Source organism: Panthera leo, chromosome D4 (assembly GCF_018350215.1).
Source record: "Panthera leo isolate Ple1 chromosome D4, P.leo_Ple1_pat1.1, whole genome shotgun sequence".
NCBI lineage: Eukaryota > Metazoa > Chordata > Mammalia > Carnivora > Felidae > Panthera > Panthera leo.
Window position 1 is genome coordinate 72,720,090 of NC_056691.1, and position 284,336 is coordinate 73,004,425.

General features: G+C 43.4%; 5 protein-coding genes, 1 long non-coding RNA gene, 1 other non-coding gene and 2 pseudogenes across 18 annotated transcripts; 4 read left to right on the forward strand and 5 right to left on the reverse strand.

Annotated features, from left to right (window-relative positions):
• The first annotated feature begins 798 nt into the window (after positions 1-798).
• SNX30 (sorting nexin family member 30) lies at positions 799-115,973 on the forward strand. Of its 2 annotated transcripts, XM_042912009.1 has the most exons (10): positions 799-1,019; positions 56,000-56,191; positions 67,218-67,328; positions 80,443-80,601; positions 84,644-84,839; positions 86,300-86,499; positions 97,280-97,366; positions 108,016-108,168; positions 109,686-109,741; positions 109,912-115,973. In XM_042912009.1, exons 1-10 carry the CDS (start codon positions 864-866, stop codon positions 109,949-109,951), a joined length of 1,350 nt encoding a protein of 449 aa, XP_042767943.1. In that variant the 5' UTR covers positions 799-863; the 3' UTR covers positions 109,952-115,973. The 2 variants fall into 2 exon arrangements, with proteins under 2 accessions (XP_042767943.1, XP_042767944.1); XM_042912010.1 differs by lacking the exon at positions 109,912-115,973 and having other exon boundaries at positions 800-1,019; positions 109,686-109,903.
• On the reverse strand, positions 80,060-80,160 carry LOC122205717 (annotated as a pseudogene).
• A 3,320-nt stretch (positions 115,974-119,293) lies between the features above and the next one.
• On the reverse strand, positions 119,294-129,288 carry SLC46A2 (solute carrier family 46 member 2). Of its 3 annotated transcripts, XM_042913691.1 has the most exons (4): positions 128,027-129,288; positions 126,500-126,583; positions 125,932-126,088; positions 119,294-120,202 (listed from the first exon to the last, which is right to left on the reverse strand). In XM_042913691.1, exons 1-4 carry the CDS (start codon positions 129,162-129,164, stop codon positions 120,145-120,147), a joined length of 1,437 nt encoding a protein of 478 aa, XP_042769625.1. In that variant the 5' UTR covers positions 129,165-129,288; the 3' UTR covers positions 119,294-120,144. The 3 variants fall into 3 exon arrangements, with proteins under 3 accessions (XP_042769625.1, XP_042769626.1, XP_042769627.1); XM_042913692.1 differs by lacking the exons at positions 125,932-126,088; positions 126,500-126,583; XM_042913693.1 differs by lacking the exons at positions 119,294-120,202; positions 125,932-126,088; positions 126,500-126,583 and adding an exon at positions 126,859-126,890.
• A 49,433-nt stretch (positions 129,289-178,721) lies between these two features.
• LOC122204836 lies at positions 178,722-198,437 on the forward strand. Of its 2 annotated transcripts, none has more exons than XR_006195798.1 (4): positions 178,722-178,925; positions 179,805-179,878; positions 180,442-180,566; positions 198,331-198,437. It is a non-coding gene; the product is annotated as an uncharacterized LOC122204836 (long non-coding RNA). The 2 variants fall into 2 exon arrangements; XR_006195797.1 differs by lacking the exon at positions 198,331-198,437 and adding an exon at positions 182,031-182,183.
• LOC122204833 (allergen Fel d 4) lies at positions 180,312-185,223 on the reverse strand. The gene is made up of 7 exons (XM_042912567.1): positions 184,307-185,223; positions 183,818-183,954; positions 183,020-183,090; positions 182,198-182,308; positions 181,769-181,870; positions 181,522-181,567; positions 180,312-180,588 (listed from the first exon to the last, which is right to left on the reverse strand). The coding sequence occupies exons 1-6, from the start codon at positions 184,394-184,396 to the stop codon at positions 181,530-181,532; spliced, it is 549 nt and encodes a 182-aa protein (XP_042768501.1). The 5' UTR covers positions 184,397-185,223; the 3' UTR covers positions 180,312-180,588; positions 181,522-181,529.
• Positions 198,438-203,094: 4,657 nt separating the features above from the next.
• Positions 203,095-204,077, reverse strand: ZNF883 (zinc finger protein 883). Its single transcript, XM_042912104.1, has one exon. It carries the CDS (start codon positions 204,058-204,060, stop codon positions 203,095-203,097), a length of 966 nt encoding a protein of 321 aa, XP_042768038.1. The 5' UTR covers positions 204,061-204,077.
• A 9,929-nt stretch (positions 204,078-214,006) lies between these two features.
• Positions 214,007-216,567, forward strand: LOC122204834 (annotated as a pseudogene).
• A 5,677-nt stretch (positions 216,568-222,244) lies between these two features.
• Positions 222,245-268,402, reverse strand: ZFP37 (ZFP37 zinc finger protein). 8 transcript variants are annotated; one of them, XM_042912560.1, is made up of 7 exons: positions 243,160-243,386; positions 241,722-241,800; positions 241,326-241,408; positions 241,093-241,137; positions 235,203-235,353; positions 225,795-225,884; positions 222,245-224,018 (listed from the first exon to the last, which is right to left on the reverse strand). In XM_042912560.1, the coding sequence occupies exons 3-7, from the start codon at positions 241,383-241,385 to the stop codon at positions 222,769-222,771; spliced, it is 1,596 nt and encodes a 531-aa protein (XP_042768494.1). In that variant the 5' UTR covers positions 241,386-241,408; positions 241,722-241,800; positions 243,160-243,386; the 3' UTR covers positions 222,245-222,768. The 8 variants fall into 8 exon arrangements, with proteins under 8 accessions (XP_042768494.1, XP_042768493.1, XP_042768495.1 ...); XM_042912559.1 differs by having other exon boundaries at positions 241,722-241,803; XM_042912561.1 differs by lacking the exon at positions 243,160-243,386 and adding an exon at positions 243,139-243,157 and having other exon boundaries at positions 241,722-241,803.
• On the forward strand, positions 228,055-228,161 carry LOC122205768. The gene has a single exon (XR_006196255.1). It is a non-coding gene; the product is annotated as a U6 spliceosomal RNA (small nuclear RNA).
• Positions 268,403-284,336: the final 15,934 nt, after the last annotated feature.

Here is a 284,336-nt window from a genome sequence, read left to right on the forward strand (position 1 = left end):
TGGGTCCTCCCTTTCTGATGCTCCCTCCTCTGGAGATCTCTAGGCGAGCTTGGTCAGAACCCTCACACGGCCTCCTTGAATTCCCTTCTAGGTTTCCCACCCAGTGTCCTCCAGCTCCTTTGCGCCTCACAGTCTTTTATGCCATTCCTATAATATGCGGCGTGATTCCTTCCATTTTGGGTTATCTTCGAGGCCAGGCGATCCCGACTCCCGTGCGGGCCCCAAAGCCCCCAGCCCCCCGCGGGCCTGCCGCGGGCGCCTCAGTAAACGCGGGCGGAATGGAACAGGATGCTCCAACGTCTTTTTCCACCTCTGATTTCCGTTAAATATTTGTCCGGGGGCCGCGCGCAGCCTCCACAGGGTAGCCTCTTGGAGGCAAGGGTGACCACGCGGAGGACAGCGGCCGAGGGCTCAGGGCGCACTTCCTGCGGGCGGCGGGCGGGGGCGGAGCTTCGGGCGCGCCTCCTCGTCCTCCCTCCTTCCCTCCTCCCCTCCTCCCTCCCCTCCTCCCGGGCAGGCCGAGGCGCCGCGGGGGCGGGGCCGCGAGCGGGCTGGGCGGCGTGGCGGAGCTGGCTGGGCGCCCCCGGCCAAGGTGCGAGCGAACCGCGGCGGGCTCGGGCGCGGAGCGGGGGCGCGCGGCGCGGAGCAGCCCAGCCCAGCGCAGCCGGGCCCGGAGCCTCGCGGGTGGACACGAGCCGGCGGGCGGCGGCGGCGGCGGCGGCGGCGGGGGTGGTTCTCAGCCCGGCCGGTGCAGGGCCTCCGACCGACCGCGGCCGAGCGGGGCCTGGGCGCGGGCGCCGGGGAAGCCCGCCGCGGCGGGCGCAGGAGGAAGCGGCGGCGGCGCGTCCCGAGCCGTGCGCGCCATGTCGGGCGGGCCCCCCAAGGGCCTGCCGTCCACCGGGCCCCACTCCCTGCTCGACATGCCGCACCCGCTGGCCGGCTCCAGCAGCGAGGAGGCCGTGGGCGGCGACAGCACGCCCAGCCCGGACCTGCTGATGGCCCGCAGCTTCGGCGACAAGGTGGGGCGCGCGGGGCTGGGGACCGGGAGGCGCGTTTCGCTCTCGCGGGGGATGGTGGACCCGGAGCCCTCCCTCCGGGCCCCGGGCCGCGCCCACCCTGGCGCCCCTGCCCGGGGGCGGGCGTTCCCTGGCTCCCCAGAGCCATCGGAAAATCGTCCCTCCCGGCCGCCCCCGAGGGGTCGTAGCCGCAGGGGGGGCGGCAGGAGGGGGCGGACATGCCCCGCCGTGACGGGTCGCGAGCGCGGGTGACAGCTGGAGGGGAGGGGTCCTGGCCGCGTGGTGCGGCCAGTGGCGGGTGTGCAGTGCCCTGCGCGTGTGCCCTGGGATGGGGTCCCGAGTTCCTCCCGGTGCATCCGCGAAGGCTGAGCTGCCGGGTGACTTGTAGCTCCCCTACTTTCCTGGCACTGCAAAGAAGCAAGAGTTAATGGTTTTCCCTGGTGGGAGCGGCAGCGTTGGTCTTGCTGCCCGAGTCGTCTTCCTCACGCTCTGTCATGTGGGGAGTGATCTTTGTTTAGGTTTGCTGTGTGCCCTGAGGAGTCACCTGACTCAGACCCCGGCCGGCGGGTGGGGAGAGTCTCGCTGTGGTTTTCTGTCTGGGGCTCTTTCTTTCACCTCTCACGGCCTTCCACACTGTTTAGTTTTGTCAGAGGCCCGTTTTTTGTGGTTGATGGAAGGAAAGCTCGCCCTTTGACCTTCTTTGTGCAGAAGGAAGCTCCTGATATTCTTAGAGCGGCAGAATAATCCTGCTGCTTTGAGAGACAGCAGAGTACGGTGAAGGGCGAGGGGCGGCATCCCCATGACTCCCTGCCCCATGGCCATTTCAGCTGTGACCAGGACTTGAGCTGTGATTCTCTCAGCGCTGCTGTGGCCACCTACTCACCGATATGCAGAAATTAGAATTGTTCTCAACACTTGTGATCAGGACTCCCTCCTCCCAGTAAAATACTGAATGAATTCCTCCTTGTCCCAATGTTAAATGCAATCAGAGGGGACCTCTTTCCCCCGTAGATGGGAGGGCATGTGATACAATAAAAATGAGTATTAGTGCACTGAGCACTCAAAATGGCTATGGAGGGGGACTTGATGTACCTTCCTGAAAGAGTTTATGAAAGCCAGGAGTGGGGAGTAGAGCATTAGGAGCAAAAAGACTTAAAAAGCTAATTAAACCAATGAATTGAGCAGGTTGAGGTGTGTGTTGTGGGGGAGGGGGTTCCTTGTGATTATTTCTCTTTATTTTATAGATGACAAACTATGAAGAGTTATGTTGCTTGGAAATACCTTGCCCATATTTGACGTTCAATAAGTAATTGTCAAATGACTGAAAGAATAATTTGTTGCTCTCTTAAAGACAAATTGTTCCTGCATGCATGTGTGCATGTAGGATACGAAGTTAAACCTTCTGATTTCCTTCTCAGGATAGTGAATTAATTATCTATTGCTGTGTAACAAATTACACCAAATTTAGCACCCGCAGATAGTTTGTGTGGGTCAATAGTGTCATGTCATCCAGGAGCAGCTGAGCTGGGTGGTTCTGACTCCGGTCTCTTTTGAGGTAGCCGTCAAGGCGTTGACCAGGGCTGGGGTCATCTGAAGATTGGGTTGGGGGAGGATCAGCTTCCAGGCTCATTCACTTGGCTGTTGACAGGCCTTAGTTCCTCTTTATAGGGCGACTTGCCATGGCAGCTAGTTTTCCCCCAGAGAAAGTGGTCCAAGAGGGCAAGTGATCCCAAGACTCAAGCTATACTCTTGTATGGTCTAATCTTGGAAGTGACATAATTCTGCCGTATTCTATTGATCACACTACTAATACAAAGTGGGAAGAGGGTATAAATATAGGAGGTAGGGGTGCCTGGGTGACTCAGTCCGTTGAGCATCTGACTTTGTGTTTTGGCTCTGGTCATGATCCGAGGGTTGTGGGATCAAGTCCTGTGTCCGGCTCTGTGCTGGGCGTGGGGTCTGTTTGGGATTCTGTCTCTCCCTCTGCCTCTGTCTTGCCCCCATGTGTGCACACGCCTCACATTCTCTCTTTCTATGCCTCTCTCAAATAAAAAAAATAAATAAAATCTTCAAAAAATATATCAGGAGACAGGGATTATCTGGCTATCTTGAATGCTGGATGACACTGATTGCTATTTTAGTTATTTATTTTAAAGGTTTTTAAAATTTATTATTATTTACTAATTGCGATACCCAACGTAGGGCTTGAACTCATGACCTTGAGATCAAGAGTCACATGGCTCTTTTTTACTGGGGCAGCTAGGTGCCCCCACTGATGGCTATTTTACACATTTACTTAGCGATCCACTCTTGGAGGACACTTGTCTCAGACATATGGGCATTTTACTAATAAATACTGAAGGACAAATGCCCTGTACCACCAAGGTCTTGTTGGTGGGCAGGAAGTCAGGCCCAAGTCTAATTACTCCTGGCTTCCAGTTCTATGAGAAGACAGTCTTGAAACCATTATTATTAATTATTGAATATTTAATAAGTCTCCATACAGCTGTAAGAAGCATCAAAATGACATCACTCCCAGGGGCCTGATTTATAGTAAGCCACTTTTCCTTGGAGGCTAAGTAATGTAATTTCTTTCTCTGACTGGAAGTAATATTTTCCTTGAATCTTGGCGTGCATGTATGTTCTAGCAACTCTGGAGAAATTTCTGTAGAGAGAAGCTAGCATGCAACAGAGGTGAGTCAGGACCAGTGGAAGGAAGGCTTCTCTTTGCCCTGCTTTCTCTTGCCCAGGCAGCATGCAGGTCATTGGAGGACAGGTAGGAAAGCTGAGTGCTGTGATCGGTCTTTGAAAAGAAACCTGTTTTCTTGCCTTTTTGGACAGTGCATCGTGACCCTGGATGCCTGGTTCAGAGTCAGTTCTGGGATTGGAGAACGAGGGTTTGACAGGCTGCTCGTGGTGCAGGGTTATTGTATTATGCGGAGGAGAATTGCTTTCTGTGGGCCAAGCACAGGGTAGTCTTGTGTCTCGGTCCAGCAGACGCTACTGAGTGGCATCTGGGATGCTTGCTTGAGAAGGAGCAGCAACCAAATATGCCCTTTTCATCCACTGCCTTTGAAAATCATCCAAACCTTGGAGTTACGGGAGAATCCTTCCTATCTTCCCAGGGTTGCATGAATTCTTTTCATGCCAGCTGAACTCACCAGGCCTTCTATCACCGCATCCTTCATCTCCTCCTAAAATGTAAATAAACCACTTGACCTGCCTCGCTTTTTTACTTTCATCTGCAAACCACTCTGGGCTACTTCTCCCCTGACTCAGCCTCCAACTCCTGCGTGCCTCCCAGAACTTAACACCAAGCCCGCTCAAGCCCCAGCTGTGGTTAACAACCCTTCCCACATCCTCAACCTCTTCACTGAACTCTTCTGCCTACTTCCTGCCCTCTTAGGTTACTGCTTCTGCCAAAGTCTTCAAAATGGAGCTGTCTTTTCATTCTGTACTCCACTTATATCAGGATCAGGAGATGGAGGTCCGTTTCCTTTCTCTCCACTGCCCTTTTTTTTTAATTAAAAAATTTTTTTAAACATTTATTTATTTTTGAGAGAGAGACAGAGCATAAGTGGGGTCGGGGCTGAGAGAGAGAGGCAGACACAGAATCCGAAGCAGGATCCAGGCTCTGAGCTGTCAGCACAGAGCCTGATGCGGGGCTCAGACTCATGAGCCGTGAGATCATGACCTGAGCTGAAGTTGGACGCTTAGCCAACTGAGCCACCCATGTGCCCCTCCACTGCCTTTTATAAACCAAGCTCTGCTCCCTGGAGGCTCATGTCATTTTATTTGTTCATTCACGTATTTGAGGACCTACTTTGAGATAGGCACTGTTCCAGGAACTTGAGATGAGTCAACCAGTGAATACCGCTGCCCTCATGGGGTACTTTTTGTGACTATATACTATGTTATATAAAAAATGCTACAGGAGGGAGAAAAAGTAGGATGAGGGGATTCAGGATCACTGGCTGTGGGAGGGGGATTTGGAGAGGCTTTACTGAGAACTTGAGATTTGAGTAGAGACTTGGAGGAGATGAGGGATGGAGTTAGCGAGTAGATATCTGGAGGAGTGTCCTTCTAGGTGGAAGGAACAGCCAAAGCAAAGTCTTGAAGGCATCTGCCTAGTGTGGACTGGAAGAGCCCAGAAGCCAGTGTGGCTGGGGCAGAGTGAACAGTGGAGAGTTGGCCGACAGCAGAGAGGGGAAGGGTCCGGATTGTGTAGGGCCTCATAGGTCACCCTGAGAACAGGCCTTTACTTTGAGTGCCATTGCAGTGTCTTCAGCAGAAGGAGGGACATGATTTGACTTATATGTTGAAAAGGCTCACACAGGCTGTTGAATTGAGAATCCTTTATTTGGCTCTTCCACTGAATTCATTTCCTTTTAGTTAAAAGGACATAAACCGAGTGCAAACTGGCCGAAGGAAAAAAAAAAAAAGCCTGGCTTATGTTTTTGAAAAGCCCCAGGTATTTTGGCTTCAGGAGTGGCTGGAACTAGGTATTCAAATGATATTGGGAATCTGTCACTCCATCTCTTGGCTCCGCTTACTTCTGTGTTAGTTTTATTCTCAAGCTAGTGAAGGGATACCTTCTACAAATAAGCTTCACAACTTCAGCAGAAAGAGAGCACCTCTTTGCTGAGGGCTCCAGCAAAAGCCCTGGGCTGCTCTCTCATGGGCCTAAATCGGGTAAGTGCCGAAACCAAGCTCTGTAACTCTGATGCCCGGACCTGCACCAGGTCCTCATCTTTGGAGAGAGGAGAAGGGAAGTTTTTGGTAGGTCTGTTTGTTTGAACTGTGGAATGTACATGCAGAGTGTATAAAATGTATCCATATGGTTTGAAGAACAAAATGTACCTCCAAGGTTTAAAGAACAATAAAAACTCATGTTCCTACCCCCCCAGATTAAGAGAATATTACTAGTATTTTATTTTATTTATTTATTAAAAAAAAATTTTTTTAACATTTATTTATTTTTGAGAGACAAAGCGTGAGTGGGGGAGTGGTGGAGTGGGGTGGTGCAGAGAGAGAGGGAGACACAGAATCTGAAGCAGGCTCCAGGCTCCGAGCTGTCAGCACAGAGCCTGACATGGGGCTTGAACTCATGGACTGTGAGATCATGACCTGAGCTGAAGTAGGATGCTTAACCGACCGAGCCACTCAGGTGCCCCTTATTTATTTATTTTTAAAGATTTTATTTTTAAGTAATCTCTACACCTAATGTGGGGCTCGAACTCACAACCCTGAGATCAAGAGTTGCACTCTCTACCAACGGAGCCAGCCAGGCACCCACAAGAATATTACTAGTATTTTAGAAGCCCCATGTGTGCCTGGGGAGGATGGAGGTGGTTACCAAAGCAGGATCAGGAGGCTGCTAACAGAAGGAGGAACAAAGGAATGTGAGGCAAGCAGAAACAAATGTCCGTTATAGGCCTTCCACGACCTTTTTCTTCCCTGTCATTTCTAACTTGCCGGCCTTTCATTCTTCTTCATTAAAATCTCTAGACCCCGAGTCACTGTCTTCTCAAGTCATGCCCTCACCTCACGGTGACTCTGTTCAAACCTACAAAACTATCAGCTTCTTGACTTGAATCTGCACACACCTTCACCTCTTTTTTAATTCAGTTGCCCTCTCCCTGGCCACAGCCTTGCGCTATAATGCCCAGAACGGTTCGGGCTCAGAGATAATGCCATCAGATATCTTCTCTTGCCTTACCGTCCCCTCAGTTGGTCATTACTGCCTGCACCTGTTCTCTGACCACTTGTACTTCCCTCCCTCCTTTATTTTGTATTTTTATTTTTTATTTAAGTAATCTCTACATCCCACATGGAGCTTGAACTCATGACCCTGAGAGAAAGAGTCACCTGCTCTTCTGACTGAGCCAGCCAGGTGTCCCTCACCTCCCTCCTTTAGGTGGGGTGGCTCATCTCATCAGTTGCTCCCTCCACTTCCTTTCTTCGACTCTCTTCTTTCCTCCTTTTACACCCAGCCTGGATCATTCCATTGCTTCAGATCTTTTCCTGCACCTTGAGAATTGCTGCCAGTGTAAATTCACTGGTTTTAACCACAACTGGGGCCTCAGTGGTGCTGAGCACTCCTTTCTTTCCATAGAGGCTCCCGTTCTGTGCCATGGCTGATCTGACGCTTTTCTCTGTTCCTCACACCTCCCCCTCCCCCCATTCTACCCTCCCATTCTGCTGATGAGAAGACAGAAGCCATCATAAAAGAACTTCCTTTTTCCAGACTGTGAAATGATGTGAATCCGTAGCCATTGTTTCTTGGTTGCCCCAGTCGCTGTAGAAGGGATTCTAAGGCACCCCTGGACTGTATGGCCCGCCCCCTCTGGCCTCTCTGAGACCTCGCTCCGTTCATCATCCTCACCCATTTCTGTGTCTTCACATTCCCTCTCACCTGGCTCATTCTATCAGTAAACATACTCAGGGCGCCTGGATGGCTCAGTCGGTTAAGCCTCGGACTTCAGCACAGGCGATGATCTCACGGTTTGTGAGTTCAAGCACCGCGTCCGGCTCCATGCTGACAGCTCTGAGCCTGGAGCCTGCTTCGGATTCTGTGTCTCCCTCTCTCTCTGCCCCTCCCTGGCTCGTGTTCTGTCTCTCTCTCTCTCTTAAAAACAAATAAACATTAATAAACATCCTCAGGTCACCCTTGCTTCTTAAACCAGGAGTAAAGAAAACTTTGCCGTGAATGCCTTTTGTTTTCTTTCCCCGTTTCGTGATCTGTTTTGTGACTGCTCTTCACAGACAGACTTTTTGAAAGTAAGGTCTGCTACTCTTCCTAACTCCTCAGCCTGCTGCTGTCGGGTTTCTGACTTTACTAGCCGAGTCCCCTTGTGACTTCCTTCTCGCAAAATCCAGTAGGTGCTTCACGGTCCCTATCCTTCCTGACCTCTTGGCAGGTTGCACTTCCGCTGTTGAGTACCCTCTTACTTGAAATATTCTTTGCTTGGCCCTCCAGAGCCAGCTTGTCTGCGTTCAAATCCCAGCCCCGCCTGTCTACAGTCTTTGTGAACCTCTCTGAGCCTCTGTGTCGTCATCTGTAAACAGGGGGATAACAGAAGTACCTGTATCACAAGGTTGATAGGAAGATCTGGGGAGTTCATGCCTAGAGTAGTGCCTGAGAAGTAGTGAGCCTTTAATAAATGTGAGGTGCTGATGGTGGTTATCCCCAGGTATTATACTCTTCGTATTTTCTTGTGCGTTTCTGCCCATTCTCTGTCAATGTCTGTGTCAGTTGTGGTCAGGTCAGGGTGAAAGGCCCTTAGGTATTTCCAGCCGAGAGCCTATAATCCAGGGAATTAATCACATCAGTGATGAAAAACGTGAGAAGTCAAGAAGATGGTGAGATTAACCCGGAGAGAAGCAACTGCAAGGAAACTGCTGTCACTGTCAGTGCTGGAGGGTCAATGGGAGGAGGTGGTGTAGAATCTAGGAGCTTCTGTGGGAACTAGAGCTGTGGCAGGGCTGCTCAACAAGAGTGGGGTCCACAGAGGGGGATAACCCTGGAGAGAAGCAGCTGCTGCCAGGGATGCTTATCTGAACCGGAGGGAAAGTGTTTGGGGGGTGTCGGGGGCAGGGGGAAACACACTGGCCTCTCTGGTCTTTCGTCAGTATCTTCCATTGACCAAAATATCTTCCTTGGTGGACATGAGACTCTAGCAGAGCCAAACAGTCTTTCTTGGGTCTGCTCAGATGAGTGCTGGTGGAAAGAGCATCTCTTTCTGGTTGCCCGTGAACCTCTGTTTGCTGCAGTGTGGAGAGTGCCCGCTGAAGAATGAGGCCAGAGAGGAAAGTGGAGCTGGGAGAGAAAGACGGGGAAAGGCCCTGAAGGCCACCTGAGTCCTGGATCCGCCTGTGCTGGCAATGCCTGAAGCTAGCACTGCCTCTTGGTTCCAGAAGGTCACGGATTCCCTTTTACTGACACTTTTGAGTTGTGTTTGTCACTTGACACTTCAAAAAAATGTTGACCGAGGGGCACCTGGGTGGCTCAGTTGGTTGAGCGTCCGGCTTCAGCTCAGTCCGATCTCGCAGTTCATGGGTTTGAGCCCGGCGTTGGGCTCTGTGGTGATGTCCTGTGCATCAGCTACGGTGCTGTGTTCCTGTTGGTCAGCCCCACCATCAGGGTGTATGCCTACGCATCAGCTATGGTGGCAGAGGTGGTGTCTTCACGAGGTCCTTGGAGTTTGGGGAGCCTTTTTGGTCTAAGTGGGCAAAGCGTCACGGGCTGAGGGAGTAGGTGGAGCAAAGCTCCTGAGATGAGAAAGACCTGTGCCCGCTGGAGTTGGGTTGAGTCTAGTCATGTGTTGGGATGGGTTTTGAGGGTCTAGAGTGGGGATTAGTGAGAGAGGAGGCAGGGAAACCGGTCAGGAGGTGACCGAAGACGCGGGGCTCGGACTCACGATCCGGGAGATCGTGACCTGAGCCATCTGAGCAGAAATCAAGAGCTGGATGTTTAACCGACTGAGCCACCCAGGCCACCCCTTAGCTTTTATTTCTTAGGCAGTAGCCAACCCTGGAGGGTTTTCGAGAGGGCGAACGTGCGGTCAGCGCTTGGGATGGGGAGTGACTGGCAGAGAAAGATGTCGTGGGAGTGCTAGCCGGGGATTTAGGTTGGGGCCGTTGCCTGCAAGAGGAAAGAGTAGGACATTAAGGATGGCTTGTTTTGGTGCAGTGGGGGTGACTGGTGCCCTCCCGGCGAGGGGCACACGGACTGGGGAGCAAGCGTGAGCAGGAAGTGGAGAGATGACTAGGGTGCAGTTTGAGGTCAGGAGTCAGGACAGGGGTTGTCTGAACCCCACCTTTGAAAGCCTTAGCACAAACGCTGCTTCTGGAAAGCTCTTCTTCATTACATAGACACGTAACCCCAGTAGATCCAAGTAGAGATGGCAGTGGACGATGCAGAAGGTGACGTGGAGACTGACAGTCAAATGCAGGGCAGGGGGTTGTGGTAGTTTGGTAATAAGAAGGGTGGTGGCTGGAGGGGAACACAGGGTGAAGGGAAGGGTGTAGGATAGGGGAGACTTGAACATTATTAGTGAGGGTTACAGGGAAGAAGACAGATGTTTTGTATGAAAATGCAGAAATAACAGCTTGGCAAAAGTGCACTGATTTATGTATGAGCAATGGGGTTTGTTTACTAGATACTAGAGGGGTCATATGCTGTCTGGTGTCAGCCTTGCCCCACAGAATTCCTTATTTTGGCTGCCAAAGCAGTAATCAAGAATTACTGTTCTGTGGTGGTGGCAGGGGTGGTCTGGGAGGGCGGTGTGTGGACGAGGGCAAGAGAAGGGGCACCTGGGTGGCTCAGTCGGTTGAGCTTCTGACTCTTGGTTTTGACTCAGGTCATGAGCTCACGGTTTGTGGGTTCAAGCCCCGCTTCGGGCTCTGTGCTGACAGTGCAGAGTCTGCTTGGAATTCTTTCTCTCCCTCTCTCTCTGCCTACTTCTCCCCTCAAAACAAATAAATAAACTTAAAAAAAAAAAGAAAAGGGCAAGAGGGAGATGAGAAACGGTGTTTCAGGACTCCTGTTTGAGAAAAGACACAGAGGCAAGAGAAACAGCATGTTTGGGTAGCAGAGTGCAGGCACTTTAAAAAACCTTTATCTATCGAGCATGTGCCTGTCTGCCTAGCTCTGCTAGATGCTGAGGACGTTGAGAAAGATGAAAAAAGTAGGAACCTCCCTCGAGAGGTTCTTGGTCCAGTGGAGAAGAGATGGTTGCAACAGAATGTGAAAAATGCTAAATGTATTTACTATCTCTGAGGCCTGGGGCACAATTCTTAACCTTGTAATGCCTCAGTGTCCCCCTAGGTAAATTTTGGGTTATTTTACGGGGGTGTCCTGAAGGTTGGGTGTTTAGAATAGTGTCTGGCACACGGTAAATACCGCGTAAATGCCAGGTGTTTATATTGCCTTAGAAGCTGACCCTGAGAAAGGATTTAACTGCCAGTAGTTTATTTGAGAGGTAAAGGAAAGTGAGACAGGGAACAGAAGGCACCAGTAAAAGGTAAGCTACCAAGCCGGTTTCCACTGAGCCCGGCTGGGTGTTACCCTGGGAAGCCTTGGAGCCTGTACCGAACACACGCCTCCGTTACCCACAACCCGGGTGAGGCAGCTGGGTCTTCAGACAGTAACCTTGTCAGTCGTTGGTTGAGCGCTCCATGGATGGGGTGTTTGGGCATTTAATCCCCAAGCACTTTCCAGTCTGCTCCATGGGTGGACAAAGTAGGGGAGGCAGTCAGGCCAGGAAAAGCAGGTGCTGGCACTTGGAAGTCAGGCCAGTGGGCACTGAACTGGTCAGGGCCAGGAGATACGGGTGGGGCACTGACAGTCTTGACTACGGTTATGATGAACGTAAGACGCAGGGATGCTTAGGGGGATGGTGGCTTTTCTAAAGGAGATGATATTTGAGGTGAAGAATGGAGTAGTTCTTTTACAAATGGACAGAGGAAGGGACAGTAACCCGGGCGGAAAAGCTAGCGGGTGCCAAAGCTTGGCAGCGTCTGGTTGCATGAGTGGCCCGTGAGAGGGCTGCTGAGTCGTGCGGCTCGAGAGGTAGGTAGTGGGCAGCTGACCGGCTATAATGGCAAACAGGAAGGGCTTTATCCTGAGCGATGGGGAGGCCAATCGTATTTTAAGAAGGGAAGGTGCAGGGCCACACTTGTTAGGTCACTGTGACTGAGCTCTAGCTGGGATAGGATCGGTCGACTCAAGAGGCTGGTAATCCAGGGAGAAGACTGTGGCAGCAGAAGGTTGGGGGAGGAGACAGTTTAAGTGGAGTTTTGACTCACTGATCTCAAGGAGTGTATTACTCAGGAGTTTTGTTTGCAAATGAGAGAAAGCCAGCTCTCACTAACTTAATAAGCAAAAAGGTCAGCCTGTGGACAGGCTCACTTGAACCACAGAAATGAGCTGGAATTGGGTCCGAATGTTCCCAAGGGTCCGTTTCAGGCTCTCAGAGCAGCTTTATCCGTGAGGGAGGGAAATGGGGCAACTGGCAGCTCCCATCCCTCACAGTTTACAGCTGTGCCTCTAGAAGGAGAGTGAATCTCTCACACAGGGAAAAATCTCAGGGAGACCTGGCTTGGGTTACACCCCCAGTCTGAGACCAATCTACTGGGCCAGCGGCCTGAAGTACTGTGATGAGCCAGAATTGGCCCAGAGGTCCGACCGTGGGGGGAAAGAGTCTGAAAGTCAGCTCTCATTCCAGCTACAAGGTCCCCGAGCAGCTATGAGGTGTACTGGGCAAACAGTAAAAGACTACTTACAGGGGAGACTCTCGAGTCAGAAGCTTTAGTGACTGGCTGAATCATCGTGGCAAGAATAAAACAAATTTTGAGAGAAACAGGTCAAAAAGTAAAACTGTAGACTTCCTAAGGTATAAATGGCTTTCAAAAGAAAAAGTGAGATATAATTCACAGACTATAAAACCCACTTTTTAAAAAACACACAGTGTGGTGGTTTAATATATTCACAAGGCTGTGCAACTGTCACCATTTCCTAATTCCAGAATATTCATCACCCCAAAGATACCTCATCATACCCATTAGCAGACACTCCCATTTCCCCCCTCTCCCAACTCCCGGTAACCACCATTCTATTTTCTGTCTTGATGAGTTTGATACCTCTCCCTTAGACACCTTAAATGGATAGAATCGTGTAGTATTTATCTTTTTGTGACTGGCTTGTTTCCTTAGAATAAGGTCCTCCAGGTTCATCCGTGTTGTAGCATGTGACAGGATTTTCTTCTTTTTAAAGACTGAATAACATTACATTGTATGGGTCTATCACATTTCTTTATCCATTCATCTTCTGGTGGACATTTAGTTTGCTTCTACCTTGGCTCTTGTAAATAATTCTGCAGTGGACATGGATGTATAAATATCTCTTTGAGATCCTGGTTTCATTTTCTTTTTTTTTTTTTAAATATAAAGCCAGAAGTGGGATTGCTGGATCATGTGGTAATTGTTTTTTTAATTTTTAAGGTACTTTCATACTGTTTTCCATAGCAGATGCACCATTTTACAGTCCCCCCAAAAAAAAGTGCACAAAGGTTCCAATTTCTCTACATCCTCATCAACACTTGTTATTTTGATAGTAGGCATCCTAATGGATGTGACGTTGTGTTTGATTTGTATTTCTCTGATGGTTAGTGCTGCTCGGCATCTTTTCATATGCTTTCTGGCCATTTGCATATCTTCTTTGGAGAAATGGCTGTTCAAGTCCTTTGCTCACTTTTATATTGGATTATTTGACTTTTTGTTGTTGATTTATATGAGTCCTTTTTATATTCTGGATATTAACCCTTATCAGATACATGATTTGTAAGTATTTTCTCCCGTTCCATAGATTGCCTTTGTGTCTTTGGCACAATTTTTTAAAGTTTTCTATAATCCGGGGTGCCTGGGTGGCTCAGTTGGTTAAGCGTCGGACTTCGGCTCAGGTCATGATCTCACGGTTTGTGAGTTCAAGCCCTGTGTCAGGCTCTGTGCTGACAGCTCAGAGCCTGGAACCTGCTTCAGACTCTGTGTCTCCCTCTCTCTCTGCGCCTCCCCTGCTCGTACTCTGTCTCCCTCTCTCTTTCTCTCAAAAATAAGTAAACATAAAAAAAAAATTAAGTTTGCTATAATCCCACTTGTCTATTTTTGCTTTTGTTGCCTGTGTTTTTAGTGTCGTAGCCAAGAAATCATTGCTAAATCCAATGTCATGAGGATTTTCTCCTACGTTTCTTCTAGGATTTCTATAGTTTGGGGTCTTAGGTTTGGGTCTTTAATCCATTTTAATCTATTAATTTTTGTATATGGTATAAAATGAGGGTCCCACTTTATTCTTTTACATGTGGATTTCCAGTTTTCCCAGCACCATTTATTGAAAAGGCTGTCCTTTCCCCATTGAGGGTATATATATACTTTTAAAGCCGATTTCTTACTAAAATCAATAAGTCATATTCATAGTTGAAGTTCTAAGATGAATTTATTCTACAAGCGTTTGAGTGACTTCTCTGTTCTGTGCGCTGTGTAAGGCATGTTCCTTGGGAATGAAGATATCTCAATTCTGGAAATGGCATTAGTCTGGGACATGTCTATAATTAGAATAAACATGTTTGTGGAATAGCTGTTTTATTGCAAACATGGAAGCCTAGGCCTTCTTTAGGGCTATTTCATTAGGGCAGATGTGTGATCTGAGGAACTGGGTGTGTGGTCATTCTGCTGGCATCAGCAACTATGCTGAAAAAGTGCAACATAGCAGCCTTTCTCTGCACTGTCTGGTCAAGCAAATCTTGTTTATTTCGTGACTTGTATCAGCAGTTGTGAAGGGCACTTGGACTTTTTGTTCGTTTCTCGGAGGCTTATTTGGGCCTATTGTGTGTCATACCTGGCGGATACCTAGATGAACAAGATGACCTTACCTTTAGGCAGTCAAGGCCCAGGAAAGGAGGCAGAGGAGACACAAGTGAAGCGTGGCAGTTTAAGATGATGATAGGGGTATACGTGGAATGCCGCAAGGGTAGTCAGAGTGATTTTTTGAGTTGAAGAAATTCTAGAGTAAAGCATGTTTGAAGGAGGCATTGGGGCACCTGAGTGACTCAGTTGGTTAAGCATTTGACTTCGGTTCAAGTCATGATCTCATGGTTCATGGGTTCGAGCTCCCCATTGGGCTCTGCTTGGGATTTTCTTTCTCTCCCTCTGTCTCTGCTCCTCTCCCACTTGTGCTTTCTCTGTCTCTCAAAATAATTAAACTTTATTTTATTTTATTGTAGTATTTTAAATTTTCTTTAATGTTTATTTTTGAGAGAGAGAGAGAGACAGAGCGTGAGCAGGGGAGGGTCAGAGAGGGAGAGGGAGACACAGAATCTGAAGCAGGCTCCAGGCTCTAAGCTGTCAGTGCAGAGCCCAATGCGGAGTTCAAACTCACAGACCATGAGATCATGACCTGAGCTGAAGTCAGACACTTAACTGACTGAGCCACCCAGGTGCCCCATAAATAAACAAACTTTAAAAAAAAAATGAAGGAGGCATTGGGTTACCTATTACAGGTTTTATCTTTTTAATGGTCAATGTTGGGATTTCAGTGAGAATCTGAATAATTGTTTTCCGGTCTGATAGAAATGGGAAATTATGGGGGCACCTGGGTGGCTCAGTCGGTTAAGCGTCCGACTTCGGCTCAGGTCATGATCTCGCGGTCCGCGAGTTCGAGCCCCGCGTCGGGCTCTGGGCTGATGGCTCAGAGCCTGGAGCCTGCTTCCGATTCTGTGTCTCCCTCTCTCTCTGCCCCTCCCCCGTTCATGCTCTGTCTCTCTCTGTCTCAAAAATAAATAAAAAACGTTAAAAAAAAATTAAGAAAAAAAAAGAAATGGGAAATTATGATTTTTCAGCGCTTAGATTTTATTATGCACATGTTAATACGGTGAATGTTCTTTACTAGTGTATCCAAGATTGGCTAAGTAATTTGTGGGACCCAGTGCAAAATTAAAATGCTTGTCCCCTTGTTAAAATTTTTTTAAAGAATTTCAAGATGGTGACAGCAGAGCATTAAACCCAGTGCAGAATCCTTCTGAGTGCAGAGTCCTGTGGGAGCACAGGTCACACGGCCATGGAGCCGGCCCTGACTATCTCCTTTAGAGGTTTCCAGGTCCTGTTAAAATTACCGCTTACCATTTTAGTGCTGTAGGTCAGGACTATGGGATTCCTTGGGTGTGCTTGTGATGAGGCCTGCTTCCTGGGGCTTGCTTCTCCAGACTGGGTTGATGGTGGCGCTTGCCTGGAATACTCTACCGCATCCCCTGTCAACATTCTAGCATTCCCTGTTTCTAGAAAAACAATGTGATCTCCCCCATGCCCAGCCTTTCATGTTTAATGTGTGCTTGAAACTGTTTTTCATTTTTCTAATCCTTGCTTCTACTTTCTTTTCCCTTTGCTCTGGCCTCTTCCCCATAGAGGGTGCCCAGCATATATGTTCCCTCCATTATCTCCACCTTCACCCAGAGATAACAGCAGGGTATGCTTATAATCGCTGCTAACATTTACAGCACGCTAACTTTGGTTGGGAGCCTTGCTGTGTCATCTCTGTGCATTCCCCTATGCTATAGCTACTGTCTTGGTCCCCTTTGACAGCCAGAAAAATGTAGAGAGGAGAAGTAACTTGTTCCAAGTCACAGAGCTAGAGGAGAGGTGGGGCTGGGAACTTGGGTCCGTCTGGGTGCCTGGCGGGCTCAGTATGAAGAGTGTGGGATTCTTGATCTTAGGGCTGTGAGTTAGAGCCCCATGTTGGGGATAGAGATTTCAGACTTTGAAAATCTTAAAACAAATTTTATCTGACTTCAGAGCCCATTCTTCTTAACCACCATCACTGCTAGAGCATTGGCATCCTTCCCCAAGCCCCCTCCCTGATTTCTGAGGACTTACGCACATTAGGCATTAGACGAGGCACTGCATGTTGCATTTCCTCTGAAAGGGTGGGGGGGGGGGGGATGAAACCAATCTCTCCTGTGTCTTACTTAGCTCCTATCTCTTCTCTCATTTCACTTTCTAGCTTTTTCAGCCTTCGTCCTCACCATACCAGTCTCCCTTGTTAGGGAAGTTTCCCAAGGCTTGCTGGCTTCTGCCTTCACTCTCCCCATCACCGCCAGGCTCCTTGGATGAGCGGTCTTTGCGCGCCTCTCCCATCTGCCTCGCCATCTGCCTCCTCTTGCCTCGGTGTCCAGGTCTGTGGTCCAGGTCTGCCCCTACTGCTTGCTACTGCAGAGACCCGCAAAGGCTGTTTTCCTGATGTGGAGTCCCAGGCAGTTAGAGCTGCAGAGGCCCTGCAGGGCATCCACCCAGGACCGTCTTTTTTCACTTGAAATTGTGGCCCTGAGAGAGAAGCGATTGGTCAGACCAGGGTCACCCAGCTAGCTCACGGCAGAACTGAGGTTAGGACCCAGGTTTCCAGACCACTGGTTGAGTGCCCATTTTCTGTGACTCATGATGTTAACCAGCCTCCCCTCCTTTTTTTCTTCACTCTCTTTTTTTTCTCAGGGTCTCATTCTGTTCACTGCTGTTATTTCCCTAGCGTGATGCCTGGCACTTAGCAGATGCTTAATAAATATGTATCGAATGAATTGATTCTGTCCTCTCTTGGTCCTTCCCTGGTCTACCCCTGCCTCTCTGAATCCCCCCTCTTTTTCCTTCCGACTCTAACTGTGGGTCCACCCAGTCACGGTCCCTGCCCATTGCTATCCTTCCGTACCATCTCTGGATGGACTTCACTACCACATCAGGGTTTAGGATTCCCAAATCTTCTGGTCTAGCTACAAAGTCATCTTCCCAAGTATTTTTAGGATTCTTGTTTTTAGCACCTTAAAATCACTCTGTGGCAAGAGTACTTAAAACCATACCTTTCTTGGCCTCACCTCTTAAGTATCTCTTTCCTGTATGCAGCATCACTGTCTTTTTTTAATATCTGTTTTCATTTCTCTTGTCCTAGTCAACATCCTAATTAAGATGTATGATTATCTTATCTCATTTTCCTGCTTTTACTCAGCCTACTCTTTTCTGACCACTGTAGCCTGAATTCACCTTCCTAAAAATACTGCGTTGTTGTGTCATTTCCCATCTCTGAAGCCCTGCAGCGACCTCCCATTGCTTACACAGTGATGGTGCAAGCCCTGGCCTTCTGTGTTTGGTACCTGTTTCTCTCTCTGATCCTCTCCTAGAGCGTTATGTCCCTGCCAAATGGTTTCACTCATGAGCTGCCTGGCATGTTGTGGGAATTCTCACTTGCCCACCCTTGCCACGCTTGTCTCCACTGTGTTTGTGTCTCTTACTATTACTGTGGAACCTTGCTACTCAAAGTGTGGTCTGTGGACCAGTGGCATTGACATTAGCTGGGAGCTCATTGGAAATGCAGAATCTCAGGCCTAATTTAAGACCTACTGACTCAGAATCTGCATTTTGACATGATCCCTTAGTTATTTGTATGCACATTAAAAATTGAGAGGCACTGTCTTAAAATAAGGTTATCAGGCTTGACTAAACATTCACATCATCAGAGGACTTCTTAGATGATGCTGATGTTTGGGCCTCACCTCAAGAAATTTGGATCTAATGAATCTCGGATGGCCCAGAGACCAGTATTGTTTTTAGTTTGTTTTTGTGGGTTTTTTGGTTTGTTTTTTAAATGTTTATTAATTTTGAGTGAGCACGAGTGACAGTGTGCTGAGAGAGTATGCAAGTGGGGGAGGGACACAGAGAGAGAGGGAGAGAGAGAATCCTGAGTAGGCTCCACGCTGTCAGCACAGAGCCCTGCCTCGGGCTCAAACCCACCTTGAGATCATGACCTGAGCCAAAATCAAGAGTTGGTTGCTTGACGGACTGAGCCACCCAGGTGCCCCAAGACCAATATTGTTAAAAATGGTTTTTGGGGCACCTGGGTGGGTCAGTCGGTTAAGCATCCAACTTCAGCTCAAGTCATGATCTCATGGTTCATGAGTTCAAGCCCTACATTGGGTTCTGTGCTGATAGCACAGAGCCTGCTTTGGATCCTCTGTTCCCCTCTTTCTCTGCCCCTCCCCCACTCGTGTGTGTGTGTGTGTGTGTGTGTGTGTGTGTGTGTGTGTACATGCACACACACTTTTCTCTTTCAAAAATAAATAAACATTAAAAACAAGGTTTTTGTACGTAGTTCTAATTTATAGCCAAGGTTGAGATCAGTTCCTCTCATTCACCCAGTGGGAGTTTGCTGTCAGACATGTATATCTCCTACACTGTGCTCTAAGCTCCTTGAGAGCAGGGACTCTATCTGATTTGCTGATTGCTAGAATTTTAGGGCATGAGCAAAGCGTAGGATGGGGTGGGTACTCACATGTTTGTTGACTCAATTAATGGACATGTGCTCAATGATGTGTTTATAAGGGTATTTGTTGCAATATTATTTCTGATATTAGGCGATAAGAAAGAGCCCAAATATGCATCAGTAGGGAGCTATTTGTAAACTGTTCATTTACAAAATGCAGTGTTAAAGGGAATAAATAAGGCAGCCTTATATACACTGATATGCAACAATGGCAAGATATTTTAAGTAAAAAAAAAAAAAGGAAAGAAAGAAAAGGTACACACACACTGTGTAGTCTACTATCATTCGTGTGTGTGTATGAGTGTAGGTGTGAATGTGTACACTAGCCTTGGAAGGATGCAACATTACCTCTCAGAGGGTCACATTCTGACCCTTTGAGAGTGTAGTCATCCTCCCGTGGAGGCTATTTGACCAAAGTAGAAAGAAGCCTCCTACTCTCTTTCTAATTTGGTTAGTAATAGTTGATACCGATTAAAAAGGAAAAATTTGACTAACCAACCCCTGACTAACCCAGATCCAATTTCAGACAAACACAGAAAATGAAACTGTCACTGGTAGTTCTGTTGAGTAGATGTGTATGTTGTCACTGCTTGAAAACTGAACCGTAACTACTCAACACCTAAAAGGGATAAGGCTAAGCTGTTAACTGAAGGGATAAAAGAGATAATGCTTTTCTGGTAGTTTTTCATCTGTTCTGATCAAATACAGGTGAAGAGTAGCTCAGAGTGATCTTTACCCTTTTCTCCTGATGGCCAGTCAGTTTTTTGAGCTACCTTTTTTTCCTGGGTTAAGAAAGTCTTTTCTTTCCTGGTCCAGGTCAACTGTTGTTTCACTGGCTGTCCAGACTTTCCTGGACCCCCATTTCACTCTCTTGCCTCTGTCCTTCCTGCCAGAAGGGCTTCCCTGGCCATTGCCCGTCTCAGTGAAAGAGGAGGGGATGTTGTGTTTTCAGTCCAGTGATGGGAGCTCTTGTACTTCCCAGTTTCCCTGATCACAGTCTTTATCTTGGTGAATGGTTTACCTGGGCTTCATTGTAGCTTCCTAGAGAGAGGGATGGCCAACTTTCAAACAAGTGTAAATGGAAAAAGTGGTACCGAGAGGTGGTCATGTTAGTGATGAGACTGACATCTCTTTGTTAGGTGGTACAATTGAGTTGACTTAATTCTCTTGGTGTAACCAATACTCCTGGGGAGACATGGCTCATTATTTAGGTCTGTGAAACTTTCCGAGTAACCTAGAAATTGTCTTATACAGTATGGATAGACTAGACTGTGTAGGCTTTTAGATAGAATGAAATCCAAATTTGGGGCTAACATGCACAGCTACAGATTTCTAAGTGTGTCTCAAATGCCATGGTTTGAGCAAAATGGTCACATCTCCACTTTCAGCTGACTCTGAAGAACAAGGTAGCCACTGCCTTTGTTGTTGCTGTTATTTGTTTTGTTTTTCTTAAATCATTCTTATTCCCTTGGACCTTGCTGTGTCCAGTGCTAAGTGTTGAGTGGAAAGGGTCACATTTATTAAAGATGTATTAGGGCATCCCAAGATTATAAATTATGGAAGCAATGTTTACATTTTACAAAGATCAGCTTCGGTATCATATATATGAGTATGTTTTCAAGTGTTGACCTTGGTGTGTTTGCTGCTTAATTTAAAACAAACAAAAACACAATACTGTTCATTTTAAACTTTCTTTGTGGTTAAATTATGATAAGGCTGAGGAAAAAGTCTTGCTGTTTTATATATGAATCAAGAAAACATCTATCTATAGGTTTATGATTTTGCAGTAAGTGGATAAGAGGATCTGTTAATCATGAGAAATAGTATTACCAGTAGCTGAGTGGATAAAGTTTATTTGCTACCTCTGTTTCCAAAGCAAGGAGGTACTCTATGTAAAGAAATTTAGAATTTACGTTGGAGATGTTAGAGTAATGTAGGTTCAAAGCAGGTGCAGCTAAGTAGAAAGAATGGAGCCTTTGGAGTTAGTCAAGGGAATCCTAATACAGTCACTTACTGCTAGCAAGTAACTTACCTTCCCTGAACTTCTGTTTTCCTGTCAATAAAATGGGAATAATAATAGTACGAACCACATAAGGTTTTTCTGCTAACTTAATGAGATTATGCATTATGGGTCCCCAAAACTATTCTCATAGCTGATTTTCATTACTGATATGAGCAACATGTTTTAGATGACTATAAAGAGTATTCTTTGCCTATTACTGATAGATATTGATGGTAAGGTTAGGTGCGTCTTGTGGTGTGAATATTCAGAAAATAAAAGATGCAAGAAATGAAAAATGCTTTCTATTACCGCAAGGTTGTATGATGAAGGATTTTTTACAAAACAACAGAAAAAATAGACCCAGTTCTTCAGAAGAGTATATAAATTGTGGTAAGGAAAATCTTGAGTCCTTGCTAGGATTATTTTTTATAAAGTATGACTCCAAGGCCAAATTGTAGATACCTTTAACAAATAAATAGCCTACAATAAATATTCACAATTATGTTATATTACATTACCATTGATCTGATTATTACCATGATCTGATTATGGTAGACATTTTCATTTCCTCTTTTTATTTGATTTTTATTTTGTTTGACTAAGTGAATTACTCTTGGCTCATTCAACATGATGCTGAAAAGCAAAAGGGGAATCTTTTTGATATGTGAGCTATATACCTTGAGAAGAAAGTTTTATTTCATTTGGTATGAAAAGAGAATTCCCTCCCAAAGGAAATAGACGAGAAGAACCAGACTTAATCAGGAAGTTCATATTCCATTCACTTATTCATCAAATATTTATCTAGTGCCTGGCACTGTTCTAGGTGCTTATAGCCAAATCCTCTTGGGACAGTCTAATGCATTTCGGGCTTTTCAGGTTCCTGTTTCTCTTCCCCTACCCCAAAATTAAAAGATAAAGGTTTAAAATCAAAATTGTTGCTGTTATCTTATAGCTTATTGCCAGTATGTAGGAAAGCTATTGATTTTTGTAATTTTATCTTGCATCTAGCCACCTTACTGAATTCATAATACCTTTCAAATCATTTTTCAGTTCATTGTCTACTTAGAAAAAAAAGGGATTAATATATTTTGCAATTCAATGCTTCCTTTCAAATAAGATTTTTTTCCCCCCATTTTATTGCATCGGTCAGGACCAATGGATATTCTAAATAGTGAGGGCATGCTTATGTTGTTACTTGTTGAAGGGAATGTACTAAGTATTTTCTCACTAGATAAAAGTTTGCTGTTGGTTTCTTATCAAATTAATAGTTTTTTAAATTCCTAACTTACTATTTAAAAAAATCAGGAGTGGAATTTGGATTTAATGCCTCCTTAGCATTTATGGAAATGGTAATTTGATTTTTCTGCGTGAATTAATATAATTAATTGATTCTTAATACTGAACCTTATTTACATTTATACTTAGGGTGAATTTTACTTGGTTTGTGTTCAGTTTGCTAATTTTTTTTTTTAGCTTTATTTATTTTGAGAGAGAGCGAGCGCAAGCGGGGAACAGGCAGAGAGAGAGGGAGAGAGAGAATCTCAAGCAGGCTCCATGCTATCAGCACAGAGCCCAATGTGAGAGGCATGACAAACCATGACATTATGACCTGAGCTGAAACCAAGAGTCGGATGCTTAACTGACTGAGCCACTCAGGCGTGCAAGTTTGCTATAATGTTTTATATGGTGTTTTAGATTTATTATTTTCTGTTTATTCTGTCCTTTTTTCCCTCCCTTTTCTCCATTTCTTGACTTTGGTTGGATTGATCAGGTATGCTTTGTTCAATTTTATTTTCCCCCAAGTTCTATTTCCTGTTTCTCTTTGACCAATGTTTATATTTTTCTACCATAGGCAAGATTTAATTAGTAACTATAATTTTCTTCAGAACAAGAAAGACTTTGGGCTTGCTTTTACTTCCCCTTCAACGTTTTATAGAAATTATCCTGAATTTGAGTTCCTGATTGTGATAGATCTTTTTTTTTTAATTAATGCCTCTTCTATTTTATTAATTCATTTCTTAATTGCATCAAACCTCACAGTAACATCAGCTCTCCATTAAAAACTAATGTCTTCTTTCTTGAGCAAGGCTTTATTCTGATTTATTTTTCAGTATGCTACATTATGTCTGTGAGTAACTGAAGTTAAAAGAGAAACCTTGGATGATATACATTATACGACAACACCTGAAGAATATACGTTACTCTTTTCTGAGTGGTAATTTGGCTGTGTTTTTCCCCTTCAGACACAAATAGAAGTTGCTCCATTGCCTACTTAAAAAAATTTTTTTTTTGTAATGTTTATTTATTTTTGAGAGAGAGAGAGAGACAGAGCGCAAGTCGGGGAGGGGCAGAGAGAGAGGGAGACACAAAATCCAAAGCAGGCTCCGGGCTCTGAGCTGTCAGCACAGAGCACGACGTGGGGCTCAAACTCATGGACCGTGAGATCATGACCTGAGCTGAAGTTGGACATGCAACCGACTGAGCCACTCAGGCGCCCCTCTACTGCCTACTTTTTTACTTTAAAGGCATTTAAGGAGGTTAAGGGATTTTTGAAAATCACTTCTGGGATGGAATTCATATAAAATAACTGTTTTAGGGGCGCCTGGGTGGCGCAGTCGGTTAAGCGTCCGACTTCAGCCAGGTCACGATCTCGCGGTCCGTGAGTTCGAGCCCCGCGTCAGGCTCTGGGCTGATGGCTCAGAGCCTGGAGCCTGTTTCCGATTCTGTGTCTCCCTCTCTCTCTGCCCCTCCCCCGTTCATGCTCTGTCTCTCTCTGTCCCAACTCCCTCTCTCTCTGCCCCTCCCCCGTTCATGCTCTGTCTCTCTCTCTGTCCCAAAAATAAATAAAAAACGTTGAAAAAAAAAAATAACTGTTTTAAATGTGTGATTCACTGGATTTGACAGTTGCATGCACCTGTGAAGTCACTGCCACGTTCAAGATACAGAACATCATCTACACAGGTTTTCTTCTGTCCCTTCATAGTCCATCCCTTCCTCCAGTCTTAGCCCCAGGTGACCACTGATTTGCTTTCTGTCACTATTGTTAGTTTGCATTTTCTAGGATTTTGTATATTTGGAAACATAAAATATATACTTTCCTGTGTCTGGCTTCTTTTACTCAACATAATGATCTTCATCATATCGTTATATGTGTAGCTTGTTTTTATTATGGTCAGTATGCCACTGGATGAATGTACCACAATTTATTTATTCATTCATTAATGGACATGTAGGTTGTTTCTAGTTTGGGGCTATTAAAAATTAAGCCACTGTACTTGGAAAAGAAGAGCAAACTAACCCTAAAGCAAGCAGAGGAAGGAAATAACAAAGATTAGAGTGGAAACCAATGGAATGGCTAGAGGGTAGAAAAAAACCAGAAAACTAATGGGACCAAAATATTGGTTACGTGGGAAAAAAAATCAACAAAATTGACAGACTTTTAGCAGGATTGACCAAGAAAAAGAGAAGATTCAAGTTACTAAAATGAGAAATGAAAGAGTAGTCTTTACTACTGAACTAACAGAAATAAAAAAGCATTATAAAGGAATATTGTGAACAATTCTATGCTAATAACTCAGATGGAATGGACAAATTTTTAGAAAGACACAATAAAGGGTTGCCTGGGTGGCTCAGTCTGTTAAGCGTCTGACTCTTGATTTTGGCTCAGGTCATGACTTCATGGTTTGTGAGTTTGAGCTCTGAGTTAGGCTCTGCGTGGAAAGTGAGGAGCCTTTTTAGGCTCCCTCTCTCTCTCTACCTCTCTCTCTCTCTGCCCCTCCCCTATTCATTCTCTCTCTCTCTCTCTCTCAAAATACATAAAACATAATAAAACTACTAAAAAAGAAACATACCCATCACCTCCAAGTTTTCTCCCACCCTCTTTGTATTATTAATACTATTATTGCTATTTGTGACAAGAACACTTAACATAAGATCTACCCTCTTAGCAAATTTTTTTTTAAGTAGGTTTTACACCCAACACGGAGCCCAGCTCAGGGCTTGAACTCATGACCCTGAGATCAAGACCTGAGGTGAGATCAAGAGCTGGACACTTAACTGACTGAGCCACCCTGGCGCCCTGCTCTTAGCAAAATTTTAAGTATACTATATAGTATTGTTAACTGTAGGCAACTATGCTGTACTTTAGATCTCTTGAATTTATTCACCTTGTATAATTGTAACTTTGTACCCTTTGACTAATACCTCCCTATTTTCCCCTCCCCCATCCCCCGGCGATCTCCCTTCCAGTCTTTGCTTCTGTGAGACAGACTATTTTAGATTTTTCATATAAGTGGGATCATGTAGTATTTGTCCTTATGTGTCAGGCTTAATTCATTTAGCATAATTCCTCCAAGTTTATTCATGTTATTGCAAACAGCAGATTTTCTTTTTGAAGGCTGAATAATATTCCTGTGTGTATATGTGTGTGTGTGCACTTACCCACTACATATATATTCTTACTGAGCTCTTGATATATTCTGGATACAAGTCTTTGTCAGATACATGTATTATATTTTCTTCTACTCTGTGGTTTGTATTTTTACTTTAAATTTATGTGTGTATGTGTGTGTGTGTGTGTGTGTGTGTGTGTGTGTGTGTGTTTGTGTAAGAGAGGGAGAGAGATCAAAAGAGAGAGATTGAAACTGAGATTTTCTTGTGTGTAGGCAATGCATCCAAATGGCAGAAAATTCAGAAGATAACAAAATTTTATCTGGTGGTAAAGTCTCCCTTTTGCCCATCACCTCCCTTCCTCTGGCAGCTGGTTCCCCTCAGCAGAGGCAACTAATGTTACCAGTTTCTGGAGAAACTTTCTAGAGACCTATGTTACAATGCATACATCGAATCTTTTTTAATTTTTTTTTAATTTTTTTTTTTTTTTTTTTTTTTTTTTTTTTTTTGGGACAGAGAGAGACAGAGCATGAACGGGGGAGGGGCAGAGAGAGAGGGAGACACAGAATCGGAAACAGGCTCCAGGCTCCGAGCCATCAGCCCAGAGCCTGACGCGGGGCTCGAACTCACGGACCGCGAGATCGTGACCTGGCTGAAGTCGGACGCTTAACCGACTGCGCCACCCAGGCGCCCCATCGAATCTTTTTTAAAAACTCAAATGGTAGGGGTGCGTGGCTGGCTAAGTCAGTTAAGCGTCCCACTTCAGCTCAGGTCATGATCTCACAGTACTTGAGTTTGAGCCCCACATGGGGCTCTCTGCTGTCAGTGTAGAGCCTGCTTCGGATCCTCTGCTTCCCTCTCTCTCTGCCCCTCTCCTCCCTCTCTCTCTCTCTCTCTCTCTCTCTCTCAAAAATAAACATTTTTTAAAAATTAAAAAAGTAAATAAAAACTCAAATAGTAGCATACTTTAGCAGTGTTTTGTATCTTGCTTTAAGCCTAGCCATAGATCTTGGAGATTGTTCCATATTGGGACATAAAGTTCTTTCTTCCCCTATCTTGCTCCTCTTTCAATGATTGCATAGCGTTCCATTTTTTCAGTGGGTTTAGCACTTAACACTCCCAGATAAGAAGTCTGTGCTGGTGATTCTTTTTCTTCTTTACCTGATCTTCCACATATTTCTAGATTTTTCCTTCCTAAGTTTAGAAATTTCACCAGCCTGCTGCTATTTAGAGGTGTATTTTTCTTAGGTATTTCCCCTTGAAGCCCTTTCAATTTTACTGCTTTGTCTATGTCCTTTTCATTCTTCATTCCCCTTTTCAGGGAAAAGGACCGTCTGGATTTTAGTCTTTCCTTTTTGGGACTTCGCTTTTTCTTGGCTCATTCTATCATTTATATTTTCAGTCTTTTGGGAGGATTCTTTGCTTTGATCTTCTGAATGATGGATTCATTTTTTATTTCATTCCCTTCCAATATTTCTACTTCTCTATTTAAATTTAATCTCGCTTCCATTTGTTTTAGTGCTCATTTTTGGACCTGCTCTCAGAATGTGATGTCCAAGATGAGGATGTTGACTTAGGGCAGGAACTGACCTCCTGTAGACTGGGGTGCGTGGAGTTTCTGGTCTGCACATGGGGGGCCTGCTGCTTCTACCTTCTTGGAGAGGCACATGCTGTTGCCTCACACAATGAGACTTTGTTCTTGTGCTGCCACTGGGGTGCGTCTTTGTGTGGTCATACGTGTGTGTGTGTGTGTGTGTGTGTGTGTGTGTGTAAACATGTCCATATGTATGCACAAGCAGTGCACAGAGACTCTATGGCCTTTGTCCTGACTGCAGTGATTGGGTGGGGAGGTAAGGAATGAGGTAAGGAGAGGATAGAGAAGAGACACTTGGAATTACTCTTGGTGGCCTTCCTGTCAGGGTGTGTGGCTGATAAAGGACAATAGGCTAGATGGACTACTCTTTTTTTTTTTTTTTTTTAATGTTACTCACTTCTGAGAGAGGGAGAGAGAGACAGAGCACGAGCCAGGGAGGGGCAGAGAGAGAGGGAGACGCAGAATCCGACGCAGGCTCCAGGCTCCAATCTATCAGCACAGCGCCCGACGCGGGGCTCGAACCCATAAACCGTGAGCTCGTGACCCGAGCCAAAGTCAGACACTCGACCAACTGAGCCACCCAGGCGCCCCTAGATGGACTACTCTTAATTGAGGAAGTGGGGCCAGAGTTGCCCTACAGATGGAGAATTTCACAGCCGATCCCAAAGTATGCCTCCTCCTTTCTTTATTCAAGTTGCACTTCATCATCCCCCCTAACCATCTCAGGGCCTGCTCCTGCTATGAGTCGCTGTCATTTCTGAATTGGGGTTTCTTCCCCAGGCCCTGTGCAGCTAGTCCCATCTCTTACTGTATCCCCCGGTTCCCACTGTGGCCCATTTCGGTTTTGGTTTCTCGACTCTGGCTAAGTTTGATTTTTCTGTAGGTTTGATCTTGTCTGCCGTACCTTTTACAGAAGCCCCTCAAATTTTTTTTTTTTTGACTGGTGGCATACCTCCCTGTTTTATGGCTTTTTAAATGGATTTATTCTTTAAAAAAAATTTTTTTTTTACTTATTATTTTTACATAGGGTCCATGCCCAGCCTAGAGCCCATCGTGGGGCTTGCACTCATGACCCTGAGATTGAGACGTGAGCTGAGATCAAGAGTCGGATGCTTAACCGGCTAAGCCACCCAGACGCCCCCTAAATGAATTCATTCTTATTTTTGTTTCTTTTGTCATTTCCTTGGGATCTGAGTGACACGAGCAGCAAATACAGGGCTCAGCCACCACCATTGTGGACTTAGTGTTCCTCATTACCTTCCACTGGCAGGGATGTAATAGCCCCTTTAACCAGTTTCTCTCCTTGTTTATTCTCTATCCACCAATTTTTAATGATAGCGGCAGCTACTAAATTGTTTGCTCTGTGCCATATATTATGTCGGAGCTGATTTAACTGTTCTTTCATTTTGTACCTCCTGTGTACCACGCAGATATTATCCTGGTTATGCACTGCTGCTTAACAAACAACCCCAAAATGAAGTAGGTTAAAACACAAATTTATTCTTATCTCTTGCTGTTCTGTGAGTGGCCTGTCCTCAGCTATGTGGTTCCTGCTGGAAGTCTCTCATGTGGTCATCTGAGGGTTCAGCCGGACTGGATGCCTAAGATAAAACACTTGTGGCTAGCAGTTGACTAGAGTGACATCTCTACGTGGCTTGGGCTGCTCAAAGTGTGGTAGATGGGTTCCTGGAGGACGTGTCCCAAGAATGAGCATTCCAAGAGACAGGAAATGCAGCATCACTCCTGCGCTGTTCTTTCGGTCAGAGCAAGCATAGGGTCCATGCAGATGGAACAGGGTGGGTTGACGGACTCCAGCTCTTGATGGGGAAGCAGCCGCCTCACGCTGCAGATAAGCATGTGGGATATGAATTGCCACAGGCACCATGCTGAGGTACCAAGATAACTGATACCAGGTCCATAGTTCCTCACACCTTAGGGTTCCGTGGCAGGAACAGGTAGGTAAACAGGCGATGATAGTGCGAAAGACAAGTGTTACGAAAGGGCTAGGCCCAGGGGCCCGTTGACAGCACTGTGAGAGATATGTAACCCATACTGGGCAAGTGCTGGCGGACTGTGGATGGAGAGGTCGGTTGAGAAAGAACACATCTTACCAGGGATATTTTTGGATCCGAGTCTTGAAGCACAAATGGGCATTGGCTAGGTGGACAAGAAGGAAGAAGGCATCCCAGGACATATCCACACCATGCCTCTGTCTGAGATGTGCATAGCATTAAAAATGGTTCTTACACTGCTTCAGCACAGCATTTGGCCAACTGCCGTTTGTGTCCTTTGCTTCCTTGGGTGATTTTGAGGGCTGTCTACTTTCCTGGGGCTTGAATTTCCATAGTGAGATGAAATACACTGGCTATCAAGATTACCGTCTGCCAATAGTCACAACTGACAGAGGAAAAGCACTTGGGACATTGAAGACAAATGGATGTGGGTGATGTCTCCTGCACTTTTGTCCTTGGCGTGAGTATCAGTGACACTGAGGCATGGCTGAAGGTTAAAGAAGGGGACATCGGTTCTGTTGTCAACATTTTCTCTGCAGCTAAGGCAGTTCAACCTGTCACAGATTCCCCTAAACCGAGTATTGCCATTCAGCCCATGCTCTCTCTTCTTGTTTACAAAAGCCTTCCTTGCTCTTTTGACTCTGAACAGAGCTTTGAAAAAGACACTTTATTTTGTAGTTGTCCTAAGTATTTTTTTTAGTGCAGTATAGGAGAAACAGTGTGGCTTTAGAAGATTTTTAAAAGATTTTTTTAGGGGTTTTTTTTGCTGATGACTATTTATACATATATGTACATGTATATATACGGATATATACATGTATATACATACACATACACATACATGTATATATATACACATACATGTATATACATACACATATATACATATATATGTATATATACACACATATATATACACATATATATACACATATATATGTGTGTGTGTATATACATATATATACGTACATGTATATATACACATATATACACACATATATATGTACATGTATATATCCGTATATATACATGTACGTATATGTATATACGTACATATATATATATATATATATATATATATACACGTATGGATATATATATATATATTTTTTTTTTTTTTGCTGATACATAAACACACACACACACACACACACACATAGGTTTTATCCAAGTATAGTTGACACACAATGTTACATTAGTTGCAGGAATACAGCATGGTGATTTAACAAGTTTATACATTATGCTATGCTTACCAGAAGTTTAGCTACCATCCGTCACCACACAACACCATTACAATACCACTGACTGTTTTTCCTATGCTGTACCTTTCCCCTGTGACTTACTCGTCTCTTAACTGGAATCTGTATCTCCCACTCCCCTTCACTCATTTTACCCATGCCCCACCCCTCCCTTCTGATAACCATCAATTTGTTTTCTGTATTTATGGATCTGTTTCTGCTTTTTGTTTGTTTGTTTGTTTTGTTTCTTAGATACCACATGTAAGTGAAATCATATGATATTTGTCTTTGTCTGCCTTGTTTCACTTAGCATAATACTCTCTAGGTCCATCCATGTTGCCACAAATGGCAAGATCTCATTCTTTTTATGGCTGAATAATATTCCATTGTATATACATATCATATTTTCCTTATTCATCTATGGATGGACATTTGGGTTGCTTCTATGTCTTGTAAATGCTATTGTAAATGATGCTGCAGTAAACATGGTGTGTATATCTTTTTGAATTAGTGTTTTCATATTTTTGGGGTAAATACCAAGTAGTGGAATTACTGGATCATATGGTATTTCTACTTTCAATTTTTTGAGGAACCTCCCCAGTGTTTTCCACAGTGGCTGTGTCAGTTTACATTCCCACCAACAGTGCATGAGTGTTTCTTTTTCTCTACATCCCTGCCAGCACTTGTTATTTCTTGTGGGTTTTGTTTTTTTCTTTTTTTTGATTTAAGCCATTCTGACAGGTGTGTGGTGGTATCTCATTGTGGTTTGGATTTGCATTTCCCTGACGATGAGTGATGCTGAGCATCTTTTCATATGTCTGTTGGCCATCTGTATGTCTTCTTTGGAAAAATGCCTGTTTAGGTCCTCTGCCCATTTTTTAACTGGATTATTTGTTTTATCCAGAGGTAAAATTTTTTTAATCTTTGCCAATTTGATGGGGAAAATATCTAGTTTTCATTTTTGTTTTGTTTGCTGTTGATACAGAGTAATTATTGTTATTGGTCATGTTTACATCCATTTGTCCGTTTTTGCATCAGGCTGTTTTTTTAAGTTGATTTTCAAAACCCTTAATATGTGAAAGCAAACAACTTATGTTTATATATGCTCACATTCTTTTCCCAGTTTGCTATTATCTTTTCATTTTTACTAGTTGTGTGTTTTTGATGTAGAGAAAAAAATATGTTCATCTCGTAGTCTTTTCCTTCATGGATTCTGCTTTTGGTTTTGGGCTTAGAAAGACCCTCCCAAGCATAGGATTATATGTACTCTTCATGTAAGTTGCAAATCATCAGACTAAGGCTAAGAGGTAAGATCTGGCCAGCCACCTGTTTTTGTACAGCCCCTGAGTTAAGAACTTTTTTTTTTTTTTTTGAAATAATTATAGAGTCATGGGAAGTTACCAAAAATGTCTAAGGAAGTCCCAGGTGCCCTTTAACCAGTTTCCTCCACAAATATCTTAGTAATACCAGGAAATTAACATTGGTATAATCCACAGAACTCATTCACATTCCCCAGTTTTACATGCACTCATTTGTGTGTGGGTGCATGTATATACTTCGTTCTGTGCACTTCTGCCACATGTGTAGGTATTTCCAACCAGGACCACCACAATCAAGAGACTGTTTCATTGCTACAAAGCTCCCTCCCGCTGGCCTTTTATAGTCCTCCCCTATCCCTCACCCCTGACACCATCAGTCTTAAAAGTTGTTTTTACATTTTTAAATGGCTGGGGGAAGATATGTATTTCATGATATGTGGAAATTAGTGAAATTCAAAATTCAGTATCCAAGTAAAAAAAAAATTTTTTTAACATTTATTCATTTTTTGAGAGACAGAGAGTGAGTGGGGGAGGGGCAGAGAGAGAGGGAGACACAGAATCCCAAGCAGGCTCCAGGCTCTGAACTGACAGCACAGAGCTCGATGCGGGGCTCAAACTCAGGGACCGCGAGACCATGACCTGAGCCAAAGTCAGATGCTCAACCGACTGAGCCACCCAAGCACCCCCCCAAGTAAAATTTTACTGGAAAATAGCCACACTCATTCATTTACCTACTGTCTATGGCTGCTTTTGGACTACGACAGCAGACTTGAGATATTGCAACAGACACTGTATGACCTTCAAAACTGGAAACATTTACTATCTGGCCCTTCACAAAAAAGTTTGCTGAACCCGATATAGATTGTCATATATAGGGCACCTGGGTGCCTCAGTCAGTTGAGCGTCTCTCTCTTTTTTTTTTTAATAAAAAAAAATGTTTATTTATTTTTGAGAGAGAGGGAGAGTGAAAGCAGGGGATGGGGAGAGAGAGAGAGAGTGAGGGAGACCCAGAATCCAAAGCAGGCTCTGGGCTCTGAGCTGTCAGCACAGAGCCCAATGTGGGGCTTGAACTCACAGGCCTTGAGATCATGACCTGAGCCAAAGGCAGAAGTTTAACCGGGGGCGCCTGGGTGGCTCAGTCGGTTGAGCATCTGACTTCAGCTCAGGTCACGATCTTGCGGTCCGTGGGTTCGAGCCCCGCGTCGGGCTCTGGGCTGATGGCTCAGAGCTTGGAGCCTGCTTCCGATTCTGTGTCTCCCTCTCTCTCTGCCCCTCCCCCATTCATGCTCTGTCTCTCTCTGTCTCAAAAATAAATAAACGTTAAAAAAAAAAATTTAAAAGAAGTTTAACCGACTGAGCCACCCAGGCACCCCTTGAGCACATCTTACTCTTGATTTTGGCTCAGGTCATGATCCCAGGATCGTGGCACTGAGCCCCACATTAGGCTCTGCTGAGCTTAAGATTCCCTCTTTCTCTCCCTCTGCCCCCTTCTCAGTCCCCCCAGCACATGATCTCTCTCTCTCACTCTTAAACTCTCTCAAAAAAAGCCAAAACAAAACAAAACACAAAGTACCCTAAATCATCATATATTATTACTTTTTATGATATTTACTCCTGATATTATTTTTGCTCTTGGTATTGGAGAAGGATATAACTTAATTGTTTTCTAAATGGCTAACCAAATTCTCCATCAGTATTTATTGAATAATCTTTTCTTCTTTCATTATTTGAAGTTCCATAGTTACCATGTGTTAACTCAGATCCGTTCTGCCAATTTCAGGAATGACAGGGTGAATCATCAAGCTGTTTGGGCAGGGTCTATGTTACCCCAGAGTTCTCTGGGGATGAGAAGCCCTTACTCCCTGCAGTAACACTGAATGTTCAAGCCAGATGTGCCCATGCACAATGGTATCTAATCACTCAGGTGTATTTCTAAGTGCAGAAGTTGTGGTGGGGTCTTGTTTTATTTTTCTGGAGTCCATGGAGATCACTGACAGGCAGATGGAGCTGTTTGTTAGTGGGTTTTGTTCCTTTGTGTTGGATCTCTCTGGAGCTGGCTGGCTCTTAAAATCCTTTGAGAGAAGTAGCTTCATTTATTTCTCTGACACTGGCGGATCAGGAATTATTTTTAAGAAACAACCTACGAAGGATTGCTTACCACCAGGTGCTGGTGCAGATGCGAAGGCACGTGTGGTGGTAGTGGGGGTCTCTTGTCCAGTAGGTGCCTATTTAATGAAATCTATGACACGGGGGTGGGTAGTGGAGGGCTGTTAGCCTCTGCCGTGGACTCTTGGAGCTGTGCCTCTGCCTTTTCCTGGCTGAGTGATCTTGGGCCCATCCTGTAACCTCCCTGGATCTGTTCTCTTATAGAAAAACAGGGATAATAAAGCTCACGTCTTTCTCCTTACCCCACCCCTGAGTTATTTTAAAGGTTAAATGAGTTATTTTAAGGGTTAAAGCTTGCATAGTGCCTGGCAGAGAGTATGAGCTTAAATTTAATTTCTTTACCTTCCCTGCATTTGACTTAGAGGTACTTGTGTAGGTGGCTGTGTCTCCAAGTCCTGTCATCTTTCTTAGCCCCAAGAGTTTGCTTTCTATTTGGGGGCTGTGTTTTGTGTCTGGGTCAACTCGTAGCCCAGGCTTCCATGATGCTCAGTTGGCCACCTTTTGCCATCTGCCTAGGGTTGATTCAGATGACCCGAGGTGTCCCTCTGGCCAGGTGTCAGAGCTGGGCCATGATGACAGCCTGTGGGCTGTTTGTCCGTCTGGCCTCCTTAAACAGACAATGGCGTAAGGCTCCCTGTGGGAGTTCCTGCAGTGAGGGGTGCTGGCTTGCGACAGTGGAAAACTGACTTGGATCAGGTATCACTGAAGCAGGTGACCGGAGGTGAGTGGGAGGAATCCACCCAGGGAGGCAGCTCCCACGTGGGTAGGAATGTCAGGTACCTGGTGACCTTGGTCTGAGTCTTTGCTGAACAGTCATTTTGACAGGACTTGCCCTCTTGACCTAAGGTTGGCCTCTGAGGATTTAAGGGCAGCACGCAGGGCTGTTGAACTTGGGTTTCCTTGATTTTGCTAGAACTGCAGCAGTTTCTAATCCTCTGTAATTTACGTGTGTTTGAAACATGACACCCTGCCCCCTACCCCCGGCGCCCCCTAGTGTGGCCAGACTGATTTTTCTGCCTAGGAAACATTCCTCAGAGTATCTCCCTGGCCATCCGACCTTAGCGTTGGCTTCTCATCTGTCCTTTCCTTTCCATGGGCATCTACACCTGGTTCAAGTACCATTCGGAAGGGCGAGTGTGTCTGGACAATTACAGCAGCTCCTGAACTGATTCCTCCCTGATCTCCTCTTTCTTTCCCTTCTTAATCCTTGTGCTTTTTCCAAGGTCTTTTTTTTTTTTTTTTAATTTTTTTCCAACGTTTTTTATTTTATTTTTGGGACAGAGAGAGACAGAGCATGAACTGGGGAGGGGCAGAGAGAGAGGGAGACACAGAATCGGAAACAGGCTCCAGGCTCCGAGCCATCAGCCCAGAGCCTGATGCGGGGCTCGAACTCACGGACCGCGAGATCGTGACCTGGCCGAAGTCGGACGCTTAACCGACTGCGCCACCCAGGCGCCCCCCCAAGGTCTTTTTTGTAAAACTTAACGTTCGATTGCCACGTTTCTGCTTAAACGCTTAGCCATTGCCTACAGGGTGTACCTCAAATTCTTAAGCATGGTATTTAAGATCCCTCAGAGTCTGGAGCCAATCTGCCTTCCAGGTCCTGTTTCCTACCTGCGGCTCCCCCTGGGTGGCTCATGACCACATCCTGTCCACGATGATGTTCCCCAGCTGTGTCTTTGCACCTCACCCCGTGGCAAGTTCCATGCCAGAACGCCTTTCTCTTCCATTAAGTGGCTCTTCACTGTTTATGCAGACATGTTCAAGCCTCTCCAGACAGCCTAGCCACCCAGACAGGGTGGTCTTGCCATTTTCCAGCAAACACTGGTGAATTTAAGTGGTTTTCTTGCAGCCACATAGCTATTAGGAGAGTTGGAGGTTTTTTTTGTTTTTGTTTTTGTTTTTTAACATGTTTGTTTATTTATTTATTTTTTTTTTTAAATTTTTTTTTCAACGTTTTTTATTTATTTTTGGGACAGAGAGAGACAGAGCATGAACGGGGGAGGGGCAGAGAGAGAGGGAGACACAGAATCGGAAACAGGCTCCAGGCTCCGAGCCATCAGCCCAGAGCCCGACGCGGGGCTCGAACTCACGGACCGCGAGATCGTGACCTGGCTGAAGTCAGACGCTTAACCGACTGCGCCACCCAGGCGCCCCTGTTTGTTTATTTTTGAGAGAGAGAGAGAGAGAGAGAGTGCAAACTGGGGAGGGGCAGAGAGAGGGAGACAGGATCAGCAGCAGGCTCCAGGCTGACAGTAGCGAGCCTGATGTGGGGCTCAAACTCATGAACCATGAGCTCATGACCCGAGCCGAAGTCGCTCAACTGACTGAACCACCCAGGTGCCCCAGGAGAGCTGGAGTTTTAAGCCAAGACTCCCACCATCCTACGAAGCCCAGGCGGACTGTCCTCTCTGAAGCCTTCCTCAGCAGGCAGAGTTAACGTCGCTTTCCCTAAGACTGGAGCATGGTGGGGTTTCTCCGTAGTTCTGCATTGATCACATTATATCCCATTGTTGTTTGTCTTGGGCCTGTGCCGCACCCCATGCTCCGCCCTAACACTCGATTCCTTAAGTAAATCCCTTCCCAACTTGCTTTCCCCTGCATCTAGGTAGTACCTGGCTCTTAGCGAGAACTCTGTGTTTATTTGAACAGATACATGAATGAATAGACTTTTCTTTCTATATCCTCTAATTCGTGGTGGAGTACAGTGCCGTGGTAATTAGGCTACTTGAATCCCCCATGTGTTGGAAAACATCTCTCTTTTGGTCTATAGAATAAAGAGAAAGTGATCTTTATTTTGCCCCATTCTGTCTGCTATCTCGTAGAGGCAATCAAGTTTTTTTGTTTTTGTTTTTTTTTTACTATTTGAAGAAGGATGCTTAAAGCATTTAATTATGTATAAAAGAGGAATATGATCTTTAGCTAAGTTTTGTCAGACAACAGCTATACCTAAGGAGTGGCTTTGAAGAAAGTGTGCTCTCCTTTAATCTATCAGCACCCCTCCCTTCCCTGCCCAGCAACCTTAGCTAAAAAAATAGCAATCTTCACTTCGGACAGTTGACCTTCTTCCCTAGCATGTGTGAAGAGTAAAGAAAGACGTCTTGAGAAATCGTTGCTGTTTATTGATCTCTTGCATATTGGCTTCAGGACAGGCCTCCCTGCCTCTCTGTGTAGATGGATATCCCACAGCCATTGCCACGCTGCCACATGGGAACCACCCACATCCGACGTTTTGTCCTCGTTGTAGGCTCATAAGGCTCATAAGGTCGTGAGATGTTTTTCCTCATTCTTTCCTTGACTTTTTTCCTTTGTCTGTTTCTGTCCCCCTGCTGCTACCTGGAGGGCTTATTTCTGCCTCTGAGCTGGGAACACCCACGTAAGAGGGCCAGTTGACCTTGTTAAAGCCCTCTTCTTGGATGCCCCTCTTTCCTGTCATTTTTCTGCTTTCCTTGTGTGGTTACTTAGTTGCAAAACTCTTTTGAGCTGTTTTGGTTTAGGATGTTCTATTCCTGCTTTTTCTTTTACTGTTGAGACTGTGATCAGACTCTGAGTTATTGAGTGCCTTTTTCTATGCCAGTGAATCAATTAACCTTGGGAATTAAAAGAAATCCCTCACATCCGGTGTGAGTCACGTCAGCAGGAATGTGGGAATTAGATCTGGAGCAGCCAGGTGGATCTCAAGCCTGGAAATGCATTTGCACTTTGGGGTAAGGGCCGGACACACTTAAGCCTTCTCAAAGGGATGCTGTGGGGAAACCTTGTCTCAGGCTTTGAAGAGTTCCACAGAAAAAGTTTTTAGCTCCTTTGTGGTAAAGTGCAGATTCCTGAATCAAAACGACAGTGCTGAATGCCACAAAAGTCGTATTGAGAGAATACTATGTATGCATCCTGTACAAGGAGAAAAACAATGACGTGAAAACTTTTTTTGGGGGGGCGCCTGGGCAGCTCAGTCTGTTAAGTGTCTGACCTCGGCTCAGGTCACGATCTCACAGCTCGTGAGTTCGAGCCCTGCGTCAGGCTTGGTGCGGACAGCTCAGAGCCTGGAGCCTGCTTCGGATTCTGTGTCTCTCTCTCTCTCTCTGCCCCTCCCCTGCTCACATTCTGTGTCTCTCTCAAGTATAAATAAACATCTTTTTTAAAAAACATTTTTTCAGCAAGCGTGACCTATTTGAATATAGTCACATAGTTCTTTCTAATTTAACAAATTCTCGTCTCAGATTAGTTTTAGGTTTGGGTTGAGGGTTTAAGAATATCTCCACCCCCAAAAGTAGGGTATATGGGTCACAAATCATGGCATGTGAGGGTACTTTACAAGATGGTAGTTTGAAGTTGGGGAGCTCATGGAAGTTGAAATGTACTTCTGTTTCCTCTTTTTAATTTAAGGAGTTTAGAATCCACAGTGCTTATTATTTCCCCGTGGGTATTTTGGGGACTCTAAAAATGGTAGGTTCTCTCTGAAGGAGGATTCAAATTCCCATGTGCACACACAGAAATTTGCACATAAATTTTTGGCATGCAGTGCTTATGAATTCCTGAGAAAGAGTCCCTGTTAGAGAGGAATGGTATACTTGAAGTAATTTTTGAGGCAAGGACACTTTTAGTTTTACTAAATGTGCAAGGCTTTTTTTTTCTCTTTAAAGATTTTATTTTTTAAGTCCTCTCTACACCCAACATGGGGCTGGAACACACAACCCCGAGCTCAAGAATCACATGCCTCACTGGCTGAGCCAGCCAGGAGCCCCAGTGTGCTAGGCTTTTTAAGCATAGCCGAGGCGTGTGGGCGGTAAGCGTGGACTCCACAGTAGCCCCCTGGCACTTGCTATTGGTAGTTGAGTCCTGCCTTGTTCCGCTTCTCACTTGAAAGGTTGTTGCCTTTGAAAATGTTTGGTCTGGAAAGACGGTTAATCAGCAAGTATTTGGCCACCTAGTACATATTCAGCTATGTATAGTATATTGTTTCCTCCAAGTCCTTGTTCTGAAAACCAAAAATGCCCCTTCTTTGAATTTTAACTTGTTCCATCGAATACGGAGCGCATCCGGATGTGTAGTACTGTGTCACATGGTAGCACGAAAATGTGAAAATCAGAACCAGGTGTTTGTTTTTGTTTTTAAAGATTTTATTCTTACGTAATCTGTACACCCAGGATGGGGCTTGAACCCACAACTCTGCCGACTGAGCCAGCCAGGTGCCCCTAGACCCAGGTTTTGTAAGATGAATGAATGGTACAGTTAAGAGATATTCGCGAAGGATGGGAAAGAACCAACACTTATTGAGGGGTTCTTCTAGGCACGTTACAGTTTTTCTTTAATATGTACACCCTCCATGTCTAGATGGAGACATGGGGGCTCAGAGAGATTGGGTGCCTTACCCCAGGCCTGGCGAGGAGCAAAGCCAGAATGCAAGCCCAGTCATTTGAACTCTAAGCCCAGATCTTCCTTCTTTGCTTCTTTTGTTACAGATCAAAGTGGGAGGAGTGGGTTAGGATAGGAAGAACGTATAAAGGAGGACCTTAGACAGTATCACAGCAGATTAACTTCCTGATCTTTATGAAATGTCACTTATCCTCTGTTGATTAGCGATCATAATGTAAGTTTTTCTCAATTGATCTTATTTCTGCTTGTCTACATCACTCACCTTCTTACGTAAGATACAAGGAGGAAGCATCTAGGTTGTGTAGCACGACCCTAGAATAGAGACCAAAGACCTGGATTCCTGGCATTTCCACTTACGTGACCTCATGCATGCCACTTCTAAGGCTTTTCTTATATCTGACTCAGACAACTTGGATGGTCTCTGAGGGGTTCTATGCCCCAGACCCTTGTGTAATTTGGTGCAGAAACGTCAGTGGGGGAATGTCTTTACCTAGCTTTTAATTGATAGAGTAGGTCAAGATGGGCAAAAAAGAGCAGGTTTTTAGGGAGAGTCACATTTTCTTTGAATATGTGCTTTTGGGGGAGATTTAATCCACATTTTGATTTTATTTATTTATTAATTATTATTATTATTATTTTAAGGAGGCTTCATGCCCAACGTGGAACCCAACACAGGGCTTAAACTCACCACCCTGATATCAAGACCTGAGCCAAGATCAAGAGTCAGACACTTAACTGACTGAGCCACCCAGTCAGTTTAACCCACACTTTTAGAAAGCTGCCTTCCTGGGTTTTTGAGTCCTCCAGATGGCCTGCACATACCTGGCTAGCAATAGAGGCAAAACCTTTGTGTTATGAGTCATAGTAACCATTCAGTTAGGGACAGACTTTTGAAAATACCTCTCCTCCTTCAAGGGTTGTGATTTCTCAGCTTGGTCTCCCACAGCTTTGTTTTGCCTGTGGGCAAATTCACTGTTCTCCTTCTCACGTTGCCCCAACATCCTTTGTCCCCCTCCTTTGTTTTGCATTAGGACTCATATTGCCTTGCACCTGTAGAGGTTCTCATGCCCCTTCGCCCAGCTGGATTGAGTCCTCGAAACACTTTTAAAGTGTTTGGTGGCCCTTTTGTTTTTGTGTGGTAGCTCTGCATCAGCACTTGAGCTAATGTGTGTTAGGTGTTCAATATGTGGTTGAAACGGAGTTTCCTCCTTAGAAGGAATGAAAAAGGGTCATGTTTCAATTCATCTGAGGATGGGAGAAAAACCCTTGCTCCTAAGAATCACAAGAATGTCTGGAGAAGTGGTTGTTAGTCTGGAGATTTTTAGAAAAAGCATTGGAATCTTAGCCAAAGAATGTAGACTTGTGCTCCTTCATTTGGGCTTCACTGTGTTCTGGTTGGAGGCCTTCTTTTGCATCAAGCCAGTCGGTGGATTTTACTTGAAAGGCAGGTTTTCTGATAGAAAATCTAGGGAAATATTTTCAGTTTCTAAACAGCTTTATTAATCTACAAATAAAGCTTTGAAACAGGTGATTTCTTTTTCTTCTTTCTTTCTTTCTTTCTTTCTTTCTTCCTCCCTCCCTCCCTTCCTTCCTTCCTACCTTTTTTTTTTTTATAAATTTTTTTTTTAACGTTTATTTATTTTTGAGACAGAGAGAGACAGAGCATGAATGGGGGAGGGTCAGAGAGAGGGAGACACAGAATCTGAAACAGGCTCCAGGCTCTGAGTGGTCAGCACAGAACCCGACGCGGGGCTCGAACTCATGGACCGTGAGATCATGACCTGAGCCGAAGTCGGCCACTTAACGGACTGAGCCACCCAGGCGCTCCTCTTCCTACCTTTCAAGAGTGCGCACACTCGAGCAGGGGAGGGGCAGAGGGAGGGGGGAGAGAATCCCAAGCAGGCTCCATACCCAGTGCTGAGCCTGGCATGGGGCTTGATCTCAAGACCGTGAGATCATAATGTGAGCAGAAATCAAGAGTCCCATGCTTGGGGCGCCTGGGTGGCGCAGTCGGTTAAGCGTCCGACTTCAGCCAGGTCACGATCTCGCGGTCCGTGAGTTCGAGCCCCGCGTCGGGCTCTGGGCTGATGGCTCGGAGCCTGGAGCCTGTTTCCGATTCTGTGTCTCCCTCTCTCTCTGCCCCTCCCCCGTTCATGCTCTGTCTCTCTCTGTCCCAAAAATAAATAAAAAAAAAACGTTGAAAAAAAAAAAAAAAATTAAAAAAAAAAAAAAAAAAAAAGAGTCCCATGCTTAACTGACTGAGCCACCCTGGCACCCTGAAACAGGTAGTTTCTTAACCCATGTCTAAAGAAGAGTCTTTACCTCATAAGAAATGGTCCAGGGGCGTCTGGATGGCTCCGTTGGTTGAGCATCCGACTTTTTTTTTTTTAATGTTTATTTATTTTTGAGAGAGAGAGAGAGAGAGAGAGAGAGACAGAGTGCAAGCAGGGGAGGGTCAGAGAGAGAGACACACAGAATTCGAAGCAGGCTCCAGGCTCTGAGCTATCAGTATAAGAGCCTGATGTGGGGTGTGAACCCACGAGCCATGAGATCATGACCTGAGCCGAAGTCAGATGCTTAACCAACTGAGCCACCCAGGCACCCCTGACTCTTGGTCTCAGCTCAGGTCATGATCCCAGGGTTGTGGGATTGAAGCCCGAGTCAGGCTCTGAGAGTCTGCTTAAGATTCTCTCTCTCTCTCTCTCTCTCTCTCTCTCTCTCTCTCTGCCACTCTGTCCTTCCCCCCTTCTCTAAAATAAAAGAAGAAAAGGAAGGAGAGAAAGAAGGAAGGGAGGAAGGAAGGAAGGAAGGAAAGGAAAGAAAGGAAGAAAAAGAAATTGTCAAGAATCCAAAGCTAGAAAAGGTAAGATGTTCAGGGAAGATGCCAACCTAGAAACTGCAGACTTGTGGGCCTTGGGAACTTGGAGATACTTGTGCAAGCAACCTTGAGGTTTTGGAGAATATTTGTGATAGGATTCCAGGGCAGAGAGTAGGAAGGAAGGAGGACTGAGATTCCTGCTAATAAGCAAGTAGGGTCCTGGAACTTAGGAAATAGAGTTAAGATGTATTTGAATAACTCTACGAGAAAAAAAAAAAGATATGTTTCTACATCTTAAAGTTTCATATTGTTCATCTCACTATTCCATATCTAGATTTAAAAAAATTATATAGGAATTTGTATAATTATATGTATTGTCAGCCTTGCTGTGGTAGTAACTCCAAAAATTCAAAGGTTTGCAGCGAACATTATTAATTTCTAGGTTACCGTATGTGTCGGTGGCTATGAGTCAGTCACTATGGCTCTTGTCCACAAGTATTCCATTCTGAAGGAGCAGCCCCAGTTGGGTCATGCCAGTTTCAGGGCAGAGGAGAGAGAACAAGAGAGCTGGTGGAAACATGCAGCGGCTCTAATAGTATCTGCTCCCATCTGGTATGTGTGTCACATTTGCTCATGTGCCATTGGTCAGAGCAAGTCACATAGCCATACCAGAAAGCAGTGGGGTGGAGATGTGCCCTCCCTGTGGGCAGTCACCTGGCGATGGTAAGAATATATAGTCCTTTTTTTTTTTTTAATTTTTTTAAATGTTTTTATTTAGAGACAGAGAGAGACAGAATAGGAGCAGGGGAGGGGCAGAGAGAGAGAGGGACACGCAGAATCCAAAGCAGGCTCCAGGCTCTGAGCACAGAGCCTGATGCGGGGCTCGAACTCACGGACTATGAGATCATGACCTGAGCTGAAGTCGGACGCTTAACCGACTGAGCCACCCAGACGCCCCGTATAGTCCTCTTAAAGGAAGGAAGTTAATAACTGCAAATGATAATGCCATCTACCATATAGTTCATGTCCTCTCCTTTGTCCCTGAACACTGTTTAGTTCAGTACTTTATAGCAATTCAGATTGATCATTTTAAAGTGTTTTAAATACATTTTCTCTCTGTTACGGTTGTTAAAATTTCATATAATTTTGGGGGAAACTGACCTCTTGCCACGGAGTGATATGATGGATCACTGCATGTTTTTAAGTATTCTTTAAAAAAAAATTTTTTTTTAACGTTTATTTGTTATTGAGAGACAGAGAGACACAGAGCGTGAGCAGGGGAGGGGTAGAGAGAGGGGGAGACAGAATCTGAAGTAGGCTCCAGGCTGTGAGCTGTCAGCACAGAGCCCGACACAGGGCTCGAACTGACAAACTGCGAGATCATGACCTGAGCCGAAGTCGGTCGCTTAACCAACTGAGCTTAAGTATTCTTAAGTATTCTTTTTAAATACTTCAGTACATGGAGCTCTAGTGTATGTGCATCATTGCAGTAGCTGGAGTCTCCAGAACGATTTGAATAATGGGGTGATATTAGGTATCAGAATCTTGTTTCTGAATTTAGTAGACAGGCCTTTAATGTTTCATATTGTTTGTTGCTTTCCAAATATTATTGAGATCTGATTCATGTACCCTAAAATCACCATCTTAAAGTATACAGTTGAGTGGTTTTTAGTGTATTCACAGCATTGTGCACACATCATTACTGTCTAATTCCAGAATATTTTTGTGACCCTCAAAAGAAGTCCTATACTCATCAAACATCCGATTCCCTGTTCTCCCTTCCCTCAAACCCCTGGCAACGAAAAATCTGTTTTCTATCTCTAAGGATTTGTCTGTTTTGGACATTTCCCATGAGTGGAATGATATGTGTGGTCTTTGATGTCTGGCTTCTTTCACGGAATGTTTTCAAGGTTCATTGTTGATGTTTTCTGATATAAACTCTTAAAAATATTTAGGAGCTTTATTTATTTATTTTTTGTTTCTCCCCTACCCCTCTGCATTCTCTTTAAAAGTCTCATCATATCCAGCCTGGTTCCTGGAAAAATCTGTCATGGAACCAGTATTGTTTTTGTTTCTTAAACAAATTTTATGTATGTGTTTTAAAAATTCCAGTATAATTAGGGGTGTCTGGGTGGCTCAGTCGGTTGAGTGCCGGCTTCAGCTCCGGTCATGATCTCGCGGTTCATGGGTTCGAGCTTTGCATCAGGCTCTGGGCTGACAGCTCAGAGCCTGGAGCCTGCTTCAGATTCTGTGTCTCCCTCTCTCTGCCCCTCCACCGCTCATGCTCTATCTCTCTCAAAAATAAATAAACACTAAATTTTTTTTTTAATTCCAGTATAATTAACATACAGTGTTATATTAGCTTCAGGCATATAATATAATGATCCAACAATTCCATACATTACTCAGTGCTCGTCATGATAAGAGTACTCTCAATCCCTTCACCTGTTTCACCCATCCCTCTTTCACCTCCTCTCTGGCAACCACCAGTTTTTTCTCTGTATTTAAGAGTCTGGTTTTTGTTTCCCTTTTTTTTTCTTTTTTTTCTTTCTTAAATTCCACATATGAGTGAAATCATATGCTATTTGTCTTTTTCTGACTGACTTATTTCACTTAGCATTGTACCCTCTAGATCCATCCATGTAGTTTCAAATGGCAAGATTTCATTATTTTTTATGGCTGATATTCCATTATATATATATCTATAGATCTATAGATCTATAGATATATAGATCTATAGATATATCTAGATCTAGATATATATATATATATCTTATATATGCTTATATATGCTTAACCTCGGAGTTATATATGCTTATATATGCTTAACCCTCGGAGCCATGCAAGTGCCCCTACACCACATCTTCTTTATCTGTTCATCTGTGGGTAGACTTGGGTTGCTTCCATATCTTGGCTGTTGTAAATAATGCTGCTATAAACAGTAGGGTGCAAATATCTTTTAAAATTTAGTGTTTTCATATTTCTTTGGTAAATACCTAGTAGTGGAATTACTGGGTCATATGGTAATTCTTTTTTTAATTTTCCGAGGACCCTCCCTACTGGTTTCCACAGTGGCTGCACCAGTTTGCATTCCCATTAAGAATGCAACAGTTCCTTTTTCTCCACATCCTCCCAACGCTTGTTGTTTCCTGTGTTCTTGAGTTTAGCCATTCTGTCAGGTGTGAAGTGATTATCTCATTATGGTTTTGTTTGCATTTCCCCAATGATGAGTGACATTGAACATCTTTTCATGTGTCTGTTGGCCAAACAGAGATTACATCAAAGAGATTACTGCCAATGTTTTTCTTCTAGGAATTTTATGGTTTTAGGTCTCACATTAATCCATCTTGAGTTTATTTTTTGTGTATGGTGTAAGAAAATGGTCCAGTTTTGTTCTTTTGTATGTAGCTGTCCAGTTTTTCCAACACCGTTTGTTGAAGAAGCTGTCTTTTTTCCATTGCGTGTTCTTGACTCCTTTGTTGTAGATTAATTGACCATATAATTATGGGTTTATTTCTGGACTGTAGATTTTGATCCATTGATGTGTCTGTTTTTGTGCCGCTACCATACCATTTTGATTACTATGGCTTTGTTGTACAACCTCAAATCTGGGATTGTGATACCTCCAGCTTTGTTCTTCAAGATCGCTTGGGCTATTTGGAGTCTTTGTGGTTCCATACAAATTTTAGGCTTATTTGTTCTAGTTCTGTGAGAAATGCTATTGTTATTTTGATAGAGATTGTATTAAATATGTAGGTTGTTTGGGTGGTATGGACATTTTGACAGTATTTGTTCTCCCAGTCCATGAACATGGAATATTTTTTATGTGTGTCATCTTCAGTTTCTTTCATCAATGTTTTATGGTTTTCAGATTATAAGTCTTTTACAACTCCTTTGTTAAGTTTATTCCTAGGTATTTTATTATTTTTGATGCAGTTGTAAATGGTATTATTTCCTTAATTTCTCTTTCCTGCTACTTCATTATTAGTGTACAGAAATTCAACTGCAAAGAAGTTTCACTTGTTTGCTTTTACTTTGAGCTTGTTTGCTTTACGTTTGAACTTTACTTTTATTTCTTAATTTTACTTTGAGATTTTATTGGAATGGCTGATACCAATTCATTACCGATGAGTGATACCAATAAGGATATGATTATATTCAACAATGATTATGTGATCAGTTAATATAATAAATTACATTAATAGATTTCCTAATGTTAAATTACTCTTGATTTCCTAGAATATATTTGACTTGATCCTGATGTATTCTTCTTCTTTTTTAAAAAAATTTTTGTATGTACATATGCTTGTTTTAATTGAGTTTTATTTATTTTAGTTTATTTTAAAAAACGTTTATTTATTTTGAGAGAGATTGAGAGCATGCGAGCAAGGGAGAGGTAGAGAGAGAGGGAGAGAGAGAGAGAATCCCAAGCAGACTCCATTCGCAGCACAGAGCCCATGAGGCTCTATCTCATGAATGTGAGATCATGACCTGAACCAAAATCAAGAGTCAGATGCTTAACCAGCTGAGCCACCGAGGCGCCCTGATATATTCTTCTTTTTAAAAATTCTTTTTTTAAAAAAATGTTTATTTATTTTTGAGAGAGCATGAGGGGAAAGGGACAAAGAGAGAGAGAGGAACAGAGGATATAAAGCAGGCTCTGCACTGACAGCAGTGAGCCTGACACGGGGCTCAAACTCACAAGCTATGAGATCATGACCCAAGCCGAAGTTAGATGCTCTACCGACTGAGCCACCCAGGTGCCCCTAAAAATTCTTTTACTATACCACTTGCTGTTACTTTATTGACAGTGTTTACACTTCTATCTAATTTCCTTTTCTGTACTAGTATTTTGATATCAGATATAGTTAATCCTTATAAAATGATTTAAAAGGTTTATTATTAAAAAATTTTAAAGTTATTTATTTATTTATTTTTATTAAAAAAATTTTTTTTAACGTTTATTTATTTTTGAGACATAGAGAGACAAAGAATGAACGGGGGAGGGGCAGAGAGAGAGGGAGACACAGAATCGGAAGCAGGCTCCAGGCTCTGAGCCATCAGCCCAGAGCCCGACGCGGGGCTCGAACTCACGGACTGCGAGATCGTGACCTGAGCCGAAGTCGGACGCTCAACCGACTGAGCCACCCAGGCGCCCCTAAAGTTATTTATTTTTAATTTTATTAATGTTTACTTATTTCAGAAGTGGGAAGGGGTACAGGGAGGGAGACACAGAATCCAAAGCAGGCTCCAGGCTCTGAGCTGTCAGCACAGAGCCTGACGCGGGGCTCGAACCCACAAACTGTGAGATGATGACCTGAGCTGAAGTCAGACGCTTAACTGACTGAGCCACCCAGGTGCCCCAATATTTATTTATTTTGAGAGAGAGGGAGAGAGCACGAGCAGGGGAGGGAAAGAGAGAGGGGGAAAGAGAGGATCCCAAGCAGGCTCCATGCTGACAGCATGCGGGCCTTGATTCCATGAGCTGTCATATCATGACCTGAGCCAAAATCAAGAGTTAGATGCTTTAAATGACTTAGCCACCCAGGCACCCCTCTCCATTTTTTAAAAGTATGTGTCTTAGAGTAATTGGATAAAACAGAACTTGCTCCTTGAGTTTCGGTGGAGCTGAGCTGTACAACCATGGGGCTTAGCTTACCTTTCAGTAAAAGTTCTGTGACAGCAGTTCTGTGGTTATTTAGATTTTCTACCTCAACTAAATTTCATTTTGGCCATGTATTTTCCTGCAAAGGTGTCTATCTCATCTAGACTTGCAAGTTCATTGGCATAGTTTTTCACAGCATATCCTTGTAATTTATAATCATGCAAAGAGGTAATAGTTACTGCCTCTTCCTCTCCCTACCCCACCACTGTATATTGATCAGACTTCCTAAATTTTACTTGATCTAATTCATCTTTTAGAAGAAATATATTCTGGTTTGGCTTGCAATATTTACTCTTTTCTGTTTTCAGTTTATACTTTAGCTTCTTTATTCCCTCTTCCAGTTTTGACTTTTGTTAGAGCCTAAAGTGTTCTATTTCATGAGGTAAATCATACATACTTGTATTTATCTGCTCTTGAGGACTGGGCTACTTTCTTCATGTTTTGGTCTTCTTGGGTCTGAATGATGAGCGAAGATAGGCTGGATATATTTTTAGGTTTTCCTGTGTCTAATGAGGTAATGCAGGCCTGCCATTTGCCACCTATCAGAACAAGTGAATTAATGGATCCCCTCTCTTTCCCCATGATGTTAGAATTGTCTTCTCAGATCTTAGGTTATCAGTTGCCAGATCAGTTGAGTGATCTATCAGTGGGGAAGAGTCAGAAGGAAGAAAGCCAGGGTCCTGGATAGTCACTCAGGGAAGCTTGGCCTCATTTCTCTCTGCATCTGGATCCAGCATAGCCTGGCTTCCTTCTGGTTTTGGGTTTTCTCCCCATCTCGGTGGAGCCCAGCTCCTTCAGTTTGCGGTCTCTGTGGTTGGTTGGATCTGCCCAGGGCAGCTGGCCAGCTGCCTTCATGTTCCTTTGGCTGTTGGCTTGCATTTGCATCTCTACCCTTCATGGTGAGAGGAAGCAGTGTGTGTGGGCAGACACCCTTTGCTGGTGGTCCTTACACGGTGTATCTGCCTGTGCTTGGCATCCCCTTGTCCACAGCAGCCAGATACTCTGGTGGTCCTCCTTTGCCCCGCTGTTGGCCCTCCCACTTGCCCATCCCCCCAGAAGTTTGCACTTTCAAATTAGAGTGTAGGTGAGGGCTTCAGGGCATTTTCTACCTCTTAGGAAACCTTGATAAATAACCTTGAGTGACTTCAGGGACATGGGTTAAAGATACCTCTTAGTTCTTTTCCTCACTTGTGTCCCAGTTATATCCCGTAGAAAACCTTTGGAGGTTTTAGCATTTGGATGGCATTCTTGCCTGGTTTCCAGTCTGGTCCAATTCTAGTCACTGCTTTTCTTTTTCTTTTTCTTTTTTTCCCCTCACTGCTCTTTCTCTTCCCTTCTGTAGCTTTAAGTGAGTATCTGGAGAATGGAAAGAGGGAGAGAACAGGGTGTGTCTGTGCTCAGCTCACAGAGTTTATCTAAGAGTCTAGTTTTATAATCTTTAAATGAGTGTGTAACATTCCTATTAATATAAACACGATCATTTCCTGGTTATCGAGCCTTTTGGGATTTTTCCAGGGTTCACTCCGTGTTCTTTGCTCTGCTATGAACATCCTTGAACAGAACATTTTTGAGAGTTTCCCTTTGATTGTATTCTCCAAAGTGGGCTTAAATTTAACTTTACGACAAAGTCAACAATCAGGAGTGTTCTGTTCAGTCTCTGTAGGACCTATTCATTCTTCAGGCATCTCCTGTGTGCCTGGCAGGAGGCAGGTAAATAGAGACGAGTCAGGTACATTATGAGCACTCTCCCCTTCGGTGTGAGGACGCCTTACATCAAGCTGTCCTGAAACTAGATCATGTTGCCCACTTCCCTCTCATAGTATCAAAAAGAGAGCTTCGAGTGTTTAAGCAGGACTTTTTTTTTTTTTTAGTTTTTATTTTAGTCACCTGGTGCTCATCACAAGTGTTCTCCTTCATCCCCATCACCTATTTCACACACTCCCCACCCCCCATCCCCCCTCTGGTAACCATCAGTTTGTTCTCTATAGTTAAGAGTCTCTTTTTTGGTTTGTCTCTGTCCTTCTCTCTTTTTTTTTCCCTAAGCATGACTTTCTGAAAATTAAATCCATATTGGCTCCTAATGTATACCACTTTCTTTTCATAAACCACGTGTATAATGTAATATAGAGTTTTGCCAGTGATTTATGTTAATTTAATCATCTGTCTTCTGCCCGGCTGACCACAACAGTGGATCTGGTAACTGAAATTCTTTGAACCAGAGGGGTTTCTGTAGCAGCTCATGTACGTATTTCTCTTCCTAGGTAAAAAGGGGTAGAGGGGGAGAAGAAATTCACTTATAACTGAAACCTGCGTTAGGTGAGAATTAATATTTGGGAACAATGAGGTGCTTTCATTTATTTATATGTTGTAATTTTCACAAGAGTTACTGTAGCTACAGTAAAATCGTTAAGGAAAGTGTATTTGAGGCCCCAGCAATGACTCCCCATACAGTTTTTATCTTCAGCAGCATTTGTTAAGTGTCTGTTGTGAGCCCAGCCCCATAGTCTCCAGGGGGATGCAAGAATACTTGCAGGCAAGTTGATTTGGCTTCTTTTGTTGTTTTTTGTTTTTTGTGTTTTAGTCTCTTACTAGTGTTGTAGCACCCACTGTGTTCCAGGCACTATTCCATCTGCTTCATGTACTAGCTAATTCAATACCATTATACCCATTTTATAAACGAGGAGATTAGGGCATAGAGAGGTTAAGAAACTTGCCGGAGTCTACTCTGAACTGGGGTTCAGAACTGCCCAGTCATTGCCAGGCTCGGTGTCATTGTCATCTGACAGACCTTTATTGAGTCCCTTCTACTGGCAAGGGATTGAGTTGGGTCTCATTCATTTATCAGCTATATGTTGAGTGCCTACTATGTGCCAGAGGATAGAGGAGAAGAAAATATGACAAAGTCTCTCCTCTTGTCGGACCGTCAGTTAATACATAATAACTTTTCAGACGGTGAGAGTCTGTGACTAAAATAAAGGCAGGGAAGGCTCTGGGAAGTGATAGAGGGGTGCAGGGGTATTTTTAGATTTTGTGGGCTGAGAAGGCGTCATTTGGGCAGGAACCTATTTTTTTTAAATATTTTTCATGTTTATTTATTTTTGAGGGAGAGAGAGAGAGAGAGAACAAGTGGGAGAAAGGTAGAGAGAGAGGGAGACACAGAATTTGAAGCAGGCTCCAGGCTCCGAGCCGTCAGCACAGAGCCTGACACAGGGTTCGAACCCGTAGACCATGGGACCACGACCCAAGCTGAAGTTGGACACTTAACCAACTGAGCCTGGCACCCCTAGCAGGAACCTTTTTGAAGAGAAGAGCCAGCCACATGGGAATGTGAGGGGAGAGGACTGGTCCAGGTACGGTGAGCAGCAAACATGGAAGCACTCAGGTCTAGGTGAGCTGAGACCTGTGCATCTGGAACGTGATGAAGCAGGGGAAGAACGTCAAGGATGAGGTCAGGGGGAATGGTGAGGTCACATTGGCCCTCATAGGTTATGGGAGGGAGGTTAGATTTGATTCTGAGTGTGAGTGGGTGTCTTTGAGAGTTTTGAGCAGGGGAGTGACATGCTCTGATTAACACTTCTCAAAGAGCTGCCTGGCTGCAGTATGGAAGCCTGACCCTAGGGCAGCAAAAACGAACCAGGAGCCTTTGCATTGAGCCAAGGATTCTGCCACTTCTCGCGTTCCATGGTTCATGTTGGTCAGAAACGTGCTGCTGTCCCATAGCACCTGCTCAAAGAACTTAGGTCTCTCACTGTTGCATGCCTGCTGCTAGAGTACTGGACTGTCCTCTCTTCCTAGATTTTCATATTTTTGTTAAAATATTTTTTCTGAGGCGCCTGGGTGGCTCAGTCGGTTGAGCGTCCGACTTCGGCTCAGGTCATGATCTCATAGTTCGTGGGTTCGAGCCCCGCATCAGGCTCTGTGCTGACAGCTCAGAGCCTGGAGCCTGCTTTGGATTCTCCCTCTTTCTCTGTTCCTCCCCTGCTCATGCTCTGTCTCTGTCTCTCCTTCAAAAATAAATAAAAACATTTAAAAAAATGTAAAATATTTTTTCTAATGTTTATTTATTTTTGAGAGACAGAGTGTGAGCAGGATGGGGACAGAGAGAGGGAGACACAGAATCTGAAGCAGGCTCCAGGCTCCTAGTTATCATATCAGCACAGAGCCCAACATGGGGCTCGAACCCTCAGGACGTGAGGTCATGACCTGAGCTGAAGTCTGAGGCCCAACCAACTGAGCCACCCAGGCGCCCCTAGATTTTCATATTTTCTCTCCACATTTGCTTCTCATGGGGACCATATCTTGAGGGGGAGTCATTTGAGGGCGTAACTTGTATTAAGACCCTAAGGGAAGTGTTAGCTTTCCTTGACTGGCTTTGAAAACAGAAGCTTCATATTTACCCAGAAGGATTTATGGCCAGATGGTGGACATGAGGGATGTTGTTGGGTTGGAAAAAGCCACACAAAAGGCGTTCAGCTTGATAAGAACCTTGAACTCAGAACTAGAAACCTGCGTTCAGCTCTTAGCATAGCAGTGACTAGCTTCATTTGGACACATGACCTAACCTTTTTGAGTTGCCTCCTTCTTGGTAGAGACAGTATATCTGTCTTGCTAACCATCACAAGGCTGACATGAGCTGTAATGAAATAAGAATGTGGACACAGGGCCGCCTGGGTGGCTCAGTTGGTTAAGCATCTGACTTCAGCTCAGGTCGTGATCTCCTGTTTGGTGAGTTCGAGCCCCACATCAGGCTCTGTGCTGACAGTGCAGAGCCTGCTTGGGATTCTCTCCCTCTCTCTCTGCCCCTCCCCTGTACTTGCGCATGTGTGCTCTCTCTCTCTCTCTCTCTGTATATGTGTGTGTGTGTGTGTGTGTGTGTGTATAAAGATTATATATATAGTCTTATATATATGTGTATATATATATATGTATATATATATATATATATATATATAGTGTACGTATATATAAAGAATGTGGAAACACTGTGTGCACATGTGCCATTGAAAGCTGAGCTGGGGGCTCCTGTTTTAGGAAATTATAGACATTTGTAGGTCGTCGACTATTCATATGTGCTTACATAATACTCCGTGAAACACCTGATAGTAAGGGTATGAGTGTTTCCCTGGTCACGTAGTCCTGGGAGGAAAAAATCTTCAGTGTGATAAGGTCTGTTTGACTGACTCTCCCTCCCCCACCCCCACCCCCACCAACTGACTTGAGAACAAGTTAACTTCCCGCTGTCTGGCCAAGACATCTCAGACCTTTGTGTGGGCTGCTTTTGGAAAGTTATTGGCAGAGGTCCCAGAGCAAAGGTCAGGGGAGTTGGCTTGGAGTCACTGGGACACCTGCAAACAGATGTGTACACACACACACACACACACACACACACACACACAGAGGTGAACAAGACACAGTCACAGTTGTTGGGGACTCACAGTGTTTGTAGATGTTACATATGTAAATAAATGATTAAAACTGAAAACTGCTGGGGCGCCTGGGTGGCTCAGTCGTTAAGCGTCCAATTCTTGATTCTGGCTTAGGTCGTGTCTCATGGTTCTTGACTTTGAGCCCCGCATTGGGCTCTGCGCTGACAGTGCAAACTTGCTTGGGATTCTCTCTTTCCCTCTCTCTCTGCCCCTGCTGTGTGCTCTTTCTCTTTCAAAATAAATAAAACAAACTTAAAAAAAACCCAAAACCCGGAAAACTGCTTCAGTGGTAGTATCTTCAAAGTACTGAGAAGGAGTAACTAATTTCTGCTAGGGGGTGGATCAGTGGAGGATTCCAAGAGGAGGGTGCATTTGAACAGATTCAAGTGAGATACTTGGAGACCACTACGTAAAAAAGAGGGGTAGCTTTGCAAGCAAAGGTGAGGAGCACGAAACAGCACGGTGGGTTCCAGAACTGAAGTCGTGAGAAACAAGGCCGGTAAGATCTGTCCAGGCCAGATGGTGGAAAGCTGCTGTCAGAGCCCATGTTGGCTTATCTGTCTAAAGATTTTGAGTTCTTTGTTTCTCTTGTGCAATGCTTAGCCATCGGCAGAGCCATTCTGAGGCCCAGTGTGCTAGTGTTGATGAAACGTAAGTAAGGGTGGGCCCCTGCAATGCCTGGTGCGGGCCGTGCCTGAGGTCAGTGTTTAAATATTTACTGAAATGATGGAGGCACGATGGTTATTATCGCAGAGCTCCAGAGAAGGTGTCTTCTCAGATCCCTAGACGCTGGGGTATGGCCACTGCATGCCCTGTCTGTATGCTGACAGGGCAGTCAGATGAGCTGACGCTGCTGTAGCTAAGGTTCTACAGTCACGTCCACACTGAGGGCAGCTACTGTGGGGTTCGCCTTCCCAGCCGACAAGCCCTTGGGCTGAGGAGAAGTGGAGAGCGGGGTCTTCTGTGAATATGGAATTTTTTTAGCAATCACAAAAAATATTTTTGACATTGTGTAAACATGCATGTGATTAAATTATCTGCACTCTAGAAATGGAGACAAAGGAAGGTGCCTTATCTGTTTACTTTCCATCATCCATTGAGTTGGGTGACATTGCCCTTGACTCCAGACTCCGCCTTGTCACAGCCCTCTTTTCAGCTAGAGCTCATGGATGTGACTGCTAGGTTGACCTCTCGTTTCCTCTGTGTCCTCTTATCTGGGGGCTAAGTCATATCCAACCTGCAGACAAGAAGAGAGAATTCAAGGGAAAGCATCTCCCCATCTCCAACTTGTGATCTGATGACCAACAGGACAACAGTGTTTCCAAGGTCTTTTCCATGGTGTCATGTCTCTTATTGTATTCCTTAGTCTTTGCCTTCTGATGACTCCAAAGTGACATATAGATGCTCACATCTACTGCTAGACAGGGCTTTGTCTGTTATTAAACCTAAAAACCAAAAGAGGTAAGACTGACTACCATTTTTGGATATTGCAGGAACATGATTTAATCAAGTGGCTTCCCACTAAGGCCTAAAAAGAGGTCCATAATTTAAAAAATTTTCCATCTCTTTCTTTTCTGTCATTTGTACCCCTCCCCCCATTTGAAAATGTGTATGTTGTGGACAAATTTATACATATACAAAAGAGGAGAAACCTACAGATACTGGCTTCTATAGTTATCAACCTTGGGGCATCTTGTATCATCTATATCTCCATCTACCTATTCTTAATTATTTTGAAGCAAATACCGCATATCCTATCATTTCATCCATGAATATTTTTCTATATATTTCTAAGAGATGAAGTCTTTGTAAAATCATAATACTTCTGTTATCACACCTAATACATTTCTAAATTCCATCAAATAACTGATCAGTATTTACATTTCCCTGAATATCACCAAATCTGTTAACATTTTTTAAATGTTTATTATTTTTGAGAGAGAGAGAGCGAGCCAGGGAGGGGCAGAGAGAGAAGGAGACACAGAATCTGAAACAGGCTCCAGGCTCCGAGCTGTCAGCACAGAGTCTGATGCTGGGGTCGAACCCATGAACCGTAAGATCATGACCTGAGCCGAAGTCGGATGCTCAACCAACTGAGCCACCCAGGTGCCCCTAACGTTTTGTTTTAATCAGGATCCACTGCAGTTGTCAATAGGTCTCTCAGATTGCTTTACATCTCTAGGTGCTCCTTCTGTCTTTCTGTCTCCTTGCAGTTTATTTATTGAAGAAGCTCGGTCTTTGGTTCTCTTTAATTTCATACAGCATGGGTTTTTCTGATTTCATATTTATAGTATGGTTTAATATCTCCCTCATTCCTCTATATTTCCTACAAGTTGATGTTGTGTCTAGAGATTTATTCAGGATTCAGATTCAATATTTTGGTAAGTATACTTTTTAGGTGGTGGTGGGAACTGCTTTCAGGAGGCACATAATGTTTAGTTGTCTCTTTGTGACGGCTGATTGAGTTTTTAAATGTGCTAAGTATTTAACAGGGTTCCGATGTGTTAATGTCTACCTGGGCCCCGGTGATCTGGAGAAAGGGGGAAAGGAGAATGCTCTTGCAGTGTGTGCATGGCATTCTTTCTCTGTCAAAGTCTGACGTTGGTGGGGCGGTTATGTTCTCTGTCCCTCAACTGTTTGCTTCTGGTGGTTCCTCCAGTGCTTGCTGGAAAATGAATTGGCATGAATTTGGTGTAGAGTACTGCCACAGTTTGTTTCTATTCGTCACAGAAGACCTGTTCACTTAAAAGATGTTAAATAAAGGGCACCTGGGTGGCTCAGTCGGTTAAGCGTCTGACTCTTGGTTTCAGCTCAGGTTATGATCTGGCGGTTCGTGAGTTTGAGCCCCACATTGGGCTCTGCGCTGACAGTGCAGAGCCTGCTTGGGATTCTCTCTCCCCTCTCTCTCTGCCCCTCCCCCACTCGTGTGCTCTCTCTCTCTCTCTCTCAAAATAATAAATAAATAGATAAATAAATAAATAAATGTTAAGCAAAGAAAGGATCAGTTTCTTTGAACATTACTTTTATATTTAGAGATGTTTCTTGGTTTGGTTAAAGCAGCCACTTTTGCTGATGTTCTCCAGATGTGTGTCTTCATTTAATTTGTAAGGTGACTCTTCTCTTCTTTCAGGATCTCATTTTGCCCAACGGTGGTACTCCAGCAGGTACTTCGAGTCCAGCTTCCTCATCTTCCCTTCTCAACAGACTTCAGCTTGATGATGACATTGATGGTGAGACCAGAGATCTCTTTGTCACAGTTGATGACCCCAAGAAGCATGTCTGTACCATGGAGACCTACATTACGTATAGGATCACCACCAAAGTAGGTCCTGTCATTACCTTCCACCCCTGTTGAATGGTCTTAATGAATTGGAGGCCTACCTTCATGGTTCTTGCTTTCTTCCTTCCCTTTGTATGACTCGATTCACCTTCATTCAATGGTGGATGTGGCTTTTTGATACAGAGTAGATGTATTCAGATTAAAAGGATTATATGTGAATTTTTAATCTTAAAACGAAGGAGAAATTGTGACTGCGGTCTTTCAAATAAAACATTTAATCCCTCTACTTTCACCTATTTTCGGTCATGATATTATTTAACGTTAATAATATCACATTACTATTGAAATTTATGAATTGGCTGTATCATTCGAAATCTCTGGCAAGACCATGGTTGTAATTTGGTGTATTTGGAATGGATCATAGGGGGAGGGGAAGAAGAGAAGATTAGGAACAAATATTTATTGCATTTTTGCTGTGTGCTAGGTGGGTAGTGGACAGGGTCCTGAGATTGTCTGGCTTAATGTTCGCAGCAACCCTAAAAGGTAGATCTTCTAGTTATAATTTTAGAGATGAGGAAACTGAGGCAGAGACTTTAACTTGGTCACTGTTACAAAGTAGGTAACCAGGATTCTAAGTTGAATTTTTAGGACTATCAATCCCATATTTTTATTTTCAAATCCATACTCTTAAGCTAATTCTACTTATAAAAGAATAACTTTAATGTATCTTTACTTTTTCAATTGTTTTTTCAATATTTTAAGTAGAAGTACAATTTTAGGTTTCAAGCAGTGTTTCTTATCCTTGGCAGTATTGATGTTTTGGACTGAATAATTCTTTGTTGTGTGTGTGAGGGGGTGTCCTATGCATTGTAGGATGTTTCCCAGCATGCCTGGCCTCTACCCACTAGATGCCTGTAGTACCCACCTCCAACCTCCAGTGGAGACAACTAAAAATGTCTCCAGACGTTGCCAAGTATTCCCTGGGGACGACATTACTCCTGGTTGAGAAGCACTGATCCAGAGGAAGAATAACAATATTTACACTATTAGGAGAAAATATACATGATCGCTTTATATATATATCAAGACATAAACGTATACTTCTAACTGGTTTTACTCAGTTACCAGCTTATTATAAAAGGATACATTAAAAAAGAAACAAACCCGAAAATGGAGTCATTTGTCCCCCAGTACAGTAGACCAAGACTTAATTACGGTTTCAACCTATCTCAGGAGTCATCACTTTATATTTTTGAATAAAGAAAGTGCTTTGTTCAGGAAACCATCCTGTTTGTTGGTATTCCTCCGCCACCACAGGCCACATGATGAAGAAGGGTTTACAGATATTTTTAGAAGTTTTAATAGATTGAAGGTGGCTTTGTGAATGGTATTAGGAGAAGCGTTTATGAACATCTCTCTCTTCTGTGCCTTTTCTCTTTTTCATTGTAGAAAATAAATGATTTTTTTAAATATTTTCAAGTTTACTTATTTTGAGAGAGAGAGAGTGTGTATGTGTGAGCAAGGGAGGGGCAGACAGAGGGAGAGAGGATCCCAAGCAGGTTCTGCACTGTCAGCACAGAGCCTGATGTGGGGCTGGATCCCATGAACCGTGAGATCATGACCTGAGCCGAAATCAAGGCTTAACCGACTAAGCCCCCCAGGTGCCCCTGAATTAAGTTTTTATTTTGAAAATTTAGTAGGTTCTGTACTTGTCTAAATTCTTTGGGGTGGGGGGGAGCAGAGAGTAAAGTACACTCAGATTTGATCTTTTATTGGATGACAGTGCTATATTTTAAAGATGATGCGAGTACTGGAGCACTTGGCTGGCTCAGTCCTTTAAGCCTCCAACTCTTGATTTCGGCTCAGGTTGTAATCTCACAGTTTGTGAGTTTGAGCCCCGTGTCGGGCTCTGTGCTGACAGCATGGAGCCTGCTTGGGATTCTCTCTCTGCTCCTCCCAGGCTTGCACGCTCTCTCTCTCAAAATAAATAAACAAAAACATTTAAAAAATTGTACAAGTACTATAAATACTTTATTGTGAAAAATAAAGTAAATGACGATAAAGACCAAATACAAGTCTCACTTAGCCTTTCTCACTTAAGTTGTTCTCGCTGAATGCTGCCATTGTTGAAATTTGGTATACATCCTTCCCAGTCTTTTTTTGTGTTTACATATGTGCATATATAGTTAAAATATATATAATTCAGATTTCACTGCAATATTGTTTTCTAACTTCCCCCTCTACAATATTTTTGAAGACCTTTCCATGTTCATATGAATATAGAGAGAGCTTAGTTTTTTAATCTCTAATTATTTATGCAATGATAATAGAGTATCTTTTCCCTATGGACATTTCAGGCCTTTGTCAGATGTTTCTTTGCTATTACTGCCCTGTCCTTCCTGCACCTGGTTCTCATTCAAAAATTTGTCCACGTATGTGTGCACGTGTACATGCACCCGCGCAATCTTCCCCTGTCACCGTTGACCCTGGGTGCCTGTTATTTCCCAGGCAGTGATCTAGATGCTTAGATGGATGTTAAGTCGTCAGAGGTCCTAGGTTGATACCCGTCTTCCCGTGAATTATTTCCGTTTTTTGCCCCTAGGGCCAACTTATTTTTTACTCTGTAGTCAGCAAAATGCAAAACCTGTTTTTCTGAAATTTATGCTCTAAAACAGCTGAATGACGAGGTGGCCGCCTCACTGGCACAGCAGTGCTCGCCAGCCTTACCACTTCCCACCCTCCTTGACTCCTCTGCCCTGCAGTGGACCTCCCGGAATGACAGTACTGCGGGACCTCTGTTCACTGAGTCACAGGCTCAGGTGCCTGGTGCTGGCCACCGCTCTCCCCTGTGCCCGTCTGTTTCCGTCCTTCCTTACCCCCTTTCCTCGGTGTTCTTGTCTCTGTCCCTTCTTTGTGGGGTTATTTGATTCCCTGTAAGTCAGAACTTTTCCAAGTTCTAATTCCGCATTTTCACTTCTCTGTGATGCTCCCACCTGTGGGTGAGCTCATTGCAGAATTAAGTTTTACTTCTTACTGTCAATTCTGTCTCAAACCAGAGTCCTTTTCTTTTCCTGGTTCAGGTAGTGACACCAAGCTTAACGTCTTGGTGGTGCATTTGGGACCTTCTTTCTGAACGTTGCATTAAAGCGTATCTACACATATCCCTATGTAGCCATGCACCCTGTGCTGTGTGGGGATGAGAGGAGGATTACAAACAGGAACACAGGGTCTCACACACTGGTCTTGCCCTGGGACCCCCACTTCTGCTGTGGTTTTCTAGCAGAGATAGTGGTCAGAGGACGAGGTTATACAAATACTTTATTACTTTGAGCTTTGACTCCCCTGTCCTACTTCAGATTCCTGATGACCAAAGCTGGACAAAGTAGAGAGATGCTTTTGCTTGAGATAAAATGAGCCTAGGACTGAGAGCCAATGCAGGCAGAACCCTCCTCTACCCCAACCCAAGTCATGGGCACCTTCCCTCTCCAGTGGTGGGGAGCCAGCCTGGGCATTTTCTTTTTCTTTTTTTTTTTTTTTTTTAATTTTTTTTAATGTTTATTTATTTTTGAGACAGAGAGAGACAGAGCATGAACAGGGGAGGGTCAGAGAGAGGGAGACACAGAATCTGAAACAGGCTCCGGGCTCCGAGCTGTCAGCACAGAGCCCGATGCGGGGCTCGAACCCACGGACCGCGAGATCATGACCTGGGCCAAAGTCAGACGCTCAACCGACTGAGCCACCCAGGCGCCCCAGCCTGGGCATTTTCAAGGCAAGCAGGCAGACCCTGGCTCTTCTCTGCAGGCTTTTAGAAAGTATCATCATCATAGTAACTAATTACTGAGCACTTACCATGTGCTGGTGCTGTGCTTTTTTTGTAACAGAAACCTTTTATTTTATCTAAGTAATACGTGCTTGTTGTAGAGAAACTAGGAAATTCAAGTAAGCTAAAACAATAAAATAAAAGAGCATCTATAAGCTCACCAGCCAGAAATAATCATTTCTAAATTTCTGAGCAATTTGTCTCTATCCACGTACGAAAATGAGTATTCTGCAGGCTGCCCATTCACTGCATGTGGTGCGGCATCTTTCTCTGCTAGCAAATGCCAGTAAGCACACCGTCATGCTGTCACTTTTCTAAGACGACAGCAGTGTTCTGCTATATGGGTGAGCTGCCATTTATTTCGTGCTAAGTGCTTTAAATATATTGTCAGTTAATCCTCTGTATACCGCTCACTAAAGCAGGTATAGGTGGTGTTTTTCCTTTGTGGATGAGGAAACGGAGACACAGACATATTAAGAAAATTACTCAAAGACATGCAACTGATGAGTGATGGAGCTAGAACTTGAATCCAGATCTGTCTATGCTGTACTTCCACAAGGCATGATTTGCCAGAGAGGGATGGCTCCACCCACTTCCCCAGCACTGTGCACCGTCTACTACCTGGCCTGGCTGTTGAAACTGATGAAGTGGAAATAGACAGGAGCCTTCAGCTTCCTTTAGGAGCTGTCCTCCTCTTGTCTCTTACCCCATCTCCTTAGTAAGCACCAAGTCTTGTGCCCCAACTGGCTCTTCTCAGGCTAGGTGCCACTTAGAGATCAAGGATACACAGGGATTGCAAAGTGGGCGTTAGATTTGATGACAAGAGGGCTATCCGTGACTGTGGTGAGCGCAATTGCCCTGGGGTCATGGGGCAGAACCCAGTTGGCAGTGGGTTCGAGTGAGTGAAAAGAAAGACACGAGTGTTGGTAGTTTGCAGGTGAAGTGAGAACAGGAGCTGGAGGAGGTGTGGACTTGAAGGGAGGGGGGCGCTTTTTGTTTGGTTTTAAGGATGGACATGACCTGTGTAAGTGCCCAGAGCCCAGTGTTGCTAGAGGAGACATTCAGGTGAAGTTTGGAGGGGAGGATGGAAGCCGCAGAGCAGAGAGGACGAATAGCCTGAGCAGAAGTGGATGGAATGAGTGGCCTCTTTTGGGGGAGGTATACTTTTGCCATTGTTTCTAGAGGAGGAAGGGAATTTTTGTCCTGTTTGGTTTTTGTGGCAGCAACTTGAGGGCTCTGTGCTTCTAGCTGCAGTTTTCCCTCGAGGTCTTCTGCTAAGAAGGAAGGGGAGGTTTGGAAATAAGGCTGAGAAGTTTTCAAGACTTCTACAGGCTTCTCGTTAACTGATGTGGAAAATGAGAGAGAAAGAGCTGACCAAGGAAGTATGAGACTGCTTGGCAGTGTTGAGGGTCCAGTGGTAGATTTTATTGTGTCAGTTAGTGTGTTTGCCTGATGTTGCTTTTCCTCCAGGAGTGTGCTCACACACCTGGGTCTAGTAAAGCAGGAAGTGCACGGTTGCATTTTTGCCAAAGTCGTGTGAATGGACACTAGGAAAGGGATATTTAGGATATTGGCAAATAAAAGGGGATAGGTTATGGAATTGATGCTGAATAAGAAAGGAAGTAAATATGGGATTGGACAGAATGTCAAGGAATTGTAGGTTCCAAGAGGCTGCAGAACCAAGGGTGTCGGGAAATGGAAGAGTCTGAAATACAGGAGGTGCTGGTTAGATAGAGGGAGGTCTGAACTTCTGCCAGGTGACAAAGCCTGATGGGAGTGGAAGGAGACGCTGGTGGCTCACAGGTGGGTGTTGTGTGCATGAACCACCTGGATCTCAGGGGCACCCAGACTCTGGAAGGGCTTTGGAAAGGAAGCCTGAGAGCTAGGCACTAGAGTCTTCTGGGAATCGGGAAAAGGATGGGTGTCAGCAGACGACAGGTGTGAGAGGTATAGACACATACCTTGATGGTCTGAGCCTCCGAAGGGTTTTCATGGGGCTGGGGAGCAGTGTGGAGTGAAGGGGATAGCAACAGCACCTCTTGGTCTTGGGGGGGTGGCGTGGAGTTTGTGAGATGTGAGAAAATGAGCAGCGTTCTACGTGATGGGACAGCAGGGAGGCTGTAGTCCCAGAGGAGAGCCAGCTTTCAGAATCTGAATAAGTGGAAGAAGGACAGGAATTTAATTACGGAATGGGTGTTCCAGAAGGGCTTGGTGTAAAATGAAGCTCTGAGAAAGGAAGCCCTGAGGAGCGTGAGGAGAGACCAGAAGCCTCCCTGGTCGTGATTCTCAGGTATTCTCTTAGGGTAGCAGGGTTTTGAAGCAGAATGAGATTAGCTGGCTAATATTTGACAAGGGAAGAGGTCCCTTTGCAGGGAAGGGACGGGGATCTGGCTATGGCTTGGACAGATGACATTTCTGATGAAGACCAAATGTCTCTAGAGTAAACTGGTTGTAAATTTTGGATTGAATGGGAATTCTTTGGAAGGGCTCCAGGCCACAGTAGTTAGGCACATCAGCTCCTGAGGAATAAGAGTTCTTTTGTGGTAAGATGAGGCCCAATGGACAGATGCTCTGCGGGGTGGGGGGATTGATTGCCCTGTGGATCTGTGCTAGGTCTTCTAAAGTGTTGAATTTGCAAAACAAAAACAAAACACACAAAACACACACACACACAAAGACCACAAGTTGGCAGGGATGCCTAGAGATATTCACATAGAATGATGGCAAAAATGAATATTCTTCAGTACAACTCTTGCACTCTGTTACTTATTTGTAGATCTGACTTTAGGTGAGTACCCATGACCTTGTGATCTTGTGGGGCATTCTAGATTTTGGAGAGACACAAAACAGTATAGTGGTTGTCTCTGATTATGGAACTGTGGGTGTACCCTTTTCTCTTTTTTATTGTTACTAGAAAATAGAGCAAAAAAACCCTTTTTACTTTATTTTCCTTACTAAGTTAGACCCTGAATTTCACAGAGGAAAATTTTACTACATGCTCCTGGTTGGACTTTTTATTGGCCTGCATATTTTAGGAGTACTCTGAGTCTCAAAACTGACTGGGTTTCTCTCCAGAAATCCACAGTAGTGTCTGTGGCCCAGTTTTAGCAGGTGTGCAGAATTCCACGGTGAGTGTGCCTAGCCTCATTTGTGGCTCTAGTTTTTCTCTCTGTCCTTGTTTTTTTTTTTTTTTTCCCTTGATCTTTCTCACCTACTTCTAATTTATGTCATTTAATCATATTTCATGTATCATATATCTTTTCTAGAACAGACTGTGATAAAAGTAAAGTATCATGAATATCCTTCTGCTTCATGATAGTTTTTGTTTACCTTATTGCTTTCCAAAGCATCAAATTTTTACTCCTTTATTTAAGCCATTATATCCATAAAGGAGCTTTATTTTTTGTGTGTGATTATGAAAGTATATGAGAATTGGGGCACCTGAATGGCTCAGTCGGTTAAGCATCTGATTTCAGCTCAGGTCATGATCTTACAGTGCATGAGTTCGAGCCCCGCATCGGGCTCTGTGCTGACAGCTCGGAGCCTGGAGCCTGCTTCAGATTCTGTGTCTCCCTCTCTCTCTGCCCCTCCCCTGTTCATGCTCTCTGTCTCTCTCTGTCTCAAAAAATAAATAAACATTAAAAAAAATTTATAAAAAGAAAGTATTATATGAGAATGGTAGAAGATTTGGAAACAAGGATGGATATATGAGACACACTACCTAATATGCTAACGAGGCACCTAATAAGGATGAGTATAAAAAGGACAGTTGTCATTATGAGTTCTAGATTTTTTCTAACCTTTTATATCCATATTTTTAATACAAATGCAATCATGATGTATGTGCAATTAATTTCGAATCTTGGTGTTTTTTCTTCAAACTATACTGAAGCAGGGGTGCCTGGGTGGTTAGTCAGTTAAGGATCTGACTCTTGATTTCGGCTCAGGTCATGAGATAGAGCCCCGTGTCGGGCTCCATGCTGAGTATGGAGCCTGCTTAAGATTCTCTCTCTCTCCTTGTCCCTCTTCTTCTCATGCTCTCTCTCTCTCTCTCTCTCTCTCAAAAAACTATATTGAAGCATATTTGATGTTAAAGATGTCTTACAGACATGATTACTGATAATCATAGAATAAATATCCTATAACTTAACTGTTTTTATTGTTGCACATTTAGGTTGTTTTGATTCCTTTCCTATTTTATTTTATTGTATTTTAAAGTTTATTTATTTATTTTGAGAGAGAGTGAGCACAAGCAGATGAGGGGCAGAGAGAATGAGAGACAGAATCTCAAGCAGGCTCTGTGTCATCACCTCACGAACCATAAGATCATGATCTGAGCCAAGATCAAGAGTCAGACACTTAACTGACTGAGCCACCTGAGTGTTCCATTCCTTTGCTATTTTAAATAGTACTGCAGTGAACATCATTATACAAATGTCTTTGCTACAGTTTAAAAAGTATTTTCTAATGGTAGATTCCTAGAAGTAGAATGGTAGGAATTAAAGACAAAAATAAATAAACCATAAATAAAGGAGAGAACACAGGTGAATATTTTTAAAAGCTTGCAATGGGGACAGCATTCTTATTCATGACACCAAACTATAGCCACCATAAAGGGAAATAATGGCTGAATTTTAAAATTCTGTATCAGAAAAACCCTTTGCTATAAAGAACTTACACAAGTGAAAAAGACCTGACAATTTAAAAAAAGAAACTCCTCACAAAGAAAATCTATAGCCAACAAATATTTCAAAGGATGTTCGACCCCAATAGTCATTAAAAACAAAAGAAAACAGGGGCACCTGGGTGACTCAGTTGGTTGAGCGTCTGACGTCAGCTCAGGTCATGATCTCACGGTTTGTGAGTTCGAGCCCCGCGTCAGGCTCTGTGCTGACAGCTCAGAGCCTGGAGCCTGCTTCAGATTCTGTGTCTCCCCCTCTCTACCCCTCCCCTGCTCACACTCTGTGTCTCTCTGTCTCTCAATAATAAATATATGTTAAAAAAAATAAAACAAGCAAAAGAAAACAAAGATGATGTACTATTTTTCAGTTGTAAATCCATTAAAGACAACCACTGGTTGAGGAGAATATGCAGTTAAGAATATAAGTTGATATATTTCTGGAAGCAGTTTGTCAGTTAAAACTACACGTACTCTTTTCTCCAGTAATTCTGTCTTTAGGAATTTAAGAGATTCTTAGATTTGAACTTGCTAACAGAAATGTATCTAAGAATTGTTAGAGACTTAGAAAATATGAGTGAATGAATGGATATGCATAGAAAAACTATGGAAAGACATAAACCATAATACTAATCATGGGTTTTTTTTTTCCCTCTCAATTTAAGAGAGTTTATGACCGATCTTAATTTTTTCTTCTTTTATTTTTCCTGAAGTTTTAAAATAAGTATGTATAACCTGAATAAGTCGAAGGGGAAAAAAAAAGCCAGTTCCCCCACAGTGAGCTTGTTTACAGCGGAAACAAAACTTGTGTTTTATCATACTCCTTTTTATAGTTACCAAATACTGATTTCAAAGTTAGACACGTTACATAAACTGCAATTTATGAAGAGGACTTTCAAAAGCATAATAAAGAGAAGTGATTGGTTGATAACATGTAACGTTTAGGAAGGCAAAAAGTAGACTCCTCCATCACTGCATTTTCAGTGAAAACAGGTTGCATTTGCCACACATCACAATCCACCTTTTATGGGCCCATGGTCGGCAAGTCCTCAGATGGAGCCTGGTGCGGGATTTGAAGAATGCCCCTTCCAACCCTCTTCTTACTGTTGAGGAAACCTAGGCTCTGGGAGGCTTAGTGGCGTCTCAGGGATCTGGTAGGTGCTAGGAATGCTCCTGCCCAGGCCTCTCCTCACCCACCCTCGGAAGGAGTGTCAACCTACCTACCCTTCAAACTTCCATCAGCCTCATGCCTGAAAATTCATCAGCAGTGATTTTTTTTTTCTTTTAATTCAAGCATTCTTTTTTTTTTCCTCCCCAATTCCACAATGCTGATTCACTCGGGGAGTCTTCTAATAAATCACAAACACTTAGGTTGAATGAATATCCTCACCTCTCCCCACCTGTACCCTCCATCATAGGGGAAGGTTGTGCATGGGACTTTGGAAAGGGGAAAAGCTACAGAAAGAGTTAATTGAGGTTCAGTCCAAGACCGAATCCTTTAATTTCACAATTTTGCTCGGACTGTGTGAGCACGGCTTTTGGGGAGGGTGAAATCATAATTTTCAATGCCAACGCTGTTCACAGCTTTTTCTTTGATGGCTAACTCTTGTTCATATGTTTTTAAGATTTTCTTGGGGTCATGGATTAAAACAGACTTTCGGCCTGAAAGAGTAAATTTATAAAATGTAGCTTGAGCCATTTTTATTTTTGACCTTTCATTTCTGAGAGCTATGACTGTGGTATATAGTCTATACCCTCATAGGGGAAAATGCTTTAACTGAGACGTGGTTTTAGTCTGGGCAAACTAACGTGTAAAAATCTTGTTTTGGTATAAATTAATTTCATTTTATTTAGCACTGGTTTTCATTACCAGAGTGCTGCAATCGCAATTTCAGAAAAATTAACAAGAACAGAGATGAGATGAATATTTTTCTGCAGTACAATGACATCTTAGCATTCCTTTCTAGTTTTTTTTTCTAATCATCTAAAATACAATATAGTTCCAAGGTTATGGTTTTCGCAGAATATGGCACATGAAACAAGACGTTTTCTATTTTCAGCCAATCTGGCTCTGAAACAAGCAGGTGTGCCCTTAGCTCTTTCTGTCTGCTTGTCTTCCCTCAGCCTTTGATAAAACTTGTCAGCATATTCAGCAGAAGGTGGAGACTTCATTTCTTTTAACAGAAAACATGGATTGGGATTCAGTAGCAATATCCTCAGAATTATTCTGCTAAAAGAAATCCTCAAAGTTAAGCCTGGAGGAAATGAATCAAATGTTTCTAAACACATTCTGAGGGACAGTGGAGTTCCATTTCCTAAGGGTAGGGGGAAAAAACAAAAACAAAAGCCTTGACATTTTCATTCTAGATCCTGGACTTTTGAGCCGGGCCCTGGGGGCCCGGACTCCTCATTTTGTGTTGGTAATTGCTGCCTTTTGGCTGGTGCTTTGGTGGAAGGAAAGTGTGTTCTTGCCCAGTTTGGTTTTTCAAAGAGAGCTTTTTTCCTTCCTTTCTGCCAAGACATGGTACTATTCCCTTCGACTTACTTTGTTCCACCCTTCTTATTTGCAGAGTACGCGGGTAGAGTTTGACCTGCCAGAATATTCTGTTCGTCGAAGATACCAGGATTTTGACTGGCTGAGGAACAAACTGGAGGAATCCCAGCCGACTCATCTCATTCCCGTAGGTACTAAGTCATTACAGCTGGTTCCTCTCTTTTCCTGCGTTGTCCTTCCTGAGGATGTTTACTCAGCCCTCACCCCTTAAATTCAGGGCAGATTCTGTCTTACCTTTTATACCACATTCTCCCACCAAACGTACATGAAACATTTTCACAGATGCTGTCCAATGTATCACGTTCGGGGTTTTGGCTTCCGGTTTGCTGTCCTCATGCTGGTTTCTTGAGTAGGCTGGGGTAGATTTTCACTTTCATTATGACAGTTTTTTGAAGTATGAAGAGTCCTAATTCTGATTTGCTGCCACTGAAAGACTGTCTGTTTTACTACCTTTCCAGACATATGTTCTTGAGGTTTGGGCAGCTGCCACCAGGTGATGCCTCGCATGACAGCCAGCTGGCTCTCTTTAGACACACGGGTAATTCAGGGAGCAGGAATCTAGCACGGCACCATTCAATCCGAGTTTTTCATTTCAAAAACAGACCCCAAGCCACCTAACTCCATTTACAGCAGCAGCATAATATTTATCTATTACTCATATCTACCCATTAAAAAAACCAGAACTAGAGCAAATAAAATTTAAAAGACTACTTAAATCAACATACATATTGAGTACTTTTCTGACTACTTTTTTTCCCCTGGTAGAAATAATAACAATTTAGACCCCAGATGTTTCTTGGGTCTTTGGGGACTTGAGCGCAATTTGGGTCATAAAACTCTTCAGAGGGGCGTTATCTTTCAGTGAAACCCTTGGTTGAATAACTTCTTAGCACTGCCAACGTTCGTGTTGCACATGCATCTTCCAGTGCTTTCCCGCCATGGTTCGAAGAGACTGAATATGCCGTGATAGAAATGATGGAGTTTGCCGGGGACTGCATTCTCTCTCAGGGGAAGAAACTCATTTTTAAGCAGTTGGAACTGTTACTTAAAATAGAATCGTAATTTGGCAAAACTGGCAGCTGTGAATCATTTTTTTCATAGACTTTGTATTCGACAACAGTTTTAGATTTCCAGAATGATTGCGAAGGTAGTGTAGTGAATTCTCATATAGCCCACACCTGCCTTTGCCTAACGTTTTACATTAGTATGGCACATTTGTCACAATTAACGAACCAGTAAGGATTCATGATTACTGACTAAAAGCCCTTTATTCAGATTTCCTCAGTTTTGCCTAATGTCCTTTATCGGTTCCAGGACCCCATCTAGGATGCCACCTTCCTTTTAGCTGTCATAGCTCTGTAGGTTCTTCTTGGTTGTGATACTTTCCCAGGCTTTCCTTATTTTCTATGGCTTTGACAATACTCAAAACTGTCAGGCGTTTTGTGGAATGTCTCTCATTTGAGATTTGTCTGATGTTTTCCTCGTGATTAAACTTAGGGTAATGTGTTTTGCTGGGGGCAGGGGAAGTGCCGTTCTCATCACATCATACGAAAGGTACATGCTATCAGCAATATTTATCACTGTTGATATTAACCTCGATCACCTTATTTGACGTAGTGCTAGTCAGGTTTCTCCACTATACGGTTACTCTTTTTTTCTCTCCTGTTCCATGCTGTACTGTTTGGAAGGAAGTCAGTCGTTCTTTATGTTTAGCTCACACTGTGCTTGAGGGGGAATTATGCTCCACCTGCTGGCAGCTAGTATACTTGAAATTTGGTTAGACAGAGACACCTGCTGGTAGCACTCATGCATCGACCCTGAAGCCAGAACTGAAAGAGGATGGAAGTCTCCAGAATGCCTGGGGAATGAGTATCTTTGAGTATGGTTTCCTGTGGTCAGGGTAGAAACAATGAGCAGGAAAGTACTCTAGAAGCAAATGGAGACATAAATTTATTCATAAATTCTTGGTACATGTTTGGGGTGGAGAGAGATATAATATAGGAAAGCATCTGTAACTCAAACATGAAAGTCAAACTGGAAACAAACTCTTGTTTTCCCCTTCCGAAGTCATCCTCCAGCAACTCGACTAGAAAGTGTCTATCTGTTATTAAGCATCGACTTTGTGTTAGTCTTTTACTAGGCCTGGTAAGTACTGTGGGGGAGGTCAGGGGTTATAAGATGGACAAGGGACCCTGCCTAGAAAGTTTGTTGTCAAATAGAGACCTAGTAGACATGCAACATAACTATTGTTTATATTTTCATTTTTTTAATCTAAAAAACGGGTTTATTAAGATATAATTCACACACCATACAATTTGCCCATTTAAAATATACAAGTCAAGGGCTTTTAGTATATTTAGTATTAGTATTTAGCATATTTGTATATCAATATTTAATATATTCAGTATACAGAGTTGTGCAGCCACTAGCATGATCAACCTTAGAGCCTTTTCATCATCCCAAAAGAAACCTTCCTCTCCTTGCCTGTAACTCCTAAACTTGTCTTTTCCAGCGCCTGGCAACCGCTAATCTCTCTGTCTCTATAAATTTGTCTATTCTGGACATTTCGTATAAAGTAGAGTCATACAGTATATCGTCTTTTGTGACTAGATTTTTCTCACTCTGCATAATGTTTTCAAGGCTAATCTGGGTTGAGGGACTTGTCAGGACTTCATTACTTTTTATTTTCGAATAATATTACATTGTATGGACCTGTCACTTTTAGTCTACCTGCTCACATTTGATGGATGTTAGAGTTATTCCCGCTTATTGGCTACTATGAGTAACGTGGCTGTGAACATTCTTGTGCAGGTTTTTGTGTGGTCTCATTTTTCTTGGGTGTATACCTGGGAGTGTCATTGCTGAATCATATGTAACTGTATATTTAATCTTGTAAGAAACTGCCAGGCTGTCTTCCAAAATGGCTGCATCATTTTGCATTCCCACCAGCAGTATATGAAGGTTCCAGTTTCTCCACATCTTCCTCAACAATGTTATTATCTGCCTCTTTGATTATAACCCTCCTAGTAGGTGTGAAGTGGTATCTCCTTGCGGTTTTGATTTGCATTTCCCTGACGGCTAATGATGCTGAGTGTTTTTTACGTACTTCTTGGCCATTGGTCGTCTTCCCTGGAGAAATATCTTTCAGATCCTTTACTCATTTTAAAATTGGGTTATCTTTTTGTTATTGAGTTGTATGAGTTCTTTATATAATCTAGACACAAATCCCTCATTAGAGATAACAATTTGCAAAAAGTTTTCCTGATGAATGAGTTGTCTCTTTACTTTCTTTTTTTTTTTTTTTAACTTTTTAAAAATGTTTGTTATTTATTTTTGAGAGAGAGAGAGAGACAGACAGACAGAGCATGAGCAGGGGAGGGGAGGAGAGAGAGGGAGACACAGAATGCAAAGCAGGCTCCAGGCTCCGAGCTGTCAGCACCGAGCCCAACGTGGGCCTTGAACTCATGAACTGTGAGATCATGACCTGAGCCGAAGTTGGGTGCTTAACTGACTGAGCCACCCAGGTGCCCCTTTCTTTAATTTTCTGATGGTGTCTTTTGGAAGTACAAAGGTTTTTTATTTATTTATCTGTTTATTCTTTCACTGTTTGTGCTTAAAGTGTCTTATCTAAGAAATAATCGCCTAATCGTAGGTCATGAAGATTTACACCTGTGTTTTCTTTTAAAAATTTTACATGCTAAAATCTTTTTTATATGCTAAATGCTTCTAAAATTTTATGTACTAAAAGGTATGTAGCTCATACCTTTTAGTTTTTTATCCATTTTGAGTTCATTTTTGTACAGTAAGTTTTCATGTCTTTAAGTAATGAGGCAGAATATCTTCCCATGACTTTATTGGACTTTGCCATTTCTTTTATGACTTGCCTCTTCATTTTATGTTGTTTTTATTGGTTTGTAAAAACTCCATATCTGCAAAGGAAGTTACCCTTCATTTTTGAATATTTAAAAAGCATTTGTTCTGGGGCGCCTGGGTCACTCAGTTAAGTGTCCGACTTCAGCTCAGATTATGATCCTGCGGTTTGTGAGTTCGAGTTCCACACTGGGCTCTCGTGCAAAGCCCATTTCAGATCCTCTGTCTCCCTCTCTCTCTGCTCTTCACCCTCTCTCTCTCAAAAATAAGTAAACATTTAAAATTTTTTATGAAAACATAAAGAAGCATTTGTTTTGATGTGACATGGGAGGACCATACTTTTTTCAGGTGGTGAAAACCACTGTTGTGTTTTTCTGTTTTCTGTTGTTCCAGAACCACTTATGAGTAATCATTCCTTTTTATCATTTGTGCATCAGACCAAATCATGCATTAGACTTGCGTGTGCTTGGACTGCTTCTGATCCTTTGGTTCATCGATCTTTCTAGTCTGGCGCCCCTCCTACACTATCTGAAGTATTATGACTTTACAGAACATTTTAACATCTGGTTGTACAGGTCCTCAACTCTGCCTCCACCTGCCAATATACTTGTTTTCAGGGCTTTTCTAGCTGTTTGCACATGTTTTATTTTTCAAGATGAACTTTAGAGTCTTTTGAATTAGTCAGAAAATTTGGGAGAATGAGTTTCTGGGTGTGTGTGTGTGTGTGTGTGTGTGTGCATGCGCGCGCGCCAGTTTAAGTCAGCTATGGTTAAAAATGTGTGCGCATTCCTGACCTTTCCGATTCTACTGCTTGTGTTAGGAACATGGAGATCAAGTTCCCATTTTACCTGGGCTTCATTGGGACCATGTGCAGTTGTAAGTGAACAGCCAGCCAGACTGCGGTTCTAGGGAGAAACCCACATTCTTTCATTTTCCTTTCCCCATTGACTGTCCTCAGGCCTGTTTCCAGCCCCTCTGACTCTGAACTTGGCAGCTTCTGGGGCTGTACTGGAGAAACGCAGCCCTTTCCTTCCTAGGCCAACCTTTCCTTTGCCTGAGTAGAATCACAAGATGGTCAATATTGACTGACTTTTCTCTCAATTCAGTCTTTTCTGCTTTGTGTCTTTAACAAATTCTGGCCTGTTAACAGTACTTTGATATTTTCTAGGGCTGCAGCACACACACATATATAAGTAAATATATATGTGTGCATTTAAGTTTATTGATTTATTTTGAGAGAGAGAGAGAGAGAGAACGCACGCATGCAAGAGGGGGAGGGGCAAGGAGAGAAGGAGAGAGAGAATCACAAGCAGGCTCTGCATTGTCAGCGCAAAGCCCCATGTAGGGCTTGAACTCACGAACCATGAGATCATGACCTGAGCCGAAACCAAGAGTCTGATGCTTAACCAACTGAGCCACCCAGGCTCCCTCTATATATTTTTTTCTTTTTATATTTATTGCTTTATTGCTCTGCAACTTGAAAAGCAGAAATGCTCACATGTTCTTAAAAGGTCACCTTACACCCAGAAGAGTGCTGGATGTGTCTGTCATCTAGTAGTGACAACTCACTGTATTATCTTTATAGTCGGAGGCACAGGAACGTCTTCATTGTAACATGGTTCTTGTTTCCTAGTTTATTTTTTGGCTCAGAAGTTGGTTTTAATACTTCTTTTGCTGGGGGCACAACCAGTTATGACAACAGATAGATCTCATGATTTGATGGGTGCGGATAGATTTTGGAGACGAAGCACAAGCATTTATTAAACTCTTTAGTGTTTCATTGTACTGGGAAATTTAACGTTTGCTTCAATTTTTGTGAAGGAAGCTTTGCTGGAAGGATGCATTTGTATTAATTATATACCCAGTTTGGTAGCGGTAAACTGGTAGGAATTATTAAGAAGAAATTTGTCATGCAGCAACTGTTTTTCTTAATGTGAAATGATCAGTAAAAACTCTAACTTCATTTTCTAGTTGGTTCCTCTTTTTTGTACTGTTAAAAAAGCATATACATACTTTTCGCTTACTTAGTAGGTTAAGCTAATAAGTAGTTGAACATTGGTTGAAGTTTCAAGTACTTTGAATTAAACCAAGCTTGATGGTGGTTCTCTATGGGGATAAAGTTTCTTATCTTGATGCTCTTTTATTTGTTTGTTATTTTTTTCTTAGGAGCAGTGTTTTCTGTTTGTTTGATAAGGGTAGGAAAATTAGTTTTCTGTCATGTAGTGGGTGTACTGCTAAGTATTTGTTGAATTGAAATGTGCCATTCATTGCAAATTAATATTTGACGAAGAAGCAATTTAAATGCTGACAAGGGGAAGTTGGACCGTTTCAAGATTGAGCAATTGAAATCTTTGTCCAGATTTCGCACTCCAAAATAGTAGCTTTCCATGACAATCTACAAGAAGCATGCTTTTGTTTCACAGATTATAAGATACTGTCTTATGAATTATTATGAAACATAATACACGTGAAAGTGCTCTACCAAAGTATCAAGTGCTATAAAAATGTAAATGTTTTATAAGATTATACCTTGAAATATTTAATGGGTTATTGTAATGCTTTGCAAATAGGATTTTTTGTAGGTTCAACATGTATGGGCATGTGTAGTTTTTAAAAAACGTCTTCCTTATGGAAAATGTTAAATATACGAAAGCAGAGTGATTCAGTGCAATGAACCCTCATGTACTCACACCCAGTTTCGGCATTTATCCCCAACGGCCCATCTTATTTCATCTCTATTCTTACTCCCCCTCGCGCGCGCCAGCTGAGTTTTTTGTTTTTGTTTTTGTTTTTTTAAGTGATTTAAACAACAAAAATGTATTACTTTATAGTTCTGGAGGTCAAAAGTCCAAAACTGGTCTCAGTAGATTAATATCAAGGTGGCAGGGCTGCATTTCCTCTAGAAGCCCCAGGGAGGAGTTTGTGCCTCGCCCTTTCCGGCTTCCAGAGGCTTCCTACATCCCTTGGCTCATGGCCCCTTCCCCCACCTTCAAAGCCAGCAGCACAGCCTCTTCTCTGCTCTCTGACATCTGCTTCCATCACCCCAGCTTATTTTAAAAATTGAGGTAAAATTCATATAACATAAAATTCACCATTTTGTTTGTTTTTTAAACCCTTTTTTCTTTAAAGTTTATTTATTTATTTTGAGAGAGAGCACAGATGGGGAAAGGGCAGAGAGAGAGGGAGAGAGAATCCCAAGCAGGCTCCACACCACCAGCGCAGAGCCCGATGCGGGGCTCGAACGCAAGAACTGCGAGACCATGACCTGAGCCAAAGTCAGACGCTTAATTGACTGAGGCACCCAGGCACCACTTGTTTGTTTTTTTAAAAGTAGGTCCCACACCCAACACAGAATCCAATGCAGGCTTGAAGTTACAACCCCAAGATCAGGACATGAGCCAAGAACAAGAGTTGGACACTTAACCGACTAAGCCACCCGGGTGCCTCTAAAATTCACTATTTTATTTATTTTTATTTATTTATTATTTGTTTTAATTTTTAGAAAGCACACATGAACAGGGGAGAGGGGCAGAGAGAGAGAGAGAGAGAGAGAGAGAGAGAGAATCCCAAGCAGACTCCATGCTCAGTGTGGAGCCCAAGGCGGGCACTATCCTGTGACCCTGGGATCATGACCTGAGCTGAAATCAGGAGTTGGACATTTAACCGACTGAGTCACTCAGGTGCCCCAAAAGTCACCATTTTAAAGTGTGGAACTCAGTGGCTGTTAGTGTATTCAAAGTGTGTTATAATCACCACCGCTATCTAATTCCAGAATATCTTCACCACCTCCAGAAGAATCCCGTACCCACTAAGCAGTCACTTCTCATTCCCCTTTTCCCCAACCCAACTATTTTGAATCATGCTCCTTGAACATTGATTGTACAAGGTTTTGTTTGAACACTTGCTTTCAGTTATTTGGGCTGCATACCAAGGAATAGAATTCTGGATCATATACTAGTTTTACGTTTAATTTTTTGAGGAGCCGCCAAGCTGTTTCCCACAGAGGCCGCGCCATTTTACATTCTCACCAACCATGTATGAGGGTTCCAATTTCTCCACACACTTGCTTCCTGTTTTTTCCTCTTTTTTTTTTACCCCCCTTTTATAGCCATCCTAGTGGATGTGAAATGGTATACATATCCCAGAGGGTTTTTAAAAAACATTTTGGCCTAAAAGATACATGGAAGTTCCACCCTTTGGTCCACTTCCCCTTTGCCTTCTGTTCTCAATGTTTAGAAGGTAATAAAAAGAGCTGGCATGCAGACGACATCTACCACGTGCTTGGAGCTTTGTTGAGCTCCTCACTTGCTCAATTACAATCTATAGATGTGCCTGATTCCATCAGCAACCCAGATTCCTCTGCACAAACAAGTCAGAAGGTAGAAGGTGAGGCTGATTGTAGGCATGTGCCCTTTAAGGCTTGAAATAGGAAGAAACAAATTTCTGAAGCCCTGTACATTTGGGAATAATAATGGTTAGAAGGAAATTTCTGTTTGCAGAAGGATTCACTGCAGGGTTCCTTTAAATAGCACACTTCCCTGATTCATTAAACATAAAGTTCAATGTACTAAATCTGAAGAATGAATAACTATTTCAGATTATCTGTTATGTTAAATGAGGCACACCTAGCCACTTGGCCATTAGGCTTTCCTCCCAAGTCCTATTCAGCATAAGCAAACCAGAATGTGTTCAACAGGATTCATGAAATACTAACAGAAAAATATCCACTGGATTTGATAATTAGAAAGTCATCAATCATCTTTAAAAGAGCAGTCTCTGGGGGTACCTGGGTGGCTCAGTCGGTTAAGTGTTCAACTCCTGATTTTGGCTCAGGTCATGATCTCACAGTTCATGAGATTGAGCCCCATGTTGGGTTCTGTGCTGAAAGTGCGGAACCTGCTTGGGATTCTCTTTCTCCCTCTCTCTCTGGCCCACACAAGCACACTTTTTCTCTCTCAAAATAAATAAACATAAAAAAAAAAGGAGTCAGCATTGGATGGGGATAAGGCAGAGAAATGTAGCATTGAAGGCAGAACCAAAGACAGCTTTATTTTGGGTGGAGGAAGGTTGTGGGTTGAGAAATCAATGGAAGGAGTGGAAATTAAGATAAATGATTAGGGACACCTGAGTGCCTCAGTTGGTTGAGCATCTGACTCTTGATTTCTACTCAGGTCATGATCTTTTTTTTTTTTAATTTTTTTTAATGTTTATTTATTTTTGAGACAGAGAGAGACAGAGCATGAATGGGGGAGGGTCAGAGAGAGAGGGAGACACAGAATCTGAAGCAGGTTCCAGGCTCTGAGCTGTCAGCACAGAGCCCGACGCGGGGCTTGAACTCACAGACCGTGAGATCAGGACCTGAGCCGAAGTCGGAAGCTCAGCCAACTGAGCTACCCAGGCTCCCCTACTCAGGTCATGATCTTATTGTTCATGGGTTCGAGCCCCGCCTCAGGCTCCATGCTGAACATGGAGCCTGCTTAAGATTCTCTCTCTCTCCCTCTGCCCCTCTCCCCTGCTCGTGCACTCTTTCTGTCTCTCTCTCAAATTAAAAAAAAAAGAGAGAAATAATTCTTTCAAAAAGGTTGAATGAGCCCTGAAGGAGGGTGGAGAAGATGTAAGGTCAAGGGGTAGTTGGGTTTATTATTTTTGGGTAGGAAGAGAACGAGCCATATTTTTGTAGACTCGGGAACAGAGCCAGCCGAGGAGGAAATGTTGAAGATACAGGAAAGAGAAGATATAATTAATTGATGGCAACATACGCATGATTGTGAAGTAACAGGTTAGAGACACAGATGGAATAGTTAGCTTTGTGGTGAGTTGGGGAGGTATGTTGTCCACAGGGACCTGAGAAATGGACGTGAGATGTCTATCTGTGGAGGAAGCAACATGGTTAGGGAATGTTTATGTGATGCCCTTATACCTGGTTCCTACTTCAGAGACATGGTAATCCGCTTAGTGTTAAAGGTTGGGGGTTGAGTGTAGGGTTTAAGGACAATGGCTATCTAAGGGAATGGGGGAAGAACTGATCAAAATAAGGAAGTTATCCTAAAGAACAACCATACCCTATTAAGACAGATTCTCCTGTGCTTTTGCCTGGGCCAGAACACTGGGCTGGATGGTCTATATATCTGACCCTGTCCTGCGTTTCTAATATTCTCCCCAGGCATGAGCTCCACTGGGTGTCCTACTTGGACATCTTATCTCCATGTGGCTTTGTAATTTTATTCTTGACCTGACTCCCCTCTCTTTCTTCCATTTCCAACCTTTCCACTGTGCTCTCTAGAACTCCTGATCTAGTTAAAAGAAGCCCCTCAGTTCATAGCCTCTTCTCTGCATCGTACTCCCACCATCTCAAGATTTCACTGAACATGGCTGCCTCTGAAGATCAGTACTTCCTGAAGCTTCTGCCACTCTGACAACAAAGAACCCCCGTGCCACCCCCCCCCCCCCGCCACTGTTATTGGTGTTCACTCTGTGACAGGAATTGTTTAAAGCACTTTCAGCCTAGTAGCTAATTTAATCCTCATAACAACACCAAGAGGCTGGCACTATTGCTAGCTTTTTTTTTTTTTTTTTAATTTTTTTAAACAAAGAAACTGAGGTACCAAGAGATGACAGAACTTGACCGAAGTCAGAAAGCTTGGCAGAGGTGGGATATGAACCCAGGAGGCATGGAACCACAGTGTTTATTTAGGAGTTAAATCATACCCTAAAGGGCCTTTCCAAAGCCCTTTCAAGTTGAGGGTTTTGGATCCCCTCATATCTCAAGTGCTGCATTCTAGGGGTGTTGATGTTGCCAGTTTCTAAGTCTTTGAAAGGGTTCTAAATCTGGATTGCTTCTTGATTTCCCCACTCCAAACACCTTAGGATTCCGCTTCTTGGGGTCGGTGAAGTCCTGTGTCTGTTTTTGTGTGTATGTGCGTGAACTTGAGGGTTTCTTTATTTTTAAAGTTCATTTATTTGTTTTGAGAGAGAGAGACAGAAAGAGAGAGGGAGAGAGAGAATCCCAAGCAGGCTCCAAATTGTCAATGCAGAGCCTGACATGGGGCTCCAACTCACAAACCGTAAGATCATGACCTGAGCCGAGATCAAGAGTCAGATGCTTAACTGACTGAGCCACCCAGGTGCCCTGAGGGTTTATAATTCAAAAGAAAAAAAAAAACTCTATATGGTCAGAATATGGGGCTGAAGGGGGTTGCGGACGTAAATGCTTGTTCCGGTTTTTCCAAATGCTCACCAACATTGTTTTTTTCTTTGTTTTGCTGTTTTTCCTTCCTTCCCTCCCTTATTATGACCATTCTCATGGGTGTGAAATGGTATCTCACTGTGGTTTTGATTTGTATTTCCCTAATGAATAATGATGTGAGTATCTTTTCAAGTGCTTGTTGGCCATTTGTAGGTCTTCTTTGAAAAAAATGTCTACCAATCTTTTGCCCAATTTTTAATGCAAACGTTCTTTTAATATTTCATACCCCAAACATTTTCATATTGCACACTAGCAGACATGCAGTCTCCCTGTGAGTGCAGTAACGAGAAAGGCCTTTAATCAAGCATTTAATCAAGCTACTATGGGAATAGGTCAAAGCTCAAAGATCCCTCAGTAGCCAGGTAGGTTTAAATTGCCCACAATATTGGCTCAAAGTAAATATTACAGAGAAATTTGTTGGGGTAAGAGCAACGGAAATTACATTAAAAAAAAATTTTAACATTTATTTATTTTTTGAGAGACAGAGAAAGAGACAGAGCATGAGTGGGGGAGGGGCAGAGAGAGAGAGAGACAGACAGACAGAATCCGAAGCAGGCTCCAGGCTCTGAGCTGTTAGCACAGAGCCCAACTCAGGGCTCAAACACACAAACTGTGAGATCATTACCTGAGCCAAAGTCAGCCGCTTAACCAACTGAGCTACCCAGGCACCCCAGGAAATTACATTTTTAAGACCTTTCTTTGCTGTGCAGGAGCTTTTTATCTTCATGAGGTCCCAGTAGTTCATTTTTGCTTTTAATTCCCTTGCCTTTGGGGATGTGTCAAGTAAGAAATTGCTGCAGCTGAGGTCAGAGAGGTCTTTTCCTGCTTTGTCCTCTAGGGTTTTGATGGTTTCCTGTCTCACATTCAGGTCCAGCCACTCTGGAAAACAGTGTGGAGGTTCCTCAAAAAATTAAAAATAGACCTACCCTATGACCCAGCAATAGCACTGCTAGGAATTTACCCAAGGGATACAGGAGTACTGATGCATAGGGGCACTTGTACCCCAATGCTTATAGCAGCACTCTCAACAATAGCCAAATTATGGAAAGAGCCTAAATGTCCATCAACTGATGAATGGATAAAGAAATTATGGTTTATATACACAATGGAGTACTACGTGGCAATGAAAAAGAATGAAATATGGCCCTTTGTAGCAACGTGGATGGAACTGGAGAGTGTGATGCTAAGTGACATAAGCCATACAGAGAAAGACAGATACCATGTTTTCACTCTTATGTGGATCCTGAAAAACTTAACAGAAACCCATGGGAGAGGGGAAGGAAAAAAAAAAAGCGCTTCGAGTGGGAGAGAGCCAAAGCATAAGACACTCTTAAAAACTGAGAACAGACTGAGGGTTGATGGGGGGTGGGAGGGAGGGGAGGGGAGGTGATGGGTATTGAAGAGGGCACCTTTTGGGATGAGCACTGGGTGTTATATGGAAACCAATTTGACAATAAATTTCATATATTAAAAAAAAGAAGAACTTTCAAGCATACACCTACACAAAAGATTGGCTTAAAAAAGGTATATTTTAGCTACAAGGGTTTGCCTAATGTACTTATTTCACATTCATCAAGTTCTTTTACCCCTTGAACTGGGAATAGAATCGAAATATATTTAATTAAAATAATATATTTAAATATATTTAAATAAATTTTTGTGTGATTGATATTGTCTGCCTTCTCTCCTTAGACCATCTTTCCGGCCCTGACTCTCTCGTCGTACCCCCTGTGTGTTAAGCAATGTGTAGATAGCCATACTATCGGATTTACTGTCATCCTAGTGCAAAGGCCATGCTAACCTCTGTATTGTTCCAATTTTAGGGTATGTGCTGCTGAAGCAAGCATGACTGGATTTACTGGATAAATATTGACTGACTGTTTGCTGTATTCCAAGGACTATTCTCTAGCATCTTACTTCTTGAGTTCTAAAACTGAGAAGGATAGTTGTGATTTACTCCATCTCTGTGTTTCAGAAATGTTTCTATTGATGCCTACCTAAAGAGCCAACTGAATAAGGAATATGTTCTTGGACAAATGAGTCCCAAGAATTATTTGCTAGCCTGTGGTTTTTCTTTCCACGGTCTTATCAATTACTCTGAATATTTTTCTTCCTGTCTTCATAGCCGCTTCCTGAGAAGTTTGTGGTGAAGGGTGTTGTAGATCGTTTTTCAGAAGAGTTTGTGGAGACCAGAAGAAAAGCTTTGGATAAATTCCTAAAAAGAATTACAGATCATCCTGTGCTCTCTTTCAATGAACACTTTAATGTTTTCCTTACTGCTAAGGTAAGAACAGAATTTTTCATATTCCTCCCCCAAATTAGCATTCTTCGGGCTCTTTTTTTTTTTTTTCTTGAGTTTATTTATTTTGAGAGAGAGAGAGAGAGAGAGAGAGAGAGAGAGCATGCAGAAGAGGGGGTGGGGCGGGGGAGAAGGAGAGAGAGAATCCCAAGTAGGCCTCACACCATCAGCACAGAGCCCGATACCGGGCTTGATCTCCAGAACCATGAGATCATGACCTGAGCCGAAGTCAAGAGTCAGATGCGTAACTGACTGAGTCTCCTAGGTGCCCCTCTTTGGGCTCTTTCTTAAAAGCTGCTTTGCTCTCTCACAAACCACCTTTGGGAATGGGCCACTATAGTGGATGTCATCAAATTCCTCTATTTTTTTGGTGTCCATTTGCATCATCCTGGTTTCCATGTTAGAATTCAGGAGAAACACCCCCACTGCAGCAGAGAGGAAGTGTTTTCACTTGCCTAAACAAAGATAAGTGTTTCCTTGAATTCTTCTTGGGATTTCAATAGGTGAGGCCATTCTGACCAACAAGTGGGCCCTGAGGGAAAGAACATCTAATGAGTGTTTGATAAAGATGTTCTTCACAGGAACCCTGTGAGAGGTTACTCAACATCTCATTCTACTGATAAGGAAACTGAAGTTCAGGGAATTGGTACATATTCAAGTGGCATCACTTGGGATTTAAAATTAGGTCTTTAAGGCCCCAGAGGCCGAACTTCCGCTCTAAATCAGACTGCCTGACAAAGACTAGTTCAGTGTTGCTTGCCCGCAGCCAAATTCCTATTGGGTGGGCATTTTCCAAGCATTTGCCAGAGAAACATTTGGGTCCCACATAGTTGCCGGATTCTGTGTGTTCACACCCAGGTTGGTCATTCACTGGCTTCTCTGTGCACTTCTGGTTGGCAGAACTGGCAGGAAGTCTGACACACTCTGCCCTCAATGTCTACAGAAATGGGATCTCAGGCTCACACTCTCATGCCAGCTCCTCGCGGCCCCATCTGTTTACTTTCGTGAATCATATTCCCAAACTCAGGTCACAGGTAGTTTGTTTCATGTTGGCAAGGGTGTCGAGGCTCCGGGATTCCCAGTTTTCTTTCTCAAAATGGCAAAATTGAGAAATATTTACAGGTAACATCAGTCAATTTTAAAGATTTTAGAGAGGGTGCCGTTCTCCAGACAATGGAAACCACATGACAAAGTCCTTTAGTATTTGTTTTTTAAACCTCAGTTGACATTTTTTCGCCTCATTGATGACATTCCCATTCATCTTCTCTTTTTTCCCAGAGGCCTGTCCCCCACCGCCCATGTCAAACCCATGTTCTGTTTCGAAATAAGTATTTCCTGGTGAACAGCTCCTCGAATATAGTTCTTTCAGCTCATATGCAGAGTGCAATCCATCCTGTTCTCCACACATGCAGCTCAGTGCCTCCCCCACGTATCAGGTCGTTGTTCAGGCAGGCCTCAGTCTTGGTCATCTTTACTGAACAGAGAGACAATGGGAGAGAATGCACGGACCGTGGGTCATTAGGAATCTATGTGAAAAATAAAGCGGAAAGATTTGCGTGTGGTGGATGGTATTCAGTATGAAAGGTGATGTAAAAAAAAAAAAAAAGTCCTTCAGCGTCTTAATCAAAATCCAACTTCACGCGAGCGAATGCAGAGCATTGGCTCTAAAACAACCAATTCTAGCCCTCATTCAGTTCTACCTGCTGAATTAAATGTACCAAATACCCCCATCTTTTCTTTTCTTTCTTTTTGATTGTGGTAAAATACATCTAAAATTTACCACCCTAACCATTTTAAAAAATGCACACTTCAGTGGCGTTAAGTATATTCACACACACGACTATTCATCTTGTGAGCCTGAAAGTGTACTGCACTGTGTGACATCAAACTACAATGACTCCCCACCTCCCCCTCTCTTGTCTCCACCTTTTAACACACCTTGAAAACCTTTGTCTTGTTTTTTTGTTTTTTGGGTTTTTTTTTAATAATTTATTGTCAAGTTAGCTAACATGCGTTGTATACAGCGTGCTCTTGCTTTTGGGGGTAGATTCTCGTGACTCATCGCTTACCTACAACACCCAGTGCTCATCCCAACAAGTGCCCTCCTCCCTTGGTCTTGTTCTTAGGCAAACCCTTTACATGTTCTGTCACAGCGAAGGAAGAGGTATTCCTCTTTCTTGGGATGACCCGATCTTGTCGCAAACCGGAAGCGTCATTACAAAGAAGCCAGTAATGCTCGGAGAGGGTAGGGGAGATGCTCAGTATCAAGCGTGTTCGAATAAGTGTTTTTCATCTTTGGCAGAATGCGTGCAGCAGTCAGGTGCTACTAAATAGCTTCATTCTGTATATGAATTGACTTGGTTAACTGGGGGTTCTCTTTTAAGCCTCTACTTGAAATAGAGCTTCCGCAGTCCACCGAGCCCTTTTGGATCTAGCCCCACTCCAAAAAATATTGTAGAAGCAATGCCAAGAACTGCCAGGCTTCAGTTACAATCTTGTGAAAACCTGGTGTCTGCAGGGATGTGTTTCGTCTAGAGTATCTGAGGTTGGAAGGGGAGATGGAATCTTTAGAAGAACATTCTCCCAGGTAGCCTGACTTCAAAAGGAAGAGGAGAGACTGGACGGGGGTGTGTGGAGGAGGAAATTGCTGCCTTTTTGAAGATGGGTGAGCCCTGGCGTATTTTACAGACTCAAGGATTAGAAGTTGAAGATACAGACAGGAGAGGGAGTGGCCGATGGGGCGGGAGCCTTGCTTGTGGGCGAAGTCTAGCTAGGAAAGAGTGGGATCAAGAGCAAAAGTGAAGGCTTTGGCTGCATAAAGAAGAAGGAGCAGACTATACTTCAGACACTTATGAAGATCGGAATCTGTGATTGTGTGTGATTGTGTGTTGTCACATGGGAGGACAGCTGTGTTAACCGCTATTCCCTGTTCTCTGCTCTATCCCTAAATCAGACGAGGTGACCAGAAAGCAATGGCCTTGTGCTATGTTCCCTTATCTCCCTGTAGACATGCCCTACTAGGACTGGGAATTACTTTTCTGTTTGTATTGAGGGTGGATATAAGGAACAGACATCTGATCTTCTGTAAAACCATTAAAAATTTTTTTTAGAGAGAGAGCACCTACACACACAAGTGAGGGAGGGCTAGAGTGGGAAGAGAGAGCAAGGGGGGAGGGAGAGAGAGAGGGAGAGGGAGAGGGAGAGAGAGAGAGAGAATGAATCTTAAACAGGCTCCATGCTCATCATGGAGCCAGACTCAGGGCTTGATCCCATGACCCTGGGATCATGACCTAAGCCAAAACCAAGAGTTGGATGCTCAACCGAGTGAGCCATTAGGTGCCCCATGAAACCATTTTTGAAGGCATGACATAGAACAATCTGGAGATGCTACAGATTCCTCTTGGAGTTTGATGATAGGAAGTTTATTTGACCTGATAGATTAATATGCTCTTTAAATTTAGATACAGTAGATTATGTAGCTCAATGTATTTCCCGTTTTGCCCTAAAATGTTTTGTTGTTTACAACATCTATCCTTGGCTTGGATTTTCTTGCACTGCTTTTTCTGTCGCTGTTTCCTGCGCTCACCCTCTCCTCCCTCCTTTCTTTATATGGCTTTGATTGAGATATAAATAAATGAATGGAATGAATTTCAGCTCTAGAATTTTGTTCCTAAAGATGACTTAGGATATTTTGTATGGGAGAAAGAGACTTCTTCTTCTTCATCTTTGAATTCGTTGTCTTCTTCGTCTTCATCTTCCTCTGTCAGGGACGTTAAAAGAATCGTGTTAGAAACAGTGTTGAGTTTGAAGGACAGCATGCTCAGGTGCTCTGCTGAAAGCACACACCTGTGTGCTTGGTGTTTCCAATGGCAAGGGGAGGAGTACTGCTATGTACGTGGTCAGTCCTCTAACTCGGTCCTTGTTTCCGGAGTCTTCCACGTCCAAGAAGAAACCACCCAAAGGAGTTGGTTCACCGAATCCTGGCTGTGGGACTGACTGAGTTTGTCTGTTAACGTGTCACCCTTAGGACCTGAACGCCTACAAGAGGCAGGGGATGGCATTGCTGTCTAGAGTGGGCGAGTCCGTCAAGCACGTCACCGGAGGCTACAAGCTGAGGAGTCGACCTCTGGAGTTTGCAGCCATAGGCGACTACTTAGATACCTTTGCACTCAAACTGGGAACCATTGATCGAATAGCCCAGCGGATCATCAAAGAAGAAATAGGTGAGCCCTTTGTCGAGATCTTGGTCGTGCCCAGGGTGCGTGTGCGCATTCATGTGTGCTCAGCAGAATCAAACTGCAGAAATACTGGCACGACAGAACGAGGCCGTGCTTCACTTCTAAAACTAATAAATAAATACAGGGAGCAGAGGAGGTCGTTGTGACCAGACTATAATTTTGCGCTCCATCCTTTGCCCTGCTCTTCAGCCTTGTGTTTGCTTTCGTGGCAAACAGCCACTTCTGAGCTTCCAGGCTTTTCCATGACTCTCTTTCTCTCTCAACTTTAGCTTTAAAAGTGGAGACATTGACTCAACTTCCCTTCATTCATAGGAATGATAATTTAAAAAGCAAAACTTTGGTACCTTTTCTGCCAGAAAGATGGTTCAAAAGGACAGCCTCGAGACCTGTGTTTGCCAAAGTTATGATCCTCATGAGCCTTCAACTTGAAATTGACTCATCTGCCCTACCCCTGCTTCATTTCAGACCCACTTTTCCTGACCTGGGGACTTGTCAGACCTTTCTTTAACCTACCAAGTTGTTACCACCACTTTCTCCCCAGCCCTCTTGTGGTCACCTGCTTCTCTGTATCCCAGAATGTTAGGACCTTTTGTCTTCTCACACATGTGGAGACCAGAGAGATCAGACCAGTGTTGACAATCATGCTGGCCCAAGATCTGACACATATTGAAAAGAATTCTCCAGCAGCAGCCATCCACTGGTTACTAAAAAATGACAACAACATTTTGCTTTAAAGGCAAGAATCCTGGTGACAAATGATGGGCTAGATTTTCTTTCTGAGAGTAAATAAATTGACATTTGCCCTTGTTCCCTGTATTTTCATTATCCTCTACCCACTGATGGTATTATGGCCTGCAGGTGCTAGAGATAGCTTTTGGTACCATCCACCTCTAAGGAGCATGTGGAATAAATTCTGATGGGACCAAGGTGTTGGGGTTACCTCTGAGTGAGAGTAATTCTGCCTACGTAAGACCACATCCATATCAAAATACTTCCTAAAATCCCATTATTTTTCCATTGTGACTGGTTTTTCTTTCCTTTAAAAACATCCCCCTAAACCTATGTGAAACTCTGTCCCCATTGCTGCTAAAAATCCGTCTTCACTCTATGAGTAGGTGAGTGGTTATTTTTGAAGATAGTTGGTGGATGTAGCTCCTACCACTTCCCCCAGAAAGCACTGTGGTCCCCATTATCCAGAGTCATGGCATTCCCATTATGGGGTAAAGTCAGGTGATGTTATGATATTAACTATAAGATGGGTATTTAGAGATTAAAAAAATTATAAACAATGTTGTGTTTAAAGGAGAGCACATTCAGGTCAGTGAATGGCCAAGGAAATACATCTGACTATAGGGAGTTCTTGTTACTGAGTCAGTAATACCAGTGATACCAGTGATTGTCTTAATTACCAGCCAAGTCTTAATTAGTTTCTTTTTCCCCTTCAGAGTACCTTGTAGAGCTGAGAGAATACGGGCCTGTGTACTCCACGTGGAGTGCATTAGAAGGGGAGCTAGCTGAGCCCCTGGAGGGCGTCTCAGCTTGCATTGGCAACTGCTCGACAGCCTTGGAAGAGCTAACGGATGACATGACAGAAGACTTTCTACCTGTGCTCAGGGAATATATTTTATACTCTGACTCTATGAAGGTAAGCATGCTCACTTCTCGTGCACTTAAGTAAGTTCCTTGTTTTAGTCATTTTCAAAAAGTAACTATTGCCTATTCACACGTAGTGTAGTTTTCCTTCTTCATGGGTGGGTAGGATCACACATATGGACTGACCTCATAGGCATATAAATAGAACTCGTGGCGAAACAAGGATGTGAATTAAATGAAGGAAAAGAGTGTGGAAGAAACTCTTAATGTTCTCTGAGAGTTCGTGGAGGTATAACATGTACTAAACAAGAACAGGATGCTATGGAAAAAGAATAATTGGATAATTAGAGCTCTTGGAAACTAAAATCTGACTTGCTGAGATGAAATTGAGGAGTAAAGTCGAAAAATGAGGTTGAGGAAATCTTGGAAAGTAAAATAAGGAAACCAAGTAGTTGGAAAGTAGAACAAAAATGTGAAAATACTGAAAATGTGAAAGAGTAAGAGACATAGAGGATTAATCTCAGAGGTTCAACATTTATCTGAGAAGAAATCCTAACTGGGAGAACAGAGAAGGCTGATGGAAGGGAATTATGAAATAAATAATACAAGAAGATCTTCCAAAGCTGAAGGATGTGAGTTTTCAGATTAAAAGGGCATGCTGTAAAAAAAAAAAAAAAAAAAAAAAAAAAAAAAGGCAGGGGGGCACCTGGGTGGCTCAGTCGGTTGAGCATCTGACTTTAGCTCAGGTCATGATCTTGCGGTTGTGAGTTTGAGCCCTGCGTCGGGCTCTGTGCTGACAGCTCAGAGCCTGGAGCCTGCTTCAGATTCTGTTTCTCCTTCTCTCTCTGCCCATCCCCCACTTGTGTTCTGTCTCTCTCTGTCTCTCAAAAATAAATAAATGTAAAAAAAAAAATTTTTTAAAAAAAGGGGCATGCTGATTGCCCAGCAAAAGAAATGAAAAATGAGCCAACCCACAGCATATCACTACAAAATTTTAGAATGAAAGTTATAAGATTTTAGAAGATTTTAAAGAAAAAGGGAGAGGTGGATGATGTACAAATGGAATAAGAATCAGAATGGCTTTGATCTAACAGCAAGGGATGAGAAAAGACAGAGGAGCTGTGAGGACAAATGATTTCCAACCTCAAATTCTCCATGCAAAATAAGGATGGGGTCAGATGCTTTAATGCCTACCCTAGTAACTACTCCAGCCTGCACTTAAACCAGTTTGAGAGCATAGTTACAGGGACTCTTACAGTGTGGCATCAGTTAGACAAAAGTGTCAGGCTTCCTGACCAACAGAAAAGGACATGTGGCTGGCTCTGTGTTGAACATCCCAAGTAGCCTCCTACCTCCTTCCCAATGGAGACCTCTGGTTTATTGATCTGTCTTTGGGACAGATCTAGGACACCCCTTTAAGAGAGGATTGACAAGAATCTCTTGAGAGAAACTCATCAGGCAACTTTGGGTTGTAAAAATGGAAACCCAGAAAGATCATGGTAATATGAAAGTATTCTATACCTTAAGAAGAGGAGTAAAAGGTAATGAATCAAATAGTTTAAAAAATTTTTTAAAAAAACCCTTATTATGGAAAATTTCAAGCACATATATAGAAGCAAAGAGAATAGTATGACAGACTCCCATATACCCATTACCCACATTCCATTTTGTTTCATCAGGTCTGAACCTTTTAAGGCTCTTGATACATGTTACGTTGTGGACAATGGAAACCGTTCCTGCTAGAATGACTCACTGTCTCTTGTATACTCTCTATAAAACTGCTAATGAAACAAACACTTTAATTAAAAAGACAAGATTGGGTCTGGCTTTCACAGTGGGCAGGGAAATGATATGAATTTTCTTATCAGTAAGGTGGAAATGACGGTAGGTATGGTGATGATAAGGATAAAACTCACACGTGAGATCATTAGCCTGAAGCAGTTTTGTTGGTAATTATCGGAACTGAGGCTGAAAACCACGGCTCTTGACTCCACGAATTTCCTACACATTTTTCTCTATTGCATTTTTTCTACTGAGACCCTCACATTGCATATTTAATTCTAACTTTCATTATAACTTCCAGTTATAAGTAATAAATAAGTCATGGGATGTCATGCACAGCATGGTGACCGTCGTTAATAATACGGTATTGTGTATTTGAAAGTTGCCAGGAGAGTGGATCTTAAAGTTCTTATCAAAGACAAATTTAGAGCCATCTGTGGTGATGGATATTAACTAGTCTTATGTGGGGAACATTCACAATATATACAAATATCCAATCATTATGCTGGACACCTGGAACTTATATGATGTTATATGTCAATTATATCTCACAAAAAAAAAAAAAAAAAAAAAAGACATCCTGACTTGCTTAAAATGAGCCAGAATATTTTGCTTTACTTGTAAAGTTAATAGTATCTGTTTTTGTAAACAAAAATAAAATTTTACAATCCTTGGGGTATCTTTGAATTTGTCTTTTATATAGACACATCCTCCATCAAAAATCCTCCCTTAACCTTGCTCGACTGAAAATCTGATGCATACAGTCCTGGGATATTACAATACAAATTACTTTGTTCTTGCACTTGGCAAGTATGTTAGTACTTAATATATATTTGTACTTGAAGTAGGATTTCACATTTGTCATTTAGTACAGGTTTATCTGGCGTCTTTATTAGAATATAATTATATAGTGAGATACAAGCTTATGTGAGTAACTGAAGTTCTACATCAAAGAAACACTTGTTTGTTTGCTCTCTTTCTTCACCCCGTGTATGAGGCATATGTATTGAGTTTCTTATTCACTGAGCCTGAAAACATATAATCAGGTTACTCAGGCTGGGAGAATGGGAGTGTATACAGTGTTTTTTGGGAAGGGCAGAGGAAGGAGGAAGTGTTGACTGGAGGTCTCTGAAACCTTAGCTCTGTCCCATCGGTGAGCTGAGCTAAGCCCGGGTATAAAGAGACAAGGTCACCTGCTCCCTTTTTTCCAACAGGAAAAGGTCTCTGCAGAGTGGTCTGGGTAAGACAGGAGTCACTTGATGACAATGCCACGATTACATGGGTCCATGATCTCCAGCATTTTCTCCATGCAGGGCTAGACCAACACTCAACTATTTCAAATTCCTAAGGATTGTCAAGGTTCATGTGGCCAAGTCTAAGGACATTGGGAGAAGGGAATAAGTGTCTTAAGTGGCTCCCTTGCCTTTGTCTCATGATATTGCTGCTCTTTAAGAATTCTTAGCTTGATTTTTTTTAAGTGTATTTAGTTTTGAAAGAGAGAGTGCCAGCAAGCATGGGGGAGGGGCAGGGAGACAGGGAGAGAGAGAATCGTGAGCAGGCTCTGTGCTGTCAGTGCAGAGTCCAATGCACGGCCTGAACTCACAAACCGTGAGGTCATCACCTGAGCCCAAATCAAGAGTTGGATGCTTAACCGATTGAGCCACCCAGACACCCCTCTTAGCTGAGTTTTATTCCTCTGAGAGAGTTATATGATTCCATTTCCAACCTAACTTTGTGATTTTGGAGGTAAGTGGGATAGACTTTGCTATTCAACATGAAAACTAAACATGCAGTAGAGAGCTTGCTGGAGGCCTGGCTGTGATGTGTTTGGCTGGATGTTTTTCAGGACTGAGAAAGTCCTTCCAGTTTTGTTTTGGCGGGGAGGTTTTGGTGTGGAGGTTTTGGTGTGTTGATGTTTCATCAGTCTGTTTCTCTATGATGGCCTTGAGTGGATCAAAGTGAGAATTCGTCCTCATCATTTGGAGTCAGGGGCCTGGGCCTTAGGAATTTGAAGTACATGTGGGTCAGCTGATTCCCACATGAAGAAAATGTTGGAGATCATTGAGGCTCTCCTAATGGGGCTAAGGTCAAGGCTCCTCTCTGAGTTTGAAAAGGTCTCTGGGATCATCTTGTCTCTCTTGTTTACCTTATAGATGAAGGAATAGAGCCCCACTGATAAATCTTTACTCTGTTCCATGGCCACAGTTCTCAAGAACAGTCACCTGGTATCTGCGTCTTTATTGTTGGCCAAGAAGCAAACCAGATCAGTTCCAGCTTGTCAAGGCTGACTCTCAAATTATCTCTCTTTAAATGCACTTGTGGCTGGGTATGTTCTGTTCCATTTGGAGGTAGAAAGAAAGCACAGAAAAGGTGGGGTTGTTATCAGGCCCTGTGGAACAGATGAACAATGTTCAGCGAACGATGACGACAGCTTGTACTAGAAAGATGGTTGAAGTCATGTATTTCAAGGATGCTGAGGAGAGAGAGCGAACAGTGTGTAAGAGGGAGGCGTACCAAAGTTACCCTCAGGTCCAAGACTCAAGTTAAACACCCTGAAGATATGTGCAGGTGAGCCCTTATATGGGATTTCACATCCTATAGACTGTGTGTAAAACATAATTAGGATAGTGATAGACTGGAAGAGAACATCTTAGAGTCCTTACCAAATTTTGGGCAGTGCCTTTTGAATACTGGCATCCTTATGACCAGGACATGGGTAGGAGAAGCTTTAAGAAGGTTAGGGTAGAACCGTCTTCTTTCCCACTGCCTTATTCATAGAAAAGTGGTCAGAAAATGTTTAATTGAATTTGACATGTCAGTTTGGAGCATTAATAATTATATAACGATTGTATGTCGCGTATCTTGTTATTTTTAAAAAATGGGTTTATCTACAACTCAAAGAGCATGCTTATCTCAGAGGTCTTGCTGAGTGACAAGGGTAGGGTGAGGGTCAGAAGAGGATGGTAAGGAACAGACACATGGAGGAGGTGGCCTTGGTTGCGGACTTGAATCAACACGTAGGAGTTAGCTGGGCAAGGACCAGAGAATTGACCATTTTAGGCAGAAGGAGTAGCTGGTACAAAGGTCCTAAAGCAGAAATGACCTTGGTGGTCTTTGCAGACCAGAAAGGCAGGTGTGAGTGGAGTCCAGTGAGCAAGGGAGCAAGTGGGAGGAGGCAAGGTCAAAGAGGTAGGTAGGGGCCAGGACATGCATAGTAGTGTCTTCTTAAAGGCCATGGTTGGCAAGAGTCTGGATTTTAATCTTAGGAACAAAAGGGAAGGCGTTTGGATTTATGCGGGGGAATGACAGGATACAATTTTTACTTTAAGCAGACAGCTAGTGCTACCATGTGGAGAATGGGTTGTAGGGAATGATAGTGGAGGCAAGGAGACATTCAGGAGACCGTCACAGGGAGCCATGTGGCAGATAACCATGGTGGTAGAGCTTGGGCTACAATGGTGGCTTTGAGTAGATTTTGAATGAAGGGCCAACCAGACTTGCTGCTATATTAATGTGAAGTAAGAAAAGGAAGGATTGGTGATGACCTCTAGGTTTTTGGCTTTAGCGACTGGGTGGACAGTGGTTACTGTTCATTGGGATGGGGAAGTTCGGGGCAGAACAGATTGGGCAGTTGGGAATCAAGTTGTTTTGGCCATATTGAGTGCAAAACTGCCTATTAGTCATTAAAGTAGAGATTTCATGGCAATTGGTTATGAATTTAATTCAGAGTGAGAATAGAAATTTGGGAGTCATTTGCGAATAGATGGTGTTTAAATCCATGGGAGGGGAGTAGACCATCTAGTGAGATGAGCTCCATGTGAATAGTCTAGGTCTGGCCCTGAGGCATGACAATATTTAGTGGCCCAGTACCTAATTATGAGGAGGAACAAGTGGAAAAGGAGACTCAGAGGATTGGTAGGGTAGTAGAAGAAAAAAAGTAGAGGAAGCCAAGAGAAAAGTTTTTAGAAGGATCATGATCAATAGTGACCATTGTATTCAATAATATGGGGGTCATTGGTGATCATGATTAGAGTTGTGAGATGTAGATGCAGAAGTCTGGTTTTAAAGACAGAGTTTTTCTTTGAGTTGGAGATACTTTCAACAATGTTCCAGGATAGCTTTTTTCCAATGTCAGTTATTTGTGTTTTTTTGCAGTCTGCCTACCTTTTTCCTTACAAGCCACAAGGTGGAGCTAATGAGTCAAGTGATTAGGCTTTACGTTTGGTCACTCGTAGTGCTTTTGGGTGTGGGGATGGGTTACACTGGTGATGGACATTATGGAGGGCACTTTTTAAGAAGAGCACGGGTGTCATATGTAAGAGATGAATCACTGGGTTCTGCTCCTCAAGCTAAGACCACACTGTGTGTTAACTAACTTGAATAAAAAAAGAAAAGAAAAGAAAAAGAAAGCAAGGATGAAGATTTTCTAGAAAATTGAGTTGGGGGGGGGGAGTCCTTTTTCCTAAACAAAAGTAATTATAGATTGAGGGCCTGATTTCTTGAAAATGTGAAGAAGCAAGATGTAGAAATGCACATGATCTCACATGTTTCAAAAAGTTAGAAAAATATGTGAAAATTAAAAATCTGAGATTCCCAGGGATGGCAGACTAAATATATAAACTTCTTTTTCATGAGACCTCACCAAGCTAACACTAGAGTGTTTTTGTTTTGTTTGAAGTATAAGGCTGCAAAGATAAAAAGCAGCAGGGGAGGAAATAGTAGCAGTACAATGGGGACTGGAAAGCAAATTGAGAGGGGATAATGGTCTCAAGTGCCTCAAAAAAGCTGCCTTTGAAGCTGACTGTGGGGGGGGGGTGGGAACTAAGCGGCCACCTGGTTTACATCATAGAATCCTTCAAAAAAGGTCGAAAATTGGCAGTGCTAAGTAAGTAAGTACCTCCGGGATTGGGGGAGAGAAAGCTGAAGAGAAAAATTAGCCAGGAATCTGTTTAAGAAGTTAGAGCTTCTAGTTCTGACCTCCTTCCTCACACAGGGGTGACTGTCTCTTCTATACTCTGCCAGAACTGGAGGCATATTCTCTGGAGGGTAACACAGAGGGTCTCTGGACACAGGGACCCCAGGCACCGTTGAGGATGGGGGCTAAAATCCTAAAATCAGGATGTTAAGTAAAAGATTACCAAATGTTGACACGTTAGTCTTCTTCCTGTGCTTGGCTCTCAGCCTTCTATCTTCCCTTCAAGGATTAGAAGAGCCTTTTCTAGAAAGTCTAAACAGACCAAGAGAAGAAACTTGAAGATACTGGTATTGGAGAAGGTTCCTCAATGAAATGACCCAGCAGCGTCCCTGTAGAGAATTGTCAACAAGCCCTCAACATGCAGAGAGCTTTCAGTTAGGTTTTTAGTGTTTCCCTATTGGATGAGTGGGCAGACAAGGTCACTGAATATTTAAGAGAAGGTTCTAAAATGAATACCAAGTAAAAACAAAGAAAAAAAAGTACTACCGAGTGAAACATCATTAAGGGAACAGAACATTTCCAAGAAAAAAGAATCATTAATATCTTCAGAAAGAGATGTCATAACAATAAAACGAGAATTTTTTAGTATCTAGAGAGCAGAGAGCTCATGGAAATGAAAACCATGATAGAAATGGAAAAAAAAAAAATTAGAAGTGAAGGAAGTCACCTGTAAAGTGAAACAAAAAGATAGATGGAGGATTTGAGACCAAAAAATATGTTTGAAAACGAGAGGACCAGAGACCTCAGTATCTACCATCTGAATAACAAGAGTGCCAGGAAGAGAAAACCCAGAAATGGGAAGCATCAAAGAAGTCATTCAAGAGAACAAACTAGAGAGTGAAGACATACTGTGTTACCAGTTGTGCCCAGAAGATGAGATGTCCCCTTCTTTTGTGTTTTTCTTTATATTCCAAATTTTCTGTAACAAATACCTTTTTTTTTTAATCAAAAAAAGTTAACTTTTGTAACAAATATCTCTTAAAACCAGGGGCAAATATGTGGTTTCAGTATTACCCACATGGCCTAGAAAATTTAACTCACAGATGGTCCATTTCCAATAGAATGAATGTGTCAAAAGAGCATGTCAAAAGGGACCGCCTAAGTTCAATCATTTAATCAGAAATTATGTTACCAGGACCAAGGTCGGACTCATGTTCCTGCCTGCAGGTAAATACTCTGAGAGGGCCACCCAAAACCTAGCTACAGGGCTGTGTTGGGTATTTGATTTGTATTCCCATTTGAGCATCTTTCCTTATTACTGAACACTCATTATTCTACATGAATCCCCCTTGGGGGGGGTGTTCTTTGGGTCACCAGCCCCTGGCATATCACAGTGTGAACCATTCTGCTCTGCAGTTCTCTACGTGTGGCTGAGCAGTCCTCACTGCTCTCATCTGCCTCCTCAACCCTGCATCCTAACGTTCCTCTATTTGAAGCTTCAAAAACCTTCCGGACTTGAGGAGGCTTTTTGGTAGCTGCCGACCTTTTGCGTTGGGAGCTGTTTTTGCACTACCTCTTCCTCCTCCCACAGGTTTGTGAGCCCACAGTCTCACCAGCCGACGACTGAGCATGAGCTCTGGGGGTGGAGCTGGAATGTTGAGCTTTCCAGTTGATCCTGACCGTTGCGGTATTTTCCTGGAAAAAATCCAGTACAGAGATTGAACGCCAAACCACAGAATGTGTCTGATTTAACTTCCAGACACTGTTGTCATCGTAGTTAAGTGGTTATTATTAGCTTGTTATTAGCATTTTGGATGACTGGTATTATATGTCCATTGTTTAGCTTTCTTTTATTACGGAAAAATTGAAACGTCTAAAAGCAGAGTGGAAGTGTAACAATCCCCCACATACCCATCTGCTTGCTCGAGCAGTTGCCCACTCATGGCCCATCTTGTTCTAGCTCTGTGCCCACCTGCTCTCCACCCCTTGGATTATTTTACTTTTATTTTATTTTATTTTATTTTATTTTATTTTATTTTATTTTATTTTAAGTTTTCTTTATTTATTTTGAGAGAGAGAGAGGGAGAATGTGCACACACAAGCAGGGGAGGGGCAGAGAGAGAGGGGGAGAGAGAGAGAATCCCAAGCAGGCTCTGACAGCACAGAGCCCGACCCGGGGCTCCATCTCACCAACCATGAGATCATGACCTGAGGTGAAACCAAGACTTGGACACTTAACTGACTAAACCACCCAGGTGCCCCCCTTTGGATTACTTTTTTTAATGTTTACTTATTTTTGAGAGACAGAGGGAGACACAGAATCCGAAGCAGGCTCCAGGCTCTGAGCTGTCAGCACAGAGCCCGACACGGGGCTCAGACCCATGAACCATGAGATCATGACCTGAGCCCAACTCGGATGCTCAACTGACTGAGCCACCCAGGCACTCGAACCCCTTAGATTATTTTAAAGCAAATCCCAGACATCAGAGCACTTCATACAAAAATATTTAGTACATATCTCTAAAATACAAGTGTTCTTTTAAAAAAAAGAACCACATTATCATCACACCTAAAATTTTTTCTTAAGATTTCTTCAAATATCCAGTAAACTGATAAACTGATAAACTCCAGTGAAGCTGGAGTGTTCATTCCCCAGGGTCTCAGGCACAGTTTTTGTAGGTGTTTTTCCAAATCGTGATCCAAATAAAATTCATATTTTGATATGTTTCTTAAGTATTTAAAAAATCCCTTGTGGGCAGTTTCCAGCATCAGGAGAGAGTTGTGTGGAACAGCACTGCAAACATCCCTACTCAAAGCTTGATGGGTGTGGGGAGGGAACTTCAGAGCACTCAGGACAAAGATGAGTGGCAAACAAAAGATAAGTTCTTGTAAGTTTTACCTCATGTTCTTCTCAAGGTAAAACTCTTCTCAAAGGTGATGCTTCAGGGGAAGACTTGAGTTTGCCTGTGCTGGCACATTGCATGAGAAGGTTTCCCCCCAGAGCGCACTCAGCTGTCCAGCTGCTCCTCACTCTTTAGCACATTATCAGGGACACAAGGTGCCCCCCGCCTAGCCAGGGAATGGCTCCTCCTGGCCTGACTCCATACTGGTCTGGAGGGTGCCTATGGGAAAAGCATGAGATTAGAAACTTCCATAGCGCTTTGTGACTTCTGAGGTAGTGGGCGAGAAGATTCTTAATCACTCTTAATTTGCTGTTCATGCTTCTTACACTCAAAGAAAAAGAAACCCTTGGAGAAACATGTTTTTCTGGACTGTGGATTGCATCCTTTTCTGTCCTACCGAGTGTGGTCTTAGTAGCTGAACCAGAACCAGGTGAGGCAAAGGAGATGCCCAGGGAACAGATTTAGGGAGATGCTCGGCTCAGGTGCCGACCTTGCACTTACAGGGGCCTGAGAGAGATTTTTCTCCTTAAATTTCGCATCGTGGGCACCTGGCTTGCCTCATCCTGGTCCTGTCTAGGCTGGCCCTCTTTGAGCTCGTTTATCACTCACTCTAGATGACGCACCATGTGGTTCTAGGGATTCTGGACTTGTACATAGACGCAGCTCTGTACTATGCACCTCTTCCCTAGCTGGAACCCCTCAGGTAGGGGCTGTATCTCTTTGATCTTTGCATACGTGGTCCAGAGGGGTGGACAGATGAGCGGCTCTTGGATCAATGAGCGAATCAGTCCACCAGTGATCAACTCAGTGAATCAGAGACCAGAACTCTCCTGACATAGACTTTTCCGTGAACGGTTCAGAGAACATCCTGGATTGTCACTCTCCAGGCTCCACAGCTGAGTCCTCTCTGCACACAGAGAAGCTGAGACCTCTCATCAGTGTGGCTGAGGATGGGCACTGTCCCCCCGCTTGTCCTTGCCCGGAGCTTCAGTTGCTTTCAGTATCAGGCTGTTACTGTGCTGGAAACACAGGCCGCCCCTCTTCCACCCCACTTCCTCCGGAGTCCGTGTCACAAGCCTGTGTCACACCACAGCCAGACTGTCCCGGGAGCACGCGGCTGGGCCTCCTGCGCCGTGATTTGGGGGAGGAAAGGGGTCGAGAATCGACTGCCTGGGCCTTGGAGGCTCCTTTGTGAACTCTGTGTTACATTCTTCCCCTCTCTCCTCCCGCAGAGCGTACTGAAGAAGAGGGACCAAGTGCAAGCAGAGTACGAAGCCAAACTAGAAGCTGTGGCCCTGAGGAAGGAAGACCGCCCCAAGGTCAGGGGAGCCCCTGAGGGAGGGCTGGGCTCCACAAGGCTGCAGTCGCCTCGCTGGCGCTGAGTGAAGCCTTGTCCCCAGATCCACACAGCTAAGGTGGTCAGTGCCAGCTGGGCTGTGTTCACACTGTCATTTTTTCCTGTTTGTTCTCTTTGATGTCTTATTTCTGGAAGTTTCTTTTTCTTTCTTTTTTTTTTTAATTTTATTTTTTTAAATTTACATCCAAATTAGTTAGCATATGGTGGAACAATGATTTCAGGAGTACATTCCTTAGTGCCCCTTACCCATTTAGCCCATTCCCCCCTCTCACAACCCCTCCTGTAACCCTCAGTTTATTCTCCATATTTATGAGTCTCTTCTGTTTTGTCCCCCTCCCTGTTTTTATATTATTTTTGTTTCCCTTCCCTTATGTTCATCTGTTTTGTCTCTTAAAGTCCTCATATGAGTGAAGTCATATGATATTTGTCTTTCTCTGACTGACTAATTTCACTTAACATCATACCCTCTAGTTCCATCCACATTGTTGCAAATGGCAAGATTTCATTCCTTTTGATTGCCGAGCAATACTCCATTGTATATATATACCATGTCTTCTTTATCCATTCATCCATCGATGGTCATTTGGGCTCTTTCCATACTTTGGCTACTGTCGATAGTGCTGCTATAAACATGGGGGTGCATGTGTCCCTTTGAAACAACAATTCCTGGAAGCACGGGGGGTTGAGTTTTCTGTTGTTTCCTGAGATTTTTTTTTTTTTTAAGACTTTCAGCATTGCCATTCAAGGGCATTTCCTGTCTGTAAAACGGGATTGACGAGAAAGGGAAGAACAGTCTAGATCAGTGTTCTCACCAGTGTGGTTTGCTTACTCATCCATAAGCTGTCGCCAATCCATGACAGGAAAGGTGCAGAAGCTGAGAGTCAACAGTTTTATAGCAATTTGACACTTGTTGAACACTGAGCATGAGTGTTGTCAAACTAGCCCATGTGGAGCAAACTACACACTAGTTATGCATAGTAGGTCTACAGCTCTGTCGTGTTGGGGAAAAAAGCCACCGAATAGTGGTTCTTTACCACAAAGTTTAAGAAGCACTGATTGAACTTAGTTAAGATACCCCCAGCTACAGGGCTCTGGGTCTAGATAGAGGATCATACTGTAAAAATGCATCTGGTGTACTAGTCCTTGCCATGTGTTGCCTTTTCCTTCCCCCAGCAGGGAGTAAAGACAAGAGTAGTAATAGCTGATGTGTGAGCGCTTACAACGTGCTAAGCTCTTTACCTTATCTCACTTACTCCATACGACAGTCATGTGGTTCGGGAGCCGTTATTATTCCCATTTGAGAGATGAGCAAACCAAGGCCCACGATCTCACAGCTAGCAAGTATGAGAGCCAGGATGAAATCCTGCAGCCTGACCTTAGCACCTTGCCAGTTACCATTATGTTACTGTGTTCCTTTTTGTTTGCAATTGGAAGGTATAGTTGTTTTCTAAAAGGGGGTGGGGTAGGGAATGTTATTAAAAAAATAAATAGCAGGGGCCCAGGGTTCTGGGAAGTAGTTTTACATCAGAACTGTTTCTCTTCCTCTGCCTTGGTTCTTGCTGCTGTGGTAGCCATACTGTGATACACCCAGAAAGGAACCAGCTGTGGAAATTGGAAACCCAAACCTCAGAAGTGGCACACCCTGGCTCCATATAGCAGTTTTTTTTTAGTTTATTTAATTTATTTTGAGAGAGAAAGAGAGCGCATGAGTGAGTGTGTGAGTGGGGGAGGGGCAGAGAGGGGGAGAGAGAGGGAGAGGGAGAGGGAGAGGGAGAGGGAGAGGGAGAGGGAGAGGGAGAGGGAGAGGGAGAGAGAGAGAGAGAGAGAGAGAGAGAGAGAAAATCCCAAGCAGGCTCCGTGCAGCCAGCGTGGAGCCTGATGCAGGGCTCAAACTCGCAAACTGAGATCATGACCTGAGCTGAAATCAAGAGTTGGACACTTAACTGACTGAGCCACGTAGGTGCCCCCATATGGTATTAAAATATATATATATATATGTAAATTGTTTCACACGATCACCACAACAGTCATCTGAGGCCCAGAGGGAAGGCATTATTCTTCCCCATTTCATGGGTGAGGAAAGAGCCACAAAGCAGCTTGATGAATTGCCCAGCTTTGTTGATACCCAAGGTCTTTATCCAGTGTGCTGGGCGCAGCAGGCATACAATACATCCTGTGGCACGGCTGCCCGTGTCACCCGTGGTGACCTACATGAGAGTGAAGTCTGCATACATCTGATGGAAATCCAGATGATACGGAGAGGGACTCTTGTCACTGGCCCAGTGTGTGTAGCTGGGACTTGGCCAGAATGCTAGGCACCTCTCTTCCATTCTTCTTGCCACAGGCTGTTGGCCTGCTTCCATCCTGTGTGTTGGGACCATGATGGGAATGCAGCTGTGTGCACAGCCACCCTCCGTCTTCCAGCTGCCCGTTGTCTTGACTAGTTCCTAGCCATCCCTGTGATATTCTGGAACACGGTGCCATTTGCTGAGCCCATATCTCCGTCTCATTTAAAGGAATGACAGGAAATACTGTGTTTATAGATTTCAAAATTTCATTTCAACAATTTAGCTTTCCAATATAAATATAGAAGTCACTTTCCCTAGCTAGGGAGGGAGGGCTAGCACATTCTGTCACTGGCCTAGTTTGGAAGCCGAAGACCCTGTCTTTGGAAGATATTCTGACAGCATTCATCGCTGCTCACCACTGAATACAAGCTTTCTCGCAGGCTGGTTTGTCATTTAATCTCTGTTGAGCTCCGTACGGAACGGTTCCTTTGTAAAGACAGGAGCCGAAGATTATGAATAATACGCCAAAGTAAATGCTGACCTTGTCCTGGCTTGCCGGCTGCCTAAAGGTCACAGCGCCTTGGAACAGGTGGAGCCCAGGGAGCGGCCATTTCTGGCTCCCACGTTCCAGCCAGACAAGCTGCGGGGGCTCCTTTCTAATGCTCTCCACCTCTTGCCGGCCTGGGTGCCTCCTCTTCTCCCAGTGGGTGTCAAAATCTTCTTGCTGTTGCTATTTTCACCTTCCCAGAGCATCACCTATACGACTCTTCTCTTGATCACAGGAGTTCTTAGAAGAGGGGGAAGGGTTTCTTCCCAGCCGGTGAGACTAAGTAGGTGGTCTAAACATGCCTCCATTCTCTCACCACACTGTGGGCGAGCCGTCTTGGTCTGCCCTCTTTCTGGCAAGACACTGAGCCATGCCAGTGCTAATTTTGCCGTTTTTTAGCAATTGTGGTAATTAACAAAACAGGGTCTGTCGTCGTGGGGGTGGTGGTGCCCATGAGTGTGCTCTCACCGTGGGAGCGGCAGAAATTGCGCCTCCAGGTTTGGATCTGGGACAGCAGCTGCTTTGGTGGGTGGAGGAGGGCTCCGTTGGCGGCCTCTGCAAATGGAAAGGGGTTTGGTAGAAAGAGCACAGAATTTGGACTCCGATCACCCTGGGTTCAGTTCCCCAGCTCCTCAGCTCCGTCTCCCCGCTTGCACGGGTTTGCTCATTAGCCCTGTGGGCTTCATACGTGTGACTTGTGGAGACGTGAAGGTGAGCGCAGCAGTGTCTGATGTAGGAGCCGACGCTCCATTGGTGGAGCCTCTGCTTCCCATACCAGCTCCCCTCGTCTCTAGGAGGAGTGCTGACCGAGAACCTCGTTTTCTGGTTTGTTGCCCTTATGGTTTTTGTTTTTAACTTTGCTTTAAAAAATTTTTTTTGACTGCCCTGTTTTAGGCATGGTTTCCTGGCGTTCTAAAGTTTCCCCTGCCTTCCCAGCCCTCCCAAATAAATGCCTGTCCTCCCTGACAGCCCATCAGAGGTACTTAGGAAGTGAGTAGCTGAAGGTTTTGCCTTGCTTTGTTTCATGTGTGTGTGTGTGTGTTTATAAAGTTTATTTATTTATTCTGAGGGGAGGGGGAGAGAGAGAGAGAGGGAGAGAGAAAGGATCCCAAGCAGGCTCTGTGCTACCAGCCCAGAGCCCAGTGCGGGGATCAAACTCTCAAACCGTGAGATCATGACCTGAGCCAAAATCAAGAGTCAGACACTCAGTGGACTGAGCCACCCAGGTGACCCTGTTTTGTGTGGTTTTGAGCTCCGCTTCCCAGAGCTACCACTGGTGAGAGAAAAGCCAGAGTGTCAGGAAGTGGGTTAGGGCGATTCTTAGCCCCAAGCACCTGGCGGACTCTGTCAGTGACTATGGTGGGAACTGCCTTGTTCATAGGTCCGTCATGGGGATGCAGGAAAGAGAGTATCTTGCCCAAAGACGGGCAGTTTTCACAGGGGTCTGGGTGTGTTAACAACATCTGAGGGACGTAGCAAGCCTAGGGAATTACCTGTTTTGAGGTTGAAATCTTGAGAAGTGGCTCTAAAGAGTGAGGGCAAGTTGATTTTTGTGAAGCCGTGGAGTGGCTCACTGATCAGTGATCACTGATCACCTTTCCAAAACCCAGAAGAGAGAAGTGGCCTTGTGGGTCTCCTCAGCCCTCACAGTGAATTTCACACCAGGGTGGCTACGTTAGGAAGAAGGGGAGGGATCCTGTGGCCCCCCGCTGCTGGCTGGAAGCCCTGTGGCTGTGGCTTGTCCATGTGTGGGGGTGAGCCTAGAGCTGAGGGCAAATGTTAGTATCATAGAACTTAAAGTTTTGCTTGTTGTTAGGGTTGAGAAAACTCAGCAGACCCTGAAGAGGTTTCTTCTCACGCAAGTGGACATTTGAATTGCGTAGACTCGACTTACCTCATTTTAGCTTTGATATCGGCGAAATGATAGGCACTTACTGGGCTGCCTTCTGCTGCACTTGTCAGGACCGCAGACTTGTGGAAATCCTCAAATATGATCCTCCCTAGAGCCAGGGAGGACAGCAAAGCTGTTACTAGAAACAAAGAGGGGCTGAGGAATTGCATTTCAAACTGGACGGGAAGCTTATACGCTAACATGAACAATAGGAGTGAACGTGAAGGGAAGACTCTTTTCGACGCCAACATATTCATGTGAATTTCCTTCCCACCCTACTCCCCAACCCACAAAAATGCTTGAGCTCATCCCACATTACCCCTCTCCCATCGCTCCAACAACCCATATTCTGTAACGAAAATTCTCACGAGAGAGAAGGGAACCACTGTGACAAATGCAGCCTTGTTATCTACTTAGAAGTGTTATCTTTTGGAGTCTTACCTGGTGATTTTTTTTCTGTTGTTGGTGTCTTGTGATAAGTGACAGCCAGCCGTCAGCATTGGGTATCACGATTGCCACGTCCTTCAGACACAAGATAGCACAACTCTGATGACACCTCAGTCAAAAAACTAAAACACAGATGAGCAATGCTGGTTGTCCCTGGTCAGCGAACCGATGGTTACAAGGACACCATCCAGAAAGAAACAAAAGGGGGAACACCGGGAGCCTGAGTGTGTGGGCCGGCTGCCTTCCTCTTCATTAAGTTGGGCACCTTCAGTAGCTGGTTGCTTTAACAGCTCATCCCAACTCCTGGTTCCTCTTGGTCCCTTCTTTTCCACCCTCCCCTCTCCTCCTCCTTCCTTCACCTCCTCCTCCCCTCTCCTCCTTCTCCATCCTTGTGTTTCTATGGCTCTGCTCACTCTGACTTCCTTCCTGCTCCTGGGCTCATTTTTCTTAGTATCCTTTGCTGATCCCCTTTGCTGAAACCCTACAGATTTAGGCTTCTCCATGAATTCCACCCTTTGACCCTCCAACCCTCTCTTTGATTTCCCCATATATTAAAAAATTTTTGCATCATGGCAAGATACACATAACCAAAATCACCGTCTTTACTGTTTTTAAGTGTACGGTTCAGTCATGTTAAGTAAATCCACACTGTTGTGCAATGGGTCTCCAGAGTACTTTTTTTTATCTTGAGGAACTGAAATTCTGTACCCATTAAATTAGTCCCCATTTCCCCCTCCTCCCAGCCCCTGGAAACCACCATCGTGCTTTCTGTCTCTAGGAGTTTGACTACTCTATCACCTCTTGTAAGTAGAATCATATAATATTTGTTTGTTTTTATAACTGGCTTATTTCACTCAGCAAAATGTCCTCAAGGTTCATCCATGTTGTGGCATGTCAGAATTTTCTTCCTCTTTAAGGCTGAAGAATATTCCACTGTATGTCTATACCCCTTTTTGTTTATTCATCCATCTGTGAACAGATACTTGAGTTGCTTTCACCTTTATCTGTTGTGAATATTGCAGTGGATATGGGAGGACAGATATCTCCGTGAGATCCTGCTTTCAGTCTTTTGGTATTCACCCAGAAATGGAACCGCCAGGGATGCCTGACTGGCTCAGTCAGTAGAGCACGTGACTCTTGATCTTGAGGTTGTGATTTCCAACCCCCCCTGAGTGGAGAGATTACTTAAAGATAAAATCTTAGGGTTACCTGGGTGACTCAGTCAGTTAAGCATCCAACTCTTGATTTCAGCTCAGATCATGATCTCACGGTTGTGGGACTGAGCCCCGTGTCCAGCTCTGTGCTGAGCGTGGAACCTTCTTGGGATTCTCTCTCTCTTTCTCTCTCTCTCTCTCTCTCTCTCTCTCTCTCTCTCTCTCTCTCCCTCTTGCTTTCTCTCTCTCTCTCAATAAACTTAAAAAAATAAGAATAGGGGCAACTGGGTGGCTTACTCAGTTTAGCATCCAACTTTGGCCCATGTCATGATCTTGTGGTTCGTGAACTTGAGCCCCACGTTGGGCTCTGTGCTGACAGCTCAGAACCTGGGGCCTGCTTCAGATTCTGTGTCTCCCTCTCACTCTGCCCTTCACCTGCTTGCACTCTGTCTCTGTCTCTCTCTCTCAAAAATAAAATAAACCTTAAAAAATATGTTTTAAATAGAAAATTCAAAAAAATAAGATCTTAAAAAAAAGAAGTTGAATTGCTGGATCATATGGTGACTCCATTTTTGTTTTTTTGAGGAAGTGCCGTACTAAAGTTTTACACAAGTGCAGGGGTTCCAATTTCTTACATCCTGGCCAACACTTATTTTTTTGTTGTTGTAGTAGCCGTCTTAATGGATTTGAGGTGGTTCTCACTGTGGTTTTGATTTGCATTTCCCTAATGATTAGGGATGTGCAGTGATTTTTTAATAGGCTCGCTGGCCATTTGTAGATCTTCCTTGGATAAATATCCATATATCCTTTGTCTATATTCAAACCAGGTGGTTGCTATGGTTGAGTTGTCTCAGCCCCCTCTTGGGTGGGGAGGGGGAGGCTCACCCTTTGCATGGCTGTAGCTGCCTCCTTTTTCTGGTCCACGGACCTGTCCTTTATCCTGAGCCCTACGATGCATTGTCGCCCCCCCCCCCCCCCCCAGTCACCCAGACTATAAACTTCAGGCTCCTCTCTGACAGCTGTGTCTTATTTCTCACGTGCAGTGGGTTGCCACATCTGTCAGTTGTGTCTCCACCAGGTTAGTCTGATCTGCCGTCTCCCTTGTTGTGTTACAGCCGCCACCCTGGTTGCAGGGCACCTGGGGTGATCTCGTGCCAGTATATTTTGGTGTTGACTCATCTCTGATCTCTGGTGAAACCTCAGGGTGAGGTAGCATGGGTGAAGAGTGGTGTAAAGTATGAAAGAATATGTTTAATAATGTTTTATATTTGGAAGACAAAAAAGAAACCTTTTTGTGCGACATGGAATAAAGTTCATAATGTTCATTCTTGCTGGAGGGGCTAGCCACATGCACTTACATCTTGTAAGAATAGCAATTTACAGTATCGATACTGATCAGAACTAAGAAATATTTGGGGAGCATTTAATCTATGCCAGGCACCGAGTATTCTATGCATATTATCTTGTTCAACCTCATAGTAACTCTATAAGGTGGTTGCTATTATCCGGAAACAGAAGCTGAGGCATGGAGAGGCCCGACATCACCCATCTAGGAAGTGGTACCTGTGGTATTCAAATTCTGGAAGTCTGGCTCTAGAACTGTCTGTATAGTTAGAGGAAGCACAGGCTTTTCTATTTTCCAAAAAAGGGGGCAGCTGACCAAACCTGGCCTCAGGAACCCAGCCTTCTTGTTCTTTACTCTGCACCACTCCCCCCGCCGCCACCCCTGCCGCCATCTGGCTGGCTGGCGTTCTCTGTGTATGCTTTTGTGGGCACTGTAGCCTGTGAACTATTCCTGAGGTGGGCCCAGGTATTGTCTCCCTCTCTCACCTGTACATACTGTCACTCTGGAGTGCCCTCCTCCCACTGTCTCCTCAGCGGGATTGATTCTTCAAGGAGCCCCGATCCCTCATCCAAGCTGCACTGGCTGTCCAGGTCCCCCTCAGCGTGCTTACCGCGGGGCTGGGTGAAGAGAAAGTACCAGTAACCTCTCACCCTGATGTCCAGGCACCTTTAGTGCCTTCCCAGCTCAACTGTAGGCAGCCTGAGACGAGAGCCATCTACCGAGAGCAAAGTACCTCGGTCTTCCTCCGTGCCAAGCACAGAGTACGTCGTGAAAATGATGCGTCCCAAATGTTTCCCAAATTGAGGCTCAGGTAATCATCAAATCCAGAGCCATGGTTTTGACTCTTAACTTTTAAAAAATATTTATTTATTTATTTATTTATTTATTTATTTATTTTGAGAGAGCGGGAGAGAGAGCGTGTGCGTGAGCAGGGGAGGGACAGAGAAAGAAAGGGAGAGAGAGAGAGAATCCCAAACAGGCTCCACACTGTCAGTGCAGTCTGACACGGGGACCCAAACCCACGCACTGTGAGATCATGACCTGAGCTGAAATCAAAAGTCAGACGCTTAACCGACTGAGCCGCCCAGCTGCCCCTTGACTCTTAATTTTTGTGGGTCAACCAGAATTCCCGTCTTCAGAACCGACCTGGGAATCTTTCCTAGAAAAGAATTCCTTTGTATCAGAGACCCTGGCCTCCCTCTTCTCAGCGGGCCCTGACCAGGTTCCCTTTTCAGACCTTTGCTTTCCGTCCTGGCCACAGCAGTTTTGTTAAGCAAAGAGGAAGTTGCTCCAGGGAACTTGCACCTTGATGCTTAAATGCGCAGGAGCCAGGAGAGGAATAAGGGAGGTGGACTGTGCCTGCTGGAGAGTGAGGCCCGGACACGCTGGCTCACGGGGCCTCCGCTGAGGCTGGTTCACTGTGTTCCTGGGGAAGGCTCCGCTCCGAAGAGGCAAAGCGGGGGCTCACTTGGTCTTCACTTCCCCCCCACCGAGGTGGGCAACAAGTGACAGGTGAGGCAGCAGCGAAAGGCAGAGAGACTTCAGTCATGGCATCAGAGGAAAAAGTCAAGTCCTTTTTCTTTCTTCTTCCAGAACCTCAGCGCTTTGGAAAAGCCTTTTCTCCCTCTTCAAAGAAAAGTTCCTTACTTTTAAGTTTCCCGGGATGCCTCTCTCTGTCTCTTTTTTCCCAACTACTTCTGCCTCACCCAAGCTCAGACCCCATGCCAGGCCAGCCTGAAACCCCCGCCCCTGGCTGCTCACGTTCCTTGCTCCCGCGTCTGCAGCCATCTCCACACGGTCTGTGTGGCCCTCGGCCCTTCTAGAAGCCCTGAATGTGTCCGGCTTCCTCAGCCTTTGCCTTCCCTTTATTGGTTTTTCTGGGTCCTCTACTTGCCTGTAAGGCCTGAGTATGAAACTTCCCACGTTGGTAGGGATTGACCCCTCATGGCGCCCCACAGCTTGGAGACATTTGGGGTCACAGGCCTCAGCACTTACAATGTACAAGGCCTCATTTTTTTGTCCGGAAGCATCTGGCAGGTGGGTGTCTGACCCAGTTTTAGGTACGTCGGCCCCTTGGCAGCCCTCAGAGGCTTGTGGTGCTCTTGAGTGAGGAGAGGAGCCAGCTTTGTGCTTTGGGGACCAGAGTAGCCACAAGGCCCTCCGACTGTGTAGGATGGATGAACTCACCAGAGCAAAGCAAAAGTCTAAACTTCTTTAAGTAAAAGTTGAAATTGCCTGCTATATTTTTCTTCATGTTTCAGATTCTTTCGACATGCATAAGTGATCTTCTTCCTATTTCCTCAGAATTAACCTAACTTTGACTCATCATTTTTGATTATCTGCTATCTGGGGGAGCAGAGACAGGTCTCTAGATTACTTGTAAAGTGAGGTTCAGAGGAGAAGTGAGCCAATAATCTTACTACAATTAATTCTGTGATAAATGAGGGTAGGCATTATCAAATGTCACAAGTAAGGGAATAGCTCCTATGATACGGGAAAACCTTTTCTGGTTTCATTACAGGAGCGAGGAGAATAGTAGAGCAATGCCCAATAAGTGCCGTACATTTGCAAAATCTACACGCATTTTTATATAGGGATGGGTAAAAAGGGGGAACCAAAGATATTGGACTCTGTATTGCAGTGTTTCTTCCTGTTTATAAACAGGGGTGGGGGTGGGGTGTTTCCCCCATGAGTCTCTGCTGTGCTTGGATGGGTTCGAAGATTTGGATCAGGATAGCACTTTTCGGAATTCCTTCTTAGACCTGAAAACCCAAGGCTCTGCCTTCAAATAAATGCCCCTCCCCCCCCCCCCCCCCGCCCCAAGGAGGGAGTGTGTTTATGGCATTTAATGTAGTGATTTGGCCTCGTGCAAGAGAGCTTGAGGCATGAGTCACCAAGTTACACATACAGAGCACCTCTTTAATGCACTCCCCTTCCAGGTGCCGGCAGATGTTGAGAAATGTCAGGATCGGATGGAGTGTTTCAACGCTGATCTGAAAGCCGACATGGAGCGGTGGCAGAGCAACAAGAGGCAGGACTTCCGGCAGCTGCTCATGGGAATGGCCGACAAGAACATCCAATACTACGAGAAGGTAATGAGTGTGCCGGCAAGACCCCAGCCCTCTCAGTGAGGAAGCACGTCTAATAGCCAGAGAGAGCCTGGGGCAAGGGCCTGCCCGAAATCCAGCAGCAGCCACCCCTGCGGGTCCTTGCCCCACTGTGCGAGATGCGGCGCCAGGTTTGGGAGCAGAGGCCCCCGTGGGGGTGCCCACAGGGCATTCACGTGCACACACTGCTCACGGAGGCGGCAGTTCTCTTCTCCCGGGCCCTTTGGGCCTGGCGGCTAGCTGCGCCCCCGAGTCAGGAGGCCTGCAGTCTAGGGAGAGAGCAGGACCCAGAGGGCCATGGGGTCTCTCACTGAAAACAAGCTCCTTGAGGCTCCTGGGGCTCCCTTACGTGGGGTAGGGTCTGAGTCTAGTTTCTGCTCCAACCTCAGAGTCACCAAGGAAGGAAGCATGGAGTGATTTTACCACTCTGCTCCCCAACTTGACCAAAGGATGCCTCTCTCCTCCTACCTGCTCAGAACTCCTTCCCAAATGACTCAGCACAAAGACCTGCTTCACCCCGAGCTCCTTCTACACAAGGTCTTATGTGGTTCTTCTGTTGTGCCCTTTATGCAAGAGATTGCTCAAAGGGAGGATCATTTTGCCAAGTAGGGTGCTCTCAGAGGAGAGTGCCAGTCTTTAGGTTCTTGGCCCTTCACAAGGATCTGGAATGAAAGGGGATTGCTGCAGTGGAAAGAATATCCGCTTTGGCCACTTACTAGCTGTGTGTCTTAGACAAGTTACGTAACCACTCTGGGTCTCATCTTCTCCATATGAAGAGTGTGTGTGTGTGTGTGTGTGTGTGTGTGTGTGTGTGTGTGAGAAAGAGAGAGAGAGAGAGAGAGAGAGAGAGAGATAAGGAATAATGATCCTACTTCATGGAGTTGTGAGGACTAGCAATAGTGAATGTAAGATACATGATGATGTTTGGATCCGAGGAAATGCAGTAAGTAGAGTTTCCTCCCCCTATATTCCCTGTTGGGAGATCTAAGAGTGGCCCATTCAAGCAAAACATCTAAGGTCAGTAAGGAGGCGTGGGGTTTCCACCCACTCTGAGTCGGGTGGCTGGCTCACATCACCATCATTTACATCCTTGTGCAAGTCCTACCCACACCTGGAGCAAGTCTTCCTCTTGGCTGAGGACCTAGAGCCTCCTGAGGGCTTGCAGCTTGCCATCTTTTCTGCTTTTTGAAGGGAAAGAATTTCTGCCAGCTGTGAGCTGTATGGACGGTACATTAAGGCCTCGTAGAGACCCCGCTGTCTTTCGTCTCAGAGATGGGGATGATATATTCAAAGCAAACACCGGCCACGTCCCCAGTTTCTAATAGTGATGGATAATCCACGTAGACCTCGGATGTTACATTATGTATGTACATTACTTAGACAAGACATGAGACAGAGGTCACCCGGTGGGACTAACAATAAAAGGGTAGCTCAGAGAAGAGTTAAGAACCTGATCCTAAAATCCGATGTTGAAAATGTGTGTGTGTGTGTTGTCATTTCAGTGCCTCATGGCATGGGAGTCGATTATTCCACTGCTACAGGAGAAACCAGAGGCCAAGTAAGTTCCTTCTTGGGACCGAGACTCTTCTACCTACACAGGGCATGGCACCCCATACCAGGACGTCCCTGTAGTGCCAGAGAGGTGGCACTGAGAAAACAGCCACAGAATCATCTCTCCTTTGTGTATTTCTCTCCCTTCCCGCCCCCCCACCCACCTTTGTCTGACAGTGGTTCTCCGTTAGTATTTATTCCTTGGTGGAGTCTGTAAGGCTATAATCATCTCTCAGCGAAAGAAGCATACCTCCGTGTTGTGAAGGAGCCCATTAAATCTGGAACACTAAGATCTGCAGCTGAGGGACGAGACAACCCAGCTGACGTTCTGACATCTCATCACAGTCTCCTGTTTGGGGACAGCATGGTTGCCTGCGGTGGAAGAGAGCCCGGTTCTTGCTTTTCCAGGACACGAGGAAGGCGGGCACAGAGGGCAGCTCTCATTTTCCACAGACACACGGGGACTCTGGAATTGACCTGTGTGGGCATCGACTTGTCTCAGCCTAGAAGGGGGTGTTGGCACCTCCTCGGAAAGTCCTTAATGTACAGTGGCCTATAGCTGTGAGTGTGGCCTGCTGCCTGCTTGTGACGAGTGGCACCTCTTTTGTGGCTTCTGGTTCACATAGGACCATTTATGTCAGCGTCTGTATGCGTCCGTGCCCAAATGAGCAAGCCAGTGTCCTTGTCCTCGTGCGATACCTCGGGGAGCCGAGGGGGCAGTGCTCCCCAAACTTGTTTCTGACGCTAGAATGCAGTAGATTGGAAACTGTTTTTTGTGTAAAATGGGGGGGGGGTGCATTTTTCTCTGTGAAGTTCTTCAGTGTTTTTCTTTTGCTTGTTCAGTGTCGTCAGAGTAGAGCTGAGGCCCGTGGTGGGAAGTCCGTGTTGTCTGAGGTCAGAGTAGCTCCCAGTAACTGGGGTCAGTGGGCGTATACTAGGCCCCATCTCCACGTCTGCTCTGTGCCGTCTGCCTTTACCTCACCCAGAACTCCTAATTTAGTGTCTCCTACCACGTCCACGGAGTGTTTGGGCGGCCTTTTGTTGAGAGGCTGGTGTGCTGTAGTGACACAGTGGAGGTTCTGGGAACTCCGTGTGCATGTCCCATGTGAAGTGCTTTAACCCTCGATAGTCCCTGGTCGGAAAGAAAAGTCGGTACCTGGATGGGCCTCGAAGATGACAAGTGCTAACAGCGAGCGCTTTGCTTCTCGATAAGCTAAAACCTCTGCAACTTGCAGCCACGTTCCCCAGTGACCACTGGCTGCATCTCAAGTCTTCAAACTATGACCAGGTTTGCTTTTCAAACCGACACGAAACCGACGAAGAGGATGTATCTTCCAACTCCTTTTCTTTCCTCCTGAAGTGAAGCTACCTATGCCACGTTTGCGCTCTCCCGTCTGTGGCTCATCTCCCCGTAAAATGATCAACCTGAGCCTCAAAGAGGCAGTTAGTGTTCTTGTCGCGACGCAGCCGGGCCGAGGCGCTGGCGCACACACGGGTCGTAACCCGCAGGTACCTGGCCGCGTGCAGCGTGTCGAGGTTCCTCCACCCCTTCGCGCCCGCGGCGTTGACCTTGGGTGGCCACTGCCATGATGCCAGGGGTGCAGCAGTAGGCCAGCGCAGAACAGTTCGGCTCTGTTTCATTCATGTTTTGAGGAAGTCACGGTTTCAATTAGAACTTTTGTATCCGTCGGTACTTGCCTGCACCGTCAGACCCCCTCACGCCGTTCTAAAATCCTGCGATGTGAATTTTTGTTTGGTACAATTAGAAGTGATTCATCGAAGCAGAAGGGTAAGGACAGGCCATCTAGCCTGAGTGGTGAGTCCGTGTTTCATGCTACCTCTAAGCCATCACGTTGGTGCGGGTATGGATGATGGATGTCTGGGTCCAAGCTGACAGCTTGCTGGTAGAACAGGGTGTATATCCAATAACGGGTTGACGGCCCTCTCTTGATATTTCGTGGAAGGCACTAGACTGACCCAGCAGCGAGCGCTCATCTCCAGGAACGTGCGAAGCCTTGCCTTGTGGAACGCGTGCTTTAAAAACGTTGTCCGGTGTCATGAGTGCTTGGAAAGAATCGTGGAAAGAGTTGACGGGAAGACCAGGATCTCATCTGCCGCTAGTTGCCAAAGCCCAGGAGCATTCCCGTGGAAAGTTTAGTTGGAAAAGAAGGCAACCCTTCAAAACAGTCATGGGGCTCCTCTCTGGGACATACGGGAAGGGAGTGGAGGGGGGACGCAGTCGTTCCTTACGTTATCGGAGGCAGAAGACTAGCTCGGAGGGGACTCGGGCATCTTGCGGCTTGTCTTTCTCCATTTGTTTGCCATGTGATGTTTCTGTGCTTTAAGACATCAGGGAGAGCTGGGACACTGACGCCAGAGCTGGGAGAACCAGAATATGTTCCAGGCTCCCCTGGAGAAACGGTCTTGCCCCAGAAGGAACGCTTGCCCCTTCCTTCAGGCTGGCGGCAGATGAGGTGAGGAGGCCCAGGATGAAGGGACGGTAGGCAGTGAAGGAGGCTCCCCAGGCCTCCCCGACCCCCACAGCTCGTCCAGCCTCTGCGGGTCAGGAGTCCCAGGCATTTGCCCTTTCATCTCTGTGAGCATGAAGGGGATTCCCTGTGAGCAGTGTGACCGGAGACTTCTGTGCCAAAGACTGCCTCGTAGAGGCTTCGTCACCCCGTCCTTCTTGGCTCCACAAAGTCGTGGTGCTGAGATCACGGCCTCCTCTCTCATAGTTGTGTCCCAGGAGGCTTTTGCTTGGGGACACGCTTGACCTCAGGCAGACAGACTTGGACAGGTTTTGAGTCTTGGGCACGTGGCAGCAGAATGCAGAGTGACGCCTATCAACTGCCTCTCGGGTGCGGGAAGTGAAGGGTTCATTCACCCAGGTTAAAAATCCAGGCTAAGGCAGAAGAGGAGAGAATTCCTAGAAACTGAGCAGATTTTAGAGATGCACTTGATGCTGAAGGGAGCACTTGTGCTTTGTGGCAGATACGGACACTGCGGTCTTCCTTATCATGTGGTGGATCCACAAGGGGATTCTAGGCTACTCTGCCCAAAGCCAAAAACCCTCTGTTCTTCCTGAAGGAGGAGGGAACATGTTTCACAGCCAGGTTTGGGGTTGGGTTTTGTCCTTTAATAAGACTTACTAATGACTCCCAGTGACCTCAGATAAGTGCAATTATGGAGATGATTGGCTCGTATTTCACTGTGCTGCTCGTTGAACTCACCAGTCACCTTCCTTTAGGTGAAACAACAAAAGCCAGTACGACTCCGGGGGTCGTGGTGAATGTAACGTTAAGTTTGTCTTCATGCCAAATTTCAGCCACACCTGGAGCATGTTCTACATGTTGTCGAACTAAATGTTTTACCAGTCGCCATCCACACGAGGGATTTAAATGCACGCTTGCTGCTCATTTCTCGTGAGGCCACCTTTGTTTTGAAGTGACAGGAAGTCCTGCTTTAGAGGAGGGCATGGTGACCTGACTGCCTGTCTGCAAGTGGAGTGTGTCTCTTGGGCCGGTAGGCGTCAGCCTGGGACACATCCAGGGTCCGAGTGACTTGGCCCTGCCGTCAAGAGCATTGACATCGCGGGCCCCTGGCTTTGTTTTCATGCCATTCTTTACACTGCAGAGTAGTCCTTCTCTACCCTCTGCCCTGAGACAGGCAGGAGAGAGACATCGCCATAGCCTCCCGGGCCCATGTTGGCCTCGTCTGTTTGGATGTCGGGATGGGGTGACCTGGCCTCTCCTCGGGCTGCGCTGAAGGGTGCTCCCGCTCACGAGAGGCGGCCTGTGGTCAGGGCAGGGCACAGCAAGCCCTGCGGCCCACCTTCCCGGATGCCTACTCTCAAAGGCCCGTGGAAACTGAGTAATCTAATTGTCAGGCTGGAGTAACACTGCAGTCCATCCGCATTTACAAAACATTCTGGGAATTTGGCTTTGCCTTCTCACTTTCAAGATGGCAACAGATTGGACATGGCCTCTTGTTTATGTTTTCTCCATTCAGATGGCAGGTGGCATTTATCAGTAAATTCGAGTAAAATGTCATGATGTCCTGGGTCAGACTGACCTATCAAGCTGGGTGTCTTGGAGTTGTTCTCTGCTTCCTCATGGGTTGTTTTTTGTTTGTTTTTTTTTTGATTTAGTGCATAAACCAGGAACCTGATTTTTCGTCAGCCCACCCAATAGGTGGTTAGCTTTCTGCTTTAAGCATGTCTGGCCTCCCTACAGTCGCCCAGATGAGAGCGTGCACAGAGCTATCTGCGTTAGGAAAGGTGGAGGAAAGGCCTTTGTCACGGGGAGTTTGATCGTTGTTTCTTAATCGTATGTTTGAATTGCATTCCGGGTCTGGCTGTCTAACCCTTTCTATGTGGCAGAAAAATATGTTCTTCAGGCAGTTTTTACTACTATAGATAGCCTGTAAATAAGTACTTTGGGAAAAAAATAACAAACCAGTAAGATATTTGTCTTATATAGAAACATTCTGTATTGTTTAGCACTTGAAAATCAACAAATCCAGAATTTTAAAATTGCCACAGACTGTTGAAAGCCTAACTCTACTTTTTGAGAATTGTCAACACCTACTAATATGCCTTATTCTTCAACTAGTGTGTTTTAGATTCTGGATAGAAAAAATTTTTTAGAAACGTAATCAGTTGTTCAGCTTAAATGCTCGAGGTCTAACATAGCCAGTCCTCAGCCCTCTTAAAGAAATATGAAAGTGAGGTTCATAATTAGGGCTGCCTTTTGGGAAGAGAAAGCTAAGTATTGCTATTGCCAAATGATATTTTTGATAATGTAAGGAAACACAGGGACCACTGAACCGTTTGTGTGTGTGTGTGTGTGTGTGTGTGTGTGTGTGTGTGTGTGTTAAAGTGTGAAAGATTAACTTAGTGCCTTTTGGCACACTCTTGATTGTAGAGGATATATGGTATCAGCATTGACAAATCACGTAGATACAGAGAACTCTAGATTATGACAATATTAATGGTGTACCCAGATTCTGCGGAACAGTTTTTTAAAAGATAACTGGGGGCGGGGTGGGGGGCTCAGAGCAGCGTGTGTCAGATAGAAATTCTCCACAGGTTGAAATGCCAAAAACCTAAAACCCATTGATACTTTAGTCCATTTTAATAGAGCTTTTACTATTAAAACCAGTGACGGAGTATTGCAACATGCACGTCCCTGGCAATGCCACCCCCTCACCAGGTGATTCTGGGCTTCCTGCATGCCAGGTCAGAGCAGGTCACACCTGTCCCCACCCCTGAGTAACAGGTTGTTCACAGTCTCAGACCAACCCTTCAGTCTCGATGGTACCGGAAGGAGAAAAGGGGGGTGGCTTTTTTCCGCAGGGTGGGAACGGGGAGGGGAAAGCAGATTGCCAACAAGATGAGAATCTGTATGATAAAAAGACACCTGTGTCGGCTGGGCCTTCGTCAAACAACAAACCAGCAGCTGTTAGCAGTCAGCACCACCACCTGGACACCCCTGAGGTCTGGCCCTGTCCCATAGGCACCCCCGACCATTGTACTTCCGTGTGCCTGATTCCTCGATGTCCGCGCATTGGGAATGCGTTGAGAGATGATGTACATCTGATATATTTCCATAAAATAAACTGCCAGCAACCTTTCTAACTTGTATTTTAACTGTTGAAAAAGAGATCAAAACTTTTGCTTAGGTCATGTCCAAAGTGTGGACTGTATTTCTTATTTTTAGAGGTCATTCTTCACATTTAAAATTTTAGAAGAACCCCTCCCCCCGCCCAAGGTATTGATGAAGTCCTCCCTCCGTGTAAATGTGTTCTCTTCTCCCCATGCTGCCAATAAGCCAAATCAAAAGCTGTGAAAAAAAAAAAAATGTGCTCAAGAATGTGTGTGGACGAGAAAGTGATTTATTCCCAGGTCAAAGTCTCTGTTTCATGAAGCTACCAAACTTTAAAAAGAATGTCACCTTTTTCTTTCTTTCTTTGTTATGGAACCCAGAGATTGTAAAAAGAAAAAAGTTTTGTTGCATTTTTTGATGCTGGCACGAGGTTTTTGTCCACTTTTTTTCATATATCTGTGTATAAAAAAACTCTGTCCATTGTTTACTATGAAATTAGTATTACATTTTGAGGTAAACAAAAGAATTTGTATTGCTTGTTAACTATTAGCTTGTAAATTTAAAAGGTTTCTTTACCTCAATTAACTTAAAGTAATGGACCAATAAACCTACGAATGATGCTTTCTTTACCTTGAATTGTGTTGTCATTTATAACACTTTATACGACAGGAAAACATGTGTGCCTTGTATTTCGTTTTCTTGTTTTCTCTAAAGAGGTATGAGTTTGCCTGCAAGAATCAGGATATACAGAGCAACAGGAAAAAGATATAATTAACCTATTTTTACTCTACTTCTCCGTAGATTTATCCTCAGTTTACCTTCTACACCGCACAGGTTGGCACCGATTTGGGGAAATGAAGAAACTACCTGGTGTCTGTTCACAACCACTGTGATTGGCGGGCAGCCTGGCAGCCAGCCCAGGTACTTTCGTGAGGATTTCTTCGTACTCCATCCCATAGCAAAGCACAACATCTTCTCAGTCAGGACCAGTCATTTCCTGATTTTTTTTTTTTTTAACTGCCCTGATGCTTTTAAAAAATCTGTGAGGCAAGAAGAAATGCCTGTGGTTCGTTAGGGTGTCAAGAGTGTGTTTCGAAGGGAGACCAGAATGCTCGGTTAATGACCCCAAAGAACTGGAAATGGACTTGAACTTACTGACAGTAAGTAGACATCACTAATCCAAGATTACAGTCATACACAATGAGGCAGCAAGGCGGGATAAGAGAGCTTTGGGATCAGATCTCAGCTTTTTCCACTCGTTACTTCTGTGGTTTTAGGCAAGTCCCATTTCTCTGAACTTCAGTATATTGATCTTTGCAATGAAGACGTGCTTTCCCTTGGTGGGTTGCTGATGGGATTGGCGATAATGTATATATATAAAGCATCAACGTGTCTGCCAACACTTAGATGACTGGACTGCTCTTACGGGAAGAGTCTTCTATTACTTGTTTAGATATGGCCAACTTAAATATCAAGTATGCCCATAACAATCCTTCCCGTTTGCTTTGTCAAATGAAAATTAAGGGGGGGGGGGTGTATATATTTCTCGTAACTGCTTTAAGAAGGTGATGGAGATAGTAGGCTGGTGGACTGTGGTCAGACTGAAGCCCTGGGGAACAGATGGGAATAGATCATAAAAGTTGTGGCAATGGGCGATAGGAAGGGTGATGAATTTAAGAGATTTCTGTGGTGAGGGGAGGGGATCAGAGATGAGACGGAGTTTTCAAGCCTGGGAGCAGGGAGATGACGTCATTAACTCACACGTGAAAACAATCAGGAGAAAAATGTAAAGGTTGGAGTAGCTTAGATGGTGAGGTGGGAGAATAATTTGGTTTGGAATTATGTTTGAGGAAATCCAGGTGGAGGTGTCGACCAGATTGCTGGAAAAAGTGTTCTGGAATCCCTGAGAGTAGACTAGATTACTTGGGGAACATACCAAGGACAGAGCTTTATGTGCCTCAAGAATTAAGGATGGGGGCGCCTGGTGGGAGGCTCAGTTGGTTAAGTGTCTGGCTATTGGTTTCGGCTCAGGTCATGATTTCCTGGTTTGTGGGTTTGAGCCTCAAGTCGGGCTTCACGCTGACAGCACTGAGCCTGCTTGGGATTCTCTCTCCCTCTCTCTCTCTCTCTTTGCCCCCCTCCCCAAAATAAATAAACTTAACAACAAAAACAAAAAAAATTAAGGATGCAGGAAGAGGAGGAGAGGGACTCAGGGAACATTCTCAAGAAGAGAAAGGCCCATAGATAACATTGGTTCTTAAGCTTGAGGGCTTGTGAAAACACCAATTGTTGGTCCCCACCTCTAGAGTTTGATTGGGGTAGAGCCAAATAATTTGCATCTCTCACAGGTTCCCTGGGGATACTGAAGCTGCTGGTTCAGAAACCACACTTTGAGAAGATCAAAGGGGTTAGAACCTCTGTTAGAAGAATTGGTGACCTGGGGCAAGTGGGGAAGGGTCAAAACTGCCACCTTAGTGACAAATTGAAAAGGAGCCAGTGCTGGGGCTTTGAGAGCCCAGCTCAGGTTAAAACCCACAAGTGTATGGTGGGTGAGTGTGAGCAAATAAAGACATGTTTCTGGATGCTCCGAGCCAGCTTTTCAGGAGCAGGAATGGAGCTGCCAATGATGAGATTCATCCGGGCTGGGGAGCCGATCAGGGGCTGGGACAGGAGGCAAGGAGCCAAGAGGAAGGAGCCTAATCGGTGAGAATTTAGCAAGGTAAGCTTGGCCTTGAACTCCACTTCCCATCCCACCTCCGCCCATGTCATCTGTCTCAGGGAGAGGCTCTGCCTTCTTCCTAGTTGCCTGAACCTCAAATCTGAGCATTCTTGCCTCCATCTGCCCCACCCTCTGCAGATCACCTGTCACCAACTCCTGCTGACCGCCAGCTCCCAAGGATTTCTCTAAGTCCCTCTACTGTTCTGCACCTTCACATCTTATCCAAAGTCAGTCCGCCATTGTCCGTCACCTGGGTTACTACCAGACTCTCTGCTCTTGTGTCCTTTCTGCAAGTCTTCTCTCTCCTTCTGCCCCTTCCTGCCCCAGTTCATTCTCAGGGATGCCAGGACGCATTCCATACTCCTGCGTGAAATCTTCCACCAGCTATCCCTGTTACTTTAAAGAGAAACTTTCAGGGCGCCTGGGGTGGCTCAGTCGGCTAATCATCTTGACTTTGGCTCAGGTCACGATCCCATGATTCATGAGTTTGAACCCCACATCGGGCTCTGTGCTGACAGCTTAGCCTGGAACCTGCTTTGGATTCTCTGTCACCCTCTCTCTCTGCCCCTCCCCCTGTTGTCTCTCTCTCTCTCTCTCTCTCAAAAATAGATAAACATTAAACAAATTAAAGAGAAACTCTTTTTAAGGCTCTATATGTGTATTGTTGTTTCTCCCTACCACTCCAGTCTCCTGGTCTTGATTCTGTCCTTTTGGTACCTGTCCCTCCCCCCCCTTTGCTCCCCTTATATTGAATTCCTGTATCAAAAGATATTTTCACCTTCAGGCCTTCCAGCTTGTTATTTCTTCTGCCTGGACTGTCCCTTAACTTCTGGCCTTGGTGACTCCTTATCCTTCCAGGGTTCCCGTAGTCCACTTCTTCTGAGAAGCCTTCCCTGCTCTCCTAAACCTGGTTAGATGCTCCCTTATGTTAGCATTTATTATAGGATATGTGGTTGCCAGCTGTTCTGTCTGTTCCACCTGCTGGACAGAACATTCTGTCAGGGCATGAGCAGTCACGTTCTTGCCATATCTCAGCACCTAGCATGGTGCCGGGACCTTAGAAGACATGCCAGAAAGGCTTGTTTATTCCCTGCAAGAGATCAGAGGTGTAAACTCTCTGAGCCCAAACGCTTGGAGCTTGAAATGCATTCCCTAGCTTTAAGTTTCACCCCAGTATAAGAATGCCATGCCTGTAGTTAGAGAGGGAGTCTGGCCGGGGAAGAATGATTCATACGCATACAGTAAATGTTGATTTTATTTGGATGTGAGCCTGTTTTTCTATGTGTAAGTACAATAGTCTGTAAAAATAGGTACCTCAAAATAAGACGGCTCTTAGCCTATCTCCTCTGCCCTCTCTCTCCACACCACCCACTTTGGGAAGAAGTATTGTTGACTGAAAATATGCCATATAATAGTCCACTAAAGAAAGTCGTTTGATATTTGCTTCTTAAAAACAACAGTAATGACGGCAGTAAAACTACCCTGAAGCCAAGAGCCTGAGCCCCAAATCTCTCCTGAGTGTTCACAGCTAACAAGGCCTCAGGGAAGAAAGCTAAGTTTTTTTCAAGGTTTTATTTTAATTAAAAAATATATATATATATTGGCTGATGTTCACTGTTGGGAGTTCTTACAAAGCATCCCCTCTGCGCCCCCTCTAGGCTGTTGAAAATGCATGCTTTGGCTTGAGTTTTCCTGTGGGACCCCCAGCACGGCACCCAGGTGACTAGTTAGTGGTACCTTAGAGCCAACTCCTGGAAGAAAAGGGGCTGCTGTCTGAAGCCCTTTATGCGTCTCGTGTGACTACGTACGGCCCTCTGCATCTAACCCTTGGAAGTTCACCCTCTACTGTTCCCAGAACCTAACCTCTGACAGGGACGTCTGAAAGCTGAGAAAGTTCTATCACCAAGAAAGTGCTTTTCCCCACCTGCCAGGGACCCCTGAGCCAGAGCAGCTCATGCCCAAGCCAACTCCGGCTGGAACCTGGGGTTTTGGAGCAGTGGCTTGCTTTGGTCACCAGCACCCAGTCCCTTCTTTTGACTTCAAAAGAAGCCATTGCTGGTATTTTTCAGCTCCCGCCGGTCAGCACCTTCATTTCTCTGCAATGTCTCCATATTGCAGCCATGAGGCTTGTTTGTAGGCCACGATGCTGTAAGAATTACAAGACAAACAGTTGGAATGGGGCAAAGGGTGTGCCTTTTCCTTCCCACCAATGGCCGCCTTTTTATCACCTATAGACTGAGAGGCTCTGACCATTGTCCCCAGAATGTTGTTCTGAGTGGAGAGAATGGCCCATTCCAGCCCTATAATATCTCAAGCCCTTTGCATCTACATTTTCCTTTTCCTGAAATCTCTCTCCATCTCACTACTGCCTGATGAACTCCCACGTGTATTTCAAGATCAAAATTGGGCTAATGCAAGCAGAATTCGCTGCCTCATCTTCTGTCCTTCCATAGCCCCTTTATCTGTTCCATAAATTCTCATTACATTGTTTTCAAATATTTGTAAAAAAAAAAAAAAAAAAAAAAAAAAAAAAAAAAAAAGGGGGAGGCCTGGGAATTAGGAGCTCTGAGTTGAAGTCTTGGATCTGTGTGACCTTTGGCATGTCCTTCCACCTCTGGGATCCTCGGTTTTCTCATGAGCAACCTTTCTAGGAACCTCAGTTTCTAGGCTACAGCAACCTCTTCCTGGCTGATGGTCAACACCTGGAAGCCGCTGGATGGGGTGCCAACTTAAGTCCAAACCTTCTAAGGGAAAGCTTTGTGGGAACTTCCGAAATCTCTCATGTCCCACCTTCCATGAGTCCCAGAGCTCTACAGGGAGGAACACTCACTGTACTTGAGACAAAACTCATTGTATTAAAGAGCTGGCGGGAAAGTCCAGACGTGGGCCGACACCAGGTCGCAGCCCTGCCTCTGCGGCTGACCCCCACTGTAGACCCCAGTAGCAAAGCCAGGTGGCGATGGCCAGCCACTGCCTTCGTGGTCAGCCGACAGGCAGCTCTGGGATACGGGTGGCCAGCAATGCTGGCTAGTAGGTGCCACACCCTTCCAACAGATCATTCATTAAACAAATACTTTTTGAGTACTTCTTACAGGCCAGGCTCTCTGCTGGACACAGATGATATGTGCTGAGCCAAACGGCCATGGTTCCTCCCCTCAGGGAGTCTACAGTCTGGTGGGCAAGCGTATGAAAAGATAACCCCTAACCGTCAACTATCAGGCTATGAAGGAAAATGGAGGAAGCTTTGGGAGCATATGATAAAATGACCTAATTTAGATTAAGAAAGGGATTTGTCTCAAAAGCTTTTTGAGAAAATGCTGCTTAAGACCACATCTAGTTGGGTTAAGAAGGAGGCATGGGCGCAGAAGGGGGAAGAGCAGGAGGGGTGGCTCCTGGGGCTGACACCTGGGGTCGCGGAGGGTGGTTAGTGACAGAAACAGAAATTACGGAGGTTGGCAAAGCCAGGTTACAGAGGACCTTGTGGTCCATGGGAAGACATTGGGTTTGTATCCTAACAGCGGTGAAAGCCAAGAGCAGAGCTTTGAGCAGGAGATGATGTGATCTGTTTAAACACTTGAAGGAAATTGCTCTGGGGACCTGGTGGAGAGAGGATGGGAGGGAACAAGAGTGGACATGGGAGGAATGGTCCAGAGGCTAATCCGGTCGTTCAAGTGCTCTGGCCTAGGGGTGGTAGCAGTAGTGATTTAAAAAAAAAAAAGGATGAATTTGAGGACTGTTTTGAAGGTAGAGTCAGTGAGGCCTGACGGATTGGAGGTGTGGGAGATGAAGATGAGGGCAGACTTCGGTGACAGTTCCTCCCCCGGGTGAGTGGTGGTGCCATTTAGGGAGGCGGCAAAGGCTGGAGGGGGAGCAGGCGTAAGAAGGTGTCAAGAACCCAATTTTGGAAACTCGGGTGGTAATTTGAAGTCTTGAAAGTGCTTTAGATTGCTTCGAGAGAGCATATGAAGCGAGAACCCAGAGCAGAGCCCCAAAGCATCTTCCATTTGGAGGTGTGTAGAGAAGAAGTGATGAGGTGCTGAGAAAGCCAAGAGCGAGCACGGGTGCTGGGGCCGCGGAGAAACCACGTGGGGTGAGATGAGGGCTGAGCGAGTCCACTGGATCCAGCTTTGAAGAGTGGTCGGCGGCCCTAGTGAGAAGAGCGCTGCTGGTCGAGGGGGGACCTCGGACGTCTGGGCTGAGAAGTGAGTGGGCGGTGAGGACGCAGGCAGCAGGTGCACACGAGCCTTTGCAGAAGCTGACCGTGAGGAGGAGGGTGGGGAGAGAGAGGGTGGCCGCTCGCGTGTCCGTTCCGGTAAGAATTCAGGAGAGCGCAGCTAGCCCGCGGAGGGAGCTCTCTAAGGAGACGGCCACAGGTGGCACCCTGGCACCTGGTGACTCTACTAAGAAGCAGTGCGGTCTGGAGGATCAGAGACTGCCTGCGTTCAAATCCTGTCTCTGCCACTTACGGGCTCTGAACCTTTGGCAAGTTACGTGATACCTCAGCGCCTCTGTATCCTTATTTGCAGAACAGTAATAGTAATTACGTCAGAGGGCTTTGGGGGAAGATTAAATTCATTAAAACATTGTAAGTAGTAGCTGGCACATGATAAGAGCTAGTTACAGGTTTGCTATTATTATTACTAAGAAACAGGTGGGGAGGGAGGAGAGGGATAGAGTGGCAAGTGGGTTGAGGACGGGCAGAGCCAGACAGTTCTTTCTTCAGCATCTCCCAGCTGCAAGAAGAGCAAGAGGGTGGGGCGCCTGGGTGGCTCAGTAGGTTGCGCATCTGACTTCGGACAGGTCATGATCTTGCAGTCCGTGGATTTGAGCTCCTCGTCGGAGCTGACAGCTCAGAGCCTGGAGCCTGCTTTGGATTCTGTGGCTCCCTCGCTCGCTGCCCCTCCCCCACTTGTGCTTTGTCTCTCAAAAAATAAATAAACATTAAAAAAAAAAAAGAGAGAGAGAGGAGCAAGCAGGAGAGGGCAGGTTCTCACAGTCACGTGAAATGGGCTCACTCTGGTACCAGGCAAGCCTGGGTCACGGTCCCTTCTGGCAAGCAGGCTGTTGGCAGCTCTGACCCAGGGACCCCTCCTCCCCGCCTTCTGCCTCTACTGTGTCCTCTGCCTCCCTGCTCTGACATGCCTTCCTGGGCTTTTATGTCATTGGAACGTAGCTTTTCTTTCTGTGGTTAGAAAGCTCTACTGGTTTTCCCTGTCGCTGTCACTTGATGATCGATGGTTCAGCCTTGGCCTCTTCTAGCTGTAAGAGTTTTTCAGGATCTCGTTTATTTAGTGACTTCACGGGAGGGAAAGGTAATGGAAACACTCCCTTTATACCAGAGTCCTCAATCTTGGTTGTATATTCGAATAACCCAGAGAGATTTTAAAAAGGCCTGGGCCCAGGCTGCTCTCCCGATCAACCGAGTCAGAATCTCTGGGGGTGGGATCCAGACATCAGTGATTTTTTCAGCCTTTCTAGGTGATTCCAGCATACAGCGAATGAGGCTTTATTTGCACATGTGTCTCTTTACTGCTGAATGGCCACAAGACAGGGAAATAATTAGCAATTATTTAACGTGCCTCATTCACACAAGCACTCAAGTACTTACTCGACTGATACAAGATTCTGTCCCTGCATCTGTGATATAAGACTCTGTGCACGGAAAGTATGGCCAAGTCCAAGTGCGTGTTACACAGCGCACTGGGGTGAGATGTTCAAGGCGGCCCACCTCCTTCATGTGCCCTGAAGTCTCTTAACAAAGGCACAGGATCCCACTTAGTACACACACGAAGCAACAAAACTGTGGGAAGGAAAACGACTGTTGCTATTTTCTTATGGCTTTCATTTGTTCGTTTATATCTCTAGCTGTGCCACCCATTAGACTGGTTTTCTTTTGTTTTCCTTTGTTTGTTTGTTTGTTTGTTTAGGTTAATGAGAATATTTCGCCCGTGTGCCAAATAGGGCTGGGTAAACTTCCAAGTGGCACAGCTACTAATCCATTACTCACTTGGACAAAAAACTGGGGCTCCTGACAGATGTGCATTGCGTGCTAAGTCTTGGTAGCTAAGCCCAACCCATTCAGCCAAGACTCGCATGAAAATAGGGGCACAGGAAGAGGCCTAAGGGCTGGGCAGTCTGAGGACAGGTCTGGCTCAGTCCCACACCTTGAAAAAATGAGAACTGGGCCAAGAAGGCCCTCATAATCATGCCGCTGCTTACACAGATTCTCAGCTGCCTGCCTGCCTTCCTTCCTCCCTTCCTTCCTTCCCTCCATCCCCCTCCCTCCCTCCTTCCCTTCCTTCACTTCAAATCTTTCTTTTCTCAACTATGAAATAGAGCAAAGAGCCTTCATTATTGATGGCTTCTGTCCAAGGAGGCTCAACCTTCTATGTAGGCAGGGACCTACATTATGATGTGATGTGAGAATTCCAACAAGGGTCTTCCCCCCCCCCATCCACTTCCCACTTCTTTCAACCTGCCTTCAGTTATTTTCTATTCTGCTGCCTGTAATGCCACCATTATTGATGTGTAGGCTTCTCTGTGCTACCAGGCAGACCCTTTAAAATGCAAATCTTTGGGGCGCCTGGGTAGGTCGGTAGGTTAAGCTTAAGCGGCCAACTTCAGCTCAGGTCACGACCTCACAGTCTGTGAGTTCGAGCCCCTCGTTGGGCTCTGTGCTGGCAGCTCGGAGCCTGGAGCCTGCTTCCGATTCTGTGTCTCCCTCTCTCTCTGCCACTTCCCTGCTTGCTCTCTGTCTCTCTCGCTCTCAAAAATAGACATTAAAAAAAATTAAAAAATTAAATAAAACAAAATGCAAATCTTTATCAAATCCCTCACATGTTATGGTGGGTAGGTTTATTGTATTCCTTTCTCCTCTGGTGGGAGTGATACAAGCCTGAGAGGACCTCACTAAATGAGAAGGGGTAAACAGGCCTAAACAGCTTGAAGCTGTGCTAACGTAGCGGTCACTAGCTATGCCAGCCGCTCAACACCTGAAATGTGTTCAACCTGGGTCCAAACTGAGATGTGCCATCAGCATAAAACACGTACCAGATTTCAGAGACTTAGTGAAAAAAAAAACCAAAAAAACAACTCATTGATTAATTTTGTAAATTGATGACATGTTGGAGTGGTATTTTGGATATGCTGGGTCAAATCCAATGTGTTACTAAAATTAATTTCACCCGTCTTCCCATTTTTAAACGTTACGAGACGGTTTAAAATCACATACATGGCTTGCTCTTAGGACTCACGCTGGACAGGGCTGGTCAAAGACCATCTTGGTGAGGTCCTAGGCTAGTGCTCTTACCGTGGAACCGGACTGCCTCTCTTGGGCTTCTCCAGCCTTCCTCCTGCTTGTTATCTCCCTGACCTGAGTGTTCTTATTTTACAAAGGAGACGACTCCCCCACAGAGATCAAAGGAATTGCTCAAGTCCTACCAGGAGCTCCCACAGTCCAGGGGCATGTGAGATTCCGGGGCACTGCTAGGTGCCCAGCCCTTGGGGGGCGTGGAGAGAATACTAGGAAGTGAGGCAGGATGATTCTCCTCTAAAAGGACCTCAGAAAAGACGTTGGAGTGGTTCAAGAGGATATCTAATCCCAGCCTCTAATCAAAAGGAAGTATAAAACTGCCAGGAAGTAACCAGCTGATTGTGGCCCTCTATTCATTATTTACGAGTTTGGGGGTTTCCCAGATTGGCAGATTATTAGCTTGGGAGAACAGGAGGACTTCTTATTTATGGGAGAGCCCACTCAGAACCCACTGCATAAATGCTGCAAATAAATAATTCTTTATGATAATAGACTGGAGATGGTCCAAGAGGCCCTTACCTAAGCCCAAAAGCCCCGGCCCAAACCAGACTCTCCTTTCTTACCCAATCGGGATGATGGCCAGGAAGGAGAGAAAGGAGGAGAGAGCAAAACAGGTGCCCACGAACTTCTCCATGGTGAGCTGATAGATCTTGTTGTACACCGTGGACGTCACCACCCCAGTCAGAGCCAGGGACAGCTGCAGGATGACGAACACCTTTCCTGTGGAAGGGACAGAGGTTACCAAGAAGATATGTTGCTGTCCCTTCCATTTTAGCTGCTAGCCGGGTCTCTAGGGAGCTCTCAGGAGACTCCGCATCCTTCCCAGGGCCGCCTCTCAGTCTTGGCTCGTTCCAGCGGGACTCCTGGCTCTGTCGGCTGCATCTTCCTGCAGCCTGTGGGTAGCAGTGTCCTCCTTTGACGGTGGCTTTTCAGTGACCGACTTTCTGAGTCTCTCCCATCCTCCTGTTTTCACCCTCTCTGCTCTAATGGACACCGGAGTGTTCCTAGAGTATTCAAGGCTGCTTCTGGCACCGTCTCATGGGCCTTTTGCAAGTCCGAACCCTATGCCTCAAGCCAAGCAGCTCTGAAACCGGCCGGGCAGAGAACTTCTGAGAGATTCCTTTCACTCACCATAAGAGGAGTCCTTTATGAGTTTGGACATTGCCGATCGGATGGTTGTGACGGGGATGAGAGCGAACAGCATGACAGCTCGAGCTGGAAAGAAATCACAAGAGAACACCCCTCGTCGTGCCCAGGCTTGGCCAAGGAGTCAATCGGAAAAAGCAAAAGCCTCACCAGGAACCTCCCCCTCTCCCCACAATCCCCATGGGCTCGCCCCGCAGGGAGTGGTTTCTCTGCCTGCAGGCCGACACTCTCTCTGGGGCGGGCTGAGCCCCTGAGCTCTGACGGTGCCATAGATGCCGCAGACCCATCTGCGAGGTGGCAGGGCACAGCTGGCACGGTGACGGGTAGCGAAGGGTGTCTTCGTCGGCAGAGTTACGTGGCATCTAGGGAAGTAGAGCTGATGTCACGGGAGTGACTTTAGGCTCCTCTCCTTGTCCCTGGGACAGAGGTGTCTTCTGTCACCATGCATGAAGCCCCCTGGTAGACAGTGCCAGGAACTTTGGCAAACTGCATCCAGGAGTGTATACCACACGTACAGCCGCCACCACCTTTCCTTCTCACATGCCTTATTCCTAATCCCAATGTGCTGTGTGTTTAAGTGTGTGTGGGGGGGAGAGGGGGACAAAGGTAGAGGTGGTGGGAGGGGAAGGGGAGAGGGGTACTCTGGCTTTTGCACATGGCCCGTTTATCTGGGAGTCGGCCAAACCTAAGTTGCCATTTTGTTAGGTGTCTTCTGAGATGTGTGACCTCAGCCAAGGGAGAGCCTCTGATAACCGTGTAGAGTTGTTTTTTTCTAATGTGTTAGCCACTGGCCACGTGTGACTATATGAGTTAATTAAAATCAAATCAAGTCAAATTGAAAATTCTGGTCCTCAGTTGTACCAGCCCCATTTCAAGTGCTCAATAGCCACACATGGCTAGCGGCTGCTTTTATCAGACAGACCAGATTTAGGACATTTCTATCAGTGTAGAAAGTTCTGTTCCAACATTGGTCTAAAGAGCTCTCTGCTTGTGGTTGTCCGACCTGTGTCCTCAGGTGGAAACTTCATTCTGCTTCCTTGAAAGAATTTATTACATTGGTTGTGGAAGGCATTTGTGCCTTTTTTTATCCATTTTTGAATAGCCCATGCTTGGCCCCAAATGACTTTAATTAAGGGACCTTTTCGGCCTGATTACCTTAATGTTTTATCCCTTTAAAATTGGAGAGAAGAAATCCAACCCCATCTCCGAAGGCCAACCTGAAACCTTCCCTCCTGACCACGGGCCCCACCGACCAACCTCCGCTGACTTCCTAGAGCCACAGGCATCACTCTGAGGCCACTTCGGCGGGGAACACAGATGGCCCAGTAGACAGTACAACTCAGATGAACTCAACTGCACATGATCCTGACTCCCTCGTAACTTCCTAGGCGGGGGGTGTGGTCTCTGCTGCTGTGCTGGGGACACCCGGACCACAGCATCCCTGGTGTCGGCCCCACGACTCAAGGGGCCGGCCGTGCCCTCGTCCTGCCTCCCTGAGAACGCCAGACTCACCAATGTAGAACATGTATGTCTCTTTCACGAAAGCCAAGAGGAGGGCTCCCGACCCAAAGGAGACCATCCCAATCACGATCATAGTGGTGTCCCGGCAGCAGCGGGAGAAGAGCAGGACGCCCAGGAAGCTGGTGATGAAGATGGTGTACCCGGCTGCCATACCATAGCCCACCTGCACTTGATTCCACCTGAGAGGCTCCCTGAGCACAAAAAGGGGCATCACGTCCACGGTGCCCACCACTGCCAGGTCATATATGACGGCACCCACAAAGAGCAGGGCGATGACAGTCTTTTTGGGCACTGCTTTCCCGGGAGATGGAGGGTACCCCTCCACACCCTGCTTGTCTGACTGATCGGGGTCCAGGGTACGATACGTGCCAATTGTGCCTGACACCGTATCCACGGCGGGGAGTGCCGTCCTGGGACTGGCCGTCGACTCGGGGACCTTCAGTACCAGGAGGCTGTACACAAGTGCAAAAGTGGCACAGCTCACGCTGCAGGCCGTCAGCACCAGGCCCTGCCCCGAGTGGTGCCCAGTCATCTGCTTGAAGAGGTGCCCCGAGGCCATGCTCCCGCAGAATCCCGCCAGGCCCAGGATCAGGTCGAGGAGGATGAGGCGCAGGGAGCGGCGGTCCTCGGAGGAGCCGAGGGATCCCAGGGCCATGACGCCCGACCAGAAGGCGGAGAAGCCGCCGCACAGCCCGTTCAGCGCCGCCGCCCCGTACAGCACCTCCACGGGCCAGTCCAGCAGCACCTTGAGCAGCAGCCCCAGGCGGGAGAGCAGGAAGCCCAGCAGGGACACGCAGATGGAGATCTTGCGGTGGTAGCGGTCGCTGAGCCAGCCCAGCCCGTAGGCGGACAGCAGGGGCGTCAGGCCCGCCACCAGGTTGTAGACGATGTAGAAGTTGGAGATGGCCCTCTGCTGTTCGTCCTCCAGAGCGTCCCGGGGCGACGGGCTGGCGCTGTGGTTGGAGGAGGCCCCGGCTCCGGCTCCGAAGGACGCCTTCACCACGAGGAGCAGCCCCGCCTCGTAGAGGGAGGCGGCCACCTGCGTGGACGCCACCACGGGCTCGATCAAGGTCCTCACCCGGAGGCGAGGCAGGGGGCCGCTCCACGGGCATGTGGCCTCGGGGCCCATGAGGGCTCTCGGAGATGGGCCGGAAGGGCTGGCCGGACTCGGTGCGAGCGCGACTGTGCGCCGTGCTCCCGGGTGCGCGCGGGACAGGGCCGAGCCGGGGCGCGTGTGACAGCGGCCGACCCTGTGCCGGTGACCCCCGGGCATAGCCACTCCTCCCGGCCTTTTAAGGCCGCGCCCCGCCCCCGCCGGCCGAGCAGGGCTAGCGGCCGCCCAGGAAGCCGGGCGCCTGGGAGCGCACCGCCCGTTTCGGCCCCCCGCGTCGCCACCCTCCGGTCGCCGCGTCACGCTGCTCCTGCGAGCGCGGCCGCCTGACGAGGGCCGATTGCCCCACAGCCAGGCGTGCCCCGACCTTCCCCTAGCTTGTCCCGGCGGCCAGGACTGAGACCCCCCCCCCCCCCCCCCCCCCGCCCCCTGCAGGGAGCAAGATTCCACTGTTCCTCGAGGGCAGGTCTGGGCGCGTGGTGGGGAGGGCCTAGGATTCTGCCTGGGCTCGGGGCTTCGGTGTGAGGTTTTATTCTATTGGGTTTAAAAGCAACAGGGGACCCGTGTCGCTTGCTGTAGGGATCTGGGTAGCAAGACTTTGAGAGAAGCCCACTATCTTCTTTGAGATGTTGATTGCAGCTCTTTTGGATGAAAACCCAGCAGTGGGATCCCACGATCATAGGGTCGGTCTAGTTTTAATTTTTTGAGGAACTCCCATGCTATTTTCCATAGAAGCTGCACCATTTTGCATTCCCACCAACAGTGCACAAGGCTTCCAATTTCTCACACCCTCACTAATACTTGTTGTCTTGTTATCTTCTTTCTTTTTTTAATGACAGGGTAACCATCCTGACAGGTGTCAGCGATTTCTCGTTGTGGTTTTGATTTGCATTTCTCTGATGAGTGATGTTGAGTATGTTTTCATGCTGGTTGGCCACCTGTGTGTCTTCTTTGGAGAAATATCTATTCAGGTCATTAACTCATTTTCAATGGGCTAATAACCCAACTAATAATTGGGCTATTAGTTTGTTTTTGTTTTTGTTCTTACAATTAAATTGTAGGTGTTCTCTATATATTCTGGAGATTAGCCTCTATCAGTTGGAAAGCGTGCAATATTTTCTCCCATTTTGTGGGTTGTGTTTCACTCTGATGTTTCCTTTGCTGTGTAGAAGCTTTTTAGTTTGATGGAGTCCCACTTGTTTATTTTCAGGATCTCGAAGAGATGTCCGTACTCCTGTGTTCATTGCAGTATTGCTCACAATAGCCAAGATGTGGAAATAACCTGAATGTCCACCGATGGATGAATGGATAAACAAAAGGTGATATGTGTGCATACAATGGAATACTATTCAGCCTTTAAAAAGAAGGAAATTGTGCAATTGGTGACATTTGTGAAACTTGAGGACATTATGCTAAGTGAAATAAGCAAGTCAGAGAAAAACAAATACTGCATGATGTCACTTACATGAGGTATCTAAAATAGTCAAATTCATAGAGTCAAAGAGTGGAATGGTGGTTTCAGAGGTGGAGGAATCACTAATCAACGGCATAAAGTTTCTGTTAAGCAAATAAAGAATCTCCAGAGGTCTGCTGTACAACATTGTACAATATGTTATATACTTAAAAGTTTGTTAAAACTCTCGTGTTAAGTGTTCTTACCACAATTAACAAGCAAGCAAGCAAGCAAACAAACAAACAAAAAATCCAAACAAACAAAACCTCAGGAGAAGCTAGGCTCAGCCCTCTGACCAAGCCAAAGGCCTCTGGGAGAACAGTCCCGCTTCGAGTGCCTGCACTGGCGGGCCTGGAGTTAGCATGTGCCCCAGCCTGCAGGATCCAGCCTCAAACCTCAGGGCCAAGGGACAGACAGAGAGGTCTTGCCAGCCCTAGGTGTCCCTCCAGATGACAAAACTCTCTGGCAGGGGGTAGATCCCACCAGAAAGAAGAGAGTTGCCAGAGTCATCTGCTCCTGAATAAAATCCCCAGGACCCTTTCTGTTTCTTTGCAATTGCTCTTCCGTTTCACAGGCTCGCTGCCCTGGATTGGCCTTAGCCCTCTGCTACTCTGGCTCCCTTGCTTCCTCCTTTAAGTACACACTTCTGCAAAAAGGATCAGGCTGATGGGTGGTGCAGGGGCAAAAATGTACCAAGAAGGGAGCGCCTGGGTGGCTCAGTCGGTTAAGCGTCCAACGTCAGCTCAGGTCATGATCTTATGGCTCATGGGTTCAAGCCCCACGTCAGTCTCTGAGCTGACAGCCTGGAGCCTGCTTTGGATTCTGTGTCTCCCTCTCTCTGCCCTTCCCCCATTGTTCTCTCTTTTTTTCTCTCTCTCTCTCTCAAAAATAAATAAACATTAAAAAAAATTTTTTTTAATGCCCCAAGAAGAAAGACGCTTCTTCAGGGTCACTGCAGGGATGGAGCGTCAAAACACACAACCTGTCTCCTTGTCTGTTTGGCCCCGACACAGCCATGGCAGCATGGACCAGCAGGACCCTGAAGCCACACGAGGGAGACTCAGGTGTGCAAGGAGCATTTATAAAGTCAAACATGGAAGGAGGGACTAAACTCTAAATGAGTTTGTGCAGATATGTTTGCCCTGTAACTGAGCTATAATCTTCTATTCCCCTCCCGGTCACTGCTCAGCCCTTTGTGTCCGACCCAGACAACTCTGCCTTCTGCAAATAGACCCATCTCCCATCAAGATGTGCCCTGCAGTCCCCCTCAAAGCTTTCTCACTCTCTTCTTCCTCCCCTTGCCTAGGCCCACCTTGGGAGGTGCCGGTTTCACCCAGCCCATGCCTGGCTCTCCCACTCCATTCCTAACCCTGTTTTTTCAGAGGCTGCAGCGAACCAGTTCAAGCCAGCCTGTCCCTGTGCGGTGCAGAGGCTCCAGGGGATGGGTAGGTTACGGGGAAATGGTATTCAGCAGTCAGATATGGCCATGAGAATGGCAACCTGAACTGTACGGGCCACTTTGGCCATTTCATCAAGCAGTCTGTCTACTCTTGGGGTTGCAGACTCTAGAGGGTAGACTTTATCCTCCCTGGGAGGGTCCATGTTGTCTCAATTCTTCTCATCCTCTTGTGAAACTAAGGAAATTTGAGGGGCCTCTGAGAGAGTCCCCCGGGATCTAGGACAGGTCATCATGATGCTAGCCAGCCCCGGGACCCTTCAACCTTGGTCCTCATCCTCTGACCCGGAAATGAACTAGACCCCGGGGCAGTCTGTATGTCTGCCAGTTTCGGCCACTCTAGTTTGGATTATATTTTCATCATGTCCCACTACCCCCTCCCTCTCTGACTGTAGGCTCCAGCTGAGTTAGTGCCTGGCCATCCTAGACTATTAGCAGGGTATGGCCTTGAGCCAAGTTGAACCCTGACCCTGCCACTTTAGTCTCTAGCTCAAGGTTGACTTTATTAAAGTACAAAAGTCACACTATTTGAGGAGAAAGGGACTTAAAAAAAAAAAAAAAAAAGAGGAGCAGCTAATATTTACTGAGCCCTTACTGTGTTCTAAGCACTTTACAGGAATGAATGAATGTAGTCCTCCCAAGAAGTCCATAAGCTAGTCTATCACTTCATTTTATGGTTGGAGAAACTGGGGCCAGAGAGGTTAAGTAATTTGCACAAGGCCACACAGCTAGTAAGTTGGGAAGTCAGTGTTTGGCACTAGTCTTTGCAAGCCTATAGCTATTGGGAAAATACAAGCACTAGGGAATTTATTTGAGGGTGCCCTGTCAACCAGCACAGGAATGTGGAAAGGAGCAGAAACGCCTTAGTCATCATGTAATTATTATTGATCAACAGTGTATTACATAAATGGAGAGGAACAAAGGAGTGGATGGAACTTTATTCATCAAATGTATATCCCAGGCACTTTATAATCAAGTTAGGAAACACTTCTGTTTTCTTAACGGATGGCTCCAAAATTCATTTTAGAAAGGAATGGTGTTTGTTGGGAAAACACCTTAGATCGGTTAGAAGGTGAAATCCCCAGGCCTGGGTTTCAGCTATGGATGAGGCTCCTGAGAGGGGGTAGAGGCTTGGTGAGTGAGTTGAGGACAGGGACTCGTCTGGTGCTCTCCAGAGGGAGGGGCGGGGAGAGAAGCGGGGGGGGGGGGGGGGGGGGGGGGGGGGGGGGGGGGGGGGGGGGAGGGGCGAGGGAAAAGAGGTGTGGGGAGGAAGTGAGTCTGGGGCATTGGTGGGATGGGCCAGGACAGGAATCCCCCATGTCTGGGTGGTCAGAAGAACTTTAGAACAATAGAAATGTCTAATAAGGGTTTTAAGCAGATCGTTCGTTGTCTTCTTGTGTGTATGTGAACCCTTCCTGAGGCTGCTCCCTGCTCCCTCAGTTCTTTAGAAAAGTCTACTCGGGAATGTTTTGGTGGAGTGAGTGCTGTGTTTTGGTGGAAATGAGTAAAAAAGCTGTGGTTGGTGTCTGGGCGGACACAATGCTGAGCAGCAGGAGGAGGAGGAGGAGGACACCACAAGAACATCGATCTCCCAGGGATTTGCTGGAATCTGGAACAAGGCTTAGGACTTAATAGGCTATGGACTTGGGGAGTTAGGCCATTGATCCAGATCTTGAGGACCAGGGACACCCTTGAGGTGTTATTCTCTGTTGTTAATATTTCGGGGGCTGAGTTCAGTCTTTCCCCCAGACATTGCAAATGAGGAAAATCAGATGCCCTCACGGACACAAAAACATAATGGAACCAAGGGAAGATGTACCAACTCATCCTAGGAGGCAGAGACAAGCCCTGTCAGTGACCATCCAAGCCCTGTCTGTGCAGGGTTTCCCAGTGGCCAGTCCATCACCCCCAGCAAGAGGCAGCCTCAGTCCCCTTGCATGACCACGAGCAATCTTCTGGCCATGGTTTTTACTTCCCAAATATAGCTGCACACACAGGGAGAAAGTGCTAGTGATTTGAATAGTTACTCCAAATAATTTCCTATGGTAAATTATTAAGTTGGCATTCTGGTTCATCTATCCGCCTTTGTAAGTTGGTTCACGTGGGCCTCTATCTGGAAATGGCTTCCTCTCCATGCGCTGACGAAATGGAGTTTTTTTTATAGTGTCAGGCTGAGAGCTGGGCCCCGTCTGTAATCAATGTATCAACATAATGAGTGACACCTCTTGGGAGATTGTCTCATCGGCCTTTCTGCTGGAGGCGGCCCCGTCGTGCTGCCCAATTTTATAGGTGAGAAAACAGAGACTGAGGGAGCTTGCCATTTGCACAAGCTCGTACAGAGCCAGAATTCGCACCTGGGTTTGTGTGACTTCGGAGTCTGTTATTTTCATGGTGCTCCATTTCTGACATAATTGAATAGAAGAGAGATGTTTTAAAAATGAATTTCTTTGTTGAACACTTCCATCACATACTGTGAACCTGTTCCTGCTGAGGATGTTTTCAAACTCAGTGCTTCATTTGCTCATTCATTCATTATCCATCCATCCACCCACCCATCTACCTATCCATCCATCCATCCATCCATCCATATACAAGCATTTTTTAAATATCAAGCCCCCTAGAAAGTACCAGGGATGCAAGATCCTCTGTCCTCAAAGATGTTTCAGTCTGTAGAGTTATCAAAAGGTACTTGTACTAATACTCCAGTTCTGCTTCACACATGAAGTCACTGATGCCAGGCCAGACCAGGCTCTTCTTTCATCACAGACTCTGGCTTTATAGGATTCCTCTCTACCCCAGGCTATGCTTCCAACCGGAATAGCTTCTTGAACAACCTGCTCAACACTGCAGAAGAAGAAAGACATCTGCTGGTTTTGCCGGTCAGGATACATTGACCCTTACTCTGGTAACAACACTCAGCTCTGGCCCATCACAGTGAGTGTCTTGGGATCACAGTGATTGGTTTAGAGAAGGAAATGTGACCCAGATTCAGACCAATAAGACTGAGGCCCAGGACTTTGGCTTAAATAGTTAGGGAAGAGAGGATTATTCTCCTCTGGTCTCAGACTGGTGAGGGTAAAAGCCTGGTGCTGGCAGCTGTTTTGCTGCCACCGGAGAGGAGCTCGCCAGAGATGGGAACCTGTACAGAGGAGAGCCTGAGGAGAGCACATCGAGCTATGCCTGAGGCTAAACCACTCCCTCTCCCTTCTAGTAACAAAAGCTTCTGCATTCTCTTTCGTAATTGCCAGTTCAATTCTGGTTTTCTATCAATTGCAAATGGCAGAGATTTGATGGAGTCAAACCCATGGCCTCTCATCTCTCGTGAACTTACCCCTTCGCGAGTCACAGACCCCCTTGGATTCTGGATCTGTTCATCAGCTATAGCTGTGTCACCTCCAAAACCATCCATGCGAAGATCCCACTCTGACTACAGCCTCTTCTGTGTTGCTTGTTCAACTGCTTTCACGTCCGTGATTGTATGGTCCAATCAGGAGCCACATAACCCTATACTAATGTATGATTTTCCAAACCATAGCCTTTTCCTTCTCTTCCCTTCCTCTACTATTTATCTTTGATTTCTTGGAACATTATTTCAACAACACCCTCTAAAATAGATCAAACTCTCTGGTGCTTCTGTCTTTTCAACTCACATCAACCCCTTGATGAACCCAATGACCCGCTGGCATTCAAGTAACTGAGGACTGTTGGGGGAAGTGTCACCGTAGGGCAGATTTGAATGATACCTTCACTAACTCCAGTGACAGTCCAACTGTTTCACAGTCCACAGTCCTGCCTTGTTTCTCCAGCCAACCCTCAGTCTTTCATTCTCCAAAATCACACGTTCAGACTTTAGCCGTTCTTCTCAAGCTTTCAAGCCCTTCTACCATATTCTACTTTACTTCCAGCTCTTTCGTGTCAGAAAACAGGTTTTCTGAGGTCACCAGTGATCCCACATCACCCTACTGGACTCTGAGCAAACTTTGAGCATTTTGACCTCTTTCCTAGACCTTTGAGTTTATTCTCTTGTTTAGGTGACACCACACCCTCCTGGCTTATCTCTATGACCACTCTTCTCTTTCACTTTTGGAGATTCCTCAAACTCGAATCAGTCTTTAAAGTTAGAATTCCTCAGGCTCCTTTCATAGGCTTTCTCCTTAGTCTCTCCTCTAAATAATCTCATCCACACATGTAGCTTTAACTACCGTGTGTATGTGATGACTTAAGTTGTCTCCAAGAGAGACCCACGAACTACCTGCTGGATGTCTTCTCAACATAAGAACAAACTCACCCCCATTACAGCATTCCCTATCACTGTGACAGCACTGTCATTCATCCAGATGTATAAGCTAGAAGATGAAAGATACACTTGATATCTTTCTCTAGCCTTCTTGACACAATCCCTTACAAAAGCATATTGATTTAACCTCCTAAATATCTCTAGATTCTAGCCACTTCTTTCTGTTTTTAGCGCAGCACCCTACTTTGAGTTGTCATCTCCTGCTTGGCCCAACACAATAAACTACTAATTGGTTTATCTGTATCCATTTTCATTCCTCTCCAGGACTAAAACCAGATTTATCTCTACACAATACACGTTCTGTTCTAAAGCTGAGTCCCCATACCAGTGGCCTGCCAGCCTTGCATCGTCTGGTCATTACTTACTTTTCCCCCTTCATCTTGTACCATGTTCCCTTCTTATTGTCTTTACTCCAGCCATATTGGCTTCCCAAGTGTTCTTTGCTCTTCCTACCACAGGCCTTTGCACATGCTGTTACTTCTATCTAGAACAGGCTAATGTCCTGTGTTTTGCCTAGCTACCATCTACTTATCGTTTGGGCCTCAGCTCCAGTCCCACTTCCTCAGGAAAGCATTTGCTGACTTTTCTAGATAAGTCATTGTTCCCCTGCCCCCATTATAGGGGTCCTTGGTACTATATAACTCCTTTTCTTGTCACAGTTGCAATTTTTACAGTGGCTCTGGTGATAAATTTGATTCATATATTTGGTGCCATTGGACTCTAAAATCAACGAGGGCTGGGACCACGTTCTTGTTGCCATCAAAGCGAAAACACATCATCTGGCACCTAGCAGCATGCAATTCGTGTTTGTCAAATAAGTGAATAAATACACTCCGTTGATGTTATCTGGGGAACCCATGGGTTTAGACTTTTAGAGACAGGAAGGCGAAATGTTAGTTATTATTTAGACCAGCCTCCTGAAAAAGCTGAGGCCCCAAGTCCTCGTTAGTAAGGACTCGTCTTTAAGTTCTGTGACTCAGACCTTCCATAGCATTACTCTCCCTGTCTCCAGCAGTGATGGTGGATAACACTAAACTTAACCCTCCGGCATCTTAGCATGGATTTGCAGCAGAGTAGCATGTGGCCATGGGGCTAAGTTTAACATCCTTTAGGATGAGACTCTTAGCCTCATCAGTACTCACTTTGGACAGATTGTCACTGCTCAGTAAAATCTACAAAGGTCAACTCTGAATTCTGCTAAATTTCTCCAAGCCCCGATTTATTGAAAGCTTTGCAGTGGGGCCGGATGTACAGCCAGGAGCTACAGCCCGCATTTCCATATTTCCTGTCTCGTTACCTCCTGGCAGCTCCTCATATATACACCAAGAAACCTTTCTGGCAAAGGAGCCTTTGGGATCACACTCACCTCAGCTAACCAGCTCTGGCTGATCCTCTTTGGTCGGGATATAACAACTCTTCACTCACACACACACATTTGTGCTTCTCAGCTCAGCTTAACCACCCTAACTACCCTCCCCCCCCAACCTCTATCCCCTCAGGAGCTTCACCACAGGGATTCTCTAGGATGAAAGATCCCACCTGTCAGGTGCTGATGGAGACTTGAACTTCCCTAATTTAGGGAGTGGGGCTCTGAGCTCTACTCCTCACCCAACACGTGATCAGCTACCTCAAAGTGAAAAATGCTCACAATGTTAAAAAAAAAAATTAAGAAATGAGAATAGAGTTTCCGTTCCTAAGTACCTAAGCCCTGTCTCAAAAACCATGTCGTGTTATTTAGGGAAGACAGAAAGCAAGAAAAAAAGGGTAGCATTCCTTCTATTTTCAAACTGAAATATGTGTACATATGAGTCACCCTGACTCAGTATCTGCTTGCCTGAACTATTATTTTCTCAGTCAGATCTCGCTTTGTGAAATAGAAAAACTAGATCGTGGAGAAGCATGGCCATCACACTGTCCTGGAAACAGCTCTGTAGCTGATTAGGCACATAGTCACTTTCTGGTTTCAGGGAGTGAAAGTGTCAGGGACACACAAACCTGGTGTAAAAGGCTGAGGAAGAAATGGAACAGCTAAGGGGATTTCCCACATGTGGATATTGTGAAACCTGCAGAATCACAGAAGGGCCAAGAAGAAAATAATATGCCTCTGCTTCCCCTTCCAGAAGTCAGGTCAGTGTGTGGAACATTTGGGTTGAGTCATTGCAGTGGGAGTTTGTCACATGACTTCCCTTTAATAAAGGGACAGAACGGCGCTCTCTCTCTCTCCTCTTTTGACTGGTTTGCTTTTGGGGACTTCTCTGCTCCATGGGTTCTGCCTTCAATCGGATTCTATCTGCTCAGCATTTCCCAGATGTTCCTTGATCATCCTGGGTCACTGATGGCCTCTATCCTGTTTGTTTTTGACTCAATGGAGCTATTCTTATTTATGCTTATATTCCCTCTGCATTCAATAATATTTTGAGTGGAAGAAGGGGTAATGCGTATATCCACTCATCATCTTGAGACAAAAGCCATATTATATCTTGGACAGGCTTTCATATAATAAAGATAATCTGCAGCTCATTTGACATAAACCTATATTTGTGATTATGTTACGTAACTCCCGATTCCAGAACATTAAATGAAAAATATGAAATTAGTGTGATCCATTGCACTGGTACTCAGTGCATGTAAAATTGTGTCCTCTGGCTGATCACTTAAATGTGTAGGAGATGTATTCTGTTGATATGAAGTAACAATTCTTGTCATAATTTTCTATAAATGTTAGATGGCGAGATAAAAATATACAGAATGGTTGACATCTTTCATGCTCAATTTTCTTCTTCTTTTTATTAAAAACATTTTTAATTTTTTTAACATTTATTTATTTTTGAGAGAGAGAGAGAGACACAGAGTGCGAGTGGAGGAGGGGCACAGAGAACCCGAAGCAGGCTCCAGGCTCTGAGCTGTCAGCACAGAGCCCGATGTGGGGCTCAAACCCATGAACTGTGAGATCATGACCTGAACTGAAGTCGGACGCTTAACCCACTGAGCCACCTAAGTGTCCCTAAAAACATTTTTTTAATGCTTATTTATTTTTGAGAGAGACAGAGTGTAAGGCAGGGAGGGGCACAGAGAGGGAGACACAGAATCTGAAGCAGGCTCCAGGCTCTGAGCTGTCAGCACAGAGCCCGACATGGGGCTCGAACTCACAAACTGGGATGTCATGACCTGAGCTGAAGTCTAAGTGACTGAGCCACCCAGGGACCCCTCTTCTTCTTCTTCTTCCTTAGAAGAGAGAGAGAGAGCACACAAGCCAGGGGTAGAGGGAGAGAGAGAGAGAACCTTAAGTTCTCAGCAAGGAGCCTTACATGAGGCTCGATCCCTTAACCCTGGGATCATGACCTGAGCTGAAATCAAGAGTCTCATGCTCAACCAATTGAGCCACCCTAACACCCCTAGATTTTCTTCTAATAATAAACATATAAATGCCATTTCTAAGGTAGATGTATGTTTTAAATAGGTGAATATTGAATATAAAATTATAAAAATAAATGTCAACATATAGACAAGCTCTGAAGAAAAAATAAAAATCCAATCCAACAGAGAGACATGACCACTGTCAACACTCTAGCACTTTGTTTTTAAATTTAAAAGTTTTTGGGGTGCTTGGGTGGCTCAGTCAAAGGTCTGACTCTTGACTTCAGCTGAGGTCATGATCTCATGGTTCATGAGTTCAAGCCCCACATCGGGCTCAGTGCTGACAGCATAGAGTCTGCTTGGAATTCTCTCTCTCTCTTCCTCTCTCTCTCTCTCTCTCTGCCCCTCCCCTGCTCATGCTCTCTTTCTCTCTCGCTCTCTCGCTCTCTCAAAAATAAATAAACTTGTAAAAAGTTTAAATTTAAAAGTTTGTATTCTCATTTAATATATCAAGGGCATTTTCCCATATCATGAAATGACTATATGAAATTCTTGATTGAATATGGAAAGAAATATAAAGTACTCGATAGTTCATAGAGCTAATATTCTGATAACTAATGAATTACAAAAGACATGTGTATCAGTCATGATAGGCTTGGTTATGCTGTGGTAACAAATAATTTCCAAATCTCAGTGACTTAAAATGACAAAGATTTATTTCTCTCTCAGGCTACATTTCTATTACCATGGGTTAGCAGGAGGGCTCTGCTCACTGTAATCCTTCAGGACCACCACCAACTAAAACACTTCTGGTCACCATTTAAAGAGAGTTCTAGAGATACTCACATTGGCAATTAAATAGCTGGCCCAGGAAGTGACATCCATCCACCACTTATGCTCAAAACTCACTGGCCAATTGGATTTCATCCAGATCAGAAACTTTTGTGTTCTAAAGAACACCTTCAAGAAAATTAAAAAACAACCCACAGAATGAGAGAAAATGTTTACAAATCATATATATAATAAAGGACTTGTATCTAGGATATATAAAGAATGCCTACAACTCAATAATAAAAGGATAGATGACCCAGTTTAAAAATTGGCAAAGGATGGGCACGTGGGTGGCTCAGGTGTTAAGCATCTGACTTCAGCTCAGGTAACAATCTTATGCTTCATGAGTTTGAGTCCCACATCCGGTGAGCTTGAGCCCCACTTCAGGTAAGCCCCACTTCTCTCTCTCTCTCTTTCTTTCTCTTTCTTTCCTTCTTTGTTTCTTTATTTCTTTGTTTCTTTCTTTGTTCATTTCTTTCTTTCTGTTTCTTTCCTTGTTTCTTTCTTTTTCTTTCTTCTTTTTCTTTCTTTCCTTCTTTCTTTCTTTCTCTTCCCGTCTTTCCTTCTTTCTTTCTCTCTTTCTTCTTTGTTTCTTTCTTTCTTTCCTTCTCTTTCTCTCTCTCTGATTCTAACCCTCACTCATGTGTGCTTTCTCTCTCTCTCTCTAAAATGTATATATATATATATATATATATATATATATGGGCAAAGGATACCAATAGATGCTTCTCCAGAGCACATATACAAATGACCAATCAGCACATGAAAATATGCTCAACATCATTAGCCGTCAGGGAAATGCAAATTAAAACTACATGAGATATCACTTCACACCCCCTAGGATGGCTATAATAAGAAAAAGAAAGACAATAACAAATGTTGCCTTGCATACTGCTGGTGGAGTGGAAAATGGTGTAGCCACTTTGGGAAACATTCTGGCAAATCCTCAAAAGGCTAGACATAGACTCAGCATGTGATCCAGCCGTTCTACTCCTAGGTATATGCCCCAGAAAATAGAAAGCATATGTCCACACAAAAACTTGAACATAAAAGTTCGTAGCAGCATTATGTATAATAGCCAAAAAGTGCAAACAACCCAAATTTCCATCGACTGATGAACAGATAAAATGTGACATGTCCCTACAATAGGATATTATGCCATCATAAAAAGCAATGAAGTGCACGTACATGCTATAACATGGATGAACCTTGAACGTATTCTGAGTGAAAGAAGTCGGACGGAAAAGGCCTCACATTCTGTGATTTCATTTATATGCAATATCCAGGTTAGGCAAATCCATAGAGACAGAAAATAGATCTGTGGTCACCGGGGCCTGTAGGGAGGTGGCAATAGAAAGGGTGCTGAATTTGTGGCAGTGGCTGCAGAACCTTGTGAATGTACTAAAATCCACTACATTGTACCATTAAAGAGAATGACTTTTATGGCATATGAAGTATATCTCAGTAAGTCTTAAAACTGACTTATAAAGCACATTCTTCACTTTCAGTTTTTAAATTAAGGTTTTTAACGATGTTTCAATGATTTGTGTAGTATAATTTTAGAACCTTAATTTTTATTCTAATTTTAGGCATAATCTTCCTGTAAGACTACGCTCCAACTTTTAATGGCATTGGAAGATTTTAAATATGGATTTCCATTGTGTACATTTCATTAAAATAATATAATAGAAGAGGCATTTGCAGTCTGGCTTTTCACTAAAAAACCAGAAACTTCTCTGGGACCAATTTCTTAAATAACTATAGCACATTCGGTTTATGACTCAGTTGATAATTATGCCCCCATTTGTGTAATTACTGTATCAGTAATGATATGACTCACTAGAAAGTTGCTTGAGGATAGGAACCCTGTTTCAACTCTCCAGCACCAAGCAGTCTGTGTGGCTTGGAGCAGATTTTCAAGAAATATTTGTGAAAAATGAGTGGGTAACTGGTTAAAAGAGCCAGAATTTCAGAGCCTTTTCTAAAGCTATTTGGTACTTCCCGGACAATGATAAAAGATACTAGTAGGGAAGTGAGGTAAGATGGAGAGAAATATAAAGGAAGTCAGTTCCTTAAAAGCGATCCTTTCTCTGTTTTGGAAATTTGTCTTTTTAATTTGTTGAGCATCTCCAGCCATCTTCCAATATTTCTTAAAGATGAGCGACTTATTTTGGATTGATATATGGCTCTTTGTCTGTTGTCTTAAAATATTTTTCATTTGGGTGTTACATTGGAATTTAATCAAGTGATTCTGAATTCTTTGGTTATCTTCTTCTCTAAGCCATTTTGGGTTAATTCCTTTTCATCATATTTATTTTTCCCTTTCAAGTTTGAAGATAATTTTCCTTGTCCAGGAAGGCAGGGTAGTGTGGTCGCTCAGAGCACAGGCCCTTGAAGTCAGGCTAGTCCTTGCGTCCTGGCTCTGATGCCTACCGGCCGTGTGATTTTAGTCTCCCCTACCCTTTTTCCTCATTAGTAGAATGGGAACAATGTTAGGACCTACCCTAAGGGTTGTCGTGAGGACAAAGTGAGTTAAAGTATGTAATATGTTTAAAAGAGTCTCAATAACTGTTGATTTTTGTTATTGTCAGCTTGAAGGAGACTAGGGTGTTCATTTCTGGTTTTCTAGCTGCCAGGTTGTAGGTTTAACTCTTTCTTCTTTGTCTTCGTACTGTAATCAGGGCACCATCTCAATGCCATCTTTTGCGTTCATATTAATCTTCCAGAAGCTTGGGCCCATTGAGGGATTTGGTCTTTATTGGCCGACTAAGATTGTTCCAAAAGGGGCGGTGAAGACAGTGAGTTAATATTTAGTACATTTGAGGACCTGTAAGAAGAATCATACTTTCTTAAACAGGAAGAAAGGAGGACTAAGTGACGAGGGCAAGATGGAACAGTCTCAGTTGGCCAAAAAAGACCAAATCCCTCAATGAGCTCAAGTGAAAAGGAGGTGGGACATTCCTTAATCTACTTAAAGGACCGCCATGTTGATGGGGAGTTGACTTGTTCTTTGTGATCCCAGAAGAAATTGCCGGGGCCACTAGAGGTAAGTTTTGCTTTGCTCTAAGGCAAGAATTCCTTGCAAACACTTACCTCGGTCCAAGCCACCAACTTCTCTCTTCCAATCTACTACAATAATCTTATAAATGACTTCCCACATCAGTAAGGCCCCTCCACTATCTTAGCCATGCTGCAGCCAAAGTTCTTTTTGTAAAGTGCAGACATGATCAAATCATTTTCCTACTTATTACCTTTCAGCGGTTTCCAATTATTCTCGGAATAAAGACCACAGTCTGTGTCATGGCCTGGAAGGCTTATTGGGTCTGGCTCTCCCTGCTGCTCCTGTCTGCCCTCACCCCCACTCAACACTCCTTTGCTCACAGTGGTCCACCCACACCGGTCTTCATCATTTGCTTCCTCAAACTCCCCTCACGCTTTTATCTCTGCTCATGACATTCCACTTCCATTTTATCTCATCAACGCCTACTCTCCCTTCAGATGTTAACTCAGTCATCCATTCTCAAGGAAGCCTTCCTTGGACTTCATGTCTTGAGCGATTAAGTGTTCTTGTAGCATCATGTACCTCTCATCTGCAGTTCTTTCCACCGTTACAGTTTAATGGTATTTGTATGAATTTTTGATTAATGCCTGCAAGGTCCATAAGTGTAGACATCATGCTTTTTTTTCTTTTTATCCTCACCTGAATCCTCATTGTAGAGCACAGTGCCTGATACATAGTAGGTGCTCAGTAAATGCTTCTTGAATGAATGTACAGGCAAATGACTGAACAGCAGATAAGCTGTTTTAGTAGGAATTATACTGCTTCTACTAGAGATGTTTAAAGCTGAGGATATGCAAACTCAAAACTTTTTTAAAGACTCTGAGTCTAGGGATGCCTGGGTGGCTCGGTCAGTTGAGCGTCTGACTCTTTATTTCCTCTCAGGTCATGATCTCAAGATTGTGGAATCGAGCCCCACATCAGGCTCTGCGCTGAGCGTGGAGCCTGCTTGGAATTCTCTCTCTCTCCCTCTGCCCCTGTCCCCCGCTTGTGCTCCCTCTCTCTCAAATAAAAAAATATAATAATAAAAATAAAATAAAGAATCTGAGTCTATAATCCCAGGACCCTTGTAATAGAGGGTTTCTTGACTTAAAAAATGGTAATAAACTCACCAAATCGGTTTAGTCAATCCCTGAACCATCGTCACATCGTGCAGTTGAAAACTGCCTGAGCGCCACCTAGTGAGCAGAGGGAGCTCCCTTCCCCATCCATCACTGTTGACGCGCCCCATCGTGTGCCCTCCTCAGCTCCAGGAGGTGCCATTCACATAGACCTTGGTGTCAGCGGTGCCTTGTGGAATTCTGCAACATGATGTTGGCCTTCAAGCGTGGTTATTGGGGAGGATTTGGGACAGCGGGAAGAGAGCCACTGGAAAGGAGCCCGTTGAAGAATTAGGATGGTGAGGGATCAAGCAACGGATCAGGATTCTACAGTAAAGAGGAAGGACGGGAGGCACTGGAGAAGGCCACAGGGAAGAAGGTACTATGGGCCACATGTACGTGAGGTATTATGTGGGAAGAAGGCACCCTAGGGGAGAACATCTTGTGTTCTGGGCAGTTTTGAGCTTTTAAACTACTCAAAGATAAATACTTTTTCACTGAACATGTCTTAGGAAAATATCACGTGAGGCAAGTTTTCTCAAATTTACCACATTTCACCGAGAATAGGAGACCTGCTCTAATTGTTTTCTGAAATCAGAGATTCCTGCCTCTGTCCCCTTGTCATATAGGAGACCAGCAAGTGTAAGCCTAGACTTTTCACGGGGTTTGGGCTCAGAGGACACACAGGAGTTCCTTTCTACTGGCTCACTTCCCTCAGTGTGAGAACTCTCTCCCAATTCCCTGTCAGCACATAGTCCTTCTTTTTCCAAAACCCCAGGCTTATACTGCCCTATTTCGGTATCTTTGGACCTCAACCTTTTTTAGCTGAGGCCTCAGTTTTTCTTTAGAGGTAGGTAGACAGGGCTCAATTTCTCACTACCTTACCACCTCTGAGGACCAAGACACCAGAGCACCCATTTTAGAGAAAGGATCAGAGACTGGAGCCCCAGTTCAGGAGTTGGCAAGTGACCCCAATTTGGGTCAACAATCTCTTCCATATCATATCTTAGCTCAGAAGAGCAAGATGGGGAAGGAAGGTGAGGACAGTCCCATAAAAAAGGATAAGAGAGGAGGAACCTGGGTGGCTCAGTTCGTTGAGCATCCGACTTCCGCTCAGGTCATGATCTCACGGTTCATGAGTTCAAGCCCTGCATCAGGCTCTGTGCTGACAGCTCAAAGCCTGGAGCCTGCTTCGGATTCTGTGTCTCCCTTTCTCTCTCTGCCCCTCCCCCACTCATGCTCTGTCTCTCTCAGTCTCTCAAAAAATGAATAAACATTAAAAAAATTTTTTTAACAACAAGACAAACATTCTCAGGTTTTAAAAATGGGCGCATACTTTGGGTTCCCTATGGAGCGGACTCTGAGATAGAGATTTGTGTGCGGGAGGTTTATCGTGGAGTGCTGCAGGGACCATCACCATGAGGGAGAGGGAGAAGGGCCGTCAGTCAGAGGGTGGAGGTGAACTGCAATGCAGTTGCGATAAGGCCTCAGCTGACCTTATGGGGAGGTGGGATGATCCTTCAGAGCTGGCCCAGCTTGAGGCAAGGCTGCTAAGCCTTTTTTTTTTTTTAATGAAATTTATTGTCAAATTGGTTTCCATACAACACCCAGTGCTCATCCCAACAGGTGCCCTCCTCAATACCCATCACCCACCCTCCCCTCCCTCCCACCCCCCATAAACCCTCAGTTTGTTCTCAGTTTTTAGGAGTCTCTTATGTTGTGGCTCCCTCCCTCTCTAACCTTTTTTTTTCTTCCCCTCCCCCGTGGTCTTCTGTTAAGTTTATGTCTCCCTCCCCACAACTTGATCAGCCACTGGGTTCAGACTGTCCTGGAGAAGGGGGTGTGACTTCCGGTGAAGCAGCTCTCTCCTCAGCTGAAATCTGTTCCCAGAGGGGACTCAGCTGACCGCTGACAGCCATGAACCCTCTTAGCATCTGAGGGGCTTAATGTGTCAGTCCCGGAAGAGCGAGCTGGGGAGAGTGCCACAGATTCCACTACAGTGACCAGAAGAGTCGATTCAAATAGGAAAAAGTAATTTTCACCTTGAACAAGTGTTCAGCCTCATAAGTAGTGCCGTGTGCAAAATAAACAGCATAGCACTCTTAGCCTATCAGATTTGTGATTTAATAAAAACGATGGGTCATGAATAACGGAGTTATAGCTAGCATACTTTTAGATCCTGGGATGGTAATGGTGATTGATCTAAGACATGGCATACTGGTAGTAGAAGCCATGGGAATAAATGTGATCACTCAGAAAGAGTGTACATAAAGAACCCAATAATTCGGCCAGCTCACAGGAAAATTAATATAAAATACATAGAATAAAATGTATTTAAGGAAAGCTCAATACCATTGTGCCTGGAAGGCTTTTCCCATGAGAATTTACAGAACTTACTTAAAGCTTGGCTCTGAAGTCCACAGGAAGGGCAAAGACATTCTGGTGAAGATTCCTTACCACAGGGTTAGGAAATTTGGCTCTTTTGACTAGTGGGGAGAAGCTTAGAGGCGTAATAGTAGTGATAAAGATAAAATATGCAGTGACCAACTATCTATCAATGACCAAAACAAGAATAATTTTTAAACACGTTTAATGTTTATTTATTTATTTATTTATTTTTAAATGTTTGTTTATTTTTGAGAGAGACAGAGACAGAGTGTGAGCCGGGGAGGGGCAGAGAGAAAGGGAGACAGAATCCGGAGCAGCCTCCAGGCCCCGAGCAAGCTGTCAGCACAGAGCCTGACGTGGGGCTTGAGCCCACAAACTATGAGATCATGACCCGAGCCAAAGTCGGACACTTAACCCACTGAGCCACCCAGGCACCCCTAATGCTTATTTATTTTTGAGAGACAGAGCTCGAGTCAGGGAAGGGCAGAGAGAGAGGGAAACACAGAATCCGAAGCAGGCTCCAGGCTCTGAGCTGTCAGCACAGAGCCCGACGTGGGGCTCGAACTCACAAATAGATCATGACCTGAGCCGAAGTCGCACGCTTAACCCGCTAAGCCACCCAGGCGCTCCTGAGGAAGAATATTTCTGGCCTCTGGGATTAAAATGTAACCCAGGCCAGAGAGAGCAATATGATTAAAACTCTGTTAACCTACTCGAATTCCAAATTCCATGAAGGAGAACGTAGTGGATATTGCACTTACTGGAGAAAGGCTATGCCATCTATAGACTAGCGAACTGTGAGGTTGGGTGGGCCTAGAGCCACCTGTCATAAGATGAAGGGGGTACACTGGGATGGGGCACAAGGAGGGCCAGAGGACGGCGAGCTCGCTGCACGAACAGGTGGCCCAGATCCCATGTCATCCAGTGCCTCTCTCTCAGCACTAGCTGCCTGAGGGATTTCTTAGGACAGCTGATGGAGGGGCAAAGAAAGTTGAGGTCGGTTCACAAATGTGTCCATTTAATAAGCCCACGCAAGCCGAGGGTCTGCTGCTGTACCAGCGCCTTTCTCAGGAGTGGTGCTGCTAGAGAGCAGGAAGTCCTCCCTACAGAAAATTTCTGGGAGGTATAGCTGGTTGTGTAAGTTTGCCAAGGTAGGAATGTTGCGTCTGCTGAAAGTCCGGCCTGTTGGAAGCAGAGACCAGCACTGAGCCCCTGACAGAGCATCATCCCCACGGAAACTAACCAGCCACTTGACGGCAACTTGACTGTAATATGTCCCTTGTGCACTAGAAGGGGCAGCTATCGCCTTGACCAGGATCAATACATATTCTTTATATGGGTCTATCTTCCCTGATCTGGGGTCTCAGCCAGCACCACCCCCTGAGACCTTATGGACTGGTTTCAGCAAGTGATCAAAGGGTCCTACTTTGCAGCAAAAGCAACATGGTAGCTGGTGCACGGTCGTGGGATCCGCTAGTTCTATCACATATTTCATCACCGAGAGGTCACCAGTCTGGTAGCGCGGTAGAATGGTCTTTGTAAGACCAGCCAAGATCTCAGTTTAGAGTTAACATCCTATCAGGATGAGGTACCATATCCAGGACATCCTAAATCAGTGACCATTAGAAGGTGCTGTTCCCTGTTCCCAGAAGGCAGAATGTATAGCTACGGAAACCAAAAGATGGAAGTAGAAATGGCTCCACTTACCATCACTCCAAGTGACCCCCTTGGGGGAATTTGTGCTTCCCGTCCCTGTAGCTTTCACTTTGCGGGTCTGGAAGGGATCGCTTCCATCAGGAAACACAGTAAGAATGCCATCGAACTTTAAGCTATGGCTCTTGCTCAGGCACTTCTAGCCTCTTGTGTCAAGAGACTAGCAGGCAAGAAAGGAAATTCAGGAGTAATTAGTGCTGCTGCTACTCAGTGGGGCAGGGAAGGATATGTTTAGTGCTCGAAAGATCCATGAAGGGCCAGTTTTAATGGTAAGTGGACAAGGGTAGTAGCCAAAGCCTGGGAAAGACAGTAGATTTAGGCACAGCCACCTTAGGGATGATGGTCTTGGTCATCTCTCCAGGTAAGTTACACAGATCAGTGGGGGCTGAGGGGAATATGTAATGGGAGGTGGAGAGGGGATGATGAGTATCATTTATACCCTCAATTTAGCTGTGGCAGTGTGTGTGGGGGGGGGAGGGGGGGGTCTATAGTTTTTCTCACTAGCTCTTGTTTTGTAAGTTTCCCGGCAAACCAAGCCAACCAGAATTATGGAGAAGTCATTCCCAGATGCATCTGAGAGGCAAAGCATGAGCTTCAGTGGATATTGTAGAATTTACTCAGATCCCCTCTTCAGGGCAAATGCACCTAATATTGGCTGCTGGGAATATCAGGCATTGCCAGCCCACAGCTGTATTTCTCCCTAGTAATCACATAATCACACTCGGCACAATGAACCATTTTGCCCGAATTTCCATGTCATTCCCAGGAAGCACAGCTCCAGAGCTATGGTGTCTGTTGCGATCCTACTGCAATCTCTCTGCTTCTGCCCAATCCTGCCTTCCTGATTTCCTCACAGGGGTACCTCCAAGAACACTCCTTGACGGACCTTCTACATACTCTGTTTCAGAGTCTGTCCTGAGGGAACCCAGTATAAAACAGTGTCTGTTTTCATGAATGAACGGTCTGCAGGGATAATCATTGATTGGTTGAACCCAGCAGTGCCCAAAGAGTTCTTTATCAAATGAAGAAAAAACACTTTAATTGTTTACACAGGGTTCTTTTCACTCAGAGAACTGCCTGTTGTTTAGGCAAATGTCTTGATAAACTGATTCATAGAGAATGGGACTCAAGAGCAAGAACGATGGTGACAAAGTAGGATGATTAAATGACTCTGCTACAATGATGAAATATGTTGGGATAGGTTGGAGAGAGATGGTACAATTAGATGGGGTGTTTTGTGTGGGGATTTAAAGTATATATAGTTTTTAAAGTTTATTTATTTATTTTGAGAAAGATAAAGAGTGGGCATGAGCAGGGGAGGGGCAGAGAGTGAGGGAGAGAGAATCCCAAGCAGGCTCCATGCCATCAGCATGGAGCCTGATGCGGAGCTTGATCCCATGAATCATGAGATCATGACCTGAGCCAAAATCAAGAGTCAGATGCTTAACTGACTGAGCCACCCAGGTGGATATTTTTGAGAATGGTGATATCTCAAGTTCAATATGAGGTTGCTTCCACTACTGAATTTGCGCCAAATGTTTGAGAAAATATAAAACACTTAAAATTGTGAACATGGGAATTCTGTGAAAATTGTAGAAGAGGCTGAGCAGAGAAAAGCAGCCCACAACGAGGCTGGAAGCCAGGAAAACTTGAGGACCCCCTGGGAACTTGTAGGGAATGTTGAGAAAGCTTTGGACTTCTATAGACTGTTGAGGGGGGTGCAAGCCAGTGTTCTCTAGAAATTAAAGGGCTAGGAGGCACCACCTCACACATGGATTACATTAATGAAGAACTGACCCACTGAAGTTTGAAAGTGGAAGATGACTTTAAATTTCTAGAGTTGAAGTGAGAATTCTTCAAAGGACAGTATGGGAATCTGAAGTAAAATTTTGCATTACCTGAGGAGATCTGATCAAAACTTTATCCCTCAATTGGAAACCCGAAAGTTGAAAGGGCAGTGATCCCAGGTCTTGGATAATGTAGCCAATATTTCTTTGGTGATTTCTGAGGCCAGAATTGCTTTCTGGAAGAACTCACACCATCACAAAGCTGATAGGAATCAGGAATGTGAAGTTCTTTTCTCCACGTCTGGGCTTCATTGTCATACGAACGCTCTGTTCTCTCATATGATTCTATGGCAACTGCCTCACAGCTATTCACTCTGGAAAATACTGTAGAAGGAAATGATGGCCCTGAAATGTCTATGGAAAGTAACCTGTCCCTGAGGTCAAAGGTGCCAAAGGAGACAGAGAGCTTTCCTGGTGTTCCCAAAGGAAGGAGAGCAGGGAGGAAGCCCTCAAAGTTACATCTCTAGGCTTTATCCTTCTCTGGGGTCACAAATAGTATGGTCTCATACTGAGAGGAGACCTCACTTTGTCCACAGCCAGCAGCTTTGTACTCCTGAGGCTTCTTGGCATGGTCATTCCTGACTGTGTGAAGCACTTGCCAGGTATCAGTGGAAGGTCTGTCTCTCCTCTGGCCAGCTGCCCTCTGGGTGTCCACACTGGAGTAGCTCTGGAGGAAAGTACACCTTGCTGCGAGGCCAGCCTCAAACCCTCCTATGATCTGTACAGAGCTTTCTAATATTGCTGTTATTCCCCCTCTTCAGGCAGAAAACGGTTTGGTGTTTCGACTTTAAAGTCGTGTAGCAATGGAAATATGTTTGAGATTTGACCGGAAAAGTCCAAGTGTACTTGGGAAGAAAACCCACAGGATTAAAAAGTTTAATTTTGTCATGCAAGTCATGTGAACACAAAATTTTATCATACTGTATTTGAGAAAACACTACCCTTAGGTAACTGGCCTGGCCTCCTCTGTCAGTATATACAGATTGCTTCATTTCTCCTTCATTCAAAAAATACTGGAGCGCCTGGGTGGCTCCGTCGGTTAAGCGTCTGACTCTTGATCACAGCTCAGGTCATGATCTCACAGTTGATGAGTTCGGGCCCCACATCGGGTCCTGTGCTGGCAGGGGGGAACCTGCTTGGGATTCTGTCTTTCCTCACTGCCCCTCCCCCACTTGTGCTCTCTCTCTCTCAAAATAAAGAAATAAACTTAAAAAAAGGAAAGAAAAAACGTTTATTGAACATCTGCTTGTGCAAGATACTTGCAATGTAAGGGAGACTGTCTCCAAGACCCTCACTTTTGACACCAATGGTGAGTTTGGAGAGTTCCCAAGACGACCTGCAGGTCTGATAATTCATTCAAAAGACTCGCAGAATTCAATGAAAGCTGTGATACTCACAGTTATGCTTGATTACAGCAGAAGGATACAGATCGAAGTCATCCAAGGGAAACAGTGCATAGGACAGAGCCTACAGCTGTCTTCTCCCAGGGGAGCCATGGACAACATTGGTTTTACTCTTCTGGAAAAAATGTGTGACAATATGCGCGGAGTATTGCCAACCGGAGAAACTCACCTGAGCCTCGGTATTCAGAGTTATTATTAGAGCTCCATCATGCAGACAGAGTTGGGAGCCTGTGTGGCTGAACTTTCTTTAGTCTCTAGTCCCTTGGAGGTCCAGCTAAAACTGTGTGGCCTCAACCCCCCATCATAAGCCACACTGTTAGACTATCTGGTATAGCCCAAGGCCCATAGGTAAACCAAAGCACTCCTATCAGGTGGGATATTCTAAGGGCCTAGCGGTCACCTCTCAGTAACTGGGGGCAAAGGCCTCCTTCAGGGATCCTGTCCATCTGATGGATCTGAACACCTGTTCTCTGATGTTGGGGACCCAGGGAACCGGTGTCTGATCCAGAGCTGAATATGCCAACGTGGTCATGGAACACAGTAGAGTGTGCACTTGGAAAACAACTGTATTCCCCACAAAAGGCAGGACAAAACCCACAGATTCTCAGAAATGGTTACAGAAAATATTGACCATGATTAATCCATGAGGATGACCTTCCAGGGAAGATTCTAGGACATATTATAGGAAGATGCTGGAGATGGACGTACGGACAGGAAGAAGCAAGTCAAAGGAGCCCTGGCTACAGCATGGGGTAGCAGTTAGGACAACCCCTCGTGGGCACCCACGCAAGAAAGTGTCAGCTTTGGGGCGCCTGGGTGGCGCAGTCGGTTAAGCGTCCGACTTCAGCCAGGTCACGATCTCGCGGTCCGTGAGTTCGAGCCCCGCGTCAGGCTCTGGGCTGATGGCTCGGAGCCTGGAGCCTGTTTCCGATTCTGTGTCTCCCTCTCTCTCTGCCCCTCCCCCGTTCATGCTCTGTCTCTCTCTGTCCCAAAAATAAATAAAAAACGTTGAAAAAAAAAAAAAAAAAGAAAGTGTCAGCTTTGACCACCTGCCAAGGTCAGAGAACACAAAGCCATCTTCTGTAGTATCGGCCAAGCACTAACCTTTTCACTTCTCCCTACAATCCAACCTCAGACAGGCTAGGAGCTGCCGTCAGGAATCTGAGGGACGAGTAGCAGGAAAAAAGAGAAAAAGGCATTCCCCTGAAGTCTGCAGTTGGCCTCAGCCCTAGGAGAAGGGAGAAGACCTATTTGTGCAATGAACATCAAAATGTCAATGAATATATTGAAGGGGACATTCTAATTTCAGGTTTAAGACTATGTGACCTAAAGTAACCCCTGGTGTATAAAGATGGGTTTTATTTAATGCTCTATTTTTGATGAGGGCACTGTGCAAACAGGAGAGGGGCAGAGACTTAATTCTACCTCTCTCCCTCCTTGCATAAAGGTTTGATCTTCTCTTCCTTGGCCTGCAGCCACCCCTGCCTCTCACATGCTTTTGAGGTCTTGGACTGGCGTGCTCAGCCTGATCAGCCAGAAGCGTCCTGCCAGCATTGTCTATTTCCAGCTTTGCACAACATCTCACAAGAATCCACTTTATTTGGGGTGAGTATGTAGAAAATACAAGTTTATTAACATTTGAGCTCCCCCATGTAAAGCCATATAAAAATTTCTCGGAGTTTTGATCAGTCTAGATGTTGTCTACATGATTAAAATAGCATATAATTTAGCATCTCACAATGTATTATTACATATCAGGAATTCTGTTAAATATACGTGCTCACTTTCCGATCAAATATTTGAAAAGAATCATTTCTTTATTCGTACTCTACCAGGTGAATTAGGATAAAAGGCTTTTTATTTAAAAACATGATCCGAGGGGCGCCTGGTGACTCAGTGGGTTAAATGTCTGACTCTTGATTTCAGCTCAGGTCATGATCTCGCGGTTTGTGAGTTTGAGCCCTGCATTGGGCTCCGAGCTGACCGCGTGGAGCCTGTTTGGGATTTTCTGTCTCTCTCCCTCTCTCTCTGCTCCTCCCCTGCTCGTGCTCATGCTCTCTTGTGCTCTCTCTCTCTCAAAAATAGATAAATAAACTTTCAATAAATAAATAAATAAGTAAACATGATCTGAGAATCAACAGAAAAGTCCCTCAAGTTCAGCTTTTCTGTGTAAGAGTTCCTTATCTTTCTCGTTTGCTCATGCCTAATCAAAACCTTTAAGGATTCTGGCATTTGGGAAATTAAGGCCAGAGACATATTAGTTTAGCTGCTGAATCAAAGTATTACACAACACTACCGTGTAACAGATAATACACAGTATTATTTATTTTTTAATTTAATAATTAATATTATATTAAAATATAAATTTTAATAATATTTTTAAAAGAATGTTATTTCTGAGACAGTGAGAGAGAGAGAGCATGTGTGGGGGAGGAGGGGCAGAGAGAGAGGGAGACACGGAATCTGAAGCAGGCTCCGAGCTGTCAGCACAGAGCCCAACGCGGGGCTCGAACTCACTAACTGCAAGGTCATGCCCTGAGCCGCAGTCACCCAGGCGCCCCGTGGATAATCCTTTTAAGGTGATTGTTTTCTCATCTGTGCTGCCCCAAACAGCTGCTGCCAGCGCAGGCCCACCTGGTAGACAGAGGGCAAAGATGGTTATTGAGAGTGTCTGTTTCTCAGGATGCCTGGCTGGTTCAGCTGGTGGAGCCTGTGACTGTTGATCTCGGGGTCATGAGTTCAAGCCCCCTGCTGGGTGTGGAGCTTAAAAGAAAAGTGTCTGTTTCTCTCTGAAGAAAAACAGTAAATGGCTGAACTTGCTGTCACAAACAGTGGTGATTTGGGGCAATCTCAGAACAAAAAGGCATTTTAAATCAATAGTGCTAGGTAGTTTTTTGTTTTGTAACGTAGGGAGTGGGCCCAGGTTGACTGTGGTATGGCAACAATACTGCTCCCCTACGGGAAACACGTGAGCACATTGTGAGCTAATTTGATTTACAAGCTGTACTGCCAGCATTTTTAAAAAATGTTTTATGCTGTATGTTATGCCAAAAGGTGGTCTGATGCTTGAGTTAAGGCACCTTTATAGTATTGCTTATAAGTGAAATGAAGTAAACCCCCGTGTGTAAACACCTGATCGAAAAACTGTTAGCAAACCGATTAAGTTGTGGAATCATATAGTGAATCGTTTCTACGGAGATAGCTTAAAGGGACAGGAAATCCAAGTATATGACTAAATAAACATGAAAATTTTTTTTTAAGTTTATTTATTTTGAGAGGGGGAGAAAGGAAGGAGGAAGGGGGAGGAGCAGAGAGAGAGGGAGAGAGAATCCCAAGCAGGTTCCACACTGTCAGCACAGAGCCTGACTCGGGGCTTGAATTCATGAAACCGTGAGATCATGACCTGAGGCGAAATCAAGAGTCAGGCACTTACCAACCCGAGCCACCCAGGCGCCCCTAAAGAACCATCTTAAAGGGGAATGTTCTATCAGGTTTTAAACAACCCTTCTCGTTGAGGTCTCTCCTGAAGTTTGGGTAAAGCTCACGGCTGGATCCCTAGCTCTTGAAAACGTGTCCTCACCTTTTCCCACTTGGACTCTTGCATTAGGCGGCCATGGGTCTCCCTGATCCGGAGCTCCCCTACAAGGCTCGTGGAAGTTCTGATCTCTGATCACGTTACTCCCTTGCCTAGGGCTCTTCTTGGCTCCCTGTTTTCTGCAAGAGAAAAGCCCCTTAGCATCAAGACCTTTTGTGGCTTGCCCTCGGTTCCCTTCTCCAGCTTCATTACTGTCCCTTTCCCACCGCCCCTCCCCACTCTCCAGGCTTGGAGGGAAAGCACCTTGTCTGACATCACATTCAGACCCAAGTTTTGTGGGACCTGAGCTTATATAATTTTGGGGACCTTCTTAACAAAATTTAAAATTACTCAAACAAAATTAGACCCCGAAATGAGTACTTATTAAGAATGAGAAAATAGGGGTGCTTGGGTGGCTCAGTTGGTTAAGCATGTGACTCTTGATCTCAGGGTTGTGAGTTCAAGTCCTGCTGAGCATGGAGCTTTAAAAAAAAATGGGAAAATAAATCACAACAAATTGCAAATGTCACAAAGCTAAACTGCACCTCAAATATCACAAAGCTAAAACATACTTCAAATATCACAAATTGTATTAACTGCCTGACACATCTCTGTAATATTGGGTTTTTTTCCCCTTCAGGTTTGTTGCACACTGTCTGATCACTTTTTGACGGTACAGTAGTTTTATAACTGATGGTTTAGAAAAGTTCCTTTCAACTCCACAACTTGTTAGTAACGTCTTGCAGCTTTCTGGGATTTTGTCAGATGTAGGCACCATGCAGTTCTTTACCTCATCTACCAAAAAATGTGACTCTATTGGCTACAGTGAACCTTTATCAGAAACTTCAAGTAACAGATCAGTGATCAATAGTACCCTGAGAACAATCCTCCTACTGTTTTCCCTACATCATTGACTTTTTGCCGCCACGATTTTGACTTTTTGAAGAGAATAGGCCAGGTGTTTGTTTTTTGTTTTGTTTTGTTTTAATACTCTACCTTCTGGAATGGTCTGTTTCCCCATTGTGCTATTTAACCTGTTCCTGTATCCCTTGCATGTCCTGTAAACTGGAGCCTAGGGCTAAAGGCCCGATTAACTTCAAGTTAAACATTTCGGGCAAGAATTTGTCATAGGTGATGCAGGGTGCTTCCTAGTATATCACACAAGGAGACACATCATCTCAGATTGTTCCACTGTTGGTGGTGCTTAATTTAGTCGTTTGGTTAAGAGGGTGACCACCAGATGTCGCCATTGTAACAGTTTTCATTTTGGAATTCTAAAGCGACCAGTGGGGTTGCTTGAAAAGTATTCTCATTGACAAATACTCTTGACCCCATACTGTAATGGATTTGGAGCTCTCTTGTCATCTTGATGCAGCGCTCTGTTCATCTGTGACTCAAACATATAGAAAACAAAAGGCACAGCATTATGTTAGACACCAAATGCATGGATTTTCATGTTGCCATGTTCAGTCCATTGCAGTCATCATTTCTTTTGGTGCTCCTCAGCAATATATTTACATTTAAAGATCACTGAAGATTTATTATTATCAATAAAAGCTGGTAGTGTGTGCACATGTGACTTTCTTAACGGAATGAGGCCTGTCACAGTTGGAAACATAAATCAGGCAATGGTTTTAGTTAGAGGAAAGTGATGAAAGTTTTCTTAGAAAAGTAAAATTCAGCAAAAATAATTTAAAAGGCTTAATACACACATTATCTCCAGTGATTTAAAGAAGACAAAAAAGGGGGGGGGGATTTCAAATCCTTTCTACCAGTTGTTTCAACTTTTTAAAAAAAGGTCATCTGCTTTTTTTTTTTTTTTTTTTTTAATTTGACATTTGCAGCAGGTGGTGCTATAGTCCTGCTGGCTGGTTTACATGAACTTCCAGAGAAAGACCCCCAGAGGACCACCTGCGGCTTCTGAGAGCACCTGTCTGCCCGTTGCCTCACCAACACAGCAGATGGTCGGACTGGGGAGTTTCTGCCAATTGGATGGGTAAGAAATTGTACCTCGGTATAATTTTAACTTGTTTTTCTCCTCTGAGTGAGGTGCATTACCTCTTCATATTTAAGGGTCATCTGCATTTATGCTTCTGTGGTCTGTTCCTATTTTTTTCCCCATTTTTTCTCATCCTGACATCGATTATTTTCTTTTTGAATTTTAAAAGCTTTTAAGAAAATTAGGGATATTCACACTTTGTGATATGTTACCAACATTTTTTTCTCAGTTTGTCAGTTATCTTTTGATTGTTCCATAGAGTATATTTTGTCATGCAAAAGCTTTCTGATTTTTTTGTGTAGTCAATTTTATCAATATTTTCTCTTATTGCTTCTCGTTCTTCTGGTTTCTCCCCCCTTATCTGTAGCTCTCTGATCCATTTTGAAGCATATCCTAGTGTTCTCTTTTTCCATGGACCTAGTCAGTCATGGCAACACCACTTATTAAAAGTCTACCCTTTCCCCGGTGACGGGATATATTGCCTTATTTTATATAAAATTCCCATATGCACTTGGTTACATATCTGGATTTTCTGTTTTGTTTTCTCCATTGGCCTTTCTATTTAGTGATTCGCCTGTTTTTTGGTCGATGCTTGATTAGTCCAACTGAACAGACTGCATTCCTATAAACAATTGGTCCCTTTTATGAACCGGAAGGTCACATCCCATGAGGAGCAGGAAGTTTGCAGTCAGTTCTTAGCTTACAGACATTTGGATAGGCAGGTTTTCAACACTCCCCTCCTGAGCCCTGTTATTTGTGGGGACAGTCACCTCAGAGCATGATGTGCAAAAGACATGTTTAGCACCAGGAAGTGTCACTGAACTCTTAATTCTTAAAGTACTTGTATGAACAAGGCTATAATGTCTCAAGGTTTCCCATTTAATAGCACTGTGACTTAACATCTAGAGTTTTAAAAGATTTTATTAGGGGGTGCCTACGTGACTCAGTTGGTTAAGTGTGCAACTTTGGCCCAGGTCATGATCTCCTGGTCTGTGAGTTCGAGCCCTGCATCGGGCTCTGTGCTGACAGCTCAGAGCCTAGAGCCTGCTTCGGATTCTATGTCTCTATCTCTCTCTGCCCCTTCCCTGTTTACTCTCTCTCTCTCAAAAATAAGTAAACATCAAAAAAAAAAAAATTTAAAGATTTTTTTTTAGGGGTGTCTGGGTGGCTCAGTTGGTTAAGTGTCTGACTCTTGATTTTGGCTCAGGTCATGATCTTGAGTTCGTAAGATCAATCCCCAGGTCAGGCTCTGCATTGAGCACGGAGCCTGCTTGGGATTCTTTGTCTCCTTCTCTCACTTCCCCTCCCCTGCTCACGTGCACACTCTCTATCAAAATAAATAAATAAATAAATAAATAAATAAATAAATAAACAAACAAACATTTAAAAAGAGTTTTAAAAGATTAAATCAAAGTTTTAAATTTTCTATAACCATGGAATTAATGAATAATTTCCTTGTGGCCTAAAACATGACCACAGGTTGGGAGTGCAAGCTGGTGCAGCCACTCTGGAAAACAGTATGGAGGTTCCTCAAAAAAACTAAAAATAGAACTACCCTAGGACCCAGCAATTGCACTACTAGGTATTTATGCAAGGGATAGAGGTATGCTGTTTTGAAGGGACACATGCACCCCAATGTTTGCAGCAGCACTATCGACAATAGCCAAAGTATGGAAAGTGCCCAAATGTCCATCGGTGGATGAATGGATAAAGAAAATGTGATCTATATCTATCTATCTATATAGATATAGATAGATAGATATGATGGAGTATTACTCGGCAATCAAAAAGAATGAAATCTTGCCATTTACAACTATGTGGATGGAACTGGAGGGTATTATGCTAAGTGAAATTAGTCAGAGAAAGACAAATATCATATGATTTCATTCATATGAGGACTTTAAGAGACAAAACAGATGAACATAAGGGAAGGGAAACAAAAAAATATATAAAAAACAGGGAGGGGGACAAAACAGAAGAGACTCATAAATATGGAGAACAAATAGGGTTACTGGAGGGGTTGTGGGAGGGGGGATGGGCTAAATGGGTAAGGGGCACTAAGGAATCTACTCCTGAAATCATTGTTGTATTATATTCTAACTAACTTGGATGTAAATTTAAAAAAATAAAATAAAATAAACCCATGACCACAGGTATTGTACCCCCCAAAATAGTGAATATATGCTATTTTCATAGTCCTCTCTCTCTCTCTCTCTCTATATATATATGTATATATATAATATTTGGATTATTAATAATGATTATCTAAATTTTCTATATCCTTATATTTTGTTATTTAATCTGGAATTTTCCAAATTAAAATATTCTATAATGATGGGTATAAAGTTTTAATATTATAAGCTGGAAAACATTTTGGAGGTGGGTGGTAATGATGGTTGCACAACACTGTGAATGTGCTTAGCACCTGCTAAAACGGTACACTTGAAAATAGTTAAGAGGGTAAAGTTTATATCATGTGTGTTTTACCACAATAAAAAAAGAAACAATTCCTTATGGTTACGATTTTACCCGTTTCTGTTTATTTAAATCTTACAACCAGGATGTGAATGGGAAAAAGCAGTTGCAGAAGGAAAAGTGTGATACCACATCGACATAAAGTTTTAATTCATGCAAAACACGCTATTTTTCAAGGAACAAAAGGCTTATGTATATGCAGCAAAAGGCTTAACATATGAATGGGACATATTTTCCTTTAAGAGGAAAAAAAACCCTTTTTTCATGCACAAGGACTTACAATTTAAGCCCAGGTGCACCAGTATCTTACTGAGAGAGGCAGAATCATCCTCACTCGTAGGTTGGCTCCTAGAAGTCTCCTGAACCAATCAGCCATGGATCAGGGATTGCTGCCGCCCATCTGCACAGCTGGGGTCAGTTGACTCACCTGTAGCCTGCAGTCCAGCCCCGCTCCAGCTTGGGGCTCATCTGGGGGAAAGTATTTAAGCACAGGCGCCTGCCCCTGCTAGGACATTGAAACTCTTGGTCTTAGCGGTTCCGACAACAGTGAACATGGACTTCAAGCTGCTGGCAGTGAGATTCCTGTCTTGGGGGGAAACTTCAGATGGTAAGCTCTGTCCTGGGGTTTGGAAGAATGGCTCTGTCTCTCTCTCTCTCTCCCTCCCACGTACCCTCTGTGGTTGCCAGAGGGCAGGCTGAGACCAGGCTACAGCACACAGGACAGATCAGGCCACCAAACCAGTCTCCCTTGGTCTACAAGATCTCGGCATTACTTAAAACCAAGACATTTCACGTACATCTCCAGGTTGCTGGCTTTCTTGGAAAAGTATGAAGCTCTGGCAGAGTTTGTACGTGACAGCTCCCGGTGGTCCTCAGGATCCCAGCACCAGCCTCCTTCCCCTCAATTGTCAGCTGTAACCATCAAGGTAACTTTTCCTCCCTATTTGTGTCCTTTTCTTCCCCTCCCTCTTACCACTGTCACAGCTTAACACCCAAGAGGCTGCTTTTCCCCTCAGGGCTTCCAATTATGGAGGTCTGAAACTGAGGCCAGAGTGTGACCACTTGTTCTGGATTCTGTACACCCCCAGGTGCCCTGGCGTAGGGGTCTATTGCCTTACGAATAACCAAGGACCTGGAAGAAAGCTGCTTCTATCCACAGAAGGAGGACTTGAGTTGGCCTGAGAATTGGAAGGGAATGTTAAGAGCGTTCTGTGTTGGTGAGTGTTTCTGAGTGACCCTGAGCTACCTCTTTCTGGTGCCCCCCAGTACTAAGGAGTGGGGTCACAACAGAAGCCCCAGACCAGATTTCTGGGGGAGTTTGGGGAGAGGCAGAGAATGAAGGTGACTTGTACGGAAAGCACCTCCAGCTAGGCCACCGCAGCAGAGCGGGGTGGTGGCCGGAGGTGGGGAAGTGAGAGATGAGAGAAACCCACTCCCCCCCACCCCCCCAGCAGTCCTCTGGGCTCTGGAGTGTTGTAGGGCGAGTGGGAGACCACTTCTCACTGCTTGGGAATGGTGATCCTCCCAGAAAGAGGAGCGGGGTACCTGCACTGGCCCCCTTCTTAGGAAGAGCAGCTGAAAAGAGACCAGGGAAGTGGAGGGGAGAGGACACGGGGCTGGGAAGGGCTTTAGCATTGGGGGCAGCAGGGGCCGGGTGCCCCTGAAAGTCAGCACGAGCCAGAGGGCACTTGATGGCTGTCACTGCCGTCTCCCCAAAGTGAGAACAATCCCCCCCCTAGGAATTTTCTTCAGGGAGTGAAAAACAAAAATAAGGGAGAAATCCTGAAAGCATGGGGTACTAATCCAAAAGAGATTCAATCTCAAATAGAAAGGGTCAAAGTCTATTTTGAAATCAGGAAGACTATTTTCTGCTGGAGTTACAGTGGAGCTTCAGAGAAAATTACAGAAAATAATTCTCTTTAAGCCTAATAGGGGATGTTCCGTGCACCCAGGGCACCTGGGTGGCTCGGTTGGTTGAGCATCCCACTTCGGCTCAGGCCATGATCTCATGGTTTGTCAGTGCAGAGGCTGCTTCCAAACTTCTGTCCCCCTCTCTCCCTCTGCTTCTCTCCTCATGCTTTCTCTCAAAAATAACAAGCTTTTAAAAATACATCTAAGAAACTCAGTGCACCTGTATGATGTGTCTGAATGAGGGATTTCTGTGCCTTAAACCCCAACCGAGCTCATCTGAGGGTAGACTTACACTCACCCCTTGCAAGGTTTCTCCTCCTCGGCACTACTGATCCTTGGGACTGTGTAATTCTTTACTGTGGGGGGCAGGTGGACTATCTTACGCACTTGGGATGTTTAACAACAACTCTGGCCTCCATCCACTAGATGTCAGTAGCATCCCCTTCCTAGCTGCAATAACCAAAACATGTATCTGTTGCCAAACGTCCCCTGGGGGCAGAAATCACTCCCCATGGAGAGCCACTTTGCTAAGGCTCTCTTCTCCCATTCGTTGGGTTGGGACCGGGACACAAAGGAAAACACCTGGAGCCTGGATCCAAGTAGGAAGTGTGAGGATGATGAGGCCTGGCTGTATGCTGAGGTCGAGCACTTGGCAAGTTTCACCTGTTCACTTCCGGGGTGGGGGGTGGTTTTAAGTTAATTTTGAGAGAGGAAGAGAGACAGAATCCCAAGTAGGCTCCACACTCAGCGCAAAGCCTGCTTGGGATCCTCTCTCCCTGCCTCTCTCCCTGCCTCTCTCCCTGCCTCTCTCCCTGCCTCTCTCCCTGCCTCTCTCCCTGCCTCTCTCCCTGCCTCTCTCCCTGCCTCTCTCCCTGCCTCTCTCCCTGCCTCTCTCCCTGCCTCTCTCCCTGCCTCTCTCCCTGCCTCTCTCCCTGCCTCTCTCCCTGCCTCTCTCCCTGCCTCTCTCCCTGCCTCTCTCCCTGCCTCTCTCCCTGCCTCTCTCCCTGCCTCTCTCCCTGCCTCTCTCCCTGCCTGCTCGTGTGCTTGCTCTAGCTCTCTCAAAACTTAAATTGTTTTCTTTTTTAACAAACACCTCCACTTTTCTTCTTCACTCTCCTAATTGGCTTCGAATTCAAGGATTCCCTAGGGCAGCTTTTGTCATCGGAGAGCCTCTCCTGAAAAATGAGTGCAGTGTAGGCCTGAGTTAAAACTCAGACTTCTCCATATCCCCCAGTCCCATTCTGCCAGCTGAAATACCAGGCCCCTGCGACCCTCTTCGCTCTCACCAAACCAGCAGACTTTCCTGACAGACCCCAGACTCCGAAGGCCTCAAACCTGGAATTTGAGGAAGTTAAATACTAATGGGGGACCGCGAAGACCATTAAAAAGTAATCTTCATTTGGAGGGAATGGGAAGAGAGCACTCCTGTCAGGACAAGGTAGGTCCCCTGGTTCTTCCCAGGAGAACACCCCCTTGGAAAGGGGAAGGAGTATCCCCTGTGTGATGTAAGTTTGCTTCCACAGGTCCCACCCACAGCACTGAGCAAGTCAAGGGACCACATCCTCAAAGAAAAAAATGGAATCTCCTATACAAGGAGGAGGCCAGGCCATGTTGTCAGAACCACAGCACGGAGCTGATGGAGAACAAAATGGGCTCTGGATTTCAGCCAGACCCAAGCTGAGGGCTGGTGTTGGAGGATCTAGCAAGATGTGGGAGGAGAGCAGTAGGAACTGGTAGGCACTGGTACCTCTATTGCAGAGATCCATATCTCGCCGGAATTCCATTTTTAAGTCCCTGAAAACTAAGCTGTTTTTTTTCCTGAATACTCCTGAGGAAATGTTCTTTTGATAGGTGGCTGAAATCCGCCATTTTGTTGGCAGCCTCTTTAAACTGGTGGGGTTTCCGGATATTAAGGTTCCTGTGACAGCCACTCTGTGCATAGCATCAACCTAAGCCTATTCCACTTTGCTGCCAGGGGACTTGGGGTGGGGGGGGGTGGGGAGCAAAGGGACTCCAAATGTGAAGCTCCTGCCGTATGCTGGGAAGCATGTAGAACGTGGCAGGTCTCCTTAGCTTGCAAGCAAGATAGTCTCAGACTCTCCACAGTTCTTGATCGTTTTGATAGAGTGGGATGCTGAATGAAACGTGGCTTTCTGGGAAAGAAAGGACAAGACCCTTTGCAGCCTGGGTTAGGGGATAGGAGAAGCAAATACCCTGGGATCTGGTAGCAAGTGCTCTTGGCCCAAGTGGTGATGGGCTGAGAGCCTCTCTCTGGCCTACCTGTGAAGGAGACTGACCGGTGCAAGGTGGGATTGAAACCTGAAACCCAAATAGTGCTGTTGGTGGTGGCTCACTCTTCCACTGGGAGATGCTATGAGCAGTTGATGGGCTGTTGGAAACAGTACATAGGCCTTGCTTGCTGGTGCAGAGCTGGTCTCTCCCTCTCTGCTGCTCCTGCATCCCTCCCACCAGCCACTCTAAGGAAAAAGCCACATCTAGGGAATACTGGATGGGGGCAGGGTGGGGACACAGGCGCCAAAGTCTCCATCCTACTTGGGTCGAGGGCAGGAAGGGATGCCTGGATGGGGCTCAAGGTCCTGGTGAGGAGAAAAACTAATGTGATCTTGGGTTATGGGATCCTTTGGGCTGACCCAATATGCTTTCTTTGTTGTGTCTACATCTGACTGGGAGTTTAAATTTCATTTTTTATTCATCATAAGTGTACTGCTTAATCCCCTTCACTTATCTGACCTATTCTCCCCCCCCCCCCCCCCCCCCCTTCTGGTAACCATCAGTTCTCTTTAGTTAAGTCTTTTTCTTCGCTCATTTGTTTAAATCCCACATGAGTGAGATCATCTGGTATTTGTCTTTCTCTGACTTCTCACATAGCCTTGTACTCTGTAGCTCTAGCCATGTTGTTGCAAATGGCAAGATTTCATTATGGCTGAATAATCACATACCACATATTTATCCGTTCATCCATCGATGGACACTGACACCTTACATATCCTGGCTATTGTAAATAATGCAATAAACACTGAAGTGTATGTATCCCTTTGAATTTGTGTGTGTGTGTGTGTGTGTGTGTGTGTGTGTGTGTGTGTGTGTGTGTTATTTCTCTGGGAAAATACCCAGTAGTGCAATTACTGGAACTAAGGTAGTTAGATTTTTAACTTTTTGAGGAAGCTTCATGCAGTTTTCCAGAGCTGTTACACCAGTCTGTATTCCCACCAATATACAATGGTTCCTTTGTCTCCACATCCTTGCTAACACTTTCTTCGCGCGCGCGTGTGTGTGCGCCATCCTGATAGGACTGAGGTGATATCTCACTGTTTTGATTTGCATTTTCCATATGATGAGTGAGGTTGAACATATTTTCATGTCTGTTGGCCATCTCTATGTCCTCTTTGGAGTAAATGTCGACATCAGCCCACTTTTTAAATGGACTATTTTTTGGGTGTTAAGTTGTCGCTGTTCTTTATGTATTTTTGTTACTCTTTGTTGGATACATCACTTGCAAATATCTTCTCCCATTCCTTCACTGTGCAGGAACTCTTTATTTTGGGGTAGTCACAATAGTTGTGTTGTATTTTTGTTTTTGCCTTAGGAGACTGATCTCTAGAAAAACATTGCTGTAGCTGATGTCAAATTACTGCCTGTGCTCTCAAGGATTTTTGTGGTTTTAGGTCTCCCACTTAGGTCTTTAATCCGTTACTGAGTTTTTTCTCATGGTGCAAGAGAGTGGTCCAGTTTCATTCTTTTGCATGTAGCTGTCCAGTTTCCCAGTACCACTTGTTGAGACTTTTTCCCATTGTATGTTCATACCTCCTTATTAAAGATTAATAGACCACATAATTGTGGGTTATTTCTAGGTTTTTCTGCCCTATTCCATTGATCTGTGTTTACTTCTGTGCCAGTTCCATACTGTTTTAATTATTACTGCTTTATAATATATAACTTAATCTAGAATTGATACTTCTCATTTGGTTTTTCTTTTCCAAGATTTCTTTGGCTATTTGAGGTCTTCTATGGTTCCATACAAATCTTAGGGTTCCATACACTTTAGGATTGTTCTAGTTTTGTGAAAAAATACTGTTGGTATTTTTGACAGGGATTGTATTAAATCTGCAGATTGTTTTGTGTAGTATAGACATCTTAATGATATTCTTTCAACTCAAGTATGGAATGTCTTTCCATTTCTTTGCATCTTGAATTTCATCTGTTAGCTTTTGGAGTACAGGTCTTTCACCTCTTTGGATAAGTTTATTCAATAATTTACTGTCTTTGGTGCAGTTGTGAATGGGATGGTTTTCTTTGTAAATCTTTTAATGCTTATTTTTGAGAGTATGAGCGGGGGAGGGGCAGGGAGGAGACCCAGATTCTGAAGAAGCTCCACTCTGAGCTGTCAGAGCCCAATGCAAGGCTCAAACTCCCAAACTGTGTGATCATGACCTGAGACGAAGTTGGATGCTTAACTGAGCCACTCAGGCACCCCATGAATGGGATTGTCTGCTTAATTTCACTTTCTGCTGCTTTGTTACTAGTGGAGACAAATACAAATTTCTGTATGCTGATGTTTAAAATGGTTTTTCTTTAAACTCCTCCTACCTCCCATATGGGGTTCAAATTCACCACCCCAAGATCAAGAGTTGCATGCACTAACTGAGCCAGCCAGGTGCCCCTGTATACTGATTTCATATCCTGTGACTTTACAGAATACAATAATCAGTTCTAATAGTTTTTGGTGGAGCTTTAAGGTTTTTTACATACAGTAGGTCATCTACAAGTAGTTTTATTTCTTTGCTAAATTGGATGCCTTTGATTTACATTGTCTGATTGCTATGGCTAGGACTTACAGCACTATGTTGAATAAAAGTGGACATCCTTGTCTTATTCCTGACCTTAGGGGAAAACGGTTTTTCACTATTGAGTATGATGTTCACTGTGGGTTTTTCATACATGGCCTTTGTTATGTTGAGGTATGTTTTCTCTAAACTTGGCAGAGTTTTTAACGTGAATACATGTTATACTTTGTCAAATGCTTTTCCTGCATCTATTTGATCATGCTTTGTCTTACTGATGTAATGTATCCTGTTAAGTGAAAACTGAACCAGTCTTGCATCCCAGGAATAAATCCCACTTGATCGTGCTGTAGGATTTTTTAAATGTTTACTTGGATTTGGTTTGCTTAAATTTTGAGGATTTTTGCATCTATATTTGTGAGATATTGGCCTATGGTTGTGTGTGTGTGTTTCCCCCCCCCCCCCCCCCCCCCCCCCCCCGCCAAAACGCCACCCCCCACCAGCCCTTCAGATGTAGGTGTAAGGTTAGGTCGCAATTTTTCTTGAGGTAGACCTGTATTGCTATAAACGTCCCTCTTAGAACCACTTCGGCTGCATCCTGTAAGAGTTGTTATATGCTTGCCTTTCCCCATCCCAGAGGGGATTAGCCTGCTTAGGGGAAGAGCTCTATATAGAAAAGGGCTAGTAGGACTAACTCCACTGCCATTTGCTGCCAGTATGAGGGTCAGAATTCATCATGGGAGCCTCTACCCTCTGATGTCCGAAGTTCTCACTACATAGGCTTCTGACTGCCAACCAACAAGACCTCTGTCTCCATGGCCCTGACCAGTGTTACACACTTCTGTCAGCAGGGGTGGTTGACAAATCTGAAAAAATCCGAGGGGCTGGGTGCCAGGTAAAATTTCTTCTGTCCGTATGGGTGGGTTCAGGATATTTCATCTCTCTAGCACTCAAAGGGGAAAAGGGGCTATCTTTACCCTAACTTCTACATCCTAACCCCACAAAGGACCCCTAACACCTTAGATTCTTTAAGCATTTGAGACCGAACAAGTTTGACTCTTCAGATTAGAACCTTTAACAAAGGGAGACACATTTTACCTGGACTTGCCCTTGGTGTTTTAAGACTTGTAGCCACATCAGAGGGACTCCTTTTGGAAAGCTGCTCTTAGCTCTTAGTGAGTTGGAATAATTGATCTGTGAAGGCCTTGTGATGCTCAGTTCTCAAATTGCCATTCTGGGGTTGGTTAACTTGGACTCTGAGACTAACAAGGGAGAAAAAGCCCAAAAGTCTTGTCAAGAAATGGCCTCATCTATTCAAGAACATTGCTGTCTTGACCCCAGCAGTATCTTGTCTTGGGGGAAAAAGCACACAATTCCTTATGGAAGCTTCAGTTACTGCACACACCCCGTTTGTCCCCAGATGGAGCCAAAGACCCTAGCCCAGTGGGGCCATCTTCTGAGCCTACCACGCACTGGCTTGATGAGGTTTTGGAGAAGTTGAAACCTAGCAGTGTCCACTGAGCTGGTATAGCTGTTCCCCCTCAGAGCTAGCCCTGCAGTAGAAGTAGATGTGGTCACCCCATTGGGCAGAACAGACATGTGGGCTGTTGTCAGTGGCCTGGCTGTCTGGGCAGGCTGTACTTCTCCAAGTGGAAGAACAATCAAAGATGTTACGCTTGCTGATTGAACTGTCTGGGTCACTCAGAACTGGCTTATGCCCAGGCATCTGAGACCTACTGGGATCAACTGTCTGATCGAACCTAACCTTGCTCTTGATGCAGAGGCTACTGTTGCACGTCAGCCTGTGACTTGAGCCGTAAGTTGACCTGCTTGTCCCACAGTGGTGATGGCCATATTGCAAGGGAGGTTTCCCCTTCTCCTGCTTTACAGATGGATTTCAGCAGCCCTTTGACCACCTCCACCTGTGGCAGTCAGGGCCTGTCTCGCCCCTGATGGTACTTCAGGTTGTTTATCAGCCTCTTCCCTGAAAGGGATGCCCAAGGGATTCCAACTTAAGTATCAAGTTTTATAAAAAGGTCTCTCACCTGATTCTTGATGAAAAGCTCGAATGAGTAAGGGATGACTGGACAGAAAGTGGCTATAGCTACTGGCATGGGACAGAAGAACTGGGTGGCCGGGAACAACAAAGCAGCTCAGGTGGGGGGAGGAAGGGTATTAATGACCTGTCTTTCAGAACTGTCCTCAGCTGTGTTGTAGGGGAAAGTCCACGGTAGGTCCCTCCCAAATGGGTGAAAGAAATTTACTGGCTGAGTCTGCCCTCCTTGGTCAGATGGCTCTGACCATTCTATGATGTAGATAGATGTGACCCAGCTAGCACTGGGACAAACTAAATGGTCTTCAGACCTTCCAAATGGATGAGCTGGAGACCCAAAGACTTTCCGTCTGCTAGGAGGCCATGTTGGAGCTGCTGTCAACCTGTGCTTTCTGCAGAATGTAGATCCTAGTTCAGGAAACTTCCCAAAACTAAACTCTTCTAAGGGCACTATAGTCTCTCCTGGCATTGTATGGCTTATGTGGAAGCTACACATCAGCTTTTCTCTTTCCTAAAACAGTGGCTTACACCTGAAGAGGTCACCTGGCAGTGTTTAAGGAAGCACCTCCTTGGTCCTAGTGGGCACCCAGGTCAGCCTTAATTCTCTGGCTTGGGTTGTTATGGATGAGGGAATTACCCTAGACTTCCCCCTTGGGGGCCAAAGTAACTGCAATTGTTAATACATCCTGTACCTTGTGGATTAATGCTTTAGTTGATACAGAAACCTAAGGAAAGAGCCACTTGTGTAGATGCCCACTAATGGCTTCGTGGGCTTGCTTCAGCTGGAACCCTGGGGTACACCTGAGGACAATATTGCAGATTCTGATATTGTTAGAGTACAAACTGAATGGATCTGGTCTTGACTCCTGTTGGCTTAACTATGCCAGTCAGTGAACCATTATGATTTTTCATAGGAAAACTTGCCAGAAGCCAAGATGATATAGAAATGATGAGTGAATATTGTTTGGGGAGGGGAGCAGCCAATCTTCAATGGCATTTCCGTATATGTTGTGATCACTTACATCTGGATTTTTTCACGTGCCTGGGTGACAGACTGGGAAGACAGAAGGGTAGAAGGCATGTTAGTTTCTTGACCACTGATAACAACGGATAATGGCTCACCATTGCCACTTGGATGTCCAATAGGCATCTCAAACTCATCTACATGTGAATGCCTGGTCTCTTTTAAACTTGTAATTTTCTTTCAACTAACGTCAACTCCACTTTTCCTGTTGCTTGGGCAAAAACCTAAGATGTCATTCTTTTTCTCTTCCTACACATACCATCAAGAAATCCTATTGGTTGTCTTTCAAAATACATCCAGAAACTTGCTACTCCTCACTGCCCTTGCTACTCTCCCCCTGGTACCAATCTGGACCATCTCCTTTCTTGGCTTGCCGCAGGGGTAGTGCCATAGGGCATTTCAGATCTCTCGTACCAGATGTTCCTTTTGTCCCTGGCTGGGGCCTTTCCAGAGTGCTGCATAAAAGATCCCAATTCTTCTTAGCTTTCTCTTTCCCCAGCAGATGCTGCATTCTGACTCTCTCTGGTTTGCTAACACAGCCTTTGATGTTCTGCTTGCTAACTCCCAAATCTGTTTTCATTCTTTTCTACTGCCTCCTCTTATTCTTTGGTTTTTAAGGGATTCTGCCTCCATTCTCCTCTCAAACATCTAAGTTCACTATAGTTGGGGTTTCAGGATGGAACACAGGTAATCCTGTGTCCAAGTTACCATGTTTAACTGGGAGCCCTAGCAGTAATCTTGTAAATAGAAGCAGCCTTCCAGGCCACATAGCTAATTGTGCTATTCCCTTAACACATTCTCCAAGCATTTTACAGATGTATTTGTAAACATGCCTTGAAGCAGTAAGAACATTGCTGGAAACTTAAGCTTAAAACTAATGTTAAATCCTAGAGGGTGGCCTGAGAAGGCTGAAGCATTTTGAAGATGGAGGCTAAGATTTCTAATGCAGGTAACATCTAAGAGTCACCTGGATGTAGAACTCTAACAGTAAATTTGTGCTTTGTTCTGTTTATACCTATTCTTTTGTGATAACATGGTTCTCTTATCCATGTGCTTTTCTACAAATCTTCCTGCATATTATGTGTCCTATTTTTGGTGCTCAGTAGGACTTCCTACTGCATGTGGTATACTGGAGTTACAAAAACAAAACGGTTTTTCTTCCCCCTTAAATTCCACTTGAATCAAGTTCCTGAGCTACCCAGGTGCCCCTCTTTTCTTAACTTACATATAAGTTAGCATAATAGTGCAGTAATTTCAGGAGTAGATTCCAGTGATTCATCCCCTACGTATAACACCGTGCTCATCCCAACAGGTGTCCTCCTTAATGCCCCTTACCCATTTAGCCCATCCCTCCACCCACAACCCCTCCAGCAACCCTCAGTTCTCTGTATTTGAAGTCTCTTATGTGTTGTCCCCTTCCTTGTTGTTACATTTTTGCTTCTCCCTTATGTTCTTTACCTTAAATTCATGAGTGAAGTTATATTTGTCTTCCTCTAATTTTGCTTAGCATAATACTCTCTAGTTCCATCCATGTAGTTTTCAAATGGCAAGATTTCCATTCCTTTTGATTGCCAAGTAATACTCCATTATGTATGTATATGTGTATATATGTACACACATGTATCTTTATCCACTCCTCAACTGATGGACATTTGGGTTCTTTCCACACTTTGGCTATTGATAGCACTGCTGTAAACACTGGGGTGCAGGTACCCCTTCGAAACAGCTTTGTTTAAAAAAAAAAAACACCAATGGAAACCAATTTGACAATAAACTTCATATTACAAAAATTAAAAACACAAAAATTTAAAAGAAACCTTGTTCCCATAAGATTAAAGTTATACAGGCTTGTACATACTAAGAACATAAGATAAATCCTGTAACGTTCTGGAATGTTCTTTGTCATTTGTAACTTTTTATATAAAAACACCTATAACCCTGTACTAAATGTTCCTTCACTGGAGCACTCTTTGTGCCCAGGCAGCTGCCCTAACTTAGGCTCCAATAAAACTTTTGTCTTTAAAATAAAAGTTTGTTCGTTTTTGTCAATAGGTTGATTCAGATAGCACAAGAGTAGAATTAGATTAAGAAAGGCAACATAACTAATAATAACTCCATGGCAATATACTTGAAAACTTAAAAGAATTTTGCTTTCCTAGCAAAACCTGAGTGTCCATAATGGACTCCCATGTATTGGGCAGGGTAGGCCATGTTACACTGTGATAACAGCCTTCAAATCCCAGTGGCTCAATGCCATAAAGATTTCTTTCTCAAAGCAAACCACCATCACAAGTTGGAGCTTTGGGTCATCACCCTCTGGGACCAGGTAGATAGAGTGACTATTGAGTACTGGCAATGTGGCAAAGGAAGAGATGGATAAAATGCATACTGGCTCTCAAAACTCCTTCCAGAAAGTGATGTACATCACTTCTAATGATTACTGCTCGAACAAGCCACATGGTCACACCCAGCTCCAAGACGTGTGGTGCAGGGGTGGGTGGGTGAGTGGAGAGAGTGATACTAGGATGTACCCCAGGGGAAAACCAGAAATAAAGGCATACACTAGACAATGTTCCTGGTCTTCTAGTTTGCAATACCCAAATGTTCATGGAATAGTTGTATCAGAATAATGGGTTTGGGGACAAATGTTTAGGGAAAACTTACATTTAAAAACCACATTTTTTGAGGATGCAGAGAATGATTTTGCACTGTTGGTGGGAATGCACACTGGTATAGCCACTCTGGAAAACAGTATGGAGGTTCCTTCAAAAAATCAGAACGACCCTATAACCCAGAAATTGCACTACTAGGTATTTATCCAAAGGATAAAAAAAAAATGCTGTTTTGAAGGGGCACATGCACTCCAATGTTTATAGCAGTGCTATCAACAACAGCCCAAATGTCCAACTGATGAATGGGTAAAGAAGATGTGGTATAGATCTATACAAGGGAATATCACTCCGTGATCAAAAGAATGAGATCTTGCCATTTGCAACAACATAGATGGAACTAAGCAAAATAAAGACAAATATCATGATTTCACTTGTGGAATTTAAGAAACAGATGAACATAAGGAAAGGCAAGTAAAAATAAGATAAAAACAGGGAGGCAAACCATAAGAGACTCTTGAATGCAGAGAACAAACTGAGGGTTGCTAGAGGGGTGTTGGGTGGGGGGATGGGCTAAATGGACAAGGGGCATCAAGGAGGGCACTTGTTGGGATGAGCACTGGGTGTTATATGTAAGTGATGAATCACTAAATTCTGTTCCTGAAATCATTATTACACTGTAAACTAAAATACGAGAAAAAGCAAAAAAAAAAAAACAAAAAAACAAAAAACCCACATTTTTAATCTGTGGGGAAAGATTGAATTATATTCCAAATACAATTGGTAGAACTTCAGAATCAACAAAAGGGATACACATCTTTGATGTTCTAGGAAAAGCATCCCAGTCTTACTGAACACAAAGCAACCACGTTCATTTCTGGTGATGAAGAAGCAATGTTTTAAGCTTTTTACATGCCAATATTACAATTTACTGGTTTTGTAACTGAACCCACGTTCATCTGCCCAATGGGCAGCAAAGCCAACCCTGGAGACTTCAAGGATGCAGAAAGAAAGGGCAGTCAAATTAAGAGTCTGGAGAGCATGCCTCAAACCTGCCTCTGAGTTTTAGAATGGCTAATTCTTACAAGTGCTTGCCTTTAAACCAAGGAAATAAAGCTCTTTTACAAGCTGATCTCAGCAATACCACCGAAGGTTAGAGAAAATATCTCACACTGACGACATACATGACCACATACAAATATGCAAATCAGGTGCAAACAAAATCTTAAAGGCCCAATTTCCAAATATCTCCCTTTTACAAAATAAAATCGCAAGATGGTGTAATTTACAGATCTGTTATTGGGCGTTTTTCTCCAGAGTCAAATGAATATTTCTGTCAAACAATGTTATAAAAAAAAAAATTGCCCAGTTTTAGAGAATACAGCCCAAAGGGGCTGCAGGCGGGAAATGAATTGTCATTTCCCATTTTCCAGTTAGAACATGGCTGGTTTTATCTAAAGATACCAAAAGCTGTGGCAACAAACCAAAGAAGCTCAGAGTACCTCTGTGAGCATTCATGTGTTCCTCTCTGAAAGTCAGGGTTTCATCAATTGAACCAAATGGCTTTCTAGTTAACCCCTTCTTGCTCCATTAAGGAGCAAGAAAAAAGAGGGTAAGAGAGCCAACCCACATGGGAGGAAGGAGAACCTACCCTCACGGGGTACTTGCCAAATGGAAACTAAAAAAGACCCAGAAACAGGTTTCTTTGCCACAAGAATTAAATTAAGCATCAAAGAAGGTTGGTGGCCCTCTGTCAGGGTGGAGTCCTGGGGACAGTCCCTAGGACAAAGAGCCTAGGCAGCTGCTTGCTTCCTCATGGGACTTGTGTTACAGCTGGGGACCCATGAACCACAGGCAAAGAGAGTGTGGCTGGCTTGCCTAATTTGTAACTGACCCTGGCTTTGTGAGTCTGACACACAGCAAAGCCAGACTGTGGGATACCAAGGCAGTCAAATGAGGAGATGGGAGAACAAGCCTCAAATCTGTCTCCCAGAAGCAGGACAGTCAGGGATAGCTAGCTAGTTAATATTTTTTTATTTTTAAGTATAATTTATTGTCAAGCTAGCAAACACACAGTATATACAGCATACTCTTGGCTTCGAGAGTAGATTCCCATGATTCATCACTCACATACAACACCCAGTGCTCATCCCAACAAATGCCCTCAATGCCCATCATCCATTTTCCTCTCTATCCCCTCCCCGCACCGCCCTCCCCCGGCCCCATCAACCCTCAGTTTGTTCTCTGCATTTAAGAGTCTCTTATGGTTTGCCTCCCTCTTTCTTTGAGACTATTTTTTCCCTTCCCTTCTCCCATGGTCTTCTGTTAAGTTTCTCAAATTCCACATAGGAGTGAAAACATGTCTTTCTCTGACTGGTTTATTTCACTTAGCATAATACCCTCCAGTTCCATCCACACTGTTGCAAATGGCAAGATTTCATTCTTTCTCGTTGACAAGTGATATTCCATTGTGTCTATAAACCACATCTTCTTTATCCGTTCATCAGTTGATGGACATTTGGGCTCTTTCCATAATTTGACTATTGTTGAAAGTGCTGCTATAAACATTGGGGTACATGGGCCCCTATGAATCAGCACTCCTGTATCCTTTAGATAAATTCCTAGTAGTGCTATTGCTGGGTCGTAGGGTAATTCTATTTTTAATTTTTTGAGGAAACCACGCTGTTTTCCAGAGCGGATGTACCAGTTTGCATTCCCACCAACAGTGCAAGAGGGTTCCCATTTCTCCACATCCTCACCACCATCTGTTGTTGCCTGGGTTGTTCATTTTAGCCATTCTGACCAGTGTGAGGTGGTATCTCATTGTGGTTTTGATTTGTATTTCTGATGGTGAGTGCTGTTGAGCATCTTTTCATGTGTCTGTTGGCCATCTGGATGTCTTCTTTGGAAAAGTGTCTATTCATGTCTTTTACCCATTTTTTCACTGGATTATTTTTTTTGGGTGTTGAGTTTGGTAAGTTCTTTATAGATTTTGAATACTAACCCTTTATCCGATATGTCATTTGCAAATATCATCTCATTCTGTTGGTTGCCTTTTAGTTTTGCTGATTGTTTCCTTTGCTGTGCAGAAGCTTTTTATCTTGATGAGGTCCCAATAGTTCATTTTTGCTTTTATATTCCTTGCCTTGGGAGACATGTGGAGTAAGAAATTGCTGCAGCTGAGGTCAAAGAGATTGTTGCCTGTTTTGTCCTCTAGGGTTTTGATGGTTTCCTGTCTCACATTTAGGTCTTTCATCCATTTTGAGTTTATTTTTGTGTATGGTGTAAGAGAGTGGTCCAGTTTCATTCCCCTTCATGTTGCTATCCAGTTCTCCCAGCACCACTTGCTAAAGAGACCATCTTCTTTCCATTGGATATTCTTTCCTGTAGTCAGGGATATTTAAAGGCAAAGGAGGAAAAAAAAAAAGGTCTGGGTAATAAGTTGCAAAGGTACTTAGTACATCTGTTAACCCTTTGGTTACCAGTTTCATTTCCATATAGGCACTTAATGTGTTTTCCTTGGATTTTAGGGAACGTTGGGAAGTTTGGGGTTCTGTGTAACACATTATTAATTTTTCCTACCTAAAATACCAAGTGGGGGCGCCTGGGTGGCCCAGTTGGTTAAATTTCTGACTTCAGGTCAGTGTCACACAGTTCGTGAGATCTAGCCCTGTGTCAGGCTCTGTGCTGACAGCTCAGAGCCTGAAGCCTGCTTCGGATTCTGTGTCTCCCTCTCTCTCTGCCCCTTCCCCACTAGCGTTCTGTCTGTCTCTCTCAAAAATAAACATTAAAATACCAGGTGTTGGTGAGGATATGGAAGAACTGGAAATCTCATACACTGCTGATGGAAACGTAAAATGATACAGCCACTCTAGAGTCTGTCAATTTCTTTAAAAACTTAAACACACACCTAGTAAATGGCCCAGCTATTCCGCTCCTAGGTATGACCCAAAAGAAGCATGTCCATAGATAGACTTATATGTGAATGTTCATTGTGCTTTAGTTATTAAAGCCAAGTGTCCACTAACAGATGAATAGATTAAACATTTTAGTACATTGTAAAACAGGACACTATTCAGCAATAAAAAGGAACAGACTACTGACAAGCACAAAATGAATGAGCCTCAATATAATTACGCCAGCTGAAATTAGCCAGAACAACAAAAGAAGCATACATACTGGTGACAGCATTGACATAAATCTCTAGAAAATGCAAAAAATTATGTGCATAACTAATTCAGCCTTGACAGAAACACAGAGAATGAAGGTAGCTATGTTAGGTTGTGGGAAACCTGGCAGCTGGATAATCGTTGTCTGTGCTGTTGACCAGGTCTTATTTCCTGGCCAGGCTCTCCTGAACAATCTGGCACTCCAGCCCTCTTTCTTTACCAAAATTGTCTATTATTCTAATAACCAAAACATATCCATCATAAATTTCTTGAAACCAACAGAACAGTGTTTCTGAAATGCTAATTTTTAACAACAACAGCTAGTATCTTGATGGGCTTGCTTCCAGGAGCAGACAGTTTCAACTAAAGTTCTAGGACAGGAGAAATCAAATGACAAAGTCCTCTAAGCCAAGAATAGAGATTTGGAATCTTTATCCTTGTCCTTGAAATCTCCAAATAACCTCAGGGTGTCCTAGTTTGATATTTACTCTGGGAGTTTATTTGACATTTATCTAAATTTCCTCCATTCAGGTTTAAGTAAGTCATGATATTTGAAGAAGAGCAGTAATGGGACAGCTTATAAATGTCTCTTTCATCCCACAATCATGTATAATCGGATGCCTATCTTACTGAAAGCACTCTGAGGGGTTCAGTTTGGCAAACCTGTTTATTTGAGGGGGAAATGTAGCACAAATAACAATAGTAAATAACAGTCAAGGGAGAGGCCATGTATAGAAAAGAGGACCGGCAAACTTCTTTCTCTAAAAGACCACATAATAAATATTTTAGGCTTTGCAGGCCAAGAGGTGAAAATCAAAAATATTATGTAGGTACCAATATAATAACACAGAAAACATATTTTCATATTTCTGATGAAATTTAAAATATATTGAGTATAATTTATTTTAATATAGGTCTATTAGAAGAATGGAATTGGAGGAGGGAATAACATTTTGCTTAATTGGGGTTGAAAATTAGTATTTCTAATATCACATGGATTGCAAATGTTCTTGGCTCACGGGCTATCCAAAAATAGGCAGAGGGAAGGATTGGCCTGTGGGCTACAGTTTGCCAACCCCTAATAAAGAAAGTATGGTTTCAATGTTTAAAGTATTCCTGAGGTTCTGGCTAATGTTACAGGGAGAAAAGAGAAAAAAGAGAAAGAGACATGTAAGGATTGGAAGACCTACATTAACATGTATTTGCAGATAATATGACCATATCTATAAAACCAACAGAATCCATAAAGTATTAGATTGATTTTATCGTAATAAAAAAATGCCATCAAGGTTGCTAAAGAGATCAACTTACAAAAATCAATAACATTTCTCTATACCAGCAAAAACTCATGATAATAACTAATGGTTAAAAAACCCAGAAAACAAAACAAACAGTGAAAGTATATGGGAACCGACAACCAAGAACACACAAGAAAATTAGAAAATTACTAAGGAGAAGGGCGCCTGGGTGGCTCAGTCGGTTAAGCCTCTGACTTTGGCTCACGGCATGATCACACAATTCGTGAGTTCGAGCCCCACATCAGGCTCTCTGTTGTCAGCACAGAGCTTGCTTGGGATCCTCTGTCTCCCTCTGTTCCTCCCCTGCTCACTCACTCTTTCTCAAAAATAAATAAAAAACATTACTAAAGAGAAAACTTAAAAGCTCTAAGAAAGGACATAGAAGATTATCTGAATAAATTGACAGACTTGGGGTTCACTTGGTTTTGGCCCAGTGAGCCCTGTGTCAGTCTTCTGACCTCCAAAACTTGTGCTGTTTTGAAGCCACTAAATTTGTAGTGATTTGTTACAGTGAACAGAAAATCAATCCGGGACCCATTTCTCCTGTCCAGCTGAATGCCAAAGAAGAGTCCTCACTGCATTTGATGTACAAGCAGAGTTTCCTCGCATATACTTTTAACTCTTGGAAGGAAACGTAGTACATATGATCTACAGAGTAATCTTAATTCACACTTGCCTGCATTTGGAGTATTATTCTGTGGTGCTCATTGCATATTTATTTCCCTTCCTTTAATCAGCTCAATTTGTTTTCAGACCCAAGAATGTGCTGATGGGCAATGAGGTGATAAGAAACTATTAAAAAACAACTAAGAATTTAAATATGATGGTGGAAAATTCCCAAGGGGATTGGCTCTCCAGTTCCTGAACAGTGTACGAAGAAACACTAGCATAGCTCCCCGCGATGGCTGCTTCCACCATAACTTTCATCTGATGCCTGATTCATTTGATACTCTAGAAAACAGGTTTGAAAACTCAATGTCCTTCTCTCTGTGTCTTTTTGGTGAGCTAATCTGGGTTGACATCAGCAAGATGGTGGAATAGGCGGTGTGACCCCTCATCGCATACCCCAACAGAAACACCTATTTTAGCAACCACTCATGGATGAAAATAACTTTGTGGGAGTTGGGAAGTACAGGTAAGAGTTTCAGTGTGAGCTCCAGCTGCCATCTTGACCTAGGAACAACAGAGGGTCTTTTTGTGCTTCCCTCTTGGCTGACATGTGGCACACCCAGCCATCTTCCCTCATCAGTCATCATTGTGGCCCTCCTTGCACTGATTGTTATTGCTGGTAATGTCTTAAGCACTCTCAGGGTTATGTTGGGCCATGCCCCTCTGGGTAACAGCTCTTCTATCCCTTAAGTGCTAACATTTAAAAATGAGGGGTCCTAGATTTTCTTGAGTTCTGGCATCAGGGAGATGGCTACATCATTTTGGTAGACTTGTTTAATCACTGTGTTGTATACCTGATACTAATAACAGCATTGTCTGTCAACCACACTTCAATTAAAAAAAGGATCTTCGCATGCATGACGGGTTGACTTTCTACAAAGCCTGTTGACATATTTCAGCCAGTAAGACCAAATGCTTAAGTCTGGAGCAATTAAATCTGAACCTAACTTATTCTTCTGACCTGGAGGCAGAGTAAGATGTGGGGAGGGTCACATGCCTATAAAGCTCTCCCTAATTAACCGTACGTTCATAATGACTGAGTCATTCTTTTTGTATGACAACTCCCACCCAGGTCTTGCTCTGCCCCAACACCCATGTGTAAGTTTTACACTGTTGCAAAAGGATTGTAAGTGGAAGAAGATCATTAATTTCCTTTTCCCTTTCCCTGTAAGCTCCCAAAAGAAGAGGCTGATAGCATTTTGCCTCCTTGATGCCTCCTGACTGTACCAAGCCCAGATTATTGAAGGTAGGTATTGCTCACACTTAATGGAATCTCACTTAATATGTTCACAACAGATAACAGTGGTGATTGAAGGAACTTTTCCAAGAGTATGGAAGGATACTAACCATCTAATAGGACGGATGACACAGAGAAGCTAAAATATGGGGACATGTCCTGAAACATGTTGAGCTGGTACCAGCCTCAGCAACACTCCATGGAGAAAGAGAATTCTAAGACGGGGCAAATTATGGGAAAGTTTATCTTATCAGATCACCAAGAAACAGGCAAATCAAAGGGCAACCAGCACTCATGGGGACAGAGAATTACTGCAGAGGGAGAAACTCAGGAAAGATTCTGAGAAGCTAGAGAAGGATTATGGGTGCAGAGCCAAGGAGGTCCCCCCATTTGCTTTTTGTCGGCCCCACACTCCCATATACACAAAGACAAACCACAGGACTGCAAGCCTAATCATTTATTGACCAGGTATAGGAAGTTCTTATTCATGATAGAGTTCTCCTGGGTATGGGAAAGACAGCTGGAAAATTTGGAGAACATCTTGAAATCTTGGTTGGTTGATGTTTTCCTAGACAATTAAGGAAGATTCTGAAGATGCAGAGATAATGCTTTCCTATGTGATTATGATGGAAATCAGGTCACAGCACTTGTCACTAGATGGTGTGGGGACCACAGAAGGGAAGATCCTGGAGCCCAGGTAAGGAAGCATTCACTCAACACTAAATAAGCAAATGAAAAAGAGAACACAGAAACTTATTAAGCATTTCTTGGATTGAACTGAGGCAAAAAGAACTTCTGTTATAGAGACAAATGGTGACTAGTAGATGTCAAGCTGTACTGTAACATGTTATTTGCCAGAATAGGGGAGGGAGGGCAATGAATAAATGCCCCCCCTTTTTTCTACTGCTGATCTCCTATTTATTGTCCCCAAACTGAATCTATGAAAAAAAGAAAGAAAGCAATGAAGGATCCTAGGCTTGTTCTGCCACCTTCAGCACTAGAAGTTTTGAAGAGTTTTAGATAAATTGAGAGATAATGGCAAAGCCATAGCTACCTTTTATTAAATGTTTGCTTTATGCAAGCTACATTATCTGAATGAAGCTCCACAATAAATCTAAGGTAGGAAACTGATGAGAAGATTCAGTGTCTGTTTTCCAGCTTAAAAGACAACTGGAAGTTCAGACAGCTCTATTCCCAGGTGAAAAGTTAAGGATGTACAAAGATCAAAGGAAGAAATGTTTGTTGTAAATTGGGAGGGTGAAATGCCTTCTGGGCTTGGAAGACCAACCATAAACACAGAAATGGATGTGAGTTTCATACTCATGTCCTATTACTCTTTCTCCATTTCAAATTTTAAGTCTTAATGATTTTTAGCATGTCATCAATTACTGATGTCTTTTGCCAGCATTATGTCCACATGGTAACTCTGCAGGGTAGACATCATTATTCCCTTGGTAAATGCTTAGGGCATTTGTTCAAAAGTTCATGGTAGGAATGAGTCCTGAACCCAGCTCCTCCAATTCCACATCTCAAGCTCTCCTCACAAGCTTCCTTACCAAATTATTTTTATTGTCATCTTTGAACACAAACTCCTAATGCTTTTGGAAGGCACTGATCCCAGGGCCATCCCCTTTCCATCAGAGATCACCAACCTGGAGTCCTAGGCCACTTCACTTCCTCGGGCCTGTAAACAGCGATCTGTAGAGACAGAACACATACAAACACCGAACCCAGTTTATTTGCCAGAGAGAAACCAAATGATTCTCTAGGTTAAGGCAAAGGGGACTGATTGGGGGTACTGCCTTCTCTTGTTTTTTTTTTTTTTTTTGTTATTGTTTTTTTCCCCCTTCAGTAACATGGGAATTTAAGAAGAGAAAACTAGAAAATAACAATACTTACCAATTTCAGTCAGGTCAAGTATGTTTTCCTTAACAATCCCATGTTCTTGGCAATATTTCACAAACTTTTCCTTGAGTTTTTGACTCACATCTGGTTCTCGGGCTGTGGGGAGAGTGACAGTAACTGCTGTGTCTTATGTATTTGTCACTGAGGCTCATAAGGGGGTGGCTCCAGATGGATGGAAAATGGACAGCACTGATTGGGTGCTTAGGCGGAAGTCTTGGGGATGGGTTATAACCTGTCTTGAATTTGACATCTTTAGGATATGATTCTGGCAGGAAGACAGATTACCAAAGGTGAGCATCTGTCTTCAGAGGAGGAGAGACATTCCAGGATAAAAGTTGGGAGGACCACTTTGTCTCCAGGTTTACCTTCCTTCCCCCCCCCCTTCCCCACCCCAAGATGAGTGTCAGCATGAAAATACCGTACCATAGAACTCTACCAGTTGGAATGGTTTCTTCTTGTCGAAATTCACAAGATGTAACAGGATATACTCATCATAGACTGTTTCAACTATGCTAAATACATTGTATCCATCATCTGTGGAGGAAACAGAACACAGTTCAGAACTTGTGCCACCGTGTGCCGGCCTCTCAGAGCTTGATAGGTCAGAGCTTGTTAGACCCACGGGAAGTAAGGAAACCCCTTTACCTATTTTCAACCACAAAACAAATTCAAGTGCATATCCTGGAAGATATAGAGAGTAATAGAGTAATATTTAATGTCTTCAATTACATCTCCCTGGGCTTCATGAGGCGACATCCAAGGGATACTGGTATTTGACTACTAGTAGTAGAAAAATTCAGCCATAGCAGCAACTTATGCTCTATCATCCTCCCTGAGACTCACCCACCTCCCTTGACCATTTCTGCCAACTGTGTGTCTCTATCCTCTCTATAGGCCCGCTGGCATTACATACCCAGTGCTCTATATCCTGAGCGATGATGTGCTATAGCAATGACCAGCAGACATCATCACAAAGTAGGCAGGGAATGAGAAGCTGTCCCACCACTTATTTTTTTGTCAATTTTCTTGCTGGAGGTACATCTTTATCTGATGGTATTATGTGCCAGGCATTGACTTTTTTTACCCAAGGTTCTTCCAGATTCAGGATTTGGCTATTAGATGGCCCCTCATTATATAATGTACATAAGCTATTGATCAGGAATTGGTCAAGATCTTGAAGATATTGGCGTTTATTAAATTCTTGGAGTGGAAGTAGAATTTAGAAAGACTTTTTAATATACTTACACACAACACTATATACACCATCCTCTGTTTTGTCAGCAACCAGAAATATTTCAGTACACTTTCCGTTCTCTCTGTAAAACAGAATAAGCTGATGTCCAAGAGATATTGATGCCCCAGCTCCCTCACACTCTACCTATAATTTGGGTTTCTGATTCCACTTCACTGTTGAACATTTTTGGAGCACAGTTTCCAAAGAGCTTTTATTTACATTATTTTACTTTGTGATACTTTAAGAATGAGTCAACTACTTCCATTACTGTCACTCTGCCACTACTTCCCACTATTATCACTACAACTACCTGTCTAGATAATTAGCTTAGTGTTCACCATGTGCCAGCCTCTCACAGAAGTGCTCTCCAAACATTACCTCACATGGTCCTTGCAAAAAAAAATAAATAAACCATTAAAGAGAATCATCATCCTCTTTACCCAAGGGAAAATTGGGGTGGAAACAGATGAAGTTTCTTGGTCATACATAAGAGATTCAAGAGAGAGACAGGCTGTCAATTCCAAGTCCTGTGCTCCAAACTTATGCTGTACTGTCACATTACTTATGATTCTGATACCCTCTACCCCGTCCGTACTTCCTCCACTCCTATTTGAATTTGTTTCTGTCAAAATTCTTATCTTTGAATCTAGAAAAGGCCCAGGTTCTTCAGGTCCTGGATCAGTGTCAGATAATGGACTCTTATTCTCAATACAAACCCAGAAGGTATGTGTACCCTCACACACACAGAGTTCCAACACCATATTCAGACTCCCGTGTTTCCTCTCCCAAGTGACAAAGACCACACTTACTTTGTATGAAATACAAAGGACAGAGAAGAGTTGTCCAGGGCTTTGATGTGTTTGACAAAAACCCTCATGCTACCATTTTCTTCTATCTTTTCCTTAACATCTGTGGCCAAGAGAATGGAATACCACTCTCCTGAAAGCTGCAATAAATCAGTAAAATGATTGGGTAAGAAAAGGGGAGGGGAACTCCATAGGAATCCTTGTCTCATTGAACCTGGCCTTTGTGCCAGACTCATAATGATGTGAAGATGGAATTAGAACTCAGGTCAATTGGTACTACATCTAGGGCTCTTTCCACCATCCCTAAAGCGAGAACAGAGGTCCCCAAGTGTTCTCTTTTAATATGGTACAATTGCTCTTAGTCAAAAGTCTGAAACCACCCCTTTGGTCGAATACATTAAAGAACTCCTGTCCTCTGGTAGGGCCACGTTACTTCAGAATCCTCCACGCTACCCCACAAGGGCAGAAGCTACTATACTCTGCAGACTCTACCTTTGAAATATCGATGTTGCTCCTCACAACGTTTTCTTCCTCATGGGCACAGACTAGAATCAGCCCTAGACACAGCAACAGCAGCTTCATCTTGGCAGGAAATAGCACGGTCTTCCCTACAGTCACTGGGAGCGAGTCTCTCCCTGATGGTGGCTCCACTCCCCGGCTCCTCTGTTTTTATATCTGCTCTGGGTCCAGTTTTTTTGTCCATTGGACACCACCTTCCCTCCTCCCACTCCACGAAATGGTATATCATTCACTGGTGTGAGGCCAAAGACTGTTCTTGCCCTTTTGAAACTTGGCAATCTCCTCTCTTTTAGATCTACTTAATGACCTTAAATTTCTCAAAACACACACTCAAGAAAAATAGTGGAAAAAACCCTGCCTTTTGGAACCAGATTTAACTGTGGATCTGGCTTGGAATCAGAGAGCCAATTATGTGAGGCAGGAATGGAATAAAACTTGGAAAGGGAATGTGTAGGGAATCTATGTTCCATTGTTCACATGGTGTGCAGAATTGGGTGCATCACTTCAATTTTACTAATTTCAGAAGCAAAGACACTGCCTCTACCAAAGATGATAGTACCTTCCACAAAGCAGTAAAACAGAGTTGATCAAAACAGGTTTGAATAAAATAATGAAATATGGCTTCTATTCAGTATATTTTAATTTCTTTTCCTTATTCTCTGAACTCAATCACTACGTTTTATTCTTTCCCCACAATGAATGGACAAGTGTTTAATCACTGAGTATACCTCACTATACCATATGCCCGATAAGAGAAATGGAGAAGTACAAGATATCATCCCTTGCTTCAAGTAACTATCAATGGAGTTGGGGAAATACTTCATATAATCAATAAAAACCTGACACTACAAGCATATGAAATAACCCAACTGAGTGGGATTAAGTCCATACCATTGTAGGTCAGAAAAGGAGTGACACTAGAGAGGTGGTATCACGTAGAAAGGGCTTAAGAGCACGGCTTTGGGGGTGCCTGAGTGGCTCAGTTGGTTAAGCATCTGACTCTTGATTTCGACTCAGGTCATGATCTCACAGTTCATGAGTTCTGGCTCTGCACTGACATCATGGAGCCTGTTTAGGATTCATTCATTCTCTCTCTCCCCCCCTCCCCACCCCCCAAATAAATAAGTGAACATTTAAAACAAGAGGGAGCATGACTTTGGAGTTATGTAGATCTGGGCTTCCTTCCTATTTCTGTCATTTTGAAGCATGAGGACAGATTTAACTTCCTCTGATACTTAGTTTCCTTATACATGCCTCATAGATTACTATAGGGATTCAATGAGATGATGTGTATAGAACCCTCATCATGTTTAGCACATATTGGGCTGGTAGGGTCAGAGAATTATTTCTGGAGAAGGTGGGACTTAGCATAGGTCTTGAAAGTTAGAAAGGGGCTTGTTAAAGTTATGGTTCATTTCTGCCTTGTGCCTTGTCCCCTTTTTCACTTCCCCCAAACAGAAAGAGGTTGGTATAACGGAAAGAGGTTGGTATCAAAGAAGGAGCTGGGTAGAGGGCAGTGAACCTAGGGGTTGTGGCATTCAATCTGTGGCTCGCTTTAAAAAGTCTTGCCAGCTCCTGTGTGGCCATTCCTAATTTATGTTCAACTGATATCCAGGCACTGGTATTTTGAGGTCTATATAATTTTAGCCATTATGGGCTGGTTATGGGTTTTCTATCCCTTGAGATGGGAGAACTGACCTTCAATTGGTGGCAAAGTCTGTGTACTTTATTCCCTCCGTTTGATTAACCAAAAATCAATATCCCTGTAGTCATTTTTTGCTAGAAATTGGCAAATATATTTTAAAATTTATTTGAAAATGCAAAGGGTCTAGAATAGCTAAAATAAATTTGAAATTGATGAACAGTTGGCAGATAAACATTGTTCTATTTCAAGATTTTTAAAATAAAGCTATCATAAAGACAGTGTTGTATTAATGAATGACTGATTTCTGACAAAGGATATATTCTCAACAAATGATGCTGGAACACCTGGCTGTCCATGCAGTGAGATGGGAGTTCAATCCTAATGTTGTATACAAAAATTAACTCAAAATGGATCATAGACACAAATTGAAAAATCTAAAGCTACAAAACTTTTTTTAATGTCTATTTGTGAGAGCACAAGCAGGGGAGGGGCAGAGAGAGAGAGACAGAATCTGAAGCAGGCTCCAGGCTCTGAGCTGTCAGTGCAGAGCCCGACGTGGGGCTTGAACCCACAAACCGTACATGGTGACCTGAGCCAAGGTCGGACACTTAACCAACTGAGCCACCCAGGTGCCCCTACAAAACTTTTCAAAAACAGAGAAGAAAACCTCTGTGACCCTACATTAGGCAAAGATATCCTAGATACAATACCAAAAGCATGAGTCATAAATTGGATATCATCAAAATCAAATAGTTCTGTTCTTTAAAAGTCATTTTTTAAAAGGAATGAAAGACAAGCCACAGACCAGGAGAAAATACTGGCAAATATATATACATATATATATTTACACACACACACACACACACACACACATATAAAAACAGAAGCCTACTGTAATGAAGACGAAAGACAAGCCACAGACTGGGAGAAAATACTGGCAAAAAAAAAAAATACACACACACACACGTGTGTATAAAATGTATATATATGCACACACACATATATAAAAACAGAGAAGCCAATAGTAATGAAGATGAAGAATAAAAGGAGAAAAAAACATAATTTGATTCAATTAAAAACTAATCACTTAATTTCAGGTACAGAGCCAGAATTTTTTCCCTCCAGATGACTGAAGCTTCATCTAAGGAACACACGCTTTAAAAGACTTCAGCCCTCTCCCAGTCCAGTGAAGAGGGGTAGAGAGGGTCTCTGGGAAGTAAAGGTTTTGTGGAGAAAGGGGTGAGAATTGACTTGGTTTGCTAACCGATGAGCCCCAAGGAAATGGACTCCTTCCTCTCTGCTAGCAGACAAACAGCACTTCTGATGAGCCGGTCTCAGCACAACAGCAGCAGATGGACTAAGTGTACCTCATGGCCTCTGCTGCTGTCCTGGGGAGCTGACCTTTGCACCTTCTCTTCTATGGGATCAGCTGAGATGGTCCTCATTCTTGTTAAGGGTAGCCAGTTATTCCAGGGCTGAACTTCCTAGGCCCCAAATATCTACCGACCTCTTAAGACCAGAGAGCTAATATGCAATCATATAGCCACATTTTAAACATGACACCTGAATCCAAACTGCTATATTACAGTCAAGTTGCATCAGCAACTGTTATATTTAAAGCTTTTAGAGTTCATCAAACTTGGGAACAATTTGGTAATCAAAGAAAGAAGGCCTTGTTCAAAGTCACTTTTAAAAGTTCAAGGATTGGACTGTGCCAGAATCCACTTACTAAGGCAAATAGTTACAATGAGGATACAGCAGTACAAGTATCCTCTGTCCAAGGACCTGATATGTAAAAATAATATTTTAATGTCAGAAATAAAGAGCTCCATACTAGATAAGTGCTTTACAAATAGTCTTTCATATAATCCTCATAATACCTCTATATTATAGGTTTCCTGTTTTATAGAGGTATGAACTAAGACTTAAGAGAGGTTAAGTAAACCAACCAAGATCACACAGCCAGTCTGTGGGAGAACCCATATTTGAATCCAAGACTGTCTGACCCCAGACTCCCTACTCTCATGACTTCACTGCACAGGTCAAAGCTTAATGTTTCTGACATGAAGGACCAACGGAACAGGAAACAGTAATGCTTTAGACCCTCAGAGGCATCTGCTTTGTAGTTACTACTGAAGAAGCTGCGTGTAGATTCCTCAAAAATACAGTTCTGTGGTTGTAGCTGCCAAGAGCCTGATCAAGTGAAGGACAAGTAACAACTCTTTTTAGTAAACAAATATTTGAAAGATGAATCGTTGGATTGATGATTTGGAGTATTGTTCTTCTCATAAGGAATTAGGAGATACTTCCATACCAAAAAGCAAAAACTATTCTTTTCCATTCATGGCTTCAAGTTAAGTTAACTTGGTCACTAACCACATTAAGACTTCCTCACTCAATGCCAAATATAGGGCATTTTATAAGTGACCCAAAGGAAGGGGGACAGTCTGCCAGGTGGTTGAGAAATGATTGGCATACAAGCCCCCAAATGACTGGCGCTTATGGAATCCATATATAAATAGATAACCGTCAATTTATAGCCCAGCAACTTGACTCACGCCAACTGGCTGGCTGGAAATGGACTTAGTGACCTTGTCTTCAGTCACACTCTTGACTAATTGAACAAATCACTCATTGAGAAAGCCAGTGGGAACATTCAAGCCATGTTATATAATACCAAGACATTACCAGTGCCGAGAACAACAGGAAGAAACACAAGTTTATTTAATTCATGTGCCAGAGTAGAAGTATTTCTTGGTTCCCAGCACCCATTCTGCCGGTACCAGCTCAAATCCAGTTCTAAAATATCCACTCCCTTCACTGATGAAAGGTTGTTTGGAGCTAACTACAATCCATCTGTGGTAGCTGGGTCCTCAAAAAGCAGATGCTGAGACAGATTTAGTGGTATAAAAGGCTTATTAGGGAATAACATTTGTGAAAGGAAAAAGGAGGCAGCAAGACTATGGAAGGATTAGGAAAAGATGACATAGAGCTGACAACGTCTCAGGCCAGTGGGAAGCTCTGAAGCATGTTAGAAGCATCCTGCATTAGGCAGACACAGATAGGACCTTGTACCACAGTAGTGCTCAGTCATTGGCTGGGCCACCCCAAGAAGACCAGTACCTTAGCTCAAGAACTGAGGCAAATCTGAATGAGTTAACAGTGGAGGCTATCAGCTAACCTCACTCTCACAGCTCAGCCATGAGCACTTTCTTGGAAGGAGAATCTGAGTAATACATCTTTATGTCTGGCACACCATCCTAATATCTAGAAATAAGCAGTCTTCTCAAAAGAAGTCCAGAGTTCTCTTCCCACATAGAGTAGGAGCAGGGGTGAAAACATAAGCCTTTACCTTCTTTTCAAATTTAAAGTTTCTACCACAGCATGAGGACTCCCTGTAGGTAAGCAAACCAAGAATCCAGTGATAGTTGCCTCCAGATCCACCCACTGAAATTCAGCAAGTAATTATGTACATATGGCTCCAGGTTACCCAGAAGGCCATCTTTCCATTGAAAAGATAATAGTGACTTTGGAGTCATAAAAAAACTGGGTTCAAATTCTGACTACAATTAACCCCTGTGAGCCTTTGGTTTCCTCAAAGAATTGTTGCAAAGATAACAGAAAAGGTTTGAAAGTGCTAGAATGCAATAAGTTCCTAATAAAAATTAGTCTTTGCACTCTCTTCCTCTCTTCTGAGGCTAGAGACCACGTTTTGTATTTCTTGTGTTCTTCCCCCTCCCCACCCCAGCCAGCTTCTAGTAGAATGCCTGGGCTCCATGTAGCAAGTTATCAATAAATCTTCTCTGATTATTTTATATACGTCTTGTCTGTGACTTAGGCAAGTTCTTTCCCTTCTCTGGCCTCCATTTACCTGGGATAAAAATGCAAAGATTCAGTAGTTCATAACTATGGAGGGCACTAGTCCTGGGAGATTTTGGAAATGGGGGAGGAGTGTGACATTTTTGTTTTTTACAGTAACTGGAGAGTGCTACTGACATTTGGTGACCAGAATCCAGGGATGCTAACCCTTCTGCCATACCTAGGCTGGTCCCCCACAGAACTATTTCATCCAACATATCAATAGCACCCCCATTAGGAAGCATTGAATGATCTCTATAGGGCTTGGCAAATTTCACCATCTAACAACCAATTGATGTTTCTCTGGTGTTTTTTCCCAAAGGATGGGTGATCACAGCTGCACTACAAAGGCCTGTTTTGCTTAAAGAAAAGTATACTTTATTTTAAAACATTTCAGCAATTCCCAGGTTATTCCATGCCAAAAATGGCAGAAGTACAGCAAGGGTAGGGAGGTCAAGTACAAGCTGGGTGTGTCTGCATCTATCTGTCCACCACCTCATCTGACTATAATGAACTTCAGAGAGTAATGGTCATTGCTTTACTTCTGCCTTCCAAAATGTCATGCAAGCTCTTCTTTTGGCCAACTCTAACCGGAACTATATAGAGGAAGCATTGCTGAGTAATCTGGTTCTCAGTTTAACCAAGTTGATGGAACACCAGCCACCATGTGGTCAAGAAGACGACTCAAGTCAAGTCCTGAGCTGAGACCAGAAGGCTGAGAATGTGCCAAACACAGGAAGTATGTAGGCAACAGCTTTCAGACAGAGGGAGGAGTAAGTGCGAAGGCTTAGCTTATGTGAAGAAAAAAAAACAGACCAGGGTGGCTGGATGCTAAAGAGAGAGGGGGTAAAGGGTATAAAACAAAATTAAGCTAGAAATAGGGAATGGGTTTTATAAGACGAGGAGTTTAGATTTTACCTCAAGTACAAGTCATTGAAGGGTTTTATAAGCAGGGAAGTGATATGATGGGATTTGAGTTTTCAGAGGTGACCCCTGGCTGCTGTGAACTAGAATGCACTGCAGTGGGACAAGAGAGGAAACACTTGTGAAACCCTTGCACACTTGTGTGTATGTGTGTAGGCGTGTATATTTCTGTAATCTGGATTTCTACAGGAGAAATCTCTTGATCAAGAGGTAAACATATCGAAGACATCCAGATGGCCAACCGACACATGAAAACATGCTCAACATCACATCATCAGGGAAATACAAATCAAAACCACAATGAGATACCACCTCACACCTGTCAGAATGGCTAACATTAACAACTCAGGCAACAACAGATGTTGGCTAGGATGCAGAGAAAGAGGAACCCTTTTGCACTGTTGGTGGGAATGCAAGCTGGTGCATTCACTCTGGAAAACAGTATGGAGGTGCCCCAAAAAACTAAAAATAGAACTACCCTACAACCCAGCAATTGCACTACTAGGCATTTATCCAAGGGGTACAGGTGTGCTGTTTTGAAGGGACACCTGCACCCCCATGTTTACAGCAGCACTGTCGACAATAGCCACAGTATGGAAAGAGCCCAAATGTCCATCGATGGATGAATGGATAAAGAAAATGTGGTGTGTGTGTATGTATGTATGTGTGTATGTGTGTGTGTGTGTGTATATATATATATATATATATATATATATATAGTATAGTAGAATATACACTACTAGTAGTATACTATAGTATACTATACTATACATTCTACTATATATATATATATATATATATATATATACACACACATACACACATACATACGTGTATATATATATGTATATATATGTGTGTGCGTGTATACATACATATTCCGGCAATCAAAAAGAATGAAATCTTGCCATTTGCAACTATGTGGATGGAACTGGAAGGTATTATGCTAAGTGAAATTAGAGAAAGACAAAAATCATATGACTTCACTCATGTGAGGACTTTAAGAGACAAAACAGATGAACATAAGGGAAGGGAAACAAAAACAATATAAAAACAGGGAGGGGGACAAAACAGAGGAGACTCATAAATATGGAGAACAAATGGGGTTACTGGAGGGGTTGTGGGAGGGGGGATGGGCTAAATGGGTAAGGGGCACTAAGGAATCTACTCCTGAAATCTGTTGCACTATATGGTAACTAATTTGGATGTAAATTAAAAAAAAAAAAAAAAAAGAGGTAAACACATTTTACTTTTAGTTAAGAATCCACATTGCTTACATATCATCTTCTTGAAGGGCCTTCTATGACCCTGCCATCTAGGTTTGCCAACCTCCAATCTTTACTTTGTGGCATACCATTTACTTTCTTCTTAGCAGTGACGACGATATAGAAGATCTTGTGTTTATTTTATCATCTGTTTTTCTCATTAAGACTGACTTTGTCTTATCCCCCATTTTACTTAGTGCTTAGGACAGTGCCTGGCATAGTAGACAGGAAGTGAAGATTTATTTAATAGATAATTCCCATCCAAAAGGCCTGCACAGATAGATACATTAAGCAACAATATATAAAAGTCTCATTTCCAAATTCCTCAACCAAAAAGGATATTACTACTCTTTTTCGTACGGGGAGGAAGTGAACCTAAATGACATTTTGATATTTTTGTTGTTTACGTTTAAAAATTCTTTTTAATGTTTATTTATTTTTGAGAGAGACAGAGCACGAGCAGGGGAGGAAGAGAGAGAGAGGGAGACACAGAATCCAAAACAGGCTCCAGGCTCTGAGCTGTCAGCACAGAGCCTGACACGGGACTCAAACTCACAAACTGTGAGACCATGACCTGAGCCAAAGCTGGATGCTCAACCGACTGAGCCACCCAGGCGCCCCTGTTTGTTTACATTTTAAAATGAAAACTACAATGACCTATTTCTATACACTAATGAGAATGGCAAGAACAAAATCAAAACTAAACACCTGACAACAACACACACCAGAAGAATTTCCATACGTTGTTGGTAGAATGTAAAATGATACAATGGGGCACCTGGGTGGCTCAGTCAGTTAAGTGTCCAACTTCAGCTCAGGTCATGATCTCATGGTTTGTGAGTATGAGCCCATGTTGGGCTGTCTGCTGTCAGCGCGGAGCCCACTTGGGATCCTCTGTCCCCCTCTCTGCCCCTCCCCTGCTTTCTCTCTCTTTCTCTCAAAAATAAATAAACATTTAGGGGCACCTGGGTGGCTCAGTCAGTTGAGCATCCGACTTCAGCTCAGGTCATGATCTTCCAGTTTGTGAGTTCGAGCCGCACGTTGGGCTCTGTGCTGACAGCTCAGAGCCTGGAGCCTGCTTCAGGTTCTGTGTCCCCTTCTCTCTCTGCCCCACCCCTGCTTGTGCTCTGTCTCTGTCTTTCAAAAATGAATAAACATTAAAAAAATTTTTTTAAATAAACATTTAAAATATTTTTTAAGTTAAAAAAATAAAATAAAATAAAGTGATAACAATGGATTTATAGGACAGTGAATGGAAGAAACCAAAATCAAGGAATACCACACTTAAATGAGAACACTGGAGAAAAAGAATCTAAGAGTTATATTTAAAAAAATGTCATTTGAAAAACCATAGCACCCTTTCTTGATCAAAACCCTTAAGAAAGTAGGAATAGAAGGAATATACCTTAAGATCATAAAGGCCATATACAAAAGACCCATAGTTAATATCACCCTCAATGGGGAAAAACTGAGAGCTTCCCCCTAAGGTCAGGAACAAGACAGGGATGTCCACTCTCACCACTGTTATTCAACATAGTATTGGAAGTCTTAGCCTCAGCAATCAGACAACACAAAGAAATAAAAGGCATCCAAATCAGCCAAGAGGAGGTCAAACTTTTACTCTTTGCAGATGACATGATACTCTATATGGGAAACCCAATAGATTCCACCAAAAAGCTGCTAAAACTGATCCATGAATTCAGCAAAGTCACAGGATATAAAATCAATGTACAGAAATCAGTTGCATTTCTATACATCAGTAACAAAGCAGCAGAAAGAGAAATCAAGGAATCAGTCCCATTTATAATGACACCAAAAACTATAAAATACCTAGGAATAAACCTAACCAAAGAGGCGAAAAATCTATACAGTGAAAACTATAGAAGAAAGCTTATGAAAGAAATTGAAGACACAAAAAAAATGGAAAAACAGTCCATGCTCACGGATTGGAAGAACAAATATCATTAAAATGTCGATACTGCCCAAAGAAATCTACATATTCAATGCATTCCCTATCAAAGTAACACCAGCATTCTTTACAGGGCTAGAACAAACAATTCTAAAATCTGCGTGGAACCAGAAAAGACCCTGAATAGCCAAAGTAATGTTGAAAAAGAAAACCAAAGCTGGAGGCATCACAATTAGGACTTAGCTGTATGACAAAGCTGTAATCGTCAAGACATTATCGTACTGGCACAAAAAGAGAGACACAGATAGATCAATGGAACAGAATAAGAGAACCCAGAAATGAACCCACAAATGTATGGCCAGCTAATCTTTGACAAAGCAGAAAAGAACATACAATGGAAATAAGACAGTCTCTTCAACAAATGGTGTTGGGAAAAATAGACAGCAACATGCAGAAGAATGAACCTGGACTATTTTCTTATACCATACACAAAAAATAAACTCAAAATGGATGGAAGACATAAACACAGGAAGCCATCAAATCCTAGAGGAGAAAACAGGCAACAACCTCTTTGACCTCAGCCACAGCAACTTCCTACTCATCACATCTCCAAAGGCAAGGGAAATAAAAGCAAAAATGAACTACTGGGACCTCATCAAGATAAAAAGCTTCTGCACAGGGAAGGAAACAATCAACAAAACTAAAAGGCAACAAACAGAATGGGAGAAGATATTTACAAATGATGTATCAGATAAAGGGTTAGTATCCAAAATCTACAAAGAACTTCTTAAACTCAACACCCAAAAAACAAGTAATCCAGTGAAGAAACGGGCAAAGACATGAATAGACGCTTCTCCAAAGAAGACATCCAGACAGCTACCAGACACACAAAGAGATGCTCAACATTACTCCTCGTAAGGGAAATACAAATCACAACCACAATGAGCTACCACCTCACACCTGTCAGAATAGCTAACATTAACAACTCAGGTAACAACAGATATTGGCAAGGATGCAGAGAAAGAGGATCTCTTTTGCACTGCTGGTGGGAATGCAAACTGGTGCAGCCACTCTGGAAAACAGTATGGAGGTTCCTCAAAAAATTAAAAATAGAACTACCCTACAACCCAGCAATTGCACTACTAGGTATTTATCCAAAGGATACAAAAATGCGGTTTTGAAGGGGCACACACACCCTCCCCCAAAGTTTATAGTAGCACTATCAACAATAGCCAAACTATGGAAACAATCCAAATGTCCACTGACTAATGAATGGATAAAAAAGATGTAGTATATGTATGTCTATATGTACATATATATATGGAATATTACTTGTCTGTCAAAAAGAATGAAATCTTGCCATTCACAACAATGTGGATAGAACTAGAGTGTATTATGCTAAACCAAATGAGTCAATCACAGAAAGACAAATATCACATGATTTCATTCATATGTGGAATTTAAGAAACAAAACAGATGAACATACAGTAAGGGAAGTAAAAATAAGATAAAAACAGAGAGGGAGACAAGCCACAAGAGACTCTTAAATACAGAAAACAAGGGTTTTCTGGAGGGGTTTTCTGAGGGCTGCTGGAGGGGAGGTGGGTGAGGGGGATGGACTAAATGGGTGATGGGAATTAAAGAGGGCACTTGTTGGGATGAGCACTGGTGTCATATGTAAGTGATGAGTCATTAAATTCTATTCCTGAAATCATTATTACACTACCTTGGATTAACTACCTTGGATTAAAATTTTTTTAAAAAAAGGAAACCAGAAAAAAATGTCACATGCAAAATAGGATGGCATTTTTAAAAAAAAAAATTTTAATGTTTATTTTTGAGAGTGAGAGAGACACAGAGCAGGAGCAGGGGAGGGGCAGAGAGAGAGGAAGACACAGAATCCAAAGCAGCCTCCAGGCTCTGAGTGTTGGCACAGAGCCCAACAGGGGGGGTTTAAACCCACAAACAGTGAGATCATGCCCCAAGGCAAAGTCAAGTGCTCAACTGACTGAGCCACCCAGGTGCCCCAATCAGATGGCATTCTTAAACAGAAACATTAGAAGCTAAAAAATGATGGCAAAATAACTTCAAAGGTCTGAAAGTCATTTTTAACCTAGAGTTTACAAAATACAGCCAATCAAATGTAGGAATAGGATGAACACTGTTTCACATAGGAAAAGTTGAACATTTTCATTTCCATGAATCCTTTATTGGGAAGTTTCTGGTAGAAGAGATTCATAAAATGAGGAAGGAAGCAAAGAACAAGAAAGATGTGGAAATGGGATGGTACATAAGAGAGAAGCAAAGGGAACTCTTGGAATAATGGCAAAGGAATGTTCTAAGAGCGACAAAGTTAGCATAAGAGCAAGTACCTGACTGGACGGGGGAAGAGTGCCAGGAATGTGTCTTCAAGTTTAACAGGAGGAGGAGGAGGAGAAAAAAAAAAAAAAAAAAAAAAAAAAAAAAAACAGAAAGAAGAGGAAGAAAAGAAATAATTAAAAGGCGGGGAGTTTGGATGGCTCAGTCACTTGAGTGACGACTCCTGATTTTGGCTCAGGTCATGAGCTCACGGTTCATGAGTTCAAGCCCCGCATTGGGCTCTGTGCTGACAGTGCAGAGCCTGCTTGGGATTCTCTCTCTCCCACTCTCTCTGTTCTTCCCCTGCTTGTGCTCTCTCACTCTCTCAAAATAAATAAATAAACTTAAAAAAATTTTTTTCAAGAAAGAAAAAGCAACTTATACTTCTGCCAGATACTTAATGAATAGGGGAGACATACATAAAGAAAATAAAACTACAAAGCAATAAGTGACTCTCAGGAAAATGGAAGTTTTGCGAAGAAAAGATGTGTAATAACATTACACTACAAAGTGCCAGCATACCTCATATTAAAAAGAACCAAGTAAAGACTTCAGCACAGCCACCTGTCTGGAAGCCTGCACACCCAGCCTGATGTTCATGTTCTTCACACATGGAAGAATACTGCAAGTAGCCCTGGACAAGCTGGAGGCTCACCCTCCTGTCAGTGGGTACACAGTCCACAGCCCTGCGGTGTAGCTGGCTCAGTGGTGAGTTGACCCTCCCCTGGGGCAGCCTTGAACTAGGCCATCGCCATGCTGCATGCTCCACTCACCAGTTAGGCAGCAGGGATCAATCTGTAAACTGACTAGACGAATCAAATGTATTGGGCTGTGCACGTGCAGGGCTTGTTTCACAAGAATGCAACCCATTGGGACAATGGAGCATGTGCATGGACAGAGGATATATGCACAGTACTTATGTCTGCCATTCCCTACCATCCCTTTGCACATGATGTTTTCCCTGTCCCATGAACAGAGAATTGCAGTGGACCCACAGCATGTAGGAATTCAGTTGAGACTTAAGAAAGGTTAAGTGTTTTGTATCTACAACTGAATAAGTACAGGTGGTGACAGCGAAAGTAGGCGGAGCTGTTTGAATGAGAAATTCATTTCCATCTCAGAAAGCAAGCAATGGTTTAAGAAATACAAACGATACCAAGGAACCATATCTTAGCTTTTGTCACTAGAGTTACATACTTGCATTTACTGATGCTGAAAATTATGACACAGACAGAAAAGAAAAGGTAGTACGACACATAGTTCCTTTTCCTCTTGGTCCTTACTCATCCGGAAGCTGGAGGGAAAGAGTGTTGGTAGAATGTGCACGTCAAGAAGTGAAATAAAGAGTATTCGTTTTGTGCAACATTTTCCTACTCTTCTGGGAGAATGAAATGCATGTGCATATGTGAATTACAAAACCCAACTTGCTTAATTTTGGTGATCCCACATATGAGTTGAATGCTGTTTGTTGCATTTAAAGCTGACATTGCACAATAGAAAGATAAAAGCAAAATTTATGTTAATACTGTAAATTTTGCTTTAGTTAGAATGGTATTAAATAGAAAATTAAAAAACACCAAAAAGACCACAGAAAGGAAAAAAAACCTCTTAATATTTTTGTACCTTTCAGGGCACATTTTTGAACAAGGATTCCTGATTTTCAAGGATTCCTGAATTTTCATTTTGCCCTGGGCCCCACAAATCAGAGATTCATGCCATAATTCTGTCAGTGGTTATAATAAAACTTTTTCAAAATTCTTCTTAAATTTGTGTTTATCCAATAATGGTTGTGGAATGATCTGAAGAAAACTTCAGACTTATGTGCCCAGCTTTCTAATGGAAAACTACCATAAAATAGCATTCATTTATTCCCTTCTAGAATTTAGTTTTGTGTATGCTGAGGTAATTGTTTTTGCAAGTAAATAGCCAATCATCCCAATATCATTTAACGACTAGTCTATTCTTTCTCTACTATTCTATGCTGTTACCATAAACTAAATTCTCATATATACACATTTTTCTGTTTTCTATTCTCCAGATCCAATGGTTTCATCTATGGTGTACCAACTATTTTGTTTCCGACAGGCTACTGTGTGAATTGCTTGGAAGACAAGCCCCATTTGTTGTTCCTAATTTTTAACATTCTTTTAATTACTCAAATATACTTATATTTAGTGTGCTAAAATTTTTAAATCTCACTGAATGACAAAGATGCTCAGACAATTAAATGTGGGAAATAGTCTTTTCAACAAAGGTACTGGGACAACTGAATATCATGTAGAAGAATGATGTTGGACTCCTATCTCACACCATATACAAAAAAGTTAAATCAAAACGGATGATAAACCTAACAGTAAGCACTAAAACTGTAAACTCTTAGAATACATAAATCTTCAACTTCCCATTACACCAAAGGGACAAACAATAAAAGAAAAAATAAATAAGTTGGACTACATCAAAATTAAGACCTTTTCTGCTTCAAAGAACGTCCAAAGAAAACACACAAAATGGGACAGATATTTGCAAATTATAAGGGTTTTAGTATCTAGAATACATAAAGAACTCTTACAATTCAACAATAGAAAGACAATTAATCTGGGAAGCCTGGGTGGCTCAGTCAGTTAAATGTATGACTTTGGCTCAGGTCATGATCGTGTGGTTTACAAGTTTGGGCCCTGGGTCAGGCTCTGTACGGACAGCTCAGAGCCTGGAGACTGCTTCAGATTCTGTGTCTGCCTCTCTCTCTGCCCCTCCTCTACTCGTGCACGCTCTCTCTCTCTCAAAAATAAATAAAAACATTTAAAACTTTTTAAATAAAGACAATCTAATTTAAAATGGGCAAGGGATCTGAACATTTCTTCAAAGAAAACATACATATATGTATATTTATAAAAATATTTATGAAAATATACCTACTGTATATATGTTTAAATATTTTTGAAAATATGCACATATCTTCTACAGAGAAAACAAGTGTTGCCAAGGATGTGGAAAAATAGGAACCCTCACATGTTGCTGGTTGGCTTGTAAAATGGTGCAGCTACTTTAGAAAATAATCTGGCATTTCCTCAAACAGGTAAACAGAGTTAACTTGTGACTCAACTCTCTCTCTCCAAGGCACATATCCAAGAGAACTGAAAACATGTCCACACACAAAATTATACATGAGTGTTTACAGCAGCATTATCTATAATAACCAAAAAGTGGAAATAACTGAAATGTCCATCAACTCATGAATGAACTGTGGTAGATCCATACAATGGAGTTTTATTTAGCTATAAAGCAAAATGAAGTACTGATACTTATTACGCTAAGTGAAAGAAGCCAGCCACAAAAGGCTACATATTCTGTTATTTCACTGATATGAAAAGACCATAGTAGAAAAACCCACAGAAAGAGAAAGTAAATGAGTGGTCACCTGAGGCTGGAGGGAGAAGGGCAATCGTGAATTACTGCTAATGGGTATGGGGTTTCTTTTTGAGGTGATGAAAATGTTCTGAAATTAGATAGTGGTGATGGTCCCACAACTCTGAATATACTAAAAACCAATGAATTGTACTTTAAAAGAGTGAACTGTGTGGTGTGAGAATATCACAATAAAAATGTTATTTTAAAAAATTTCATTGAGTTACAAAGATAAATTTGAAATAAACTGACAACTATTTTTCCAAATATGTTCCTCTTGTTATTACATTATCCTATGTTCTTCAGGAAAGATTTATCCTATAAACATCTCCTGGATTATTTCTTATTTCTGGTATTTTAAAATTTGTTGTCAATATTGTGACAGTCACTTTTTCCCATTACATTTCTATTTCTTCTATTTAAAACAGCTTTTTACTTATACACTGTTGATAGTTTATATATCTCCACCTTACTAGTTCTACGAGTTGGATTTTCTAGTCACCCAACATATCATTTCAAATGATATCAGTTCTTTTTCTCTTCTTTTGAAATATTACCAGCTCGTTGTTTTTTTTTTTTCTATTATCTGGGACCTTCAGAGCAATGCTAATAGTAGTGACATGAAAAATCATTTCTCATTACTGCTTCTGGTAAGAATGCTTCTATTCACAATGTTTACATAAGTTTCTGGTAAATATCCTGTAAGTTCCCTTCTATCCCTAACTTTAAAAAACACCATGGCACAAAAACAGACACTTAGATCAATGGAACAGAATACAGAACCCACAAACGTATGGCCAACTAATCTTTGACAAAGCAGGAAAGGATATCCAGTGGAATAAAGACAGTCTCTTCAGCAAGTGGTGCTGGGAAAACTGGACAGCAGCATGCAGAAGAATGAACCTGGACCACTTTCTTACACCATACACAAAAATAAACTCAAAATGGATAAAATACCTAAATGTAAGACAGGAAGCCATCAAAATCCTCAAGAAGAAAGCAAGCAAAAACCTCTCTGATCTTGGCTGCAGCAACTTCTTACTCAACACGGCTCTGGAGGCAAGGGAAACAAAAGCAAAAATGAACTATTGGGACCTCATCAAAATAAAAATCTTCTGCACAGCGAAGAAAACAATCAGCAAAACAAACAGGCAACTGACAAGAATGGGAGAAGATATTTGCAAATGACATATCAGATAAAGGGTTAGTATCCAAAATCTACAAAGAATTTACCAAACTCAACACCCAAAAAACAAATAATCCAGTTAAGAAATGGGCAAAGACATGAATAGACACTTCTCCAAAGAAGACATCCAGATGGCCAACCGACACATGAAAACATGCTCAACATCACTCATCATCAGGGAAATACAAATCAAAACCACAATGAGATACCACCCTACACCGGTCAGAATGGCTAACATTAACAATTCAGGCAACAACAGATGTTGGCGAGGATGTGGAGAAAGAGGATCTCTTTTTGCACTGCTGGTGGGAATGCAAGCTGGTACAGCCACTCTGGAAAACAGTATGGAGGTTCCTCAAAAAATTAAAACTAGAACTACCCTATGACCCAGCAATTGCAATACTAAGTATTTATCCAAGGAATACAAGTATGCTGTTTCAGAGGGGCACATGCACCCCGATGTTTATAGCAGCACTATCAACAATACCCAAAATATGGAAAGAGCCCAAATGTCCCTATAAATAAAGATGTGGTGTGTATATATATATATATATATACACACATACGCCTACACACATACACAATAGAGTATCATTCGGCAATAAAAAAAAAATGAAATCTTGCCATTTGCAACAACGTGGATGGAACTAGAGGATATTATGCTAAGCGAAATTAGAGAAATATCATGTGATTTCGCTCATATGAGGACTTTAAGACACAGAACAGATGAACATAAGGGATGGTAAGCAAAAATAATATAAAAACAGGGAGGGGGACAAAACAGAAGAGACTCTTAAATACGGAGAACAAACAGAGGGTTACTGGAGGGATTGTGGGAGGGGGGATGGGGTAATGGGTAGGGGGCGTTAGGGAATCTACTCCTGAAATCACTGTTGCACTATATGCTAATTTGGGTGTAAATTAAAAATATTAAATTAAAAAAATTTAAAAATTTAAAAAATCCATAATCTATGTCAAATTTCAGATTTATGTTGACAGATTTCTTCAAAAATAAACCATATATTTGCCTCAAAAAAAACAAAGCCTGTAAAATTTTGCCAAATACTTTTACATTACGTATTAAGTATATTATCTTTATTAATGTACATTTCTACTTTTGAACTAGTTTGGAAATCCTATGATCTCAGTATTGATTTTACTAAACTGCTAGATTTGACCTGTTAATCACTGAATTAGAAAATGTAACTTCCCTTTTATGTTCCTTTTCTTCTAGATGTTTTTTTTTCTTTTCCTGTTGTCCTAGAGTTTGTCTATTGACTCATCAAACATATTTTTTGTATCTATTTAATTAATAATGTATATTTTTGTGTTTATTAATGCATTCCTTTTATTTTCTTGGGGTTTGTATCATTATTCTATTTCCTCTTTTAAAAAACTGACTACTTCATTTATGTTTAAATTTTATTATTTTCTAATAGTTATATTTTTTTCTGTTTGGATTTATTCTTTAACACCAAAGTTACTTATACAATTATTTTTTAATTTCTAAATAACTTTGTGGTGCTATTTTAAGTTGTTCATCTACTTTTATATCATTGTAGTTAAAAAAACAAAACAAAACAAAACAAAATAGGATGGGCTTGACTATTTCCCTTGGGGAGATTTTCTTTGTACCTATATATAGCCTGTTAAAAAAAATTCCATGAATACTGGAAAATAATGCATACTTCTCTGTGGAGGAAAGCATTCTCTTATATGACTATTACACAAACTTGTTAATTTAAAAAACTCAAACCCACTAGGAAGGTATTTTTTTAACATTGAAAAATAATAGGAGAATTACTAAAAATATAAAGGATGATATATAAACAACTTTCATTATCCCACTACAACTTTTGTGTACCTGAAAAGCCTTTTATTATAAGCAAATATGTATACTTGTAATAAAGTATTTCTAAAAATAATCTTCTAAATATATTTTTAACAACAAACCAGTTTGGGGATAATTCCATTATAAGTTTTTCTCTCAATGATAACACTTTTTTTTCAGAATTAATTGCAAGAATAGTGTTTTTTCTCCATACAAACATAATATTGAATAAATGAGCATTTTACCTAAAGTTTTTCTTGCATAACAATTTACCACTGAGTGCTCAGGTATATGTGATGACATATGGCTGCAGGCTTTCCCAAATTCATTACTCTGATAAGATTTCATTTCTAAAATGAATTCTTTGGTATCAAATTAAATTATGTACCATGACAAAAAACATCACTACATTTATTACATTGATAAGGTTTCTCCCCTGTGTGTGTTCGCTTATGTTTAGTAAGGGCTGAGCTTAAGCCGAAAGATTTCCCACATTCATTACATTGGTAGGGTTTCTCTCCTGTATGAGTTCTCTGATGTCGAATTAATGATGTTCTATAGCAAAATAGTTTTTGACATAGATTACATCGATAGGGTTTCTCCCCAGAATGAATTTTTAGATGTTCAGTAAGGTGTGTTCTTCGGCTGAAGGTCTTTCCACGTTCCTTGCAAACATAAGGTTTCTCTCCAGTATGAGTTCTCTGGTGTTGAGTAAGATGTGCGCTCCAATTGAAGGCCTTTCCACATTCATTACATTCATAGGGATTCTCTCCCATATGAATTCTCTGATGTTGAATGAAGGCTGGGGTATGACTGAAGGCTGTTCCAAATTCATTACATTTATAGGGCTTTTCTCCTGTGTGAGTTCTCTGATGTTGGATTAGTGATGTGCTATGGCAAAAAACTTTGCGACATTCCTTACATTGGTAGGATTTTTCCCCAGAATGAATTCCCTGATGTTCAATAAGATGTGTGCTCCAGCTGAAAGTTTTCCTACATTCAGTACAGGCATATGGTTTCTTTCCAGTATGAATTCTGTGATGTTGAGTATGGGCTGAAATATGGCTAAAAGCCTGCCCACATTCATGACAAGGATAGGGTTTTTCTCTGGTATGAATTCTCTCATGATTTCTAAGGGACGACCTATAACTAAATGTTTTTTCACATTCATTACACTCATAAGGTTTCTCACCAGTATGGACTCTTTGATGTTGAATAAGATTAGTGCTCTGACTAAAAGCTTTTCCACATTCATTACATTCATAAGGCTTCTCTTCAGTGTGTATTCTTTGATGTTGAATAAGATTAGTGGTCCAGCTGAAGGATTTACCACATTTTCCATTCATGTTTCTCTCTCACAAAGATTTTCTCAGGTTCCATTAGCACTGAAATATGGCTTTACATTTTTTAAATTGTTTCCAGAATAAGTAAAGTTTGAGGTAAAAATTCATCTTTTCTTATATCTAATAAGCTATTTTCCATTTATAAGTTGCCTTTAAAAAAATCAACTGAAACAGAACTATGCTTTAAGCTCCCATCATTTTTGGTATGATTATGTCATTATCTTTAGAAAACTCTCAGTTGTTTAAAAAGAGTTGAGCTCAGGTTAAGTATTTCCTCAAAATTATTACAGTAATGATCTTCCTCTTATCTTTGTAACTTGGTTTTACTAGTGTTTCTCAAACTGGTTATCTAATTCCAATTCTTCTAATGCAAAGTTTTAGGAACCATCATTTAGAAAAATGTCTACAACCATGCCATGACACTATTTGTTTTTCAGAAGCTTTCTGCTTTGGAGCTGATGTTCTGACTTTGGATATAGTATCCAGGATTAAACAGAAGACAGTATCTCTTCCCTCTAGAATATAAAAGGAAAAAATAAAACTCGCTCATCAGTTACAGAAAAAAATAATAAAAATAAAAATGAACTAGTGCTATGATGACACAAAAGATTATACAAGATAGGTGCGGATTAATATGCAAGTTTAAAGAAGGGAAAGATTAAAATAGATAAGTATAGTAAAAAAAAATGGAAGTATTGAGGCAAAATACATAGCATAATCAAAAATGAAGATGCAGAAAAGTACATGACATGACAAAAAGTGACACTAATTCAAATGAATGTCTTTGGAAAGCAGAGGTTAAAAAAAAAAAGGCAAAGTGAATGGGATTAGACAATAAAAACTCTGACAAGCACAGAAATTCAATGCTATATAATAGGATAGGAAAATTAAAGTTTTGTCATAGTGGTTAACATGATAAATATGAGATGTTTTAGATGAAGATGCTTAACTTAATCTAAAGTGGATAATAAGAAAATAAAGCTACCGAATTTAGTGAAACAGTGTAACATAAATGATATGGGCCCGGACTGGGATAGTAGTAATAATAATTTAGTATAGGAGTAAATATAAAACATAAAAGAAAAGAAAAGAAAAGAAAAGAAAAGAAAAGAAAAGAAAAGAAAATGGACACTGATTATGGGGAATTTTTACAAAATGAAATTAATACAGATACAATAGTTTCTAGCCAATAAATTTGTAATAATTGTGGTACTAACAGAAGAACTATTAACACCCTAATAGTGGTACTAATGAAATATTGAAGGAAAAGCGAAAGTTGGTGATTTCATTTTTCACCATATCTAATTTAAAGTGATCTAAAGTTGGGGCGCCTGGGTGGCTCAGTCAGCAGTCGGCTGAGCGTCCAACTTCGGCTCAGGTCATGATCTCATGGTTCATGAGTTCGAGCCCTGCATCGATCAGGCTCTGTGCTGACAGCTCAGAGCCTGGAGCCCGTTTCAGATTCTGTGTCTCCCTCTCTGCCTCTCCCCCATCATGCTCTGTCTCTCTCTCCTTCAAAAAGAAATAAACATTAAAAATTAGAGTAAAAAAAGCACATGCGTTTGTGTTAGGGAGAAAATGAAGCTTAATTAAAAAGAATTTGGAAAGGGACTAGAACAAAAAAGAGTCCACTGATGTCACACAAGCAAAGAAAAAAACACCAAATGCAGCAATAAGTCTGAATACAGAAAGGACTAAGATTAGGGTGCCATCAAGGAAGAATTCAGGATTCAGGAGTGTCTTCCAAATAATGTTAATATAAAAATAGAAGAATCTAACTTCAAAGACTACAACAGAATAGGAATTCAGGCTGTAGCTACTAGTCTAGTAATGAAAGGAGAGAATAAAATTGAAAGGTGGATAAAAATTAAATTATTGTTATGCAAGGTGTTCTTTTAAAAGAAAAACTTTTGACTGCCTGAAATTAGAACTGGAAGTGACTGAATCATGAAATAATCATTAAATCAAGGCCATAAAACCTTGATGAGTAAGAATGGAACCTGGGAGTATAGATAGAGAGGTATCTTTTTCTCTGAGATCAGAGTTACGTGAGAAGATGAATAAAGATATGTAGAAACGAAGTTGATGTTCACATTAGACAAACTCTGTTTTCTACACCAGTGAAAGGGCTCTCTGCACAGTGGGCACTAACCAACATTTCCAAATCTACCTCCTAGTACCAACATTGTTACCACCACCACCACAATGGACAGATGGACTATTGCTTACAAGGATTTCTAGCTATTTGGTTGTTACTTAGCTATCTGATTTTTTCTTGGTTAAGTATTTTGTGACATTTCTCCATTCTTTCCTGGTAACCATAAATATGGTTCTTCCTACTTGAAAGATAACATAGGCTTGGGTGATTTGATGGACCTCACAAGTGTGTCCTATGTTGTCTTCAGGAACTCTGAGATACACAATGTTGATGCTAAGGTAACATAATAAAGCTATCCATTTATAATGTTTTAAAAAAAAGAGGTATCACCTGTTTAATAGTAAAAGAAATACCTTATCTCTGTGCACAAATAAAATTAAAAATCTCTGGTCCCAAAACTCAAAGCCCAATCTCAAATATGCACTTATAAAATATATTTTGACATTTCAGGGGAAGAGTCACTGTAATCTGTAGCAGTTACAAAGCTTTACTTATCCAAAGAGGCAAGCCTCCTGCAATTGTCATTGCATCCTTTATGGTGTCTGAGAATGATCCAGCTCTTTTCTTTCCTGTAAGGTAAAGTTCACTGGCACATCCTCCAATGCCACTGGTTCCTAAAACATCAAATACCTACTCACTAAAGGATCACTTATGCAACCATTTATGAAAGAAGAGTAAAGCTAAGAACTGAAATTAACAAAGTGGAGGGCTAGAAAATTGTACAAAGAGGACTCAGGGTTCTAAGTAAAAAAGTGATTAAAAGTACATTATTTGTTACCATTATATATCTATGGAGTACAGAGAAGCAAAACAAGAGGAGACAATTGAGAATGTTACTATACACACACACACACACACACACATTTTAATATTTATTCTTGAGAGAGAGAGAGAGATCGCGTGCGAGAGCAAGCTGGGGAGGGGCAGAGAGAGGGGGAGACACAGAATCCGAAGCAGGCTCCAGGCTCTGAATTGTCAGCACAGTCTGACGTGGGGCCTGAACTCACTAACGGTGAGATCATGACCTGAGTCGAAGTCAGACAACCAACAGACTAAGCTACCCAGGCGCTCCAGAAATGTTACAATATTTGAAGGAATAAGGATGGAAGATTTTCCCAGTTGATGACTCACAGATTCAAGAAGTCCCAAACCATAAGCAAGCTAAATACAAAGAAAAGCACATCCTAGGATATCATAGCCTAACTTCTGAAAATCAGCAACAATCTTTTTTTTCCTTTTATTTTTTTTAATTTACATCCAAATTAGTTAGCATATAGTGCAACAATGACTTCAGGAGTGGATTCCTTAATGCCCCTTACCCATTTACCCCCCCCCCCCACAACCCCTCCAGTAACCCTGTTTGTTCTCCATATTTAAGAGTCTCTTATGTTTTGTCCCCTTCCCTGTTCTTATATTGTTTCCCTTCCCTTATGTTCATCTGTTTTGTCTCTTAAAGTCCTCATATGAGTGAAGTCATATGATATTTGTCTTTCTCTGACTAATTTCGCTTAGCATAATACCCTCCAGTTCCATCCATGTAGTTGCAAATAGCAAGATTTCATTCTTGACAAAAAGAACAATCTTAAAAGCAGTTTAAGAAACAGGCACGGCAAGTTCAAAATAGCACACTGCTCACTTCTCAGCAATTAAAGAGCATCAACTGGAAAAATGCATGTTTCTGGATGAAATGACTCAATATTTTAAAGATGCCAGTTCTCTCCTATGAGTTGAAGGTACCACCCCCCTCATACGCTGAAGTCCTAACCCCTAGTACCTCAGAATGTGACCCTATTTGGTAAGAGTCAATGCAGATACATATGAGATACTACAGTAGGGTAAGCCCCTAATCCAGCATGACTGGTATCTTTGAAAGAAGATGGTCATGTGAAGACCAAAGACACACAGGGAGTACACCATGTGACAATGAAAGCACAGATTAAAGTTATACAGCTGTGAGCAAGAAATGCCAAAGACTGCCAGCAAAACACCGAAAGCCAGGAAGGATTCCCCTACATGTTTCACAGGCAGCATGGCCTGGCCAACATGTAGATTTTGGACTTCCAGCCTCCAGAACTGTAAGATGATACATTTCTGTTGTTTTAAACCACCCAGTTTGTGGTACTTTGCTACAGAAGCTCTATGAAACTAATATGCCTCCCAATTTTACTTACAGAACATATATTTTTGAAAAAGAAAAACAAAATGAGGCTGAAGGGGGATATGTCCGTACTATACATTAAAGCATACAGTTATGTTAATTAAAACAGGGTAGTCCTGACACAAGAATTGACAGAAAAAGTAAAACAGAATTTTTAAAAGCCTGGAAATAGGCCCATTCTTTTATAGGAATTATTACATGATAAATATGGCATCTCAAATATTTGGGGAAAGATGGAGATTCAATTAACGATCTTGGGACAACTTGCCTATCCATTTAGAGAAAAATAAACTTTACACTATTGCCTTATAAAAATAATTGGTGAATTCGAGTCAAACATTAAAAATAAAACTACAAAATAACCAGAAAACATATTAGAAAATATTTTCATAATCTTGCAGTGGAGAAGTCCTTTAAAAATGTAAAAACTGGAGCTTATACAAGAATGACTCAGATTGGACTACACAAACCTACAAGGCAATCAATGAAACTAAAAGAAAAAAGTCATATTAGGAATAAATATTTGCAACCAATAAAACAAAAAGACCATTAGCTGTATTATACAGAATTTCTACAAGTCATAGAAAAAAATATAATGCAATACAAATATGAGCAATGGTAACAAACAGTAAATTTACGAAAAGGCCAACAAAGGAAAAGATTTTCAACCTCATTTTTAATCATGGAAATACAAATTAAAATGAGATCTCATTTTTCAAACATCAGACTGGCAAAAATGTTAAAAACAGGTAATATCCAGTACTGCTTACATATGTGGGGAAACAGGTGCTCTCATATACCATTAGTGGGTGTTTAAAATGCAATAGCTGTTTCAGGAGGGGATCTTTTTTGAAAAGGGTGCTTATTTATATGTATTAAAGCCTCATTATAATCATAGCAGGTTCATGACAGTAATTTCTCTTTGCTTGAATCATATATTTTAATAATAATTATGTTATCTGCAAAAATTAACCCATGGCATATTATACTTGCTCTACTACATTTATTATACTACAATGTTCTACTTCCAATGTTTTGTCTTCCTTCCCAGACTATGCGCTTCTGGAGGACAGTGACACTAACTTACTCTTCTGTCTTTAGTACCATACACAGAACCTGGCATATATCATACATCCAACAAATATTTATTTGTGAAGACTTCTCTTGATTCCCAATCTGCTGGTCTTCATACTATACCATCCTACCAGTTAAACCTGCTACCTAGCTTAAAGAAGTGTGATTTAAGACACTATTTTTCCCTATGCCTCAACAGTCAAAGTGTACAGACTGCATTGTGATACTACCAGAAAATTCAGAATTGAACAGGATTAGGATCCTAAAATTTCATCTTATCTGTTCCCCCTTCCTCTATGCAGGCCTACCTACAGCTAAACCATTACTCACTATGTTTCTCACTTTAACATTTACTGAACGTACTCTAACTGCAAAGGAAATGTAGAGTTAATGCTTCCTGTGGTACACTTTCCTATTTCTATACAAGGACTATAATCACGAATTTTTTTTTTTTAATCCCCATGCACTTGGTAGGGTGCACCTTGCATTCTAGATGTTTCAATGAGTACTTGTTGATTAACAGTCTACAGACTGATATTTAATCCTTTATCAGCTTAGTTTCTGGAAGCCTGCATCTCAAAATTCTAAACCATACCTCTGCTGTTGCTGCTGAATCTGTGAAGTCTGGATCTGTGTAGCCAGACAGACCCATGACAACCCTCCAAAAATGTAATCTTAGACCCTGTTGTTCTTACTTCCTAGTATGCTAGTGACCTGACGTGTTATTAAAACTCTGTGGTTACTATTCTTTCAACTCAGAACCATCCCCACAATTGACCACGCAAAGATGTGTGACTGTCCTAAACTTTGCCACATCCCTCAGATCATCCAACTGTGAATCCTTTGGGTTTTTTTCCAGGCTGACTCTGCTGTTGATAGAGCAGTAAAGACAAAAAGATGAACACAAGGACCAGATTCTAGAGGCTTTTACTTTCTGAACCTCACAAAGGATGTCATGATGCCAAGCACTTGAACTAGAAAGAGGCTCAGGAAACATGAAGACTAACTTCCTAGTTTGCCCAAGACACAATTCAAGCCAACAATAATTAAGTAACTTGCCTAAGGTCACACAGTTAGCCGGGTATGGCTAGCACTATATTCCTCTCATCTGTTCTCAAGTTCAGTATTATTTCTATTTAAAAATAGCCCAAGCACTACTTTTGGGGGAAAAAAATGACAAGAATGACCAAAAGAATAATTTTGGATTATTAGTCAAATTCATAGAGGAAAAAGTTTAGAAGTCTATAGAACTATTTTAAGTTTTTTATTTTAAGAGAGAGAGAGAGAGAGAGAGAGAAAGAGAGAGAGAGAGAGGCAGATAGAGAGAAACCCAAGCAGGTTCCATGCTCCACACTGAGCTCAACCCAGGGTCTCGATCTCATAAGATTGTGACCTGAGCCAAAATCAAGAGTCAGACACTTAACCAACTGAGCCACCCATGTGCCCCTGTAGAAATTTTTTGAAAGAGCAATGGGCTATTCAAGTTTCCGTGAGTCTTTCTAAAGACAGGAATACATTATAAATTAAGTTTTTAAATAATTGTTAACACTGTATTCATTTTTAATCGAATGCATAGACAGCTGTAAGCAGCTTTAATGGACAGCCTCATGGTTGCCACATGCAACTTGAATGGCTGTAAAGCAAATCTCCATTCACGAATGACAATGGAATCTGTACTCAACTTAAGAGAAATCAATATGCATTTCAATGGTCTCAGCCCAAGCTGAAAACATAGATAGCAAAGCTTTGACAACTGGCTGAGATGTCTTGTCTTTTCTATATTTGACATAAACCAAACTGAAAATGAGTTGTACTTGGAAGAGAAGGAAATTCCATGCATTAGTTCTGTTCCAACAGGGCTATAGTTGAACTCTTTGAACGGAAGTCCCTTGTAACTCAAGGATGATAGATGCATGAAATAACAGTAGAGATTTCTTCCAGAGCAAATTAGTGTTGATGAATATTATCTCATTTATAATATTTTTAATCTGCATTTGAATTTTTTTATTTTTTCTGGAAAAATTAGTGTTGTTGGTATATCCAAATAAAAAATATATATGAGTTGCAGAACTATCAGGAATTCTGCCCAATGATGATCCCAGACAGTGGCCTGGGTACATGAGAGGAAGCGGGATCTAATGCACAAGTAGAGCGGTTAGCCATACATTGGAGCACAGACCTTTTCTCTATAGTAACAGGAGGACGAACGACAGGAAAATACTTCCAGGAAGGCTGGTGGATGTAAGGGTGAGAGCCTTTGGAAGTTCTTTTCTGGTTCTCGTGTCTCAGTGAAATAGGAACCAGGATCATCAGCTGAGGGTGAAGGCGGGCAAGGAGCTGGAGGTCTGATGTGAGCAACGTATCAAATGGTTGGCAGGAATGGGGCACTGGATCACTGCCTTAGCTTCCTAACTAAATGTCCTATGTCTTGCTCCCATGGAGTTTATTCTCAACCGAGCATCCAAAATGGTTCCTTTAACATATAAGTCAAATCATGCCACTTCTCTCCTCAAAAACCCTCCTGCAAAAACTGGTAAATTGCACGTAAATTATACCTCAACAGAGCTGATTAAACAAAAACTACTACAAACCACCTTCCTACGGCTTCTCATCTCAGAGTAAAAGCCAAACTCCTACTCAGCCCTGTGATGTGGAGCCCTCTTACCTCTCTCATCTCAACATCTACTGTCATCTACTGTCAACATCAACTTACTCTTCTGTCCACAGTGGCCTCCATAAAGGCTCAGTGCATTTGAGCCTCTGGGTCTTTGCATTTGCTCCTCCCTCTATGAATTCCCCACTGCAACCTCAGCTATCTGCAAGGCTCAGCCCCTCGTTTTTTTCAAATCTCTACTCAGTGTCACACTACGTGAAATAACAGCTGCCCTGAGCCTCCCCTAAGCCCATTACTCTAGCGTAGTTTCCTCTGCTAATCACTATCTGACACGCTGTATATTTACTTATTTATTATCTGTGTTCCCATCCTAGACCATCAGTTCCATGGACGCAGGGACTTTGTTTTGTTCACCGCTGTGTCCCCAGTGCCTCACACACTATCTGGCAAAAAGCAGGCCATTAACATTTACTCAACGACAAAAAAGAAAGATCTTTCTTTCTTCCCTCTGGGCACAGAGATGATATTTCAGGGAAGAAAAAGTAAAAATCACATTGCATAATAGACTCACTTGTATGTTTTATGCATATAACATTGCCAAAGAGACTCAAGAAAGTATATACTACTGGGAGTTAAGTGTGAGATGGAAGATTCTGCTGTTTCCTCAGTCTCGCTTCTCACATGCCTCTCATAAGTGAGCATCTTGCCATGCTAACAGTTATTCTGATGTTTAAAGAACATATTTGGATACGTGTATACATATATTACTGCATAAATATACACATGTAATATGCACATATAAATATGAGCAATTTAAGAAAATTACAAAGGATATTTAACTACATGTGATGTATCAAACTTCAGGCGGTAATTTTAGAAATTAAAACCAGCTTAAGGTACAAATTGCCTTGCAAAGTTTTGCTCACCAAAGACAATGTAGTCATGTCCTCCTTAATGACATCTTGTCTAGTTAAATAGAGACCTGAGAAAGCAGAGCTGAAAAAGGGGCCCTGAGAAGTCAGGACTGTCTCTATAGGAACCCTGTCTGACTACCTGGATGTAACACAACAGTCACTGCTCTTCACAGCCCATAAGAGTAGGGAATCAATTCCACAACTCCCGACAGAAAAGGCTTCAGAAATCTATCTACAAAACAACAAAACAAAAAACCCTTTGGTGAAGCTGCATTTCAGAGGAAAGAGCAAAGAAGTGGATGTCAGAAGGCCTACACTGGGGACGGGCGGTGGGCGGGGGTCCTAAGTTCCTAGATCAGTTTTCCTCCAATTCTCAAACAAGGGCTGGAGCGGCGGTCCCTCTCCTTTTAGTATCTGATCCCACCACAGCCAAAGACCCCGCAGACCGCGCTCGTCTTCCCAACCTGCCCTCCTACCCCCAACCCCCAAGTGAGAGCCCAAACCTTGACCCTTAAAGCTGGGGTGCCCAACCAGCGCTCTGCTTCCCCTAACCCAGAGACAGCCCTAGGCCGGCTTAAACCCCGTCGCGGAGCCCAAGACACCGCTTCGCGCCTCAACGCGGACGCGAACCGCGACCTCCAATTCTCTGTCTTTCTTCCGCCCCCGCCATTGAGCCGGGAAGACACGCTCCACAGGCTACTCGCGCTCCACCTCATCCCCCAGGGTCTGGAGGAGTCCTGGGCGGAGGCCCCTTCCTGGCTACCACCCGAGTGCAGGCGTCAGGGAAAAAACGTACTCACCAGCTCCACGAAGAAATGAAGAACACCCTCCGACCACCCAGAGCCTTCACCGCGCGAGCCAGGAAGTGCGCCTGCGCAAGCGGCCGTCTGGGACTACATTCCCAGCATGCTCTGCAAAGGCAGGGCGCGCGGCCGCGGAGTCTTACACGCGAAGGCTGGTTGACTTTCTATCTCGTGGCGCCTTGGGAGTGGGACTAGTTTTCTTTCGTTATTCACATAAAAAGAGAAGAGGAGAGGATAAGCTTCTTCTTTCATTGTAGACTAGTATGAATCCAAAGGCATGCAGATTTTTCGTTAACCTTTACACAAAAGGAACGCCTATACATTATAGTAATAACCTTTTATTCAACGAGCGAAAAGGACTGTAAAAAAAAACCCCACAAACTAGATGGAATTCCTTAACAAAGGGACAATCCCTGTTGACACCGTGGTGTGCGTATAGTATTCTAAAAATACAGACAGCCCCATTCTTCATGTGTTGGGAGGGCGCGGGGTATGAAAAGAGAAAGAATGATTGCAGCCAAGAAAAAGGTAAAACTACTTTTCTTGTAATATATTGTCTAGCTTTTTTGTCTGTTACGTGTTTAGGTTATGTTCATTTTAATGGCACTCAAAACAGTGCTTTGATGAATCCTTGTAAATTGTGTCCTCCTCCACATCTCTTCTTGAGTAGAGCCCAATAAATAACTTTAATTGAAAGGGAATGTGCATACCTTACTTTTTTCTATACAAAGAATATAGTGGGTTGTAGAGAATAGAGATAAGGAAAAAAGATTAAAATCAGGTAAAAGCCCACTATTATATATTTAAATATTACCTGCACTGTATATGTGTCACATATATGTAAATACATATTTACTTGTTAAGTGTGTACTGTAGATACTTCTGAAATTAAAAATAGAGCAACATGGGGCGCCTGGGTGGCTCAGTGGGTTAAGCCTCTGACTCTTGGTTTTGGCTGTGGTCATTATCTCACAGTGAGTTAGAGGCCCAAACTGGGCTCTGCTCTGACAACCAGGAGCCTGCTTGAAATTCTCTGTCTCCCTCTCTCTCAAAATAAGTAAATAAACCTTAAAATAAATGCATACATACATACATACATACAAACATACATACAATGAAACTGCTTTTACTTATTTAAAGGTTTATTTATTTATTTTGAGAGAGAGGGCAAGCATGAGAGGGGGAAGGGGGCAGAGGGAGAGAGAATCCCAAGCAGGCTCCACACTCAGCACTGAGCCTGAGGTGGGGCTTGATCCCACAACCCTAGGATCATGACCTGAGCCGAAATCAAGAGTCAGATGCTTAACTGACTGAGCCGACCAGGTGCCTTGAAAGTGCTTTTAAAATTTAATTTCTTGTAAACATTCCTTCATGTCTTTAAATATTATTCTGCATTAACGTTAGCACAACTTTCTATCAAACTGAGTCTAAATATTTGAGTGGTAGCATATCATTTCCAATTTTTCCTATTGTAAGAAAATATGAAATAAATATGCTTATAGCTAAATCTTTCTCCACACCCTTATTTGATTAGGACAAAATCAGAGGATTAAATAAATTTTAGATATCATGAAACTATCTTTCTATAAAGCTATAATAATTTATACTTTCACCAGCAGTGCATGTGTCTTAGTCCATTCGGGCTGCTATCACAGGACACATGCCCTAGACTGGGTGGCTTGTAAACAATAGAAATTTCTCAGAGTTCTGAAGTCTGGAAAGTCTAAAACCAAATGCCATGACTTTGAGGATTAGGTCTCAACATATGAATTTTGGGAGCAACAAACATACAGCCTCTGGCAGCTATTGTCACTCTCTTGTGTCTCACTGTCTCCTTTTTGCATTTTTAGATGTCCTTATACCTTTGCAACAACTTCCCTGTATTAAAGTCCCTTTATTCAACTACCTAGTATAGGTTCTATTTTCCTGACTGGAATCTGCCTTATATATTAACTTTAAAAATTACTTTAAGGGGCACCTGAGTGGCTCAGTTGGTTAAGTGTCTGACTTCAGCTCAGGTCACGATCTCACAGTTTGTGGGTTCAAGCCCCACTTTGGGCTCTGTGCTGACAGCTCAGAGCCTGGAGCCTGCTTTGGATTCTGTGTCTCATTCTCTCTCTGCCCCTCCCTCACTTGTGCTCTGTCTGTCTCAAAAATAAATAAACGTAAAAACTGTTTTTAAATAAATAAAAATTACTTTTGCCTATTTGATGTTTTCTTGATTTTACTTTACCTGATTGGTAAAGTTAGGTATCATTTATATGTTCATTTCATTGATTACATATTTCATCATTTGAAATTTTTTCTTTTCCCTCTTCCTCAGCGATACTTGTGGAGGTGGCAGCCATCCACATCATAGCCACCCTTAGACCTCTGATGAAGCCCAAAATCATTCAAAAGAAGACCAAGAAGTTCATCCTGGACCAGTCAGACCAGTATGTCAAAATTAAGCACAACTGGCAGAAACCCAGAGGCACTGACAATAGGGTGCGCAAAAGATTCAAGGACCAGATCTTGATGCCCAACACTGGTTATGGGAGCAACAAGAAAACAAAGCACATGTGCCCAGTGGCTTCCAGGAGTTCCTGGTCCACAATGTCAAGGAGCTCGAAGTGCTGCTAATGTGCAACAAATCTTGCTGTGCAGAGATTGATCACAATACCTCCCCCAAGAACCACAAAGCCATTGTGGAAAAGCAGCCCAGCTGAAGGCCAGGCTACACAGTGAAGAAAATGAATAGACACCTTATGTGCATGTCATAATTGTATTAATAAAACCATAAAACTATGGGACAGTTGGTTCAGTTGGTTAAGCTTCTGACTTCAGCTCAGATCATGATCGCACGGTTCATGAGTTCAAGCCCTGTGTCAGGTTCTGTGATGACAGCTCAGAGCTTGGAGCCTGCTTCAGATTCTTGGTCTCCCTCTCTCTCTGCCCCTCCACTGCTCATGATCTATCTCTCTCTCTCAAAAATAAATAAAAACATTTTTAAAAACATTTTTTTAAACCCATAAAACTACATACACACACAAAAATTTTTTTTCATATTTATTTATTTTTGAGAGCAAGGGAGAGACAGAGCACAAGCCAGGAAGGGGCAGAGAGAGAGGGAGACACAGAATCCAAACCAGGCTCCAGGCTCTGAGCTGTCAGCACAGAGCCGCACATGGGGCTCAAACTCACAATCTGTAAAAAGAAATCATGACTAGAGCTGAAGTCAGATGCTTAATCGACTGAGATACCTAGGCACTCCTCTTTTTTTTTTTTAAGGTTTACTATGAGAGAGTGTGTGTGCAAGTACGTGCACAAGCAGGGGAGGGAGAGAGAGAGAGGAGAGAGAGAATCCTAAGCAGGTTCCATGCTGTCAGTGCAGAGCCCCACTCGGGGCTTGATCTCACAAACCATGAAATCATTGACCTGAGCAGAAACCAAGAGTCTGTTGCTTAACCAACTAAGTCACCCAGGTGCCCAAGGAAAGTTTTCTTCTGTATAGGTTATCTTTATCTGTCTTACTGATAGGAACTTAGCTATATTCTGAACATTAATATCTTTTCTGTTGTATGCAGAACAACAGTCCCTACCAGTCTTGTTTCTCTATCTGTAAATACAGTATTTTGCTTATTTGTTCAAATCTATCAATCCCACTTTTATGGATTAGGATTTGAAATGCCAAGTATATATCTATATATATTACATATATAATTTTTAGCCCCCCATTTTTTTACCATTGAGCTATTTCTGTGCCCATACCATAGTACTTTACTTATTTTAAATTTTAAAATAGGTTTATCAGATAGGAAAATTCTTCTGTGAATGTTCTTTGCCAATAAGTTTTGGGCTATTTTTTGCATTTGCAATTTCAGATGAAGTTGAAAATAAATGTGATAACTATTTTTTTTAAACCTATGGGGTTGAGGTAGAGGTAAGAATTCTACCGCCGTCCACAATAGAATAAAATAGGAAACTGGACAAAACACAGAACAATGGTTTCCAGACACTGAATAACAGCACAGAACTGTGATCCTTAAGAGAAAAATAAAGTGACCTCTATGATTGCCTCCAGGATAAATCCTCAGGGAGGAATATCTTAAAGAGAGCCCAGGGGTTCACTAAGTTGAGGAGAAAGAGATCAGACATGAGGGAGGCCAGAGTTTAGACTACTCCAATCAGACTACTTGAGAGAAGTGAGCTACACAGCAGTATATAAAAGTAATATGTCATGAACAAGTAGGGTTTACCTCAGGAATATAAGATTGGGTTAACATTAAAAATGTCATGAAATTTTAAAAAGTCAAGAAATAAAATTGACTGTATTTTTGTATTTTTAATGGGTTAGAAAACACACAAAAGTGTTAAAACAGAGATGGAAATGCAAGAGCCAAAATAATTTGGAAAATTAACAGTATTTGGGGTTTCATTTGTTCATATCTTCATAAGAAGGAAGCTTCACTAGTTAATTTTACACATTTCTTCTTTTCTAGTAAAACATTTGACACTACAAATTTTACTCCAAGCTCTGGTTTAGTGGCATTTCCAATACCTTGATATATTTTATTTTCATTTCAATATCATTTAACGTTTTTCTATTTTCTCTTGTGACTCATCTCTACTTAGGCTAACAAATGGAAATTTGATTTTCTCCACCTTTTCAGAAAAAAACCCATGGTGTGCCTCCCTCCCATCCTAACCATACCCACTCACACACTTGCATAATACCATTTTGATCTGTTATGCTCTAAGAATGTCTAAAATATGGGAGATTCGACTGTGAAGTGTGCAACTGTGACAACATTTTGAAGTTGAAATAAACATAGTATCTAAGCATTTGGGTGACCATCAGCATACATAGCTTCAAGTAAATCTCAACAGCAAGCATGTAAACATTGCAATTCTTTAATTTGCAAACCATTTTAAACCATATTTTCAGCATTACTAGAGTAGTTCCATTTGTTTAATTTTTTTTTTGAGAGAGAGAGAGCTCAAGTGGCAGAGAGGGGCAAAGGGAGAGTGAGAGAGAATCTTAAGGGGGCTCTGCATGGAGCCTAATGTGGGTCCCGATCCTACAACTCCAGATCATGACCTGAGCCAAAATCAAGAATCAGACACTTAACCAACTGAGCCACCCAGGTGCTCCCATTTGTTTCAACTTTTAACTCTGCCTGGAAACTCTGAAATATCTGTGAGTTTATGTACAGTATAATGTTTCAGAGTCCCTGGGTATGAATCGTGGTGTCCTGTGTAATCCCTTAAATTCCAGTTGTTGAAGACACTAGTACCTAATTCATAGTGCCCAAAAAATACCTATTAGTAATACTACTGAAGCAGAAAGGAGGCAGTATGAGGTATCCATTTCAAGAGAATACAATAGGCTCAGATGTCAAAATACAGGAGGAAAGTTAAAAAAAAAACTGTAAGAATTTCCTACCTATTTTATGCTCATGGTGATAGTAGCTATGTAAAGGAAACCATTAAATAGAAGACAAGACATTGAAAATAGAGATACTGAATCTTCTAAGGGTCTGAGACTTGAAACGCCTATAGAAGGGGCACAAGCTTTCTTCTTGCTGAAGTCATATACAGAATTAATGGGATGATAGTGAGGAGGGATAAGGGCTAGAAAAACAATGAATTCTAATGAATGAAGGGTCTCTGAAAATACTACATAGTTCCATATGAGGCCTAACAGGCAAGCTGGATCTGAGAGAAGTTCTAAGAGAGAGGAATTCCATAAATTATTGGCATAACTGCATAAGTGGCATTATCATATAGTTTCCAAGATGCAAACATTGAAGGGCAAGATACATGTGAATATTTTAGTTCCTGATATTTGTTTAGAAAATTAATTTCATACATTTACATCCCAACTCAGTATTTATCTTCAATATTCTTTTTTTTTTTATTAATTAATTATTTATTTATTTAATTTTTGAAGGAAAGACAGAGAGAGAGAGAGCATGAGTGGGGGAGGAGCAGAGAGGGAGAGAGAGAGAGAATTCAAAGCAGGCTCCAGGCTGAGCTGTCGGCACAGAGCCTGATGCAGGGCTTGAACTCACAAACTGTGAAGATCATGACCTGAGCTGAAGTTGGACACTCAACCAACTGAACCACCCAGGCACCCCCGGTATTTATCTTCAAAAGTGACTAATAAAAAATGACTAATAAAGAATTACATGACTGCAATTCAATTATTAGTTTAAAACCATTATTGCAAAGTTAAAATCTACAGTAAAAATCATGACTATTATTGACACTTCCTATTTGAAAATATTACTTTTAATTTAAAATCTAAGAAAAAATATTTGATAAAAATTTAGGATCAGGGAGCCTGGGTGGCTCAGTTGGTTAAGTATCCGACTCTTGATTTCAGCTCAGGTCATGATATCAGTCATGAGATGGAGCCTCACATCAGGCTCTGTGCTGGCTGTGGAGCCTGCTTCAGATTCTCCTTCCTCCTCTGCTCCTACCCAGCTTCCACATATGTACACACTCTCTCTCTCTCTCTCTCTCTCTCTCTCTCTCTCTCTCTCTGACAAAACAAAACAAAAACTTAGGATCAAGCTCAATATCAGCTTCACCTTCATTTTAGGGAAAGGCTGAAAGGTTTTTGATATGAACCTCTCTTTTCATAATATTACTTGACAACAATATTTACAACTTATATGAAGTTATTGTTCTTTAAAAGGAAAGAATGCCAGGGTGCCTGGGTGGCTCAGCTGGTTGAGCGCCCTACTTCGGCTCAGGTCATGATCTCATGGTTTGTGAGCTCAAGCCCTGCATCTGGCTCACTGCTCTCAGTGCAGAGCCTGCTTCGGATCCTCTGTCCCCTTCTGTCTCTGCCCCTTCCCTATGTGTGCTTTATCTCTCAAAGATAAATAAAACACTTAAAAATAAAATAAAATAAAATAATAAAAACTAAAAGGAAAGGATGCCTTGGATAATAGAATTTCTAAGAAAAGTTATTTGTGATAAAATGACAACTCAACAAAACAAAGACTTAATTTGCAAACAAACTATAAAATAATAGTATTATTTCTATGTTCAGGCTGGTCACAAGAAAACGTATAGGGCAGCAAAATAGATACCCCTCAAAATGTATCTCCAAGAGCTTCTACATATAAGAAACTACAATTTAATAGTCCCTTCAAAATGCATGTTTCTTGGAGCAACTGGGTGGCTCAGTCAGTTAAGTGTCTAACTCTTGATTTCAACTTAGGTCATGATCTCAAGGTCTGTGGGTTTGAGCCCCGTGTCAAGCTCTGTACCGTCAGTGCAGAGCCTGCTTGGGATTCTCTCTCTGCCCCTCCCCTGCTTGCTCTCTATCTCTCTCTGTCAAAATAAATAAACAGTTTTTAAAATGCATGTTTCTTGTTAATTTATTTAGCATAATGTAGGGACAGGATACAGAATACCATATTATGTCAAGTTCATTTAAATTCTGTCGAGCTGAAGTGACATGACACCAACTCCTCCATGTCTCCAGTGGGACAGAATTGTGTGGAGGCTAAGAGGTTGATCTGAATCCCAACCTTCCACTTATTAGCCACATGGGTTTAGCCAGAAACTTCTCTAGGCTTGCCTCACCTATAAAATGGTGATAATCTCAGTTTCATGCATTTGCTGAAAGGATTAAATGAGAAAGTACATGTAAAATTACTTAGCAGAAAGTGTGGTAGAAATATCCAATCTAGAAGGCTTTTAAAAAATTCACTTCTGATAACCACAAGGATATAAAGATCTCAAGATATGCATAAGAGTATGCATGTAAATACCATGAGCTGAAAAAGGGCTATGAACAGGAGGAATTCCTTTGTGTAGAACAATTTTTGTCATATGTTGAGTATGCTAACATTGTCTACATCCACTACTTGCTTTGTCTGTTGTTTGATGTATTTCTTACTTCTGAATGCTTTACATCAAGCAATATTTTCAAAAGTATAAAAGTATCAAAGACACCAAACTTTTGATGTCTTTATAAATACACTGGTTTCATCTTCTCGTAATTCTATACACATCAAGAAAGAGTGGGGGGAAGAGCTAGTTGTAATTTAGTTACAATGTATCCTTTTACATTTTTTAAGATGTGGGGAAAATGGTGTCATTTAGTGTGGAAAGTAAAGCAGGCATGAATATCCATAGCCACTTCCAAATGACAGATAATTTGGGTTATGTACGCCATTCCTACATGATTTGTAGGATAATCACATATAGTTGTCACTTCGTTGTCCTGATTAATCAATTTGAAGGTGGCCCTTCAACAATACAGGTTTGAACTATGAGGGTCCTTGGATTTTTTTTATAAATACAGTACAATACTATACATGTATTTTCTCTTCCTTATGACTTTTTAAAAAGATTTTTAAATAATCTCTACATCTAATGTGGGGCTCTAACTCACAACCCCAAGATTAAGAGTCGCATGCTCCACTGACTGAGCCCCATAGGCACCCCCTTATGACTTTTTAATAACATTTTCTTTTTTATAGCTTACTTAATTGTAAGAATACAATATATGATACATATAATATAAAAACGTGTTAATCAATGGTTATGTTACCAGTAAGGTTTCCAGTCAATAGTAGGAGGCTATTTATTAGTTAAGTTTTTGGACAGTTAAGTTACACATGAATTTTCAACTGCATAGGGCAATGGTGCCCCTAACCCATGTTGCTCAAATGCCAACTATACTCACTCATTTAAAAAAACTTGTACTACACAGTGAACAAGTCAATCACATGTGGTTGAGATTTTTCTATCATACTTAAAAAAAAAAACTTTTACTATCAGGCCTGAACCAAGATGTCCAATGTAATTTTTTTTTGGAAACATGATTTCTCAAAGTTGCTTCTTGGTATTTATTTTTGGTGCTTAATAGTTTGGGAGCTATTGTTGAAGGCTCCTCAAGTTTAGTACATTCATAGAATTTTTAGGCTTAATGAATTCTAGGATGTGTGATGAAACTTTGATCGCTGAATCAAAGTTTTCTCATTCCATTAAAAGGGTTTGTGTTCAATATGAATTCTCTGATGAACAATGAGAGTAGATTTCTTGCTGAAAGCTTTTCTACAATTACTACATGCATAGGGTTTTTCTCCAGTATGTATTCTATGATGCACAGTGAGGTGTGACTTCTTACTAAAGGTTTTTCCACACTCAATGCATTCATATGGCTTCATCCCAGTATGGATTCTTTGATGCACAATGAGTTGTGATTTCTGGATAAAAGCTTTTCTGCATTCACTGCATTCATAGGGTTTCTCCCCAGTATGAATTCTCTGATGTTCAATGAACTGTGAGCTCCGGATGAAGGCTTTCCCACAATCATTGCATTGATACCTTTTGTCCCCAGTGTGAGTTCTCTGATGTACAATGAGATCTGACTTTTGAATGAAGGCTTTTTTACATTCATTACACTCAAAGGGTTTCTCTCCAGTGTGAATTCTGTGATGTACACTTAGTTCTGACTTCCTGTTGAAGGCTTTTCCACATTCATTACATCCATGGGGTTTCTCCCCAGTATGAATTCTCTGATGTACAATGAGCTGTGACTGCCAGATAAAGGCTTTCCCACAGTCACTACATTCATATGGTTTCTCCCCAGTATGAGCTCTTTGATGAACACTAAGTGTTGATTTCTTGATGAAAGCTTTCCCACATTCATTGCATTCATATGGTTTTTCCCCTGTGTGAATCCTCTGATGAATAATGAGGTTTGACTTCTGGATGAATGCTTTCCCACATTCATTACATTCATAGGGTTTCTCTCCTGTATGAGTTCTCTGATGTACAGTGAGTTGTGACTTCTGAATAAAGGCTTTTTCACATTCATTACATTTGTATGGTTTCTCTCCAGTATGAATTCTCTGATGTACAATAAGTCCCGACTTTCCACTGAAGGCTTTTCCACACTGAACACATTTATATAATTTCTCACTGGTTAGAATTTTCGGCTGTGCAAAAAGGTGTGGCTTTTGCATGAAGGCTCTGTTGTGTTCACTAGATGTTCTGTTCAGATGAATTCCTTTCCCCAGTGCACTGTTACATTCACAATCTATCTCCTCAGTCAGGGGCTTATTGTTAATGAATGCAACTTGGTTCAAAAAATTGTCCTGGTTTTCCTGGTGATTTATCTCATCTTCAAGTTTCCAGTCTTCAAAGGTTGAGTATACAATCATGTTATAGAGTACCACTTCTTCAGAAATGCTCTTCTGTGTTGTTAATTCTTTCATTCCAGTTTCAAAGTCTGAAAAAAGCCCAAGTGTAAGTGATCTTACTTCACTCCTGAGCTTTGAAAAATACAAAACACAAAAATAAAAAATAACATTCTTTGTTTTAATAGAAATAGATAGAAATCTGATAATGAGTACAGTCAGTTTTGAAATAAAGGTAAGCTTAAAATTCAAAGATAGAAGAATAAACAGGCATAAAAAAAAGAAGTTAGCAAGATGCAATGGAAAAAGAAGAGTTGATGAACTCAGTGTCACAGTTCCCACATGGCACCAGCCCCAATACACCACAAGGCTCTGTGAAGAACAGAGGCAAATCCAAAAATCATTTCAGGAAAGACAAAGGAAGGATGCTAGCAAAGGGGACTGAGAATGAGCGGAAGTGACCAGCAGAAAAATTAAATCCACACTAAACATAAAAACAGTTATAAGTATTTTATAAGTAACCAAGCATATTAGAGCACAACTACAGGATAGGGATTTCCACATATATGCATCTTAAAGAGGCAGATGACATAAAAATGCATGGAATAGGACAGGGTCTATTTAAAGGGGATGGTTCTGAGGTAGAAAAACAGACAGTTTCAGAGGGAGAAAGAAGGCAAAAAACAAGGAAGACATACTTGCTCATAACTGGGTGGTGGTAATGAGGAAAGAAAGAAAAGGAAAATATGGGTCCTGGAAGACAAAGAAAACCACAAAACCAGAAAAGCCAAAACTCTTCTCCAATCCCAAAATAAAGGAAGGAGGGGAAAAGACCCTACTATACTAACAGAAAAGAACTCCATAAAATTTAGAAATCTTACCAAAACACTGATGTAATAAAATGAACAGAATAAAAGTACAGTCCATAGAGAACTACTACAGAAAATCAGGAAATAAATTTGTGCAGATATCAAGAGAGGAAACTGTCCCCTGCAAAACACAAAAATAACTAGCCATGAACCAGAAGAAAATATTGTCTGAACTCCAAACAGAATATATTCAAACAAGCATCTGAGGACCTGGAAAACCACCATGAAGCAGAACTTATTTTAAAAAACAAAGAAGTAAACAAACAAAAAATGGAGAGATGAAAAAGAATTGGTTAAACTCAGGGGGAAAATGAAAGATTAAATTACAAGGTGTGGGCAGGGAGGTAAGAAGAATTTAATAAGAAGCACTGAAAAAAGATAGGAAAACAACCAAGATAATAAAAATGACATAAAGAATCAAGTGAAAATGGTCACAAAGAAAGTAGAAAAAGAAGACTGACAAAGGAAGAATATTTATATTACTGGAGTATCTGAAAACTGAAAAAACACAAAACAGGACGTTATAATATCAAGACATATGACACTAAAAGGAAGATGAATAAAACAAGGTAATTAAAAAGGATATGAATATCATTTGGTAAGTTACTTTGATAGAGGGCATATCTAAGTCTGGGTAAATGTGTAATGGGCAGAGTATAAGCCCATTTTGGAAGAATAGGGTGCTGTAGATGTTAGCCAAAGAGAGGTTAACTAATTAAGAATGTCCTAAATGATATGGGCATAAATAAGATACAAAGAACAGATAAGGGGGTTACCTCTCTCTCTAAAAGTTAAGCAAAGAAAATGGATTGCGTGGGTGTTTGATATGTAGAAGTGTTATTTAGGTATTTGACTATCTCACACCAACAGTCTTCGGCCATTTTGAGACCTCTATGGCCTTAAAAGAATGATTTCCTAAAAAATATTTCAAAGATAAATGTCTCACTAATCAATACTAATCTTACATCCCTGTTTCCCATATACCAGGTTCTCACTTACCTGGATAGGCCCAATTTGAGATTTCTCCCCCCTCCATCCATGGTTCTCCTTGCTTCAATAAGACTACATCTGACTTCAGATACTGATACCCTGTTTATGGGAAAGGATATAGAACTTGGGCATTAGTGGACATCCAACCATCCTAGAACTCGAGCCCACTACGTATGCACCAGAATAGCCAAAATTAAAAAGACTAACATTACCAGGGGTGTCTGGATGGCTTAGTCAGTTAAACGTCTGACTCTTGATTTTGGCTCAGGTCACGATCTCACAGTTACCTGAGTTCTCGAGCCTGGCATCAGGCTCTATGTTGACTGTGTGGAGCCTGCTTGGAATTCTCCTTCTCTCTGCCCCTACCCCGCTTGCGCTCTGTCTCATTCAAAATAAATAAATAAACTTTAAAAAAATGCCAACGTTACCAAATGTTGATGGAGCTGCCATAATGCTAGTAGGAAATAAACTGGTATAACCTCTATGGAAAACTGCCTGGTAGTATCATCTAAAGCTAAGTATACATGTGCCATGATTCAGAAACTCCACTCCTGTATATATACCCAATAGAAATACAATGTTTATTTTCACTAGAAGGTGTATATAAGAATGTCCATACAGTTTCATTCAATGGCCCAAATCTGAAACAAGCCAGATGACTACCAACAGTAGAATGGATACGTTGATGAATTACTCCAAACTCACTGAATGGAGTATGATGAAACAGTAAGGAGAAACAGGCTACTGTCAATTGCAACAACATGGATGAATTTCACAGATACTATGTTAAACAAAGCTGCCAGGGGTGCCCGGGTGGCTCAGTCGGTTAAGCGTCCAACTTCAGCTCAGGTCATGATCTCACAGTCTGTATGTTCAAGCCCTGCAACAGGCTCTGTGCTCACAGCTCAGAGCCTGGAACCTGCTTCAGATTCTGTGTCTCCCTCTCTCTCTGCCTCCCCCCACTGGTGCATGTTCTCTCTTTCTCTCTCTCAAAAACAAATAAAAAATAAACATTAAAAAATTAAAAAAAAAAAGAAAGATGCCAGACAATAAAAACTTACATACTGTGTGGTTACACTTAGATGAAGTTCAAGAACAGACAAAATTAATCTATGGTGATAAAAACCACAAGTTGTTATCACAAGTTGAGGAGATAAATGGCAAGGGGTCCATGGGAGCTTGCTGGGGTGCCTGAAATGTTTTATACATTGATCTGGGCAGTGCTTAAATAACATAGGGGAAAAAAAGCATCAATCTGTACATTTAAGATTCGGGCTATTTACTATATATGTTCTATGTAAACTAATCTTATAAAAACTAGGAACGTAGGCACAGCCCATCATCTTTAACCTCCAAAGAATGAGCAGGATGCATCACCCATTTTCTTTTCATCCAAGTCCACGGGAATATTTGGTACTCAAAATTAATATTCTTTAGACCTTTATAGCTTGAAATGAAGCTCATTAAATATTCAGAGACCCAGCAGTTTTCAGTAAATAAGAAAGGAAAGGCAGGCAATTGGGTACTCTGGTGGTTTTAATATGTTCATAACTTCTTTGGCACTCTTCCCTTCAAGAGATTCTCTCCTCCCCTTAAACATGGGCTGGACTTAGTAACTCATTTCTAATAAACACAAGAAGGTAGAGGTGATAGTATGTGATTTCAGTGACCTGGTCATAAAAGACACTGTGACTTCCTCCTGGCTTTCTCTCAGCTCACTCTATCTGGGGGAAGTTTGCCATGTCATAAAAATGGGTGCACAAGGTGAGAAATTGAGATCTCTTGCCAATGGACAGCAAGGAACTAAAGACTCCTGTCAACAGCCATGTGAGTGAGTTATCTCAGAAACTGGATCCTACAGGGGCGCCCTAGTGGCTCCATTGGTTGAGCATTTGACTTTAGCTCAGGTCATGATCTTGCAGTTCACAAGTTCGAGCCCCACATCAGGCTCACTGCTGTCAGCGTGAGCCTGATGTCCCCCTCTCTCTGTCCCCTTTTCTATGCCCCTGCATCACTTGCACTCTCCTTTAAAAATAAACAAACAGGGGCGCCTGGGTGTCTCAGTCGGTTGGGCAGCCGACTTCAGCTCAGGTCATGATCTCGTGGTCCGTAAGTTCGAGCCCCGCGTCAGGCTCTGTGCTGACAGCTCAGAGCCTGGAGCCTGTTTCAGATTCTGTGTCTCCCTCTCTGACCCTCCCCCGTTCATGCTCTGTCTCTCTCTGTCTCAAAAATAAAGGTTAAAAAAATTAAGAAAAAATAAACAAACATAGTGCTTGCTTCGGTAGCACATATACTAAAATTGGAACGATACAGAGAAGATTAGCATGGCCCCTGCGCAAGGATGACACGCAAATTCGTGAAGCATTCCATAAAAAAAAATAATAATAAAAAAAAATGAACAAACATAGTAGAAAGGGGAAGATGGCGGCGTAGGAGGATGCTGAGCTCACCTCGTCCTGCTGATCACTTAGATTCCACTCATATCTGCCTAAATAACCCAGAAAACAGCCATAAGACTAGCAGAATGGACTCTCTGAAGCCAAGTGTAGACAAGAGGCCCATGGAAGAAGGTAGGAAGGGCGGAGAGGCAGTGCATGCTACATGGACTGGTGGGAGGGAGCTGGGCGGTGGAGGGGCAGCCCGCCCAGCAAGGCAGAGCCCCCGAGTCTGACTTGCAAAAGCGGAGGGGCCAGACTGCGTGAGTTCTGACAGCCAGCGGGACTTAACATCAGGAATGTTATAAGTCAACAGCTCTGCTTGGAGAGTGGGAGGGCGAGAGGACACCGGTGTTGAGCCCTGGAAGACAGAGCTCAGCTTGGCAGGGAACAAAGGCGCTGGCCAGTGCCATCTCCCTCTCCCATCCCCCAGCCGAAATCCCAAAGGGAACCAGTTCCTGTCACTGAACTTGCTTGCACCACGCAAACACCCAATGCTGTGCTTCTGTGGATCCATCCCTCCAATGGGTCTGCCTTCCTCCTGGTGCTGCAGGGCCCCTCCCACAGGGGACCACCAATGGGAAAGCGAGCTAAGCCTACCCCTCCCGCCCCTGTGCACTCTGCAGATCCACCCCGGCTAATATACCAGATCCCATCAAAGCAGCACCACAAGCCTGGCATTGTGAAAGTAGCCCAGAGAGGGGCCACACCACTCCACAGTGAGTCCTGCCCCTGGGAGAGGGGAAGATAAGGTACACACCAGTCTGACTGTGGCCCCAGCGGTGGGCTGGGGACAGCATCAGGTCTGACTACGGCCCCACCCACCAACACAAGTTACTTCAGACAGGATAGGGGAAGTGCCCTGCAGTTCCACGCCACCTCAGGGACTATCCAAAATGACGAAATGGAAGAATTCTCCTCAAAAGAAACTCCAGGCAGTAGCGACAGCTAATGAATTGATCAAAAACAATTTAAGCAATATAATGGACCATGAATTTAGAATAATAGTCATAATATTAATTGCTGAGCTTGAAAAAAGTAAACAGGACAGCAGAGAATCTATTGCTACAGAGATCAAGGGACTAAGAAATAGTCATGAGGAGCTAAAAATGCTATAAATAAGGTGCAAAATAAAATGGAGGCGACTGCAGCTCGCCAGAGGCAGCCTCTGAAGAGGCAGAGGAGAGAATAGGTGAATTAGAAGATAAAATTATGGAAAAAGAGGAAGCTGAGAAAAAGAGAGATAAAAAAATCCAGGAGTATGAGGGAAGAATTAGAGAACTAAGTGATGCAATCAAACGGAACAATATCTGTATAATAGGAATTCCAGAAGAGGAAGCATGAGAGAAAGAGGCTGAAGGTGTACTTGAACAAATCATAGCTGATAACTACCCTGATCTGGGGAAGGAAAAAGGCATTGAAATCCAAGAGGCACAGAGAACTCCCTTCAGACATACCTTGAATCGATCTTCTCCACGACATATCATAGTGAAACTGGCAAAATACAAGGATAAAGAAAAAATTCTGAAAGCAGCGAGGGATAAACGTGCCCTAACATATAAAGGGAGACCGATAAAACTAGTGGCATACTTATCTACTGAAACTTGGCAGGCCAGAAAGGAATGGCAGGAAATCTTCAATGTGATGAACAGAAAAAATATGCAGCCAAGAATTCTTTATCCAGCAAGTCTATCATTCAGAATAGGAGAGATAAAGGTCTTCCCAAACAAACAAAAACGGAAGGAATTCATCACCACTAAACCAGCCCTATAAGAGATCTTAAGGGGGATTCTGTGAGTGAAATGTTGCAAGGACCACAGAGTACCAGAGACATCACTACAAGCATGATACCTACAGACATCACAGTGACTCTAAACCTGTATCTTTCAATAATAACATTGAATGTAAATGGACTAAATGCTGCAACCAAAAGACATAGGGTATCAGAATGGATAAAAAAAAACAAGACCCATCTATTTGCTGTCTACCAGAGACTCATTTTAGACCTGAGGACACCTTCAGATTGAAAGTGAGTGGATGGAGAACTATCTATCATGCTACTGGAAGTAAAAAGAAAGCTGGAGTAGCCATACTTACATCAGGCAAACTAGACTTTAAATTAAAGGCTGTAACAAGAGATGAAGAAGGGCATTATATAATAATTACAGGGTCTATCCATCAGGAAGAGCTAACAATTATAAATGTCTATGCACCGAATACAGAAGACCCCAAATATATAAAACAATCACAAACATAAGCAACCTTATTGATAAGAATGTGGTAATTGCAGGGGACTTTAATACTCCACTTACAACAATGGATAGATCATCTAGATACAGGATCACTAAAGAAACAAGAGCCCTGAATGATACATCGGATCAGATGGACTTGACATATATTTAGAACTCTGCATCCCAAAGCAACAGAATATACTTTCTTCTCGAGTGCACAAGGAACATTCTCCAAGATAGATCACATACTGTGTCACAGAACAGCCCTTCATAAGCATACAAGAATTGAGATCATACCATGCACACTTTCAGACCACAATGCTATGAAGCTTGAAAGCAACCACAGGAAAAAGTCTGGAAAACCTCCAAAAGCATGGAGGTTAAAGAACACCCTAATAAAGAATGAATGGGTCAACCAGGCAATTAGAGAAGAAATTTAAAAATATATGGAAACAAATGAAAATTAAAATACAACAATCCAAATGCTTTGGGATGCAGCGAAGGCAGTCCTGAGAGGAAAATACATTGCCATCCAGGCCTATCTCAAGAAACAAGAAAAATCCCAAATACAAAATCTAACAGCACACCTAAAGGAAATAGAAGCAGAACAGCAAAGACACCCCAAACCCAGCAGAAGAAGAGAAATAATAAAGATCAGAGCAGAAATAAACAATATAGAATTTTAAAAAATTGTAGAGCAGATTAATGAAACCAAGAGTTGGTTTCTTTGAAAAATTAAACAAAATTGACAAACCTCTAGCCAGCCTTCTCAAAAAGAAAAGGGAGATGACACAAATATATAAAATCATGAATGAAAATGGAATTATTACAACCAATCCCTCAGAAACACAAGCAATTATCAGGGAATACTATGAAAAATTATATGCCAACAAACTGGACAACCTGGAAGAAATGGACAAATTCCTAAACACCCACACACTTCCAAAACTCAAACAGGAAGAAATAAAAAACTTGAACAGACCCATAACCAGTGAAGAAATTGAATCAGTTATCAAAAATCTCCCAACAAATAAGAGTCCAGGACCAGATGGCTTCCCAGGGGAGTTCCACCAGACATTTAAAGCAGAGATAATACCTATCCTTCTCAAGCTGTTCCAAAAAATAGAAAGGGAAGGAAAACTTCCAGACTCATTCTATGAAGCCAGAATTACTTTGATTCCTAAACCAGACAGAGACCCAGCAAAAAAAGAGAACCACAGGCCAATATCCCTGATGAATATGGATGCAAAAATTCTCAATAAGACACTAACAAATCAAATTCAACAGCATATAAAAAGAACTATTCACCATGATCAAATGGGATTCATTCCTGGGATGCAGGTCTGCTTCAACATTCACAAATCAATCAATGTGATACATCCCATTAATAAAAGAAAAGATAAGAGCCATATGATCTTGTCAATCGATGCAGAAAAAGCATTTGACAAAATTCAGCATCCTTTCTTAATAAAAACCCTTGAGAAAGTCAGGATAGAAGGAACATACTTAAACATCATAAAAGCCATTTATGAAAAGCCCACAGCTAATATCATCGTCAATGGGGAAAAACTGAGAGTTTTCCGCCTGAGATCAGGAACACGACAGGGATGTCCACTCTCACCGCTGTTGTTTAACAGTGTTGGAAGTGCTAGTATCAGCAATCAAACAAAAGGAAATCAAGGCATCAAAATTGGCAAAGAAAGTCAAGCTTTCACTTTTGCAGATGACATGATCTTATACATGCAAAACCTGATAGACTCCACCAAAAGTCTGCTAGAACTGATACATGAATTCAGCAAAGTTGCAGGAGACAAAATCAATGTACAGAAATCAGCTGCATTCTTATACACTAATAATGAAGCAACAGAAAGACAAATAAAGAAACGGATCCCATTCACAATTGCACCAAGAAGCATAAAATACCTAGGAATAAACCTAACCAAAGATGTAAAAGATCTGTATGCTGAAAACTATAGAAAGCTTATGAAGGAAATTGAAGAAGATATAAAGAAATGGAAAAACATTCCATGCTCATAGATTGGAAGAATAAATATTGTTAAACTGTCAATACTACCCAAAGCAATCTACATACACATTCAATGCAATCCCAATCAAAATTACACCAGCATTCTTCTTGAAGCTAGAACAAGCAATCCTAAAATTTGTATGGAACCACAAAAGATCCCGAATAGCCAAAGTGGTAGTGAAGAAGACCAAAGTGGGAGGCATCACAATCTCAGACTTTAGTCTCTACTACAAAGCTGTAATCATCAAGACAGCATGGTATTGACACAAAAACAGACACATAGACCAATGGAATAGAATAGAAACCCCAGAATTAGACCCACAAAAGTATGGCTAACTAATCTTTGACAAAGCAGGAAAGAATATCCAATGGAAAAAAGACAGTCTCTTCAACAAATGGTGCTGGGAGAACTGGACAGCAACCTGCAGAAGGATGAAACTAGACCACTCTCTTACACCATTCACAAAAATAAACTCAAAATGGATAAAGGACCTGAATGTGAGACAGGAAACCATCAAAACCCTAGAGCAGAAAGCAGGAAAAGACCTCTCTGACCTCAGCCGCAGCAATTTCTTACTTGACACATCCCCAAAGGCAAGGGAATTAAAAGCAAAAATGAACTATTGGGACCTCATGAAGACAAAAAGCTTCTGCACTGAAAAGGAAACAATCAACAAAACTAAAAGGCAACCAACGGAATGGGAAAAGATATTTGCAAATGACATATCAGACAAAGGGCTGGTATCCAAAATCTATAAAGAGCTCACCAAACTCCACACCTGAAAAACAAACAATCCAGTGAAGAAATGGGCAGAAAACATGAATAGACACTTCTCTAAAGAAGACATCCGCATGGCCAACAGGCACATGAAAAGATGCTCAACATCGCTCCTCGTCAGGGAAATACAAATCAAAACCACACTCAGATATCACCTCACGCCAGTCAGAGTGGCCAAAATGAACAAATCAGGAGACTATAGACGCTGGAGAGGATGTGGAGAAACGGGAACCCTCTTGCACTGTTGGTGGGAATGCAAACCGGTGCAGCCGCTCTGGAAAAGTGTGGAGGTTCCTCAAAAAATTAAAAATAGATCTACCCTATGACCCAACAATAGCACTGCTAGGAATTTACCCAAGGGATACAGGGGTGCTGATGAGTAAGGGCACTTGTACCCCCAATGTTTATAGCAGCACTTTCAATAATAGCCAAATTATGGAAAGAGCCTAAATGTCCATCAACTGATGAATGGATAAAGAAATTGTGGTTTATATACACAATGGAGTACTACGTGGCAATGCGAAAGAATGAAATATGGCCCTTTGTAGCAACGTGGATGGAACTGGAGAGTGTTATGCTAAGTGAAGTAAGTCATACAGAGAAAGACAGATACCATGTGTTTTCACTCTTATGTGGATCCTGAGAAACTTAACAGAAGACCATGAGGGAGGGGAAGGCATAAAAAAAAAAAAAAAAAAAGGTTAGAGAGGGAGGGAGCCAAAACATAAGAGACTCTTGAAAACTGAGAACAAACTGAGAGTTGATGGGGGGTGGAAGGGAGGGGAGGGTGGGTGATGGGCATTGAGGAGGGCACCTGTTGGGATGAGCACTGGGTGTTATATGGAAACCAATTTGACAATAAATTTCATATTTAAAAAAATAAATAAATAAACATAAACAATTTTTTAATTAAAAATAAATAAATTGCAACTTCTTTAAAAAAAAAAAAGTAAAGAAAAGAAATGGATCCTACTCTGTCAGTCAAGCCTTCAGATGACTGCAGTCCCTGCTAATATCTGATTACAACCATAGGGGACCACATGCCAGAACCACCCAGCTAAGCCCTTCCAAATTCCTGACCTACAGAAATTGTTAGTAAAAATTGTTTGTTTTAAGCTACTAAATTTTGAAGTGATTGTTACATAGCAATAGGTAATTAGTCCCTAGTACCCTCTGAGTGATGTCCTTACCTGTGAGGAATAAGCTTAGGAATTCCCTGAGCCTGTACTGATGGGCTAACAAGGCATAAAGAATTACAAAGCCATGGGATGCTCACACCCAAGCTTGGGTAAACAAGATTAGGCCCCCAGAATAAAGCGGGGGCGGGGGGGGGGGGGGAGCAAATGCCCCCAGAATAGAAAGGGGGGCAAAAACCCCCTATACAAAGGTATATGAGGTAAGCAAGATTAGGTATTCAGGGAAAAAGCACCCCCAATTTAGTACTATGGCAGAAAGCTGCTTTCACAGGAAGGACCAAATTAGGTAAACAGGTAAATAGGGCTATAGACTGCTGTGCTGCAGGTGATGCTGCCCAGAAGGGAGCTGATTAACAAAAGAAAGGTGCCTTGTTAACCCTGAGGTGCTCTGTCTTATGCCCTGGGCTAGCTAAGAGAAACAGACACAGCGCCTCCTGTCTGCTGTTAACAACCATCGGCCCATCTGCCTGGTGCCAGGATTTTGTTTTATATTGAGCCAAACCCCCAAACACCGTATATCTTCAAAACCCCCTTTCCTTCATGCCCATGAGTTAATGTTCACAGATTCATTGTCTCTTCATGCATGCCCATCACATTTGTAAGCCTTCTGATCTTAATAAATATGGAGCAAGGTCCCTTATTTGGGGCTCTTGTCTTTTCCCGGACATTAGCCATCTCTCATATTTTAATCCTGTCTCTGCTTTCTTGCTGGCCAAGAAAGAACTTTAGACTCAGAGTCTATGACACTTACCCACTGAGACAAGGTTGCTATAGTTCTCCAGCATCACATCCCTGTATAGGTTTCTTTGAGCAGAATCCAGCTGCTGCCACTCCTCCCAAGTGAAGTCCACAGTCACATCCTTGAATGACACAAATTTCTGTACAGGACGTTCCTGTTCAATCTAAAGTGAAAAACGCTAGGTGATGTGTAAAGCATGTACCAGGAGTCACTGCTGTTTTAATCATGCAGAGTCCATCTTAATAAATTAAAGATGTTTATACTATGAGGCCAGTTTTACTATGTGGGAGAAGCAGAACACCTATTAGGAAACCTTTGCTATGGAGAACCATTCATCCTCTCTTTCCATCAATAAGCACTTACTAGGCAACCACACAGCCAGCATTATTTGGTGCTCAGAATACTAGTATGAACAAAAGACAGGAAGTTTACAGACTAGTAGATGGAGGCAAACAAGTAAATATATAAAAGCTACAGGGTGTTAAATAAGTTACAATACAAATAGGAAAGAAAGAATGATTCTACTTTGGGAGGTTGAGTTGGGCTTTGTAGAAGATGTAGTTAGGCAAAATGAATAATGAAAAATGTAAAAATAATTTTAAAAAAAGTAAAGATAAAATAACTTTTTTGAAATGTAAAAAATGAATGGCGTAAACTCCAGTAAGATATGGAAGAGGAAGAAAGATCATTCTAGATGGAGAAAGGCGTATGAAAAAAGCTATGGCGACATGAAAAAGAACATGGCAAACTCAAGGAATTTTAAGTACTTCAGAATAATGCTCTCAGAAATCATTTATTCATACGCTGCTTTCACAATTTTTACATATCTGCATGTCACTTGCACTATTACTGACTTAAGAGTTTCAATTCAACTTTTTGACTTAAATTCATGATTTTAAAAGGAAACCACTATAGGGAAAACCAGTATCAGTTCATAAAATGAAGACAACAACAATCTGTAAAACAAGTATATACTGATGAAATGCCATACATGGGATTTGCTTTAAAATGCTCTAGAGAACAGGGGTGCCTGGGTGGCTCAGTCAGCTAAGCACCCGACTTTGGCTCAGGTCATGATCTCATGGCTCATGAGTTGGAGCCTCATGTCAGGCTCTGTGCTGACAGCTCAGAGCCTGGAGCCTGCTTCGGATTCTGTGTCTCCCCCTCTCCAATTATATGAAATATCTAGAATAAGTAAACTCACAGAGCCAGAAGTAGTTTTGAGGTGACCGAGGGCTGTGGGGGTAAGGTAGAAAAGTGAGTTATCGCTCAATGGGTACATAGTTTCTGTTTGGAGTGATGAAAAAGTTTTGGAAATAGTGGTGATGGATTCACAAATTGTGAACATAATACTACTGAATTGCACACTTAAAAATGATTAAAATGGAAAATTTTATGTTATATGGATTTTACCATAAAAATTCTATTGGTCCAAATTAACTTTGAGATAGCCTATTATAATAGATCTTGTAGATCTGGCCAAGTGGCAATAATGACTAGGCAATTAGATTATAGTGGGATGACGGTGGCTCAGATAAAAACCATGAGGCATGGAATTCAAGCTGAGAAAAGCGAGAAGTAAGAAGTAGGGAGTGGGGTGTAAAGGACACTGAAAAAGTGGAGGATCAATGGATCAGAGCTTTGGATGAAAGTGGAGAATTACTGGAGTCAAGGTACTACCGTAAACAAACCAGAAACAGAAATAATGGCCAGAATGAAATGCTTGGAGGTACAGTTATTGGTGATTATATATCTAGAATAGGACTATGGAAGTTGGTTGAGATGGGATAGAGGAAAACGATGTCCGGAAATGAGGAGATACGCTGGTACTGGAAGCAGAAGGAGTTAAAGGTCCCCAGAAAAAGACAAGACAGAGCTTCTGTGAGAAGTCATTTTAGGCCCCCAACTGTTTTCCCTCGATCTACGCCCTCTGGGTTCTACTTGCCTGTGCACATTTCTTGCAGAGCTTCCTAAGGTTAGAATTAAATGCAAAAACCTCAGTAGTTAAGGATTTTAAGGGAACAAAGGGAATGCAGAAAACCAACAGTCTCTACCAGGCTAGGAAACAGCCTAACCGTAAATCAATGGTAAAACTCCCAGTGCTGTTTCAAAAGTAAGCAAGGCCCTGAATTTCTTACCCAAGGTAAGGAACCCAAGACCCCATCCAGTTTTTACTGGCTCTCAGAGCTTGCCCACAGCCCCTTACCCTTGTCTGACCTCCCCATTATAATGTTAAAGTGTCTGCCCTAAAAGAAGCACAAGCTTCCTCGAGGTTAACATATGATGCATGCATAGGCATGTTTTCTAAGTACGCCTCTACAAACTTCTGCCTGCCTTTACGTGCAATGGCAAAGCTCCACTTTCTCAATATTCATCCTAAACCCTAAATAAAAAGAGCCCACACACCCCTGCTCAGGGTGTCACAGCTTTGGAAGTTATTCCCTGGGATCTCCTTATTTACTGCAAATAAAAGTTTCCTTTGTGCAATAACTCTACCTGGTGTAGTTTCTATCTCTGACTCACCAAGGAGCAAACTCATGTTAGTTCAGTTACAGTACCAAAAGTACGGTGATAATGTGATTTATAATAAGAAATTTATATTTGGTCTTTGTAGTTCCTAGCATAGAGCTCCTAAAACCCTTGGAGGGGTGTCTGGGTGGCTACGTCGGTGGTCAAGCATCTGACTTCGGCTAACCATGGTCTCATGGTTCGTGGGTTCGAGCCCCGAGTCAGGCTCTGTGCTGACAGCTCAGAGCCTGGAGCCTTCTTTGGATTCTGTGTCTCCCTCTCTCTCAAAAATAAATAAACATAAAAAAAATTAAAACCCTTGGAATTTCCTGTGCTGAAAGTGATAAAGTTCTCTTATTATGTTAATGAGATGCTTGCGGGGAGTGGCGGGGGGGGGGGGGGGGGGGGCACCTAAGGAGAGGGTGGCCGGTCACCAGGGGAGCCAACCAAGAATAGAGAATTAAAACTTCCAGTCCTACTCCTGATTTTTGGAGAGGGAGGTGGAGTTGGGAGGTTCAATGGATCACCAATGGCCAATTATTTAATCAATCAAGCCCACGTAATAAAGCCTCCACAAAGACCCAAGTGGAGAGAATTCAGAGAACCTCCAAGTTCATGAACCAGAATGCTTCCACATGCCAGGCCTTGAACTCCATTCTCCTTTGTTCAGGACTCTGTCTTATATATGTCTTCATCTGACTGTTGATTTGTATCCTTTAAAATCCTTTGTAATAAACTGGCAATCTAGTGGGTAAATTGGTTTTCTGAGTCCTCATTATGAGCCACTCTAGCAAATTAATAAAACCAAAGGAGGGGGTTGTGGGAACCTCTGTTTATAGCTAGTCAGTCAGAAGCAGAGGTAACAACTTAAGACTAGTGACCGTGTAATGGAACCTGGTCTGGATCACCCAGCAGAAGAACCAAATGGCACTCAGAGATCTTGAAAGGCAGGAGGTTTATTTCACACCAACACGCTACAGGAGATCACTCTCCAGAGGTCTGAGCCCTGAGTGAACAGGGGGGAACAATTTATAGTCTGTTACTTCCACATTCTGCATTAGTACTAATCTGGTGCATGTGTGAGGCAAGCAGAGTAGGAAGAAGAACCTGGAAGGGGAGTCTTTGGTCGGGGACTGGAATTTTTCTATCAGTCCTGTCGGCCATCTTATAACAGATTTTTCTCTACCAATCAGAATCTGAAGTGAAGGGCAGTCTTGTGGGAGCCCTTGACCTATAGTATCTGATACTACCTCTAGGTGGGTAGTGATGAGGGAGCATGCGGCAAGCTGGGGGCAAAATACAGGCTGGCACACCATCCCTCCCACCCAGTGGAATACGTGTGATATTCTTGGACACTGCTAGCTACCCAAGAACAAAGGAAAGGGGTTTAAGTGCTTGCCATGGTAATGTGGGAAACTAAGGCAAATGAAAAATTCCCTTACTGCCTATAGCCCACTGACAAGTCCTTGAGACTAGCAGAGTGACCTCCCTCTAGAAGCTCAGCTGCCTCAAGGATGACCCTTTGCTGTGGGCAAAAGAGAACATTAGCTTAACATTATCCCAACCTCGAGGATCCTGTAAGTCTACTTCCTTTATCTCAACTGCCCCAAGATATATGCTGGCAATCATACTCCAAGCTTATGGCCCCCTGACATATATCGGAAGGGTCTCATGACTGTGGTTTTATTAAACAGTAATAAATGGCACTTCCCTAGCAACAGCTAGCCCCTCAAGGTCCTGGAACCTTGCTTCCAAAATTCCTTAGAGACTTACTCTACCCTGATCCTCTCCCAACCTGAGGGCATATAATGAGTTACCCGTCATGACCCCAGTGCAGCTCTTTCTACCCACAGGCCCTGTTCCCATGCTTTGATAAGATCACCTTTTTGCACCAAAGACATCTTCAAGAATTCTTTCTTGGCCGTTGGCTCCAGACCACCCCACCATCACCCCCAAACTTCATCAGGTAGTGTCAAAATTGAGCTGAATTGTAGGACAGCCAGCTGGTGTCAGCAGATTGCTCGGTGGTATAGGAAAGAACCCCCACACATTAGAATTGGGTGCAGAATTACAGGTACATAACCCAGTAGTCCCCAGACTTTTAAAATCAGACACCGGATACTGTGATACAATAAGAAATATATATTTTGGTCTTCATCCCTGGCTCCTAGTCAGAATTCCTAAAACTTTTGTAACTTCCTAAGCAATAAAGGTGTGATAAGCATCTTTTGTTCTAGTATTTGGTCTTTGACTCTGGTTCTTGATACAGGGCTCCTAAAATCCTCGGAATTTCTTGGGTGATAGGAGTGTCTTTTGTTCTAATGAGGTGACTCTTGATATTTTTCAGTTAAAAAACAAGCACGTACATCAATAACATATACCTTTTTCAAAAAAAAAAACCCATAAATTATATATAAACACTCAACACTGAGATATTATGACATTAAGAATATATGTACGTAATTCTCTTTTCTCCCCATACCCCAGTGCATCATCTCGCACATCTTCTAGGAATGGATGCTCCCCACTTTGAAGACGACTATACTCACTCAAACTGTGTGCTACATGGTGGGTATAACCAATGGAACATTACAGATAAAAATTCAATAATATATACCTTCAAATAAAACCATTTAAAACCATATGACAATCATAACCATTAAGATGTTTGGTAGCAGTGTTTAGCTGAGCAATAAACCAACAGAAATGAGCAAATTCACTTGATTTCCACTATCCATGAAGCATACTCACTTGATATACACTTTGAGGGTCTCAACCTATTGCATTTTAAAGGAAAAATATTTGATTATTTATTGGTTAAAAACTGCAAATTAAAATTGATACTATTATGATCTTTAATAATGTTAATTCCTTGGACCAATTTTACAACCTTTAATTTGTGGATCAAGGTAAATTTTTTGGCAGCTATGTACTTGGGCCCCATGATTTTACTGCCTTCAAATTGGATTATGCCTTGTTATTATGCCCTATTGTTATTTTGAGAGACGGTTTAAGAAATAGCTCTGGAGAAGCCTCCTACAGAATTTATCAAGGATTGGTTAAGTGTTAAGGATACTGCCTACTATATCATATGTATGCAGACCCATCAAGAGAATAACTTTAAACCTAAGTGACAAAAATGCTTTCATTCCCTCAAGAAAATATCATCATGTGTAATGTAAATCATATCTTTGCAGAGGATATGCTCAACTTTAATGAACTGTGAAAAAGATCCTATAACTTGTATCACTATATTTTGCATTTCCTTGGTCTAGACCCTCTATTTTATTTTTCCTGATTTCTATTAACATTTTTTTTCATTTAATTGAATTAATTCTTTTAAACTGCCTCAAATACAATGGAAAACAAAATGGGGTATAAATAACTCACTCACCTGAGACTTGGTCATTTTCTGTTGCTCTTCAGAAGGCACAGGTATCTGTAAAGACAGAGCTGGGATGAGCAGGGAGGGGATAAAAAGAAGACCACCTTAAGAGTCTGGGCCTGCCCTGTGAATTCCTGCCCCTTTCAAAAGTGTCTTTCAGAGAGACCACAAAAGATTATGCTGTGATAACATCAACTTATTAACTTACAGTTCTGAAAAGGTCAGGTCACGGTATGTTTTACCTTTGTGAATGTGTATTCCTTTATACATTTAAAAAGTTTCTCCTCCTCCTTTGGCCCCATAAATCTATAATTAGATATTTATCCTAAAAAAAAAAAAAAAAAAAAAAAGCATGGACACACATAAAGATATATATGCAAGGATATTCATCACAATGCTGCTTTATCACTACCTAGATGTTCAACAATAGGGACTGGTTAAATCAGTTATGGAAGGACAGAATACTAGACAATCATTAAAGTATCTTAGAGAAGAATTTACAGACTTGGAAAAATGTTCTTGTTGTATTACAAAGCAAAAAAAAATAGGTTATAAAACAATATATATACTGAAAAGAAATATATTTGAAAGGAACAAAAATATGTCTGAAAGGACATACATCAAAATGTTATGGTTACCTTTGGTGGTAGGATTAAAAGTGATTTCTATTGACTTGTATTTAGCATTTTCATTTTCCAGTTTTTCTAAAATAAACGGCTACTTTTTAAATTAAAAAAAAAAAGATTGTTATTTTTAGCAGCTATTGTCCTACTGACCTCTTAACCCAAACTCTTATCAATGAAGTCCTAAAGGGCACAATTCACTAGCTTGATACATTTAATAAGCCGTAACAGTCACTGTCATCAATAGACTTATAGGACCACTTCAAATGTATAGGCTCAGTTCAAATGTCACCTCCTCTAAAAAGCCTTTCCTGGATAGAATCAGCCATTCCTTCCTCTGACTTTCCCTTAGTTTGCAACACTCTGCTACAAGGGCTTCCTGATACAAATTTAGGGCAAGGGAAGATGCAGTCTGAACTAGGACCACAGCAGTGGGAATGGGGAGGACAAACTGGAGAGATGTCAGGGAGGCTAAATCACCATGATCAGAAGATTGATTGGACATGGGGAGAAGAAGGCTGGGGAGAAAACTAGATGTCTACAGGATTTTTACTATGGCCATCTGAAGTAAGGGTGACTCTTCATGATGATGAACATAGTAGGATGAGCAGGTGAAGTATGGAGAACTAAGAAGATATATTCTATTTCTATCATGTTAAGATTGAGGTTCTGTGAGTGAACCCCACAGAGATGTGTAGGAGACAGCTGGCTACTGTGAATCTGGAGCTTATTAGAAATGTCTAGGCTGGTGCTATAGATTGGCAAGTCATGGCTTTCAAGGTGGAAGGTGATGCAATGAGTGTGGTTGAAACTGTCCAGAGAGAGCACATGCATTGAAAGAAGACAGGGAGAAAGCAAAGGAGCTTTGAGAGAGGGTTTTTGAGAGACTTTGGCCTGAAGTACTTAGCTAGCTACAAGACAGTAGCAGAGAATATAAACTGCCTCAAGTCTATTGACCAGATAGATCCAAGAGTGGAAACAAGACCTTTGGGGGAAGGATGGGAACTCTCCCTGACCCTCACATCCTTACAGGCATAAACCCATGCAAGAAAACCCAGCACAATATGCGTGTGGAATGCAGCCTGAATGCAAACCGTTACAATTCAGGGCTGGAGCCCCAATCACTAGTCGCAAACCATCTGCTCCCTAAGCTATCACACAAGCTCCTAACAGCTGCCCAATACAGCCCCCCACACATTGACCTAACATAACCCTAAAGACGGATATCTGTCTTCAGGGCCCAATCATTGATTTCTATGTGACCCCAACCCGAGGGACTCAGAATCACAAAGACACGCTCCATCACTAGTCCCACAAATTCCCAATCAGTCGCTGACCCTCCTCAGAGTCCACTACTACCAGCAGCATCACTAAATACCAACCTATACCGGGCGGCAATCGTGATTTGGGGCAGGCCCGCTTAATTACTAACCAAAGACCGAAAATTACGGACCGCTAGAGATGCTCAATCGCTGATCAAACATGATGCCCTTACTCCCAATACCGCAGCCAGTGACTGAAACCTCGTTTTCTGTGAACCGGACCCCTCAACTCCCAGCCTCTCCTGCGGGGACCTCAGCTGAGCGACAAGGCCACCCCCTCCCACCGTGAGGGCTGCGGACTCTCCGGTGTTAACGGCGGAAGCAGGCGCAGCCCTCGACCTGCTTCTATCGCGAGACTTTCCAGGTGTTTAGTCGGGCTGAGCCAGGCAGATTAATATGGCCGCGCCTAGTGAGCGGAGAGTGTGACGGAACGGGAGGCGCCATATTTCGAGTAGGTGTTAGCGCCGTACAGCAGAGAATCCTGAGAGCAAGGCAAGGTAGAAGTGGAATACGGGAGCTACAGAAAAGATGTACTGGGACAATGCGGGAGCAACAAAGAATCCCAGGTTTCTGAGGATAGAGTCAGGGAACCGCTCCCGCTAAGATGTGTAGAAAAGAGACACGCAGTGCAAGGTGCAAATAAAGATGGGGAAGTGGGGTGGGGGAATAGGAGAAGCCGCTCCCGTTATTAAGCCAAAGAGGAGCGTGAGGCTCAGCCAGAGTCAGTTGATCTACAACACATTGCCTCACTTCCCCAATATTAGGTAAAATAATGATAAAATATGCTTACTGAGGTAGGTTATTTAATTTAGGTTTCAATTGGGGTGGAAAAGTCAGGATGGAGCAGTATTCTCCCTGAGACCGAGCACTGGGAGAGGGAAAGTCAGAATGCTTTCATCTGGTGACCTCCAGCCAGTCATCCTGGAAAATGGAATTCAAATGTTCCCCTCCTGGGAATGCTGTCCCAGATTGGGATGGGAAAACTCAGCCACTGCTAAAGACACCTCAGATGGCAGCAGAGGGGAAGTGTTTGAGGATAAACTCTGAAGGATAATTCAAAACCCCTGAAACCTCCTCTCAACCTGGTCTTGAACTTGCTCTGTGGCTTTGGGCCAGCTGCTTTCCCTCAGTTCTCTCATTTGTCAAGAAGAGGAAGGTTGTGAAATATTCATTTGGGTGTTTCAATGTTTGCTGAAAGCACTTCAGAATCTGTGCAGTTTTTAAAAAATAATAAATACCATGTAATAGTGTTATTACTGTTAAATTAATTAAACAAGGAGACTATTAGACTTAGGTGGTTCGAATGCCTTAGCAACCCTCCCAAGCAAACCAAAACCTAAGCCTGTAAATGCCTCAAGGTTACGAAATCAAAACCTAAGGCCAACCAATCACAAATGAGGCTTTCCCAAATAAGACAACTGTTTAAACTATAGGCAATCAAATAATTTCCTTGCTTTGCTTCTGCGACTTCTCTATAAAAGTCTTGCCTCTAGCTCTTGTCAGTGGAGCACTTCTTACCCCTTGTGGTTTGGTGCTGCCCAATTAGAGAGTTTTTGCTCAAATAAACTTAAAAATTTTAGTATGTCTTAGTCTGTCTTTGAACATCACTACAGAATATCCAGCCCTAACTAATGCCTAAAGACACTATGGATTAATTCTTGGGGTTCACTCATCTCTTTAAAGTCATATACAGTGGCCATGATGCTTCTGGAATGTCCTTCCCAACCATATGTCAGGAAAACTTCTATTCCTGCTTCAAAACTGGGAGCCAATATCCTGTTTTAAGTTTTTTCCCAGAGTCCCCTGGCATCTGTGCCTTTTCATGGGCACAGCTGCATATGCCCTCTACTATGACAGTCATCATTGCCAAGAACTGGGATTTCCAGTGTTTGTCTTTTCTCCCCTTTGGTCTGACAGCTACTCAGGGCAAGCCTGTGTCAGTATCAGCCTAGTTTTCCCTTTTTTGTTAAAAACATATTTATGTCTATTGAGTCCCACCATAATGTAAAGCTCATTCATTCCTTCACTCACACAATTCGTTATTGTCTTGCTTGGTAATGCAAGGAACAAGCTCAGAATCTGACAGTGACAATGTAGTGTGACTAGTGACTTGATAGAGGCATGACTGGTGCTGTAGGGCACAGTGAGAGGTAAATAACTTGGTCAGGGACTGGAGTGGTAGTGGTGGTGGGGGTGTGGGATGGAGTTTGTCAGGAAAACAAGATTAAGAAGGAAAGTGTCAACAGAACAGCAGATATATACCACTTCTCACATACCTGAGAGCAAAGTGATCCCACCTCTACATCTTTGCTCAGATGGCTCCCTATGTTAGGAATACCCACACACTCCTATTTTGGGGGGAGATTCCATGCCAAAAATCAGGGGAGTCTCGTGCCTTGTGAGGTCCTAAATTAATAGTTTTTTACATGTTTAAATAACGCAGGGGTCTGCAATCTACAACACTTAGGCAAATCTGGCCTGCTGTCTGTTTTGATAAAGTTTTATTGGAACACCATAATGCTCATTCATTTAGATATTGTCTATGGTTGCTTTTGTGCTATAATGACACTGTTGAGTAGTTGTGACAAGAACCATATGGCCCACCAAGTCTAAAATATTTGCTGTTTATTCCTTCACAGAAAAAAGTTTGCTGACCCCTGATCCAATTTCATGCTGAGGGAGAAACCATTATTATCCCCTTATACAGAGAAGGAACTTCAGGCACCAAAAGGTCACACAGCTTGTTAGTGGTGCAGCCATGATGTAAACTCCCAAAGTCTGACTGAGAGCTTATGCTCCTAACCAACTATGCTACACTACACTTTAATGAATGTCTTTTGAATATCAATTAATTTCTTTTGGTAAAGAGGCAAATATAATTAATATATTTATCAATATAACTTGTCATCCAAACCAGGACAGCTTTGACAGTGAAAAGAGGTGCAATTAGTCACTATATCTGGACATGGGACATAAAGCCTCTCCTGAACAATCTGTGATGTGTGATCACCCTAGAGATAGGAACAGAGATACACAAGACAGAGCAGAATAGATAGACAAAATTATGAAAGATGTTTTATTTTATTTCATAAGCCAAATAAGTGTACTTTCTTGCTTTATAGTCATACACATATACATTAAGAATACTTTCTTGTGAATTCTTATGTTACTCTCATTAGCTTATGACACTTCATCTTGCTTAAACAATAAAAATAATTCTTACTGCCCAAATACTCCAAGTTATTCATGCTGTATGTGTGTGGGGGGATGGGGGAGGGGGGGAGTTCTGTTTAGTATTCCACTCTACTCTCAGGTGGCTTATAAGGTGAGAGGAAACATGGGCCAGACAATCCATAGAAATGGCATCATGCACAGGAGGAAAAAAACGTGTAGAATCATCTGTGCCGCAGACGTGTGCAGATGTGTGATAGCTACTTACTTTGATACGAATTTATAAGCCAAATATTGCCTTCAGTCAATCAAATACAATAAAAATACATCTAAAACTGGTGGTTCTTATAGATTATTCTAGAAAGGATATGCAATCAATCAGGGAAAGCACATACAATGGAAAAAACAAGACACCAAGGATGGAGAGCCCTGGAAAATTCCAACTGGTGAGGGATAAGAGAAAGAGGGCTTGATGATGGGAACGGAGGAGAGAGGGAGAGAGAAGATCAAGGGGGAATGGTGTCAGAGGAACTAATGGCAAAATATTGCAAGAAGAGGGAAGCATTAAATGTCAGATGCAACCAAAAATCCACTACGATAAGGAAAAAAAAATGTACCTTGGATTTGATAAGAGTAAGATGGCCTTTTTAGAAATTGTTTCACAGTAATGATGAAGACAGAGACTTATGGAATTCTACTGAAATATAAATGTGGACTGAGGAAGTAGAAACACTAAGGTAATACCAATTTTCAAGAAGCTTGTATATTAAAGGAGAGAAAGATGATGAATCAGGTTACAAGCTGGTATTTTTAATATACAAAATAATTTAAGCAGGTCAAGGACTGAATTATGTCCTGAGACACATATGTCTTCAGACAACTATAAAGACACAGATCAAAAACCCAATAGAAAAACAGGCTGGTACCTCAATAATAATTAAAGATATGTAAATTAAACAATGAACTTTTCCATATTGATAAAAAAATTTTTTTTAATTTTTTTAACGTTTATTTATTTTTGAGAGAAAGAGACAGAGCCTGAGGGGGAGAGGGACAGAGAGAGAGGGAGACACAGAATTGGAAGCAGGTTCCAAGCCCTGAGCTGTCAGCACACAGCCTGATGCGGGGCTGGAACTCATGAACTGTGAGATCATGACCTGAGCTAAAGTCAGACACTCAACCGACTGAGCCACCCAGGCACCCCCATATTGATAAAATTTTAAGTTGATAGTATCCCATATGAAAAAAATCAAGTATGGAATTATTCACCCATATGCATAGATGGGTGGCAGACAATCTAGAAATACTCTCAAATTGAATATGTGCCAAAACAACTTGAAAAAAGAAAAACAGGGACGCCTGTGTGGCTAAGTCGCTAAAGCGTCTGACTCTTGATATTGGCTCAGGTCATGCTCTCGTAGTTCATGAGTTCAAGACCCACATTAGCCTCTGTGCTGACAGCATGGAGCCTGCTTGGGATTCTCTCTCCCCCCTCTGCCCCTCCCTACTCTCTCTCTCAAAATAAATAAATAAACTTTAAAAAAAGAAAAGAAAAACAAAGTGGGAGGGCTTACTTTCTTTACCTGACTTCAAAACTTACTATTGGTTTACAGGAATCAATGCAAAGTAATATTGGCATGAAAGTAAATCAATAGATAAATGGAACAGAGAGTCCAGAAATAGACTGCCACATACATACTCAGCTGATGTCTATTTAACCCTTGGTATCGGTAGTGCCAGTGGTGGGCAGAGATGACATGCGGAGTTTGTGGCAAGCCCCAATAGGAGAACACCATAGGCTCCTGGAGTTTTGGAGCAAGGCCGGGCCATCTGCAGTGGACAATTAGATGCTTTTGTAAAACATCTCCTTGCATACTACTGCATCCTGGTAAAAACAGAATGCATGCCCATGGGACACTAAATGACTACTCCACCAGAACTACCCATTATGAGGTAGAACCTGTCAAAACCATCAAATCATGAATTAAGTGGGTTTAGAAAACATCCATTTTAAGGTGGAAGTGGTACATTCAGCAACGGCCAGCATAAGCAAGCTCATGGCACCCACCACTGTTACATCAGCATCCCCTACAAGGACTTCAGGTTGATGCGTAAATACTCTCAGCTCTTTGTGTGCAAAGAACCAGTAGGCAAAAGGAGGCAGCACTATTTCAGAAGAGGTAAATAACCCCGATATCAGTAGAAAGTGGGCTATCACACAATGTGGGCAGGGAAGAAAACATAGAACTCAGTGATCCACTTAGTACCTCTGGCCCAACTGTGACTGTAAATGTACAGGTTCAGGTCTGAGAAGGGCATTATGGCCAGTGTCTTAGGTCAGCAGAGGTCGCTGCAAATGGATAGTGGAGAAGTGAGGTGATGAGTTATTTACTATGACCCTGGGACCACTATAGCAGCAGGAGCTGTGGTTTATCCCACTAATCTCTCCCTTCTGACTTCTCCCCACAAGCAAAGAGGGACTCAGGAATTCTGGAGGAAGTACTTCACCGATATATAAAAACCAGCATATCTAAACAGAGCAAGGGAAGTAGTATGATAGACATAAAGTTGCATATCCAGACTCTTCTTTAAGGAAGGACTTGATGTTTGGCTGGGGGGAGTGCACTAAGAAGACAACTTCTAGCTGTCAGCTACTTAGAACTAGGACTCCGTTACAGAGAGCTGCCTCACCCAAGGTCATGCCCTTTGCAGTGCAGCCTGCATCCGGTGAATGAGCAAGACGGGGGTCCAGAGGCCTAATACAGTGAGTGGGAAAAACACTCACTTCAGAGCTCTTCACCAGGTTTGCAGAAGCTTTGTTGGGTCTGCAATGTATGTAAACTTCGTCCTTTGTCCAATCCTGCATTTCCTCCTTCCTTTCATAGATACTGGGTTTTTTTTAAATGTTTTGATTTATTTTTGAAAGAGAGCGAGACAGAGCGCGAACAGGGGAGGAGCAGAGAGAGAGGGACACAGAATCCGAAGCAGGCTCCAGGCTCTGAGCTGTCAGTACAGAGCCCAACGTGGGGCTTGAACTCCTGAACCACAAGATCATGACCTGAGCTGAAGTCGGATGCTTAACTGACTGAGCCACCCAGGCGCCCCCTAGAGTTAATGTTCTATAAACACCAATTAGGTCAAGATGTTTTATAATGTTCTTTAGGTAATATATGTGCTTACTAATTTTTCCTTTTTTAAAAATTTTAATTTAAATACCAGTTAATTAATAGGGTCTTTACTAACGTTCTGTCTAGCTGTTTTATCAGCTGCCTAGAGAAGGATGTGAAAATCAATTATGATTGTGGAATTGTTTATATTTCTCCTTAATTCTTTCCACGTTTGCTTCTTATACTTTAGAGCTCTGTTTCAGGTGCATAAATGTTTATGAATGTTTTGTCTTCCTGATGAATTAATCTTTTAATTTAAAAAAAAAAATTTTTTTTAATGTTTGTTTATTTTTGAGATGGAGAGAGACAGAGCATGAATGGGGGAAGGGCAGAGAGAGAGGGAGACAAAGAATCGGAAGCAGGCTCCAGGCTCTGAGCCATCAGCCCAAAGCCCGACGCGGGGCTCGAACTGACGGACCACAAGATCATGACCTGAGCTGAAGTCGGACGCTTAACCAACTGAGCCACTCAGGCACCCCTCTTTTAATCTTTTTAAATTGGCCCTCTTTATCTGTTAATAGTTTCACTGAGAAGTCTGTTTTGTCTGCTATAAATATAGCCATTTATGCCTTTGTATGCTTACTATTTGTGTGATATATCATTTTAATCCATTTAATTTCGACTTAATTGTGTCTTTTTATTTATTTATTTAAAATTTTTACTTTTGAGAGAGTGAGCACAAGTGGGGAAGGGGCAGAGAGGGAGACACAGTATCTGAAGCAGGCTCCAGGCTCTGAGCTGTCAGCACAGATCCCGACACGGGTCTTGAACTCATGAACTGCGAGAGCATGACCTGAGGCAAAGTCGGACACTTAACCAACTAAGCCACCCCAGCGCCCCTCTGTGTCTTTTTAAAGTATAGATCTTGTGCAGAGCTAAAACTGGGTCTTGCCTTTTTATCCATTATGAAAATCTCTGCCTTTTAATTTGAGAGTTTTGTCAACTAACTTTTAAAGTAATGATTGTTAAGATTGGGTTTAGGTCTACTATGTTATTATTTCTATTGTTTGTCTCCTTTGATTTTCTTCTTTTGCATCTCCCTTCCTACTTCTATTATGCATTTTTTTAAGTTTATTTATTTTGAGAGAGACAGAGACAGCACAAGTTGGGGAGGGGCAGAAAGAGCAGAGAAAGAACCCCAAACAGGCTCTGTGCTGCCAGAGCATAGCTCCACACAGGGCTCGAACTCACAAAACTGTGAGATCATGACCTAAGCTGAAACCAAGAGTTGGATGCTTAACTGACTGAGCTACCCAGGTACCCCTCCATTATGAATTTTAAAATTAAAACATTTTTTTTCTACTGACCTATTTCAAGTTCAATGACTTCCCTATCATTTACATTCTGCTGGTAAACTTATCCAGTGAATTAAAAAACTTTTTAAAAATATTTGTTTTAATTTTGAGAGAAAGTGAGTGTGCAAGTAGGGGAGGGGCAGAGATAGAGGGGGACAGATGATCTGAAGCAGGCTACACGCTGACAGCAGAGATGGGGCTCGAACTCACAAACCACAAGATCATGACCTGAGCCAAAGTCAGATGCTTAACCAATTGAGCCACTCAGACACCCCTCCAGTGAATTTTAAATTTCAGACATTGTACTTCTAAGTTCTAGAGTTTTCTTTTGGTTTTTCTCCAGTTTCTATTTATTTGCTTAGTTCTTAAAAAATGTGTATTCACTGTGAGCATATCTTTATTTCACTAAGCAGTATTATAACACTTATATTAATATCCTCATATGCTCATCCTAACTTTTGGATTGGTTGTCTCTTTTCTTGAATAGGGTCACATTTTCCTAATTGTTTAACTGTCAAGTAAATTTTTCTTGTATCCTAGATATCATGAATGATAAGTTGTGGAGAGTTTGGATTCTGTTATATTTCTCTGAAGAGTGTTAACATTTTTGTTTTAGCAAGTAATTAGCATGGTTGAACTCAAACTTCAAACTAATTCTGTGGGGCAGCAGCACAAATAAAAGCTCAGTTCTCTTGTCTTTAGTTGAAACATTAGGAGTCTGTGCCAAATATGCATGGTTCAGAGATCAGACAGGGATTTGGGCAGAGTTTATTCACAGAATTTGGGTTGCTCCTTCTTTGAGTCTTTCTTTTCTGGGATTTTCCTTTCACTTTTCAGTGGCTGTGGTTTCCCTGAAACTCAGCCCTGTACTTTTTCATCTCCAAAAGACTGAATGTTTTCTATCAAATTACCCACCTCTGCCACACCAACTTTAGCATATCCTCAGGATAAAAGCTGTGATCTAACTTACCATTCCCTTCTTCCAAATTTCAACTCTTTTCCATAATCTGCTTTTGTTCACTCTCCAGTACCTTCAGGTCATTGGTTGTGTGTGTGTGTGGTTTTCCAGAGTTTATAACTGTTATCTGTGGAGGGTCAGGATCAGTAGGAATCTACTTGGCCATACCAGTAATGAAAACTCATTACAATAAAATAAAATCAATTCATGAAAATAGAAAAATTACTTAGAAAAACATAAAACTTACTCTTAAACTGACAATCTTGAATCACCATCCACATAATGATAGTGATATTTTGCATTTTCTAACATATGTATTTGTGTGTATAAACATTATCTTTATATTAAAGAAATGTCTCAGAAACATTTTCAAATACTCTTAAATTTTAACAATGATTTATACCAGTGTTTCTCAAAGTGTGGTCCCCAGACCAGCACCATCAGCATCTCCTGGGAAGTTATTAAAAATGCAAATTCTCAGCCTCCCACCCCCTACTGTCCCAGACCTACTGAGTCAGAAACTTTGTGGATGGGGCCCATTTCTAATGTCTGTGTTTTAACAAGCCCTCCAGTCAATTTTGACACATGCTATCATTTAAACTCACCTCTGTATGTCTATTTTCTTTCATTCTTCATCTCCAATAATTTTTTAGACATCCTTTCTTCAGTCATTGATGCTAACATTTAATTCCTTTTTTACCGTACTCGTTGGCTTTCAAACACTTATTTCCACTGCTCAGGCATACATACCTATATTCCTCACTGTCCCAGGTATGGTACTATTATGGGTTCTCCACAAGGTGTGGGAAATTTGACCTAGTCATCACATGCAACTGTTTTATCCTTCTAAAAAGTGCAGACTTTCCACAGCTCTGGAAAGTGAAGATTCATTCTGTGTTTGGTGCCAGGCTTCCACTTGGTTACAAATTACTGATGGAAAATGGCTTTCACATTGCATTTTCCTTCTCTGAAAGTAAGTAAGTTACTTAGAAATGAGGGTATAACATTCATGAGTTGATTTTTCAACACACACGTGTATATACACACACATTTCATTCTCAATACCTATATCTGTTAATTCTCTGAAGTGAGGAGATCAAGAAGGCAGGAATTTGAATGGGAAATATTTGCAAGGATGACACTTAACCACATATTCGCTGAGGGGCCATCATTATACTAGCCTAGTATCCAGATGAAATATTTATTGAGCAGAACTGACCACTAAAAAAGTCTTGCTTATTAACCCGTATGCTTCTTCTGAAGAACAAATGAGGTAATGTAGTAAATGTGCTGTAAAAATGTAAAAGGTGACATACATGCCAAATATTATTATTACCTTATATTATGAAACCATTTTTGTGCTTAAGTCACTGTTTTTAGTGTAACAACTTAAATTTTAATACAATTCAGCTGTGTTTTTTATCTATGACTCGTGAATAAAAAATAATAATAATAGGGGCACCTGGGTGGCTCAGTCGGTGAAGTGTCCAACTTCAGCTCAGGTCAGGATCTCACAGTTCGTGAGTTCAAGCCCTGCAGCAGGCTCTGTGTTGATAGCTCAGAGCCTGGAGCCTGCTTTGGATTCTGTGTCTCCCTCTCTCTCTCCCCCTTCCCTGCTTGCGCTCTGTCTCTCTCTCTCTCTCAAATAAACATTAAAAATTATTTTTAGGGGCGCCTGGGTGGCTCAGTCGGTTGAGCGTCCGACTTCAGCTCAGGTCAGGATCTCACAGTTTGTGAGTTTGAGCCCCGTGTCAGGCTCTGTGCTGACAGCTCAGAGCCTGGAGCCTGTTTCAGATTCTGTGTCTCCCTCTCTCTGCCCCTTCCCCGCCCATGCTCTGTCTCTCTCTGTCTCTCAAAAATGAATAAACGTTAAAAAAAATTTTAATAAAAAATATTATTTTTAATTAAAAAAATAAATAAGTATGCAGTGGAAAATAGGTCTCATGTGCAAACTCAAATTGATCCATAGTAACCTCTGGAATGCATGCTTTTTTTTTTTTTAATGTTTACTTATTTTTGAGAGTGAGGGAGACACAGCATGAGCAGAGGAGGGGCAGAGAGAGAGGGAGACACAGAATCCGAAGCAGGCTCCAGGCTCTGAGCTGTCAGCACAGAGCCTGATGTGGGGCTCAAACCCACAAACTGTGAGATCATGACCTCAGCTGAAATTGGGCGCTTAACCAACTGAGCCACCCAGGTGCCCCTGGAATACATGCTTAAGAATGATTCTGAGGCCATGTCTAGATTCACTCAGAATGAGTGTGGTGACCCATTAGCAATGTTTGCTATTGGGCAAGAACAGGAAGTAGTGGCATTTGTTACAATACATTTGAAACCCCAGATTGAGGTGTTTGTATATACGTGCTCTGAATATGAGACAAAACGGAGTGACTGTTCAGAAAAGCACTTTCATTCACCTAAAATCAAAATTTATCTTCAGTCATTTTAAAAAATGGCATATAGAAGAAACACAGTACAGAATTATAGTTGTAATTCATTATTTTAATAAAAGGACGTGTGTTTGATAGGAAAAGTCTTTGTGAATTCAATATCAAGTTTAATGCCATATCCTCAGATTCACCACCCTTCCTAATAGTCATAGAAACTTTTACTTTGTAAACAACAGCATGGAGTGGGCTCAGTGAAAATTTTAATCAGTGTTGATGTATGCATATTAAAAGGACTTTAGTTGTGAAAATAATACATTTACATTGTTCAAAAATTCGTATACAGGATATAATAAAAAGGAGGTCTCCCTCCAGTCCCAGCTCCCATTCCTGTACTCCTGTGCTCACAGAAACCACTATAAGGTTTCTTATATATTTTTTCAAACCAAGTCTATTTACATACAAATATACGTATACATATATACACACATACATATATACACACACAGAGATAGGCAAATGCACACCCTTTTGTACAAAAGTGGGAACATACTATACACACAGTTCAGCAATCTGCTTTTTTCACTTAATGATGTATCTTGGACATCATTCCCCACCAGCACCTGTGCATCCTCAGCTGCTTTCATTTTTTCTCTTAATTTTCTGTTAATATTTTTTACATAAATAACCTTTAGGAAGTTTGCAGCTGATGCAGAAGCTAACAAAGACATTAAGAAAGAGAGAGGTGATAATATCAAAGATCAGGTTCATACCAGTGGCCACAAACATTTATACATGGAAATTAACAGATATGTAAATTCAATTCTCATATGTGGTGCTTAAGTACACAAAACTCAAGCAACTCAGGAATTTAGCATATGTAATTTGCTTCTCTACTGCTCTGATTTTTCAGCTTATTAACATTTTTAAAAGCTTTATATTTTGGTCTGAACACATAAATAATTAATAATTGAGTACTTTTAAAACAGTATTTTCTATAAAAGGTTGGTATCAAGTTTAAACTCTCCATCCATTGCTTCCCTGTAAGATTCATTTTCAAATTCTCTCGTATGTAGCGAGGTGTGACTTCTTATTAAAGGCTTTCTAACATCCTTAAAATTCAGACTTCTTCTAAGGTTAAATAAAACCTCTAGTTAAAAGGTTTTCCCAGATTAATTTCACTGAGATTTTTCTTCTGAATGAGTTTTTACATGTTTGGTAAGGGATGCATTTTGTTTGAAAGCTTTTCCACATTCATTACATTCATAGGGTTTCTCTCCAGTGTGGGATCTCTGATGTATAACAAGTTGTGACTTTACATTGAAAGCTTTTCCACATTCATTACATTCAAAAGGTTTCTCCCCAGTATGAGTCCTCTGATGTACAATGAGATGTGACTTTTGGCTAAAAGCTTTCCCACATTCATTACATTCATAGGGTTTTTCCCCAGTATGAACTCTCTGATGTTGAGTAAGGCCTTCAATTTGTTTGAAGGCCTTTCCACATTGGTTACATTCAAAAGGACTTTCACCTGTATGAGTTCTCGTGTGGTAAGTAAGAGATGAGCTATGTCCAAATGCTTTTCCACATTCATTACATTTGTAGGGTTTCTCCTTAGTATGAGTTCTTTGATGTATAATGAGGTGTGACTTCTTGCTGAAAGCTTTCCCACATTCATTACATTCAAAGGGCTTCTCACCTGTATGAATTCTCATATGTTTAGTAAGGGATGAGCTATACTTAAAAGCCTTTCCACATTCATGACATTCATATGGTATTTCACCTGTATGAGTCCTCACATGTTCTGTAAGAGATGAGTTATACCTAAAGGATTTTCCACATTCCTTACATTCATAGGGCTTCTCACCTGTATGAGATCTTACATGTTGAATAAGGTTTGAGCTGTGTCTAAAGGTTTTCCCACACTCAGTACATTTATAGGGCTTTTCCCCAGTATGAACTCTCAGATGGTCAGTGAGGGCATGTTTATGACTGTGGGCTTTGCCACACTGAGTACACTCATATGGCTTTTCTCCAGTGTGAGTTCTCTGATGCACAACGAGGTGTGACTTTTGGCTAAAGGCTATCCCACATTCATCGCATTCATAGGGTTTCTCCCCAGTATGAATTCTCTGATGGTCAGTGAGTCCTTGCTTGTGACTGAGAACCTTCCCACATTGATTACATTCATAGGGTTTGGCTTTAGCTTGAGTTTTGTCACACTTAGTAGATGAGCTACGGCTGGATGATTTCTCATGTTTCTTTCCAGTTTGACTTTTGTCGCATTTAGTATGGGATGAGCTATGATGAGATAATTTCTCATGTTTCTTGCCAGTTTGAGTTTTGTCATGCTTATTAGATAAGCTATGGTTGGATAATTTCTGTTTCTTTCCAGTTTGATTTTTGTTTTTCTTTGTATCAGGTAAGCTATGGCTGAAAGATTTCTTGTGCTCTTTAGTTACATTAGGTTTCTTTTTTGCATAGTTTCTTATATGACCAAGTAAGTCTAAATTCTGTTTCAAACTCTTTCCATGTGAATCAAATTTAAGCTTTCTTTTTGAAGGAACATGTTTTGTACTCACATTTATTTCCCCCAGTGAGCTACATTCATGGCCTTTCTTCTTAGTCAGACTTTTTTTCTTGAATGCAACTTCCCTAAGAAGTTTGTTTTGAGATTCCTGGTGATTCACTAGCTGGTCGTTATCTTGCTGGACTTCTTCTAAAATGGAATTCAATGAGACATTCTTATGAATCTTTTCACTCTCATATTTTGAACTACAAGTTATAAAACAAATGCCCTATTGTGGGGCTGAATCTTTATTCAAGCTTCACATCCCAAGGTGAATGAAATATCAAGTGTAAATGTCCCTAAGCTTTTGGACTTGAGGGGAAAGTGCTGTAGAGAGCACTTCCAAGTGCTTATCCAAGAAAAGATAATTGACAATAGTAATTAGAAAAAATTTTGCCTGTTTACAAATATAACCTTGTAACCTGGGATAGATGATAAGATAAACTGAAGGAGCAGTGACTAGGTAATAGATGAAGTTAAAAGAACTTGTGATTGTGGTTGGTATTTTTTGAGGTTTCTCCACAGCCCAAGCTTCCCAGCTTTGATAACTGCCAATTCATTCACAGTATTTGGCTCCCACAGCCTGTACTACATTAATTCAGCTCTCTCTGGTCACAATTGGAGACACATCTGGCTCAAGCCAAAGTGTCCAATATGAGTCTTCCTCCTAAATATTTAGACTCTAGTTTGTCTCCATTGGGTTTTTACAATGATATAAAACGAGTAATAGTAAAGTCATATCTTCCCTGTGTAAACAGAAAGTTCATCAGTATGAAGAACGAAGCATACGTCCACAAAGAAGCAGAGATGTGAGATCACATGTTCTCAAAGAGACCATTTATCTAATCCCAATTCTGGATGGCTTTCCAGTTCCTAGTTCTAATCCCTGGTAGGATCAGGCTGACATATCCACCTTTAGGTTACAAGAGATAAACCTAAGTCCTTATAGTAAATTCCTCGATTTACTTAGGCTAGCCTGAGTAAATTTTTGTTACTGCCCTCCAAAAAGCCAAAATAGAGAAAATAAGGGAAGTCTACCAAGAAATACTGAACAGCTTATAGGTGACTAAGGGAACAAGCAGGAAAGGGTGTTCCAGTGCTACCACCTACGATCAATATAATAACGACATTCCTGTACTAAAACAAACAAACAAACAAACAACCAAAAAACCCCCGAAAAACTAAAAAACCAACCAAACAAAAAACAACCCTACAGTTTCTGAGTCCCCTGATGCTTTTACCATGATAAAATTCATAGAAATGAGATTTACACCATTTAGAGTTACAATGTACACATGTATCTGTTTTCCAACAGTTTGCTATGGAGCATACCTTTGTTTCTGTCATGTCACTCTACTAATTACTAATCATAAATTTTAAGCTTATTCCCAGCTTTAAGTGATTGCTCACGTCCTTCCTTCCACACGTTATACAATTACACATTTTAAGATACCTTCCCAGTGTGTGTTTTCCTTCTCTGAGTCCACCACCCACACTGACACATGGAGGCAATTATGTTTGTACCATTATGATCCAAACTCTGGTTGAAAACAATTGATTGAACAGTGGTAAACATAGGGCCCAAACTAGACCAATACTATTCTTTCTCCTAAGAATTTAGAATTGAAATTCAAAGACCTCTTTTAGCTAGGTATGGATACGACATGTGTAAAAATCCAAAAACTTAAGAGTTGGGACTACCATTTTGAGGCAGCTTTCTTCAGTTATGTGTGTGGAAAAGCAGAAAAAGCTTTAGGATGGGAATTAAACAGACTCAAAGAGAGAAACAGATGTAAGAGTCTCAAAGAATATAAGAAACTGAACAGCTGCCTTGGTCATAAAGGAACAACACATGGATAAAGTGAAAACTGGGATCAAACAGAAAAGAGTTTTAGTATTTGGATATAAGCCAGGAAACACCATTACTTTCATGGAGGACTTTGAACAGATTAGTTCCCATGGGGTAAAAAAATCAATTTTTGTAGGTATAGATATAACAGGGAGAGGTAGAGTTGCCAGCTGCTTTTTCCTTTAGGAAACTTTAAGTGGTACAAGCATTTTGGGGGAAAGGGTAGAACAAGAGCAAGACAAAGGTGGCCTCTTCCAATGTCCAAGGATTCTGGAGAGGATAGAGGCAAATCTTCTGGGAAGAAAGGGATCAAAACTCAAACCTTTCCCCTTGAGGTGTAACATTATAAGAACCTCTTATAATGATGAAGATTGGCCAGCAGGAAAAAATATAAAGCACTATGAGAGAAATTTACCATGAGGGGAAAAGATAGAATCTGAACTAGTGAAATGGTATAATAATAGGGTAATAATGAAGAGAGTTGAGTCTGACAGAGCATATGATTACAATTGTGAGCTTATCCTGGGACGCCTGGGTGGTTCAGTCGGTTAAGCGTCCAACTTCGGCTCAGGTCATAAACTCGCAGTCTATTGAGTTTAAGCCCCGAGTCGGGCTCTGTGGTGACAGCTCAGAGCCTGGAGCCTGCTTCCAATTCTGTCTGTCTGTCTGTCTCTCTCTCTCTCTCAAAAATAAATGAATATTAAAAAAAAAAAAAAAAGACTGTAAGCTTATCCTGAATCTGAGAGAGTAACTAACACCTGAATTTTAAGCTAAAATGACTGAAGTATATAGCTCAATAGACTCAGCAAATCATTGGAAGGAATAGAACAGTCTTTCCTTGAAGCAATTCCAAGTACTATATAGGAAACTGAACTGAGAAGAAAGTCACTATAGCAATGACAAAGATGCATTAAATGATTCAGTATTATTTTTTAGTTGCAACATCAAGTAACAGTGAGAAAAGTAAACACAGCCAAAATTGGAGCCACTAATGGATGGATCGAAAACTCCATGAGGTCCCTTCATTCGCCATTTGAAGGACTAGTCCTTCTGGTTTCAAGAATTCGTGGAGAGTTGGAAAATTCAGAGGACACTTAAAAATATACTGTAAACATTCTGCTAAGTTGGGGACTACAGTGATGTAAATAATAAGTGAATATTTTAATATTTGGTGGCAACACCTAAGATGAATTACTTAAAAAATGAATTCAACAAATCAGCCTAAGAATTAGAACAATTTAAGCATGAGATAATGTAAAGCTAATTTGGGTGATGTCCGTGAGAAGTGAAGACAGCAAACAAACAAATCAGGAACTGAGGAGAGGATAGAAAAAGAGAAGGCAGAGAGCAAAGATGCACCGGAACTCCATGGTAGACAGGCCTTAAATCAAAGTAGACCCGGGGCACCTGGGTGGCTCAGTAGGTTAAGGGTCCGACTTCCACTCAGGTCATGTTCTTGCAGTTCGTGAGTTCGAACCCCACGTCAGGCTCTGTGCTGACAGCTCAGAGCCTGGAGCCTGCTTCAGATTCTGTGGCTCCCTCTCTGCCTGCCCCTTCCCCCCTCCCCTCTCTCAAAAATAAAATAAACGTTAAAAAAATTTTCAAAGTAGACCCTGATAAAAATATGGAAGGTGAAAGGAAGCTCTAATTTAGAAAGAAATATAAAGCTTTCCATTTCTGACACTCTGAGAATGAGCTTTCCTGTAAAGTAGGTAAAAATATGAGTGCAACACAAAGAAACTGGAGATTTATCTGGACAAGATAAATTTTTCTTGAAAGTCACCCATGTAGAATAAGTAGCTTGTATTTGCACAAATGATTTTTTTGAGGAAAATACAATAGAAAAAAAAAAAAAAAAGAACAGAGAGCAGAAGACAAAACCTTAGGGATACTCCAGCAAGTGGAAAGAAGAGAATCTGGTGAAATAAATGCAAAGAAGCACTTAGAAGATCAGATTTAAGTGGTATATAATTTAAGCTAAGTAGGCAAGAATTTCATGCTGATCAAAACTATTAAAATATGTGCTGGAAGGTAAGCAGGGGTTACTTTAAAGCCAGAAATTTACATAGAGACACAAAATCTGTAGGATTTGACTGTAGAGGTTAAGGAGCAAATGGAAATGATGATTCATTATAGACCACAGGTCTGGAGCATTTTCACAGTGAAAGAAGGGAAGTGGAAAGTAATTAAAGGCAGGGAGCATCATGCCAAGAGATTTGGAAAGAGGATGGACCCAAGAAGGTTTGAACACATAAGGAGAGAAATATATCATGGAGTCCCAGAATTTGACTGGATGAAGGGAAATATACTGAGGATATTAGTAAAAAAGGAGATAATAAAAAACAGCACTGCTTTAAACAAGGTAAGCAGTGATGGGACTTTGAGAACAGCTAAGAGGAGTCACTGCTCCTCCTGGAAGCTGAGCAATGGAGAGCATAAATGAGGAAAGATGACTGACTATATATGGAAAGGTCAGTTAGGCATCTGAGGTATGGTATCAAAGGTTCAGAACTCTAGTTGTCACCTTTTTCCTACCACAATATGAATGGTGTGGCATACTGTATTACTGTTCCCTGTGGAAATATTATACCTCCCAGGCCCCTGCATGCCACTTGAATCCTCCCTGGAGAAGGGCTGTACATTCCTACCCTGCTGAGCTTAGGAGTGGCCAGGTGATCTGCCCTAACCAATTAGCCAATAAAATGTGAGCAGAAAGAGATATCTACCACTTCCATTCAGTAGTTTTAAAATTTTTTTTTTCAACGTTTTTTTATTTATTTTTGGGACAGAGAGAGACAGAGCATGAACAGAGGAGGGGCAGAGAGAGAGGGAGACACAGAATCGGAAACAGGCTCCAGGCTCCGAGCCATCAGCCCAGAGCCTGACGCGGGGCTCGAACTCACAGACCGCGAGATCGTGACCTGGCTGAAGTCGGACGCTTAACCGACTGCGCCACCCAGGCGCCCCCCATTCAGTAGTTTTAAGTCAACAAGTGGTTCTACTCATTCTTCTTTCCTTGTGACATGAGAGCAGGATTTGCCAAATAGGGACTGCTCTTTTGATGTAGGTCCAAAGGATAATGTGGAATAGGGCTACAGCATGAGCATGAAACAAATCTTTCTTGTTGGAAGCCACTGAGATTTGGGGGTCATTCCTTAATGGAGCATAACTTAGCCTAAACTAACTGATGCAAGTGGTATAAGCAAACCCCCATATGTGAACACTGGCTTACAACTGTAGTGAACCTCATACGAGAACCTCACACGTAGACAGGTTCATAGACAGAAGGGATATTAGAATCTCCAAGGTTAGAGAATCTTTGTAGTTTGAACTCCTCCTCCCCCAGGAGAGGATATTTTTCAACTGCTACTCCTGGTTAAGAAATAAAGGTCTCAAATATTTAAGATTTTAAAAATAAATTATTCATTGGGTTGGCTGGGTGGCTCAGTCGGTTAAGCGTCCGACTTTGACTCAGGTCATGATCTCACGGTTCATGAGCCCTGCATCAGGCCCTCTGCTGTCACAGCGGAGCCTGCTTCGGATCCTCTGTCTCCCTCTCCCTCTGCCCCTTCCCTGCTCATGCTCACTCCCTCTCAAAAATAAACATAAATCAATCAATCAATCAATCAATCAATCAATCATTGAAGAATCGCAAAGTTACCACCAAAAAACTAGGAACTTACTTCCATTGGTTCCTATTTGCTTGGGTCTTGCTATTTCACTGGGACCACCTTGTCTAGGTTTTTTGCCCTTCCCCAACCATGGCTCTTCTCCTTTTTCCAACTTGGAGATCATGTCTGGTTTGGGAGCTTGATAACCTGCTCATGAGAAATGGTACAAATTGAGTGTTAGGAAAACAAACATCCCAGAAATCAAACGCTAATATTTGGACTTCAGAGCCTTGAAAGAATTAAGAATATACGGCTTCTGAAATTTCACAATGGCTGCCCATGTACCCTATCCAAGGAGACCTTCCATTTTGGAGACAGGGACACAGTATCTTGAGTTGTACCCAAAAGGGATCACAACTCTTTGATTCATAATAACCATGGCCAAATTTATCAAGAACTTCAGAGAGAAGGTATCACCATGCACACATTTTGAATTATGAAAGAACTGTTCTTACCCATTGAGGCAAGGTTGCTGTAGTTCTCCAGCATCACATCCTTATACAGGTTCCTCTGGGCAGGATCTAGTTGTTCCCATTCCTTCTGGGTAAAAGCCATAGTCACATCTTTGAATGTTACTGATCCCTGTAATAGCAATACTTCTATTCAGTCTAATGTTATTCACATTAGTGAGTGATTTGGACAAGATAATAATGATTTGTTCTTAGCTCAACCATTCAATTTGATCATGATGTTATAGTGGATACTAATTCTTTACTCAATTATGCATTTTTTGAGAGGCAAAAATCATATTAAGAAATGTCCCTATTATGGACTGAATGTTTGAGTACCCCCAAAATTCATACGCTGAAACCCTCCCCTCCAATGTGATGGTATTAGGAGACAGGGCCTGCAGGAAGTAATTAGAATGGGATGAGTTCATGAGGGTGGAGTCTCCATGAATAGGATTAATGCCCATATAAGAGTCACAAGACAGCTTGCTTCCTCTCTCTGCTCCTTCTGCCAAGTGAGGGTACAAGAAGTCTGCAACCTGGCAGATGGTCTCACCAGATCCCAACCAGGCTCACACCCTATCTTGGACTTCTCGCCTCCAGAACTGACAGCAGTAAATTTCTGCTGTTTATAAGCTACTCAGTTGATGGTACTTCGTTGTAGCAGCCCAAACTGACTAAAACAGTCCCACTTGTGAATTTGTTTATTCAAGAGGATAAAGAGTGAAAAAAGTCATACAATTATCAGAGAGAAAGACAATTACCAAAACAAACAGAATCAGTCTTTACCTTTTCTTCTATAACAAAAAACAGTGGAATAGTGTTTATGAGGTAGAAGAATTGAGATCCTTGATTTTTAGAACCAGCCAAAAAATCACCTATATTTGGAAGCAAAAGTAATGTATTTTAGGCATGTAAGGATGCAGAAAATATAATACGTATATATTTTAGAAGTAAAGAAAAGGAGAGGGACAGGGAAGGAGGAGGAGGAGAAGAAAAGGAGTGATTTTTAAAAGAAGGAAAAGTGAATCAGAATAAAGATTTCAAGATTGGGAAGGACATAATGTACAAGAAAGAGCTGTGAATAATAAAACCAAATGTCTAGTTACATCCAAGTAACTTGATAATCTTCTTGTACAACTGTTACAAAAGTCATTAAAATCAAGAGTCGTGACTTAGCGGCACCTGGGTGGCTCAGTCGGTTAAGTGTCTGACTTTGGCTCAGGTCATGATCTCGCCGTCCATGAGTTCAAGCCCCGCATCAGGCTCTGTGCTGACAGCTCGGAGCTTGGAGCCTGCTTCGGATTCTGTGTCTCCCTCTCTCTCTGCCCCTAACCCACTCATGCTCTGTCTCTCAGAAATAAATAAATGTTAAAAAATTAAAAAAAAAAAAAGAGGCGTGACTTAAGAAAAATAAACAGGAATATAAGGTGGGGGATGGGGAGAAATTAAAGCATGTTTAAGATCTCCTCTTATTAGGCAGGTGAGAGGAGGAGACACAGCTCCTGGAGAAGTTTGCCACTAATGAATACACGCTTGAACAGATTTGTTTCACATTGAAAAATAACTCCCTACCTCCATAGACCACCAATCAATTAGCTGTGTATGTCACCAATCTCTGACCTGACAAACCTCCAGTCATGGACATCTAAGAAGTCCCATCATTGACTGTCACTGGCCTCTCAATCACTGATAGACTGATCCCAACAAAGTCCCCTATCAGTAACAGCAACAAATCTCCCCAGTCGCCCCCACACACTCCAATCACAAAATCCCACAGGTCTCTCAACTATGGATACCTAAAGAACACATCAGTCTCTTCTCTGATGCAACCCCAAATCCCGACTCTACCAGTCCCCAATCACTGACGCCAACAGACCTCCACCAACAGTGGCGTTTACAGAAACCCGAATCAGTACCAGCCAACTTCACTATACCTTCAATCTCTTTAGCCATTCCCTTCACCTGCTTGCTTTGCCTGAAATCTACCTTCTCCTGAGGATCCTGCTCCCTTACAAGGTTCCCTGCTGGAGGTTATTTGGTTTGGCCCAACCATGACTCGTGTACCTCACGGCCTGAAGTTGAGGTCAACGATAACTTTCAACTATTCTTCATTCATCCTTCAAAATCCCTATCATGTTTAGAGTATCACCAGACTTCAACCCATTAACCCTCCACTTCAACGATTAACTAGAAGAACTCACAGCCTCACCATATAGTTGTACTCGGAGCTACGATGTAGTACAGCTAAGGAAAAGGTGCATGGGGTGAAGTCTAGAGGAAGCCAGGCACAAGTATCCAAGAGTCCTCTTCCAGTGGAGTCACACAGGACACACATGATTCCTCCAGAAATAAATCGTGAGAACACGTGTGAAATGGTGTTTCCCAAGGAAGCACCATAGAGACTCAGTGGCACTCACGGGCACCCTCTGCCTGGCACACACAAAAGTCCCGGATCCCCAGAAGGAAATCAGGAGTTCAGCATAAACCGCATTGTTTACATCGTTTAGTTTATTAAATGTTTTATTTACTTTTGAGACAGAAAGAGACAGTGGGCGGGAGGAGGGGAGGGGCAGAGAGACACACACACACAGAATCTGAAGCAGGCTCCAGGCTCAGAGCTGTCAGCACAGAGCCCGACGCGGGGCTCAAACTCATGGATTGTGAGATCATGACCTGAGCCGAAGTCGGACGCTTAACCGATGGAGCCACCCAGGCGCCCCTACATAGTTTAGTTCAGGCACGGGGAGCCACTTTTATCATTTCTGGGAATGGTGCAAAGCCTCCTGCAGTCTAAGTTCTCAGATGTCAGCCAAAGGTCAACCTTGCAAGCAGGCTTTTCTAAGGACAGCTGTCAGGGGCCACTTATGTCAACTCTTCCGCACAGTAATTCTGCCTCATTCACTGCAAACCTGAACACCAGCCTCCTCTTCCCTACAGCTCCTCACTAACTGCATCAATGCAGAAGAGCCCTTCCACACCCTGGCCTTTCTCTTTCCTGACTCCAACAATCTTTTCTTCTACCCAAACTCAGCCACTGATTCGTCGCCCAGGCTTTCTTTAGACCCTTGCCACATACATTACAGCACCTCTAAAATCTCTACTTAAAACACTGTCCTGCCAGCTTACTTCTTCTACTACCTTCCATGTCAATATTTCTCCAAATACATTCGGCCCTCATACCCATCGATCCTAACCATTTTTTCACAATCTTCCATTGCCACGCAGCCTTACTTTTCACCTGTCCTGTTTAGATTTAGTTCTAACACCATACACACTCCACGGAAAACAGCTTTCACTTCCTTGCCCCTCTTCTTCTCCACTGTACTTCCCTAGCAAAGCCTCAAACTTAAACCCAACTTAATCTCTGCCTGCAACCTTGCAGTTAAACATTCCAAAAGAAAAAAGTCAAACAACTGTGCTGACTGGACTCACTTCAAATTTATGACACATATCTCAAATGGGCACCCAATACTGAGAGCTTCCTGTTCCTCTTTCCAAGATGATTATTCCAAACATTCTCCGCTTTCTCTCTGAAATCTGCAGCACCTACTCCTTTCCCACTGTCAGCTGATGAATCTGCCTTACACTTTCAAAGACAAAATAAATGTAAGTGAACAAGAACTACCTTGCCTTGTTACCACCAGTTCCACCAATCTGTTTCCAAACCCCTATCAATCTGTCTCCTTTCTGTTGAAACGGAAGACGTGTCCCTTCTGTCACTGAAGGCCAGTTTCTCCACTTATGCTTTGGATCCTATCCTCAACTGCTTTCTTGAGGATTTCACCCCCTGCAATTCACCTCTTTTGTGCCACCTATTGTTCCCTTTCTACTGAATCGTTCCTATTGACATACAAAGTTGCCTTAATATCATTCATCCAATGAAAACTGTCTCTTAATCACATGTCCCATCCAATGCCAATTTATTTGCTCCTTTTACCAGCAAAACTCCTGGTTTATACTCTGTCTCTATTTCATCACCTCCATTCTTTCTTTTTTTTTTTTTAATTTTTTTTAACGTTTTTATTTATTTTTGAGACAGAGAGAGACAGAGCATGAACGGGGGAGGGGCAGAGAGACAGGGAGACACAGAATCGGAAACAGGCTCCAGGCTCTGAGCCATCAGCCCAGCCCGACGCGGGGCTCGAACTCACGGACCGCGAGATCGTGACCTGAGCTGAAGTCAGACGCTTAACCGACTGAGCCACCCAGGCGCCCCTCATCACCTCCATTCTTTCAACTCATTCCAACAGGATTTTGCCCTCATCGCTCCACGAAAAAAACCTCTTCTTAATCAAAATAACCATTGAGCTACATCTTGCCAAAGTCAAATTCTCTGCAGTGATAAGTCTGGGACTCACAAGAGCTTATGACACAACGGACTCGCATGGTCTTGAAAAGCTTTCTTCTTTAAGCTTCTTTGACACCACATTTACAATTTTCATCATATCTCAGTGGCTACTCCTCATTCTCCCTTTTTTTTCTGTTCTTTTCCAAACCTCTAAATGTATGAGTGACCCAGAGCTCTGTCCTTGGTCCCTCTTTTCTTCTCTATCTGCGTCCTCTCTGCAGGTGACCTCATCCAATCTTATGGCTTCAAGCACCATCTTTATGCTTGATGTCTTTCATTATGAATTCTCCAGCTCACACCTCTCCTAATTCTAGATTCATGCATCTAATGACTATGCAACATCTCTACCTGGGCATGTAATGGGCGTCTTGATGTGGCCAAAGCAGAACCACTGTCAGCCGCTCTGGCTCCCATTTATATCCACCAAATCTGGTCGTCTTCAACACAACCCTTTCGCAGAAAAAGGAAGCACCCTTTATCCGGTTCCTCAAGCCAAAAGTCTAGATGTAAAATCTTGATTCTTCTCTTCCCTCATGTTTCTTATCAGCTCATCAGGAAGTCCTACTGGCTCATCTCTAGATGTATTCTGAATCTGATTTTTCATTCCCTTGCTACGACCCTATTCTAAACCATCATCATCGCTTCCCTTTCACTATTCAATAAACTCCTAAAGGACCTCTGCACACAGACAGGGACAGTCCGGTCTCCAACTACCACAGGCACCGTAATAGACTCCCATAGGCCGCACATGGCCACACACCTCCCCAATCTCTGACACACCACGAAGCCATTTCTGATCCCCACAGCCTTCCAAACCATGGCCTTTCGGACCACCCTCCGCCCCCCCCCCCCCCGCCCCCCGCCATCACTGTCATCGCAGATACCTCGAAACACGGATTTCCTTAAACTGTGGGCACCCACGGACCGCGCAGGCCCCCCATCACTGCGCCACAGATTCCCCCAGCACGCTGACCACCCCCCCCCCGCCAGAAGACCCTCCAGCCTCGCCTCCAATTCCCAAATCGCTCCTCTCAGAGACCGCGGCCACCCTCCAATCACGGACCCCCAACTAGCCCACCGCGGACCGCCCGGCCGCCCCGCCCCGCCATCGCGCTCACCGCGGCGCTGCCCCCCGGCTCCGACACGGCCATCTCCGCGGCACACCCGGCCCCTTCGGCCGTTCCCGCACCCCTCCTCCGGCCCACGCTCTCCTGCTTTGTGAGGATCGGGTCGCAGGCGGAGGCCGACATGGCGGCTGCTCGAAGCGCGGCCTTAGCGAGCCCGGCGCCTGCGATGGCGGCGCCCCTGGGTATCGCGGGAGGGCGCGGCCATCTTGACCGAGGCTCCGCCGTACAGCGGGGGCCCCGCGCTCCCCGCGCGCGCGGGCAGGGGGCCCCGGGACGCCGCGGAGGGTCCCGAGAGCTGAGATGCGAGGGGGCAGGAGGCGCTCCGGTACCCACTGCACGGTGCCTCGCGGCGCTCGACACCCCAGCCCCGGCGTCCGGAGGCTCGGCCACGCAAATGCAGAATTCGGAGTCGCCTTTCTGAATCCGTCCCTGCAGCCAGTTGCCGGGAACCCCGCAATCACGAGGCCCAGCGCGGAATCCAGACAGCCAGGATAGTAAGAGAGACTGAGGAGGAAGGAGAAAAGGCCCGATCGCTCAGACACCATTGTTTCATAGGGAGAGAGCACTAATCGTCCAAATACACGTCTTTACCTTTACGGTATAAGAACAATGAGGGGAAAAAAATGAAGCAGCAGGTTCAATGAACACATCACTCCTCAGTGAGGTCAGCTGAAGCCAAATAATCAAGCAATTGGAGCAGAAATAATTTCTCAATGAGCTATTTGGTGTACCGACGCCGTTCATTTAACAATTATGTGTTGAGCTTTTACTTTGTGCCGGCTAAGTTGCTGTGCTATGCTAGGTAATGGGGAAAGAGTGGAGACCCAGATGGAAACAGCCTTTGTTCGCCCTGATGGAATTTACAATGGGGCAGCGGGCTTGTGAAGTTATCCCAAATAAGTGGTTGCTTTTTCCAGAGTCAAACACACCCTGTTTCGCACCTTCCATTTAGATGAGTGAACAATTAGTTATCCCTCAGCAGTGGCTGCATCCGTTCCCCTCGCGGGCTCAATCTTTAGTCTGAATACAATTCTCAGTGCACCTTCGCTGAGCTCTTGAGACTCCTTAGGCCACCTAATTTCAGGACAGTTTTCTGCCTAGTCTCCCCATCCTATTATTGAAAAAGTTTTTCTAACAATAATTTGTTGTTGTTGTTCCACAAATCACAGTGGTGTGTTTCTCATTTATTTTCCAACTATCCCTGAGAGGCCTGAGAAAATTAAAACTTAAAAGCTTAAGTTACGGGAAACTGAAACCTAACCAAGCTTAACCAGCTTGTTCCGCTTCTGTACAATTGCTTGGCGCGCCCATGTATTCCTGATCAATCATTGTTGCCTGGCACATCCGTATATTCCTGATCAACCATTGTTACTTGGCACATCCGTGTACTCCTGATCAATCATTGTTGCCTGGCACATCCGTGTATTCCTGATCAATCATTGTGATACCCGTACCCCCGGTTGTGGTCTGACCTAAAGGCAGGAACCAATCGAATACTGTTAAGTGTCCAACTTTAAACACCAACCAATCGCAGCTCTGTAACTGTGGAAAATTCCTGATTTCCCCATGACTTGTTTGTACCTGTCTATAAAAGGGGTGTAAAAACCTCTCTCAGGACCTCTCGGCGTCACCGGCAACGAGGGCACAGAGGTCCAGGTTCGAACCTGCAATAAATGACCCTTGCTGCTTAGCTTTGACTCTGGACTCTGGTGGTTCGTTTTTGGGGGTCTCTTAGACTCTGGGCATTTCATCCCAACAATGCTTTCCCTAGTCTTGTGGCATCAATTCTAGAGCCTAGCAAAGTCTGTTGTAAATATTGTGATAGGCAGAATTCTAATATGGCCCCCATTATCTCTGCCCCTGTTATCACACCTTTAAGAGATCCCCTCTCTTTCAGGAACCTGTGATCTCATACCCATATAAGATCCCAAATGAGTTGATTTTGAGTTCATAAAAAAGTGGAGATGATTCTGGGTGGACCTGACCTAATCAGGTGAGCCCTTGAAAGAGACTGGACCCTTCCTGAAGTCAGAAATTACAAATAGGAACAGGCCTGCGGAGGGGCCACACAGCAAGAACCTGAAATCAGCCTCTCAGAGCTGAGAGTGGTTTTTGGTCTACAACGAGCAAGACAACAGGACCTCAGTCCTCAACAGCAAGGAAATGATTTCTACTAACATTCTGAGGGAGCTAACAAGCATATCTTTCTCTAGTGGACTCTTTAGTACACAACTCAGCCAGCAGCTTGAATTGAGCTTTGTGTGACATCGTGTGGGGAATCCAGCCATGCCACCATCAGACTTCTGACCTACTGCAACACTGAGATAATAAATTTGTGTTATTTTTGAGAGAGACAGAGACAGAGTGTGATTGGGGGAGGGGCAGAGAGGAGGGAGACACAGAATCCAAAGCAGGCTCCAGACTCTAGACTCCAGACTGTCAGCAGAGCTGTCAGCACAGAGCCCAAAGTGGGGCTCGAACTCATGAATCACATGAACCAAGAGATCATGACCTGAGCCAAAGCCCGACGCCCAACCGACTGAGCCACCCAGGCGCCCCTGATCATTTCTTATGCAGCAAAGACTCAGTGAAAAGTGAAGGTGGGGGTGCCTGGGTGGCTCAGTTGGTTAAGTATCCGACTGCAGCTAAGGTCATCATCTCACAGTTTGGGAGTTCAAGCCCTGTATCGGGTTCTGTGCTGACAGCTCAGAGCCTGGAGCCTGCTTTGGAATTTGTGACTTCCTCTCTCTCTGCCTCTCTCCCACTCACACTCTGTCTCTCTCTGTCTTTCAAAACTTAAAATAAATGTTAAAAAAAAAAAAAAAAAGGGACACAGCCCTCTTCCCTGTGTTCCAGACTGAGCATTTTTCTGTCCTTGTACCCTGGATGTGAGCAGTTCCTTCCCATGCTCCTCAAATACAGTCCTTACTTAAATTGATCTGATGTTACAGTCCCAGTGTTCCAATATTTACATTAAAAAAATAGCTCTCTAGCGTCTGGGTGGCTCAGTCGGTTAAGTGTTTGACTTCAGCTCAGGTCATGATCTCAGGGTTTGTGAGTTCCAGTCCATTGTCCAGCTCTGTGCTGACAGCTCAGACCCTGGAGCCTGCTTTGGATTCTGTTTCCCTCTCTTTCTGCACCTCCTCTGCTCACACTCTGTTTCTCTCTCTCTCTCAAAAATAAACATTAAAAAAAAAAAAAACTTAAAAAAAATAGCTCTTTCATTCTGCTTACAACTAATTCAGAAAGAAGAAAGCCAGGCCAGTTTCTGTGGGCTTATAACATAGTATTCCTTAACATATTGAAACAAATTCCAACAAATCTATACACGGTAATGCTGTTCTAAATTGGAACAGTTCTCCAAGCCCCCCTAATTCTAGTAAATGACCAGTATTCCTCAGATACCCTTTGGGGAGCACGGTATTGAGAGAAAGAAATGGGTGGAAAAGATAGGAGAAACAGGATAAGGATATTCGCTGCACTGAAGAGGAGGGAGAGCAAGGAAGAGAGAATGGCAAAGACAAAATGAGGTAGTAAAGTCACTTGGTGGGAATAGGATGGTGACCAGAAACTCTTCAATTTAGAAAAAAAGTTCCATCATTTCTCCACATGGCAGAGTGAGTCCATTTTCTAATTCAGGACAAATAGGAAAAGAGAACATCTTACAATTAATTTAATTCTGTAAATACAATAAGGATTAATTGTGGATTGCTATTTACATGAGAGTTTCTGTACATGGTAAGACATTTTCAAGTGAAAAAAAATTAATAATATCAAAGAGACCCCTGGAAAAGTGTCTCTGCTTCGGATCAACTCTATTATTTCCTTTGCTATCACCTGACCTTACTGGATATATATATTTTAGGTACCTGAGTTTCTAACTCTGTCTCCTAAATTAGCCTGTATGTTACTTCTTAACTATGTAGAATTTCTTACGATAGTCTCTAGGAAATGTCCTACAAACCCTATTAAAGTTTTCCCAGAAAAGGAAAGAGAACTGTGTGATCCCGTGTATCAGTGCCTCCTCCTTCATTCAATAATCCAAAAAGCAATAAGTATTGATCGGACATCTATTGTACACCAGACACTATGATAGGCATGTGGATACAATGATGAGAAACAATGTAAACACAGCTCCTACCTGCAGGGAGCTGAGGATCCAGGGGAAGAGAGCACTATTATTCCAATGAGCACACACTGAAAAGGCGATATGAAAACTAGAGAAGTGCTTTTGGAAATACACAGGGTGCCAGGAGAGCTTGTAACCTAGTCTCAGCATATTCGGAAACTTTCTCTGAAGAGAGGACATTGAAATTGATATCTGAAAGGTGAACAAGGGTGGCCTGAGACCACATTTCAGAGGGAAGGAATTGCATGTGCCAAGGCCAGGGCCACCTCCTAGCCCTCACCTTCACAAAGAAGACCGTGGAACCTTCCCGACCTGCTCTGAGAGCCCTCCTGGGTCTTCACGGACCTCTGTTCCTCCTGCCTTTCCAGGGTCCTCCCCCAGCCCCTTTCTCTGCAAGGCACAGAGAATACACCTTGCCTTGCAGAAAACACCTTCATATTTTCTGGGGAAAGGGCCTCGCCTCCCCAACTTCTCATTCCCCGGGCTCTTGCCACTGTAGCCCGCCCCACATCGTCCACGAACATCACTCTCTTTTATCCAGAGGAAGAGATGAGGGAAGAGTCAAGAAGGAGTGGGGTGCCACGGGAGCAGGAAACTTTATGAATACGCAGGCGGATGCAGAGTGGGACAGGTGAGGCTCTATGTGTCCCAAGGAATTCCTCAAGAGGAGGGACTCAAGGTCAGGGCGTTGACGTTGGGGGTGTAAGGACTGCCAAGTGGCAAGCTAGCGATGTCCCATGTCTCGGTTGGAGTGCTCGTTCTACGGGTTTGTAGTACATCTGTGAGCATCTCAGTGACGTGTGCGGGACACAGACTGTGCGTTCTAGGGTTACAAATAAAATCTTTAGTGTTGATACAATGAAGCGCCGAAATAGGAAAACCAAAGATGAATAAAAGATTCAGGAGACTAACAGAATACACTGTCACAGTGGCAGAGGTTTGAAGTAGTAATAACTTTATTGGAACACAGGTAAACATAGGGATCCATAAGGAAGGAGACACGTGACTTTCATTCCAGCATGAGAAACCCTGCAAGGTCCCTCACACATCCGGGCTGCTCATTGGTCTCACAAGACCTGTTGGCGATACCTTCTAGGTGTTCGTCCTGAAGAAACCCGATCTCCAGTAACCCCACCCCCCCCCCCAAAAAAAAACAAGTGTGTTTTTTTGGAGTGGCGGTCACAACAGGTACACACACACACACACACACACACATGCGCGCGCGCGCGCGGGCGTATACATGAGGCGTTTTATTTTTGAAATAAAACAGGAAAACACCTAGGGATGAGAAGGCACCAATCCCGTCCCTCACTCCAGCGATCTGAGCCACCAGAGGAAAAGAAGGGTTTTGCTCCGAAGGCTCCCGTTCGCGGGCTGTCTTCTGGAAACCTGGCCGCGCCCCTGAGCTGGCACCGGGTGGGAGCCGAGCTGTGGTCCCACCTAAACCCGATTCGCGGACCGGCGCGTCTGGGCCAGGCTGGGCCCGAGCTCGTCGCGGCGGTGCGCGCCTGCGGCCGGCCGCGGACGCCTGCCCCGAAGTGGGGCGCGCCGATCCGACCGGCTGGGACAGAGGGGACCCCTGATCGCCACCTCCCCCCACCCCCCCAGATCGGGCCCCCTACGGCCGGGCGCCGCGGGCGCCGAGGGCGGCGGGAGGCTGGCCGGCGGGCGCGGGCTGCTGGGCGAGCAGGGCGTGGAGCAGGGAGGCCGCCCAGTGCAGGGTCGCGCCCGCGTGCGCCAGCTGCCAGGAGAGCCAGGCGCGCTGCGAGGCCGAGGGCTGCGTGCGGCGGGTGGGCACAGGCAGGAAGGCGCCCCCTGGAGCCCGCAGCTCGTCCAGGGCCACCGCCAGCGCGCCCACCCGGTCAAAGAGCCTGCCGGTGACCACCTCCAGGGGCTCGCGCGCCTCCGGCCACAGGTGGCAGCGGCGGCGCTTTGGGGAGGCGGGTCGGGCCTCGCGGCCGTCCTGGCAGCGTCCGCGGTGCGTGGTCCTCACGGGCGATCTGCGCCGGGTCCTCCGGCCCTTGTGGCGCCACGGAGAGTGGGCGGCACCTGCGCGGGAGAGCAAAGGAGAGCGGTTTCGGTGAGTGCCCAGGCCCGTGGGGATCGCTTGCCAAGGTCTCCGCCGCCCCTTCCGGGTCTGGACTACCCCGCCCCCACTGGCCACCCCACCCACTGTGCCCCAGCACCCCTGACTCTGGCGGCCCCTTCCAGGATCTGGTGGGAACCGGTGCCAAGGCTTGCACGCCTTCCCCCCAGCCCTGGAGCGCTCTAGGAGCATCTCACCCTGGCGGTGTGTGTCTCCTCCCCTGGGGGTACCCGGCTTGCCACTCAGCCCCCACCCAACTCACTACGTCGTCAGCTCTGCAGAGGGCCAGCCCAGAAACCTACCTCTTGTGCCATGACCTCTTGGTCCTTCTGCAGGGCAGTCAGACCGGTGGTCTCTTCCCCGTTGGGCCGGAGACGGTCCTCCCCTTCCCTTCTCCTGGCAGCGTCCATTTTCTCTGGAGCGATCGTCAAGGCAGCCATCGGGGCTTCTCCCTCGCTTGTGCCCGGAGCCCTTGGTCTCCTGGCTCTGCCTGGTGATCGCTGCGAGTGGAGAGGAGAGGAATGAGTGGTCTGTGGCCTAACTCTGGACTCTGGGGTTCAATGGATTAGAGGAGGTTCCAAGTCTGACCCTGGTCGCTATTAGCCTCACCCCCACAGGCCTGTCTCCTCCAGCTGCCCACAGCCAGCTCTCCAGGGCCCAGCCTTTTCTGTCACTGTCTATGTGCCCCAGCCACCTGGTACGCATACTCCAGCAAATGGTCCTTCAAGTTGGCAGAGCCCATGACCACAAGGAATCTGACCTTGGTCTTGGGTTTCTCTCGCCACTTTCAGCATTGTAACCATCAAAGGTAAAATCTTCCTGGGTGTGAAAATCAATGAGGGGAAGCTCATTTAAAATCCAGTTGGGGTGGGGTGGGGCTGGGAGGCTCCGTGGGTTAAGGGTCCCACTTCAGCTGGGCTCAGACCCTGGTCTCAGGGTCCTTGGGTTCAAGACCCGTGTCAGGCTCTGTGCTGGCAGCTCGGAACCCGGATCCTACTTTGGATTCTGTGTCTCCCTCTCTCTCTGCCCCTCTCCCTCCACGCTCTCAAAAAATTTTTTTTTCTGTAAGTAAATAAAATCCAGTCGGGAGGCCAGAAGGGGTTGTTCTCACACCACAGCACTGTCGCCAAGTACAGAATCACCAAATACAAACCCCAAGAGGAAGGAAGAGAAGAGACATGCATCGCTTCTCCTGCAGGACTGGATTAGCCCGGCAACTCAGCCGATGAAAAGCTATTGTGCCATAGCTTTCACGTTCAGAATTGCAATACGCTGAGATTCCCCAATAAATCCATTTTTTGCTGGCACAAAAGGTGACTTTTACCTGTAAGGTCAACAGGGGCCTGCTGCTTTGCCCATTGCCGCCAATCTCTTGTGCCTCCCAAACCCTCACAGCCATCAGGCCAAAGCCACCCTCCCACAAGAGAAGCTGGAACCCTACCTCCTGTGCTCTTCCAGTCCTCTCTGGCCTCCACGATTCCATTCTTTCTCTGTCTTTCATAGGAATGTGGATCTTCTCCTCTCTCTTCAGAGGATGGGCTTGCCTGGGAGTAACTCCCTTTGTAATTTCTGCGGGAGCAGCCCTGTCTCCTCGGGTGCTCCTGGCCAGGCCTCCCTCCACTCACAGCCGACTCCATTTCATCCAAGTCTCCTACCTGAGCCACACGTCTGGACGCCCAAAGACTGCAGGAGGCAATGGCCAGGTGGGCAGAGGGCACGGTTTTATATGAAGTCCCCAGGGGCCCATGGCCCCTCCTCCGAGGGCCTGCTGGGAGCAGGACCGGACCACACCCAAGGCAGGGGAAGCTATGGGTTGGATTAGGTCCTCTATGGGTGATTCAAAATGGAAGAATTGTACTCTCCACCAAATAAATAATATATATGTGAAATATAACCAAATATATATTAGAAACTTAATTACATATATATTTGTTATATTTTGTGTACCTAAGTCTAACATAGTTTTATAACACTGATTTCATGTAGAACTATTAAATATGAAAACCCCAACTCAAAACAAACAACAAAATGTCCTTTCTTTGAAATCAACATGCAGCACAGAACCAACTGGTTTTGCCAACGTCTGCAAGAAGAATGCTCAGAAGCTGCCAGCTGAAGAGCTTAAGGACTGAGAGCCCATAGAAGACCTAATCCAACCCATAGCTTCCCCTGCCTTGGGTGTGGTCCGGTCCTGCTCCCAGCAGGCCCTCGGAGGAGGGGCCATGGGCCCCTGGGGACTTCATATAAAACCGTGCCCTCTGCCCACCTGGCCATTGCCTCCTGCAGTCTTTGGGCGTCCAGACGTGTGGCTCAGGTAGGAGACTTGGATGAAATGGAGTCGGCTGTGAGTGGAGGGAGGCCTGGCCAGGAGCACCCGAGGAGACAGGGCTGCTCCCGCAGAAATTACAAAGGGAGTTACTCCCAGGCAAGCCCATCCTCTGAAGAGAGAGGAGAAGATCCACATTCCTATGAAAGACAGAGAAAGAATGGAATCGTGGAGGCCAGAGAGGACTGGAAGAGCACAGGAGGTAGGGTTCCAGCTTCTCTTGTGGGAGGGTGGCTTTGGCCTGATGGCTGTGAGGGTTTGGGAGGCACAAGAGATTGGCGGCAATGGGCAAAGCAGCAGGCCCCTGTTGACCTTACAGGTAAAAGTCACCTTTTGTGCCAGCAAAAAATGGATTTATTGGGGAATCTCAGCGTATTGCAATTCTGAACGTGAAAGCTATGGCACAATAGCTTTTCATCGGCTGAGTTGCCGGGCTAATCCAGTCCTGCAGGAGAAGCGATGCATGTCTCTTCTCTTCCTTCCTCTTGGGGTTTGTATTTGGTGATTCTGTACTTGGCGACAGTGCTGTGGTGTGAGAACAACCCCTTCTGGCCTCCCGACTGGATTTTATTTACTTACAGAAAAAAAAAATTTTTTGAGAGCGTGGAGGGAGAGGGGCAGAGAGAGAGGGAGACACAGAATCCAAAGTAGGATCCGGGTTCCGAGCTGCCAGCACAGAGCCTGACACGGGTCTTGAACCCAAGGACCCTGAGACCAGGGTCTGAGCCCAGCTGAAGTGGGACCCTTAACCCACGGAGCCTCCCAGCCCCACCCCACCCCAACTGGATTTTAAATGAGCTTCCCCTCATTGATTTTCACACCCAGGAAGATTTTACCTTTGATGGTTACAATGCTGAAAGTGGCGAGAGAAACCCAAGACCAAGGTCAGATTCCTTGTGGTCATGGGCTCTGCCAACTTGAAGGACCATTTGCTGGAGTATGCGTACCAGGTGGCTGGGGCACATAGACAGTGACAGAAAAGGCTGGGCCCTGGAGAGCTGGCTGTGGGCAGCTGGAGGAGACAGGCCTGTGGGGGTGAGGCTAATAGCGACCAGGGTCAGACTTGGAACCTCCTCTAATCCATTGAACCCCAGAGTCCAGAGTTAGGCCACAGACCACTCATTCCTCTCCTCTCCACTCGCAGCGATCACCAGGCAGAGCCAGGAGACCAAGGGCTCCGGGCACAAGCGAGGGAGAAGCCCCGATGGCTGCCTTGACGATCGCTCCAGAGAAAATGGACGCTGCCAGGAGAAGGGAAGGGGAGGACCGTCTCCGGCCCAACGGGGAAGAGACCACCGGTCTGACTGCCCTGCAGAAGGACCAAGAGGTCATGGCACAAGAGGTAGGTTTCTGGGCTGGCCCTCTGCAGAGCTGACGACGTAGTGAGTTGGGTGGGGGCTGAGTGGCAAGCCGGGTACCCCCAGGGGAGGAGACACACACCGCCAGGGTGAGATGCTCCTAGAGCGCTCCAGGGCTGGGGGGAAGGCGTGCAAGCCTTGGCACCGGTTCCCACCAGATCCTGGAAGGGGCCGCCAGAGTCAGGGGTGCTGGGGCACAGTGGGTGGGGTGGCCAGTGGGGGCGGGGTAGTCCAGACCCGGAAGGGGCGGCGGAGACCTTGGCAAGCGATCCCCACGGGCCTGGGCACTCACCGAAACCGCTCTCCTTTGCTCTCCCGCGCAGGTGCCGCCCACTCTCCGTGGCGCCACAAGGGCCGGAGGACCCGGCGCAGATCGCCCGTGAGGACCACGCACCGCGGACGCTGCCAGGACGGCCGCGAGGCCCGACCCGCCTCCCCAAAGCGCCGCCGCTGCCACCTGTGGCCGGAGGCGCGCGAGCCCCTGGAGGTGGTCACCGGCAGGCTCTTTGACCGGGTGGGCGCGCTGGCGGTGGCCCTGGACGAGCTGCGGGCTCCAGGGGGCGCCTTCCTGCCTGTGCCCACCCGCCGCACGCAGCCCTCGGCCTCGCAGCGCGCCTGGCTCTCCTGGCAGCTGGCGCACGCGGGCGCGACCCTGCACTGGGCGGCCTCCCTGCTCCACGCCCTGCTCGCCCAGCAGCCCGCGCCCGCCGGCCAGCCTCCCGCCGCCCTCGGCGCCCGCGGCGCCCGGCCGTAGGGGGCCCGATCTGGGGGGGTGGGGGGAGGTGGCGATCAGGGGTCCCCTCTGTCCCAGCCGGTCGGATCGGCGCGCCCCACTTCGGGGCAGGCGTCCGCGGCCGGCCGCAGGCGCGCACCGCCGCGACGAGCTCGGGCCCAGCCTGGCCCAGACGCGCCGGTCCGCGAATCGGGTTTAGGTGGGACCACAGCTCGGCTCCCACCCGGTGCCAGCTCAGGGGCGCGGCCAGGTTTCCAGAAGACAGCCCGCGAACGGGAGCCTTCGGAGCAAAACCCTTCTTTTCCTCTGGTGGCTCAGATCGCTGGAGTGAGGGACGGGATTGGTGCCTTCTCATCCCTAGGTGTTTTCCTGTTTTATTTCAAAAATAAAACGCCTCATGTATACGCCCGCGCGCGCGCGCGCATGTGTGTGTGTGTGTGTGTGTGTGTACCTGTTGTGACCGCCACTCCAAAAAAACACACTTGTTTTTTTTTGGGGGGGGGGGTGGGGTTACTGGAGATCGGGTTTCTTCAGGACGAACACCTAGAAGGTATCGCCAACAGGTCTTGTGAGACCAATGAGCAGCCCGGATGTGTGAGGGACCTTGCAGGGTTTCTCATGCTGGAATGAAAGTCACGTGTCTCCTTCCTTATGGATCCCTATGTTTACCTGTGTTCCAATAAAGTTATTACTACTTCAAACCTCTGCCACTGTGACAGTGTATTCTGTTAGTCTCCTGAATCTTTTATTCATCTTTGGTTTTCCTATTTCGGCGCTTCATTGTATCAACACTAAAGATTTTATTTGTAACCCTAGAACGCACAGTCTGTGTCCCGCACACGTCACTGAGATGCTCACAGATGTACTACAAACCCGTAGAACGAGCACTCCAACCGAGACATGGGACATCGCTAGCTTGCCACTTGGCAGTCCTTACACCCCCAACGTCAACGCCCTGACCTTGAGTCCCTCCTCTTGAGGAATTCCTTGGGACACATAGAGCCTCACCTGTCCCACTCTGCATCCGCCTGCGTATTCATAAAGTTTCCTGCTCCCGTGGCACCCCACTCCTTCTTGACTCTTCCCTCATCTCTTCCTCTGGATAAAAGAGAGTGATGTTCGTGGACGATGTGGGGCGGGCTACAGTGGCAAGAGCCCGGGGAATGAGAAGTTGGGGAGGCAAGGCCCTTTCCCCAGAAAATATGAAGGTGTTTTCTGCAAGGCAAGGTGTATTCTCTGTGCCTTGCAGAGAAAGGGGCTGGGGGAGGACCCTGGAAAGGCAGGAGGAACAGAGGTCCGTGAAGACCCAGGAGGGCTCTCAGAGCAGGTCGGGAAGGTTCCACGGTCTTCTTTGTGAAGGTGAGGGCTAGGAGGTGGCCCTGGCCTTGGCACATGCAATTCCTTCCCTCTGAAATGTGGTCTCAGGCCACCCTTGTTCACCTTTCAGATATCAATTTCAATGTCCTCTCTTCAGAGAAAGTTTCCGAATATGCTGAGACTAGGTTACAAGCTCTCCTGGCACCCTGTGTATTTCCAAAAGCACTTCTCTAGTTTTCATATCGCCTTTTCAGTGTGTGCTCATTGGAATAATAGTGCTCTCTTCCCCTGGATCCTCAGCTCCCTGCAGGTAGGAGCTGTGTTTACATTGTTTCTCATCATTGTATCCACATGCCTATCATAGTGTCTGGTGTACAATAGATGTCCGATCAATACTTATTGCTTTTTGGATTATTGAATGAAGGAGGAGGCACTGATACACGGGATCACACAGTTCTCTTCTTTTTCTGGGAAAACCTCAATAGGAGATCAGTTTGTAGGACATTTCCTAGAGACTATCATAAGAAATTCTGGATAGTAGAGCCAAAATTAGAGCTGCTAATGTAAGGAACAGAGTTAGAAACTCAGGTGCCTAAAGTGTATATACAATAGGTCAGTACAGCTCACCTAGCTGATAGCAAATTATAAAGAATCTGATTGCCCCATATGCATCTTTTTGAGTGGCCATATTGGATTTTCGAACTTCAGGAAGCCTACCCTCCCCTGGACCAATCACCATGATCACTATTTTTTGTTAATTTTTTTAATGCTTATTTACTTTTGAGAAACAGAGAGAGACAGAGCATGAGCATGAGGGGCAGAGAGATTGGAGACACAGAATGTCTCTGTCAGCACAGAGCCTGATGCAAGGATCGAACCCATGAGCCACGAGATCATGACCGGAGCTGAAGTCGGATGCTTAACTGACTGAGCCACCCAGGCGCCCCTCACAATTTTTTTTAATGTTTATTTATTTTTGAGAGAAAGAGAGAGACAGAACACACGCAGGGGAGGGGCAGAGAGAGGGAGACACAGGGTCCAAAGTAGGCTCCAGGCTCTGAGCTGTCAGCTTAACCAACTGAGCCACCCAGGTGCCTCCACTATGATCACTCTTTAGGATTTAATTTCCAATCAAAGGGACCCAAACAATCACAATGATCACCCTGTGATGATGGGCCATGGAGGCCTTCCATACATTCGAGGAGTTTGAATCATCTCTCACTCTTGTAACATATTTTCTAAGAAGATGTGACAATCTCTATCAATATGGGCTGCAAGGTAATTATTACAAAAGTATTGTGATACCTGACAGAGCCAAGTAATGGTTTCATAAAGCCTCAGAACATGTTAAGAACTCTGGGAGCCTCAGCAACCACAAAACATTCTCATTAATATGACATAGCTCCTTACTATGAGATCTGGGTTGGTATGAGTACAATTCTTTCTTTTTTAAAGATGTTTTAAAATGTTGATTCGTTTTTGAGAGAGAGAGAGCACGAGCTGGGTAGGGGCAGAGGGAGAGGGAGATACAGAATCTGAAGCAGTCTCCAGGTTCTGAGCTGTCAGCATAGAGTCAACGTGGGGCTCGAACTCATGAACTGTGAGATCATGACCTGAGTCAATATCAGATGCTTACCCAACTGAGCCACCCAGGCACCCCGGTGTGAGTCCAATACTTTTTTTTTTCTTAATGTTTATTTATTTTTGAGAGAGAGTGTGAGTGGGGGAGGGGCAGAGAGAGAGGGAGACCCAGAATCCAATGCAGGCTCCAGGCTCTGAGCTGTCAGCACAGAGCCTGACGACAGGATTCCAACCTATGAACTGTGAGATCATGACCTGAGCCAAAATCAGATGCTTAATCGACTGAGCCACCCAAGTGCCTCGGTGTGAGTCCAATTTTAAGGACAGATTCTAAGTGGCTTGTCTGCTTTCATCAGCCACAGGCAGCTGCAACATGACCTACAGGCCCTGTGGATGTTGCTGGAGGCTGTTTTGATGGAGGAGCAGGGGTGGTAACAACCAAAGAAGTCTCTTCCCCTCCACCTCTTCTGCTCATCACACTGCTTTGGACATGACCCATCCAGTGATCCCATCTACAGTACATGGCCTCAATGAGAAACAACAATTGTGTCCCTGATGTGCCTCAAATAAATATCACTGTTTTCAATGCTGTATCCTAGCTTAGGTCTGTCACACTCCTGCCATGCGGGGTTTTTAATGGTTATTTATTTTTGAAAGTGAAAGAGAGAGAGAGAGAGAGAAAACCCAAGTGGGGGAGGGGCAGAGAGAGGGAGAGAGAGAATCCAAAGCAGTCTCCATGCTATCAGCACAGGGGCAGACACAGGGCTCGAGCTCACAAACTGTGAGATCATGACCTGAGCCCAAACCAAGAGTGGGACGCTTAATTGACTGAGCCACTCAGGTGTCCCCTGTTACATGTTTTTGTACCTTATGGACCAACTTGAAAAATATGACCATGCCCAGTACAAAAGAAGAAAGAGAACAGAAAAAAAAATACCTTCTTTTATGGAATACAAGTAAAAGTGTTATTTTCCATGGAAAATAAACAGCAGACACAGACAAAAGATGCAGACCCAATTTCTGTACCTGGTTGTGAGGTGATCCTTAGATGGTTGGTATATATCCTATACTCACTCATGTGTCCTTCAGTTTTGTTATGATTTATTTTATTCCATCCAATTGAGGCAGGCTATATCTGGGCAGAGTTATTCTGCTCCTAGTTGGCCAATGTCCTTTCCATGGTCTTATTTCCTGGGTATTCTCCATAGTTTCTAAAGGGACCTGAGGTCCGTTACATGGGTAACAAGACTGAGAAAGGAAGCTCTTTATGCAGATGATTTGGAAATTTGCGAGACAAGAGCTGCCTAAAGACAAATACTAAAAAGTGACTTGCATAATCATCCTACCCAAGTGTAAGTGTAAAAATCAAAGCCCAGGTATTGAGAATTTCCTACATATTAGAAACCTGCCTCTTCCCCTGCAGTGTGAAACATAAGCCCACAGTGCAAGTCCCTTCCTCCCAAGGACATGCTTATGGTTCTGAAATCTTGGGCTGGAAATAAGCCACAGCTCACACTCCTGGACCACAAGAAACTCATCCTCACATAGAACAATCTGCACAGCCTGGTGCTGGGATCTTTCCTCCTGCACCTGCTAGTGCCCAGCAAGCAAGTGGAAGAAGAGCTGGGAGTCAAAAAGAATATTTCTATTATTTCCTATTATATTGGCTATTTTGGTGACATTTAGGAGGTTTTGACAGATAGGGACGAGAATTCATCTTGCCCTTCTCTGACACTCTAAGGATTCTTTTTGGGTCTTTGCTTTATTGACCTTTAAAAAGGATGGGTTATTTTAACTTACATTCATTTAGGTTTTTTTTAAGTGGGCTTCACTCCCAGCATAGAGCCCAACGTGGGGCTTGAACTCACAAACCTGAGATTGAGACCTGAGCTGAGATCAAGAATCGGACACTTAACCGACGGAGCCACCCAGTCTACCCATTTGGATTCTTAATAGGCTGAAATGTTTACTAGCCATTTATGTGTCTGCTATTGTCTATTCTCCCTTCATATATTTCTACATCTACTCATATGTCATAACAGCTCATCATTATTGAGTTGAAAAATTATACATTAGACACTGTACCAAGTCACGTGATTTTAATGCCACTAAAACTTATGACCATGTACTATTATTATCCACATATGAGCAACATGAGGTACAGAGAGACTAAGTAACTTATAATTTTCCTCTATACCTGTATAGCTGAAGACAGATTGTCCTTGTGGCAAAAATATGCAAAAGTCCTGCCCGGAAAGAGTTCTTTTGAACTTTGCTAGGAAAGTTAGAAGGAGATCTGCTTGGGTCCCACATACACATGTGTATACACATGTGTATAGCTCTGCCTTCTCCCTGCTGGGGTGAATGTCTGCCCTGGCCAGTGACTGATTCGCTCTTCTGAGATTCAGTCCATTGATAGATGGATGCATAAGGAAGATGTGGCATATATAAATATGTCTATAATGGACTATTACACGGCCTTACAAAGAATGAGATCTTGCCATTTGTGAGACACGGGTGGACCCGTTATGCTAAGTGAAATAAGTCAGACAAAGACAAAAGCCATAGGATTTCACTCATATGTAGAATAAAAAAAAAAATGAATAAACAAACAAACAAAAAGTGGAATCAGATCTATAAATACAGGGAACAAACTGATGGTTGCCAGATGGGTGGATAGGCAAAATGAATGAAGGGGGTGGGAGACACAGGCTTCCAGTTATAGAATGAATAAGTCACGGGAATAAAAGCTACAGCAGGAGTGCCTGGGTGGCTCATGCGATT

What these genes read in the sequence shown, in the direction of transcription:
- SNX30 (XM_042912009.1), top strand. Translation starts at nt 864, where the DNA reads ATGTCGGGCGGGCCCCCCAAGGGCCTGCCGTCCACCGGGCCCCACTCC. An exon ending in ATGTTTTCCTTACTGCTAAG is followed by an intron (nt 80,602 to 84,643) that starts GTAAGAACAGAA and finishes TGTCACCCTTAG; the next exon opens with GACCTGAACGCCTACAAGAG. An exon ending in GGAAGGAAGACCGCCCCAAG is followed by an intron (nt 97,367 to 108,015) that starts GTCAGGGGAGCC and finishes CTCCCCTTCCAG; the next exon opens with GTGCCGGCAGATGTTGAGAA.
- SLC46A2 (XM_042913691.1), bottom strand. Translation starts at nt 129,164, where the DNA reads ATGGGCCCCGAGGCCACATGCCCGTGGAGCGGCCCCCTGCCTCGCCTC. An exon ending in GACATACATGTTCTACATTG is followed by an intron (nt 126,584 to 128,026) that starts GTGAGTCTGGCG and finishes ATTTCTTTCCAG; the next exon opens with CTCGAGCTGTCATGCTGTTC. An exon ending in CATAAAGGACTCCTCTTATG is followed by an intron (nt 126,089 to 126,499) that starts GTGAGTGAAAGG and finishes TCCCTTCCACAG; the next exon opens with GAAAGGTGTTCGTCATCCTG.
- LOC122204833 (XM_042912567.1), bottom strand. Translation starts at nt 184,396, where the DNA reads ATGAAGCTGCTGTTGCTGTGTCTAGGGCTGATTCTAGTCTGTGCCCAT. An exon ending in CCAACTGGTAGAGTTCTATG is followed by an intron (nt 181,871 to 182,197) that starts GTACGGTATTTT and finishes CTCTCCCCACAG; the next exon opens with CCCGAGAACCAGATGTGAGT. An exon ending in ACTTGACCTGACTGAAATTG is followed by an intron (nt 181,568 to 181,768) that starts GTAAGTATTGTT and finishes CTGTCTCTACAG; the next exon opens with ATCGCTGTTTACAGGCCCGA.
- ZNF883 (XM_042912104.1), bottom strand. Translation starts at nt 204,060, where the DNA reads ATGAATGGAAAATGTGGTAAATCCTTCAGCTGGACCACTAATCTTATT.
- ZFP37 (XM_042912566.1), bottom strand. Translation starts at nt 268,145, where the DNA reads ATGTCGGCCTCCGCCTGCGACCCGATCCTCACAAAGCAGGAGAGCGTG. An exon ending in CAGCAACCTTGCCTCAATGG is followed by an intron (nt 262,243 to 262,550) that starts GTAAGAACAGTT and finishes TCTCATGAGCAG; the next exon opens with GTTATCAAGCTCCCAAACCA. An exon ending in ATGCATCCCTTACCAAACAT is followed by an intron (nt 223,726 to 255,217) that starts GTAAAAACTCAT and finishes CTTTTTGCACAG; the next exon opens with CCGAAAATTCTAACCAGTGA.